This window comes from Manis pentadactyla, chromosome 8, assembly GCF_030020395.1.
Source record: "Manis pentadactyla isolate mManPen7 chromosome 8, mManPen7.hap1, whole genome shotgun sequence".
Taxonomy (NCBI): Eukaryota; Metazoa; Chordata; class Mammalia; order Pholidota; family Manidae; genus Manis; species Manis pentadactyla.
Genome location: NC_080026.1, coordinates 12,585,676 through 12,830,124, shown reverse-complemented (window position 1 = coordinate 12,830,124; position 244,449 = coordinate 12,585,676). Strand labels below are relative to the sequence as shown.

The following is a 244,449-nucleotide window of genomic DNA, read 5'->3' as shown; positions in this document are numbered from 1 at the left end:
ACTATTTGATGAAATGCCAAATATGATAGTTCCCGAATATCTATGATCTTACAGAGGGGCGGACAGAAAAATAAGAATAGGCCCCTGGAAAAAAAATATTACAAAACTACTTTACAGGGCTCATTAAGGTAAAGCTTTGATAAACTGGGGAGTTAGGTGAGCAGAGTGTTCTAGTTAATTAGGAGTTAAGGCACAACACTTAAAAAAATTGATTTAGTGTATACTGAGTGTCATTAACAATGCAAAGGGGCAAAAGTTCGTATGGTCCTTTCCAGAGCTTCTTCTGGTTTTCTTCTACCCATTTTTGTTGACAATTTGTTTCCTTCTAGACCTTTTTAATGCTTATGTTTTTGTTATAAAGATGTGATCATACGGAATATGTGTTTTGAATCCATTTTTTTATTCATTTAACATTGTAAGAATTTTAGCATCAACTCAGCCTAGAGTGGTGTATTGAAACATTCCTTTATTTGCTTAAAATTTAGGTTGTTCCCACTTGTTTTCCGTGAAAAAAGAAAAGTTATAAAGAAAATCTTTACCCAAAAGGTTTTCCCTTACTGTTTTTTGTATTTTCTGTGACAAATTTTCTCCTATGTGGCATGATTGGATCAAAGGAGACAATTTGAAATACCCACTGTTACCAATCTACGTTGCAATTGCTTTCCAAAGGAGTTACCAATTTATACTCTCACTACCATTGTTTATCTGTAAGTTTCTTCTGTCTCCATCATTATTTGGCTTTTGCTGATTTATTTACATGTTTTGCTTATTTAAGAGGCAAAATACTTCTGATTTAAAAAAAAAACAAATTAACTCCCATTATCTATTGAATTTACACACTAACCTTGAAAAGTGAACAGTTAACAGAGGACTAGATATTAGGAAAGATTAAATGACGTGCCCGGGTCGGTACAACTGTTACCAGAGCTAGAACTTGATCCTGTTTTTTCTGAGTCCACGCCTATTGTGTGATCCACTGGCCCACAGCTGCCCCTTAAATAAGCAGGGTAGGTGTAGGCCAGCGAGGCCACCACGGCGGTACGTACAAAGATGCAATTGATGAGCAGGACTGTCCAAATGGCTTTGCTTTTTAAAAAACCAAACACTTCCTCAAACTGAATGATTTTTGTTTAATTTATACATGCTGTTCCACCCTCCCGAGGGCACACTGAAAAGACTAAAAAGAAGAAGCATGTGCTTTAATAGTGCCTGAGTGCCGAGTGTTTTAACTAAGCAGATATACATGAGTAACTCCAGTGGAAGTTGTTCATGCATATCTGAAGCAGAATGTGGCCTTTTGACTTTAGCCTGTTAAACACAAGGAAATTCACAGTTAAAAATCTACTCGTAGCTCTCCAGCCAAGATGGAAATGGCTCTGGCCCCAAAATATGATGGACGAGGCTGCCACGAGGCCTAGTCACCTGTTGGCATTGCAGAGGAGGCGAGGCAGACCCCTGTGATCAAGGTCTCACCTTCACGTTTCAAAGGCCCGATAGATTAAAGTGTGTGCTTCATTCTTTACAGTAAGAAGTCTGGTTCTGCTGGAGCCTGGTGGGGGGAATAAATGACAAATGCCTCCCGGATTGGAGGGTGTTTGGGTGCCCCTGGGAATCATTTCAAAGGCTATCCTGGAAAACTGATCAGGGACCACGGGGCCTTCTTATTCTTCGGGGGAGTGAAGAGAAGGAAACCCCGGTTTGGAGGCCACAGTCGTGTAAAATGGCAGCGTCTGCCCGCTTTGGCCCCCCAGGTGTGGCTTGGGGCCGAGCAGTTTGCGCTTCCATTCAGCTGGAGGGCCTTGGGGCTTAGCAGGTCCCCTGTGAGCTGAGCAGGAGGCTGAATAATGGCATTTAGCCAAACAGAGGCGGGCTCACCTCACTTAGATTACAGGCTCCCATTAGTCTCTAATTAGACCGCCATTTATACTAAGAACAAAACAACAACAAATCACCCGTATTTATTTCACTTATTTATTTCATGATAAGACTGAATGTGAGTAGAGAAAAAGGATGCCTTGTTACTATCACTCAATGACTCCTGTTAGATAATTGCGGAGAAAGGCTGGCTTCTACAAGCATTCAGATAATCTCTAGAGACTTCTATGGGGAGATAGAGCTGCTTTGGTGCATCTCTCAGTGCTGCGAGGGTGATCTGCATTTGCCCTGCCTTTAAGGAGAGAAGCCGGAGGCAGCAGGATGCACTTGCAGAGGTGCAAAGACGTGAAGGTCTCTCCACGGTTCTCTGTTTTGTAACCAGATTTTAATTTTAATCCGCGAGGATCCCTGAAAAAAAAAAAAAATCACAGAAAACAGCTTGGAAGCAGATTGGTTTCAAAATTAAGTAATGATGTCTCCATTCCAGCCATGTGTTTTCTTAGCCTTGTGCCTGGAGGACCAGGCAATAAATAAGCGTATCACCCAGAGCTCTGCCGAGCCGGGCTCTGTCTTGCTGGCGCCATTCGAAAGAAGGCCCGCTGAGCTGAGCTTCAGGGACCATTTCCCCTCGTCCAGTCTAAATGGCTGCTCTCTCTGAAGTGACTGGAGTGCTTTCTGCCACCTCCAAACATAACACACTGTGATAGCACTGGTGTCGAGGCGCCTCCCTCGGGGACGCTCTGGAATGCGGGTGATGCAAGCGTGTCGGGCGCGGAGGGGGCGCCGGGGAGGAGCCCGCCCTCATTTTGCCCTGCGTTGTTTTTGGAAGGCTTCCGTCGGGGTTTTTACTGCTGGGTGGTCCCTTGGGCCTCCCACTACATTCCAAATGTTTCCAAAACTTTCTGAGACGTAGTGGTTCAACAAAAGGAGCATATTTTGTGGCTCAGGCAGGAAGGCTGGGAGGCACTGGCTGTCCCTCCGCGACAGTCCCGTGTCATGCTTTCCCCTTTGGTTTCCTCTGAAGTCAGTTTGAACAGGATAGGATTGTGACACTGAAGTTCTAAGACTCCGGGTACAGGGGATTTTTTTTTTTTTTTTTGCAGCCCCTCAGGCTGCTTTAATGCTCAGTGGTCTCCAAGCTTCTTAGATGGTTCACCAGAATCAGTAAAAGATTTTAAGCTGACACTCCTAATAAGTCAGTACTTGTTACTTCTTTGTAAATAAATATGTGCTATTGAACTAATAGGTTATGTTAAAAACACACAGAGCAAGAAATTTAAAGACAAAACAATATTAAGTACTTAATTTTCTTGATAGTACAAAACAGTTTGCTTTTACTATGCTATCAATGTTGTATGCTCATTTTGTATTTATGTGTGGCTGTACTGAAGATACTTTACCACTATATGATAATGTTCAGAAGTTTGATTCTAAGCGGTTTATTTAGACATCTGGTTTTAGCGACTATCGTGGCAAAAAGCAATGCTGCTACAAAGATAAAGCCATAAGGGCTCCGTTGTCTGTAATCACTGCATCGTGCCTCATACCTCCAGCCACATCCACCATCTATGCAAAGATTCTGCTGAAAGTTGACTGACATTTCCATCTTCCTTAGCATCAATCAATTGCTCTTATAATCTAAAAAGTACTTCCCACTGGCCAAACCCTGAGAAATTCAGAAGGCAAGGAAACCTGATTGAGGCACCATTTTTACAGATGATAGATTAGATAGATGGATAGACAGATGATATAGATATGTTCAAAGCTCTCTGAACTTATGTATTTGAAAGATTCTAAAAAATTTAGAAAAACCCCACTTCCCACTTTTAATAATGTGCATCTATCAGAATTTTTAACAAAGAAAACATTGCACTCAGAAATGAATTAATACAATGGTGGAAACAATTCTAAATGTCCATTTTTCCAGTGTTCTCTCCATAGTATGAATTTCTTTTTTTTCAAAGCAGTCTACCTACTAGTATGATGTCAGCATTACCTTGGCTGGACAGATTCGGTATCTGTTTTTGCAGAACTCACTGCTAGGTTCCTACAGCTTCTTGTCACCATAGGAAATTTCAGAGAACATTTTTATAAAGTAGGGTAGCAAAAGGGTTCCTCTCACCCGAGGAACCATTCTGGTTTGTTTCTGGTAGGAGGATTACATTTTAGAGACAACTCAGGCAAACGGTAAGGGAGACAAGTGGATGGGTCTCATTTCCTGCAAGTAACTTCTGTTTACTCAGAGAGAGCAATGGAAGCGAGTTTAATAAAGGCAGGTAGGGCAGCATAGCAAGGCCTCCGCTAAGCTGGGGCCTGGGAAGGGAGCAGGGACCCACGTGCAGGGAGAGGACTGTGGCTCTAGAAGAGGGCACTTGGTCTGAACCTGTTATTTTGGTAGAAGGAGTGTATTAATTTGCTCAGAAAACCCAAACAAAGTACCATGACTGGGTGGCTTAAATGACAGAAATTTCTTTCCCACAATTCTAGAGACTGGAAGTCCAAGATCAAGGTGTTGGTGGGTTGGCTTCTTCCAAAACGTCTCTCCTTGGCTCATAAATTGCTGCTGTCTCCCTGTGCCTTCACACCATCCGTCCTTGGTGCCTGCATCTGTGTCCAAATTTCCTATTATAAGAACACCAGTTGTATTGGATTAGGGCCTACCTTAATGACCTTATGTTAACTTAATTACCTCCTTAAAGGCCCTATTTCCAAATACAGTCACAGGCTGAGGCACCAGGGGTCAGGACTTCACCTTGTGAATGGGGGCGGGAGGCACAGTTCAGTCCGTGATGGGGACCCTGATGATCCGTGGCCTGCCGGGAGGAAATCTGGGCACCAAACCTTCTTCCATCTTCTCCCCAGCCTACCAAGTGTCTGCAGGTGCCTCACACTGGCCAGTCCCAGAAGAAAGCCAGAGGCGAGGGAGCCTGCTTGATACTGCCTCCCCAGGTGAGTCTCCTAGGTCGCAGAGAGTTATAGAGAGTCATCTGGAGGTGCACACCCAGAATATTCAGCTCGCAGAGCCACTGTGCAGAATTTGGAAAACAGATTTCATTGACCCATAGGGTCGTAAATAATCTAACATAGAAAGAAGGAAAGAGGCAATGATCAGATAAGTCATGCTGTTTGGCATTGTGGATCATGCCAGAGATGCTAGTTTTCAGAGAACTGCTGTTACTAAGCTCAGCTTTGTGGAAAGAGTTTGAATGTCTCGCGCAGCGCTGGTCCTTGTGAGAATTAGAAGATAGCCCCTGCGGGCACATGAGTTGCAGAAAGGTGCCTTCCGCTGGACTGAGTGAGCAGTCCTTCGGGCCCAAGCTGTTGGTGAGGTGCTCATTTGCCCTCCTCAGCCAAACACAGCCTGTGGGACCCTGTGCAGAGACCCTCTTCATGGACTCAGATTCATAGTCAGCTTGGCGTCAGTCCCCCACTTTCAGCCCCTCACTGAGAACAACTGGCAGGATAAATTTTGATGCAGTGTGTCTGCTATACTCTGCAAATGGGCAGCCTCCTGGTTCCACACGGAACAAGTCACTAAGCCATGGTGAAATTTAAATCTGTCACTGGCTTTTTTAAATCAATCAAGCCCCTTGGGTAGACAGTTTCTGTTTGACCTGAACTTAAATAACCATTTGGTCAATCTTCCAACTAACGGGAGTAATATATGTTAATTGAGATAATTGTTCCTTGCTAGCACTTCTGGTGACCCCATTTTAAGAGTTTGGGATTATTGGCGAACGTGAGACTGGAGTACAAGCATAGGATGTTATTTATCCATCACACACACCAACTGCAGCTTACAGCATGAAAGTCGGGCTGTGCGCAACTCTGGGGGCCCGTCCCACAGCTGCCGTGACTCGTGTGGTCCTTCTGGCAAGTTTGGGGCAGATGGCAGTATAGCATTCTAAGAATGGGGTACCTCCTCTGTCCCCAGTGCTATAAAGTCTGGGTGAGTGGCAGATTTGGTACCCACGTGTGAGGACATCCCCTGGGCACTTGAGGGCCTGGGGAACAGAAGGGCCCAGTGATGGCAGAGACATGGTCCCAACTTCTCCAAACAGCTACGAGGGGCACGCAAGGGCACCTGCTCAGCCTCTGCTGCAGATTAACGCCCAGATGCACCGCCACGTGCCCCAGCCTCTCAGGTTCTCTTGGCACATGAGGAGTGACAGGGCAGAGAGAGAACATTCCACCCTCCACTCAGACGGTGGCCACATGGGGCTCCTGCAGCAATTCTTTGGGCTCAAAGGGCTGAGACTGTGAGAGACCAGCGACAGCCCCTGCCAGGCAGAGAGGAGGAGACACCACGTGGATGGGGAGTGGGGCTGGCCCAGAGCAGCCTGGGCATTTCCACAGTTGCCGTGGATGGCACGAAGCCACGCACACAACCCCCGGGGCGTCAGCGCTCCCTGACCATGAACAGGGGCCTTGCTCAGTCAAGCCCGGCACCTTCTTTTCAGGAGAAGGGAGGGGAGCTCTTTTTCAGTGTTCGTAGTGGCAAGTCCTTACGACCCTACACGGGAAGCCATTTATTCTAATTATACCCTTGGCCTAGCACCTCCCCCTTGCCAGGCAGGCTGGGCCCCCTCATCTGTGGTTCCTTGTCCTCATGGTTGATCTTGGCCAATACTCCACCCACTGGGCTCCTACTCTTGTTTGTTTTTAATCTTAGTAGAGAGATTTTTTTTGCTAGAAAGACAGTTTTTCATCTAACCTTAGGACGATTACCACTTTTTAAACATTGGGCATTATCTTATAAAACGGGAGGTAGACATACCCCGTGACCCAGCAGGTCCACTCCCGGGCGTACACCCTGCAGAAATACATGCACACATGCCCCAAGTGGACATGTGCAAGCATTTTTGTCAGCATGTTCATAACAGCCAGAAACTGGAAAGTGTTTCCAGGTATCTCAACAATAAAGTGAATACACTTTGGTAGATTTATACCATGAAATGCCATACAATGATAAAAGTAAACAAATTACAGCTATGCAAAACCACACAATTAAATCTTAAAGACATAACATCAAGTGAAATAAGCCAGACATTACAATATATTTAATGCGTGACTCCATTTATATTAAGTTCAAATATAGGCAAAATGAAACTTTAGGTTTTAGGAATGCATGTCCAGGTGGTAACATCATAAAGAAAAGCAAGGAAGTAAGTCCTATAAATTTTGTGTAGTGTTTACCTGCTGAGCCAAAGAAGCGTTTAAGATTGCAAAGAGGCCCTGTGGGGTGTTCTATTTCTCACCTTGGGTGGAAGTCAACGGGTGCTTATTTTGCAACACTACTTTGACACTTCTATGTTTTCTGCACTTCTATAAACTTGTATTTTTAAATAGTTAAAAAGAAAATAGTTCTTCATTGCTTAATTGTTCTCAGGAAGATCAGGTACTGAGTGGAATCTTAAAAGGTAAATATGAGATATCCATGCGGAAGAGGCCATTCTAGAGTGAGACAAGGAGGGGCAAAGTGGAGAGTATAGGATTCTCCCGAGATTTTAAAGTTCACCATGGGGTGTGGCTGAAGGTGGGGCCCCAGACAGTGGAAGTGAGGTCATGGGGGAGCCAAGGGCCTAAACTTGGCGCATTTGTGGGTTTCAAGCAGAGGAATGAAATTTCAAGAAGAGGAGGACTGTCAACAGTGACAAATGCAACGAAGAAGTCATTCAGATAAGGACTGGGGGTTCTTTGACTTGGGAATAGGAGGTCCCTGTCCCCACCGGGTGGGAACTGCAATGGAGAGTGGGCAGCAGACGCCAGATTAGATTTTGAAAGGATAAGGTGGAATGGGAGAGGAGTGGCTACAAATATGTTTGGCAGCCCTGACCAATTCTGCAGAGGGCCAGTGGAAGGAAAACACAGATGAGCTGGTTTTGATTGGTGAATTCACTATTTCCCCAGGCCCGTAACAGGTGTAGCTCTTTTTGTTCTTAAAAAACTCAGAGGCATTTACTTCAGAATTAAATCATTGGTTAACTCATTAACTCATGGCTGAGAAATGTGGTAGAGACACTGCCCAGTGCCTCATGCTGGGGGCCTTACACAAGGCTAGCAAATGCTATCTTTGTCTAGAGGATCTGGTAGGCTTTGCTCCCTTCGACAGTAAGAGCTATAGATATGTGAACCTTTCTCCCTTTTCACCTTGGCTGCCAGGACATTCAACATTATTGAAGTTCAGCTATAGGGATGCTGGGGGGCCTTTTGGCTTGCAAGGCTACATTCTGTCTTCTCTTTATCTCTCTTCACTGTTCTCTCAAACCCTCATTTTAAAATTTGTTTATTATATATTGTGCTCCTATAAGTCGTTTTAAACCTTTCTAAAATAAACAGTTATAAAACAAAGATACAGACAGAAGGATCAATGGAAGAGTGAAAGTTGAGGGAAACAGAAACTCTTCTCTTTAAAACAGAACTAGATGTTAGGAAGAAGATCACGCATATAACAAGAATGGAAGAAGTTCCTTCAGTATTTCTTAAGAGAAAGTAAGAGGCCAGGAGGCCAGGAACAATATTCAGTCTTGGGCATGTGTCAAAGCACAACGTGTAACAAAGTGGATATAATGGGATTCCTGCCTAGACGTCTGTGAAGAAAGACGTCTGTAAGAGTTTCCAAGATAGAGTGAAGGGGTCAGAAACTACACAGGTGTCTGCAGATCCAGTCTGGGCATGTGCAGAACAGCTGACCCAGAGTAAGAGAAGTCAAAATGACGTTATTTGGAAAGTATCCTACACCCTGCTTGATTAAAACAAAATAAAATGATACATTCTTGCTACAAATTCCAATATTTTCAGAGCAGGAGTAACAAAGGAACGTCAGCTCTTAGGACATCTGCTCCAAGTCTCATTCTGGCAAGAGCAGAGCTACCAAAGACTTCATTTGTCTGCCTGACAGTTTCATCTCTTAGAAGGCAGAGGGAACAGTGAGGAAAACACTGCTTTGGAATTCTCATCAGTAAAAACGGAGCTGGTTGGTAATGTGGAAATGGCAAGAGGCCCTGGAGAGAGTGTTTACGTCGTCTCAGTTCGTTCCCTCACAGACCTCCCAGAGCTCTTCATTTAGACCATACGTTTGTTACTTCTCTTTGCAATATGTCATGTATATACTTGTGCGTCCCCACAAAGATTAGGACCCATGGGGACCAGGACCACATCATGCCATCTTTGAAGCACTACCTTTCAATGCAAAAAGAATAACCAACTATGTGCTGAATCTGGAATGTAATGAACATATCGTGGCTCGCATCATTTCAGGAGGATCTGACAATAGTCTTTGTTAAAACTCTTTTTTCCCTGATTATAAAATGTTTTCATTATAGAAAAGGGGAAGTTTGGAAAAGGATTAGAGAAAATACAATCTTTCCATAATCTTTCCATCCACAGATAAGCGTTTTGAAGTACTGTCTCATCTTTTACACTTAACTGTTTCTTCATGATTAGGAGCACACAACAGATACGTACACCCTAGCCCATAGAGTATATGTACTATGTACTATGTGCAGGTTAGGTACACCTACAGTTCTGTACTTAACACTTTCCATTCATATTATAACCTGAGTATTTTTCATGCCACTGAAATGTCCTTATTTAAAAATGGTTACATATATTTCATTGCATGCCTTTTTTATAATTAATCATTCTGACAAAAAATAAAACATGGGGATTTTAATTGGCTACAGGCTTTAAGAACTATGATGTGTCCAACAATTCTAAAAGGAAACCCTCTCTCCTGTAACAGAGGATGGGGCTGAGCCTGGGAAAGAGGTGACGCCCCAACTAGCCCCGGGGTTCTGGGTTTTATCCAGAGGCCCCTGCGGTGAGTCGGGAGGGTTAGCTGATGGCAGCGAGTGTGGGGCCAGGGCTGATGAGGAACAATTACAGCTACAAGGAATGTTCAAGCCAGAGAAGCCTCCTGGAGCCAGCAGTTTTCATTTGAGAATTAACTGACTTGCTTCAGTTTTCAAAAATATTTTGTAAATAGTCATATATTAGACATGTTTTGGTGTAGTGGTCTGTGAATTTAAGCCCATGTATTGTTTAACCACCACAATCAGGATATAGAAGAGTTTCATCATCCCCCCCAAACTCCTCCTGCGGCCTTTACCTGCTGGCAATCACGGATACGTCCTGTCGCTGTACTTCAGTGTTTCCAAGAATGGGAAGGACCAACGCATTCTGTAGCATCTCAGTTGGCAGAACGAAGGCTGAGAAGGCTTGCAGACATTCCAAAGATGCTATGTTGCTTTTTTTAAAAATTTTATTTTGGTATGATTAATATACAATTACATGAGCAACATTATGGTTACTAGACTCCCCCCATTATGAAGTCCCCACCACATACCCCATTACAGTCACTGTCCATCAGCGTAGTAAGATGCTATAGAGTCACTACTTGTCTTCTCTGTGCTATATACTGCCTTCCCCGTGCGTTGTCCCCCCGCATTATGTGTGCTAATCGTAATGACCCCTTTTCCCCCTTATCCCTCCCTTCCCACCCAACCTCCCCAGTCCCTTTCCCTTTGGTAACTCTTAGTCCATTCTTGGGTTCTGTGAGTCTGCTGATGTTTTGTTCCTTCAGTTTTTGCTTTGTTCTTATTCTCCACAGATGAGTGAAATCATTTGATACTTGTCTTTTTCTGCCTGGCTTATTTCACTGAGCATGATACCCTCTAGCTCCATCCATGCTGTTCCAAGTGGTAGGATTTATTTTCTTCTTATGGCTGAATAATATTCCATTGTGTATATGTACCATGTCTTTTTATCCATTCATCTACTGATGGACACTTAGGTTGCTTCCATTTCTTAACTATTGTAAATAGTGCTGTGATAAACATAGGGGTGCATATGTCTTTTTGAAATTGGGATCCTACATTCTTAGGGTAAATTCCTAAGAGAGTGGAATTCCTGGGTCAAATGGTATTTCTAATTTGAGTTTTTTGAGAAACCTCCATACTGCTTTCCACAATGGTTGAACTAGTTTAACATTCCCACCAGCAGTGTGGGAGGGCTCCCCTTTCTCCACATCCTTGCCAGCATTTGTTGTTGTCTTTTGGATGGCGGCCATCCTAACTACGTTGGCTTCTTAAGCAAGTCTGAGAGCTGCTCCCAAAAGAGAATACCAGGTGACGTGGGGAGTGTTCCCTCCCAGGAGGTATTTAAGCAGATGAGGGGGCTTCAGGGATACTCAAGGGTCGGAGATACCTGCCGAGTCTCATTTCGTCATCCCTATCTTGTGCAAATGAGCAAAGGAATAACCTGGATTAAACCTCAGTCTCTCAGGGTCATATTTAAAAAACAAAAGAATAATAGCATTAAAATATGTATTTAATCCAGCCACCTGTTCTCAGTTCTGAGCTCAGAGGCGTGCCAGCGCTTTCCTGCGCCTCCGGTCAGGAGGTCTGCCCTCCTCCCCTGCCCCCAGCCCCCCGGGCCAACAGGTCGCCTCGGAGGCCCTCCCCGCGGCGGCGCGGCCGCAGCCCCGGCCCGGCGCCCACCCGGAGAGGTGGATCCGCCCGCAGCGACCCCTGCCAGCCGCGCGCCGGCTCCCCGCCGCCGGGGTCCCCGGGGCCGACCGAGGGGTGGTGACCGCACCGCGCTGCTGCGGGGAAGCGGCTGCCCGGCTCTTCTTACAGCCCAAGCCCCGCTTCCTCCTCCCTGGTCACCCGTGTTACATCTTCGTCGGATCTGTGTGTCGGGGAGGCGGGCGTGGGCGGCCGGGCCCAGACCTGCACGGCAAGGCGGCCGACCTTCTGCTTTCTGGCTCCAGTGGGTTGAGGCACCATCACTCAGACCCGAACACTACTGGGCCCGCTCAGGCTGGGAGGCCCTTCTGGTCAGTTGTTAATCAGTGTGCGTGAAATCAAGAGGAGGTGGAGTTCAGGCCCGACGGGTTCGCCTCGGGCCGCTGCCCATGAAGGGCAGGGATGGCGGGGCGCAGACCGGGTCCTCCGCTCACAGCTGATGTAGAGCGGGGAGTACCTGCCCACGACAGGCAGCAAGCGCCAGGGCTTCTCCCCGCTTCCAAGCCAAGGATTCTGCCTTTGCATGCTGGGTCCCAGCCCATCTCACAGGGGAAATCTTGGCTCCTGATGCCTGGCGCCCCCTCAGCCTTTCAGCAAGGTGGGGCTTGTCCGAAATGCCAGGCAGGTCTTTTTCCCACAGGAGTGGCAATTCTTTCTGAACCACCATCGCTCTAGTTGGCACCTCCCTCTTGGAGAGATGGAAAAGGTGTTCTAGAAAATGTGTTTAATTAATTTCCATGTAAAGGCAGCCACTGGATGTCCCAAGACTCCAGGGACATAAAGCCTTCCTAAATATAAAAAAATGACAAAAAAAAAAAATGCGACAAAGCGTAAGGTGCTTAGCAGCCAGAACAGCACTTCCACTCTGCCTGCATTCCTAGCAGCCGGCATTAGTCTCAATGCGGCCACACTTGCCTCCGCCCAACACTGCTCTCTGGAGCACTGGTTATCATCAGTGTGTTTCCTTTCCTAAAAGAGCCACTGAGCACCGGAGTTCCTTGGTCCTGGCAAATGACGTGCTCGGAAGTCCACTCACCTAGTTCACTGCACAGAAAAAGAATCCTGCACTTCTCAAGTATCTACTCCACCCTGGGTGAAGGGAGTTAAGCCCGGGAAAGTTTTCTATCCCTGCCCATGAATGCTGCACTGGCGCCTCCTACTGGGAACAGTCAACTGAGGTCACTAAGGGAGGCCCCACCGCCATCAAGGCACGGATAAGATTATCCTGAAGTCCCTACCTGTGCTCTTGCTTTCCAGAGATGGGACACTGCTTTTATTCTGTCCTCCTTGCTGGGCAGTGCCACAGTTAAAGAAGGATGGAGGAGAATGGTCTGGCTGTGTTTAAGAACATACCAAAGGTGGGCTTTGGCTGGGATGAAATGTGGCGAGCCGATGGATGGTTGATGTCTCTGGTCCCTGTACAAAGATTTAAATAATCAAAAGAGGAGAGTAGAAAGGTTTTCCCAATTTTTTTAAGGAAATATATCTTGAGTACATCATTGAATCTGAAATATTCTTCACCTTTCAAACCATCTACTGTGCTGAAAAAAAGAGATCAGAAATGTATATATAAAGTCTACTTTAAGAAATGACAGGAAAAATAAAATTTCAGATGTTTTTTATTCAAAGTTTCTCAAAAGAAATAAAACAGAAAAAGCTAACAATCTGATCAAATGTACAGTTCAAAAATGTCTTTTGGCGTTTAACAACAAGTCCTAGGAAAGAAAACTACAGTTACCTTGAACCGGACAAATAAGTTACCACTGGCAAGTTTGTGGCACTAGTAAAACAAAAATAAAAAATTAACTCTCTTGATCATATAGATATCTCTATGAAAATCTTTTTTTTCAATCTGTACAAAAGGTCTTTCTTCATAAATTAATTTTTTTTTATAATTTAATGGCTGTCTACTATGTGATGTTTAACTGATTTTTTTTTTTTTTATGTACAGAGGTTATGTTTCCCAAATCTTACCCAGACGAGTATGGCACTTAGTTCAGACATTTCTAGCAGCAGATTTCCCCTCCCCTCTAACTGAGCTATCAAATTGCTGTCTTAACTAATGCAAAAATATCAAGTAGTGAGAGATCCAGGTTTATAAATGTACTAAGTACAAGGAGGGGGCTGCGTTCAGTCTGGACTTTCACAAAGCAGTAATATTCCAGGGAGCATAGAACCAATAATACCACAACTTTAAAAAAGGAAACAGAAACAAAAACAAAAACACATTTCTTGTATGACTATGTAATTTTCACTAGAATCTACACTTCTCAGAGCAGCAAGGACTTTTGAAACTATGAAATGTCACTGACATCTATAATCAAATACAAGCATAAAATTTAAGAACTAAAAAATACTCGAAAGAAATAACTGCTTAGCCCTAGCTCCTGAGCTAGGAGGATTTGGTCTGTGGAAACAGGGAGGGCCAGCAACCTGTCCCGGCACAAAAGAAAATAGACTCTGAGGTAGATAACTGATCACACACAGTGGACCAGACAAGTACACAGTTTTGGAAGACAACTTAATTTACCATTGCTTTTCAAACATATGCAACTGTCTTAATAAAAGAGCTTTAATAACAGTGAATCATCTTATTATGTCCTAAAGTAGAAATAACTGTGTATTTATGAATCAGGAATTTCATAGTTTCAAAATTGGTTTTTCTTTACACTTAACACTTGTAGTGATGACGTAAAGTGTGGCACTGCTTGGATCCAAATCTTCCTTCATGCTTGTTTGTTTGTGTGTGTGTGTCCATACATCAATTGAAATTATAAAACCTAAATGCAAAGGTACAAAAAAGGCACATTCTTCTAACCGCAAACTGGTCCGGCAAAAATAAAGAGCACAGAAGATGTGATGCTGAGACAAGTTGGAGCTACTGGTTACTGGCTCTTCGGTCTTTGGTGAAGTTACCTTTAAAAGTGCCAAGTAATGTTTATTTCTCAAATTTATGGAATAGAGAGAGCTAGTAGCCAATCGTTTTGCTTCTGTTCGTATCTCAGCTTGTGTTTGAAGAGAAATCCTTACTTTTAGCTTTTGCCATTTAGTTGCAATAGCAACATTTTTCGGTTTGCCAGATCTCGGGCAGAATTCTCGTTCTAAAGCACTATCATTAGTATAAAGGAAGGACGAAACATTCGGTGACTCCCCTCCCCCGCCCCCCACCCCCAGCCCCGACGCTACCGAACACTAATTCTAGAACATCTAGTTTTTTTTTTTCCTGAAAAAAGGCAAAAAAAGACTTTACATTGCATCATACAGCAGATATCCTAAATCAGTCAAACTATCAGAGGAAACTGTTGGCATACAGCCTTTACAAACAATTTACCCTATTAAAAGTTCCCCAGTCAGAAAATGTGTTTCACACAAAACGTTTTTCCCTTCTTGCATTTCACTACCTTACACATTATGTGAAAAAATCATTAAAAACACCTACTACATATTTAAAAAAGCCAAAATTTCAGCAACTTTTATTGACTACCTTTGAAAAGCCCTATGCTGCTGTTTTACAAGGCATAAAATAGACCAGCTCATTTGGTCAAAGCATTCTACATCATTAGTTTGAACTAACTTTTACTGAAACAGCTACAGCATCGAAAGAGTTAAGGCAAACTGGAATTCATAGAAAAAGATCAGACACTTCACACTACGTTGAAAGAAAAACGGAAAGCTAAGAAAAGACACCGACGGCCACACTGAATTACAGCAACACTCGCACTGCAAGCACGGGACACCATGGGTGAAGTCAGACTATTTAAACTTCAGAAAGCCCATTTCATACAGCTGAAAAAAACACAAATTGAACGCAAAATGAACAAAACCGCAAAAATCCGGTCATGCACTTGGATAAGTCTTCGTGGTCTTTGTGCATACCCAGAAAATTGAAGTTTTTTCTCTTCTTTTTTCTTTTTTTTTCCTTTTTTTTTTTTTTTTTTTTGCATCATAACATTTGATAAAAATCTTTTGTTTTGTTTTTGGGTTTTTTTCTTTTTTTTTTTTTTACTAAAATAAACCTGTTCAGGGGAACAGCTACTAGATGAATTTAAGGGTTTTATGCACCTTATAGAACTTATAGCAAAAATAGTTTTAGTTGATTTCATTATAAATAACGTTTTCAAGAACCTGTGCAAAACTGTCAATAATTTCCTAAAGCACAATTGATCAGAAAAATCCATGATTGTTCAGCCTTCACACCCTTCTTCATGTAAGGATACCCTTCTGTACATCTGGAAAAGAAAAATAAAAGACAAATGCTTTTTGTGCATTAGGTATAATGTATTGCAGAGCTCTGTAATCTCTTTCTTGTTTTAAAGATACATGTGTTTGAAAAAGGCTTGCTCATCACTGGTGACAGATCAACGAATACAGACTCTGGAATGAAGGGCTGGCTTTCTATGGCTTGAGTCTGCCTTTCAAGTCTGGTACCTGCAACATACTTTGGCAAGAAGAGTCCAGAAGCTCAGGTGTTCTAAATTTCATGGAGGTATTTGACTATAATCTGCACAGAAAAGTGAAAACCTTAGAGATCTGTGATCCAAGTGAGAGCTGGGAATGAAACCTCTCGATCTAAGGACACTGACATTAAATTCAGAGGCAAGATACTGCTACTACTGTAATGCTAGATTAAGCAAAATCTTATGCTGTTATTTCCCTCAGTTTGTGAGCATTAAAGCAATATTAATGTAGAATACATGTATTGTGGGACATATTTGGTACCTGGTGTTTTCTGATATGTTACAGATTTTTGGGGGATGATGGAAAGGGAGAGAGAGCAGATGTAGATTTGACTTCAGTATAAGGCACTGTTCTTTCTGGACAGAAAACTCAATCTGCAAATGCACAAAACCACTGATATGGACATTTCAGTAACACTGGAGTCCTTGGCCATGATGAGAGAGCAGTGTGACCAAATCCGAGTTATTCTAACACCATTTTGAAGAATCACTGACTTTCCTTGACTTGAACTCTATCATTTCGGACACCCTGCCCTCATACCTCACAGTTACTTATTGGGTTGAAAGGTGTACGGAGAATGGTCGTTAGACGTCTCTACAGCCACCTGCTGCTGCCCACTCGCCTCCTGTAACAAAGCGCAACAGATGAGAGGTGAGCAATGAAATCCAAACTCTGCTTCGCAGGTCTGACTGAGTCCAACATCGTAAGAACAGGCACTCTTTAAAGTCCCCCAGTGTCATGTAGAGCTTTTAAGGCTTATTAGCTCCATAAGTAGTTAAAATGTCTGACAGATCCAAAGAACTTCCCTGCCCCCTGCCAACTTCTACCAGAGTCTCTTGATATCAAGCTACAATTTACTTATCAAACAAATCTCTTACTCCTTCGGGCCAGGTGTGACTTGGGATTCAGTGTTTTCAGATTTTAGAATCTGAAATTTGGTATATATATTCTGTGCATCATAGAATATACCCACTGGGGCCAATGGCTGTACCTTCCAATCAAATGTACTAACAGGTATACACTGGGAGATATCCATATGCATATTAAGTGGGGTAAAGATTTTGTCTTGCACCAGTTCAGGCTGAGTTTTACCACAGGTCAGGTTTTTTGCTAAAGTAGTTACAAAGAGAATTTTTATTTTCAGATTTTTTTGGGTGTTTCATAATCACAGGTAAGGGATCGTGGGTTTTGGTAACCATAGTTGTCCATAATTGCACAAATTTAAATCAGTTGGCAGCCAACAAAATGATATTCAAGAACCCTCCACAAAAATCCAGCCACAGTCCTAAGGCTGTTTCTGGAATTGGAGTCTATGGGATTTGTCTAGAGGATCGGATCGATTGGGTTGATGAATTTCCTTGGAATTTTAAGGGTACTTTACAGGAAAACCCTTTTAATTCAAATGTCAGACTTCTTCCATAACAAGAGCTAATAACAACGTGGCTATACTAAGAGCTTCCAGAAGAAACAGGTATACTTTAATCTTCATTCCTGTTACAGTTTTGAAACATTTTTTTCATGTATCTTAATTATAACTGATTTATGTTTGTAATTATTGTTACTGATATAATCTTTGATACTAGGATTGCAAACTCCAGCTTTATCTTAATTTGCCTGTAAGTATCTTTTCACAGGAGATAAGACAGAGCCTTGAGGGGGTATGAAATGTGCCACAACCTTGGACAATGTATCTCTGGGAGTCCTGGGGGTGTGGTCTGGGTATTGCTATACTTATTTGCATGTATAGTAGATAGTAGCTGAAAATGTTCTAGGTATATACTACCTCTAAGCTCAGTTCTTCATGCAAATGTTTGATTTTTTGATTAACTTTGAGCTCTATCTAATTTACCCATTTCTGACACTACCCAAGGCCAGAACAGCCACTGGATGGTGTGTACCAACCTCTACAGGAACGGCCGCTGTCTGCACGTGTGTGTACTGAGGCAGATAGGCTCCTTGCATAGCTGACGTCGCAGGCAAGTACTGAAAAGGAGGACAGGATCAGGATGGGCAATGAGAAGGCATGTAAAATCCTGAGTACTTCGGGAATTTTGAGGTGGGATGTCAAGTATTTTAAAGGTGCAAAGAAACTAAAAGGGCTACCCCGAAGTTTAATCAGTGCCTATAAATATGTCATATGGAAGGCAAAGTGAATGTTCTCTTCTCCACTTTTTGAATTTGTCAAGAGGAAAATCCCATCTTTCTTTGGTTTTGCTAACAAAGAAGCACACTGGTGAAGATTTTTAAAGTTATCATCCTCAATAATTCAGTATCACCAATATGCTACTTTTATAAGATCTCTCCTCGAAGGACCTCATTATTTTCCAGTGACCCACTGAACTAGTATCTAGAATTGTTTCCATAGGTGGAGACCCAATGGGCAAATGACTTTCACTGCAGATGAGGAAATGAACCCTTGCTTTCCTGGTGCTGATCATCATCCTTTTTCAAAGGCAAGAGAGCTTTCTAGTCGATCTACTTGGATGTGTGTGGCCCAGGTTTAGCCTTCACAAGAATTTGCTGCTGATTTTGAATGTAAGCATGGAAACACACTACCCTTGTTTTTTAAGCTCCACAGATAATGGTCTGAATTATAGCCCTGGCCATCTTAGCATCTAAATGCTACGCATATCAACCCTGGAAGTTAATCTGGTATCAGCTGAACCTCAATACCCCACCCAGTCCCTGGGACCTTGGGGAAATATGTCAATACTAAGCTCATGATTCAGTGTCCCCAGATTCCATAAAAGAAGAAATAAGTGAAGAAACATCTCCTGACTCTTGTCACCATGTATTGCCTTCATCTATTGCTTCATGAGACCAGGTCTACCAATGCAAATGAATGACAGTTATTAAAGCTAGATATGGTCATGCATGGGCACTATATTCTGGTAAAGGAGAAATACCCAAAGAATGGACTTTTAGTTCATCAATTAATCATGAAATATCTGAGTATCCACTATGTGGAAGGCAATGTCAGGGGGGAGAAGGGATTAGCCATCATCTTTGACACCAGAGAGCCTGTACTTGACAGGAAGACACAGGCTGCATTAATTTACCCTCTTCTGTTTGCCAGAACACATGATATTAATTTGCCACCTACTGTTCCGGTGCTGCCTAGTGACAGATGACTCATCTGCTGGGCCAGGGGGCTGATCATCGATGCAGGCTGTAGTGACATGGTGTGCTCCATGGAGGGAGTCAGCACGGCACCCTGGGCAGCCGGAGGTGAGAGCAATGCAAGAGAAACCCAGGGCAGCAGTTAGGGTTCTGTAATCACCTTTGCACAGGAAATGCCTTAGTTTTTTGAGGAATGTGAAACACAAAAATAACCTTCTCTCAAGCTTGCAAATGGTATTGTGAAGAATTTCCCAAAAACCTTCTAGATTGTGCTTCCTAAGACTTTTCTAAGGGCATACTTTACAGAAATCCTGTATTAAACATCTCTCCCTCTACCTTCCCTAAACTATACAGCAACCTTGTCCAGCAGGAGCTCTAATAGGAAATGTAAGCTATTTTTGGCTGGCTAGGGTTACAAAATAGTTTCTTAATTAAAAAAAAAAAAGACGGTGTTTTATGCAGCCACAAACAACATACTGTATTGAATATTACAAAACAGCACTTTGTTTAAAAAATGTTCTGTAGAGATAGTCACCTGATTCAAGATCAGGCTATTAGGATCAAGATCACATTCTTCATTCACTTAAGTGTTTCTCAGAACTTTGAATGACACTTTGGTGTTAGGGGAGGCAAGCAGATTCAGAGATGATTAATAATCCAAGTTCAGATTCTTTTATTTCATTTGAAAAATTTCTGGCCATTAAAAATAAAATTAAATATAGTTAAAAAGCAGAGAGGAGAGGCGAAAAGCAGTCACCCATAAGCGACCCTCCCTTTCATACATGGCGCTGGCTACACCCTGACAAGGGTACTACGGCCCAGATTCCAGCCTCGGCAAGTTGTCACAGAGCTGCAACCAGGGTCCATAAGCAACCTCACCTCCTGCATTCCTGCTCTTCACCTAACAATCTGTTGCATATATTCACCTAGCTTACTGGATAACCATCATTATCATCATTTTTAATGATTACATAATGGTACACTGATTGCATAAATTGAAATTTAATTAAGTCTATTTCTGGATTTTTTGCGTTTTCTTTATCACATATAATGTTTATTCTTATGAATTATACTATTCCTCTCACCCAGTTACCCGAGATGCAATTATTCTGATGCTCTCCACAAATGTTACGTTTTCCGTATCACTGTACCTGACTTATCCCTTAAATATCCAGTTATTTATTGATAATCAGATACGCAACTGATAGCAAGATTGGTATGCAGGCGCCCTGCTGGCTGCTGGCAGAGTCTAAATCTGGGTGGGGAAGGACAAGAATTCTCAGATGGGAAACTCCTGCCTCCTCAAAGACGTTAAACTGAGATATGTGCAGCTTTTCTCTCTTAAAGTTGTCCCTCTCTCTCTATTTATATATATATGCACGTGTACATCAGAGATAGTTAGTTACCAATACATTTTGTAAGAAAAAAAATTTTAACTTTTTAATGTGCATCATCAAAGAGTGTGTGGTAACACGGAAATGACTCAGAAGCCCAGAATATGGTGAAGGAGTTTCCTGCTCCTTTTTCTCATTCATCGGTAGGAGCTACTGTACTAGGAGGCCCCTACATGAGAGGTGAGCTGAGTCCCAGCATTCCAAAACAGGATAGTGCAAAGTGCTGGAGATGTCGATTGTCATGGACATCTGCAGGTATGTGGATTTGTGGGTGTAAATATGTGTGCATGTGGTAAGTGCTATGGGATTGTGGATGGATGTGTGCATATGTATGTTTGCATGCAGAAATGTGTGTATGTTATATGCACAACATTGCCAGCAAGCTCTTTTCATGTGTTAGCAACTAAATACGTTTCATCTGCTTCTTCAAAGTCATCTCAGCAACTCCCTGTTTCGACTTCTCCCTGGATTGTTGTTCCACACACAGTGTGTGACAACATTACACTGCAGGGTCCTCTTGAGAAGGTATGCCAAGAGAAATTCCTGTCTCAGCTTAAGGCCAAGAATAGTGTTTTACCTAAGCAGCTGATCTGTTTTTATCTTACAAGTACTGTGAACTGCATGGCTTATCCGGATTCCCACTTTGCCTGAGTTACTAGAAAGCTTATGCCCAAATATGCGGCTTTCTCACAGCAAGTGTAAAGGTCACTGTGTTGGCATTCTTAGCTCTTTTGGTGATTTTTATTCTCCATCTTTATTTTTCAACTTTTAAAACCCATATTTTAATTCAACAAAGTGGATTTTATGTATCTCTGAAAAACATTAAATACACTAATAAGGTCAAGTGTTAACCCACTCAATTGAAAAACTATAATTTACATATAAGCAGTCACATCACTAAAGAAATTACATTGTTATTTACCAAAGTAGGTGTTACTACTTTAGTATTTATAATTTCTAAGGAGAGGCTAAGTAACACTGACAGAAAAATCTTAGCTCAGTTTTAAATTATATTTGCTATATTTAAACTATATTTGCACTTATTTGCATTCAACAGAATGTAAAAAATGACAGCAGTTTCATCCCAAGTACTTTTAAAAACTCAGCAATTTAAAAACTTTAAATTAAATATAAAATTTTAAAAAACTTAGTCAAATGATCTCTCCCTACAGAACTGGCATAAGGAAGAAAATTGTGCATTGACTCAAATATGATGTATTTTGTGTTTTTACAGATTGTAAATTTAACTTAATGTCAACTACCAATTCATTTTAAGACAAGGGTCAGTGGAAATTTATAATGAACTTGTACATTCTCATACTCCATGCTTAAAATTTCCCAAATCCTATACCATTTTTGGCAAATGGTTTTTAACCCAGAGAACGGTGTTTTAACATATTCATAGCTTATTTACAAACCACAAAACCATTAAGAAGAAAAACTTACTGGGTGCTGTAAGATATATGGTTGAGGTTGCATCCAAGAAGGACTTTGCACCTGCAAAAGGGAGGATTTTGGAAAAAAACCAACAACATTGATTTCCTTTGGAATGCCACTTGTTTCTCTAGAATTCGTTTAATCATGTTAAAATCTATAGAAGGAAAATAAGGAAACAATAATACTATCAATGATTGCAAAGATTAAGGCAGAATTCTTGGCAAACTGGTCACTCTGAATAGGATGAAATGATCATTCAAAACGAAGTTCCATTTGCCCACTCAAGAAGTATTTACTGAGTATCAGGCGCGAGAGAAAAAGGTAAGACATGGGCCCCTCCCTCAGGAAACGTACTGGCTAAGCAGGGAGGTGGACAAGTTAACGAATCAAATAGTGAAAAGGTGTTATAATCAAGTAAGAAGTAGGTGCTTTAGGAATATAAATGAATGAGAATTCCAGCACATTTTATTAAAAACTAAGTATGTGCTTATTTAAAAAGAATAACCAAATTCAATCCCTTTTGGTACCCAGGACATTAGGTTTCAAAAATCTTGCCTGATGGCCAACAATTTCTAGTTAGTGTGGAAAATAAAAATATGAAATTCAGGTTTAGGAAATCAAACTTCAATAACAAAATCTTGATGTCTACCATCAAAAGGGCATCCACACTAGACCCTCAAACTCTGGACTGAGAAATAAGACATGAGAGGCAGATTCTGGGGCAGGAAGGAAAGCATACCCAGTCTGCCACTCAAGAGAAAAAAATATCACACCATTTATTGATGCCCCGAGCTTCCCTGAGGCTTACGTAATTTTTAAAAGAAGCTTCATCTATAATTCTCAACAACAAAACCCTCATGTATCTTATTCCTGCTGCTGACTTGAGAGGTTTTACAGAGAGGGTATGGGGAAGAGTCATGGGGGAAGAATGGATTGAGCTTTACCTTGATAGCAGAGCCCCGATACTTGTTTTCTCTGGTTTCCTTTGCCACCTAAGGCAGACCAAAGTTAGGTGCTTCTGCCTTGTTAACATTTCAGTCATCTGGACTGCAGCCTTGCCCCTTCGGGGGAGGAACAGGTGGATTCTTGCAGATGCCAATTTGTCAAATCCAGTTACGTAAGCATATGGTGGTTTAGTGGAAGGGCCACTCCACCACGAGTGCAAAGCCTTCACTGAACAAATCATGGGGAGGTGAGCAGCTCCCCAGAGACCCCAGTTTGGGCCAGATGCTCCCATTTTTGTATGCTTCAATGGCCTTAATAATCTAAAAGCTTATAGCATTATGGGGTTAGGGAGCTGTGATATACAATCTGATTTTCTTTCTTAAGCAGCAAATTAGCAGCTGCTAATTTCTATTCCTCAATTTTCCCTAACTATAAAATGGGAATAATAATCTATTTCTATGAACTCTTTGCCATTGGAGTTTTTTAGCCTGTTTTGTGTCATGGGTCCCTTTGAAAACCCAATGAAAGAAATAGACCCTTTCCCTGCAACTAATTGCAAATACACAAGCACCATTTTAAAAACAATTCAAGGGAATCACAGACCATTTAAAGTACAATCATCTGATTGTACTGGGGTTAAGAATCAGTCCTGAAGGTTATGGCACTGAATGTGAGGCAAATGGAATGAAATTCCACATGTATCTTAGGGAAACACTGAATGCCCAGGAGAAGAAATCAGGCCTTTGAAATGAAATATTTCCAGTTAAATGTATCAAATCTATTACCAACACTGGTCTATTTTTTTTTTTAATTCTGTGGCAAAAAATGCTCATTGCTTTTAGAACAAGGAGGGAAAAAGAGGTGGTGGGGGAGATGTATTAATGGCTATAGTATCTACAGCAGAATACATTCAAATTAATATGCACGATCTTTCATTTGCCTGAGAATAAGCTTACTTGTTCTGATTTTTAGTGATACACATAAATGGCAGAGGTTTCCAAGTTCAGATAGTCAAGAAAGAAGACTACCTTTTAATATCAGACACAGGCTTGTTAATTATGGAAAATGCACTACAGAAGAGGTTACTGCATCTTATATAGGCAAGGAAAATGTGGAAATCTTAAGTCCAAAATAATTAAAGAGGCATTAAGTGAGTATATGATATGCCTAGCTGACTGAAGCACCAGCGTAAATAACATAACAACCCAGAGAGAGAAAAGAAAATGAGTGACAACTGAGATAAAGGAGGAGAGGAGAACCTAAAGGCTGGGGCAGGCTGTGGGAGTTACTTTAAAACTTCAGGGCTAGTGCACAAACCACTTCCTCTTTGTGGTTCAAAGCTAGTTTTGTTTTTAGACAGAACCACTGTTATGATATTGCTTATAGTGACCAATTAATTATCTTTTTTTTAAAGTATAAGGAATATACTCTTATTAGCCAGCTAATCCTGTATACTAATAATGACAGTGATAACCACAGCTCACGTTTATTGAGTGCTAATGATATGCCAGGTACTGTGCTGAGCTCTTTATATAGATAGACTCATTTAGTTCTTATAACCAACCTTTGAGAGAAAAACTATTATTATCCCCATTTTAAAGATGAGGAAACTGAGGCTTACAAAAGTAAAATAACACAGTTATTAGATATGGTAGTCCCCTAACCCCAGAAATCAGGGCTTCAAAATCTGATTCAGTTGTTTTAAAAACAAGAATACACAAAAGTTTAGTTTCATCACACAGGATCTCAATAGTCAACAAGAGAGAACTATATTTCCCCATGTTTGTACTTGGACTCTGTTATAATGTTCCTGCCTGGGCTGGGCAGTGACCCTGTGAGAGGCGCTCTGATACCGGAGGAGAAATGCATATGTACCCCTGGGTTCGTGGAGAATAGGAGCTAGGCCTGCAATGAAACCACATCAGGATTATAACAAGTGCTTAATGGGATCTTGGTTCTAAGTAGGGAATTTATTTTTGGTAAAGCCTCCTCACAAAATCATCTAAACAGGGAGTTGCTCCCTTTTTTGGCCTTTAATCTTACTGCGTTGCTCATTTAACATTACCTAACAGATACATCTTTACTTGCTAGCATGTTTACTTGATCTTCTTGTTGGTTCTTGCTGAAACACAAAGGCAAAGGGGGCACACCTATTCTGTACTTCACCTGATGGTAATTCTTCAGTTTCAACGTCTGGCACACATGGTGCCCAACAGCAGGGCCCGCTGCTGAGGAGATATTTAGGTTTCTCCCAATTCTAAAATGCTCTGACTTCAAGGACTGACAACTAACAATCACTTTCCCGTGTTTTACGTTCTCCTATACTTAAAAGTGAATCACTCTGTCAAACAAAAAGCAGCTTATTCTAAATTGGGTATCCAACCTGCCTAACATTTGGCTTAAATCTCACAATAAATGTTCAAAATTTTAAGACACATAAAAATGTAGCAGTGATTCATGGCCAGCAAGTTGTCATACTCTTGATGAACCCTAAAGGTACAAACCTGGTAGGCAGACACAGGAGATGCAATATAGGGTGTGATAGAAGTTTGAGTGATCATTCGGTTTGTAGCAATACTGTATGGTGAAGGGTAAAATCTAGAACGAACACAAAAGCCTTTATTGAGTAATCCTTTCAACAGATTAATTCACAGAACAAATGTCTGATATTTCCCACCTTCACATTTTCCCTCAAGCTATTACATATTTATCTTAATGACATACCCGTTCTGTATAGCAGCTGTCGCTGGATCATAAGTAAGTGTCATTCCAGCCTATGGGAAAGAAAAGGAAATAGCAACATTCATCTACAAAGGCATGATTTACAAAGTTTGTGTCTTAAAGTCAGCAATACAAAACAGTGATAGGTTAGTAGAATCTGACAAAATAAGGAGTTTGTTAGACAAAGGTAATTATAAACTCAATATGAGAATTAAGCTGTAGTCGGCACTGTCCCCTATGGTAGTCATTAGTCACTTACAGTTATTTAAAATTAAATGAAAAATGGAGTCCCTCCAGCATACTAGCTGTATTTCAAGTGCTCAAACAGCCACATGTGGCTAGTGGTTATCGCTGGACAGTGCAGACTCTAGGACATTTCTATGGACGGCACTTCTCTAGACATTCTCAAATCAGCATGTTACTTAAAAAAAAATTTTGAAGAAACTAAATATGGGGAAATGGACATCCAAGGATTTTATTAAAAAATTGAGTTTTAATTATTCAAAAGAATTAAGGAAAAATCTCAATATAGTATTATTTTAATAATGATATTCAGGATAACTTCTGCATGATTACAATGAAAACTCTAAGAAACTATGACATTAAAAAAAACTTGTGCATTTCAAATAGCAATTTAAAATGCTCTTTTACTTTAAAAGTAATAAACCAGTAAACATAGCTATTCCCACCATCTATTTGTCCATCTGGCGAATCACCACTGTCTTAGCACCACCATATCCACTGGGAAGATATTTAATGTGACATTATATGGATTTATAAATTAATTTGGGCACCTATTTCAGAGGGGTCGTGTCCAAGTCAAGATGCCGCTTACGTAATTATCCATGTAGGCTGTCATAATTATACATCCACACTAAAGTCAAGAGAGGACTTACAAGTCTCACCTCTCCTTCTCTATGCCATGGTCTTCCATTAGGGATGTATTTGTTTGGGTTCTGTCTCTTCTTCTGTCCTCCATCCGCAAACTTACACAATAAAGGTTCTGTAGGAGCTGAATAAACAGAGGGGAATAATATGAAGCCAAAGTTCTAAGTGTGGGCAGATAACAAAAGTAATTTAATTTCTTTTTTAATAGGAACAGCACTAGTGCTGTAAGGAAACTGACAGAACACTTGAATGCAAAAGTTCACTCAGACCCTTACAAGGTTATCCACTGGTGAAAAATACAGTACAGAAAATAGAATCACTGTTATTTTCAAATCAGAATGTAATGAAAACATGTACAGAATTATTCAGAGGAAGCAAAGTTGCCTTTGATTCACTTCTACACTTCTTTAGGTGTAGACACACTTGTTTTCATTCTGGGCCCTATCTGGCTCTGCCCCTAAATCATCCCCTTCGCCCCTCCCGCTTAAAAATGCACCCTGAGCTTCCCATTGTAAGTCCTCAGTGCAACCTTCCCACCCCCAGTAGAAATAAGTCCCCTTGATACTGCTCACAAGGCATTTTCACTCAGAGTATTTCTAACAATTTAGGAGGGGGTGATTTGTTTGGTGTCTGTTTCCCCCTCTGGAGTGTAAGCTCCTTGGGGACAGTGGCATCTGTTTCGTTCAAGTGCCCAAGCGTCTGGCATGCTGCAGGAGCTTATTACATCTTGGAGGAATCAGTGAATGCACACAGAGAAGTCTCACTGCTTATTTTTGGAGTACAGCATTGCAGACAGTTGTTGTGCAGAAGCTAAAACACCTGCTCACCCTATTTAAAGGTTTTTCTGTGCTTTCAATCATTCCTCTGTATGTTGCTTTACTGTAATATATATCCATGTCATAAAATGATCCAAAGAACAGCTCAAGAAACGAACATAGAAAAGCAAAAGATGCACAGACTGTCTTAGAGGGATACACACTCATCAGTTTTAAGAAAAAGAAGAAAACAAATGGAGACAGCACAGTAGGCCACACAAGACTTTTTCCTTTTTTTTTTTTGCTTTTCTATAATGGAAATAGCAGTGTATTCCTGAAAATTGTACATACTTCTGTGTGTTCCTAGTTAAAGTAATAAAGGCAATCACACCTTCCTGTCTGGTTCGCACATTCTGTCCTTTGTCTACTGTAGATCGTGATTACCACTTTCAAGCTCTGTTTCAAAGTTAAATAACCATGAAGATAAAAATAATACTTGTGGAAAATTTACTCCTTTCTCCTTTGCCTCTTATTACCCTAATTCATCTCTTAGTTTATATCACTGTTACCCACCCACTAATGATAGGGTGAAGGCAATAGTGCCTCTCAACACTTTGCTGCCAAAAACACAACACAACGACAATCCCAACGTTAATTCCTTCTCGGCGAGCTGTCTGGGCTGTTGTTTGGCACTCCTTTCTGCTCTCCCTGGTGTGAACCACTCCAGAGGGACGGCTGGAATGTGAGCTCACCTCTGAATGGCGACTAAACCACATTTGAGGAGGTGAAAGCAAAACTGTCAGGTGTCTGGTGAGAATACCGACAGGTGTTGGCTCTATGTTCACAAAGGGGTCCTTTTGTTTACCTCCTGACTGCAGCCTCCTCTCCCCCCAGGCTTTTCTGAACAAGGAACTTCCACTTAAGGAAAAATGGGTGTGATGGAAGGTGGACTGGAGCCAAATCTTAGCCTATGGATGAACTATGCTCTTTGTCTTTTCCAGAAAAGGTGTTGACGTCTGGAAATTTCTACCTTCACCAGCAATCACAGAAGGTAAAATAAAGGGATGCAATGAAGCAAAAGAGCTTTCTAATCAATGATGATGCTTTAATTCTGCAAGTGGACCATGTAGGGACAGGCAGAAATTAAGGATGAAGGAACACAGCAGTCCGGCAGAAGGAAGGGGTAAAGGGCAACCCTCCAGCCAGCAAGGAGAGTGGATGTCTGCCATGGCTGGGGATGCCTCACCTTGACTTCCAAGGACAAACAGAGAACTCAGAGAGAACCAAGGTCTTCCTCTCCTAGATTTAAAATGATCCTTATGGCACTGAATGCTTTCTCCATTGACACCTGAAGTTTTAGGGTTTTGCCTCCCCATAAACTCATGGGGCAAGAGAGATTATAATCAACTCTGTGGTGCCAGCACTTTGCGGGACTTTGCTCTGAGGAGACGCTTGTCAAAAGGCATTATAAAGACTGACCCTCCTACACTGAAATTTAACTTTTTTTAAAAGAGAATTTACTGGGCACAGTGAGTAATGCAAATGGACCAATTTCCTCCATTAGCATCATTTTTTCCAGAGAAAGAAGGCAACCAGGTTGGACTCATTCTGGAAGCTGTATGCAGGCAGGGTGTGAATGAGAACAGTCAGATAGCCACCCTGGTGAGCAGTGAAGGCCAAGTGCCCCTGTGGTAAAGGGCTTCTAATCCATTTTCGTTCATCTAGACTATGCGCTATTGGAGAAAAAGCAATCTCACGCAGCAACATAGCCTGCTCAGAATGTACAATGATAAGGTAAACACCCAAGTTAAGTGATGTCATGTTTGCAGATATATCACTTAAAATGAAACAAATGGAACAGGATATAGTTGAATCTTTCAAAAGCCAATGATACTTATTACACAATTCTGTGTTGTCATTAAGGTATTTTTTCCCCTCTAAAAGCACAAAGTTAAGTGGTTAAAAAGTTTGTACAATGGCTGGTGTCCCATGTGTCAAGAAAATGAATTTTTTATTGTAAACAATTACAAGGTGAAATGATACATTTTTAAAAAATAGTTGTTGGCTCCTTATTCCACGGAAATAGGAGGGCCCCAGGATTCCCTGTGAAGCTGTATTAAATTTTAAAAGCTTCTTTTCTCTATTAATATTCTCTTTGGTTGATTCAGTAGGTGAAATTTTTGAGTGCCTACTATGTGCAAGGTATAGTGTTTAAGAACTACAGATACGGAGGTGGTAGGATAGGGTCTTCACAGGCTTTGCAGTCTAATGGGGACAAGACTGTGCCCAATCTCATGAAAACCCTCTTAGCTGCTTACGACACACAGCACTGTTTTTCTAGAGATGCTTGTTTTTAATAAAAATGCCACCCAGAAGTGAAATACTTCTGATACAAGAACAGCTGTCTTTCTTTTACAGCTGCTGTTCCGTGTACTTGGATGACATTGTGAGAAACAGCTTACCCCTATGAGTGCTTGATATTTATGACAAAGGTTACACCATGCACTCTAAGGAAAGCAACTTGGAAGATTTTTTAACAAGACATCTATGCTACTATTAAGCCGGGCAAGGGTAAGATGACTTCAGTTAGATTTCTGAACTGAAAAACCAGCACACTCAGATCTGGGTCATGGCCTACTTATTTTTAAGTGTGTGGGAGACTGTTACAAAACGAGAGATCCTTATTTGACCGGCATATCCTGTGGCTTACTCCAAACCGGGGACTAGCCTCTAGTTTGCCCCTTGGAGCCTAATATGCAGGTTTCTGGCTGAAGATGGGGAGAGGCTTTGGACTGTCAGCAGATCCTTCAGGTGGCTGTTGGGCTGGTCTTTTCACAAAGGAGATACTGAGTTGGACTGACAGGCAAGAAGGAAGGGCCATGTAATACTAGTAATACAACTATGATCCATAAGTTTGTCTGGGTATATTAACTTCAGAAAGTTAGTATGTAATAGCCAACATTTATCTTATTTATGATTTAAGATGTATTCTTTATTAATGTGATAAAAATTACATAAAATTACCCTTAACTAACTGATTTTGCCAAATAACACAGATTATTCACAGCTGAATATCCCCTTCATTTGTGGTCTTTTGGGTTTGCAAAGAGTGTGCCTCAGATGTCTTGTGAGATTGATCTCTCAGGTCACATTCTCTTCCATATTCTTTTCTTATTCTTCAGAACCAAGAGGAACACGTATCTCCAAAAGCTTGCCTCTGGTAGTGTAATCTATGGCAGGCAACGCCGCAAATGCAAACACTGTTCTGGTATTTTCCAGCACCTCCTGGGAGGCATTTAAGGTAACTGCATTATAGGATTCTCTAATGTGCCCTCGACAGGGTTTCTGTGTGTAGGATGATTTTTTAAAAAAAAAACAAATGCCTGATTTTGTGGCACTAACAATCCCTTCTAAGGGACTGCGAGCCATCTGGGTAATGTCCATGATGACTCACTGCTCACCTCTACCGTGCAGTTTCCCGACCAGTCTTCTGCAGCTCTACCTGTACAGGCATTCGGGCTCGAATGTCTTCCCTTGACACCCTCACTAAAGACCACTTGCACGATAGCTCACGATTTCACCTCCTTGAAGTCCTCTTCGTGTACCTAATGAAAGGCTTCAGAACTTGGGGTTCTCTGTCGTTTGTAACGGAGTGGACCGTTTCCTCACTGTGCTCTAACAGTGGGGGAAATTGCTCCTTCCAAACTCCCATTTTTTGGGCCATGCAGTATTTTATCCTCATCAATGTTCTGCGAAACATGACCGGTCCTCCGCATAAGCTTTTCCATCAACTGTGAAAAACAGCTCACTCAGCAAATATAACTAGCTTTCTTTCTGATAATGTCGCCTACTTTCAAAATTCTTTCAATTACCAACATGAAAGGAACTATCTGGGGCTCTTCCTTTAAAAATTCCACCTGAGGATCCACGAAATATTATCCATTTTTTGTATGCATGACACTGCTTCCAGTTTTAGACCCCCGTTTCCAGCCAAATCCTGCTGTGTTGCGGAACCGAGACGCAGAGCTGCAGCGCCCCTCGGCCAACGCCGGGCCACTCCCTCCTGCACTGTCAGGTTTCTCTCTCTCCTCCTTCCATGACCCTTATACAGAGTGGTTCCATTTCCCACTCAGCTCGATCTACATCACTAAAATAACAATTTAACAACTTTAAAGCCAGGTTAAAAAGAAAACAAAAGTGCAATCCTTCCTTATTACTCCAACATAAGTATTTTAATATTCTGCATGTGCTACTCTCCTAGGTCTATTTTCCATATGTGCACTGATTGGTCCTTTTCTTTCACCATCTACATTGTGGACTTTTCCCTACCTTCTTATAGAATCACTGTTAAAAAAATGGTTACATAATGTTCTATTTGGAAGGGGATTACGCATAGTTTCTTGGTCACTATAACTAAGGCTGCATGAACATGTGTGCATCTGACCTCTTTAATCCCAGCACCAACAGCTATACTGGTGGTCAGATGGGTGGTTAGAAAACTGGCTTGAGATTAGTCACCCTGGTTTGAAATTCGGCTTTGCCATTTACTAGCTATGACTCTGGGCAAGCTGTCTCTGGTTTCACCATCTGTGAAATGGGGACAGCAATAGTACTTATTTCAAAGGATGTTTACAATTAACATATGAGTACTTAGGAGAGCTTGATGAATAACAGCTACTGTTATTACTACGAGGACAACAGGAGGGGCTCAGGCATTTGAATCACGCTTCGTCCTCTTGCCCTGGAACCGGGAAACGTCGTTCGGGACTGGCCCGTTTTCCACGGGACTGACTGAGACTGAACGAGCTGGCTGGGGCCGCTGCCTCGGCTTCACACAGCATGAGGACATGCTCCAGCTGCAGGTCAGGATGAAGCTGCCGGCAAATGCCTTTAGAACACCGTTTCATAGTAACACCTCCATCTTCCACCCAAGATCCTTACGCTTTAATAAAATCTTACTCCATTATTTACTGTTCCTCCCTGGCAGAGCCTGACAGCAAAAAAGTGTAAAACTGCCTGGGGGGCCTGCTGTAGGCAGGGTGTGATGGACGGTGACACCAACTGCCCGCAGGCAGCCCCACCACAATGCTGGCAAGGCACATTTTAGAAACTAGACCTCCCTCCTTATTTGGATCTGCAAAAGAACCCTCACCCCGCTGGCCCCCGGGGCTGTACCAGCACTTCGCTTTCACGCCTACAGCTGCTCAAAAGAGCGTGGCCCGGGGACGGTACCCCTCAACACAGGCATCCAGACTGCTCCGCTGCCCCTACTGGGCGCAGGGCATGTGAGCGCATCACAGTCCCTCAAGTGTGACCACTGTAGAGGTACCAGAGAATCGCACAGGTCTTTGAGTATTTCTTTTGTCCTAGCGCTGCCCAAATCTTGTTTTTATAGAGTAACAATGCTTAAGACAAACATTCAGGGAACAAAACAGGCAATAAAAGCCCTTGAAAGATTTCCAGCATTTTTACTAGAGTTGTAATTTTTCTTCTCGACATTACCTTCTCTGCTTCCTGGCACAGGACACTGCCCTAATAATGTCATCTACACACAGAAGAGTTATGAAATGTGGGCAAGAGCAGTTTTTAAGCCCTGCTGGGCACATACTCAATCTGAAAAGTCAGAGTAACACAAAAAACAGATGTAAAACCAGCTGCGGTCTTTGTGGACAGTCGGCCAGCAGTCACACGTGCACCTCACCGGAGCTCCTCCGTGATGCAGATGAAGCTCGGGCAGTGCGGCAGAAGGATGCCGGCTCGGTCCTGAGACTCTAAAAAGCACTCACGTATCCAGCAACTAGACACATTTTTTTTTTAACTCTCTGCCCTTAACACACAGGGTCTTATTCAGACTCCATTAACATCACGGAGAGGTCCAGAAAGAGAGATGGGCGTCACATTGCCTCCTGCAGCACTGAAAACACACGCGGCCCTTGTCTATCGGGGGGTGTGGGTCCCACAGAGGCAGAAAACAGTAAGCACAGGGCAGGCAGTTCCAACTGACGTGCCACGTGCATTAGTCTTCGTAGGGACCGTACTCTCTTCCAGGAAGGTACTGGAAGAGCATTTTTAGACAAATCTGTGAATTACAACTATGAGTGATGGTGATTTTGCTTTGAGCACGTCTCTTAATTTGGACATCAGTTCTACCTAAAACTTCCCATCTCCAGTTCCCAACATTCACACTGTGTGGGAAACTGCCACTATTTCTCCATAATAGAATTTTTATCAAGTAAATATTAAGGAGTTACTTTAAATCTCTAAGGAATTCACCCAGATTGTTTCACAAAGAAGTCACTGATTCTTTTATCCTGGTTGGGGACCTTCCAAACAAATCTGAATTACTGCAAACCAGCTAACACTAAAAACCACAGTAAATCTAAATAAGGGACAAGGCTTCAACATTTTCACAGGAAAATACGAGACCAACACACTATCACATACATTTAAAAAAGGATTTACTATAAGAAAAGATTAAGTCTCTGTGGAAATACAGTAACATCAGACACAAAAGCAGCAGACTTTTTAAAAAGCAAGTTCAGAAAAACAGGTTGTATTAAAAACTGTGATGTGGAATTTTACAGAACTAAAACATGTATTACATTATGTACCATGCCCCAGGCCAGGGTGGAGGACACCTGGCACAGGGGAAACCAGCCACAACACACCGTGTGAAAAGAGTGCGTGAGCAGGAGGATGGGGGCACGCGAGAAGTGAGGACTCGTGTGTACAGCTTCCCTCCTCCTGCTTAGCCACCCAGAGACCTTTCCTAAGAGTGTCACATTTACGATGAGTTCACTGTTCAATCCGCTCATTTTCATGAAGTCTTCTGGGGACTATGTCTCCCGTGGGTTTCTTTTCTGTACTTGGCTCCAGTGTCACCGGCAAACTGCCAGTCATGCAAGGATCCGAGGACTCGGAAAGAAACCATCCTGGATAATCCTGCTTATGCTGAACAACTTGCACCATTATATAAACTATCCTCTGACTGTATTTATTAAATGTTATGTCTGCCTAGCAATGAGCCTACATTATTTAAACATTAGAAGTGGAGGCTCATTCAATTTACCCTCCCTTGCCTGACGCAACTTTTGTTTTTCATCTGGTTCTATTGAAAATAATCATATGTGCTTCACGGAAAAACCCAGGATATGGCACAGCCATTCAGGTAATTTGAGAGAGTGCGCAGCAGACTGGTAGTCAAAGGTAATTCGCATATTATGTGTACAAAGTAAGGGGGAAAAAATCCAGAGAAGTTGAAAACTGTTTCAAATTCTGTTGTGGCTTCTCAAAACCGACTAGGGACTTGTTTTGGGGAAGAGCTGAGTTCACTGGAATGATGTGCTTCCCAGTGGTGCACTGCACGTTTTAAACTCCTACCTGAAGGCAGTTCAACCTCACTTGTATGCAAAAATGTCTCCAAAAGGGCCCTCCAAGTAGCATGGCTTTTATGACGAGCTCATGGCAAATGCTCTCAGAAACCACTCGGTAGCCTCTGCTATCATAGGGTGATTGATGCATAGGCTCTCTGTCCCTTGCACAAGATCAAAAATCAAACACAGCCCTGCTGCCAAAGAACGTATAATCTAGTTGGGAACCAAGACTAACACACAGGAAAGAAACATTAGAAGACGGCACACAATTCGGCTCTGATTCAAAACAACAGGAACAGCTTGACTGCATAGCTGTCCCCCCAACAGTGATGCTCTCGTGAACGAGCAATACCTCTTTCTGTGCCCCACTGGACACTTGGCACAATTTGGAAGAAACTATTCTCTACTAGCTGCAAAGGTACAGAGAATCCTACAATCGTTGATACGTAGTTTGGAATTACGGTCTTTTTTTTCCTTGAAGGGGTGCGACTAATAGTCTTCAAACCCACCTCAATGAAAACAGTTTAATGACACGATTGTGAAGTTTCTGGAGGAAAAAAGGAACTGTCCAACCTCGGTTCATGACACCCTGAGATTTACTTCATGTGGAGAACTGGTACATCTTATGTCAGATGATGCATCGGATGTTTCTCCTTGTTGCACAGAAGAACGAACTGCGAAAGCAGTCATGGGCTGGTGGAGAGCAGCCCTTCAAAGGGACTAATACTCTGATGTCCTGACTAGGCAAAGGACAACAGGGAAGTGAGGACACCAGGGGTCGGCTGTGCAGGCGTTAGACACAGAAGGCCCCACAGGGCAGGGTTTCTAGAAGCCTCCCATGTACCAAATTTCTCCCTTGTCTTTACTTGGTTGGAGGGTCAAAACATTCCTTTTTTTTCTTTCCTTTCAACTTAAGTGTCTCTGATGGGAAAACAAAACTAACTGCAAAAAAACAAAAAATGAAGTTCTTTACAAGGTTACTCCTTGGAATAGTGTATTTCCAGGTCTTAGATTTTACGCTCCAAACTTGCGCCTATAGTCAGTTCAAGCTCACATGGAGCCATGCAAACAGGGTGCCGTCAGGTTTTAGTAACACAAGATGAGTGGAGCCCGTGGTATGACCTCTGCTTACAAACAGGTTCCCTATGGAGTGAGACTCAACTGGATACAGAAAACTCGAGTGAACCCTTAATCATCATCAGCCATCCAGTTATAGACAGAACTTTGGAGACAGAGCTGAATAAATGCTGAACACTACGTATACATGGATAGCCCCTGGGGGAAATACTGAGACGTTTCCTGGTTTGCGGTCAGCTGCTAGCAAGCTAACTTGTGATTGTCTTGGTGGACAGTGGAGTCAAATGTATACAAAACCAACAACATTTACTAATGCTTAGTATGATTTAAACACTGTGCTGGGCATGCAAAATGTAGGTGAGAAAAGAGTTTCTGCCTTTGGGAGCTTCTAGGCGAGCGGGCTGACACATGTACACATGCTAAGTGCCACGAGAATGGTGGTGGCCTCCAGATGCTCTGCAAACAGGGTAACCCAACCGGATCAGAGGAGGTGCTTGCAAGGTGAGGCGAGCGTTGAAAAGAGTCTTGAGGATGAGGAGGGGACAGCCGGGTTAAAGGGAGTGCAAGGGACCCAGGACACCGGGAACCATGGGAAAGCAAGCAAAGGGAACGAGGCAGCGCGGTGCGTTCGGGGCACCTTCCTAGCTCAGTACCGCAGGACGGTAACCAGTGAGGCAGGGGTCAGAGGGAGAGGGGGCTCATGAAGCAGGCAACAGCCCTGCCACCTCTGGCCTTTGATGTCATTCTAGGATCTTGAATCTCTTCTTCTTTGGAGGGGAAGGGGAGTTTTAAGCAGTGCAGTGACACAGAGACCTGCATTTTATCTAAATCTCTGGCTGCAGTCAGGGAGGATATCTGAAAGAGGAGGACTAGAGATAGGGCGGGCAAGCAGGAGGCTACTGTAATGGCTCAGGTGGGAGACAAGGGGTTACACCAGGCAGTGGTCGGAGGGGTGCACAGGCAGAGGGCAGATTCCAGAAGCAACCGGAAGAAAACACTCTAAGGACTTGAATGACTTTCTGTGCGAGACGTGATGGATGGAGGGGATGAAACTGAGGGTGGCCCAGTCCTGAGCTCCTGGCCGGGTGCCTGGTTCCAGTGAGGTAAGGACAATGGGAAGAGGAGCAGGATTAGACACGGAGGGGGCTGCGCTCCTTTTGGAGAGGAGGAAGAGTAGGTGACTGAGACCAGCCTGAAATTCAGGGGGAAAAGGAGGTGAATGTTTGAGAGTCATCTGAAATAGGTAGCAGTTGAAATTTTGAGAATGCAGGACATCTATTAAAACTGTGAGATTAAAATGGAATTCAGGGGAGTGACAACAAGATAGAAGAAATGAAGCCACAAAAGAGAAGCAATTAACACAACATGGAAAGAAAACAGAGAGAGGGGTGAAACGGGGGATAAAGGAGGACACATTTCAAGGACGAGTCAAGGAGCAGCAGGGCCAAATGCCATGGAGACATAGTATCAACAGACAGGAAAGCTCCCGATTTGGTAACTGGGCGATGAGTGGTAAGGGCTGAATTGTGCCCCCGCCACCAAAACAAAAGTTGGTGTTTTCACCTTCAGTACCTCAGAATGCGACTTTCTTTAGCAATAGGTCTTTAGAGTTAAAATGAGGTCATCAGGGTGGACCTTAATCAAGTAACTGGTGTCTTTACAAAAAGGGAAATTGGGACTCAGAGACAGATTACACGTAGAGGGAAGATGATGTGAAGAGACACAAGAAGAAGACGGTCATCGACAAGCCAAGGGCAGAGAGGCCGGAACAGTTTGCCCTCACAGCCCGCAAAAGGAGCCACGTCTGCCAGCACCTCGGTCTTGGACTTCAGGCCTCCAGAACTGTGAGACAATACATTTCTGTTGGTTAAGCCACCACGTTAGGGTCCTTTGCCAGGAGAGTGATTTTACCGTGAGGGATTCTGGCTGCACACTCAGAGGAAGTCAGGTCGGAGAGAGCTGAGGTGGGAACGGGAGTGAAGAAGTGGAGACTATACTTTTTAAAAGGTTTATGTGAGAAGGAACGAGAGAGGGACACAGTGCTTGATTTAATTCAGCTTCAAGACCAGAGAGACCTGACGGCTCTCAAACACAAATGGCAGATTTTTCTAGAAAATTGTTTATTTAAAATTTATTGGCATAAAGTAGTTCATAGTTTTGTTCATTGTATTCTATGATTTTTAAAATGTCAGTTGAGGTTATATTCACAATTTTGTTCCTGGTATTGTTTATTCGTGCATTTTCTTTCATTTTTCCACCAATTAGTCTTGCCAGAGATCTGTTATTAATTGAAGGTTTTGGTTTTGCTGGAAAAAAGGACTAAAGGCAAAAGACAGAATGAAATTATAAGGGAGGGAAGGGATAGCTGGGGAGCAAGGTCCCAAAGGGATGGGATCAAGGCCACAGCTTTGAATCCTTTGTCCTTGAGACTTCAGGGGAGGAGACAGGCGAGAATGGCTGTGGGTATGGGCCTCCCTGCTGGAAGCAAGATGGAAGTAGACAGTGTTTCCACCCGATGATCTCAATTTTATTCTTGGAGTACGAAATGAAGCCATCTGCTTGAAGGGGAAGGGGTGTTGGGCAGGGGATGGAGCAGGCTGAGGAAAACTGAGAATTGCTGCTAGGAACCTGTGTGAGGACCAGTGATGCTGAGGGTCTGGTCAAGCTGGAGACAACCTTTACCTGCCAGGATGTAACAGGGCAGTGTAGCCTTAATCCAGGTCCAGCACTCGGCAAAGCAGGAGTGCCCAAGGTATGGGGTACAAGAACACTGAGGATGCCACTAAAGAAATGGTTTTGGTGCTCAAAAATGTAGACCAGATTTGGTAAGGATGGACAAGAGGTGAAGAAGGACCAGTAAAGTGTAGAAGTGGGAGGAGACCTTGGTATTTCAGGTTAGGTTTAGTGGGAGCTACAATGAGTGTGACCTTGGAATGAAAAGCTCCCAGGTTCAGTATTCTTGGCCATGAAAACACAAGGCAGGACAGTGGGAGGAAGTGGCTACAGTGGAGGGGACAGAAAGGCCACAGGCTTAAGGTCCAGGCTCTGTAAGGGAGGGGCAGGGGGTGTGAGTAACAGATGCCGAAATCTTCCAGAACAAAGGCAGGAGCTGGGAAGGAAAATACCACAGTCCTCAAGGGATGTGACTGAATGACAAGATTTACTGAGGATGGTGATAAGGTGGGTGGGTTAGAGGATGACTTAGGCCTCAGAGGAGGAAAAGCTTCTGAATGCTTTACAAGTCAGACAGCTCCTCCCCACTGGGCTGGCTGCCACTCATGTCTAAACACCCAACGTTTGGCAGAGGTGAAATTTTAAGTCTTACTTGTAGATCCAAGGAAATAAATTTTAAGAGCTAAAGGAGGGATTTTTTTTGTTCCTGATATAAGAGTTACCATGTGCTAAAATTATATATACATTATGTATGTTATACCTATACATATTATATTATATTATACATACATACATTATATAAGATCACTGATCGAATCTTAGATAAACAACATACCAGAAACTCCTGGTGGCGTCTTAATGAATTTTCCATTAAAATGACTAATGACAGCTTCACACTTTTCTGTTGATTCCATCCTGTTCATATATAAAAAAGACAAAGATTTGTAGAGATCCCTTAGTTATCATTTTGGTTTGTTGTATGCATGTGAATACTATCTTACAGGTTTATGGGAGAAAATGAAACCTAGCAACATTGTGAAGGGTAAGGAAAAGTGTGTTTATCCCATCGTTAATCAATTGTTGTTCGAGTACTTCCACAGGAAAATGAAAACTGAAAACTCGAGTACACTCTGAATCTTAAAAGAAATAAACTATATCCAGAGTGTTTGATATCAAGCATATCAAACATGATTTTTTCTACTTTTTGGAAAGCTGGCAATCAGTACACAATAGCTTTGTTAGCCACAATACTGAAAAACAGAGACACCAGTTTAAAATACTAGTGTGCTCAGTGCTCTTAAAACACAGGTCGTTTCAAAGACGGTCTTTTTTTCTTTTTTACAGTCACAAAATGACAGACTCAAAAGTCATGAGAAAACTAGTGTCAATCAAAGGGTGTATCAAAGGGTGTGCCTTGTATGTTTTTACTTTACCTTCCAGTTGAAAATTAAATTAGTAAAGCCAATTATGCACCTTTTTTGTCATCTTGACTTGAGGGGCGTGATAAGGGATGAAGCCTGACTTTACAGCTTACAGCACGCTGCAAGTGGCTCAGAACATTCGAGAAACATTTCAGGGCAATTAAATTATTTTGGCTTATTTTTCTTTAATGGAGGAAGCATTGAATAGTCTACTCAAAACACGCCATGCTCCTGGACTACCCAGAGAGTTACATCTTGGCTTTAATGGATAGTAATAGTTCTAAAAAGCAATAGGATTTAATTGGGCTCCAACTTTGGATACAGAACCGCCATTACTTGATTTGCCTTCAGACACCCACGGAGGCGACGACTTTCAGACAGTGCTGAGCTTTTCACTGTTTCACCTGGATCCTGACAGCCAATGAAGTGTGTACACCGGAGATGCTAGCCTTGGTGACTTTCTGCCTGGAGAATATTTTAGTTTTATTATAAAAATTTCTGGCTGAACAAAAAGAGCAAGTGCCTAAAAGCCAGAAGAGGAGCCAAGCACTAGAGTTTGCTTCATTACTTGGCAGCCTGATGGCAACGGGAAGGTCCTTTCTTTGCCTCCGTTTTCTGAGATGGCAAATAGTGACCAATGTGTGCTTTACTGATCTCACAGATCTGTGGCAGATGCGACTTCATCAAACAGGATAATGTATATGAGAGTAGAATGTCAGCAATTTTTCTTCCAAAATCAAAGTTAATACTTTCAAACATATAGACACTATTTGCTATTGCACAGTATTAATAGCTCCCTAAATAATGCAAAATCATATTTTTGTAGGATGGACTTTCAGATGAGAGCTATATCAAAAAATCAAAGTTCCTTCTGTTTAAGATTCTTCTTTTAGAAATGAAATTAACTATTACACATGAGTATCCTTTCTGGGAAGTAAGGGATAAAAATAAGAGGGAAGGAAGTGGGGCAGTTTAGATACATCTGCAAGATTTTACTTCTTAGAAAAACAATCTGAAGCAGAAGAGTAAAATTTTACAATTGGTGTAGCAATTGGGTTAGATGGGTGTCCTATCATTTTCTTTCTGAATGTTTGGAATAATCTAATCCATTGACCTCTTGATGATGAATCAAATTTCCATCTAATGAGGAAAACAATACCAATTACCTTAATGAAATTTAGGTGCCTAAGCTTGCTATTTTTGAGAAGTTAAAAGCATTCTGATCTAATTAATCAAAATCTTCAGGACACATATTTTCAGAACTATTGCTTGTGATTATTTCCTTGCCCTTAGTCACCAAAATTTTAGTGTCCTCAGGTTCAAGAAATCTTAATGAATTTCCGAAAGATCTGGAAAAATGCAAATGAATACTTACACATTTAAATTCATGGTGTGACTGGCTTCCATAACCCTGCTCAATTTTCTCTTCTTGTTCAATTTTTATTTTGCAAGAAACTTAGCAAGGCTATTGTTGACGTAACATGGAGCAGTGTGCTTACCTCGCAAATCCAACACCACGACTTGTACCACTGGAATCACGCAGTATCCTAGTAGAAATAACTTGTCCAAAGGGCTTAAGCATGTTTTCAAGTTCTTGCTCATCCATGGACAGTGGCAAATTAGAAATATACAGGTTGGTAGGATCTTGTTCCTGTTGCTAAAACAGAACAAGGAATTTGTCCATTAATTTCCAAGAGGAGGTGAGATATTTATGTTAACACACGTGGCCACTCTCTTTTTCTCAGGTCCTTTCAGAGCGTTACCCAGTGAGATCATGTCAGTTATAGAACACCTGCGTCCCCCAGAACTCTTGAAAACGGCTTGGACAATCTGTGTAGGTCAGACATGATCCCACTGAGCCATTCTTAGCAGATGTGAAGTGAAGCTGCCGCCAGGCACCACTGGGCTGGAGAGGAGGCCCTCATGCAACCACAACTCTCAGCTGTTAGCAGTGCTCCCAACAATAACTAGCCTGTCCTCCACTACTACTATTTTTAGGTGTCCATTTAGGCGCACTACCGCAGAGGCAGTACTACTGCTAATAATTCAATCCAGAGACACACAACAGATTCTGGATCACGTCATCTGAAGTCTAGTGGGGCTGGCCCAAATTCCACCCCCCTCCAATCCAAGGCAGGGCCCTTAGTACTTTTGAATTGGCATTGCCAATGGAAAAAGGAAAGCCCCTAAAATAACAAAAACAAGTAAACACAAAGCCTTTATAAAATGACAAACTCTCGGTGGAGCAAATTTTAGAATCTGGGTAAAGTTGAACTCAAGAGTAGATGGTGAGGGGAATTTTGCTAAATCATTGCTACTCAATGAGTGGTCCACAGGCCACCAGTGATGGAATTACCTAAAGGCTTATTAGAAATGCAGAATCTCGGGCCCCATCCCAGGTCTACAGAATCAGAAGCTGCATTTTAAAAGATTTCCAGGTGATTCATATGCATACGGAAGTTCCAGAATAATTAGATCACTTCCTACTCACCTTTCCTTTGCTGAGAGAGAATCGGACGAAAACAAAGATATGAAAGTGAATTTTCTGAGAACCAGTAACTGCTATGTATATTTACTAAGAACATCAGAGAAAAAGCTTACAGAATCAGAGAAAAAGCTTATATGACAACTGGAATACTTCCTGATCAAGTCAAAATTCTGCAACTGTGAGATTGGGATAAATCTTCATTTTAAATCAGGCTTTCCTTTGATCTTTTATCCAATTGTATCTTGACACACTGAACTACGCAGGCTTATGTTTTCTCTTTAATAAGCACTATTAGTAAAGTCATTTACTGATATTTTAGCATTAGGCAAAGGAACAGCACACTCGTTATGTTTTAGATTTGCAAAATGCACAGTACTTTAAAAATACATGTGAAGCATATGTATGCTTGAATTGTGTATAAAGTCTCTACTTCCAAATGTATACTAGCATTAATTAAACCTGAAGCTTATCCTTTTATATTGTTCACTACAAGTAAAAGTGAACATTGATCTTTCCTGCTATAGCTCTCTGGTAAGATTTAAAATAACCATCTGGTATCCCAGGGAATGGCATATATGCTGGTATTCCCTAGAATTAAAATTACCAAAGACTGAGAAGCTAGAAAGTACTGCCCTTAGGACTTCCTGGTTCTGACAGAAGGCGGCAGCATGTAACTGGGCCAGTGCCTGGGCTCTCAAAGGTGATGTCAGTGTGGGTGGATCTAAGAGAAAAATTAAAAATTTTCAAATGCTTCATTGCAAGCCTAATACTTAACCTCATTAGCCCTTCACAGACTAAACAAAATGGTCATGATCTTTAGCTGAAATTAGATAAATTTAGAGTGGTACCAGTGATTATTTTATGCTGAGCAAAACCTCCTATGACAATTACAGAAAGTATATCTTTAATATATAAGAACTGGAAAGTGATTTAATAAATACATGACAGTAATAGATAAAATGTTTCAAAGTACAGGGAAAAGCCAAATGGTCTTAGGTATGTAAGTTTTCAAATTCTTCTGAGGTGAGGTGAGAGGTAAAGTCTTATCTCCTCATTTCAACTTTACCACCTCCCCCCACTTCACCCAATTAATTACACAGCTCCTCAATTAGCCATCTCATGTCGGCCCTAACCTCCCCAGTCGCTGGAGCTCCTCTATTACTTCCTGGGGAATTCTGGTCTTCATGGCCAGCCCAGATGGGGTCCTTTCCCTCTCGAGGTAGGTACTGCGGGGCCCACACTGCCAGATGGTACTGATAGTGCATCTCATACACCCCAGGTTCTCTCATTACAAAATAACCATGACTTCAGTTCTGTCTTTCAGCTGCTTACCGTGAAGTAGGGATATAGAAACACATGTAATAAATGTTATAACAGTTACATGTACAAATCACAATGGAAGGTCACCTAGTGGAGCTTGTCTTAGGAAGATTACGGAAGACTCTTCAGGAAGAGGGCATGACATTGAGTTGAGACTTGAGAGACAAGCAGAAGCCATGGGGCTGAAAGGAGATTGTAACAGGCTATCTAAGGAGCCTCACTGTATTTTGTCAATCACTGCTACATAAAGTTTTCCACTTAAGCACTGCTGACAACAAGAAGGAATATGTATCCTCAACAGTCTGTACCAAAGGCCAAAGCAGCTTTGCCAGAGCTGGAAAATTTCCTTGAAGTCTGGTGATTTAAAAAAAAAAAAAAAAAGTCATGTAAATTTTATAATCTACACCCTAGCTGAATTTGTTTTAACAGAGAAACGAATATTTCTGACCTAATACTTTTAAGTAATACTGATAAGCCAGGGAGATAAGCCATGTTTGTCCTGTGATTTCAGGCACTCTGGTGGGTAGGGCGAGAGTAAGAAAGAGGAAAAGGACTTGCTGTCCGTGTACTGCAGCTGGAAAGCCACGACCCCAGAAATGGGGAGCTTTTCTGGAAGCACGCAAGCAAGGCAGTGATACTATCAAACCTACCTTATGAGAAAGATTCCTGAATCATGCTTAGTCAGATTGGATTAAAGCTGGGAACTCCCTAATTAAAGAGCATTAAAACACTCCTTAGACAAAGATATGGCACAAAAAAATGTTACATAAGAAACATGAATTATAAATATTGTGGGCTTTCTAAATTATAATTATAAAAACCTAAGTGACTAATATTTAAGAATATTCCTAAGAGAGCTTGTCATATCTGAAATTATTTTTACTTGAGGTTGACAATGTACATACTAAGTACTTTCTAAATCTGCATTTTAGTGGCTTTTATTACCAAAATATTAATAAGAATATTACAATCTTTGAAATCTTGATTCAACTTGAAAATTTAACAATGAAGAAGAGAAAATTAAGTGCCAAAATCAAAATCCAGAAAGAAACTGAGCTTGTAACACATTCTTTGATAACTAGTGAGACAGAGTAGACCAAATACAAGTAAATATTTCCTATGATTTTAACGTATTTATTTTCAGTAGCAACAACTCAGCCAATTAGATTTCTTCATCTGGGATGAGCCTCAGAGCTTATGTTATAAATCTTTCTTTTCAAATGGTCAATTTCATCCTGCAAACACTGACCACAAAGCTGTAATACTTGGAAAAAAAAAAAGAGAGAGAGAAAATTCCCAAGATGGCAGCACTGGACACAAAAGTATTTAATCCTGAAGGTGTCCACACAATCTAATGACCATGCATTCATCGCAAATGGAATATATAGTACTTGCAGCAAGTGGGGAGTGGTTTTTGAATGAGGATAATTGAGTTTCTTTAAAATCAGTGACAACCTAGCTGTTTTATTACATGCAATGCTATGTCTCAGAAAACAATTATTCTGTCAATTATGGGTGACTAAATACAAAAATGGGGCCAATGGGCCTCTTTATATCCCTGGGCATGGAGAGGGTTCAATGGCTTCTCTAACAAGTAGAAAACTAGATGCCACATTGGCCCGAGAGGGATAAATGGCTACTAATGTTCACTTGAGTAGAAAAGCAGCGCTCAGAGGTCCCGCATGGTGTAAAGCATTCAGTCATCATCTGAAAGAAATTAACAAAAACCTCCCTGTGCGTGTGGAATGGTTCCTAAAATGCAAGAAAGAGACTTGGCAGGAAGACCCGACATCTGTTTTCTCTTGCACTGAATAAGTTCACCAACCAGCAGATAGCTGCTTATGGGCACGTGAATGCAAACTGCTTGAAGCACGGTAGACTTCTGTGTGGAAGGGGGATTAAATTCCTGCTTGTTTGACAGCCTATTTACTTAAAAAAAGGTGTGTGTTTACCACGAGGCAAATAACGTACAATAATCTGCCACCTTCCACCCAGCAGGACTTGAGAGGCATCACTGAAAGGCCTACAGAAGTCACTATGAGCAGATTATCACCGACACTGGTTTGAGTTTTACATCTCTTTGGCTTGTTATCTGAGTTCTTCTCTTCTTTTCATAGATTCTGAGCCTTCTATTTAAAAAAGGCACAAATTTGAAACAAATGCCAAGTTTAACAAACCATAATAGCTTTGAGTCTTTCAGAAAACCTTTTGATAAGTTTCATTAGGATACTCTATGGATAGAGTGCACTGATTTTTAAATGTCCAATTCTTAATTTTCCCCTTAATTTTTTCTTATTACATAAGAAAGCAAGCCTTTAATAAGTGGCAACATGAATTTTTAAAACCTTATATAGAATCCTGATGGGTCCCTTATCACTCAACCATGGGAGCCAGACCTAAATTTCTTTAAAAAAATTGTCTCCACAAAAGGTACCTGGCATGGCACGGCCTTCTTTATCCAGATAATACGAGGGAGCTAAGTCAATTCCAGATACTCAAATTCATGGCTCTATGGCACAAAACAATGCATTCTCTTGCATTTAAAATACCTTTGTAACTTTAATGATACAATAAAAAGAAATCAGGTCCAGGAAACTCAGACATTATATAGAGACCTGAAGAAATTCATACAGTACAGAGTGTTGACATAGTGCCAATGTCTCAAACCTGTGTACTATTCGTTCCCCACAGATGATGTAGAATGGGATCATTTTTCCTAGTCAATTGACAGTACCAAGCCTCCTAAGGAGGTCTTTGAACAGTGCTCGTTATCAGCCCACAGGAAAAGGGCAGTTGAGGCGCACTGCTGACGTGACATGTAGTGTCAATTTGTACCCAGTGCAGTTCTGCCTAAATGCACAGTGCAGACTTCTTCAAAACAGCACCCAGTTAATACACTGTGCTGTTTAGTATCACCGGCACTGAGAAGATGCCTAGGTAAGTGATCACGGTGCCTCTCTAAATGAGGTCTCTCTATTGGCAGCAGGTAGTTAGAATAGGCCTCTTTCTGTTCAGCAGATGCCACAAACATGGGTGCCAGGCACTCTCACCTTCCCGAGTGAGACACCGACCACCCGAGGAGAGTCTGCGCAGGAGCTGGCTGAGAACAGGCTGGGGGTGCTTACCTGCCCAGCCACCTCCTGTCTGTCTAGGAGGTCGGAGAGGCTAAGAATGAACATATATGTGGAGAAAATGCTGATGTGTTCCGAGTCCCACCATGTGGGCTGCTTCCCTAACATTGCCAGTCAAGCAAGAGGGGCTTCAACAGACCACTTGGGAAGCTTGATCTGCATCCTAGAGCCTCGTGGATACAATGGGCCAGTAGCTCACTTATGCCTGAGGAACCTAAAAAAAGGCAAATGGCTGGTTGAAGGGGCCTGTAAGTACGGCTGGGAACTAACTCCTCCCCCACAGGCAGATGGCCTAAACCAGATGTGGGCCACTCAGCGGGGAGCTGCCCAGGGCTGGGTTAGATCCTCCCCGGAAGGCCGCTCTGAAGGCCAAGGAGGTCCCAGCAGAGGGGGCTGCTCGGAGAGAGACCCTTAGGTGTTCAGGAGCTTAGAGCCTGAGGACATGAATTCGCTAGCTTCAGAGAACCACAAGGGAAAAATTAATTTGGGGTTGACATGGCGGGGTAAGAGATCTCTGAAAATCTCTAAAACATTCCATAGGAGAAAGTGTCAGCTCTTCACCTGGCCAGAGGAACCCCCCCTCCAGATTACACCGTGGTCAGGTCAGAAACCTTTCCCATCCTTCACCACTGCTCCAGGTTGGAAGGGTTAGAAACCGCAGCTAGGTGGAAGCGTGGGAACAGCACAGGCTTGGGAAACAGGAAAGAAATGAACCATGTTCCAATCCACTACAGGTTTCTACTTGGAGCAGACCTGAGCTGAGGGAGGGCAGAAGCTTTAACATCATATGAGAGTCAAAATTTTGTCAAATGAACAGGACTGCACATTTAAATTTCAGGCATTACACTTAACATCTGGGATGTATGCTTGAAAATCTGACATTCCGCACCAAAACGTTAACCAGGAGCCTATTCATATTCCTTCAAATAAGAAAAAAATTACAATGTATCACACACTAATCACAACCCCAATCTCTTTAAGTGTAATTAAAATACTTTCCTATTTTATCATTTCCTAAAACGTAACGAAATACATTTGTTACATATCTGTGTTATGTATGTATGTATACACACATGTAACAGATGGTAATACTGGGATGTAAACCTTTAAAACATTGCTTCCTGATCACCAAATCAATATGGTTCTAAGTGGACAACTGCTTTGTAAGCTATGGTTTCTCACAGCACCAGCCAACATCCAAGACACATGTTTTTCGCGGACTCTCAGCAGAGTTTTCAAAACCTCTACATGTGATTCTGACATTTCACAAACTGTATTTGGAATATAACTTGAGACTTCCCATACAACAACTTGTTTAAGATGTGTTGAGGTTGGTACAAATACATATAGAAATGGCTGAAAATATACTGAAAAATAATCATGCTCCAAGGAGTATGAATATGAATAATCAAGAGGCACTCTACTGAAAAAAATTAACCAGAAAGACCTGAAATGAAAGAAGCAAATGAAGGAACTTTTAAAAATAATAAGAGTAGCCAAAACAGTCATGGGACCTGCCCTGGATCTTATCCATGAGAGGAAGAACCAGGGCCTTCACAGAATAGAGGAAATGGACAGAGTAGAGGGAAAAACAGAGCTGCTTTCTGACTGTGTTGAAAATCCTGCTTATAAAATGCACGATTACCCACTGTTTGCAGAGGCAGATTAAACACTCTGTAAATCATTATACAACATAGGTACTGCACATTCACAAATATATTTAAAATGTTATAATCGTTGTTTTTCAACAATGCCATTGGGCACTGCTCTATATTATGGACAAATAATCTGAAAGTCACAGTGCTTATTATTTACGGTTCCTGTTTAACTTCTTAATTCTGGAGTTCAAGAAAATCTGAAGTAAGTCCAACTCAAGCCAAAGCTTAAAAAATATCAAAAGTAAAGGACTATGTTAGAAAGGCAATCCCTTTCATTAATTCCTGAAATATTTCTGTTGATTTTTTAGTCCAGGTAACTATCCTGGTAGCTGTGTATATGTCCTTCGGCAGCCTTCAGGTCTCAGCAGGTAACACGTCTCTCTGCCAGAGCTCCGTGGCATCCATAAATCTTCCTTCCTTATGGAAATGTGAATGCTCCTCAGGGAATGATCACGTGCTACTGTTCAGAAGTAGCAGAGGACAGCACAAAATTACTTTCCTCTGTAGTTCAAGAAGCCAGGTAATATAAAAATTATTGACTTTTTGAAAAGAATACACACAATATCAAACTGCCAAGTTTCAGGCGTGAAAATATTTTCCACCGCAATTCAGGATCACAAATGTAAAATAACATATACATAATTATATGAATACCTTAATAATTGCACTATAGTACTAGATATCATAGAATCCAAATTTATATTTGGGCAATAAAGACCGGGGCAAGAATATCCCTTCACCAACAGTCCTCATCTAGAACGCCAGAAGGTCATTAGAAACAAGTCTTGAATAAAGCCATTGTAGAGCTAGTGAAAAGTAGCTTCATATCCCATAAATAACCAGTGTCTAAAAATGCCTGACTTCTGTACAGATTCAAAACAGCATCTGTAGCTGACACTGCATTAAAACTACTACAGCGGACATGGAGGCAGGGGACAAAAGTCTAGAAGGGTCCAGCAGGGCCCAGCAGTGTCCAGAGTAACTGGTTAGATGGGATGGAGGAAAGGATGCCCAGGGTGACAGGAAAAGCAACATGTCAGGCCTCAGAACCAAAGCCAGGCACCAGAGGACTGCTTACGGCTCGCAACTCACCTTTGCCATTTGAGCTTGAACCCCACTAGCCTTCAGGGCAGACACAGCTTTCTGAGCTGCTGCAGGGCTGTCAAAGTCGACAAAACCGTAACCTGAAATGCAAAACACACTTAGTTTTCCACCTATTATGTTTTGATTATGCAAAGAGTGAAAAGAATGACTCCGTCTGGTTTCGGATGCAGGCAACAGAAACAAAAAGCCTGCCGTCCCAACAGGTCTCACGCGGTGACAGCTGCAACACAGCAGCCTTCCCCGGCCGTCTTCCCCCGTCGTCGCTCACGGGTTAGACAAGTTTCCCTTCAAAGTAAAACAGAACCACTGTTTCCATTTTTCAGATCTTTTTCTCAAGTGTCCTGTACTCACTTGGGGGGAAGCATCTGAATTACTAAAGTTAAAAGTAAAAAAAAAATTAAAAAGGAAAAAAGTCAACTTCAGAGAAATAGCATTTTTGATGATTTGGTAAGAAAGATGGAGTCACCTGACAGAGCTCACCAGTGACAGAACTTTGTTTATTCTACAGACAAAAAAAAATTAAACTTATTCTATAATCTGAACTATTTTTCTAATAGATTATGTATAACCATTAGATAATTCAGATGTAAAATAACACAATTTTAGTGCTTGGCTAAAAACATCACTACTTATTTTCTTAGCTCATGATCTCCCTTCAAAATAAAGGGGGGGGAAATGCCTCTACATATCCAAAATAGCAGTTTCAGCAGTTATGCCTTAAAGTCTAAAAACAAAAAACAAAAAAAACAAATAACCTCCTAAATGAGGCCTCTGGTTCAAAGATTATTTATCTACAGCTTTACAAACACTTTTTTCTTTTATTAAAATATCATTGACATACAATCTTACGTTGGTTTCAATTATATGACAGTGGTTTAACAGTTACCTATATTATTAAATCCTCACCCCTTCTAGTGTGGTCACTATCTATCAACTTAGTAACATGTTACAGGGCCATTAACTGTATTCTCTGTGCTGTACCACTATCCCCATGACCAACTTGTAGTGTGACTGCGAATTATTCTGCCTCTTCATCCCCTTCCCCTTCCTCCCCAGCCCACCCCAAGCCCTCTCCTTTGGTAACCACTAGTGTTTTCTGGGTGTCTATGAGTCTACGGCTATTTTGCTCCTTCTGTTTTGCTTTTTACAAACATTTTTAACAAGCTGGTCAGCTTTTTTCCCTAGTTACAATGATCAAAAGTCAGGAAATTATTAGCCAAGAAAGGGGTTGGGTTGAGGGTATGGCTGCTACAAAATAAGCATAAGGATGGTATCTAGCAGTGAAAACTAGTAACAAGTAATAAAAGAGGAAAACTATGCAAAGAACAGGATTTATGCAACATAAAAGCAGAGCCCCATGAATCTCCACTGATTCTGGGAGCATCATTGTACTGAAGTAGGCGATCGCTGATTTTCACTGTGATAACTCTTAAGTTATTGAGAAAAGGTTAAATTATATTTAGCACACTGTTTAAAAGATCAGGGTGCCAGGGAAAAATACCAACAGATATTGTCCTGGAACTCAAACCTATTACAAAATTAACTTCAAATGAGTAAGAATATTTTGAAAAAGAAAAGCATTGTTTAAAGGTTGCACAGAAGAGGCCCCAGTTCTATCCTTCATTTACAGATGCTATAAAACTATATCCATTTAGACTGTATGGTACTAGTGTCAAAATAGACAAACACCCCTATCAACAAGGCCAAAGAGAAAGCTTGGAGAAGGTCCACAAGTCAGTTTGCAGTATAAGTAGCACAAATATTGTCTGGTAACCAAATAAAAGTTGTAATGAAACAGAGTAGACTATCAATTACAGAAATAGATGTTTGAGAGATGAGTGTTAAAGCTGAAACAACAAAGAGCTTCCTTCTATTACTTGGAATTGGATTGAAATAAAGCTTAATTTGATTTAGACAGTGGAGAAAAACAGCCAGGTTAGAAAGAAAAAGAAGAGTCTGACCCAGGTAAAAGCAGAGAATGCTATTTGACTGCCAGATTAGAAATTAGGCTAAAGATACTTCGGGTGACTTTCAGAAATCTGTTGTTAATGCTGTAACATGCAGCCCTCTATGGGGACATACACAGGCACAAACACACTCACTCAGACAAATTTTATAACCCCCAAAATTTTAGCAGGTCATAAATGAACACTCAAACACAGTGAAATGATGTAACTGCTACTGATGAATATTTAAATTTTCTTCCCAATTTTGCTGTTGTGAGTAAGTTACAACACACACAAGACCTCACTTTTGAAGTTCTTGTAGTTGATGTTATTACCTCTCAGGGACTATTACTATTACTTTATCTGTTACAGTCTCACTAGGAAAAATCCATCCCGGTTGCATTTTAGTTGCTTACATCCTCTTCTGGCCTTTTCAATCACAAAGCTGATACCTAAATATCTGCTGGAAAACAAGTTTTTCAGACAAGCATGTAACTTTGATCTCTTTCATTTTCTTTGTTATATTACTTTCAAGTAAATATGTGAATGTGTAGATTTCAGTTAAATGGGTTCTGTGAGGTTTCACTATGTAATTATGTGTACAGATATTTTCGAAAGGTTCACTAAGGAACACAGAAATCTCTCACTGAACCCCTAGGAGGATTCTTTTCAGGGCTCAGGACCAGAAATAACCACCGCACTCCTGCATTCTGGAGTTTCTACCACACTGTAGTGACTGAATCATGGGAATAGCTTCTGTTTTCTATTTTTGCTTTGGCCACTAGGAAACACAGGATCATTTCTGCAGTAACCTGAAGTTTCCCGCTCTTAATCCTATTTTCCCTTGGGTCTGATTTATCCTCACCCATTTTTACTTGTGTGTACGTGTGTGTTCTGGTCTTATATGTGACTCTGAAAGCATTAATAATTAATCAGTGTCACCATCAATACTCTGTAAGCTTTTATTTTGTCCTGACTTGCCTTATATAGCAGCGCTGGAATGAATTTAAGTACCTCTTGTTGGTTAAAAAATGACAAAAACTGAAATGTATTAGAGCAACTGAATCGTGAATTTTTAAGTTCAGTAACTAAAGTATGTGTTATTCAGTTTCCTTGAGCTTAATTTTGTCTCTTGGACAGAGACTCCAAAATATGTTCTGTGACCTCTGAGGTTTCTAATTTCCAAATATAAAATTCCTTCATCTGTTCAATCTCAAAAACTTAGACTATAACACAAGAACTTTTCATATACATATATATTAATACTCTATCACCTCTTATGCATTATCTATATTCATCCACCCACTCACCCTCTCCTGCACCTACCTTCTCATTATCTATAACATGGCTAACATATTCTCTGTCTTTATTATGAGCTACCCTATTACTTCTTCTCATTTGTCCCAAAGTTGCTTTTTTTCATGAGCTCTTTCATTCTCGCTTCTGGGATTTAGAAAACCATTTTTGCTCGCTCACTCCCCTTATGTGCTTACCCCACCCACCCACCAGCTCTCTGCTGACATCTATTCCTGAGAGGCCTGTTTGAGACACAGAGCCCTAGAAGGCTCCCATCATTATCCACACATACTCCTGAGATTCGCTTTACGAGAAGGTCTCCAGGAGACAAGCTTTAGTGAAGATCAGTTCTGAATTATTCCCTCCCTTCCTGCGAAGCCCCGCAAATTTCTCTACTTATCTGTGGAGCCTTTCCAACTATTATGTGTCTGTACTACTATGCTAGATTTAGTTTAGCACTAGTATTTTTTTTATTTATACCTTTTCTAGACCATGTTGAGGATTTTGTAGAATTTTAGCTTCTAGGGCGCAGGTTCTCACTGGAGAAGAGTGTACAATACGTACCAATTTTCACTATGGGGATGTGGTGGAGAATTCAACCATGGAGGCCTCTGGGTCTTCTCCCTCACTGAACTAGAGCAGCTCTGCTTTTTAACACATCTGCTCTGTAAGATTTCTTTTTTGTTTGGGGAATGACGAGGAGGAAAGGTAAGACCAGGCTAAAAACTGCTTGTCTACTGAGATTTCTCTCTTGGTTTGAAACTAATGTTTGGTATCAGCTTCCTGTTTTATGGCTGCAAGAGCCCATTTTTCTTTATAAAACCAGGAGATTTTTTTCTATGTCCCTGTTCTCCCAAATCATTTATAAACATGTTAAATAAAACTAATCTTGGCAACTAAGTTTAAATGTGTCAGTCTACAACTTGACTCTCTCTAGTTTAATTCCTTTAAAATATTTATTGAGTACCACTCTAAATAAAGCACTGCTTATTCACTGTCCCAAAACAAGATTGCCTTAATGTGCCATGTTGATTAAACATGGGCTAAGATATTTACCACAACAGCTCCTTTAAATTTAGGGGCTTTGAAGAAGAGAGAGAAGTACAATGAAGCACTTCAAGTCTAGATTAGAGGCAATGGCCGCCTCCTAAGGAGGGGGGCCCCACCATAGGGCTCATTTACATTCCTTGCCTTCTCCAGATGGTGCTAAACCACAGCCATCACCATTTGAAAAACTGGGGTCTAATTAATGAGGAGATTTGCCTTCTCTGCCTATTCCTGTCAACTTCATTTCAATTCATGGGGTCAGTAGTTAGACTCAAAGTCAGCTGACTCCATTCTTCCCCTTTCCTAGAAATCACATGCCTATTGTTAAGATGCTGGATCATTAAAAGTCGGAACCACAGAGCGTCAGGGCTGCCTACTGTAGACACCTCCTCTTCCAGCTCGCCAAGCTGGATGAGCTCATCCTAATTACACAGAAAACTGAAGGTCAGTGCATCAAATTAAGGCAGCAGCATATTTCAAAGGGGCGTATGACCTCCCCTCCCTTTTACAATTTGGTCAGTGAAAATGGTTCTCTCCTCCCTGCTGCCAATATTGTCAACAGGCATTCAGTGGAGAACAATTGGGAGTACTGAAACATGTAATTAAGTACTGCTTAAAACTACTCTATTCTAATTAATAGAGCCAATTTGCACAATATGTAATCTTTTCAGTCCTTTAGTACAGTCCAGTGGTCTCCAGTAAGCAGCTCTAATCTCCTCAAGCTCAGGGAAGAAAAGCTATTTTCTAACTTTACTCCCCTTTTAAAAGTAGAGGCTAAATGCCAACCCTTATTTTGCATGTTAACTCCACTGGCGTCAAATCTGGGATTCTGGCAAACTGCTAGCTGCTGTTGGGTTTCCAGCCAAAAGTCGACTAGGGACAAATGTAAGCAATATGCTGACATTGTGCAAGACAGAAACTGGGTGACATGTAAGATTTGTTTTTTAATAAAATGGAGGTAGTTTTGAAACCAAAGATTAGGTTAAAATTCCATCATTTTTCTGAAGTTATGATTTAGCAAATTATCATCCAAGGAAACATACCTTTGCATTTGTTCGTTGTCTTATCCAAAATTGCCTTTGTGGAGACTATTTTCCCATACCTAAAAGACAAAAAGAAAAAAGAAAAGGAAGTTATAACCAAGGAACTCTATTAATGTCTAAGTCCAGAGACCACACATACTTTTCAAACATCTGCAAACCTTATATTTAAAGTACAAAATGTCCTATACTAGCAGACAGGAAATGAGAATTCTGAACTCAAAACTAAACCAAAAAAAAAAAAAAAAAAGGGAATGGCCAGGCTTCCCATTTGAATCTCTGGATTACAGTTTGATGGCTAGCTTTGAGGAATCAGGTACTCCCCTGACAATTGTGGACCATCAACAACAAAAGGAATATCAGCTCTGTAACTAATTTCCTCTAGCAACACTATGTTTGTGGTTGAATGCAAAGCAAAATGCAATGGGGTAGAATCATTAAAGCACTACGCTCCACACAGCCTTTATGAAGTAACAGTGGGGAGAAGCCACCCGCATTTTATCTATTCATTTTGGTTCTACAGACAATACCGCATGGCACTATGACCACAGAAGGGTGTGTGTGTGTGTGTGTGTGTGTGTGTGCGTGGCGTATTATTTAACACACCGGATGGTACATTTCAAACAGGTCTTTCTTGCCTACAACTTTGGTAACTTTATATTTATCAACACCTCTTTTCACTGAATACTAGTTATACAGTATACTCCCTAACGTGTGCATGGAAGTGTGTGCAAGAAATGGATAATTAAGAATATAAAACAATGAGCCAGGGATTAAGCATGAATTATTTGACAGTTTGTATAAATGGGTTCGAATTCCTTAATGTACAATAGAAGTTTGGGGAAGAAGGAAAAAAATTTAGAACATTACAACTTAGCACACTGCTGCTGAAAGCGAAGCGGCCGTATAGTTTAAATATATGTCCCAATCCGATTCCCTTTCATGGTGTTCAGTCTACAATGTAAAGCTTTGCTCTTTACGTTTGTCCTCTAAAACTGAGGGGAAAAAACCTTGGGAAAATGATTTTTAAAAATTACTGGGACTTTGGGAAATGCATGTAACTTACTTCATCTATCTGAGACTCGTTTTCTCATTTGTACATGGTAAATTCCAGAATTATACTTTCCTGTACGTTTACTTTAGAAATTTCACATTCTCTATATTACTTTCTCCCAAGTGATTAGGAAGCCTAAAAAGAGTTTTTAAAAGTTTTAGGAAATGGCAGTATCTGTGTAGCATTTTAAGCCACATTGCATATTGTAGATTTCTGTTTTATTTATAATTCATCAAGCTGAAATATATTTATCTAGAAGAAACAAAATGGCTTGAATAGCCTCTCTCCCCCACATAATTCTCGCTCTGTGTAATCATGTAATCAAATAATTACTAACTAGGCATGAAAGTAAAGATAATTTAAGGTTCAAATGACAATTACATCCAAGAGGCATAATGCTGTACACAAACACCTTCAATTCCCTGTAGGGATTCTGAGTATTTATAACAACATTAACACAGGTCACTAAGCTTAACAAAAAATAATTTTAAAGAAATCTGCAAACAAGGAAATGTTAAGTGCTTTGAAGACCACTTTTAAGCAACCATTTATCTCCTCAGGTTATTCACAGGCTTGGTATTTACTAGTGTTCTCTCCTTGGCACAAATTTTAGCAGAGAACCCTTTTAGATTGCATCCCTGCCTCATTCATCCAAAAGTAGGGAAGAAAGTTGCTATGACTACAATTTAGGATGAGGGGACTGAGAGTCACAGAGACTAAGAGGCTTTGCTTGAGGTCACAGAGTTCAGGGTTTTTTTGTAAACCAAACAGAAGAAAGGAAATTCAGAGAAGGTCAGGGGCTGGCCTTCTATCCTTCTGGCCCTGCTGTTCTCATTAGGAAAGATAAAGACATGGAGAAAGGGAGACAGGGAAGCAGGGAAGGAGAAAAGGTTCTTGGTCACACTGATACGCAATTCATGCTACTCTCTCTTCTGGTTTGGGTTTTGGGTTTTCTCTGATCTCTTTGCGAAGTGCACCCGCCTCTGTCTCTGCTCTCAGCCCCGGGATCTCATTCCACCATTCTGGGCGCTCCTACGGCAATTCCTGGCTCACTTGGCGTCTTCCTCTCCTTCCCTGTACGTTCACCACGTTTAACATTCTGTCCACAAACCTTCCTCTTCCCAGGAAATTAATTCACCCCATGCTATGGTTTTATTTAACGAATATTATCAGATGATGCTCATTTTTCCTTCTTGGTTTTTTAATTCCACCAAAGCCTTAGTTTTTGTCTCTTACTCTTTTAACTTAAATATCTTAGAATTTTACTGAGATACTTAAATATCTAGCTAAATGTCATCTCATGCTCACCATTTCCTAAATCCTGTCCCCAAGAACCCCCGACACATTTCCCCCTATCTCCTCCCACGAAGCTTGAGGGCCTTGAGACACCGTCAACTCAGCATCGCCTGAATCTACTCAACAAGTCAACGAGTCTTCTGACTGTTTCCTCTGACATGTTTCTCATATTCACTCTGCCTTCGTGTGCTTAGATCTATGCACAAAGCACATAATCGTTCTCCTTGCCTCCAGCCGCTGATGCTGGTGCTTCCAACCCCGTCTGCTGCATTAATTCACCTTAAACATCACTTTAAACATGTCTTTCTCATCCCTCCATTACCCCACTCTACCCATGCTTGAACTTGAAGAACCTGTTCAAACATTATCTTTTCCATGAAACCACCCCTAATCTTCTCAACCATTTAGTTGGGTGATTTTATAAGAAACTAGAAAGGGATTATATTTACTTGGTTCCTACGTACGTTCTAGGCACAGTGCCAGGCACTTCTATATGTAGGATCTTATTTAATTTTCACAACAGTCTTACGAGGTAGGTGTTAGTATTTCCACTTTTGCAAATGGGAACACAAGCGCTTGTAGAAACATTGACCTTAGGATCTTGCTTAAAATCCCAAAGCTAAGAAATGAGTTTTGTTTAAGCTCTCACTGTAATCTATCTAGGAAATACTTCTGAGAAATGATGTTCCCTGCATACACTCAGAGTATAAAAGAACAAGAACAAGATGGAAGATCTCTTCTATTGAGGCATTGGAATAGGTTGATATTTCAAGCCAAAGCAAGTTTTTGTTTGTTCTAATCAAAAGAAATAAATATGTGGTTCATGACTGAATGAAAGAGGGATGGACGGGGTGTAGGAGAAGAGATATTTCTGAAATTTATCAGTTTTACTTTCTATTGTGGTTTTCCTCATGATTTGTGGGTTAAGACTGCAAGACCACGACTTCTCAGAAAGTCAGAAAACAGTTTTTACTCTGTCTGTGGACTATTGCCTACTGGGTTCCTACAACACAGTGGGCTAGGGAGATGCTGCCTGGGAGGTGCTGGAGGGCTTCCCTCTCCTAAAATCTCTTCTTTTTTGGGACTGCCTAACTCAGTTACACCATGTACAGCACAAGAGACTCACTAAAGTACAGACCCCTCAACTGGAAGATGTACCACTGAGCCTAGCTAAGGTAGCTTCTCAGCGGGTGACGCAGTCCCCAGTTGCAGAATGGAGTACAGAAAGGGCAGCTTTGATGGCAGGAGAGAGGATCCAGAATACGGGGAAGCGCCCTCTACCAAACAGCACCTTAAGAAAAGGAAAGGTGTGGCAGGGTTCACAGAAGTCAACATTTCCTCCTACTCCTTCTATTGGTAGTAAGGTTTAATGATGTGGGGCAAGGGACTGGGGGTGGGGAGGGGGGAGGGGAGAAGCGCTTAAAGATGATCAGTATTTATTTGGATTCTATTACTGATGATCAGTGCCTACAAGAGCAACAGATACCTGGGTTAAGAATTCAACAAGCAAAATATTTCACCTCTTTGTGTTCCCATTTGCAGCTTAACTTGTAAAATAAAATAAAATAAAATAAACCATTAAGTAGTGGGGACATACAATGTATCATGAGAAATAGGCCTCCTGACAGGTGGAATTCACACTCTTAAGAACACCACGGAGATGTATGTCCAAGAAAGCAAGCTGTAGAATTTTATGGGAAAAATGTGAATATGAAGAGTCTTTGGGGTTTAGTCAGCCTCAAAGTCACAAGGCTCAGACCACAGCTCTGGTTACCCGGAATATGATATTCTTTGCTCAGAGTAGAGGATCCACTCCAGAGGAAGCAAAAGGGTAAGGGGGGATCAGGGGCTGTGACTGAAGAATGGTCACAATTTCAAAGAGAGGATAACAAGTGGAAATTCACATCCAAACCGACTGGGCCAAGTGAACTTGGCTGACAAAATCTTTTGCTTAGAATCTACCAGTATTTCCTTAGTTTACACCATAGCTTTAGCCATTTCTTCCCCATTTCCATTTATATGTCTACTTTCATCTAACTATAAAATCTAAGTACATTTTAGTTTGCACTTGGTAAATAAAACTTAACTTTCTTCTCTGCCCCTGTCACTTAGCCCCTCCCAAATCCTACCTTTTCATTAATTTGCCTTAACTACAAAAGATACATATTTGTAATTCGAAGACCCAGAAAAAGGATAAAATACTAATATCACTGTAAGTGCTGGATATGAACATTAAACCTATTAATACAATCTTATAGACTCTGCCCACTGTGCATGTACACACACACATACACACACACACACACACACCCTCACTCACTCTCTCTCTCTCTCTCTCTCCTCTGCGAGGGAACTTGCAGCTTTTCAATGTTCCCAGTTACACGTCAAGGATCTGGAGAGTGGAGTCCACCCCACCCAACACCAACAGAGGGCGATAGTGGTTGATAAGTTATTTAATATTGGTCATTCCACTAGTAAATGCATTTAAGGCACCACGGAGTCACTCATGAGCAGTGTGTGAGTTCTGAAGTATTTTATGAACATTAACCCTGGGAGAGCAGTGAGTGTATGGGATGCAGAAGTGAAAACCCTTGCAACGCAAACAAAAGGTACTGTAAGTGTGAAAAAGGGACGGTCCTGCCCAAGTCTGTAGGATGACGGCCTGTGCTTGTTGACAGTGCCTCTGAAGGACAAAGGAGGCTCACGCACCCTGTGAGACATGCTGCACCTGCGGCAATGCCAGCAATCCACGTGAAGGAGGGCTGGGGGCTGAGATGAGAAAAACAGCAAACCAACTCACAGGTGCCTGACTACTGGGTCAGCATCAACGTGGGAAAGCCTGTGGGGCTGGCGAGTTAATTCAAGGGAATGATACAGTTTCATTTCATGCCAGACACCATTCTAGAAGGTTTAGGTCACTTACTTTAATATGCACAAGCACCGTTTGGAGGAGGTAAAGTATTATTCCCACTTAGTAGATGTGAAAGTGAGAAGCAGAGTGCATATGGGACCTGCTAAAGGTCACACGGCGAAGCAGCGAAGGTGGGAGGCAGGAAGCTTGCTGTGGACATCGGTGCTGACGGCTGCAGAAACTCTGGCTGCCAGCCCCGGCCTGTTCCATGGGTTTAAAGCAATTCCCATCTTGAATCTGCACTGCTGCATGTGAGTGAGGGATGAGGGTAGACTCCACTGCTAGTCTTCAAGACAGATGCTGATAATACTCAGAAAGGAGTTAACCTGGCTTTCTGGGTAGACAACTTTGCTCTGTTTGGAATATGATGCTCAACAGTTGTGAGGAGGAGGCACAACTGGCTTCAAAGCTTAACAGGGCCTTTGCAAATACAGTCAAGTTAAGATGAGGTCAGGAGTAACTCTTGTATCTATTTGGTGGGAATGGATTTGGGCACTGCAAACCAAAAGCCCTCTTATTATTTTGGACTTGTTGGGGGAACAGAAAGAAATATATATAAATATACACCCATACAGATGATACTGTACGTGGCATTTTCTAAAATGCTTCTTTTGCTGATTTTTTTCAATGGCTTCCCAGGAGAAGAGGATTTCCTCAAATTTGCTTTAGCTCTTCTAACAGTGATTGAATAAGGGAAAGAAAAGAAAAGTATAAAAATTATGTTCTTTTTATTAACAGGAAATTCTGTTGGAGAACGAGGCCCAAAACTAAAAAACAGGAGGAGTAATTTATCCATGTTATTCTGAATCCTCATTACCATGAATAATTCAGCTGGTTATCGTTTCTTTACTACTTGGTGGAGGAAGTGGAAGGCATTTGCAAGACATGTGAAATTTTAAAATTAGGTAATCAATGTCAGAGTTTGTAAGACTTTACCTTTTTGGCCTTGAAGATTTTAAGTGTTTCAACAAGACTTTTTAAAGATATAAAGATATTAAAGGTATAGAAAGATATTCCATTTTTCATTCCAGTTCTTTTGGCTTAACTCTTTCATCCCATAACTGCCCCTTCCACTTGGGTTGCAGAGCTGGGTGTGCCTTTGTGAATAAATTACTCTTGGTATAAAGGGATAGAACAGGAACCTAGATAGAACATCTTACACAGCTAGAATGGAGCCAAGGTTTGGAGGAGGAAAATGCTTGGCAAGAAAACCTGCTACAATCCAAACTTGGTGCTGAAGGTGAATGGGACACCAGACAGACAAGTACAGTCCAGAAGGTCAGACCAAGAAATCAACCCACAAATTTTTATAGCATGTCTACAAGCATATCCTTCACTACACAAGGCCTATTAAAAATATATAAGGTGCTTTCCTGCCATTAAGGGGGACAATCTTTTGGGGATGTAAGGGATTTTCAATATTAAAAAATAACTAAGAATATTGAGATCTTGTATCATGAATGCTAAATAAAGGGGGCAGAAACATAGGAAAAGGGTCAAGTTCACCAAGAGAGTCTGAGGAAAGCAGAAATCAGGTGGACTATAGAGGGCAATAATGCAACCTGTGTAATGGAAGGTAAGTCTGAGAAGGTCCTCTAGGGTGGCCCTGAGTTCCAGGAAAAGGAGTCAGGAAAGAAAATGTGGCTGGAGGTTTTGCAACTGCAGAATTATATGATGAAAGCAAGATGTTAGTAAGATGAATGACAATCTTATGGCTAAAATTAGCAGAGAGAGATGCCACGTTTCATTTTATTGTTATTTCTTGTTTTTGTTCTTTGTACTCAAGCAATAAATGCCACTCAAGTTCAAGAAATTAAAATGAAGGGAGGAGGAAAGCTAGGAAAGGTTCTAAAGGACAGAAAAGTTGTAAGAGGAATTCTTTGAACTAGTCTTCAAAACTTAACTTGACATCTGAGAAAAATAACCCATGGTATCTGTGCCACGGAAAGTCGGCGGCTAAATGCATTTTTTTGCCATATTTATGAAAAACATGTAATTCTGTTCTAAATAAAAAGCATACTTTATATAAAGCATTTGATTTGTTTCACAGATTTACTATTATAGTTTAATACCAAGTCTATTATGACCTTCAATCAAGGTAAAGTAGCTTTGCACTATTTTTTGGTCTCTTAAGAGTACAAAGCACATAAAAGGTCATTTATATTATTTTATGACAACATTTTTGTCACAAGTCACTGTACTATGGCACTTAGGGATGCAGTCACAGATGGCCAGCCCCAAGTTAGTGCTCCCAAGTAGTAATGTCAGAAGGAAATACTACTTGCTGGAAATGGAACCAAGAATTTTGCAAGTAAAATGTAGATTATCTATCATGAACATGAATTCCTAAAAGTCTCAAACACTGATTAATGTCTGACTTTTAAAACAAAGGCCATTTGATTATGGGAAGCAGTCTTTTATTTCTGAATCGAATTTATCAACTGATAATGACAGAGCCTTTAAAAAGTTAAATTCCTCTCCCATCAAAACTTATAATGTATTTGCTTTGCATTGCTCATCACACCTTCATGTTTATATGCACTTTGCTGCAGCATAAGGAAGACTATAATGGAAAGATAGAGTTGCAACCAGGGAGACCACAGACGTTCTGGGACTGGTGGACTTGTCTGGCGTCAGTATCCCCATCTGCAAAGCAGGATGACGTCTACCTCACAGGAGTATTCTTAAGGGGACAGTACAGTGCTTGATATATAACAGATACTCGATAATAAATGTTATCCTTTTCTCCAACCTCCCTCCAAATAATGGCACTTGTAGTTCTTACCACTTGAGAGCACTAAGCCAGACCACCGCCCAACTTTAACATTCATGTGGTCCTAGGTTGCAAAATATTGACCCACCATTTTTATGGCTACTTTTCAGCAGTTATTTGCATAATGTAACCACTCAGTACACATTGGTTGAATGAAATGCAAACATGTAATACCCGCCCCCCCCTTAACATGGTTGGTGTGAGGAATTGAGGGAGGCTGGCAGTAGGGAGAAGGGAAATACTACATTTTGTCTTGGAAAATGTACATGGCCTTTTATTTGATCCCAGTTTAGTTTATAAAAACACACAAAGGAACCAAGGTTAATTTAGGAACTTAACATGGAATTAAAAATTAGTACCAAGAAAGAAAACTGTACAAGGTTTGGGGGGAAAAAGACGAAACAGGAAACCTAGGAGAGCTTTTTGTTCCTAGATTGTCTCTTTCAAGTATCTCTAAATTCTTTGCTCCTTTTAAAAGAAATCAAAACTGAAAATCTTTCACACACACACACAGAGTAGCAAAGAACTGTGTCAGTGTCTGCAGAAACTGAAAGCATTCAACTCTAACACTGAAAACCATAAATGACTGCTTCATTCAAAACAAGAACAGCATGACAGAGGTAAAGTAAACATGCTCTCTGAAGCATAAGGGAGTTATCTGAAACTATTAAAATAGAGTGTGCAAATTACCTAGAAATTTCTCTTGATTCTGACACAAGCTAAAAAGGCAGGAATCAAATTGGACATTTCCTAGACCCAACACTCATGTTGGCTTTGTGCCAAAATACAACACCAGCGTATTGATTTCCAAGTGCAGTCAGTCCACCCTTTTGTAAAGTAATAAATCCTGACTGCCCACGACCTTGAAAAGCTAGTCTCAAGAACAGACTGAAGAGGAAAATGATACCTATTTTACTCACTCCAGCTCTAAGAAATCTGGGGATATAATATAAATGTATCACTAGCAAAAAACACACTTGGACTGTACAAGAAAGGGAATGCTAATGCGGTCTGCCAGCACAGTTCATGTTTTTATACTTAGATATTTCATTCAAGGGGCACTTGTCACAAGAGTCACAGCTTTAAAAGTGGAGGTGATGGAAAAGGATAAATAGGGCTCCCACACTGGTTTCCTACTGGTTGACCTCTGAACAAAAGGTGCCCTTAAGGCACTGCAGCTAAAGATAAGTAATCATTCCAAAGACAGAGTGGTAAAGGTCTAAAAATTTATAATTAAAAAAAAAAAAGGAATTACCTTCATGTGAAAGAATGGAACTAAAGAGAACCAAATGGTGTAAAGTTACTTTAAAATCAGTTCCATAAAATTACAATACCCCAAATGAAGGCATCATGCCTCACTCTCAATAGAGCACGAATTCACTGCATTTTCTGGAAGATGTTCTTGATTCTACTTTGCGGGTGGGGTGGGGGTGGGGTGCTGTGAATGGAGGTTGGACCTAAAAATGCTTCTTATTTATATGACCTTGTCAATACAAGAATTTTCCAATCTTTGTTGTTTTGAGAAATCCTGCATTATAAGAGAGGTGCTAATGAAAAAGGGAAATGTCATCCAGATTCCCTAAATGCACAAAAAACTAGATCTAGAAATGAAAGGCAGGTTAGGCAGATGCTGATATGAAGCAAAATTCCAGAGTGGATTAGCAAAGGGGTTAGAGAAACTTGTGACAAGAGCAAGGACCAGTAAAGTCATGCACATGCACAGTAAACTTTTGTTCTTTCTATTTTGGGAGGTGGTGAGGAAGATAGGGGTGCTTGGGAATGCTACATCGTATACTCTGATTTGAGCTAAATAAAATCATTATTTGATGAACTAAAAAAAAAAAAAAAAAACCCTTTATTTGCTCATGGACTGGATGAGAATATTTGGTAAGCAGGAGCTCAGTTTGGATGAGTGGGTAACTGGTTAAACAAGTGTGGGAGCTGAAGTCTGCTGGTCAGTGGTCACTGCATGGAGGAAACCCTCTGGTGATACGAGAGGCCTCAAGACTGTTCTTGGCAGCACTTCTTCAACGCTCAAACAATGGCATCAATCAGGTCATGGACAGCACACTTCACATCTAACTGTCCCAAAGCTGGGGGCGATGGTGAGTGCATGATGTCAGAATTAATACTGTGAAATAATTTCAACAGACAAGACTGAATTGTTGGCAAAAGTCAATACTACAGTATTTAACAGGGAACAATCAGTCTTATGTATAAGTTCCCAGAGGGGAAAATTCAAATGTATAAATGGAGGGAGAGCTTTGGCTTACTCATAAGGAAAAACCTGGTTTTTTGATTGGGAACAAGTTCATATTCTCTGAATACAACAGGCTTAAGGCTGCACTAAGAAAAATATGTGATCCTGATCATACACTGAAATTATGCTTCTGAGCCTCTTTACTGGCCATTCCCCAACACCCTCCATTATGTGTTCAATTGATTCCCCGAAAAGATGTCGAAGTACTAATCTCAGGAACTAAGAATGCAATCTTAGTTCCAAACAGGGTCTTTGCAAATATATTCAAGTTAAGATGAGGTCAGTAAGGTAAGGCCCTCATCCAATGTGACAGGTGTCCTGATAAGTGGGAAGTTTGGACAGAGACACAGGGATGACCCGTGTGATGGTGGAGGCAGAGGTGGGAGGGACACAGCCAAGAGCCAGGAACACCAAAGCCCGCTGGCGAGCCCCCAGCAGCTAGGAGGAAGGAGGAAGGAGGTAGGAGTCTCCCCTACAGGTTTCAGAGAAAGCACGGCTCTGCTGACACCTTAATTTTGGACTTCTGGCCTCCGGGACTATGAAACGATAATTTTGTTCTTTGAAACCACCCAGTTTGTGCAACTTTGTAACAGCAGCCTTAGGAAACTCTTGCCCATCTATCCCCACAAAATCCTTACGCCTTCCCAGCTCCATCTGAATTTCCTGACCTTGAAGATGCTACGTCCCCTGGGAAATTCAGCGTCCTTCTGCAAGGCCCAGTTTAACGGTGCTCTCCAGCAGCAAGTCCTTTCTGACCCCGCCCAGCGCGCTCAGAGCTGCCTGCACCAGGCCTGAGGAGGCACGTCCTGCGGGCAGTGCAGGCCGCAGGGGGTGCACCGCTGCTGGACTGCTTTCCTCTCTGAATATTAGGCCCCAGCATGGCATGTGACGAGAACAAATGGTCGAAATTCAGAAGACAGGAGTAAAGGAATAAATAAGTAAGACAGCCTGCTTTCATCAAATGCTTTCTACACTGAACAGGTATGTTCTGAACATCTGTTCTACCTAGCTTGAGCTCTTTCAGAAGAGAGTGAGCACCGTAGAGAATGGTCTAGAAATCATGCCCTACGAGGAAGGAACGTCTCAAGGCCTTGAAGATGCTTACCCATGAACGAGGCCTATCTAAAAGCTCAACGTGGCGGGCTTTCCCCACCAGCTGCGTGTGAGCTGAGTGAGGCCTGGGCCAGGGTGGCTGGTGCAGAGGATTTCACACCCACTAACCTAGGGAGAGATGATCACTGGGGTAGACAGAAAGGCAACTGCAGTGAAGTTTTCAAAACCTGAAATTTATTCTAAGATTATGTACTTCTCACATTTTTGGTATTAAAATGGACTTTCTTTTTATGAAACAGTGATGAAAGAGGGGGCTTTCAGTTTGTGTCCTTTTTGGGAAAATAAAATTTTAACTCTATACTGGATACCTAAACCCCAGTTCACTTGTTAGATATCCTGTTCCTTAAAATCCAAAAATCTGGGGAAACCTCTACAATGGCAGAGTGGTAACCCTGCTTTGAAAAAGGGACAGGATTGATAATCAATTAGATTAACATCAATAAGGATAATGGTTCTGTGGACAGAATCATTGGGTAAAAGAATAATGGCAAAAACATCTTTTTAAAAAACCACACTTCATGTCATTCATTTTAATTTCAAGTAATAAACTGGGACAAAACAGCCCAATACGATTCTGTAAAATTGTATGTGAACTGACTCTGCTCCCAGTAGAAACACATATCAGAAAAAAAAAGAACAAGACGACAGGGAGAAGGCTCTTGATGGGCTTTCCTCCGAGTTCTCTCCAGGGTTCGGCTGAAGCGGGCATCTTAGCAGCAATGGTGTCTCCTTCCTCTTCGGTACCTATCCTGCTGAATCAGCAGAGCGCAGCCCTCAGCTCCCCCCACTTCCTGCTCGGCTCAGGACTTACTCATTATGCTCAGTCAAGGTAAAATGGGTCCTGAACATAATTGCAGCATTTTATAGATCTTTAGAGAAAGTCCCCATAGAATCTGCAAGGCTAGGGTCCTTAAAAAAGGAATCAAGATCCTAGTGATACTAGAAAATCACTGAAGACATGGCATCAAAGAAGCAACCAGAAAGTTTCATTACATGACAAAGTTTTACATATGCACACACATACACATGTACACACACCGTTCTTTTCAGTTAAGTGTAAAGTCCCTCATAATTTAAAGAATAAGTGCAACATCTCTGGCATTAAAACGGGGTTCAAATATAAGGCAGCCCAGGTGGAGGTGAATTCCTTCTTCCCAGACCCCATCCCAGGCTCTGCTGGGTGGGGACGGGGAAAGGGGTGAGGGTGGGAAGCATAGGTGTGCTTCCTTTGAACTTGAATTGAGAGAAAAGTAGGGATATGACACAACTAATCTTCCTGTGCTTCTGACAGATACGTGTCATCTATATGATGATCCTGATAATGCTGATTCCCACTCCTGTTAGGAATATGGTATCTATTTTAGAATGTAGGTAAAATAAAAAACAAAGCCCCAAATAAAAGTTAAGTACCCTTTCCCAATACTTAACTGTTTAGAGCACAGCTTATCCAAGTATTTGTTTTTCTTTTACCTGGGTCAGTCCCCACAAGGCCAGTTGCATATTCCAAACTTCCTGAGGAAGGTGATAATCGCCCCTTTAACACCAGGCCCCTGCTGGGCACACTACCCATGCCCACCTCCTGCTTGTCCCCTCTCACAAGAAACCAGGGAATATCCTTACACTGCAGCTCACTTCCCAGACCTGACTCTAAGCCTTTCCCAAACTGTGTACCTGAGTTTCAGAGGAAATGGGATAGGAATGAAGGCCAGGTGAAGAAGGGGCTGAGTGGTGGACATGAATTGGTGACTCAACTGGAGAAAAATCAGAGAAAAGCTGTAATGGGAATTCAGAAGAGAATAACAAACCAGCATCTTTACAACTGACAAATACATCAGAGAGAAGAAACCATGCAGTTCTGCAGATGCACCAAATTGTGAACCTTAAAGAAAACAGAGAAAGTGCATCCATTTCAAAGGGTCAGATTAAAAACGTGAGGCGTACAGCACTGTTCTGGTTACCATGTGTAACGAGATGCCATTTTGGCAATGCTGATACTTTTGCGAGCTCAGTTCTGTAAATAGTTTCATCTCTTTCTATGAGGAATCCTCCATTACTACTCACGGAATATTCATCTACAGTACCCGATGGTTTCCATTTCTCTGACCTATTATGTAAGAAGATTTTATAGAAAAGGTGAGTAAGATGTAGTAATATACTTCAGGTCCTCAACAAATGTTTTTGGGTAAACAAATGAGCTAATGAATGGGGAATGTGTATGTCTAATGAGCATACAATGGACATGTGGGCAGTTAAGGCAAGAACGAGGAGAGAAGCTGTAACAAGGGTTTGATTTCTATGATAGTTTTTAAATAACTGTCATGTCACATCAGACATTTTATAAGGTCATGCACACAGACATCTCGTCCAAGCCTCACACAACTCTGCAAAGGAGATTAGGCCTATTCTAAAGAGGAAGGAAACTAAGATTAGGGGAAAAGTGAGTCATCTTTCCACTGCACTGCAGTAGAAAGCAATCAGAAAAGAAAACCAGGTAATTGGTAGGTGCTCAGAGAAAAGAATGAATTTAAGTCATGCTTCTCTCAAAGCTGACTGAGTAGCCACTTCTGGGATGTGTGTTAAGGAAACTTGGATAAAATGGGAAGAGAGTGCTACAAAATGACACTATAGCATTTTAACCCAAATGTATTCTTTTAGTCATCCTTTCAGGCTAAGTTTAAAGCACAAGTTTTAAAATTTATATTAATAAAAGTAGAGACATGAGAGGATTTGGGGGGAAAAACCCAAAATTACAGTCTCTGACAGTCAAACAAAAGAACTATAATGTATACCAAAGGCTTTATCCTGAAATAGGGGTAGGGGATATTTACCTCAGAAAAAAAGGTGCAAACCCCTTCAGCTAATCACATAACAAATGGCAAAGTAGTGAGGATTATAATCTATCCCAACCCACTGTGCACAAAAGGAAAGAGGAAGAAATGTCTAGAATCTAGACAATCTGGTTTATACACATAAACTCAGCAAAGAGAAAGATGTGGTTTCTGGAGAAATGGCATGTGACCTATTCATCTCCTGAACAGGGGATGAGGACATGCAAAGATGTTATTTTGGGGGGAAATATTTTTTAATGTATTTATTTTATTTTCAAATCGAGTGAAAAATGCATGGTAGAAGGATTTTCAATACCATCAAGCTCTTGGAATATGGAGCAGCAGGTGAGAAAGAGGGTGGCCATATGTCTGGGTGCATCTAATTCATCACCTGGCTGAGCGTCTCTTCCTGTTACGGCCGCCTACCAAACTTGAGACACGACAATTACAGGATAGCGGCCTCCCAGCGAACTGTTCACAGTGTTGTGGGTGAAAAATATTAATGTGCCGCAGACAGCAGCCAACAGCGACAATCAATTTCATGACATAAACCAGTTCCCACTCCTGCTAAATGGGAAGAATGAAAGCTGGAGCGCATTTGGGATTTCTTTTCATTTGTCCTCAAGTGCAGAAGGCACAGAATGGATTTTCATTAAACTCCTGGCTAATTGGACTTGCAATCCTGATGTAACTGTGTCCCATGTAGCCATGCCAATTAAAAACTTCCCAGTCGAGAAGGATTCTTTTCCCCAGGATCTTCATTAGGTACTGCTAGAACTACATGCAATGTTAACTGTTCTGGGTCTCCGTTCACTTCTAGGGCACACGTATGAATTGGTTCCCATAAGATTCATCCCGCCAGGTATTCGTGCATTTTAAATTATTTATTTCTTAGGGTCCTTGTGGCTGGCAAAGAGGACCAGACATTCATTAAAAACATAATTTGGGATGGTCACTAGGTTTGATGTATTTCTACATAGACTACAAATTAATTCAATCCTCTATCCAATGTGGGTTTGGATGAACATTCTTCTTTCCTGTTATTTTACATTAAGCAGCTCACATCAGAGCCATTTTTCCTTTTCTAACAGAGATAATGCACATGACCTATCAAATTGGCAAAGATAACAACAAAAAATCCCTGAAGATCCCCAGGTTGCAGAGACAAGGGGAACAGAGGCACACACCTCTGGTAAGAGCAAACTGGCCACACACACAGAACAATCTGGAGCCAAAGCTTAAAACCATTCTCCTAAGGAAATTATTAAATGGTGTACAAAGATTCTAGGAACTACTGTAAGTAGCATAAATACTACGAAAATTGCAGAACAGTCATGGGATGGAAAAACCAGGTAAGCAATGATATGGTGTGTCCTCGTTAACAGCGGGAGACAGCTCAGGCCTCCAGCAAAGGGGAGCAAGATACAGCTGGAGTAGAAAGCAAAATTTTGAGAGATACAGGTTGTGAAGAAATCATATACAGCCCTTCCCTTCTTTTCTCTTGAAATACCCAGACCACTGCTGTCCAACAGAAACAGCATGCAAGCCACAAATGCAACCCACATGTCATTTAAGATTTTACAGTAACCACATTAAAAAGTAAAAGAAATGTGAAATTTTAATATTTTAACATTCTTATTTAATATATTAACTATACTAATATAAAATATTCTAATTTCAACATATAATCAATATAAAAATGAGATATTTAACTTTTTTCCCCCACTTACTAAACATCTAAAATCCAGTGTATACTGTACGCTTCCAGCACATCTCAATTTGAACCAGCCACATTTCAAGTGCTCTATAGCCACATGTGGCTGGTGGCCATTGTGTTGTTTGCCCAGATGTAGATCTGGGAAAAAAGCAGTTTGGTCCCATTTAAATCAGGGTGACAGCAGTTGGCAATTACTACTTCAGACTGCTTAACGGTAGCTGCTTCAGAGTGGCCCAAATTGGAGCAATCATCCAACTTGTGTACTTCTTAAGTTATTTTTCTAACCTTGGCTGTAAACGAGATGCCAATCGTCTGCCTTTTGGGACTAATATTTGAGAATGTCTCAAGAGCAAGGTATACCTGAAAGGCTCTGCAAACTTATTTTCCTCTTAACTTACTTGCTAAGCTTCTATGGTTCCCATCATAGAACAAATTACATTTTATGGCACATACATATGGCAGAACATTCTACAATTCTTCTTTCATCATCCCTAATTCTTGGGACTTTGAATAAGCCTTAATCATATACTTTGAATGGAATGAATAACACATATGTCTTAGGATCACATATCAGAATGGTACATTTATTCGATGAGCCTCATTTCAAGAAAAAAATTTGAAGGCAGTCACCTATTAATTTACTGTCTAAAAATAAGAAACTGACTAAATCTTAAGCCCATCAGCCTGGCAGATCTGAGATCTCTACTTGTCTCAGATACAGTATCTTACACATGCTACGACATAATGTTAGGAGAGCAATCATGGCAGCCAGTAGCCTTTAAAGCACCTTTCTTGCAAATTATTTTAAAAAGTATCTTCTATGGGAGAAGGAAATCTCTTAGGCACAGGCCCTGGTGACTAAGTGTGAGATGAACTGCAGCCTCACGCACCCTCTGGGCCAGACAGTTCTTGTGGAAGTGACCATGTCCCCACTTGTACATGGGATCCTGGGAACAATTTCCCAGCCGGCACACAACAGACACGGGTAGCAAGGGCGGGCGACAGCACTGAACTCAGTATGTAGGTGACAGATTTCAGTTTCAGGTGCATCAGCACCAAGGATGCCACCCTTACTAAGTATTGCAGAATGCTGATGGTCCTCCTTCAGGCCCCGGGAGGCAGAAAGTAACGGGCAGAAATCCCCGTTTTCAGTAAGTAAAACTGGTGTTACACGTACAAGCAGGAAATTAAAGTTTCCAAAGTTAAGGCAGTTCTTAATATGAATAAACACATGATGGTCTTAATAAAAATGCTTTCCATAGATTTTTATATGGTACATATTAAATGATTCTGAGAGTCCACCTAATATTCTAACTGGGAAAGCTGGCACTTGTTGATCACACACTTTTTCTCCTCCTTTGTTAAAACTACTCAATTTAATTTTACATGTGTGCTGTAAAACGCATTACAGTGTATCCGTCTGACCATTTAATAAATAGAGTCTTAATGAAAACATGCAACTTCAAGCCAAACTCACCATTTCATCAACCAAGCCCAATATTCCTTCTATATTGGGAAGTAGCCATCACATCTTCCTTTCTATCTATCTATCTATCTATCTATCTATCTATCTATCTATCTATCTATCATCTATCTATCTATCTATCTATCATCTATCTATCTATCATCTATCTATCTATCTATCTATCTATCTATCTATCTATCTATCTATCTATCTATCATCTATCTATCTATCTATCTATCTATCTATCTATCTATCTATCTATCTATCTATCTATATATCTATCTATGTTCTCTCAGACATCATGATCCTGTTCAGAGGAGGAACCATGCCTTACTCATTTATATGTCCTGTGCTATCTACCACAATGCCCTTCAAGTACAGGTGCTCCATAACTGGTGGCTGAATTGATAAATTTAAAAATAAACAAACTTTGAAAAGAAAAGGTAGCAGCAGAACACACAGACAACAGGGTGAGCAGAGGAATATCCCATAACCACTCTGGTTAGAAGAAGGAAGAGGAAAAAAGGGAAGGAAACCGTTCCATGCCCTGTTTGTGCCAAGCAAGGGCAGAGAAACTTCCCACATGTTATGTCACGTAATCCTGCCACTTCATGCCCAAGCACACTGAGTCCAGAGAGGAAAAGCAACTTTCTCAGGACCCTCCGGCTCTTACACAGGGAGCCAGGACTGAGCCAGGCCTTCTGTGCCCATCAATCCCCTTCCCCTGTGCCCTTGGCTGCAGGGGAGGAGCTGTTAAAGAAGAAACCCAAGGTGCCAGCAGCAGGGGCTCTGGAGGAAAATTTTGTGCCGCAGTATCCAAGCGGTTATCTTCCTTTACCTGTCATGCATCTTGTTCTGTTCTACTGAAACAGGTTTATTTTCATTATGAGTAACACTACATTCTGAGCACACATTCTCAGACCAAGTTATTTTAATAATATTCCACATAAAATTCCAGGAAAGCTAATCATTCGGAGCCTTTGAGGTTTATGGTAACAAATGGTTTTGTTACCAGTTGTTTTCCCTGTGTTTCTGATGTAGTTGGAAGAAAACAGATGGCAAAGCTATGCGGATGCCCTGAAATTATTTGTGGTGATCTCAAAGTTCTGGGAACCGAGTTTGAAAATTAACTTTTCCCACAGTGCCATGAACTGAAACACACAGGTGTATTTATTACACATTATGGACTATCTTACAATAAGTCTTAGTAAAGTGTTCATACTAGCAAAATGAGTATGTCTATGCCCTATAGATGCACACATCTTTACACAAGTGTGTATAAGTGTGTGATACAACTAAAAAATATGTATATATACATATGGATGAAATAGCCTTTAATGACTAAAATGTAATAAGGTATAGTTAGTAAAAATTAAGACTCGTTTTTGGTTTATGGGTTTTTATTATTATTATGCAGAAATATATTTCAAAGGAATCTATTTCATCCTTGGGTTGGGGACGTCTGGACCATCATTAGTGCTCACCAAATGTTCACAACATCTGCAATGCTGCGTAAGCCCACGTCCCTGTTCTTCAGAAGCCTGTACTGATGAGGTTCTCATCTTTCAATCAATCATTCCTTCCCACCCATGTCAACTTCATGCTCTGTTGTGTAGAATTCAATGAATCAGTTTAGGTTAACTAAGCCTACATATTTTAAGTATCAACCAATAAACCGGGGTAAGAGTTGTTTTTTTTTAGCAATGGGATTACTTTTGATTCTCAGTTGCTTCTTTAAACCTTTGCATATATTTTTCCATTTTTCTCATCAGTGTGTATTATTTTTAAGATTAAATACTAAAACATACCATTTCCTTTGTAGTAATTTATTAATAGATTTATACTATTTAAAGAATGTTAGCCAAGATATTAAAATAGTCACATGAAACAGTCATCTGAAAACATCTTTAATTCTGCTGAATCCCACTGACAGCTTTAAAAAGGGACATCTTGGGTCCATGTTCTTATGGCGAATATGAGACTCTGGGACACACTGGAAGTCAGGTTTTCTCAAAACACACTCCCAGGAGGCCCAGGACTGGCTCTGGTTCCCCAAGGAGTAATCTAGTAACAGCAGAAACACAGCAGCTCACCTTGGGGTACACAGGGGAAATGGAGGAAAGAAAGGGGCTCTCTAAGGAAACACTGGCAGAGACATAGGAGGCTTAAGAGTGTGAGGAATCAACAACTTCTGGAAAAGATCTGAAGCAGGTGCAAATTAAACAATAAAGAAATGCAGACAACCAGAATTTTCTGAAACACAAGTTATAAACAATAGGCAAACTCTTACCACCATCCAGAAAAAAAACCCCAACAAACTTGTTAAGTCAGAGTTTAAGAAATTAGTAGTATTTGTCCATTTCTTAATGAAAAGGTGAAACTTCCAATTTAATCTTCCAGAAAACTGGAATACTCACAGATTTGTCAATAAATATACAGAATTTTTTTAAACTTGCTATTCTAAAACATATGTAAGTCTTAGGAGAGTGATCAATACCTCCACACCGATTTACTCAATCATTACAAAGCGTCATGCTCCAAATGATGACCCTCAAATACAATATTAAGAACATCTTCACAGTCTATTCCCATTTTTCCTATTAGTTTTCCCCTTTTGTGAAATGTTAAATTTTTAAAGACTATAAAATGGGTACATGCTCTTATAAATTCGGAAAATCTGATTTTTTCATTTAAAGATACGTGAGTGAGTGGGTGGATGGACAACTAAAGTTTTTTTAAGAAAATTTGGATCATGTTGAATACATACATATCAAACTTTTCATGTAATAATATAGTGTGAGAATTTTTTGCATGTCATTAAGTATTCTTGAAACACAAGATCTGTAATAACATGTTTTAATGAATGCACTATAGATTCATTAATTACTTCTGAATATTTAGGTTGTTTCCAATTTTTAATGTTACAAATGGCACTGTGATAAACATCCTTTTACTGATATCCCTAGTCCCCAAATTACCTTGCCTCTGCCCAGCACCAAGCCCTGAATCTCAGTGCTGGCACCGAATGGGTAACTCAGTACCACTGTCAGGAAGGGAAAATTTCCCCCTGACATCCCAAAGGAACAGGGTATTTCCATGTTTACCGTGAAGTGGGAAAAATTAAGGGTCCAGAAAGGAATCAGAACTAAAAATAAAAACCATAAATCTAATTACACTGCCATAAAATACATATTAAATAGAGAATACCTGAGAATATTTTCCCTGTTCTTGGGGATACTTAAGAAATGTGCATCCCTAAATGAGGAGGGCACAGAACAACTGAATACCGTCTATTTAAAATATATATGAATGAAAACATAGTATCATCTACTTTCTCTTTTAAATTGGACCAGTAAAGTACATTAAAATGTCCAAATAATTTTATCCCACATTTCAATTTCCCTTCCACTCAAAATTTGATAATAAATGCTTGAATGGATAAATCAATGTGAGCAAGATCTAGGCTGACCTTTGACTTCAACAGTTACATGTTTTCAAGTATTTACAACTAACTTAAAATATTTAATATGCTCCACTACTATTACTGAGAAAACTCAATAAAAAACTTACTCTTCAACAGAAAAGTTTAGTAAACCTGGTAAGACCTTTCTTAATCATTTGTTGTATCCAGCAGTGATAAATTTCATTTCACAATCTTAATGTCTGACCTTAAAAACGTGGTAAAATTACCTGTGAAATCAAGTGACAGTAACATGTTATTCAAAGGTCTAATTAAGATGCCCTGAGTTCTAAGCAGATGTTTTATTGCTGTCACTTATAGCAATTTGTCTTAAATATCTGACCTCTTCTCCCTGAAGAAAAATGGCTTCTATTAATGCTTCACATAGTATCATGAAACTTCAGGAGACAAAATTATCTCCTGAGAGCAGTTAGAAGGTACAAACTTCCAGTAACGAGGTAAGTAAATCCTGGCAATGTAATGTACAGCATGGTGACTATAGTTAACAATAGTGTATTGCATATTTAAAAGTTGCTAAAAGAGTAGTAGCTCTTAATAATTCTTACCACAAGAAAAACACTTGTTAACTATGTGTGGTAGTGGATGTTTACTGAACTTATTTGTGGTGGCCATTTCACAATCTATACATACATCAAATTATTATGTTGTACACCTAGAACCATTATATATCAATTATATCTCAATTAAAAAATCACCTGAGAGATACGTTCTTAAATATGTTTAAACACCTTACTAGATATCACCAGTGTCCCTTGTAGGCACTGAAAGAGGCAAAATGTGTAGAGCCAAGTAAGAAAACCCAACCAGAAATTATTTTTTAAAGCCATTACATTCATTTGTTAATTGTGTCAGTTGCCTATTTATTTAAATGCTCACACAGTAAAGTGTCCCCTTAAAGATGGCCAAATCAGTACTGCAGCAGAAACAGGGCGTATTCTGGGGGTTAGGCACGCCTTCCACCCCAAGCATCTGTATCACGTCTTCATATCAGAGTCCTTAAGAGGCATATTTCAAGTTAGCAGTAGAGAAGGGAAAAAAAGTTTTTTTCTGTAAGGAAAAATTTTACATTGTCACCCTCACTACAATCCAAACTTGGGACCTTCTGCTGACACATGAAAAAATGATAATCTCCTCATAACTGAGTAAGGACCTGAGAAAGCACGATGGCTGGGGCTCCGCTCACGGAAACGTGCTGCTGCTCCGGGCAGCTGTGTCATCACAGACCACGCCTGGAAGAGGCTGCTGCCCGGGGTGGAGGGGCCCCTTCAAACAAACGCTGTATCTGAAGAGGGACAAAGCACAGTTCTCCCAAGGTCACCTTAGGCAAGACAGAACCTGATATCCAGTGAATATTCCTAAAAGTAAAATCAAGAGTGCCCGTTACAGGTACCTCCAAAATGGCTGCTTAGCCATTTCAGAAATTCTCTTTCGATATCATACATTTTTTAAAAACCCCAAAATGAAAGTCCACATTAAAATGACAAACTGACTTTCGTTATTAGCATCAAGCATTAGCCACAATTTGTTGTCTTATTATAGCCAAATCATAGCAAGGGCTCTATCTTACTAGGTCTGCGTATGGAAATGAAACAAGTTCAATGCAGCCTCCTGTGTCATTATTAAACCTATAATATTACTCTTTCTAATTAAGGGTTGTGTTACTGGCTACCACGCAGTTATTAATGTGCATTATTGCCATTACATAGGAAGTTGTGACCTCTGCTGAGAGGCACCTGGAATAAAATTTAATTATCAACCAGCAAAAATAGAAGTAAAGATGATATAAAATGGCTTCTTGTGAGGTAACTGTGATTGTAAAATACTGTCTTATAGTTTTTGCTTTGACATTAGAGTAACTACAACTAAACCCTTCCTGGAATCTAAACATAATTCATCCTGAAGGCATGACACAGTGTATCTACTCTAATTTTCATGTGTGCTATCAATTCAGCAAATTTTTTATATAGTATATTTCTCAAAGTTCAAGAACATGAGTTACAAGAAACTGGATTTCTTAACTGAAATTAGACTGATGTTTAAAGCAAGACTGTAGGACTTACCAATATGTTTTGAAACTATATCTTTATTTCCTGTTTTATCCTTTGTTGGCCAAATGCTCTGAAGGACTTGGAATTAATAGTGATTACCATTTGAATGGACATTTTCCTTTCTTTAACCTGAAAGTTACATTTTAAAAAATTTTTTATTTATTTTTATTTATTTTTGAGAGGGCATCTCTCATATTTATTGATCAAATGGTTGTTAACAACAATAAAATTCTGTATAGGGGACTCAATGCACAATCATTAATCAACCCCAAGCCTAATTCTCAACAGTCTCCAATCTTCTGAAGCATAATGAACAAGTTCTTACATGGTGAACAAATTCTTACATAGTGAATAAGTTCTTACATGGTGAACAGTGCAAGGGCAGTCATCACAGAAACTTTCGGTTTTGATCATGCATTATGAACTATAAATAATCAGGTCAAATATGAATATTCGTTTGATTTTTATACTTGATTTATATGTGAATCCCACATTTCTCCCTTATTATTATTATTATTATTATTATTTTAAATAAAATGCTGAAGTGGTAGGTAGATGCAAGATAAAGGTAGAAAACATAGTTTAGTGTTGTAAGAGGGCAAATGTAGATGATCAGGTGTGTGCCTATAGACTATGTGTTAATCCAAGCTAGACCAGGGCAACAGAACATCCACGGATGCATAAGATTTCTCTCTAAACAGGGGGGGTGAGGTTATAAGCCTCACCTCTGTTGATCCCCAATTTCTCACCTGATGGTCCCCCTGCGACTGTGCCTGTCTTAGGTTGTTCCTCCCTTGAGGAATCTTACCCGTCTCTGGCTAACCAGTCATCTTCTGGGGCCATACAGGGAAATGTAAGGTTGGTAAATGAGACAGAAGCAATATTGTTTGAAAAGGTTAGCTTTTTACTTGTTTGCAGATTTATGCCCTGTGGCTTCTATGCTGAGCATTTGTCTTGAGGTATCTTTACCACTTGGAAGAATTATGATACTCGGTAATTTCGTTATGAGGCACGAATTCTACTTAAGGGTTGTAATTAGGAAGGAAGAAAAGCTATAGAAGTAGCAGATGGAAGAAAACATGGGAAGATTGATTATTTCTTTGACATATCTTGTAGAGTGAAAGTTACATTTTTTAAAAAGCCAACATGAATAGCCAATAAAACTAACCTATTTCTATTTTAATATGAGTGAATTAATAAAATGACCTAGTATATTTTCATTACTAATTATCTCACATGGCCCTCACAACAGCCAGCGAAGTAAGTAAAACAGGTAACTTGTAAGGAGCAAAACTGGGTGGGGGGGCAGCGGGTATTACTAAAAAAGCAACAGTTCATCGTCTTAGAAATCTTAACATAAGGTCAAATACTTAGCTTTCTGAGATATTTTCAGTGTAGCCTTACTGAAGGATTGAACATGGGCAGATACATTTTCATATCTCTTTCTCTTAATGTTTTGCATGCCTTGGTGAGCATTAATTTATGACTAACAATATATGAAAACACCGATGTGTTCTCAGAAGATGCACACATAAGCTATTCAAAATGAAGAGGTCAGATTATAATTTTCAAAAGACAAGTGCATGGGATTGGCAAAAAATTTCACAACTATGACAAATTACAGCTACTTTCCAAGTGCCTACTATGTGCTAACACCCAGTCCAGATGCTAGACCAGAGAGGATAGAAAGGAAGAGCTGATATTATAACATGGATGGGCAAGTGTTATGTGCAGTGGGCCCCAGGAGTCTCTGCCTGTTCAGCTAAGCATCACCTTAGTATCAGAGTGCCGGACACATAGCACAGGCTCAAATGTTAGTGTCTTTAACTGAACCTAGTATACAATGGTTCCCCAGACAGGACACGTGGTACATCATTCATCCTTAACTTAGAAAATGATGGCAATAACCATATCAATAGCAACTTCCATCTGTGAGTGTCCATGGGTTAGGTGGCCATGACAGCTAGGATGTATCTCTATCTCTTCTCCCACATAACCTGGGAATGTTAGTATTCTCTGCCCAGCTTACATAAGGAGACTAAGTTTCAGGCAGATTTGTCCAAGATGCCACAGTAATTTCAGTAGAATGACACAGAACGTAGACTCCTCCTTCTCGTTGTATAACCCACAAGGCTAATGAGTGACCTGTAGGATGCTCAGGTCCCACAGACTAGCAGACAAACAGAGACAGTGAGCAGTTCACAAAAGAGGGCTCTACCACACATTTTCATACCAGAAGTTATCAGTTTATAGAGAGCAAGTGAAAACCGGGGAGAAGGGGGAAGAGTTAGTTGTGAACATTTAAAGGCAGGAAGGATAGCCATCAGGAGAGGCTGGAAGGGAGGTGCATGGTGAAGGGTCCTTAAGGGAAACGTGCAACCGCCCACTCCGGAGGGAACCTGGAGTAAGGGAGAGAACTTCACATTCCACATAACACCATTTTCATATCACCGATGAAGAAACTGAAACTTTAATACTTAGAGCATTCCTAATGGTTGGCTTGTAATCAACTCTTGTTAGTAACTGGTAGGTCCAAGGCCTGAAATCAGGTTTTCCGCTTCTAAACTGACTCCAAATCATATACTCTACCACTTACTTCTTTGAGATGACAGCCCAGGTAAATGATATCTCTTTAAATTCCACTAGAAAATTAGGGAAGTCCCCATGGGTGGGCAGAATTGGACTAAATCTGTTTGCCAGTATTGATTCTGACTAGTTAGACTCTGTGCTGTTAAACATTCTGTCTGTCACTCCAGAAGGGGTAGTGACTGGTAGGAATTATCTTCCCTTACAATGCCATGTTTAAAACCTAAAGAAGGATGGCCAGCACTGTATGAATCCAGGTAGGTCAAGCATGGTGTCATAATTAGTATACTAAGCAGACGGTGACTGTTCAGAGTGAGGGACTGTGTTATTAACTCCACCTTGGCCTCTCAGCATCTAGCATGGTAAACACTCAATGGTATTTGCTGAATTGCTTGATAAATAAATCTCCTCCAAATCTGGGAAGCCTTCTCCAGTCCTCAGTATCTCAAGCATAGTCTATCTCCCATGCCTGGCCATTCTAAAAGAAAAAAACATATCATTAGACGTTGAGCTGTTGACCTCTTTTGGTGAGAATCCTAACCATTCTTACCAGAGTATAGGCTACAGTATTATTCACCATCCAAATGCACTCTATAGGTCAGACATGCCAGCCCAGGCATGATGTTAACATATATAAACTCCCGGTATGACACAGACACTGACCAATTGGAATGGGTGGCAGCCAGCGGGCCCCCTAAGTGCTGAATGTGGGCCCTGAGCCAGCCGGATCATTCCTTCAGAATAGTGACCCACTCTTCCCTAAGATGGGAATTTCATTTATCAAAAGTATATGAAATAAGAATCACATCCTATCCCTACATTACAGAAAAATCACAGAAAACATCCAAATGTCCTTTATATTTCTGAATTTAACCTAAGTTGACCTCAGTTGCCATGTCCTAAAACTGGCTTGAGCTTCTATTCTCTGTCCCTTCCTCCTAAAGATATATTAACCAACACAGGAAAGGGGTTAGATAGAAAACAGCTAGAAAACAAGAGATGCTACACATTAACCCTCTCAATGATTGATGCCACGACTGAATCCTTCATTTGTGTTTAAGCCGTTCTTAAAAGACTTCAAAGGCAAGAACAATGCAAACCAAAGACTAGAAGTTAGTGGTCTTGTGTCCAGTAACAAAATCCTTTAAATACTATAGAGTTCTGAACAAAATTTCTTGAAAGCTATCTTCTAAAAAAAAACACACCAAAGGGAACACCTATTTTTCATTTGGGTCCCTTAACCTACTTAAACCACATGTATTATGCAGAAGTTTTTTCAAAAAATAGTAAACTTTGCAAAAGAATAGGTATAAGGGAAAATTCATCGTTTCCTTTTCTAGAGGTACTATGAAAAAGAGATCTTTTCTTTTTACAAGTAAGTGTAGAATCACTGTCAGAGTTGTTTTTCTGCTTTAATTTAAATAATGTAAGAAATGATTACCAGAGAAAGACTGACTTTGAACTAAAGAAATGAAAACACATAAACACTAAGATCACTTTAAGTATTTATTAATGCAGAGGTGGCACCACAGATGTCTTTCCTTCCTTGCTAAGGGTCAGCAATTAACTGCTTAGAACAGTAAAGCAATATTCTACTGCCTTTGTAGCTGTAATAATTGAAATGGTTTGAAGTTGAAAACCCCAGCTTATTGCTCAAGATATTTCAGACCACATAACCACCAAGTGAACACAGACCTGCAAAAACCTAAGTCTCGAACAAGAACTGCTCATGTAGTGGTGATAGGTATCATGCTGTGCTTCTTTATTTAAACATCATTTTTTAATCTTACTGTGACTCTCTACTTACAGTATCCCTGCCTGATCCAGTGACATAAGAAGATAGTCACCACCGTGGATTGCACTGATGCAGACCAAGGAAGATTGTCGAGCTGGAAAATTATCTGGAGTAGAATGCCCATGAACACAGTAGTAGACTAATCAGTTTCCTCACTGGAGGTCATCGGGTACTGGTATAAATAACTAGTTCTGAATACTAGGGGTGAATCCACCTTGAGGGTCCTCTGTCCACCCATTTCATCCATGAAATGCGCAACTTAAAGAGTTACCTTTGTATTGGTCTTTGTATTGATTGAACACCATATAAAAGCGCTTTCACACACATTATCACATGGATCATAACATTCCTAAACTAAGGAATTTTGTTGCATCTCATTGGCAAGATCACTAATCTAGCCCAGTGGCTAGAGGTCCTGTTATGTGTGATCTTCTGTTTGAACAAATTATTTTATACTTTGAAAAAGTGCTTTCACATTCAATATCTCAATCTTAATTTACAATTCAGGCTTAAGAAAGGAGGCTAAAACAAACGCTAACAAATTAGATACTGTCCATTGCATGGAGAATGGTCAGGGGCAGTATTTTTGAGCTTTGACCATTTCTAGAACAGAACAATAGCCTGCACATTCATTATTTCTAATTTTATTACCTTAAACAAGTTTTCCTGATTGGGATCCAATTAAAGAATGCCATCTACTGAATTCAAAACATACTGTGAAAGGAAATCATTATATAAATCTACCTAAAACCAGTATTGGGCATGTTTTTTAAAAAAAGGGTACATGCAACTGATATGCCAAAGGGTCCGCACCAGACATTTCAAATGGTGTCTCATTCATAATTTCCTCTTCATCAGACGAAAAGATCTTTAGTTGATGTTTTTCATTATTTTACTTACAAAAGTAAACATGACAATCATCCATCTACCTATGCATTCAAACATCTAAGAAGCCTGTGTGCAAGTATGTACATGTGTATGTATGTGTATGTATGTACAGCCTGTCGTGTTCTAGAAAGACCTTAAGGTAGCTTACAAAAAGATATACCCTACAAGATTTTTTAAAAAAGAGTAGGTAGGAATCAATGGTGAGGAACAGGACAAAGGGAACACGAGGTAGGAATGACAGGGCTTCTGACTAAGGTCAATTGTTTCAAGTGCCTGACTTCTTATCTGTGGTCGAGCTGAAGAGTCTATGTGATGACCGTTAGCCAGCTCTGGTCAAACATAGCAAATGACCTGGAGACCAAGCACCTGATGGACAAGAAATCCATCACAGGCAGCTCTTCAGCACAGGCAGCGGGAGCTCAGTGGTGACTGGTCCTAAGGATGGCTCTGGAACGCAAGCATTAAGTGTAACCTCAATCACGAAAGGAAAATGTTTTCACTTATCCCACTGCTCTGAAAGGTGCCTATTCCTGTTAAGATACAGAAAGTGAAACTCAGTAATCAGAAAATTTGGTTAATAAGCCTGTTTCTTGGCTAAACTGGAAGACAGCCCAGTTACTGATTACTTGGAAATACAATCCCCTGGTTTATTACTGTGTCTTATGCAGGAATATTAAATACCAAAAAAACTGAAACAAGCAAAGTTCCAGGTCCCTAGATAGACAAAGAGTAATCCTTTATTTTTCTTTTTCTTAGATCCCAGAGCTGGAAGGCACGTGCCAAGGGTTTTCAATAACTTTCATCTCACACGCCAGCTTGGAAGAGGGGCTAAGTCACTGTAATGCGCGGGGAAGGACTCTGAGGCCCAGCCGGGCCCAGCAGGAAAGAGTCACCGAGCACAGCAGCCAGGGAAGAGGAAATGAGGCAATGTGCTGACCCTTGCTTACTTATTCCTTATTTCAGCTCAGGTTTCTGATGTTACCACCGAGGAGCTGGAGGCTTAAAGTAGGTGGTTATTTATCATTTCTTTTCTGATTTATTTATTTGTAGCCTACCTCATTACCAAGAATATCTGATGTTACAGAAATACATATAATAAGACAGTAATAAATAGAAGAGAAAAACAGGATGAGAGAGAAAATGTGTACGTATCACAGGGCCTGTCTCTGCGGCAAATTCCAAAGCCTTCGTTTTCACCTCGGCCTTTCACAGCACTGAGCTGCCTACATTCACAGTATTTTAGTTGCTCATCTTAGTGAGTGTATGTCTGTGTGTGTGTGACACACACCCTAGGAATAGGTTGTGAGTATGGCTATCAAGAAAGCAGTGCCTTTGCAATTAGAGGTTTGGCCTCACATCTTCAATCTTTGTGCCATATAAAGAAGCATTTTATTCAGCATTCAAAAATATTTACTGATATTTGCTTATTACAAATAAGCAAAAATAAGCAAGTTGAACAGTATGTTAGACAGTGGCATTATGACAATCAGCACAAGGAAAAGGGGACTGAGATTAAGAATGCCATAGAGAAGTGGAGGCAGATCACAGTTTTTAAAAAGATGACCAAGGTGGCTCATTGGGAAGGTGACATTTGAGCAAAGTCTAGAAGGAAGTGAGAGGGTCAGGAGAACCCAGGAAGGAGCAATACAGGGAGAGGAGGAGAAACAGAGGCAGAAGTGGGCCTGCTAGGCTCAGAAACACCACAATGGTTGGAGTAAAGCAGCAGAGGACAATAAGGGGAGATAAGGTCAGAAAAATAACAGGTAGGGGGTGCAGACACCGTAGGGAGTCAGTTAAGCCAGTTAAGCCAGAACAACTGAGTTTATCCTCTTTAGGGACGGGCCTACTTGTACTTTAGGGGCAGATGTGGGCAGCAGCAGGATACGGGTTTAGCACACACCCAGAGATGTGTATCTTCATGGTTTATATTGGTCCATAACATGAAAAAACGTGCTCGGATTGTGACACATCCTGGCAACTGTGTCTGTGTGGCCCCAGTGCTCGTAACACCGCACTCAGGAAGGTCTAGAAAGCAGCAGCCATATGAGTGGGTGACGAAGGGCGAATAATTTGCTGCAGTGTGAGGTCATTTATGAAGTGTTGCCTCCTTTTTTCTCTTCAGTGTGGTTAAAATTCTTCCTCCTGGACATTTGTTAGTGGTGGACCCACAGAGAAAATCTTGGTCTAGCAACATCATAAGTCAGAAAACCAGTAAATCTACATAATAAGATAAGACTGTGAATGAGCCCTGTAAAGAAACAAACCATTCCAAAAAATCTCCTGATACATCATTTATAAGCCCAGTAAAGGCTGGTAATATCAGAATAGGCATCCAAAAAAAGAAAAGCCCAGGAGAGAAGGAGAGGAGACTAACAATGTGGTATGATGACCTATTTCCAGAAGGAGAATGTTCCTGCAAGCTCAAGTCTAGGCTTTTATCAGGAACTCATAGCAGACAGAGAATAAAGCAGATACATAGCCTACAGGATGTTTAGAAGCTAGAAGCAAATATTTTAAATTGTGACTTATGCAGTCATTAAAAAACAGGTGAGACAAACTGTATGGCTAAAAGAACATATCCAGGTAAGTTGCTCAATGTTTCCTGTCTTCAAATATTAAAAAGAGGGACAATTAATTCCAGGACAAAGTGAATTCCAATCAAGAATAGCTATTAAAAAAGCACATTTTAAAAAACTTTTCCTTTTACTAAAGATGTCAATCAAGTTGAGAGGTACTGAAAATGGTAATTTTGAGTATTTGCTTACTGTAATGTTTAGTCAGGCAACAATTGTGTGTCCACTTACATCTTTATAGAGCCATGAAGAGATGAGACCAGATTTTCCTTTATGATGTGAATGCCATCAGGAATTTGAAAATAGCAGTGTTCCCAGGGGGAATCGGATAAGAATGACTGTTCAGGAACTGAGAAAGGATGGTGGCCCAGCAACCCTCTGTGGGATTTTAGACGGGTGAGTCAAATAGAGAGCATGAGAAACACTGATCTCTACCCCTTCCCCAAAAAGGTTGAGAGTGTTGGCAAAAATGTAAGCACCACCACAAGACAGAAACAGATATGGAGTCCAAGGTGAAGGGAAAATAAAGCCAGCAGTAGAGTTACTGCACAGGTATGTGAACCAGAGAGTGAGCTCCTGCCTGACTGCCCACAGTGGACGCAAACTGGGCTCAGGGCTTCCTCATGGTCAAAATAAGAAGGAAATAGAGCAATTATGAAATTGACTCTTCATTAGAGTAAAAGCAAGCCTGGGGCTCAGGAGAAGTTCTGTGTCCCAGCTCTAAGGCAGAAGGAACTTCCTCCTACGGGTCTTCTGAGAGCCACACCCTTGGTGCCATGCCCGGTCAGATGCCTGCTGAGCCTGAGGACCCCAGCACCAGGGCCCGTGCAGAATTCTACCAGGGGAAATAACATACTAGGTTCTCTGCCAACTTTGTTGCATCTGGGGATAAAACTTGGTTATTTAGTTAGGCTCTGAAGAGGTGCTTTAAGAGTCCTGCCAATTTTCTGTTCGAATTTTATTTTGTAGTCTTTAAATACAAAAACAAACAAACAGCAAATGCAAGCAAATATATGGCACACCAAACCTTACCAGAATGATCACCACCTTCATATTAAGTGACTTCAACGGCAAACACTGGCAAATGTGTCTCATGCCATCTCTATGGGTACATCTGAGCCTTTAAAAATGAGTCACTGATTAGGAAAGTTTTAACTCTGAACATTGGTATTCCGGAAATTCAAGTTTGCACATGCCCATTCATATAAAATTGTACAAACGACCTGTACACACATCACTCTCAAACAAATGAGAGGACAAGAGCAGGTACAACTAGTTGGAGTACACCCTCACCATGACCTACTAGCCAGTTTGTACAGTAATAATAAGCACTTTCCCATGCTGACGCATGATAAAGTGACCTCATTTGGACTGGTACTGACTGTAAGTTATAGGTGCTCCTGGTCTGACGTTTTCACATCTATCATGAAGCATGCTTATTGGTTATACTGTTAGGGGTTCAATGTTGAAGCAGAAAATGTCTGCTTTTTTCTAGCTTTTGGATCAGATTAATTCAAAACACTAAGAAGATAAAATGTGCTATTAAAAAACTGTTACATTTGCAACTACTTATGGATATGACTATTTTTCCTACTACGGTACAACTAAAAAGGAACACAAACTAGATACGTTAGGTTCTTGAGACTGTCATGCATCTGTCATAGAGTTCCAAATCTCCAATTTTTGTGTATATCAAAACTGTCTCACTGTTACTGATGAATTTTATAAATGTTTTATATTTGTACTTATAAAATATGTACTAAAAATATACTAGTTTGAAACCTTTGTAGTTCTGTTTAAGATTTCATTTGACTAAGGGCTTTTCTACTAAAAATTTCTAAAAGTTATATTTAGATGCTGGGTTAAGTTCTACTATTGATGTGGGATAATGATCCCATCAACTCCTGAAGAGGGGCTGAGGCCTGTCATTTCCAGCACTGAGCAGACCCACCAACTGATGATAAGCCAATCTAATCTAATCTAATACTGTTATAATCTAATATAAATATCATCCTCTTCTGTGTGTGCCATGACAAGACTGGGAAACCCTGTGATGAACAAAAGAACTATAAATCCCTCAGGCAATTCTTCATAAATCTCTTTTCTCCCAACAACTTTTGGTAAGAGCTGGCCGTGGAGAGGACAAAGTTCTTTGGCAAGACACTGAAGTGCACATATTTCATACTCATGATTAAAGCAGTGCTGAGGGTAGAGTTTACATTCACTCATGAAAAACAGCGACAAATCAAGACAGGTGGGTCTTTCAGCAGACAATGGGGTCTATTCCCAGGCCTGTTCCCTCCTAGTTTTGACTCCAAGGTCATTTAACCCTCTCTGAGCCTCAGTTTTCTCAGTTATAAGAAGAAGGGGCTAAATCAGAAGCTCTTAACTAGAACTGAACATCAGAAGCTCCTGGGAGCTTTAAAAAATACATGATGATAGCAGGAACATTAACTCATGCCTGGAAATGTACTGAGCACTCCATATGTATGAACCCATTTGGTCCCAGGAACTCTGTGTTGTAGGTACTATAACTAGCTTCCTTTTACAGGTGAGGAGACTGGGGCGCAGAGAGGTTGAGAAATGGGTCCAGTCATGTGGCAGAGCCCGGATGAAGGCTGCAGGGCCTACACTCTTCAGTACAATTGCGTGTCATGCTGCCTCTCGGAATCTTCTGACTTTAGAATCTACTGAAGGGCCCAGGCATGCGATTTTTAATTCTGGTGAGCACTCCTCATTACAGTCACTTGGCAAGAAGAGGAGTAAAGTTTTGTGATTCTGACTGGAGAGGGCAAAAAGTGCAATAAACTTTTTAATTAAGTGTTCAAATTCCTTTGCCTCAAAAGTCTGAGTCAAAATTAAATGGGTTTGGCTTTTAACAGCTAACTGTGGTATCAAACAAGAAAGATAAAGAATACAGGAATAGTGGGAAAAATTCAAGAAACAAAATGTTATCTATCCAGCTAAGCAGGACTACAGTGTACCATTTAAGTAGATTATCGCAGCAAAAGCTATGCCTTTAAAGGGATAAAAACAGTAATATTTTCATAATTTATGGCTTAGATTTGGGGGTGAAGATGAAATGTTTTGGAAAAACCCTTGGAAAAGCTCTGTGATCCTGTCCAAATGGGCTCGCAACCTAGCTTGTTTCTATGATCACAAATGACTGCCTCTTTGTTTCATCATTAAAGAAACAGACCTTATGCTATTAGAAAGTGCCATGCCTGCCCTGCCCTTTGTAAAGTTGGAAATCTAAAAGAAAAAATGATGGTTTTCCACACAGGTTTCCTTATTAACATCTGATACTTAACAGAGGCAGGAAGATATGAGGGCATAAAAGGGAAAGGGAGCCCAGTGATCCTGGCCCCATAAGCAAATTAGACAAGTTTAAGCCCAATATGGCCAGGTCAGTGAGTACCCAGACGTCCAGGAGGAGAAGGAGTCCGTGCTCCCGGCAGAGCCATGAACTTGGTCAGGTCTGTTTGTGTTATGAGTGCACTTCCTCAGCTGCTAATTCCAGACACCCCATCTACGGAAACTCATCCTCTCGTCCCACTCAGTCTCACGGCTCTCTTACAAAATCTCTTCTCAAAACTTCAGTCTGAAGCCAAATGATCCTATCAAGGGAGTTGCAAAGCATTTTATTAAAGAAAAGCAAACTTTTTAAAAAGCTTAAGCTCCTAAAACTATAAAAATTAAGAAAATTATTATGTGTTGGAAGAAATACACAGCTCTTATCATTGTTGACCGTAAGAACGATGGACTATATGGACTGAAAGTTTCTAATGTACAGTATTCCAGCCGACAAATAAACATGTTTAATTACTAGTCTCTCTTGTATAATGAAGATTCACCAGTCTGGAATTGATGCATTTCTTTCTGTTTAATATCCACACCAAAAGCATACAAACTCATAAAGACAAACAGGCACTTAATTTGCAGTTTCCTGAGAGTGGATGAGAATTTCCAGACAGGAATAAAAATAAGCTCCTCTCCCTGATCCCCTTATCTGTTCATGGTTCCAAACTCCCAGTTTCCTAGACTCAAAATCATCCGTGCATCTTTGAATCACCTTCTTTCTTGGACCCACCATCTTCTTCACACTTCATCAAGGGCAAATCCTGAGGTCGTATGTATCTGCTACCTTCCCGGGGAAGTACAGCCTTCCCCTGGCATTAAAATCCTCCGTGATATGGTCCCAGTGACAACCAGACGCAGCAGGCAGCCAGGCTAGTCCTGGCTTCAAACCTCACCTTGAGCTGCTTACTCTGCCCTGAAGACTCATTCAAACGCAAAGCTTTTCCAGATGCCCACAATCACATGCAATAGATTACTCCCTATTTTGTAATCTTTGTAGCACTTTCTATCTCTCACATGACAAATCACATTCTGGTCTACATGATGTGTGAAGTTTATTTTCTGTATCAGACAAGAACCTCCCTGAAGGCAGGAAGTGTGTCTCATGCAGTATCTAGCAAAATCAAAGGCATGTTGCTTTTAATTCTATTTTTTTGTAATGAAATTCATCACTCATTCCTACTTGTTGTTGAATTAATCCTCAAGTGGCTTGGTCTGACATTTTCATCAGATTTATACTTGTAGTGAAATGGTTATGCTACATTATATTCATTATTTTCTAAAGTAATGTTGTTGGATTTGTTAGAGCTCCATAAAAGAATGTTTCTTTCTGTATATGCACTACCCCCTCAGGCATCAGGCAAATAACAAATTACTTACCTTCTCCGCACTGTGTAATCCTGGGGAGCTGCCTGCCAGACAGCTAACCAGGAGGACTTTTTGTATAATCAGCTATATTAAAACGGTTAATTTGTTAGATGTCAGGAGAGGTGAGTTCCTCCTCCTACCCTCTTTAGTTGGAACTTCTGATTATGTTGGTTATTCAGGTGGACTTAAGGAGAGCTGATTTTTCCAACAAAACCTTGCTAAATCTATCATGACTGAACATCTCTTTCAGGGTCAAGGAGAAATGAATTCTTTTATAGCTTGTGGTAAATGGAGGAGTCCAGGTGCTAAGAAGGGGAGGCTGATGCACACCAACTGGCCTTTGGAGTGTATCTGGGAAGGCAGAAAGTACAGGAATGCCCAGTAGGGGCTCTGGAGTCAGCCTGTCCCAGCTCAAGTCCTGGCTCCAGCACTATCAGCTGTACTATCCCGAGCAATAAGAGAAAGAAACCTCTCCCAACATCTTTGTAGTCGGGGTGATAATACTGTTCATAAAGCCATTCTTAGGATTAAATAATAAAGCACTTGGCATGGTTACTGGTACAGAGTAAGCATTTGACAGCTGCTCCCATTATTCAAGTGTGTGCATATTATACAGGATTTTTTTCACCTATGTTTACTATGTAGTGAATATGGGGAAAGATGAAAGGACAGATTGTAAATTTCTAAGATTAAGGGTAACCCAACAAGGATATTCTAAGTCAAACCAAGCTTACCTGCCAAATAAAGATTTTAGAAGTTTTTCTTCCTGATAATTCCAGCTTCACCTTCATATACGGTAAAATACCCCCAAGCTATGGTTACAGAAATCTAAGTTTCATATAAAGGATTATGGTATGAACATAAAGTAAATTCCATCCACTCTCACAGAAGAGAGGATATTTTTAATAAAAAATTCTTGTGGTTATGGCCATTATCTTCAGTGCTGGCTTTCCGAGTAACTTCTGCTAAGGCTAATATTATTAAAATTGGTTTGCCAACAGCATGTGCAGTATTGGGGGCATGCAGGGGAGAATGGCTCTTAACCTTCCCTGGAATAACAAAACAAAATCCTAAAGAATAACGTCAACTGACAATAGGGATGGTTACCGAAATTTCTAAATATCCATGCCTACCAGCAGATTTTACACTGGGGATAAATTAGAAAATAGACATAACAGATTTGTACCCAAATATCAAATGCATGCACACAAGTAGGTACTTGGCAATAATTACTATTTGAAGTTTCAACTACTCATAACAACACTGAGAGTGTCTGACCTGTAGTCACTTTTAATTTCGCTGCAGCACATTTTTGAATTGTGGGCACTCAGGCAGATGGAAGTGAGCCATGTGGCCAGTGAAGAAGCACAGCCCAACACCCAGGGTCCATATTTCAAGAAGGTTTTGCCCTAATTGTGTAGCAGTAACTCTCAAGAAGGGACTAAAATGTGCTAATTTTTGAAAACTGCCCACCCCTAAAACAAACCAACTGTTAGTTCTAACAATAAAAGTGAAAAAAGAGCAAAGAGAAGCCTAAGAAAGGGACGGTTCTCTACTGGAAAATAGGTATTTGTGGGGAATTCTTTTGATGCTGAGATTATCTTTGTGAAATTCTGGGATTTCCAGAAGTCTTCAGACTAACATCTTGGTATGTCAAAGATCTACTGTATATAAACTATTTCTTCGAGTGCAAGAATTCTTTCATGGCAAGTAGGGAAATGAAGCAATTAACTTGAACAAGAAAATGATCTGGTACGGTTTTTTCAAGAGATGAATCAGGAAAGAGTTTAGTTAAATACACTGTTGCTCCTAAATTGTCAAATTTCCTTTGACTTCATTTTAGAAGATCACAAACATAATGTGTTTTGCGCAGCCACTAATGCATCATGATTTACTTAGACTGTATATAACCTTACTGGAATACTGACCATGACGGGAGAGTTAAGCTACAATTAGTGGGTCAACTTTTTGACTCAGTGGCTTGCATGCCTTTTTAAAAGGATGAGGCAAGAGCCTGAAAACTTCCCATCTTAGATCACGCTTTTCAGCAAAATGCCCAGGTTCCTTGGTCTAAACTCTCACTGAGCTTTTTATTATGTGTCATTGGCATCCTATTATGCTAATAATAACAGAAAAAGCCAACCTCCAGAAACTGCTGCTGTGGGTGTTTTATGTCTTGAGAATCTTCTAGATCAATGAAGAAAGAACTCCTGAGAGAATAAAAATTAGCTGCTACCAAACAAAACATTTGGAACTTGAAAGAAATCCACTATTTATAATACAAGTAAACCTGTATATGGGCAAGAAGCTATACAGTAGTTACAGAAACAAAAATGGCATATATTTCCTGTGATTAACCATGGAAAACTCATCATCTTAACTGAATTACACTTTTTGGGAGGATTAAAAAAAAAATGTATGCCAGTCAATAAAGAAAACTATTCTTTTAAAAAGGCACACGGCAGAAGAACTATTTTCCACTGCTCCATGTTCCTGCTAACTTTTTCTTTCCCTGACTTTTAAAGGAGACAAATAATGTGATAGGTAGTGTTTCTGGTACTCTTGCAAGATGCAACTAAAAAAACCCAAAACACTCAAAAGGCTCTGGAATGCAATACAGGTCAGTATGCCCGAATCTCCACTGTCCGAGATGCCCGAATCTCCACTGTCCGAGATGCAGTCAGTACTAAGGAATACAATCTGTTGGCTTCCCACGGTTGGTGTGCTTGAGTTAAATGCACCACAACTGCTATCACCACCACTAAGCCACTACTTGAGCTTGTCTGGAAGACAATGCTCAAAAAGTGGATTATATTTTAAAGAGAGATCTCTTTGTATCAGCTTCTCATTTAACCCTACATCAAGAGCTTTGGGTTTGTAAGACTCACACACCCGACTTCAGGATGATGAGGAATGTAGAAAATCAAATCTTTGTCTATGTCTTTCCCGTCTGTAGAGCTACCTGAATACTCCGGTGTAGAATCCATGCAGGATGTATTTATGTGTGTGCTTCCTTTCAAAAATAAATGCAACAACTCGCGGTATGTTCAGGCTTCTTGGACTGCATCATCTGAAACACCTGAATGCCCTAAGTGAGTGAGAACCCTATCACTTTTGGGTGGAATAATTTTTCCTATCAACCATTGCTTTGTTTTGAATTTCAGGTCCTCTCATTTCATGTAGTTTCTATAAATCCAAACGACTTCACATTTACCTGGAATTTCAGAATACTGGGGTTGGCAGGCCCATTGTTACTTTCAGAGCAAACATAGAAAGAAGGTAACTTCACAACTGGGTAGCAGTTGGTTAATAGTCATCTTACTAGAAGGCCTTCACTTTCACATTTTACCCTAGAAGTAGCCTGATCATTTTGGAATAAAAGGGATGAACATTTTATTCCAGGGTAAAAGAAAAACAATTATCAGTAGATAGACTGCTTAAGAAATTTTAGAGTTACATAGATAAAAGAAGAGGCATACAGAAAGAACAATCATTTCAAGCAGTCCTAATAGCAGCACAATTATTTTTTTCTGCGCTTTCTTGTTCAGTTAATGAAACTCAAGTTTTCCCTTTATTTGAAGCTAAAATCCCACAGTCCTATTCAATCATGCTGGAGTCCCGAAGTGCCCTTCTCCAAGCCACCCCCTGCAGTCCAGTGCCCTCCCCACCTCCCATTTCCTATCATGGTGGGTAGGGGCCCACCATCTCTCACCTAGGAGAATCTCATTCTCCAAGCCAACTTTCCAAATTCTGTCAGAATTGTCCCTCCGAGAGAGGAAAAATCATTTAATTATGCATCTCTTCCACTCCAAGGGCAAACTCCTCCTCTGTAACTGAGGAATCAACTCCTGACATTCTTAGATTATTCATGGTGCTAACAGTATGCCCCCAACCTGTGCTTCCACAGCCCCACTTTCCTTTACACCCACTCTCCACACTGGTCACCAGGAGCCGTGGCTGGCTGACAACTGCCGAATGACAGCCACACACTAGGAAGTGGTCTTTCTTAAGCATCCAAGCACTCTCACACCCTTTGGACTCTCTTGAGGCCTGGGAGACACAAGTATTTCCACCCCACATGAATCCTCCCTGCCCCTTAAGATAGAGATGTCATCTCCTCCCCTACAGTCACCCCAGTCCCTGCACCAAGGTTAGGGAGCTTCCTCTGGCTCCTCACAGAACGCTGCCCTGACCGTAACATTTACTTTCTCTTTCTTAAATTAGGGTTGACTGTTCATGTCTAACAACTTCTGTGGATCTGCTTTGCCCTTTTAAAAGCTGTATTATATTCAAAAGAATTAAGGAAACCTTGCTGAGAACAAAAAAACGAGATAGGAAATGAAAATATATTGGATATTATAAACAGGGGTACTGACTGTATTTTAAGAATATTTCCTTTAAATCAGTAACAGACTAAAATAATGTAAGCTAGATTTAATTTTGCAGTTATATTAAAATCGTGTCTTACTGCACTTTGAAATGAATTAGGTTTATCTAATGAATGAAAGGGGGGAAAAAAAAGGTTACCAGGATTGGTTCGGGATGAAGGAAAGGCTGTATATGGTGGGAGTAGAGGGAACACCTCAGTTGGTCTGAACATCAATAGACTGTTTCCTCTGTAAAATAAGTCACTGATAACACAAGTATCTAGATCTTTTCATGTGATACTAACAGCAGCCACCTCTATGCTACCCAGCCTTGGCCAACAGGCACTTGTGTATTTGTTCCCAATGCCAACCAGGAAGAATCACAAACCAAGCCTTGCATACAAATACTGCTTTTTAAATCTTCAGAAAAGATGGTCTGGCCACAATGGAAGATTTTATATGCAATAGTCATTATTATGACAAGAAATACATCAGGGGTGGGTCCCAGGAGGCTGGACCTCATCTTCTGCAAATGCCAAAAAGATTTAAAAAAAAGGCAGCCTCGAGGAGGAGGAGGCTGACAGTTATGTTAACATAACCTACTTTCCAGCTTTCAAGATTAGAATCTGGTATTTTTTTTCCTCCTTAGTTTTAAATGTCGGATTAACATATAATTTGAGTTTATCCCAGTAGTGAGGATTTTGAGGAGCAAAGGCAGAGGTATGCGGAAGACTAACATTTGTTCCATGATGGCTGTGTTCTAGGCAGCAGACCAGCTCTTTTCTTTCTGTTACTGGATTTAATCCTCAACACGACTTCATGACATGAGCATCATGTGACCTATCTGCCAGGCTACTGACTGAGAATGAGATACTTGCCTACCCCCGTGGCAGGTGGCTCTGGAGTACCAAAAACTTGCCACGCTGACAGCATTATTTTATAATGCAAGCGGGAAACCTGTGAAGAGGATATACTGTCAGCATTACGTCCTGTCACAGATGTGCTGCAAAATAATGGAACCGGTGCCCGGAGAACACAATCATATGGAAATTGGATGCTAACCGTGTGGTGGGTGACCATGGACAGAAATCAGGAGAGTTTAGTGTGGCCCAAGCACGAAGGAGGCAGGGAAAGCCTGACGTGGCCTGGAGGAACCAAGAGAGGGAAATGGGAGGCCCCTGAGGTGAGGCAGCACTGGGAGAAACTGGTTCTCACTCGTCACAAAGTGGGGAGTGAGGAACCACCCAGTCTGGCAGTGAGAAGGAAGAAGAAAGGCTGACGAATCCACAGGGCTTGGTGACTAAGAGGGTCACAGGAAACAGTCAACCACTGCTCCAAAGCTTCAAGTTGAGGAGCGTACATTTGGCAAAGTGACAGGAGGTAATGTTGAAGTTGAGGTGACAATAAAGTACTCAGATGGAAAATTTGTAGAAAATATGTAGGAAATTAGAAACAGTGGAGAATAACCCTATGAGGTGGTGGGGCCGGGAATACTGAAATCAAAGGAGCCAAAGAAGTGAGGAGAAGTGAGCAATAGCGAGAAAAAGCCAGAGAAAAAATATGAGATAGAAGACGCCAGTGAAGGTTCAGTGGAGAACTTGAAGGCAAAATGCAAAGGGTTTGACATGGCAAGAAAACAGAAGCAACCAGCAGTCTCAACTCTCATGCCCAGAGATGCCCGCCAGAGAAGTCTGGATGAGAGGACCAGAGTGGATGCAAAGGCAAGCCAGGCGTTGAGAAGGAAGGGAACGAAGACTGTCTGAAGGCCAAGGGGCAAACAGGTTACTTCTTTTTGTGACTCAGATCATTCCATTTCCTAAACTGTCCAGGTGCATTTTTTTGAGGAGATACCTTTTTAGAAACAGACAGTGCTGCAGCAGGGCACAAGTCACGAGGTCCAAGCCAGGCTTCCCGTACACGTACCGATGCAACGTTGGCTAGAGCCGGTCGGCTTCCCTCTCTGTGTGCTCTCAGAAAATGTATCTGCTTTCAGTCCACATCTCGCCACCACTGTCACGCCCCTGCTTGGTCCCTGATGCCGGTCTCTGCAGTACTGCACACCGGGTGCCCCCGGTCTGACTCCTGCCCCCTTGACCACGTTGCTTCACACGTGCCAGTGTCCTGAGTCTGTGACTTGGGGGAGGCTGTTTTCCCACTGCCACCTCTTTTGAACTGTGAACTCTTGTGCCATCACAGTGTCTACTTTTTCACTGTCATTTCTTCTAACATTACAGCCTCCGTGTATTCCACTCTAAACACAGCGTTGTAAAAAATTTTTTTTTAATTTTCCTCTCCAGTTTTCACAATCCTCCTGTCATTCTCAAGCTTTAGGACTCCATGTGTTGTTTGCATGGAATTGGGTTACTATAATAAGCATTCCTAGGTACCTATTCCCATCTTTCTGTTAGATAACCGTCTAAAATATCCAAGCTCCCTAGAAACAAAGTATTTGTTTCTACTGGTGCCCTTCCTGCAATTCATTTTCATCGGGTCAATTTGTAATTACAGTGCTAAACTTTTATTTCTACAACATTTTTTTCCCTTTTTCAGAGCTATGAATTTACACTTATCTTTTCTGAGAAGTTTCTGATACTCACTTTTCTAAAAAATCTCTAATTATGTCCACTGGGTTTTTAAAGCTCTAGGATGATAGGATGAGTCACATTTCCCATAGGATGAGTCACTCCCAGGTCACCAACTAGCTATTCTTTATTGGAAACAATTAAGTCCAGAACAGGAATGCCTTTTTTTCTTTCTCTCTACATTCTAAGGCACAAAACTGTCAGCAAGTCAAATATGATACTTGTTAGATGCTGTGCGTTAAACAGAACGAAGCTTTTGGCGGATACTGACAGAATACTCTTTATTCTATGTCTTGCCTCTGTAGAAGGCATATCAAGAGAACTATCATCAGAGTTAAGCATCAAATCTGGGGTTTTGCAAATAACAGGGGAGAAAGACAGTGGCAAATGGTTATTGCTGATGTTGACAAGAGCGAAGAGTGACATTTATATACGTTAAGAAAATCCACATACATCAAAGAGGACAATAAAAAAGGAGTGAATATTCTAAGAAAAATGATAAAACATTCTGCATTTGGAATATGATCAGACTCAACAAAAATTACTGGTTTTTCAAGCATATATTTACTGCACATAAAACGTAGCATTACTCTATTATTTTATGGTTATTTAACTCTGTGTCTCCTTGATGTTAAAACTCACCTTACATGATCAAAACTAGCTGAGGAACAATTTGTCTTTTGAAATCCTCTCCCCTTCTCTTACACCTCAAGAATTTAAGATTTAGCTTTAGTCTTTCATTTCCTACAGTTCTATTTTTAATTCCTTAGACTTTATGGTGCTCTATCTACCTGTAATTATGCTGCAAAAGCATAAGAAGACGCCAGTAAAGGCCAGCAGCAGACAAGATAGCAAAAAGCCTATTTGTGGTCCTGAACAGCTGCAGTAGGGCAGGGCGCTCCTGGCAAAGTGCCCTCTGCCTCTGGCCAGGCCTGCAAACCCCAAGAGCTGGACTTGCTTTCAGACTAGTCCCTAGAATAGGACATTATTTCACTGCCCTGGAAGCAAAGGGCTGCAGTCAAAGTCCAAGAAGGCTGATCAGAAGGGTCACCCGGGAAAGCACAGTGAGGGTGCTCAGGGCAACTGGCCTCGCAGAGCACCCCAGATCCTAAAGACCCACCACCCACTGTCCCACCCTCCTCTCTAAAAACAAAACAAATAAAACCACCACCTTCTTATGGAAGGCCAGATAATTACTCTTAATTCTAGTCTGGAAATACTGCCCAAGTAAATTTTGAAAAAAAATTGTTTTTCTTAAATTAAGAAGTAATGGCTCTATTTTTCCCAGAACATCAGAAATGAGATGCTATTAATTAGACATTCTGAAATGGGAATATCTTTCAGGGAATAGAAAACATTTCTCTAGTAGATGTCTTCTTCCACAGTTATGTAACATTTCTTTTGTAAGGAGCCATTATTGTCTTTGGATAAATAGAAGATGCTGTTATATATGTAGGCTTTTACAGCTCAAAGTGATAAGAAACTGTGTCTTTACACAATGATCCTCACAAGCATACAGTACTTCTGGCTCTTTGGCTTAAATTAATGCTTTCTTACTTAGTAAGTTAATATAATTATAGTAAAGTAGCATATTTACATTCTATCCATCGACAACGTTAGCGTATATTGTATATTTTCTTTGGAACTTTATGCACATGCAAACATTTCTTCACAAGATTCAGAAAGGGTGGCAGTGAAAATAGGAATAAGAATTTTGGGAATAAGAATTCCCAAGGAAATGTAAATTGGCATAGCCACTATGGAAAACAATACGGAGGTGCCTCAAAAATTTAAAATAGAAATACCATACAATAAAGTGACTATACTTTTGGATGCACCTGAAGAAAACAAAATCACTTATTTGAAAAGACATAAGTACCCCTATGTTCACTGCAGCATTTTTAATACAGTAGCCAAGGTATGAAGTAACCTAAATAGCAATAGATGAATGGATAAAGAAGACATGGCAGATAATACACACAATGGAATATTGCTCCGCCACGAAAAAGAACAAAATCTTGATTTTGTGATGACATGGATGAACTAGAGGTTGCGTGCTAAGTGAAATAGGCCGAGAAAGGCAAATCCCAAATGGTTTCACTTGTATGTTTCACAAACAAACATACGTACCAGAAATAGACTTAACCATAGAGAACAAACTGATGGTTGCCACAGGGAAGTAAGGTTGGGGAACAAGCGAAACAGGTGAAGGGAATGAAGAGCTACAAACTTCTAATTAATAAACTAGTCACTGGCCTGAACTGCAGCATAGGGAATACAGTCAATAATATTTCAATATCTCCTATGATGACAGATGGCAACCACACTCATCATGGTGAATATTTTGTAATGTGTCTAATTGCTGAATCACTATTATACACTGGAAATTAATAAAATACTGCATTTATCAACTGTACTTAAATGAAAAAAAAAAAGAATTTCCAAAGAGATGAGGGTAAACAACCCAGACCACAAAGATCCAGGTGTTAGGGAAGACAGGCTACTACTGCCTGCCTGGAGCAAAGAGTTTTATAACATTTAGGATAACGTAGCTGGTCACTACCTTTCTGACAAACAATAACAGCTAAAGTTTTTCTTATTATGGGACAGACCAGTCCCCAGAGGTGCCTCCACAAAAAATGAGCTGTCCTGAAAAAAGCTCTAGCCATACATTAAAAAAAAATTCATTCTACTTGTCATATGCCAATAAAGTCAAATTCTCCTGAGAAAATACTCCAACTGAATTTTCTTACATAGGCATTGTGATGTTAGTGCTAAGTGTCCAAGAACATAAAACTTGGGAAGTCTGCCACTGTATCACTGATGAGGGTTCACAGGTGGGTCTGGTACTGAACCTTGCTAACAGCACACTTTCCATCACTCTGTAATGTGATAAAGGAAAATAGTTATCAGCCAGAAGCAAGGAGAACAACTGCTACTCACGGCTGACACAGCTTCACCAGGTCCTGGTCTGTGGTGTTGGGGGGCAGTCCTCGGATATAGAGGTTCGTTTTGCTGAGCTGATCCCATCCAGAGTTGCTACTGCTGCTACTGTGGTTATTACTGCTGGTGGTGCTGGGGCTGGGAGGGGCCATGGGAGGCGCCGGGGCCAGAGACTGCTGGAAAACAGAGATCAGGACATTAGTGCCCTGGACGGCAGCTCTTCGGGGCCACTCAGAGGTGGTATCACGTCCAAAATAGAAGGAAGTTATTGACACATTAAACCTCTAAATTTTAATTTACCCCTTAACAAAGAAGTTTTTTCTACAGAAGACACACTCTCCTTCCACGTGGAATTAATAATAGGATTTAACTCAGTAGAATAATCTCTACATGTGCTTTAAATATGACTAAACTTACATAAGGTTGATGCATTCACACATGTCAAGGAAAGCCATCTACTGAGTCTCAAACTTAACTTGCATGTAGTTATTATACGACAATATTTTAATGTACAGTAATTTAGAAATCACTAGACTTTTGAAAAGCTTTTCAAACTCTGAGAAACACTGAAAGTTGCTGAAATATTTTATTAAGATACTCTTGGGAATAAAGAAGATTACTCTTCAAGTGTAAGAAAGTTCAAGGTCCATCAAGATACTCAAATAAGGAAGATTTCACCTAGTTCTAAGACTGGCACATGCTTCACTGAGACATCTGGATGAGGTCCACTGGCGGGCTGCCTTTCGCTCTGCTCTGGCTAACCTTGTGAAATTTAACCCCTGTGAGAATGGTGTCCTGGTGGGAAACCTCCCCAGGCCTTGTGGCAACCAATGGAACTTCTGTCAGGCCTGCAACCTTGGGCTCAGCATGGTTCCCCTGTCAGCGGACACCTAGGAAGAATGTCTTAAATTGTACTCATACCAGATAATTCTCTGTTAACCAGTCAAAAGAAACCACAGTTCTCTGTCCCTGTGCCACACACACACACACATGACTTTTGAGGAAGTTCAACGGTTCAGTGTGAAGTGGAAATGAGCACACCCTCAAGTGTCCTTGTGGCAAATACTCAGCAGTTTCACACCAGAAAAGACATTTTTTCACCTTCCATCTTCTAAATAATAAATTTACTCACCCAAGGACTTCACTTATATTGAGCAACAGTTTGAAAATGTAAAATTAGTCACTAGGCGTGCACAAAATGCCCAATCTTAACGGCTTGGTTTTTACTCCCGCAAACAAGAAAATTAGGCATATCTAACACACAATTAAGTTCCACTTAGGAAGTTCAAATGGCAGGCTCCTGGCAATAAACATAACCATGCTTATTTTGTCAGCTATCCCAGTTACCCACTGCAGACACCTGGCTCTACACCTAATTTCTGCCAGGACCATCCTGAGCCACAGTATCCCGACTCACTGGGATCCTCTTTAACCCAGATGTGCCACCATCTCTTCATGTCCTACACAAGGTATATTCTTCTCAATGCTCAGGGTCCTTGCTAAGATTATTGAGTCCAAACATCACTTTATCTCAAGAAATTCTCTTTTAGAAGGAGAGTAGCAAGAAGGGTTAACAACAGTCAATGCATAAATGAGGGCAGAATTTGAACTGGGAATATCAGGACCACTTAAACCAAGGAAAAAACCTGTCTCAGATCATATCCGATCAAATCTGTTTGATTTATGCCCTTAATAGGCCCTTGAGTTCATATTGTTTTCTCTCATCCCTGGTTTCTCTTTAAGGCACAAAGACTCTGCTTTCTAGATGTAAAACGAAGAATAAGGCCTGTCCCTTGCTTTGCCACAAATGGCCCCTTAGATCCCCAGCCATGCCATGCAGAGGCCTGTGTTCTTTCTCAGAAATCACTCAACCCCACTGATAGCTGCTACTTGCAATTGGCCAGGCTCCCCCTATTTCTCACTTCTGGGGAGTTAACACACATTTGCCTCCTTATCACAAGCTTTTGATTGACACAAAAAACTCATAGCTGTAGAAAAGGCTAGGAAAGACCGACTTTTTTCTTAAATCACCTTTGATTAATGTCCAAGAACCTGTCCTTGCCACGAGCCAACCACAGTTACTCACATTAGGACCGGTATGTTCAGTGCAGCCGTCGGGGGATGAAACACAGTCACCTGGGGTGAAACTTGGAGAAGTCCTCAAGATGCTGTGGCCCGGCTCCACCCCCACCCCTCAGCGGGATTAAGCCAACATGAAGCAAATGAACCATCAGACATTTTAAAGAATGCCTTCCAAGTCTGCATTAGCTCTAACCTCTGCCTTTCTCTGAGGTGGAAAGTGGAGTGCTGGGCGTGGACTGGTATGATTAAAAGAAACATTCTGGGGTTGTGATTTATTCGGAGATAATTTGGACATGAAAAGAGTAGGTTTTTATTTGTGTATTTATTTTTGGCAGAAGTAGAACCATGATATACATCTCAGAATTTACACAGCTGATTTAATGGATCTTTGACAGGTTCTCCATATTTACTACGGTAGTATTTTCCCGCTCTGGGAAGGAGGTATGGAGTATACACAGCCGTTCCACCCCTCTTCCACGCTAGTCTGCCCTATGGGGGAAAGAAATCTCCTACCATTCTGATTCCACGTGGGAAAAGGGGGTTTGTAAATGCACCCCTAGGAGGATCACTAGTCTCTGGTGACTCCTGAATTTGAGTTCAAATTCAAATGTTACCCTAATATCAGCTATTTTTCAGAACTAGCTGAACACAAAGATATCTGAAAGAGAGAAGCATTAAATTTTTCTAGTTTGTCAATTTTCTAATTTCTGGTGCAGAAAATTTTAGATCGAAGATTAAGTTTATAGAACTTTTTGAAATTTAAAATTTTAAACCTGATGGACTGGACACATGATCAAAGGAGAAAATTCAAACACAATAAAGCTGCTCAATCCTAAATATTCGAAATGGTTTAATGATAATTGCAGTACTATGAGTAATAATTACTGTTATATATTGCATGTTTAATATGTGCCCAGTGCTTTAAAGGCATTATTTTATGTAATCCAATGAGGCAGGTGACATTATTGTTCTCCCACTTTGCAGATTAGGGAACTGAGTCTCAAGAGAGGTTAAGCAATGTGCAAGGTCACAAAATTAGTAGATGGCAGGGCTGGAATTTGAACCTTAGGTCTACTGGACAACAAGCCAGAGGCCTCCAACAGTACTGTAATGACACCCCCAAACACTGTCTATATCCTAAATATGTGGTATTATTTCATTTCTTTTATGGCCATCCTTCCTGCAACCTAATTATTAAATTCATGTTTCTCTGAAATGTGACAATACCATTGGTGGCTCTTATTTTTTTTTTCTTAAGAAAGAACATTAATGGTGCCTTTAACTTAATAAATACACAGTCTACCTGTATGTTTTTAACAACGTTAGCTTTTGAAAGGTTTTTTATAAATCTTATAAATCTTTTCATTAACCAAAGAATTCAGCAAAACATTTCTGAAAGCTGTAGCGTATTATGGCTGACCATCAGAGTCAACATTTCAGGAAAGCTCAACTTAACCAGTGAAGAATCAAACCTTCACTCTGATGGAAATGCAACCAAAACACAAACACTGAGAAGTCTTTAACTCCAACTTCAGAACTGCGATCAGTTCAAAGCAATACACTTTATAGCAGTGTGCCTCAACAGCATGAATGATAAACTTGAAAAGAACTTGCCAAGGGACAGTACTGAACCAAACTCTATCTTCATCACAGGCTGTCCTTGTATGTTTATGACCCTCAAGACTCCTAAGCTGCCCTGAACTTTGAAAAGCAACCACCCCACCCCCAAATCCCCTATAAGGCATGTAGCTGGTTTGCACACGTTCACCCTAAGGAGCTGGGTGGCTGGATGACGGCGGCTAAGGGCTGACCCACCCCACAGCAACTCAGTCGTCTAGCTTAGCCTTCTCAGCCCTAATTCCATTGCTTCAGATCAGAGAAACATGCTACCTATATCAGGCTCTCTCATCACGGGCAGGGAAAACAAACTTACTCAGCTTTCATGATAACAGTTATCTGGGCTAAATGTACATGCCAGAATTGCTAGAAAACCAAAGCTGGTGGTAAATAACTGCGGCAGCTGTCCTGGTGGACCCACCAGCAGGAAAGACAGTCAGCGGGCAGGGAGCACTTCCGGTGCGGACAGCTCTGATGCCTCCCTCTGCAGGACGGCTCACTCACCCCCTGCACTAGACGGCAGGATATCAGCCACAGGCAGAGGGCGGCTACACACACACACTGCAAACCTATTTCCCTTTCCATCACATCACCCCCCACCCAACGCCACACACTACGTTGTCTCATCTGCATAAATGCAAGACTAAAGGTCTTTTACAAAAAAGGCAAAATTCACTGTGTATGAACTAAAATATATTAGTATCATGTACACTGTGGCAGATTTCCACGCAGCTAAGACAGTTTAAAAATGGAAGACCTGTCATAGATTCTATTATCTCATTTCCTAATACTAATTGGCGAAAGAAGAGTGAGTGCCCTGGACGATCTTATAGGGGAAGCCGTCCTCCTCTGCCCCAGTCAGTCCCCTTACTTAGCAACTTCCTTAAGAATTCTAACTCATTTTGAAAGGAAAGGAAACCTAGGATCTCCCTTTCAATTACCCTCAAGTCTTCTTTAAGGCTGTCATCCTTATAGTTGAAGGTTATAATCCCCAATCCTCCCATCCCCTGCCCCCTCAACCCCTCAGAGGGAGAGGGAGAAACCCCCACTCCAAAGAGCAGGAAGGCTCCAAATATCAACTATTCCCCTCATCCAGAGCAAACTAAGCCCTCCAGTTGCTCCTGAGAGCAGAGAGAAGTTACAAAGCATTATCATTTTCACTAGGAAACAGTTTAATATTGAACCTGGCATGAAATGAGTAAAGACGCTGTATACTACACTAATTCCACACATTGGTTCTTCTCCACAAGTTTTCAAGATCTAAAGGAAACGGATCAATTTAAAGGAATTATGGAACTAGAGTGGGAAGCACCCCCATGAACCGGTTTCACCAGTTAGGGTATCTTCTTTGTTTCTTTTTAGACATCCAAATGGCTCAAAGAGGGCTAGGAATAGTGGCTGTGTAAGATAAAGTTCCTGGCACAGGGAGCTGGGAAAGTACACACAGCTGACAAGTGGGAGGTGAATTAGTGAGAAAAGAGAAACGGGCCAGGAAGCAGATGTTCTTCTAGGTCCGCCAGGATGTGAGAGAACGCTACCTACATACAGGAAGAACAGCGCCCCTTCACACACGTGGGCTACTTATCCACAGGGTATGAGGGAGGGCAAATAACAATACCAATTGATCCCATTTGAGGCTAGGATATCAAAGCTTAAAGTCACATGGCTAATTACTTAATGAAAGTGATTTTCATATTGTCACTCTCCTTTGGGAACAAACTTCGCAGCCTCTGAAACTATGAAACTGAGCAATAGATTATTCAGTATTTTTTTGTTAAAGATTATATATGTCAAAGGAGAAGTCCATGTTGTTATATTAGCTATTCAAGTAAAATCTAAGAATAAAAATTCACAATAGACTTTGCAATTAATATTCTCCAAGATACCCATAAGATTTGATCCTTGCATATAAAGCTGCAATCTCTACACAGAAGTCTCTTTGCCTGAGTCCATGAATAAAGCATCATTTCTTAGGCTTCAGTTAATAATAATAAATTTAGACTTCCACTGAACAGATAAATAACTGTTGGATACAACAAGACTGACTGACTGGAAGGAGGTAATATTGCAAGTAAAAAAACCAAGTTAAACAAAAGGGAAAAATCCTTAGAAATTAAAACAGCTCAAACAAGCACTTTGAGGTGGAGACGGTGGTGGTGAGGGCAGTAAAAAGAAGGAAGAGCCAATACGTGCCGAAAATCCATGGTAGAAAATATACCTTAGATACAATGTGTGATTTCTGAGATCAGATTTTCTTTCAAGGTCCCACTAAGAAACTTGATTCCTTAAACAAGTATCTTTTAAAGATCTGGTTCTGTGCTTCAGCATGCAAATTAGCTTGGTTGTTTCTGCCAAGAACCCCAATGATGCCCCAACTGAGACCTCTGGGTCAAGAAATATACCAGAGGTTTTGTGCATTTTTGTTCCTTCTAGTGCTTGTAACAGTATTTATACGAGTGTGGGGGGGAAAGATGGAGATAGTTAAAAACCAACATGAAACCCCCATAAATATAGTCAACTGATCTTTGACAAAGGAGCAAATGCAATACAATGTAGTAAAGATTGTTTCTTTAACAAAGGGTGCTGGAGCAACTGGACATCCCTGTGCAAAAAAAAATTAATCTAGACACAGACTTACACCCTTCACCAAAACTAATTCAAAGTGGATCATGGACCCAAATGTCAAATGCAAATCTATAAAACTCCTAGAAGATGTCACGGGAGAAAACCTAGATGACCTTAGGTATGGCGATGCCTTTTTAAATATAATACCAAAGACACAATCCAAGGCAGAAACAACCAGTAATAAGCTGGATTTCATTAAAATTAAAAACTTTTGAGCTGCAAAAGACAAATTCAAGGGAATGAGAAGGCAAGCCCCAGATTGGGAGGAAATTATTGCAAAAGATACATCTGATAAAAGGCTGCTATCCAAAATAGACAAGAACTCTTAAAACTCAACAATAAGAAAACAACCTAATTAAAAGATGGGCCATTGACCTTACCAAAGAAGATGTATAAATGGAAAATAAGTGTATGAAAAGATGCTTCACATCATGTGTCAACAGGCAACTAACTACAAATTAAAACAATATGGCAACTACACACCGACTAGAACAGCCAAAATCTGGAATAGTGACACCACCAAATGCTGGAACAGGTGTGGAGCTACAGGAACTCCTGCACATTGCTGGTGGGCATACAAAATGGTAGCCACTTTGTTAGACAGCTTGGCAGTTTCTTACAAGACTAAACATACTTTTCTCACATGATCTAGCAATTGTGCTGTCTAGTATTTACTTAAAGGAACTGAAAACTTATGTCCATCCAAAAACCTGCACCGGAAGTGTACAGCAGCTTTATCTGTAATTGCCAAAACTTGGAAGCAACCAAGATGTCCTTCGGTAGGTGAACAGATAAATAATGCAGACAACAGAACATTATTCAGTGCTACAAAGGCATGTGTTATCAATCCATGAAAAGCCACAGAGGAAACGTAAATGCATACTGTTGAGTGAAAGAAGCCAATTTGAAAAGGCCACATTCTGTATGATTTCAACTATGTATGGCACTCTGGAAAAGGTAAAACCATGGAGGCAATAAAAAGATCGGTGATTGCCAGGGGGGTGGGGGAAGAGAGGGATAAATAGGCAGAGCACAGAGGGTTTTTCAGTTAGTAAAATTACACTATATGATACTATAGTGGTGGATATATGCCACCATACATTTGTCCAAACCCACAGAATGCACAACAGCAAGAGTGAACCCTGAGGTAAACTATGGACACTGGGTGATCTGATGTGTCAATGTAGGTTTATCCTTGGTAAAAAAGAAAGTACCATTCTGGCAAGTGAAGTTGATAATCGACGTGGCTATATGTGTGGGGGAGCAGGGGTATATGGAAAATCTTTGTACTCCCTGTCAATTTTGTTGTAAACCTAACATTCCCCTAATAAAATAAAGCCTTAAAAAAAATAGCATGAAGATCCCAGATAGGCATTAAATAATAAGTTACTTATCAGGAAACTGGAGGGTCAAGAAAGTAAAGGGTGTAAAGCAATGGGTTCAACTTCCTTACCAGAAAACACATTCATGAGGAAGGGAAAGCTTTCTACAGTGGGCTCTGGGCCTTATCTGCCCTTAACTGCATCACATTTCGTGGTGTGGTATGGTAGTTTCTAAAATCGGTCAAAGAGTTCAACAAAGAGAAGATCAGGGATGAAAAGGGTCTAGGACAGAAAGGTTGAGGAACGTTGCCCAGAGGGGGCAGCACATGGCTGAGTGAGCTGAGGAGTCACGGCAGGCCTGCAAGGGGACGAGAATCCTGAGAGGAGAGGGAGTGCGGGAAGAGGGGCGGAAGAGCCCGCAGAAACACAGAAAAAAGGGTCGTTCTTCATGAAAGCCCATGGGAAGGCCGACCTGGGGTGGCTCGGAGGGTCTGCCAGGGCAAGCGGATGTTTGGGGAAGGGGAGGGACAAGAGAACGGTACTAGACGGATAGCAAGGTGACCTAGAAATCGAAAGACAACCTGGATATGATGTCACAGATCACTGTACAGAGTCCCACAAGGAGAAAGGAAAATTTAGAGATAATCAATGAAGGGGTAGCTTGCAAGGAATGTAAACTTCGCCCTCCTGTGAAAAGTCATATAGAAAAGAAAAATTCCTGGATAGAAAACCTGAACATGTGGATTCAAACACTGCCTTGGCCCAGTAACTGGAAGGCCATCTCCGCGCAGCTTAGCTCCTCCCCGGGGGAAATGGACAGGTTAGACTGGGTGATTTCTAAGCTCCCTTCCAGCTTTCAAATTCTAAGGCTGGATAATGCTTCTTGTCGTCTCCAGCTAAGGGGTATCAGAATAGGACCCAGAAGGCCCTTGGGTTTCGCTATCTGTCTGCCAAACAGCCAGAGACGCAGAGCTAGAGGTTAAACGGGCAGACCCAAGAAGGAAGACTTCCACTCTGCATTGTGCAGCTGGAAGGCCAGCAGGACTCACACCGCTGTCCCATTTCCCTCCAACACTCAGGCCAAGCATTGGTTCCCTATTTAGCCACAGATGATTATGAGAGAGTATTATAAATGCGTAAGCTATATGAAAACTACAACTAAAGTTTAAAGCAACAAAAAAAATTACTTTTAGTGATGTAACAAGAATTTCCTAAATCAGGGTGTTAAGGTAAAAACATTACTGCTGAAATCAGCTTAATTAACTTAGATCAAGACTTTATATTGATTAACAGCCTGGCATGTTTTGTTTCAACACGTAATCAGTTAAAAAATCAGTAATCAGATGCATTTTGCATTCTGTTTAGCCTCTTATATATACACGAAAGGACTATGGAGTAGCTTCAAGAACACTTTAAGAGAAACTTCAAAACAATAAACAAGCAAATTACACCCCAAACAACTACTGATTAGAACACAGTAAACAGAAAATCTTGTCCAACTTCAGGTGTGCAATTAATCTTCTGGATTCTGAAGGCAGGTGTGTAAGGAGTGTTTTTGTTCTTCTAAGCCCCAAATGAAGGATTTTCAAGTCCACACCAGTTTTCTTCAACACAGAGCCTCGTGAAAGGGACAAGAACAAATTCTTCTTTTCCTTTTTACTCAAAATAAATTGAAAAAAGAAAACTTCCTATAAAGGAAGCCCAACCCCGCCTTTATCATGACGGTTCAGGACACCTCTGCAATGCTCTGAATTTCCTGCCTCACCCCAGTGGCGTTAGGATTCCAGTGCTGACAACTTCCTTCCAGCTGTTTGTAAGTTTAGGCACAGTACAGTTTGTATCTTCTCTTGTATTTCTTGTAAGCACAGAATTATTGCTGAGATTGCAAACTCCTCAGGGTGGAAACTACCTATTTTAATATCCACTTTCTTCAAGTTAAACCGTACTCATTGAAACTATGTAGGGATCAACCAAACTTTAAAGTTAGAAAAATTATATGAGTCAGCTTACCTAAAAAAAACCCCAAATGAACTTTTCCCCCCCCCCTGCAAAGGGACATGTGAATGAGCTTGCAGTTAACAGGGGTTTCACAATCCAGCCCCCAGAGAAAAAAGCACCATCTGTATTTTCAGGAAGCAGAGCAAGTGTTTGAAATCTCTGCACAATAATAACTTTTAAAAACGAAATCTTATCTGACAGTGTGATTTGTACACAGCTAAAGTAAAACAATAAATGTCTGCATTAATAAAACTAAAAAAATTAACAAGTTTTTTGATTCTCTTGGTAAAATCTAGCAGCTCCTATCTGATACAATATGGATAGTTAAGAGAAAACAGCTCTTTATGATACATCTCTGTGTATCTATGTAAATGTCTGCGTGTGTTTACTGCAAGTAAACAGAAGGCAGTAAGTAGATGGTTGTCTCTCAGACACACTGTCTCTCATACAAGGCACGATGGCTTTTTTTTTTTTACTTTTTTGCTTGAGATCCACCTAAGAAGTTAACTTTTGGTCTGATATCGCCACCCTGTATACACATACAGGCACAGACATATAAAAAGGAAACAAAACTTTTACGAAAGTCATTTTCTTTAACCATATGCAATGTACGCTAGTGTTAAATGTTACATCTATTTCCTTCAAAGAGAAATGCTGGTAGCAACCTATTAAACTGATCTGAGAGCCCACTAATGTTGCCGCATACAGGTTAATTAACAGTGGTCTGCTGTATTTCTGAAATTCTGATGTACCTAGGAACTGTATGCACTGTTAAAATGCAGATTTTGACTCAGCTGTTTGGATCGAGCCCAGATTGTGCATTTCTAGCAAGCTTCCAGGTGATGCCCACACACGAGGCAGGACTAAGGGGTAGTATTCTTGGGATGTGAGGATGAATTTTAGAAAGGTCCCGTTTTTGGCTATAAGAAGGAGCCAGCTGCATTTACTCAAAAAATGAGATAAACACCTTTGTTCATCTGATTTCCAATCTAGTATCTGTTCAGAATTCCAGAATGTTAGAGCTGAGAGAGACATCAGAGCTCATACAATCCAATAATTCTCAAAGGCAAGTATCACTGAATATAGAGAGCATGCCAGAGGAGGAGGGGGCAGTTTTTAATTTTTAACAAAAGGAGCTTGGCTTTAAAAATGATGAGAAACACTGACCTACATCCAACCTCTCACCCCAGAGAAGTCAGACCATATATATCCAAGGTCATACCGCTAATGCGAGGCTGAACTAGGTCTCCATTCCTCCCAGTGCAGGCCCCCTAAACACCCGTCCTTGTTTGCTACAAGGATTATCACAAGGATGATGGTGTGTATGCCAAGCTTTCTTAAGGAGCTTTAAAAAGGAAAACTGATACGCTAATCTTGTGGAAAGATCATAGAAAAAGTATTTTATACAGCCTCTTTTACACCTACTTCATCCACTGTCAACTTCTAGGTGACTTACTTGGATGTCCATGTCTGTGCTAGACACCCCATTTCCTGCTTAAAAAAAATAAAGGAAAGGAAACTCACACCATCTATTAAACTTGCAATTCAAAATTCCTAGAAATTCTTATTAAATAATTATAGTATTAATAATTAGCAATATAGTAATAATCAGAGTATTAATAGTATGTAATACAGAATTAATTTATATCCAAAATTTTTTTATATATATTAAAAAAAATCATCTACAAAAAGCTACAAAAATCAAACAGATTAATTATAGCAGTTGCCTTTCTGCCACAGAAGTACATTCAGGGTCAACTGGAAATTTAATAGGCTTAGATTAGAAACCTTTTAAGAATCACTAGAATTGTCTACCCACTGTCTAGTCAGTCTCTCTCTCTCTCTGTCACAAATTCACACACTTAACTTCAACCTCTCAGTCTCCTTAGAAAGAAAATAGGGAGATTCATGTAACGTTTCCTTTTGTGCATTCCAGTTCAAAATGACTATACTCATACTAATTCTCTAAGACAAGCTGATTTTCCTTCAGAAGTCCAAAAATTTATGGGAACCCTGAGCTCCCAGCTCACCAGTATTCAGGTGACCCTTGAACAACTCGGAGATTAGGTGCACTGACCCTCCTGCCTCCCACCACCACACAGTTGTAAATCTGCATGAAACTTCTGACTTCCCCAAAACTTAACTACTAGTGACCTACTATTGGCCAGAAGCCTTAGCAATAACATAAACCATCATTAACACATATTTTGTATATTATACACTATGTGTTTACAATAAAGCTAAAGAAAATGTTGTTTCAAATTATTGCAAACCTCCAAAAAATTTTTCCAGTACATTTATTGAAACAAATCCACATCTAAGTAGACCTGCACAGTTCAAACCCATGTTGTTCAAGGGTCAACTGTACTCTTGAGCTATTTCTCTTTTGACCTATTTCCGAGCTTTTGCAGAGACAAACTTTCTTACATGGCAGGTATCTCTTTATCCATATGTATGGATATTTGGACTGCACATCTACTGCTACTAATAATCCTGAGCCTCTCCTCTCTTTCCCGGAGCCCATGCCCTGCTGTCTAAGCACTTCCCGAGTGATGCTCTGAACCCTGGAATGCCTAGGTGCCTTGGAAGTAAACCAACTCAAATGCTGGCACGGTTCATTCCTCTCCAGCTCTTCTCAAGAAGATAAACTGAAGGAGAACTTCATTCTGCAGAAAGCAGAATCTGGGAAATGGTTTCAATATTTACGTAAACCAGATGCAACTTTTTTCTTTAAGTCTTCAAATTATTTCACAACATTCTCTGTTCAGAGTAGGGAGTTATAGCTCAAGAAGAAAAAGAGTGCACCTACTTGTCTTCCTGAACATCTTTTTATTTTCTGCTGCTAAAGTTAATCACAGAGCATTAGTTTCATCACCTTTACCAAAATAAGCTAACTGTACGTATTGCTAGTTATTAAAATTTGAGAGGGAGCTCTTTTCCCAAGAAACCTTAGACAATATAAGCAAAGTTCTGGCTCTCCAGAAAGGAGACCCAGAACCTCCTGTGTTTGGGGGTCAGGTGTGAGGAATCACAAACCTAAAGCAACACAGTTGTGCCTATACTCAAGTTCTCCTATTCCCTTTCCTTTCTTTTTATTTCGCTTCACTGTAGTATCAAATAAGAGATCTTTTACTTTTGCTGCACGTAATCAAACTGCCAATCTTTCACTCTCAATCACAATCCCAGATTAACCTAATTCATTAATGACAAGTACCCAACTGGGTTTCATAAATCTCTGCCCTTCTAAATGCGTAAAACAAGAAAAGATCGCCATCCCTTCCCACCCACCACAAAGGAACAAATTTATGAAGAAAATCATGCCTAAATGCTAAGTGGCCTCAGGAGACGCCACACTCAAATGACCAGTACCGGGGAACCAGCTCTCTCCTCTCACCCCACCTAATCCAAAACTGCCAGCGAGCATTTCCAGCACAGGAAAGGGAAAGCCAGGCCAGAGTCCAAACACCACTGTGGACCCCGGCCGGGACAAAGCCCACAGGACGGAGCCAACAGGTTAGGTGTGGCCTGCAGCTAGGCCAGGATCACTGAATTTAGTGAACATAAACAGCAGAACCGAAACTTCAGAGCACCCCTACATTACCAAAGCATTTTCCTAACAAAGAAAAAACACATTAAGGGAACAGTTTTAAAATTTCTATTTCTCAATACAGGTATCACAAATCCTAAAATTCAAGTCTTTGCATGCTTTCTTTACATTTTGGACCAGATTTCATCTCAAAAAACAGTACTCTCTGCCCAATTTAAAAATCAGGGCAGAGAGCAAGGGAATGAGCTATAAAGAATGGTAGATTCTGCTTAAAAGAAGGTCAGAACCCGGCACTATAAACTAATATGGAAAAAATTGTAGGAATGAACAGGCAAGCTCCCTTGTCTACACTGCAGCCTGGCAGCCAGAAAAGTAGGTCCTCATCTCATGGCAAAGAGGACGCCAGCAGGTACTCTGCTCTTCCCTACAACCCAACAGCTGTACCTAAGAATTGTTCAAGTTAAAACATCACCCCACTTTTGGAAGAACCTCCATCCATCATCAAGCAAATTAAGAGAAAATACAAACTTAAGAAAGAGTTTAATCCTGCGCCTGGATATGTTTTAAAATGATAATATGTAAATTGTAAATATCGGGGTCAGAATTTACCCATAAAATCTTGGACAGGAAATCTCACTCTGCTGTCCCCAGAAATTCACGTGGGAACTTTGCCTGCATTATAGACTTAACTTCATCTCCTTTATCCCATACTGCAAAAGCCAATTTTACCTTGCAAAAATAGCTGATGTGCAAATCCTTGCAAGCAGTTATCCTTCCAGGAAGAGATAAAACGAAAATGCCAAGAAAAATGTTTTGGCCTTACTTGAGGGTGTTAGGCTTAGTTAGCTATTTGTTTACTCATTTTAGTTAGAGCTATAATATTTTATCTTTTTCTTACTCTTTAAGTAATCTAGGCAGTCTTTTTAAATAGCCAACTAAACAAAAACCAAAGAGGAAAATACCATTTTAAACTGTGACAACTTAACAAACATATTTTTTTCCTAAAGAACTGAGTATCATGCATAGTACTAATTGCTCACATTGCTGAATATTTACTGTTTTTGGTATCAAGCTAAGTGCTTTGTATGTACTCTTTTCTTTCAACAAAATTAGGTAGGTATGATTATCACTGTTACACAGAAAGAAAACAGAAGTTAAGGGATTTTCCCAACGTCTCTGAAAAGGTGGCAGTTGTCATGATACACAGTCTGTCTCTGTGTATCTCTTCAGGAGCTAAGCAGAAGAGAAAATGGGAGGAAGGTATGCCATTAAGTTTCACTGTACTGGAGAGCTTTAATGTTATATAATTTCTCCAATTAAGGCTTTTAGAAAAACTGACATTTGCCATGACTGGTTTATCTATGCCATGGTTCCTGAAAATCTTTCTAACACTTAAAAATGAAATACAACCAAAAGGTTTGGCTTAAGAAATTTGCTCCAAAACAGTGACGAGGGGTTGTGTCCCTTTAGTGACATGTCCTTCCTTATGGCAATACCAGCAGTACAGAATTACTATGAAGGAGTGTTGCTGGTAAATACTCAGGCAACCTGCTTTCCTTGACATTTTTCTCAATATGCGATATTTAACCTCAACAGAAGTTTAACACTTTCTAATATATTACTACATTTGAATTAAAGAAAAAATCTCCCCCACTAGCCTCTAAGCCCCTTAAGGACATACGATCACATCCTGCCTGATAATCTCACCCAGTAGAGCATGAAGCCTGGACCAAAAGCTTTATGTGTTTGATGAGGGAACAAACATAGCCTGACATATGTTAGAAACCATGCAACTAACTGTTGCAGTGATTGAAATGCTGTATGTTGAACAGCTTTGGGGTATAAGGAGGTGAGACAGATTAGTAAGGGCTAGATAGCGGCGGAGTCCCAGCATCTTAGGGGTTTGACATCTGGGGAGAAAATACATTAACCAGATCATTTTCTTAGCCGAAATGAGATCTCTACATTCACCGGAAATCTAGATTATTTCCTTTCAAGACTGAAGGGTCTCTGGAATGGTTTCCCAGCTCTATGACAGGTGAACTTTTTAAATTCCTAGTTCAGATTTCAAAACATCAGGGACAGTAGACAAATTATGATTGATGGTGAGAATTTTAATTCAGAGAAAAACATGAGTCCCAATAATCTTAATCTTATTGCCTTTGGATACAACAGATATGTGGGAATCTGTCTTTTCAAAACAGATTAATCAGAATTACTCTAAACCTTCAAGAAGATGTAATCACTTTAGGATCTTCCTGCCTGTGGTGATGGCCACATCTGGTCAGGCAGTTGTTTTTCATTCTTGCCAGGATTCGCTTTACTCTTCTCAATTGAAAAATGACACCTTCACTCCGATCCTTTAATTGATTTTTAACCTTAGAGAAGTGTGAAAGAGACAGTCATTTAGAGGACTAACTTCTTAATGGAGCAATCTGAGCGGTCTGAGGAAATTCTCTCAGATGAATCACACCCCTGCCCCCTGCCCAAACATACCAACTCAAGCGTGACTTTAAAAAAAATGAAAGAAGCTTCTCCTTGAAATGCACCTCACTTCTTCTAAAAGTCAAGTAGTTTTAAGTACAGCCACCCTAATACAATGTAATGTGATTGTCAGGAAATGTACAACTTATGGTTTGTACAGTAACTATATTATATATGTGCATTAATCTATATCAAAATTAAAGATAAAATATTAAATGGAAAGAAGGTGGAAAACGGCTGTACTATTTTCCTAAGTCTGCTGTAACCAACTCACACAAACTGAGTGGCTTATGTCAACAGGTATTTATTCTTTGGCAGTTCCTTCCTGAGGTCAGAAGTCTGAAATGAAGGCATCAGAAGGGCCACGATCCCTCTGAAAGCTCTGGGGGAGAGATCTTTGCCTCTTCTCGTTTCTGGTGGCTCTTGCTGCTCCTTGCTTCATGATGGCCTCATTCCAATCTCTGCCTCCATCTTCACCTGATCATCTCTCTGTATATTTCCGTGTCTCATGCTTACACACTGGTCAATGGATTTAGGTCCACCCTAAACCCACTTTAACTTCCTTTCAAAATCCTTAACTAAATACATCTGCAAAGATCTTATTTCCAAATTAAGCCACACTCTGAAGTTCTGGAACTTGGGGGACATTTTCAACCTTCTGCAACAGCCTTTTCTAATGGCCAGTTTTGACTCTCCTAACCTTTCTTTTAAAAATATGAGCTATGTAATCAAAACATGCATAGAGAATTATTTTACATAAGCACCCACTAAGATATAATACCAATTAATTCTTTAGCCATAATTAAATCCAGAAAGAAATGCATGCATTTCTTGTCCAGCCTCATATCCAAAGGAAGATTTTTCTCTACGACATAAAGATTGGGAGTAAAAGCCGGGGTTCTTAAAGGACAGCAGATGTCCCAATTTATTTCTAAAACATTTCTAATTGCTACAACATATGAAAAATCTAATCTCCCCTTCTTTTATAAAAATTTAAGTCTCCAGTGGTAACTATTATCTCTCCAATAATATATGCCTTTGAATCTCCAAACAAATGACAATACAGAACAACTTCTATGGCCAAGACAACTTCAAAGAAGGCAATATAGCAATTAGGGTTGAAACAAAGGATTCTGAAATCAGACTGCCCAAATTCAGTGTCCCATCACTGCCACTTGCTCACTATGACCCTGGGCAAATTGCTGCACATTCCCAAGACTCATCAGTTATCTAAGTGAGGATGCCTGTCCATTCTAGCTCACAGAGCCATTGTGAAGATTGCATAAATTCATCCCTGCGGAGCCCTCAGAAAAATGCCAAGCTTGTAAGAAGTGCTCAGTAGCAGTCAGCTGACATGAGTTCATCTTTCTTAATGTCCCTCCCTAAACTTGGCATCCAGATGGCCATGAGGGCTCCACCCAGTACAGACACCACCCGTCCTAATCTCAAAACTGACTTACATGAGTAAGTAGCTTCTCAATCCCTCTCCTCCTACTCTGAGGCTGCTTAGCACAGCCACAGTAAAAAATTTTTAAATGGAGAAAAATGAAAACAATAATGATCCTGTGGGTTCCCAGTGGAAGATGCTGCAAAAGGCAAGTAAAATGGTGAAGCTGACTCCCCAGAAAAGGCTCCCTGCAAATCTGGCCTGATCAACCTGTCATATTCCCCAGACTCTTTCACCTGCTTAGTTTTACCACTGGAAATTCTAACTAGAGATGCGTTTGGGTTAGGGCTTCTCTTTGAAATCCCAAAACCTGCAAGTTATGATGTGGTAGAACAGCCATCAGCTAAGACATTGAGCTGAGCATCAGAAAGGGAATTTATAGATGTGCATGTGATCCATTAGAAGTGCCTCACTTTTATTCTCAACCTTCAGATGGAGAGGAGGGAGGGGGCAAAGGCCATCCAATTTACATTTCTCACTAGGACCATTAGACATGAGAAAGGGATTTTCTTCCTCTACCCAGTGTGCCATGCGACAAACCCTTTGTTCAGAAGACTTAGAACTGAAGCTGGCAATATTAGTTCTAAAATTCATTAGAAGACTATGGGCTTTGGGGCTAACCCAGGAATCTAACTGCTATATTAATAACATTTCAATAGGAAAATCTGGGAACCAAACTACTAAATGTGTTCTGATTTTAAAAGGCTCAATTTAGAGGTGAATTTATGCAGTGGGATGATCTCATTTCTTACTCTAAGTATTACAATTTTATTATATAGGTAAAACTACACTAATGGTCTAGGCAGCTAAGTCAGTTGGTTGACGAATACTCATTTATGATCAAATGGACCACACAGGTCTTTTCATACACCTAGATTCGATTTCCCTGAGCATTTTTCAGTGAACTGCAAGACTTTATGATCACATATTCCTATTAACCCTTCTCTTGTTACTTTGGGCCTATCTCCCAGTATGCTGTTATCTTTTGGCTGATTCTTATGCTATGCAGACCACCATTCCTCCTAGCTGGACGGCATCTGAAGAACAGAGAACCATGTCTCCTACACAGTGTACAAGTTGTTGCTTTCCACAAATTTTATCACAGGATATTCACTGTCTGGTTTATTAAACCCTAAGACTGCCCCTACCTCTTAATTCTCATGGCTGCTTTTCCCCTCTACTATTCAATCAAACCATATATGGTTATCAATACAGAAGTTAAAAATTTCAAAATATTGTCATTAGCTGCAGTACGTGTGGCTCGGGAGGTGGTAATGATGGGAAAAAGGGAAAAGGCTGAGGCGAGTAAGCAACCATTCTTTCAATCTTACTGGTTCTTTTTGCACTCTCCCCTTAGGAAGGATGAATGAGAACTGGGTAAATCACTAAATTTTAGCAAAAGCTTTTAATTAGTAAATGTTGTTTCCTAAAATTAACATTAACTGGTTAAGTTTTGTGGACTGTAGCTAAGCGGGCAAAGGAAGTGTGCTTGAAAGTGCAAGGAGCCAGGCACCACCGTCTGACGGGACGGTCCCCTGTGGCCCCGATGGTGCAGCTCTCTGGCTGGGGGGCGCTCTCTGCCACGGTGTGAGCCCTGCAGCCTTCCCCACCTCTGCTGCCAAGGGCAGTCTTGCCCACTGCAGCAGAGAAAGCAAGGAGAATGGTCAACAAAAGAAAGAAAATGGAAACTGACTCTCATCACTCCCGACACACGTTCACACCACAGGCAGTAATTACTTCAAAAAAAAAAAAAAATCCATGGCAAATATTCAACAGGCAAATAAGCTTTTCTGTATCCTGGATTTCAAAGATTTTCATCTGGTCCCTGAGGTTTATGGCTGGCCCTCACATCTTAGCTGGCTCAGCACATACACACACTGACCTCTGAAGCCATGTCCAGTTTCCTACAGGAATTCAGAAGGGCTTGAAGGCTCCAACCCAGCTCGTCCAGGAGTATGGCCTACCGAGGTTCCAAGGGACATGCACTCTTAGCTTTTCTGATGTCAGTCTTACAAGGTATATCCAGATTTTTCTCTGCACCCAATTTTGATTCAGGTACTCATAAATTTGTCATTCTCTACATAGCGCCCATTTACATCGCCTGCCTGCATCATCCCTGGACGTGAAAGATCACTGCTTTGTAAGATAGCTCAATTCGTCATCGCTGAAAGATTCAAACAGGCAGAGCTTCTCCGTGGAGTGGTTCACCCAGTGGTCCTCAGACCTCAGCGAGCTTGTAAATCACCCGGAGACCTTAAAATGGCCCCACAGTGTGTGAGCTGGCCTGAGGGGTGGGAATCAATGTATACACTTGTAATGAGCCCTGAAGAGATCTGATGTGGTTGGTCCTGGACCACACTCAAGGAAATGCCTATGTAAAGACAGAACGAAGACAGTGTGTCTTGAAATTCTGAGACCCTTGCACCCCTCCTACTCACAAGGGTCCGCTCTACAGCCTCCACAGCATGTGTGGGCTCCAGGGCACGGGGTCTCCCGCTCTCACATGCCCCAGCACTCTCGCTCGGTGACTGTCAGTTACGAAGCAGCCACCATCTAGTCCCCTGCTCTCCATAGGGTCTTTCAGCTCTTCCAAAGGACACTTGACCCTTTCACTTGCCAGCAGGAAAAGGCGTCTCTGGTTCTAAAACTGCACATCCAGCCACGTGCTCCAGATCCTGGTCTGATGCCTTAACAACCCTCCCTTGGATGGAAGAGGTTTTCATGGCCCCTCACTAACTGACATGTAGAGAATTCACTGTCCAGCTTCAGGTTAACAATTCTACATACCTGACTGGGTACAAACAAGTATCGACTTGTTTGCTGGGATGAGTCCCCTGGGAGAGGACTTCCACAGAGCCCCTCCTACGGTTATAAGATCTTGCTGTTCTTTTCAATTGCACACATGTTCATTTTACAAACTGTCTCAATCCTTACTTTAGTTTATGTGACTGATTTGTGGTAAAAAAAGAAAGAAAGAAAAAGAAAACTTCAGAGAGTGGCTGCTTTTGTAAACCCAACCACCTCATTTTGGGTAGAAAGGTACATTTCGTACATTCCCTGACACACAGCACTGCCAGTCACTGATAAATTCTTGCTGAAATAATGACTGATAAGTATGCTCAAGTTCAGAAACACACTGTGTTTCTGAAAACTTCTACATGAGCAAATTCATGTTTTAAATACAGTAAGGAAACAGAATTTTTTGAAGAAAACCTGAAAATAAAACCAGCAAGTTTTGTGCCACATATATACATATAAGACTATGCTACATAAACTCTATGCTACAAAGAAATACAGGTTCCAGTGCTTAGAAATGTTAGAAAATCTAGTTGCTAACGAGAACACACCCAAACAAAACACAAAAGACCAACTCAGCAGTTTAAGTGACAATTATATATAATGAGGAATCCTTTTGAAAACAGAAATAACTAATTTAGCTGTTTAAAAAAAAAAAACAACTGGTGCCATCTGAGGTGTGTCCTCAATATTCCTTAAGAATACCAAGAAAAAGTGAGGTTTCAGGAAAATAAAAGTGAGGTACCTCTAAGAGAACATAGGAACATCTTTAAATTTCTGTGTAAGATTCAAGAGGCCTTAAAACCACTTTACAGTCTTACAAAATGATAGCTCTACAATAGCTTTCAAAATAAACTTACAAATGGCATGAATTTCCCTGTTATAAGGAACTCACCTAATGACTACAGGAATTCCAAGTCCCCAGAGGTAACCTGATGCCTTAATGGACCATGGTGCAACTCATCCTCTTAAAGGGCATTACTGTTCCACTCTCCTCCACAGAACCCCCAACTGAGATGTGGTTGATGGAAAACCAACACATCAGAATTCTGTTCTAATGTAATAGCAGGAACTGCAGACAAGAGAGAGCACAGATCATCTTCCTGGAAGAGGGAGACACTGAACTTCAACCCAAAGAAGACAGGAATGAGAAGGGGAGGATGAGGGGATAGAGTGCTGTGGCCATTTGTGATAGCCAAACAAAAGCCTGGAGGAAGAGGAAGGGAAAACAGATTCAGGAGGCAAGGGAAGAACTTTTTGGTGGGACTGGCAGCTATGAACTGGGGCAAAGCCCAGCAGAGGAAGGGGCAGGTAGTTACTCAAGGTCCTTGAAGGCTGTGGTTGGAAATGAACAACTGCATAACCATTTACGTGTTTAAGCTACTTTTTTGAAGAGACATCTTTTATCCTGTATGTTAAAAATGACGACAAAACATAACATTCCTTGTATGTTGTACACACCCGGGTCACCAGTTTAACACCTGCTGTGATCTTTATGAAAGCTAATGTGATCAGGGTGAGTAGGCATTTTGGCTTTATTTTGGGCTAACCAAAGTACCCAATTGGTAAATTTTGCCTAAGTTGAATCAATGTCTGGTACCAGGTTATTATGGGTTGAATTGTGTCCCCCCAAAACAGGTATATGTTAGAATGTGAGTTTATTTGGAGCCAGGTCTTTACAGAAGTAATCAATTTAAGATGAGGTCTTTAGGATAGTCCCTAATCTCCTGACTAGTGTCTTGATGAAAAGGGAAAATCTGGACACAGAGACAGACACACATGGGAGAGTGTCATGTGAAGTGTTAGGAGAGAGGGCTGAAGCCGATTCTTCCCTAGCGCTTTCAGAGGGGGCAAGGCCCTGCCTACACCTTCACCTGGGACTTCAACCTTCCAGACCTGTGAGAAAATACATTTCTGTTGTTCTAGGAACCCAGTTTCTGGACCTTTATTACGGCAGCCCTAGCAAACTAATACACAGGTGTGTCAGTAGTTTCTTTGGACCAGGTTGTTTTGACAATAACTAGTAAAACACAAATTTAGTGAAAAATATTTTTTAAAGGAAAAAAAATAATAACATTTCACTCCTAGGATGCTATTTCTGTTCTACCATGGCTCTCTGTATCACTACGGAACTATGGCCATGATTTAGGGATTCAAAATACCAAAAAATGCCCAAGGTAGTACTGATTACATAAATACGTGAAGGATCCCTCCCCAAATAGAACCAAACAAAATATTTAGTCAGGACTGAGCTTTTAATCTAAAACCTTTTGATCAAAGCTATGAATGAGACCTGTATTCATTTGGTTTTGTTCTGTAGCTACCCTATGTCAATGGTGCTACAAAGTATCATTATTATCTGGTGTGAGTTTCATTTCTTTCAATTTCTTCAATGCACCTCTTGGTACAAGAGCCAACAAACAAAGGATTCTATAGATTAAGGGTCCGCAAGCTACTGTTCATGGGCCAAATCCCATCTCCCACTTGCATTTGTAAATAAACTTTTCTGGAACACTGCCATGCCTATTCATTTAAGCATTTTCTGGCTGCTTTCAAGCTACAAAGGCAGTGCTGAGTGACTGTGATGAAGACCTTATGGCCTGCAAAGCCTGAAATATTTACTATCCAGCAGGCCCTTCACAGAAAAACGTTTGTAGACCTCAGCGACAGCCTATGAAATGCACGAGCAATTTCTATGTACATCTTTAATGACTGTTTCTCTTGATTGTCAACAATCCCAACTCCAAAAGTACTATTTTCCAATCCTACTTCACACAACCGAGGAGTGAACAATGAAAAAAAGAAGGGCCTCTTAGAAGTATCTTTTTTGCTTGAATTTCTCTTAATGCTGTCTAGTTTTTCCACTTCCCTTTTATAGAACTAAAACCAAACTTGGCAATGAGTTGATGCCAAGAATGTGGAAGACATGCTTCCCTTTCTTCTCTACTCTGCTTTAGTACCCTAATAAGCAGCTCAGCAAGTCAATTAGAGGGTAGAGTAGCTCAAAGGTGACAACCAACATAATATCAAAATTGATCAGCTAGTGGAGAATCTTGTTTCTACCCAAGAATCAAATCAAAAGTCAAACAGTCTATCTTCAGGTCAATTGGAGATGATAGCTACAAGTTAGACATGTTCTTACAATGTACTTTTTAAAAATCTGCACCTCTTATGGCATTAATTTCTACCTTCAACAGTCATTTCTATACTGCTCCACAGCCCCTATTAGACTATTAGGTTGAGAATGGGATCATTAATTTGTCATGTTGCAGACACCAGAAAAAAGCAGTAAGGGTCTCTGAAAGACACCCACTTTTCTCTAGAGTACGCAAATAGGAACCTTAAAATAGATAAAAATAGAAATACTCCAAGTGAACTATTAGTGCCTGAAATACCTTAATTATAAAACAGGGCAATAAACCGGTCATTAGGATTTTTCACGGACACATAGCATGTCCTGGCCTGGATGGGTTTTCAGCTCAGCAGGGTTGTAAAGTCTTCACTGTGCTTTCTTCTATACAGGAACTTAAACCTAGAAACCACAGAGCAAATTTTGCATGCTGCAATAAGTCAGGCAGGAAGGGGCTACAAATATGTAAATTTGTCTACCCACAGCCAGTTATATAAAAAAGACAAAACTTTAGAGGGCAACAGAGTATTCATTAATAATTAGAATGTGTGGGTTTTCTAGATCACTGGTATTTTAAACTAGACTGATTTCCCAAGTCAGTAATCTTGATTTAGGAAATGCTTTAACAAGCAATACAACTAACCTGAACAGAGGAGAAATTAAAAATAACAGATGATAGTTGGCAGATACTAGTTTATTTTGTCTGAAAATAACATGCAATATACCATCTCTAAGAGCCTCCTGTTTAAACTCAATGAAGACAATTTTGAAAACATTTATGCAACAGTGCGCCACACTTGGAAAATCCAAGATTGCAAGGTGGGATGGTGGAACACTAAGAGTTAGAGACCTGGACACTTCATGATGTGAGATTTTGGATCAGAGATTCAATGTCTCTGGATTTTTATGGTCTTATGGTAAATTAAAGGGATTGGACTAGATAATCTCTAAGAACCCTTGCAACACTAAAATGCAAAAGGTTCCTTTAAATAAATGTTTCATAAACTGTTCCATAAAACATAGTTAGCAAATATGCTGGAACTAAGTGGCTCCATGATCAAATAATTCTAGAAACAATGAAATTGACACAAAGTTGGACAAAGGTCTTTACTGCAGGACTTCCCAGAGACTTTTTAATGCTAATTTATACTGTTACTCTCCAAGACAACACTATATAGTATGTAGTGTTTCCCAAGTTTCTTCAAACACTGAATATTTTGATTCCCAGAACAGGTATAACTTTCAGCATTTAAGAGAATCCGAGTTATCTCAGCGAACACAATTTGGGGAAGACAGCTTTAAATAATAAACTTCATGAATTTAAAACCAGATGCTGAAAGAAGCAAAATGCTCACATAATAGTTTAGGGCATCCATTTCAAAAACTGTAATAACATCTCTATAGTGTAGACATACCATAAAGTGCTTTATCTTAACATTAACTTGTTGATCCTTCACTCTAGGAAGTCAAGGACGGATATAAGAATAATTTTCATTTTACCAATGAGAACTGTATTCCTTCCAGATCTTTCTCATCACAAAGTACTTTCTCCTAATTAACAGAATGGTCACAAACGTTTACTACTATTATCATTTCAGGCTTCTGTTAACCCCACTCTCCAAGATCCTCTGGTATAAACTGATTTGTCGGGCAACATGAGAGGGAGGAAGGGAAGCAGACTGAGCACCCGTTCCAGGTAATATGTGAGGTACTGTCACACAGGACTTCATCTAATCATCTCAAAAACATTAAGTAACTTCTACCTTAGTTTTGCTACTGAAGAAATTGAGACCCAAAAAGTTTAAGATATGTGTTCACAGTAATAGAACCAGTAAGTGATAAAGTTGGGATCCATACCCATGGCCACCATTTTTTTTTAAAGCAATTTGAGATCATTCTTACTGGTGTAGTGGAGAAAAAAAGACCCCAGAGGCTGGATAAAAATCCCTCCTCTATACTCATTTGCTCTGGGATTTGGGGTAAACTTAAACTGTCCTGATCTGTAAAATGAAAAATATCTGGCAGAGATGTTATAAGAGACAAAGGATGGGAAAATACGCTGCCCTCTGCCTGGTCCACAGAGTGTGCTCAACAAATACTAGCCTCTTCCCTTCAGAGCTTACAGGTTTTGAGAGGAGAAATAATTAGAAAAGACAGTTCAGATGCTAAATATTAAGAAAGGCCAGAGAAAGAGAAATAGGTGTATCTAGAAGGGTGGGTGAAGGCTCCCGAAGGAGGGTTCTTAACAAAGTTTATTGCCAATAAACCCAGAAATCCATCCAGTTCTACTCTTCACTGAAGGAGGGGCCCAGGTTTGGGCACTACTACCTCTTAAAGAACAAAAGAAATGTGTTTATCATAATAGAGTAAGTGATGAAGTTGGGCTCTACATCCATGCCCATCTTTTTTTCTTTCAAAGCAATGTGACACATTTTGAAATCACCTGACGGTGTACTCTAAAATTTAAGTTGGACATGTGGTTCAGTTTTAAAAAATTAGAATTTTAGTATTTTATTTTGGTTTGTGGTTCATGGTTGATTGAAGTTCATGGTTTGAAATGTCATTTGATTTACACAAATCTCGTAACAGCAGTTACAGGGAGATATAAATTACACAAGAGCCACATCTTAACAATTATAACCACCTGAGCATTTAGTGCATGCCAGACAGACATGTATGTATTAACCTCATTTAGTCCTTCCAACACTTTAGAAGGTAAGACCCTGGAACTATACCACCTTCAAGATCCTGACCATGATTTCCTCTGATCTCTTCTTCCCTCTTGCCCAGGGACTCCTCTTTTTATTTTATCACAACCTCCATGCCCTGCCTTGTATCTCTCTTGATTTCACTTGTCTCCTTAACTTCCATAGCAGTGTTCTCAGTTTTCACACCACATCACCTTGCCAGTACCAGACCTGTATAAACTCATGACCCAGAATCTCTTCCCCCATTTGTGGCTGGAAAAGGGTCAAACTATCTTGCTGACTCAGACCACTGAACTCCCAGAGGCCTCACCACAGCCTACTCAACCTTTCATTCATCTCTATCTGAATGCTCACCAAATCCCCAAGAAGTTATTTCAAAACTTTTGTCACATTTTTTAAGCCTAGAATTCCATTTTTTTTTTAAGCATATAAGCAGCTGACTCAGCATCTTCACTGAAATGTAAGCCATTACTGGTCCTCCTAACTCTTCCTCAACAACTTGAACACAACCAACCTCCTTCCTGTATCATCAACTCTCAGATCCCCTTCTGGTAAGACCAGCCCTGCCTCAAACTTCCTTAAAAGACCTATTTCCAACTATTCCCTGTTCCTTCTACAAACAGAGAGTAAGATAATCTTGCCTCAAGGCTATCTGAAGGGACTCTTTCCTTTTGACACCCTATTTTTCTAAAGACACACCCCCTTCATTCATTCACTCCTTAAATCCTTTGGAATGTGTTTTCCACCACCCTCGCCTCCCTCCTCCCTCCCTGCCCACCACACACACACACACTACTCTATTGAAACTTCAATTTCAAAGGCTTTCAAAGACCTCCCAATGGATATTTCCAATAGCCTTTTACTCGGCCTTTGTCTTCCTTGACCTCCAGGCAATATTTAAGGGAGCTGACAGCCTAGTCTCTAAACTTTGTTCTTCTTGGGCTCCTGGGACCCTCTCCAGAGTCCTCAGTATTTTGCCATTTCTTTCCCACTACAGAATCTGGGTTCCCTAGGTCTGTCTGGACTCTTCTGGACAGATCCTCCCCCTGGAGTGCTTTCATCTATTCCCAATGATCCATCCATTAAGTTTCAGAAGATTCTAAGGTTCTTGCGCAGAGCTCCAAGTCTGTATTTCTGTTTACTAGAAATTTCTACCTGGGACTCGGGGGGATGGGAAGGGTAGTGATGTGTGATTCCTGTGGCCAAAATAAAATGGTCAAATCAAGTTCACTGCCTTTCCTCAAAAACTATTTTACTGCGGTAGGATGAGTATCTCCAATTCCTTCACCACCACCCGCCCATCTTTTATACTCCTGCTTAAGTGGTAGATCTTTTAATATACTTGTTACACTGTAGATGTTATAGATGACTATATAGTTACAGAGGATATACACTATCAGAAAAAGATTTGCTGTAACATGCTCCTCTCCAAAGAATGTGAGGATCCAGACCAAACATGAAAAATGTGTCACCTACGTGACACAGCCTCTATGCTGACTTTAAGGCAATCCCTGGGATGCAGTACAAAAATGTTCATAAGCATCCTCTAGGTCCAAACTGAGTTCTTAAAGGGGATCACGCTGTGGGTGCTACTAGCCTTTAGGGCTGGACATTTCTTCCTCATGAGACTGACTTGGACAGGGTGCATCCCTGGTGCCTGGACTTTATCAGTAGAATTTAGAAAACATACCCTCCGTTTGTTTTAACACCTCAAAAAGTGCCAAAAATCCATGTAAGAGAATGGCTGGGTTCTTCCTCATCACTGAGCCCAGAGGAAGCAAGGCTTCAGTAAACTTTCATTTTCCCAATCACTTAAAGACTAGAAACCTAGGACCCTCTTTTCTGAAGACACTGCCTTCCCCATTCAGTCCCTACCTGAATCTTGCCATTTCTTTCTGTGCAGCATCTTGACTCCATCCCGTCTAATCCATCTGCACTGCCGAGACTCCATTTTACAGCTTGGCCACCGAAATGCAGGCCCCTCTCTCATCCACTCGGGCAGGCTTGACCCTCTCTCTCTCTCTGCCTTCCACCCTACACCCTGCAGTAGGTAACCTCAATGACTCACGACTGCCTGTTTCCTGTCTTCAAATCTTTGCTCTTTCACCTGAAATGTCACCTTCCCTGATGCAACCCCTGATCCCGTCTCCCGAGTTAAAAATGCTGGCATCATCTTTAAGTCCTCCTTCTCCCTCTCATTCCACACACAGTCCTCAAATCTTCTGGAAGACACAGATCCCTCTGGCAGACTGACAAATGCTATGAACATCTCCCCAGGAAAGAGCTAACACATGCAACATTTCACGTGCAATTTTAGGGGATTTCTGTTCTCAAATATCTTTAAAAATATCTTTAAAATATCTTTAAAAGTCATTCCTCCTGTTCACAATTTAACTGCCTTCTCTTGGGTCCTCACAGTCTTGCTGCTCTTTTAACAGCCAGTGAATTGGTTCCCCAACCAGCCTCTCCCCACCTGAGCAAGGGTACCCCCCCTGCCTGCTACCAGTTTGCTCCCTACAGAATGTCTGTACCATTTAACTTCTGCTACATTCTCAATAATTATTTTACGCAATTTTTCCATGTCTTTGTTAAACTTTCAGTTAAACCAAAGAACATATCCACTCCCTTGGCATTGATCTGATGCATATGACCTATAAAACTGAATAGAGAGAGAGAAAGTAAAGACAGTCATTTCTAGAATATTTGACTAGACAGGGTTGAGTGGATCATAAATGGTCTTCCAAAGGGTGATTTTTTAGGCAGTTCTCTGAAGTGGAAAGACAAGTTGTCTTAAGAAGAGAGCTGAAAGGTAATTCTAGGTGATGGGAATGCTAAGAGGAAAAAAATGGGATCTAAGAACCTGAGATAATACAAAACAGCGAGGCTACGTATTTGCACCCAACCTACACAGCACCAAAACAATGTGACTTTGACAGATTTTGTAAAGTCACGAGCCACCTCATAAAGAGACGAACAAGGCTTTCCTTTTCTCTCAGCCCCCCACCTCTTCCTTCCTCCCTTCAGCGCTCTCTCCCTTCATCTGAAGTCTCGCAGCCTCTACAAGTGCACACCTAAAACTCCCCTGATCCACTGACAGTCCCCCAGGGTTACACATAACAACAGCTTCTGCAGTGCTGACCTTAAGGGCACAGCCTGTTTCTTAGAGAAACCCTCAGTGCTCCACTACAGATTAAAGGCGCCTGTCAAGAAGCCACACCCACTCCACTGCCCTTTCGAAAAGCTAAAACCAAAAAGGAAGTACATGAGGAAGACAGTCATGAGTATTCAGAATAAATTAAACCCAATGGATTCTGCAGGAGTAGTAGAACAGTCTCAGTTTTTCACATTTAACACAGAAATTAACTGTGGGTGAATGTATCTGTCCACAAAACAGCTGTATTTGAATTTAAATTCAGCTATAAGTTGAATGGAAATAGAGACAAGAGTGGTAATTCCTCAGTCTTCAGAATAACTATTTTCCTGAAAAGTAATCTGGAACATGAAATTTCATATACACTTACATTTTCCCTCACTGACTCGCAGAAAAACTGGTGGTCTAAAAATGATTTTTTTTAAAGTGCAGAGGTCTGTTTAAGGTTTGTATGAAATAGGAAAATACTAAGTTCAGAAATATAAAAACTATCTGATATAAAGAGAGGCTTTCCAAAAAGGTGCTATAGGCATTTGTGGTAAAAATAACAGAAATTCATACGTAACATAAAAGAATACAAGAGGACCACACGTCAAAGTTCAGGCACAGAAAACAAGGGGCAGCTTCATGCTCTTGCTGAAATTCTCAATGACATGAGGTCCTTGGGTTTTCACCACAATTTTTAGACATCAAAAATAATACAATTTTCTAGGGGTTTTTTTGTCTTTGCTTTATCTTTTTCCTGACAACCCAAGGCCTGTGTGTTTGCTGTGGAAGCAAGGGGACTGGATGGTTGAAAAAAAAAATGTCAACAGTCATAAAAAAATCAGTCATTCATGATTCTACTTACTAACAAATAAAAACACTTGTATTAATATTTTGGCATATTTCCTTCCAGTCTTTTTTTAATGCATTTTTGAGACTGTACTGTATGTACAATTCAATACAAATAAAAACTAAATTCCCTAGTACATTACATTGTTCTGAAATTCTTTGTGCACTTAAATGAATAAGTGGAGCCAAAATAGATTTCTATGTATTAGGGTAACTGCTCCTTATAACACGATTTAAGTTGCTGCTGCCATAGCCAAAGTGTTAAATAGCAATAGCTATATTGACTCATTATTTTAATACAGAATTTAGTTCGCCCCATTTAATTTTTTCACCTTGTCCTAATTCCAGGAAAAGCTTGCTTCCTTCCTCATGGCATGTCTCTATCCTATTTTAAAATTTTCAAAGTGTTCAGACTATGCTAAACAAAGAATTCTCTACAGATACAAGTTTAAAAACAAACACCCACCAAACACCTACAGATGTCCACGGACAGAAAATAAAATGTTTCTTTTTCTGAGTAATGCAAAGACAGTATCTCTGAAAACCAAATATACAAACACCACACAGGAAAGAATCCAGGAAATCACCAGGCATACACTGACAAATCTGTCCATTTTCAATAAAATTCAAAGGTAGCATTTTTTCATCAATAAGAGCGATCAATGCTCTTTTTTCCCCTTCTCCAATCATACATTTGCCTAAGATAAAGAACAGGACTGAAAGTCTTAACTTTCCCCACACAGAAGGCAAACTGTGCTAACAAGAGAATACAGGAATAACTGTTTTAAAATACGGTGGAATGCACTTTCCTACTTTTTTTTTTTAAGTGCTTGAGAGTCTCATTTTCAAGCTCCAGATCCTCACCATTCTGGAGGCTGCCCCCACTTCCAAACATAGTCCATTCTTAGAGACTGTGTCAAGGTCTCCCAGGATCACCCAGAGCCTCCCAGGACCACCCGCTGTGGCTTGCTCTGTGGGGACATTAATAATAGTAACACCTTAGAAGGATTAAGAACCACCACCCTGTGGAGTGGGCACTACTGTCTTTACTTAACAGAAACTGAGGCTTAGCGAGGCTAAGTGAAAAAGCATGCAAGTGCTAGAGCCAGAGCTTCAGCCAGGGTTCTTCCAATTCAGTTGAGTGATGGTTAAAGTTAAAATGTGAAATGTGCATTATGATCAAGGCTCAAGGAGTATGCTAAGAGGCAAAATTTTAAGTGGAAAAAGTAGGAATAATATGCATACAGTCATGGTTTTTTTAAACTAGCTTTAAAAAATGAATTGGGTTCCCAGGAGATGTGGTTGCTGGAACTAGCAAATAAAAATGCACAGTACCACACCATACTTGGGACCTGTTTATATGAAAAAATTCTACATTGTTTATCTGAAATTCACATTTAGCTTAAGGTGTCCTGTATGTTACCTGACAACATAAAGGTCTTTAAGAAGCAAAAAACACTAATAAACTGGAGAACTACAATTCCCGGAGCTGAAATCCGGGACGTTCTGTGTGCCACGTGTCTTTGAGAGGCCAAGAAAAGGGAAGTGCAGTGGGGCTACAGCTGTTCTCAACTGCGCTTCCTTCTCTTTTTCCTGGTAGCAGACCCAGCCCTTGACTCCAGAAACCAAGCTTTCACCGACTCGGCCATTTAAATTCACTGCCTCAAAATTCCTGACCCTTCTTCACTTTATGGATGTTGTGAAGATTAAATGTAATTAAGTTTGGAAGGGGCTACATACACACACACACACACACACACATTCATATTTATATTTATGTTTATATAAATTTATTATGGCAGAAACCTAGTTTCAGAAACCTGGACAAGATAGCCTCTCCCCCTTCCCTCTGACACCAAGAAAGGGCTAGAAAAATATTACCAATAACACGGGGAACCCAGCTGACAGCAGTCTCTGAAAGGAAGGAAAAGGAAAGAACAAACACAAGAAATGTGTTCAAAACCTGAAATGAACTGTGGAAAATGTAGTGAGATATCAAAAGAGGTACCTAGTGGAAAAAGTGCGTGATCCCTGATGGAGAACTCTGTACTTTTCAAATAGCTATTGAAATGTATTTAAAACCCAATTCCTGGATTCCTAAATACTACTGAGTCACAAACACATCAAGAGAACCTAACATTAAAACAGGACGAGACCTTACTTATGCATACCAGTATAATTTTCTGCTACTTTTCCCTAAATCGCCAATCTCTGTGGCTTGAGTATGTTTACCTTCTTTTGAAAAACAAATTGGGACTAGCTCAGACCGTGTTCTTTTAAATATTGCTATGCACAACTTTAATCTCAAACTTAACAAAACCCAATCTACTACACATAAATTGCTGTGAACAGAAACTGCTTGAAGAGGGATTAATCAACAGCCTTGTATGTCATCCTCTAACAAGGACAAACTGAATCACTGTTGAATTCTTCACGTGCAGTTACACCCAGTTAATCTTCAAGAAAGCAACAAACTATGTAAATCTACTTAAACTGGGGAGATAAGGCCTCCACTCATCAAAAGTTAGGAACATTTAATAAGTGCAGCTATTATTGACCAAGTCGTTTATTTGTAAAGAAATATATACACACACGAGAATTCTTGCATTCACTGCTCTACCCTGAGACCCCACTGCAAACCAGTAGGATACATTATATAGCAAAAATGGACCTGCCACAATTTGTACAAAGTACATGACTTAACTGAGTCAACTACCTCAAGAAAGCAGTTCCAAAATGGAAGGAAGCCTGAGGAGAGGATAGCTAAAAAAAAGAATCCCAAGAAAAATGGAAACATTCGTCGTCTACATTTCAAGGTTTTTCAGCACAAAGCACTTTTTCTTTTGAAACACTACAATATTTTCATAACTACAAAAGTCTTGATAAATGGTTTTTGTTTTGGCTGTGGCGGATTTTCCCATAATCAGACTGGATTTGCTTAAGGAGTATTATATATCTCAAAGTCACAGTCAGCAATAGGCCGAACGCACTTCTCCAGAGACCTGAGCTGACCCCAACAGTCTCTGTTCGATACTGCCTACTGGGTTATCACCCCACTCAGAAGCATCTCACTTTGACCTGCGCTGAGCAGGTGTATTTCCAATGTGCTCATAGGCCTGTGATGCAGGAAAATCCTGTTTATCCTCGATGATGCAGAGATCAGAGCTCCTTGATGCTCTCAATGCACCAGTGGGGCAGGAGGGGGACGAGCACCGCCCACCTCTGCTTACACTGATACTGGTGACTCCTTTACATGTAAAATATGAAGTTTTAAGGAGAAATAGTATACTTGCTCGTAAAGCAATACTTTTGACAACGAGCCTTTTCCCAAAGATCATGAACCTGCCATCCGGATCACCCCTTTACCTCATCCTTCCCCTGCCTCCTCGCAACCTCCACCCTCCCTCTGCAAATCTGAAAGGTGGGAGGAATCCCTCAGCTGGACTTTTGAGACTAGAAGGGAGATGGGCAGTGATGCAGCTGAGCTTCGTATGAGTTTCTCTTGAGATGTGCAATGTAAGCAGGCAGTTGTAGTTGGTGATTTTACGAGTCTGCCTGCCAGGGTCCAAATCCTGGCTCTGCACTTTAGGCTGCATAGACTGGGCAAGTGACTCAATCTACGCCTCAGCTTTCTTGACTGTACAATGGAGATCTTATTACCTGCCTCATAGGACTGTCAAGATGACTAAATGAGTTAATCCCTCCAAAGCACTTAGAACAGCAACCAGCAAGCCGTACGGGGCTCAGTGACGGGTAGGGAGTACTAAGACATGCAAGTGTGATTGCATTATTATACATTCCTAATACAAGTGTGACTCTCGCTTATTTTATTTCCAAAGGTGATTTTTAAGTATTTCTCACACTCCATTTTTAACCTCAGGCAAATTATCTGAAATTAGTTGATTATATATTTCTAGGTTAAAATCAAACTGCATTATACACCTAAAATTCACCTATTATTTCATCAAAACAAATAAACTAATTTGAACTGAAAGGTGCAAGCTTAACATGACCAAATTTTATAACAAGCATTAATTAGACTTCCCATTTAGACTCTCAGCCAGGATGAGATCACAAAGTCACTCATGGTAACCAGGTCCCCGCGCTGGAAGCGTGCTTTCCCAGTGAATGGCTAAATACTAACAAAAGAAACCTTTGACTCAAATACCACTGGTACCCGGGGTCTTGTGTCTGTATAATGCCTACACATTCATTTCTTTCTTTGCCTATAGAAAAAAGAAAGTCTGTTTGTTTTTCTGATTCAGTCAGCCCTTTTAGTCTCTGGATCTAAGGAGAGCCCAGTGAAAAGAAGAGCATCTTATCAGCGTGCTCCAGACCAGCAGGCTGTCCCCCTCCACACACAAAACCTCCAGCTCTTCACAGCAAAAGGCCTCGCCCGTAGAGCTTTCCCCCCCATCTCAGAGCTAACGCCCCGCCGGGTTTGGACAACAAATAAATGAATACACAAGGCCCTCACATAATTAGCCATCTTTGCAGGTAGAGTGAGGTGGGTGGAGGAGGAGGGTTCAGGAGAAGAATATTTATTGTAAATTGGCTTCACTTACGAAGTTGATGTGAGTGTGCTGGATCCAAGGGCATTTATTTTAAACGAGGCCATATGTAGTTTAGAGATGCCTGCTTCTGCATCTTGACAATTTTAGCACGTACTTCAGCCAAGTCACAAATGCATTTTTTTTTAACTAAAGGAAGGGGACTTTCTGAAGCCAGATAAAAGTTGACATGGACAGCAAGGACATACAGACTAGGGTGTGTTTACTCCCTTTTTAAGGGAAAGCTAACAAATAAAGGACCAAAGGCTAGAAAACAATACTTTTCGACACTGTCACTGTTTGACAAAATAAGCCCCACTTTCAGGCGTATTTATGCTAGGACATACCCCCCAAAATGACTTTGAGAACAAAAAGGACTACGTATAATCAATAATCCTGAGAATGCCATTGGAAAAGCACCAGGCATCACTGTCATCTGTCAGGATCTTAACAGAGCCACCGTCTGCATGGAAGGATACAGTTCGCTTGTATCATTATTGGGATAATAACTTAATTGATTTGTCTCAGTGGCTAAGGATGTAGACAAGAGATTTATTGTGGAAGAAAAATATCTGCAATCGTGTTTTTGTTTTCTCAGCAAGCATCTTGCCACTGACCTCTAAATCAGTTTAACCTTTTCTAAACAGACCTGCACATTTTTTACATAATTTAAAGCTAGGTTTTGTTTTCGCTGCTGCTGAAAGGCTCCGTGAGATTTATCACAACATGGCTTCAGTAACCTTTTAAAAACAAAGATGAAAAACAAAACAAAAGGCCGAAACTATAAGCTCCCAGCTCCGCTCCTCCTCCCGGCAGGGGATTTTGATCCAACCACTAAAGTGCCTTAAGAGTTCAGTCTGTTAAAAAATGTATGAAACGGTATTAAAATAGGAAAGGGCAGCGTGTATGACTCAGGCTTATCCAGGCGCCTCTGCAACTAGGATGTCACAGGATTTCCCTGTGCTGCTGAAAACTGAAAACCTTGAGAAAGTGACACAAGTTCCTGTTTCTTTTCTTCTTCTTCTTCTTTTGCAGAAATACACGGGGGGCGGAGGGCGGGGGACCGCACGAGCACACGCCCGGGTCTTCCGGGTTCCCTGCGCTTCGGGCTCCCCGGAGGCTCCGGGCGCGGACGGCGGCGAGCCGAGTTGACTCCTGGCCGCACTCCGCGCACACAAAGGTTCCCGGCAGCCCCAAACTTGTTGCGGAGCCGCGCAAAGCCCCCGCCGGCGCGCCTCGGCTCCCGCCGCGCGGCCCCCTCCCCTCCTCCGCGGCCCGCCCGGCCCGGCCGGCGGCGGCGACGCAGCTCCCCCGCTAAGGTCACCGGCCCGAGCCGTCCCCGCGGGCCGCCGCCTCCGGGGCAAGGTCACCGCCCCGCCCGGCGCCGCCGAGGGGGCGGCCCGGACCCTGTGCGGAGCGCGGCGCCGGCCTCCGCGCGGCGCCCCGGCCGCAGCCTCACCTGCTTGCGATGGGGCGTCCTGCAGCTGCCGCCGCCCCCGGGGGTGCCGCCGCTGCCGGGGAAGATCATCGCGGCGGGCGCGGGCGGCCAAGCCGCGAGGGGGAGGGCGCGGGCGGGGGGCCGGCGGGGCCGGGGCCGCTCGGGGAACTCGCTCTCGCCGCGCGGCGGCGGCCGGCGGGGGCTGCAGCTCGGGGCTCGCTTCCCCGCCTCGACCTCCGGACTCGCCTACAAGTGCGGCGCGGCGGCGGCGGGCGAGGCTCGGGCAGCTCCGGCGGCCGCCGCCCTGCGTGCCATGGACGGGAGTTCGCGCGCGGAGCGGGCGGCGCCGCGGACTCTCCCAGCGGCAGCGGAGGAGCAGCGCCGCCGCGTCCCCACCTCCCGCGGCCTCAACCACCGCCCCGAGAGCGCGCCGGCCGGGGGCGGGGAGGCGGCCGCGCACCGCCTCGCGCCGCGCCCAGGCCCTCCCGCGCCTCCCCGCCCGCCGGCCGGGCGCCGCGCCCGCAGCCCCGCCGGTTGGCCGGCCCCCGCGCGCTCCCTCCTGGGCTCGGGGCCGGGGCCCGGGCCGCGAGGCCCGGGGAGCCGGCGGCGCCCCCGCTCTGGTGCAATGGTTGGGTCTGGCTCCCCGCATGCCGCACATTCCTAGGAGTAGCCACCCCCCTCCTCTTTTCTTTTTTTCCTCTCGGCTCTTTGCCCAAGCACCGGCGGCGGCTTTGCACCCCTGCTCGAAGCCCCTTTTAAGGGCATCTCTTCGGGGATCACTCTGACACCTGGGTAGGAATTGAACGGGTCCCAGGTCTCTTTTCTTTCATCCTTCCAAACTATTCCCCCTACCCTCTACTCTCCCAGAAAAGGTGCTGACAATCACTCCTACTTTGACCAACAACTAGCCTCCATCAAACCTCTGCAAATCGTTGTTCCCCCAGTTCACTAGGTCTCCACTCCCCACCCCCTCACCGCAAATGCGCAAGGTCAAGTTCCATACTTCATTCCTCTGCCAGAGTTTGCGATACCTATACCTTCAAAATGACAATATCAAATACAAAAATCATTACCATCAGTTTGGTTAGCGCTCCTGAAACCTGGAATACTGTAATCTTTCTATACGTCACTTATTAGATGTGACACAAATGTGTTCTATGGAAGACACAGAAACTGCAAAAAAGGGACAATGGGTGGTTGGTTCCCTTTGTTTTCCTGTTGAAATTACCTAAACTGGCCCAAAGGTGCCCCTTTTCTCTCTCACCTTTGCGTTGGTGCATCAAGCCAAGAACACAGGCAGTGGAGAAGGACTCTACATCAAGTCCCACAGGCAGAGCTTGTGGGCTCTGGATAGGCCACTGGGACAGGCTTGCCAATCCTCCAAGTTGGCCCATTCAACTGTATTACAGGGTACTGTCACCGTGGTAAATACGAGAGAGTTCTTCCTTGGCCTCTGGCCTCCAGCAGCTCCCTGGAAAGGGCCAACTGCCCTGATGAGGAGAATCCTAACTCATCTAAGAAGGGAAGGCATTCAAGTTCCCGCTGCCATAAGGAAAGGGTCCCCAGTGGAAATTGAGTCTTCCAGCAAAAAAAACCGTAGCATTTCAAGCATTTTTCCAGCAGCAGGGAACTGAAAAATATCCATCCTAGATATCCCGCTGTTGAATTAGTGAGCTGCTGCCATCCTCCAACACGCTTTCAACATTCTTCACCCAAAGTGGTGAGAACTAGCAAATCTCCCCTAGTCGAAAACAACCATATACACCAAGTTTACATATTCCTAATTCCTTTCATTAAAAATAAATAAATAAAAAGCAATGTTAGCAAAGGAACTTATTCTAGGCCCAGTGCTAAGCACACAATGGGCTAGTAAGAACTTGCTAGATAAAATTGACAGAAACACACCTGCTCTTTAAAGTGATTTAATAAACAGTGCAACTAACATTCAATTGCCAGTTAATATATATGCCAGAACTACTTCCTGCTACTCCATGCAATTACAATAGTTTTGGCTGCTCCTGCCGTCTTCTCTCACTAGGACCCTTCACTGCAAGTCATCAACCCCAGGTATAGAAGATATGGTTCTATGTAGAACTATTCAAGTCACAGGTGCCTTTTTCTGAGAACTTAATGCCCAAGACCCCAGCAGTTACAGACCTGTCATCTATGGAAAAAATTCCATGTCCAACCTCAGTTGTCATGACTGGTCTCTTAGGAAACCACAATCTAAACCACAAAAGAATAGCATAGATTAATTTTTCTATGGCTTTGCTTTCTGCTCATACTTTTAGATGCTGTTTTATTCTAGAATGCTGAGACTTGATATGATACCCAGATTCTGCAATAGTTTTATAGGGATAAGATTTTAAGTGACAAAAAATTTAAAAGGCTCTTTTTAAGAATAAAAGATATCTAAATATCAGCAAAATGCAATGTTCTATACTGGCGAATGACATACAAAAAGAGATTACAAGGCGTATGTTTTTTTAAAGAGAAAAATAATGCTTGCCAGGCAGGATTCAAAAGTCCCAGATTTAGATAGGTACTACATTTTAACCAAGTAAAGCATTATAAAGAAAAGAAAAGACAGCTTTTCTACCCTCAAAGACTAGGAAATGTAATCAAGTCCCTAAAGCCCAAATGATTCCAACTTAAGAGAAATAACAAATAGGAAACCATGTGTTTATATAATCAATTACAAATATTCATAAGTGTTTAGTTGTAAGTGATCACAGGGATAGACCCTGATGAGATTCATCTAGGAGAGTTTATTACCTTTGAGACAAATACGTTTTAAGACAGACAAGGTAAGGAAGCATTCCAGGAAAACTGCAAGTTTTCCTGGTAAGAATACGGGCTTTGGAAGCTGTTGTGTGGACGCTCACCCTCCTGAAAGGCAAACTGAGACCCTGCTGCCTGGGCAGCCCTACAGCACCCTCCTCCAGCAGCTCGCTGGTGGGTAAAATTGTGGGAATCTGACCCAAGGACAGCCAATCTACACAGTCAGGCCAGTGACCTGTGACATGGCTGGGACTGAAACACATGAGCAGAGCCAATCAGATTCTCACCCTTGGGAATTTGATTCAGAAAACTCCAAGAGCTGAACCAGTTAGGAAAGGGGCAGAAACTGTGAGAGTGCCAGGGAGTAGAGTTGAGGCCACAAAAAGCCAAAGCCATATGCAAGCCAAGGTTATGAAGCAGCAGAAACTATGAGTAAACAGGAAGCTGACTGGCAGCAAGCAGAGAGTAAGGCCGATGCCAGGGGCGGGTGAACACTCAGCTGTGAGACGGAGGCAGCTGAGTCCCGGGGCCGCTCTGGCTTCTGATGCTTACACAGCCCCTCCGTGTGCGTACTGCCCCCTCACCCCATCCTCTTCTGGTAGCTTAAGTGAATCTGGACTTTGCTATCCAAGGAACCAAATCGGAACTGCAAACAGATCTGCCTCCACATTTCAGATTCCCACTTACTAGCCACACGGCTTTGAGCAACATAGTTAACCTCTCTCTGAGTTCCAGACGCCTCACAGATTGTCTTAAGTATATATACCATACACCAAAAAATGTGCCAAACTCAATGAACAGCAGCTGTTATTATTGTGTTTCCAGGTTTTACAGTGGCAGTGTGTAGATTTAAGTGGGTGTACTGTGTAAATAAGTGATGCTCAGTAAGTCTGGCTGACCATCAAAGAGCAGGAGCAAGGGTGTACAGTTGGAACAGAGAACAAATAAAAAGAGCAAACTTAGGTAAAGGGGGCCACTTTTTGATAACTGTTGAATGACTGAATGAATATGCTTTCTAAAGCTGTGTACAACCTTTAGTGGTTTAAACAAAAAGGCTGGTAAAAGGTCCGTTTCAATAGCCATGGAGCACTGAACCTTTCTTTCCACATTTGCTTTGTCCCTTTTCCTTTAAAGAAGTGATGTGCTGGACCAGGGTCATTCCTGTATGAATGGGAAGACCGTGAGCATCAGAGATCACACTCTGTAAGGCAGGAGGAGTACATGAATGAGGATAATTGGGATAGAGCCATCAGCGCGTGCAGAAGCCTGCACTCCTGTAGAAGAGATGAATCTTGCGACTTTCAAGTGTTTGCCTAACTAGAATTTGAGAATCTGAATTTAGAAGACATTTGTCCCATAGAAACAACTTGACAATGAGGCTTTCATTTATAAATCTTTCACATCTCATTTCACTTTCCCAACAATCCTATGAGGTCCGAAGGGTTACTAGGTTCCTCTTACAGACTAGAGGGAAATAGTTAAGACCGACTGACCTACCAGAACTAATAAACAGAAAACAAGTATTAAAATCTAGACCTCATTAGGATTAAAAGACCCTGTCCTGTGTCTTTATAATAATATTGTGTATATTCTATATACACATAATATTGTGTCTCCAAAGGTCTCATAAGTTATGTTCCAATTCTCAGGTGAGTACTTCTAGCTCCTACAGCACACAAGATGCTGTGCACAAATAATGCAAGGCATTAAGTGATAACTGCCAGCTAAGTGGCCTAGACAATTATGTGCTATAGGAGTCCACAGAAGGGAGAGATCAATACAGGATACATAACATGGGTGTGGAAAGCTCTGGTGTATAAGTGTTTTGTTTGAGGGTCATTCAGAAAGAAGGCTTGTACAGATGACCAGAAAAACAGCACTTGAGATAGAGGGCTGGTGAGAGAGGATGTAGATTTGGTGTGATCACTGCTGAAATCGTTGCTAACCAATGAACTCCCTAAAGAGAGCAGATGAGGGAAAATCAAAAGACAAGAAGACACCCCGCCTGCCATTCCAATTCACACTTTACTGATCCCCACAGAAGACAGGAGCCTTTGAATGAAATTACTACAAGGAAAGTATGACAGGGAAGCTAAGCTTTGAAAGAAAAAAAAAAAAGAACAGACCTGTTCTATAGCAGGTTCTAGCCCTCTACCACTGACTGCTAAAGAATTTTAAGGACCCTTATTTTCTTTGGGTCACATTACAAACAGAAAAGACTTAAGAGAAAAACTCATCCCACAGTATTTCAAATCATCATCCTTAATGAATAAAATAGAACCACATAGTATTGGTTAATGTAAGCAGTTCACACCAAGAAATTATTTACATTTGAGGTCTCTATATTTTAAAAGCTCACAAAGCTTTTGGCTCCTAGCAAAACAGAAGGATAATAAAAGAGAGAGAAAATATGAAGTCAGCAGATTTTTTAAATTTCTGTTCTTTCCTTGTTCAAAATAGACTTGATAAAGTACCCAATCTCTAAAGTAGCAGCAATATTTTCTATAATTTACTATTTTGCTTTTTAAAAAATCTACGGTTCTTATTCTAGACTTAAAGACTCCCTAGACACATATAAAATTGCATGTGTATAAAATGAAACCACTATAATAAAACAGGACTGTGGTTCTATAGCTATAATCCTAGATGGTATATAAAACAACATAAACATAGCCGTAGTCTAATGAGTCTTACCAGAAGCTATAATCTGATGATTCTTAAATCTATCCTAGTGAACAAAACAGAAGAAACAGGTTTTGCCCTACTGCTGTCTCTCCACATGGACTAATAAATAACAGCTGCCATTTACTGAGAAACTACTATCTTCCAGACACTTCCTCAGCACATTCCCCCATTTCCTTTCTTTCTCTCTCTCTCTCTCACACAAGCACATCATGAGACAAGAATGATTGATTATCCCATTTTACTGAGGAGAAAACTGAGGCCCAGAGGTTTACGTAATTTTCCCAAGGCCATACATAGATCCAATGCATAATGGAGCTGACACCTTAACTCAGGTCTCTCTGCCTCCAAAGTCCCCTGCCTCTGATAATAGCGATGATGGCTATGATTACTATTAGCTGTGGATGCAGTCAGAACTCCATAGGGTAAATAAACTAAAGGATCCAAGCCTAGATGTGCATCTTGGCTTTCCCAACTGGCATTTTTGTGACCTTGACAAGTCACTTAAAAAAGGATTTGGAATTACTGAATTTTGATTCCATTGAACATGAATGCCAGCTTTCCAATATTAAGAGTAGTTAACAGTACAGTATGTATACTGGCCTAACCTAGGTGCCCAAATCTTATTTAACTGATGGTTGCTAAGATGTAACTCCTCTCTTGCAACCAGCTTTGTTTTCTGGGAGAGCTGGTAAGATGGAGTTGGGAGAGAGGCAGAAAGAACTATCTTCTAGAAGCTGAGATGGTAATTAGGTGAAAGGTATTTCCAGAAACCTGAACTGGAACTCACAACACATTTTCTCTCAAAAAGTATTAGGAGACCTTATTAGGAGTAATTAGCTTCAAGATGGGATTATAGATCAACTAAAATCCTAATTAATCATCATTTAGGACATTTCTCTCTATGTTGAAACATTCTCCAAATTTGAAACCAATAATCAACACTTAAATTATTTTTGGATATAATCTGTTCATAAATGAGTTATTGCCCTGATCTTGCAGAACAGTTAATAAAATTCAAAGCTCACTCAAATTTCTGGCATAAGGATTCTCTGTAAGTTACATTTCTTTCCCAAAGTTTTTCTATAAAAATAGGAACATACGTTCTTACTCTTTTCAAAAAACAAGATCTGGGGCAGGGGAAGGCTATATGAATTAAAAATTCAAGATTTTTTATTTGTTTTGGCTTATTCTACATTAAATTTGTATCAAATTCTGTAACAAAATAAAGGAGAGTCCACTACTTGGGGAAACCAGGACAAAAAGAAGCTCGGCTTTTCATGTAGTGTAGATTACCATTTTCCTAAATTACCTGGAGGGATGCCTCAATCCTCTATGTTCTCTGACTCTGGAAATCTAGTATTGGAGCTGTTATTCTCCATTCCTATAGTAAATATATAAGAAAATAAGTGCTGGTTGTCAGAACACTTTGAAAATTCAAAGAATCTTCCATTAAGTATAGCAAAACTTAACAAATTATGAAAGATACTGTTAGACAATCTTTGAAATCAGAGGTTCCCTAAAGAGATGGAAGTGACCATCTGCTGTATGTAAGCAAATTAAATGGTAAAGGAAGAGAGCAGAGGTGAGAAAGAAGGGCTGATGTGTTGAGGAAATAGCAATCATCTCCACCTTTTGCTACATGACCTGGGAAGAGACACAAAGTACTTAGGAAATCAACAGAATTTGTGGAAAACTAGAGCTCCCACCCTAAATCTCTAAATCATGAAAAAAAAATTCAAACCTGGACCATCTCCTTTCCAGGAGTAAAAACTACCTGTTTGAATGACAACTTGGAGAGTACAGAGTGAACAACTTTCTGGGACAAACAAAACCCTTACATAAGCCAAGACTGACAAAAGGTTATCATAAAACATTCTTAAATATCTGGGGAACAGAACATTTGTCTACCCCGAACCTGGATTCCATAGCACAAGTCAGGTTTCAAAGTTTTCAAAACACAGAAGAAAAAGAAGGAAAAAAAAAGTTTCCTTTCTCTTCAGTTGCTAAGATTATGATTAAACTATTTCTAGTAACTAGTTCTACTTCACCTGAAGAGAGGATCATAGGATAAAGCATCCTTTCAGTAAATGGGGATGCTGAAAATTTTTTCATTCTTCACTGAATTATAAACATAAAGGGTCGAACAAGAAAATACAGAATTAGAAATGAATCTATATTCAGCTGAGTACGTATGAGAGCAAACTTCCGAACACTAGAATATTTAATTAAGAGTTCTGGAACTGGCTACATAAAGAGCTTACAAAAATTCAAAAGTGTCTTTAAGAATGACTACTTCTGGCTTATCTAGTACACATAGTACACATAACACATGGGGGAAACTGCTGACAAACCTGTGGTAAACTGATACTCTCCAAGCGAAGAGAAGGCAGATGAGAAAATTCTGATGTTGTCATGACAATATGACTGATCATGACATCAGCAATTCCTAATTCCAAACTATAAAGAACACTCCCAATATGCAGACAAATTAAACAGATCCTCCCAGAACCACCCCTCCGTTCACCTCCCACCTCATATTTGATCTGATGACAAATGTGATGATGTTTCAACCAAAGGATTATTGTTAAAATCCTCTTCAATGCTTCTAAGTTTGAGAAAGTGACAGAAGCAAAGACTAGATACCCTCTGAAGACATTTTTCAGACCTATTAATTGTACATACATATATACAGTATGTATATTATTTACACATACATATATATTTACATACATAGACTTTGTAAGAGACGTTACAATTTACAAAATGCTTTATTATACATCAATTTATTAAAGTTTCAGGGAATGAGGTAGGGTAGGCATTCTCCCACTTTTTTTGGACAGGTGAGATAGCCCCATGTAAAAGGTTAAACACTTCGTCCCAGGCCATGAAGTCCAGAAATGCACAATCTCAAGGTTGGAAAGGCTTGTCCCTGCCTGGCATATAATAATCATTCAATAAATATTTCAATAATGCAATAAATGGTACTGTCAATAAATGCTACTGTCTCTCAGAGACACCAATGAATATATAAATTCATTCCATCTACCCATATTTAGCCATATCTATTAGAAAGTTCTATGTTAAAAGGCCTCCAATCCTGAACCTATCATAGCTATACCCCAGGACTAGAGTCTTCATGTCTTCCACGGATTGTATAGTACTTTTCTCCATATTCCCCACTGCCTTACCCGTAAAAGTGAGGGCAGCAGCATCTTGCATTGGACCTTAACAATCTTATAAGTAAATCTCTAATGATTTACTTAACCCACTGTCCTGCGCATAGTGGATTTTGTCGGACGCATGAAAGGATGACACAAGCTAGCTTTCTCATACACACACACACACACACACACACACACACACACAAATAGCAGAAATAATGATTTTCACCTGCTTTTCAAACCATGACTATCCTAAGTTAGAGTAGAATGTAAAAAAATGGAAATGATCAAATTTAAAGAATACGCCTTACAGGTTATATTAAATATGGCGAATTTGCATTCTAATCGTTAGATCACTTGGTATCATAAGAAGGGTTGTAACAAATGATGTATTTTGCATTTGTATATGACTTACTGAGGAAATGGGATGCCATGACCGAACGGTTTCTTTTGACCTCAACTATTACTATCAGAATAAATCTTCTTGCTTTGCTTTGGGGAAAAGAGAAATATCCTACTCATCTCTCTAACATCAATCTCCTATAAATATTTGGATATAAACTTGTATGTTATGCAGTCTAAGATGCCACTAATTGTAACAGGCTTGACAATTACTGAGATGTTAACATTTGAAAAAAATGGACAACAATAATTATAAGACACCATGAATTGTAAGATGCACCCTGACTTCAGAAATGTTGAAATGTGGAACAGGTGAGTCTTAGAATCTGTGCAGCATGGCACCCAGGTGCATGAATACAATGCATACAAATGCACATATGTTCTGCTTATTCACGGCCTAGGCTCAAGAAATATATTTTCTCAAACATTTGTAACCTTCCTAAGAGCTACTAAGTGGTTACAAGTAAATGACTCATACACTCAGTTTTTCCAAGAAGATCTGACAATGTGTCTTAAAATTAGTGCTCACAGTCTCCACGAGTCAGAATGAGAACTTTACCTCAATCTCACAAAGGCATCCATCACAAAGGCACAAGCTGAACTACGTTTCCCTCCTCAGCCATCTCCTCAAAAATCACGAGTTACACCCGTAGTATTTTAGATCTACTGTGCACTTATATAGTAAGAAAAGGTAAAAGATGAACCACAACCTGTAGATATTTACCAGACTTCTCCACTCCATACTTCTTGCTATTACTGCTTTAAAGTTGCCAATTGCAAATATAACTTGAGAATATTCACCCTGGACTGTTACTTCTTTACCAAGTGTTAGTCACACACATGCACACACACAGACACACACACACTCAATTGGTCAGTCATCAATGCTGTTCTGGTGCAAAGCATCAGTTCAAACCTCAGAGTCTTAAAAACAGATATCCACCTTTTTGCAGGACTTGGAGTGTCAGTTCTTGGTCTTCCTAGGGCTTCAGATGGGAAAAACAATTTTATGGCAATCAGGTAAATCAGATAAAAAGACATACATCTAAAATGGTTATCCCAATGCTTAAAATTGATACGAAATTACAAAGTCAAAAGCGGTAACTTAACAGGTAAGATGACCTAGTTATAGAAAAAGATGTCAATGGTTCACACTTGGAGCAAAGACTGTTGGCAAATGTTAGCATCTGATATTTCATATCTGTTCAGAAATTGACTAGCTCCCTTGTACTTCTCCTTCTTCCTTATGAAGGTTTCCGTTAAGTCATTTCACTGTTGGTGCAAAATGAAACCAATATGAAAAAGCGAAACCAACTGGTCAATTTATTAACTGACTTATATAGGTTGGATAAAACTGAAGATTGTTGATCATCCATGAATTTCATCAATCTGTAATGTTTTACTTGTTATAAAAGAAAATTGTGATTGATTTCACACTGAAAATTATCTTATAGGAATTATCAACACATCAAACCACTAATAAAACCCAAGCCCCTAACTCAAGGCCTTGCACATATTAAGACATTCAAATACTGGTTCAACGTATGTATGAATGAGTAAACAAACAATATCTTCAAAATGTATGCAATTCCTATTCAAATAGAGTATTATTCCATACAAGTAAAACAAGCTGAGGATTTTGAGATATGTCAATTCAATGACAAATTATAATTCCATTTTATTAGCCAAACTTCTTCAGTATAAAGAATATTGGTTCTGTGATTCATGATCTCTTGAGTGATTTGAAAATATATTCTATTTTAGGGATGCTTTTAAGAAAACTTGACATTCACTTAAGCTATTTCCCATGGACATCATTAAGTATATGACGCTACAAGATATTGCAAATCACTGTAGGAACCATTTTTTCCATTTCTGTATTTCTCTGCCCCCTTAATTTAAAGAAATTATAACTAAATTTTTAATGATGACCAATTTTTTTTAAAGTAGGTATACAAACTCTTGTAACTGAAAATCATGTCACTGTTTCATTCTATCACCCATCATTTAAAAAAATTCTATCAGTAAATAATAAAGGACAAATTGTTGACACTGCTGAAGCTATTCTTTCTACTACAGTGTATATTTGAAACATTTCCAGAATATTTTCATATGATATCAGTTTACTAGAGGCCTTGTGAGGTTGATTTTCCAGAAGATTCTAGAAACCAAGACAAATTGATTCTTGGTGCTCCAGCATCTAGAAAGTGACTACCTCTACCTAGCTTGTTATAAGTTTTATTTTAAATAACTACTTTGCCCATTTCATTCTTTTCTCCATTAAGCTTTCCTGAAAAAGAAAAAAAAAACATTTAAAAAGTTGAAGTATGAGTCTACATACAGTCTGGATTGTACTAAGGTAACAGTGCATGTGTTAGAAAATGCTACAAATCCAAGTGATTAAACAGATAAAACTCAGCCAATTTCCACACTAGACAGTAAAAGGCACTATTTCTAAATCTGCAGCATCTTTATGGTTCTTACTCTTTTCTTTTTCTACATCCTTTAGCTACTACTTTCTCAAGCTAGAACTGCTGAAACTTCTTCTGTTTCTCCCTCTGACTGGTCCTTATTTATTCCAAATTGTGGTGTACACTGCTTCCAAAAGAACTTTTTATGACCTCTTTGACCATATCATTCTACTTCCTAAAACTCCCACATCAAATGCACATTTCTGAGCATCACTTGTAAAGCACTCTGCTTTCTAACTGTTTCCCCCCTTTACCTCTCTTCCAACTACTATTTGTGTTTTGGCTGCCCATGAACTCACTCTTTGCTGGCTCTGAATTTTGCCAGGAAACAGCCTCTGTTTTTCCATCAGCCAAACCACACTCATCCCTCTCTCTGTTTACTCTGCTGAAATCAGTTTATGGTCCACCCCCTCTGAGTTTTCCTACTCGCATCTGTTTTCCAAGACCTCTCGCTGTAGTTTCTAAGGACTAATTTATGCCTGAATTAGTTCACCTTAGTGCCTTTACATTATAAACTCCTCTACTGATGAAGCCATGGCCAGGGCTTTGCATGGACTCTCCACTATTCACTACACTGAAAAGCATCCTGTGAGAGCTCACCAAGTGCTTACTGACCTGGCCTCACCATAAATCAGTTGTTCCCAGTTTCTTTTCTAGTAGAGCAGACCTGCAGAATACTATATACTCCCATGATTCACTGTGTCTTCCTTCTACACAATCCTGAGTCGGAAAAGATGAGGACACACACTTATAAGGACCATCCTTATCTGAAAAGCATTTTTATAAAGAATGAACCTAAGAGTGGTTACAGGAATCCAGAAAGAGAAGCATTTAACTTTAGAACTCATGTACTCACATAAATAAATACATTCTGTCCCTCTCCCCCTCTCCCCACTCTCTCTCCCATACACACACACACACAGTAGATATATCTATAAAACATAGATATTATAGATATATAACGCTTTGCTATTAAAAAATTAAAAAGAAGCCTTGCTATAAGGTACTTGAAAATTACAGCTTCTTGACCTAAGAGGGCTTGGGAGTGATTAAGTGTTTCTTGAGTAAGCATATGTATATATTAAAAGATACCAAAATGTATTTTAGAATGCTTAAAACAGCCAAGAATGGCATTCGCCTGATGACACGATTTCCCTTAAAACTCCAGTGCTTGATTCTTGTCTTCCCCACACCGAGCGGCCTCTGCCTCTTCCTTGCTCCTCTTCAATGCAAAACAGCACAGCCCTTGAACTGCGCTCCACCTCGCTCCCCCGCCTGCAGATCACCACCGCCATTTACAGTCTGGACCAGAGACAGGCATTGGCTTCCCACAAAAACTGTTGAGTTCAAAAGACAGTTCTACCACGTGCTCGTTTTTAGCAATCTTTACCTAAATCTGTTTAACTGTAAGAAGGGGAAAATGTAACCACATGTTCCCTATAGAATTTTTGGGAAAAGCAACTAAGACACTTCAGTTTTTGAAATTACAAAGATCAGCTTTCACTTACCTTCAGCACAAATTCACCTACCCTCAGATAATTTAGCACACAGCTAAGAGCTTCTCCTAGGTGATGTCATTTCATCTAAAACCCCAGCCTTACAGTACCCTGAGGTCCACCTCAAGAAAACCTGCATATCCACTTGAAGGACTAACATCATTGCATGTCATCAGGTTCTGAATTCTTCCACTTATTCTACACTCTTATTAATAAATATAATAGTATTAGATCGTACTTTTTGAGGGCATAATGTGTGTTGGAATTGTTTTAAGTATTTCACAGGTGTTATTTCACTCATCTTCATGCCACCATTGTTCTTCCCATGCCAGATGTGGGAACTTAAGCTTCCTGTTCACTCTCTTTATTCTCCCACCTCTGTCAGGTCACATCACCCACACCACCCCCTCCCCACATTAACTTATTCCAACCAACCTAAATCCACAGATCAGGTCCCCTAATTTTGCAATTCCTAGTACCCGGTATCTGCAGCCCTCTCATTCTGTCTTTGACCATCAGATTTTTCTGTTCTTCTCCTGGACTGCTGACAACTACAAATCATTACTATGCTCACTGGCTTCGCCAAAACTCTTAAGCTTAGCATTCACTTCACCGATTCTCAAGTGGCTCCCTGCCCCATCCCACAGAGCATTCATTCCAAACCTTTTGTTTTGTTTATCCTCAAACTCTCACTCTCACTTTTCACTGCCAAATGACAGGGATCATCTGACATTATTTGCATGAATTCCCTCAGTTCTTTCTCAAACATAGATATAAATATATATATGTATGTATATATATATTTTTTTTTTTCTTGGTATTCTCTCTCTTGTAGTAAAGGGTTCCCAGTTATTTTCAAGATGGAGGTTTCCATTTGTATCTTTGATTTCAAATGAATTTCCCTATTACCTCCTTGACCTCACCCTCACTGTTCTTCCCAACCCAGTTTCTTTCTTTCCTTCTTTCCTTCTTTCCTCCCTCCCTCCCTTCCTTCCTCTCTCCCTCCTTCCCTCCTTCCTGTTTTCTTGGCTACTTTTTTTTTAACTATAAAAATAATACATTTAATTTATGTTCCTTTTAGACAGAAGAACAATGGCTTTTTTTTCCCCCTGTAAACCAACTTGCCCAAGTCTTCTTTATCCCACAAAAGGGGACTATTTCTTTGCTTAAGCTTTTTTATTTCCTCTCTCCTTCCCTGCTAGAGGTCTTGGAAGACCATTCCCCAAAGAGGTTTGTTCTGCGTGTCTTCACTTCCCATTCTGGTTACAGTACTGTGCTCTGATCTGGCCTCTGCCCTACCACTCACCACAACATGTCTGTTACTCACCTTCGTGGAATTTCAAGATGTGTTTTGGACTGTCCTTCTTTCTCCTCATCCCCACTTTTTTTACCCTTTCTGGATTCTTTTCCTTACATTAGTTTGATCACCCACAACTAGCGCTTCGGCCTGAACAAAGGACTCCACATCTAGAGATCTGACCTCAGCTTTTCTGCACCTACAGTACAAACTTCCCTGAGCCTCTAATTCCCCTGGTCACTATTTGCTGCTGTCTTTTTCTGATGTCACCACTGAAATTGACATGCTCCCTATCATGGCCACTTGTACTTCGGTTGTATCTAAGCATTTCACTGGGATTAAGTTTGTCAAGAGCTAAGGATTTAGTTCAACACCTAGTCAACAGCTGCAACTCTATAAACAAAAGTCACTTTAAATTTACTGACTCATGAATCCAATAAAAGTACTGTTTTCATAAAATTAAGGAGAAAATTTTCCTCGGACTCATGTAGCACTTTTGTTACTATTTTGTTATCACACAGAAAGTCTTCAGAATCTGAGAAGCACTCTTCTCTAATGAGAGGAGATACTCTCAAATGCATTTGAGGGTGCTCATCATTTCCGAGGGGCAGGACAAAGGAGAGCCTGGTGAGCCGGGAACTATGGATATTCTGTTCTAAGAAAGGAAGCTAAGAAACAGAGTTTTAAACTCTCTGACCCAATTTTTATTTGAAAACTTTTAAGTGAGAAGAAAAATTACACATTTGGGTTTAATTACATCCACTCATAAACTATTACACAAATGGCAAAAACTAGCAAAGATTTTACTTTGCAGAATGAACTTCAGAACCTCTCTTTCATTAAAAAAACAAAAAAAAAGGGCAGGGGAAGCAAAGAAATGAAGAATTGAGAACTCCTTCCTGGGGCTTATTTTTGTGCCCTGAGCAACCAAAAGCTAAAAGATAAGCAGCTATAGGAAGATAGGAGATTTTTAAATAAATATATAAAAGGAATGGTTGCCTTGAGGTAATCAAGAATTGATAAACTATTCACAAATAATTAAGGTTAAGAGCTAAAGACCAAAAGAGAAAAAAAAAGAAAAAGAAAAGTCTTCAGTCCCATATTAGACCTTAATTTGGTTCCTGAGTAGAATATGGTCAACAAAAGGGCTGCTTCACTTCTTAGCACCTGAAATTGAATTATTTTCATTCCCGATAGTATGTGGAGCTGCTGAAATGGGGACGCATGACGTGGGAGAACTTAAAGGCGCTGTCTTTTAATGGGATAGTTGACCCTCTTAATTTCAAGCACACACACTTCTTCAGTGCTTCTGTAAACAAATTATTTCTTACTACTATCACAGTGAATTCTTTTCAACCCGAAGAGAAATTACCTAGTCCCTTAAAGTTTTTATAATATCCTTTCTCTTCCAGCTGCCTTTTAGTTATTTTGCATCTTATTAGCTCCTTTAAAGTTGAATAAAAGAGAAGGTAACTTACTTTTTAAATTCCCTAACAATGTGCTTCACCTATTCAATCGACCAGTATTTACAGGGATAAACCAGTCGCCCCACTGGGTCCCGTGCATATGGAGAGAGAGGCCAAGAGCTGGCCGAGGGGCCATGACTAAGCTGAAGTTGGGAGGAAGCAGAAACGATGAGACAGAGGAATCATCGTCACTTGGAATAGTGACTCACAGGGCAGGGACTTTCAACAACGTTGAGACTCAACTGTGTGGAGGACTGAGATGCCAGCAGATGGCAAGAGGCCAAGTAGCAGGACTCAAAAACCAGCTAAACAGAGCAATTAGGTGACGGAAATGGTGGAAGTTCAAAAGGAGAATTCAGAACTCCCGCCCTTGAATTTGTGCCTTGAACTGAGCACGATCATGAAGTGGGTCTCCATGATGCTCATGGCCACTCTACATCCTGCCAATCCTGAGGCCTGAAAGTGCAGCTTTCCTGGGTTCCCTTCAGGTCTGGGCTCGTTGCCTGAGATTCTGACACCCCTGTACAGTCTGAGAACAACCCCACCCCCAATACTTAACATGAAAAGTAGTGGGGCTCTACTATTGCATCCAAAAGCCTCTTACTAAACAAGTATTAACACAGTTGTACAAGAAATTGCTTCTTGGAAGTTAACACTTAGCAACGGAAGTCATTTCAAGAGGGAAGTAATCTGATGTCAGGCAGCACCACCTGCTTATTTAGGAAAAGTTACTAAACTATTTCCATTTCTTTCAAATCATTTGTGAACAAAATTGCCCTAACTGTACCTCCATGATCTGCAGGTACTACAGTCTTCTTTCTTACCACCCCAATTAAAGCATTGGCTGATGTCCAAACAAATCCAAGTGTCCCATATACAATCTGAACTGTCTCAAGTTCTTTACAAGGAAGGAGAAGACATAGGCTCCCCCCACCCCAAACAAATAAGACTATCCTTCATCAATCTTAAGATACGTCTGTAATGTTTATATATTTTAATGTCTCTAAAATAAACTATTATTTGATATTTAAGAGAAATTATTTGTTGCAAATTCTTCTAAAAAGGGTACACATGATGTACTGTTTAAATAAGTCTTAGGAATTCTATTTCGGTTTTAAGTGTATAAGTTTTAAATCCAAGGAGGCACTTTTGTTACTAGAAGTCAACAGATTTTTGATAAGATGGTCTTACGGTTTGTAATATATTTTAGGAAAAACAGGCATGGGCACTTCCTGTCCAGATTTTGTGTCGCCGCCTCATTCCTGGTGACTTCTAAACAACCTAGGGTCACAGTGGCCTCCCTTTAATTAGTATCTCACTGGAGGGAGGGGAGCGTGTCAAGAGGAGAAGAATGCAGAAGACACAAACAAAAGTCTTCAAGACAACTTAGTGATTTGGTCAGGGAATTAAAAGAGCTCGGCTCCTTCTTTGTTACCAAAGTAAAGCCGGAAATGGTTGTGATTCCTATAAATTGAGAAGGCTGGAATTTTTACGTATGTTTGTCTGTTAATTCTGGCTTAACATATTAAACTTTATCTCTAAATTTGAGAGCTTTGACTGAAAACTATGCCTTCATTGTTTAGACAGCAAGAGTGATCCATAAAGTAAACAACTTATTCAGTAAAAGTTGTCCATCTAAGGGCATGATTCCATTAAGGTTTAGCAATATCCAAATCGTATTTACACAATATTTTCTTTCTTTAAAATAAAAAAGTACAATATTTAAGAGAGTAAAAGTCAGTGAAACCTAACTAGAAGATATTTTAAGAATGGGTATTAAATAGCTAAAAATGTACCTCTCATTCATGTGTGTGTGTGTGTGCGTGTAATCAGCTAATCTTATAAGGCCAGGAAAAAAAATTCTATTTAATTAGGTTCACTAGAATGAATGAATGAATAAATGAATGTATGAATAAAATTGAATCAATAATAAATTTTGCCTGAAACTCAAGAGTAACACAATTCAAAACTCCTGAAAAGCCTGAAATACATATGAGCTTATGTACATGTATCTCTGTCTCCTCCTGTCTATCCATATATAAGTACGTGTAGAAAGATACAGATTCTATATAAATATAATTCCACAAGGAAATTATCCAAAATACCAAAGAGAAAAATTCTTGAAAATTAAGATGGCTTTGTGTATGACTAAGCAATGCTTTTAGATTATTAAATCTTCAGTTAAAAACACTGACACTGATGAAAGGTTTCTATTGGGTACCATCCACAAGAAATTACCTCAGCAGGATGCATGTGTCTAGTTTCATAATCACATAGTACACTCACTCGCCCTATAAGATTACGTTCCAGGCAAGTTTGCATGTTGAGTTGAATTTCATTCTCTTCAGGAAGTGACTTTTACTCAAGATTGAATACAGCTGTTAGCACAGACCACTGTTCCAAAAACATTTCTATGAGAACTGGAAGAAAACACCATTTTAAGAATTGCAAATTCACTTTCATTATTCCAAATCTGTGCAACTAATGAGGAGGGGAATCTTGGTCTCTGTTAGATTCGGTATTCAAAAATATTCAAAAGAAAACTCAGAGGCTGTAAGACTTTCCATGTACTTTTGCAGTCCATATATTTTTAATAACCAGTCCACCAGTTTGTTTATAACAAATGCAGTACCTCATTTTTTGTTTCAAAAATCAGTGTTATACTAACACTTAATATTTTCTTAAATTTCACTCTCTAATACAACTTGGTTTTCTCTCTTTAGAGTCACAGAAATGAAGACTGGCAAATAAAGTGGGGCCTCAACAGAGGAAACGCTGCCAGCTAAAAACACCGGATGTAATCGAGACCACAAGAGACACATACTCGGTTATAAATGTCGAACTAAAAAGAGGTATTGGAAGGAAAAAAAAACAAAGCCTAACTTTTCATTGGATAGTTTAATTATTTTTGTGAAACTTTACTAGTTGATAGTTTACTCGCAAACAAAACAAAATCTCGGGGGAAAATTTTGATAATCCGAGGTTCCACTTTCTGGAGTTTCAAAAGGAAAAAACATCTATGGATTCCTACCTATCGTCCCTGGCTATTCTCCTATCTTTGTGGGAAGAAAAGAGGGATGAGGGCCTCAGTCTGCCAGATAAGACAAGGCCATATAAGCAACTTGGATCAGCTTCAGCAAATAGTTAGGAAAACAGCACTTTGTAAGAATGTCTTCTTTGATAGCATTACAGAAAATGTCCTTTTTAAAGACTGGGAATAAATCTGCCTGTAAATGGACAGATAACAGAGTGAGTTAATGAGCATTATTAACTCTCTGTGGTGGTAGGGTGGGGATAGGAAAACTTCACTAAGTCATAGTAGCTGTTTTTCTATTCCCACCCTTTGACATTTTTGCTTCCTTTTGTACAAAGTAATGCTGATAGCTGTGATGAATATTGTTTCCCCGCTGGCTCTGAAAAGCCAAATGTAAACTTTCCTTCGAGAGGAAAATAAAGACTTTGACTCCTCTATTTTTTATTTTTACTTTGGCTATCAGTACTTTCCAAATTTCACATTTCTATAGCTATCACATTTCACATAGCTATCTCTGTCTAAAGATTTAGTTCTCTAAAAATTTTTACAATCAAATACATCTGTTCAAACATTAATTCTTCAGACAAAAACTAAAAGTTCAATCTACTCTCTAATCAGGGATCAGGATAATTTAGTTGTTAAAATACAATAATTTTTACTTCAGACCTTGACTGATGGGAGCAGTCAGCAGTTTTTATACTTTAAACATTAACAGGAAGTCTCCTTTCATTTTTTTTTTCATACAATCTGATCAATGTTTCTTAGGGAGGTGAATAGTTCTCATAAGAGATGAAAGAATCTTACCATAATTCACACAGAAAGCAAGCATACATCTCGGTAAGAACCAGTCACGCTTGAAACTGTGTTGTTATATGTCAGCCATCTTACTATTTCAAGCACTCTTTGAAAAATAAAATAAAACCTTTGCCACTAGAGGGAGTTCAAAATTCCCTTTGTATCAATAAACATGTAGCATGAATTTAACTTCTGAAACAATAAAAAGTATGATTGCAGCACATTTCTTTTTTACTAAACAATAAGACTAAGTCAGGAATTAGACTTTTAAGGGGAAATATTTCCCCCTTCAACTAGAATAACTACTGTGAAAATATATGATGGTTATTATGCACAGCACATTTACATTAAAAAAACTTAAAATTTTTAATCTTTGGAAGTAATATAGGTCGAGAGCTTGGCTCTAATTGCTTATTCGTCGAGAATTGGATCTTTTAATCTGTCAAGCTTTAGTTATTAGCAACTGTGGTAGAATATTCCAAAGATGGCTGTCACAATTCCTCCCATTCTGCATATTCTTTCCCAGTGTTATTTTGCCCTCCTTGGTCAAGAACTGGAGCCTACTCTCCCTCCCCGACCCCTTTCCCCCAATGTAGGATTGCCCTGTGACTGCACCAGAAGAATATAAAAGTAGTACTGAGTGACTTATAGGTCTAGGCTTTTAGAGACCTTAAAAGAACTGGCATGTAAAGAAACCTGGACTGGTGTGCCATCCAAGGGGAGAACCCACATGCACAGGGAGGTCTGGCCGAATGAGAAGCCGGGTAGAAGGAAACAGACGCACACTCCAGCTGAAAGCCAGGAAACCGCAAGGCATGTGGGCACGGCCGCCCTGGACATTCCACCCGCAGCAAAAGCCCAAGTGCACGCGGCTGCGTGAGTGACCCAAATTCTTATGCAGCAGCAGGCCACCCAGCTGATCCCAGCCAACCCAGGGGATTCTGCAAAGTAGTAATACATCATTGTTCTAAATCTGAGGTGGCTTGTTTCTTAGTAATATATAACTGAAACAGTAGTGCTAGTAATACATTTGTATGGTGTCCTATAGGTTTTAAAAGCCCTTTCCCATCCACAATCTCCTACAGCTTTACCACGCAGTAAGAAACTGGGTAAGAGGCTAAACACCCTGCCAAGAAACTGCTTAAAAGCAAATACAAAATTTACATTTAAAGGAGTGAAGTGTCTCGTAAGAAAATATCATATAGGTCTATTTTTCTATTCTGTATCTAGTATAGTACTAACTATCAAGTAATCAAGCATTGATTAAAAACTATTTCTGGTGTTTCTTTCTTCTTTCTAGTAAGAACTGATGTAACCATTCATTCATTTCTACTAGTCTTAAGGATTCAAAAAAGCAAAAACAACCTTTCTGGACTTGTGCCTCTTTATTTATGTGCACCTTCAGCTTTGTTTTGATATTTATGAAATGTTAATCAATTAAAAGTTCCATGCAAAGAACTGGCATTTTCTAGCAACATTATCAACTGTACTTTAAAATTTGAAAAAAACCTTAAAAGGGTTCCTTGTTCTTTCTGCATTCACAAATTTTACAGCTCTTCTATCTGCTTTGTTCCAGTTCAACAAAATAATGACTGGTCCCCTCACACATTCTTCTCCTTTCCCCTCCTCCAGGCTTACTGACCAATGAGACTGCTTATGATTGATATGGACACACAGTTCCAGCAAGAAAAATGTTGGGATTTTCCCTGACAGCTAAGTGTTCTGTTGGGGGTGGGAGCAGGTCATGTGTGGCAGGGAGAATGGTTTCAGAATTCAAGCTGGCCCAGGTCATCCAGGCAACAGTCCAGGACAGTTTCTTTTCTTAGGAGGCATCTCATTATCTTTTGGTAGAAAGGCTCCAACCACCTGTACAAGTCATGCCGCATCCTCTTTTGCGCCAAAGGTCACAGTGCAAATGAAAAAGATGAATGCAAATGTAAGTTACAGAAGCTGGAAGCTGAGGGTTGTTTCGATTTCACTGAATAAATGTAGATTAAGCATCTTCTACTGTATACCTTTCTGGATCTTAGGCTAAAGGACTATCCTTCACATGGCCCACAAATCTCTGCAAGGTCGGGCACCTTTCTCCTCCTCTATCCTGCACCACTCACTTCCTCACCCACTTAGTTGCAGGTTTTCTGGTCTTTCAGCTCTTCCAGTCTGCGATCCAGCAACACGGTTCACACATGCTTTTCCCTCTGCATGCAATCTTCTTCCTCGGCCTGATTAACACTTACTTACCCCTCAAGTCTCAGCTTATACCACATCTACCAGAAAATATTCCCTCTTATCCCTCGTAAGAGGCTAGGCTCTCCTGTTGCCTCCTCTTACACTGAGCACACTGGACATTTCCTTTTCTAGACTCATCAAGTTACAAATTAAATTATTATTGAATATCCACCCTCTGGTGAAAGCTCCTTGAGAGGAGGGGTCATATATGTTTTATTCTTTGTTTTTTTCACCAGCATCTTGTACAATACAGAGGAGGTACTCAACACTATTTATTGAATATGTATCTATACAGTTAAGGAACTTATAAATATGTATGTATAAATGTATATACTGTGTTATATTATAGGTACTTCTGAAGGTACAAAGAAGAATCTGACAGTTCAACAAGAAAGAGACATGTTTCAAATGACCAAATGGCAAAGCAGAATCTGATCAGTGATATGATAAGAGGTCCAGACACCATACACTGGGAGAACAGGTAAAAGGAGACTGACTCCAAATGGTGCCTATAGGGAGCTTTGTAGGGAAGGTTCTGAAGGGGCCTGTAAGAATGGGCAAGATTTACACAAATACATTTTTCTGACACACTACAAAGAGTCAAGTTCACAAGCATCTGTCATCCCCACAGAAACTTTTCTATACTGCATTCTTCCTTTCCACCTGGGTGTCTCAAATGTCTTCCCAACTCTAGGAAATAAATGGTGGTTTTGTAGGGCACTGGCAATGATTAACTCAGAGAAATGTCATTTTAGTGATACACTGCTTGGCCTATGTGTAAAGACTGGCTTAACCCCTCACAAAAGTGTGGCATCTGTGGAGGAATTCAGATTAGGAAATGCAAATGAATCCTGCCAAGGAAAGCCCTTCGCTAAATCCAGATAGAAGAAATGTGAAAAGCTCGGGAGTGGGAGAGAGCACGGGGGCCAAGCAGGCTGCCTGATGGCGACGGGTCCACACAGGCAGAGCTCTGGGTAAAGCGGGGTTCCTCCACCACTGCAGGGAAATCTCTGTGATGCACTGATGTGTCATGATAGTGACTGGGAAACAGTGACGACAAGCACTTCATTAAATGGTCTGGAATCCCACGTAGATATGCTAAGCAGCCTGCCCAACTCTCTAGAACAGTCGATTTAGACCCGGGACATGACCCTCGTTGCTCAAACCTCAAGCAATTCACGTGATACATGCAGTCCAATGAGATGAGCTATAAGCTGCTCTTCCCTTTTGAGGTTTGTGGCTCCTGGATAACTTGCTGGATTCCACAGGTGAGTACCTATTCTCACCAGTTTTGATTTGAAGTCAGGAAAATGTACTTAAAACAAGTCCATTCACAGAATTCACGTTTTCAGCCACAAAACTCCATTTTCTGTTTCACAGTTAAAATTACTGAAATTTGGTCCACACAGCATACACCGACATTAGGTATAATTTTGTTGCCTGCCTTTGCATGAATTACACAAGTATTAAGGTGAAAAACAGGCTTCCTTTTTTACAAAAGACCCATTTGGTAAACTTATACCACTTAACACAAATTTTTCTGGTTCTGATGCAAAGAAATGTGCTTTGGCTTTGAAGACTGTTCTTTGTTATCACACGTCTCCATAGTGCTATCTTAAAGCCTTTTTAGCAACTATTTGTCGTAACTGAATTTTAATTCCCAGTATGAATCTTTCAACATGAAGCACCATAATTTAAAAGCAGTTTAAATAGCCAAGAGCACGCCTATGCATCATCTGAACTGTGCTTCTTAAGTACAGAATTGTGTAATCCTTGTTTACTTTGGGTTATGTGATAAAGACTCTGGTTCCTAATCATTTTAATCTCACCTTTTTTATGACCCTTTTGTTGAAAGTCAATATTTTAATTGGTATATATCAAGATCCACACCTATCTTGGATCAGAAATGTTGTTTAAACTGAGAAAAGGGCACATGTTACTTCAAATGACTTAAGATATGAGGGTAGGGGCCTAATTGTCATTTAGTAAAGGAGTGTGTAATAAAATGACATTTTAAGAAGTCATGAAACAACATGCAATAAGAAAAGTGGAGTCCCTAATGAGCTCCTAAGAAATGTTTAGCTAACACATGATTGTAGTCCACGTACAAACCAAATATAGCCCACCTCTGCAACAACTGCTTTGGGCAATAGATATAAATTAAATTCAAAGGTATTTTAAAAATCTTACTCTAGTCAGTAGTTTCATTTCATCCAGTTATCAACTATTTTGTCTACACTACTAAAAGCCAGACACATTGGACACAGGTTTGATCTCTTTTTTTCCTACTGTTCACTCCAAACAAACAAAGCTTTTGAAATAAAGAGCCTTTGAAGGAGATAGCAGGAGAAAAAACAGCAACATGAGTTAGAAAATAGTCTAGACAGAGCTATACAGTAAAGTTTTCTGTAATGAAGAAAATGTTCTACCTAGGCACTGCCCAACATGGTGGCCACTAGCCAGCACTTGAAATATGGCTAGTGTTGACAGAGGAATTTTTTATTTTAATTAATTTAAATTTAAATAGTCACACATTAGCTAAGTGCTACCATACTGGACAGCACAGGCCTATCTGTAATTCACTGAATCTCTGAAGAATGAAGAAGCAAATTATTGCATACCATCAGTTAAATATGGCTGTTATTTTATGGCTAGAAGGAGTCTTAAATTATTTTCACTGAATTATCATCTGATAATCTCTTAAAATCCTTATTAAATCAGTCATGAAGAGGATCTCTGGACCACAAATAAGTAAAAGTACTATCAAGGGATGCCAGAAATGATAGAATCAGGGCAGAAAGGGGAAACCCAATCCTGAGTCCTGGGGTAGTTACTGCTTGGCCATGTTACCTGGCTTTCCCAGAGAAATGAACATTTAAAAGGGACTGGTATTTTGACCAGGGCAGTTCAATCTGACCCCAACTTTCTACGTAAAGACATTTAGGTCTTTAATCCAGGCAGAACTGAAAAGAAAAGCTACTGCCAACATTCTCTGGAAATGATTGGGATTGTTTTAAACTACCTCTATGCCTTAACTAGATATGCTACTGGCAATAATCTCTAATGAGACTTGAGTCCCTTGGGGGGAATGCATATACACACACACACACACACACATTGAGTTCTTTCTCACTTTCATTGGTATCCCAGCACTTTTTTTTTCTTCACCCAGTTATCACACCTTATGTTTGGCCCTGAATACTCCTTTCATTTAAATTTCCCACACACTGTCTGAGGTAAGTGGGCAAAGAGTTATTCTCCTTGTTTTATAGATTAAGAAAAAGGTATGAAGCACTGTGTTGTATACCTGAAACTAATATAAGACTGTATATCAATCAATCAGTCAATAAGGTATGAAGGTAAGTGACTGACAAAGTCAACCAGAACATCATCCTATTCCACGGCTCTTTAGAATATATGATACACAATAACCATGCAATATATTTTGTTTAATAATTGGAATGTAATAAGAACAGTAGATTTTTATATTCACCAAGCCATAGACTAGTCTTTGCATTTGGGGGTATTTTTACATAAGAATAACAGCCTTATTTTTTTCATTTAAAAAAGGCACTTATTTTCAAGATCAGCTCTGCTATGAGAAAATGAACATGTACCACCCCTCCAGGAAGCAAGAAGAAAAACAAGAACAGTTACATGGTCAACTAGAGTACAGATAAAGAGAATTCTAGAATTATTTTCAGGTCTAGACTAAAAACTAATCTTCTTTGCCCAAGTTTCCTAAGAATCAATAATGCATTCATTACAATATCCCAAGGACTTACTTATAGTGTGTAAAGAAGTATCCCATCAGATAGTCAAATTATTACTTACTAAACATTGATAAATAGGGAGAGGAGTCATAATTATTGGATCATAATTATTGGATTTATGAAGTCACCTCTGTGAAACAATCCACCACAAAAGATTTCATAATCTTCATTGTGGCAGTCCACCTTACTGGAACAAATAAAAGGTGGGAAAAATAAAATTGCCAAGTTTTCTAAAATTGTTCCTTCCAATTTAAGTTACATATGTAAGTAACTGTGATAGATAATCTCCAAATAGCCACTATCAATTCCTTCCCTTCCTGTACTGACACATCACTCCAGCCATCAAGAGGTGGAATCTATCTTGCTTCATCTTGAATCTGGGCTGGCCTGTAACTTGCTCTGGTCAATACATCACGGTGGAAGTGACACTGTGCCTGGCAGCTCCCATTTTTCCTCTTGGAAGCCAGCCACCACGTAAGAAGTCCAACTATCTTGAGACTACTGTCCTGTGAGAATGGCCAAGCTACAAAGCTAGAGAAAGGATAAGAGCAAAGCAAGAGGCACTATTAAATATGAAGCCTCCACAACCTTCTAGCCCATCCAAGCAGCCTGCTGACAGTCGAGTGAGTGAACAGCTAAATACGAGCCGGTGCCCCAGCCCAGCTGGAGACAAGAGAGCAGCCACTCCTACCCTGTCTAAATTCTTGTGCCACAGAATCATGAGAAATAATAAATTATATTGTTGTATTAAGCTCGAAGTTTGGGGTTGATTTATACCATCTATTCCATACTTTATCGCCAAAACTGCTGCTCCTACTCTTTTTTTTTTAATTGAAGTATCGTGATATACAATCTTCCACTGGTTTCAAGTATACAACACAGTGGTGCAATAGTTACTCATATTATTGAATCTGCCCCCCAACTACTATAGTTACTATCTTTCAACATAGGAAGATGTTATAAAATCGTTGGCTGTATTCTCCATGCTGTACTACCATCCCCATAACCAACCTAAATTATGATAGAGAATTTTTGTGCCCTTTAATCCCCCACTCTCTCCACCCACCCACCCCAATCTCTCTCCCATGGTAACCACCAGTTCCTTCTCAGTGTCTGTTAAGTCTACTGCTATTTTGTTCATTTTGTTTTGTTTTTACATTCCACAAATAAGTGAAATCATATTGTATTTGTCTTTCTCCACCTGGTTTATTTCACTGAGCATAATACCCTCTAGGTCCATCCATGTTGTCACAAATGGCAGGATTTCCTTCTTTTTATGGCTGAATAATATTCCATTGTGTATACATACCACTTCTTCCTTAACCATTCATCTACTGATGGACACTTAGGTTGCTTCCATATCTTGGCTACTATAAATAATGGGGTGATAAACATAGGGGTGCATGTATCTTTTCAAATCAGGGTTTTCTGTTCTTTGGGGAAATTTCTAGAAGTGGAATTACTGGATAAAATGGTATTTCTGTTTTTAGTTTCTTGAGGAATCTCCATACTGTTTTCCATAGTGATTGCACCAATTTACCTTCCCACCAACAGTGTAGGAGAGTTCCCTTTTCTCCACATCCTTGCCAACATTTGTTATTTCTTGTCTTTTGGATGGTGTCCATTCTAAGTGGTGTGAGTTGATATCTCCTGTGGTTTTTGATTTGCATTTCCCTGATGATTAGTGATATGGAGCATCTTTTCATGTGCCTGTTGGCCATCTGTATTTCTTCTTTGGAGAAATGTCAGTTCGGGTCCTCTGCCCATTTTTTAATCAGGTTTTTTTGGTATTGAGACATATGAGTTCTTTACGTATTTTGGGGGGTAACCCCTTATCAGACAAATCACTTACGATACAGTCTCCCATATTGTAGGTTGCTTTTTTGTTCTGCTGATGGTGTCTTTTGCTGTACAGAAGCTATATAGTTTGATGTAGTCCCACTTGTTCATTTTTTACTTTGTTTCCCTTTCCTGGGGAGATGTGTCCAGAAAAAATTTGCCTATGGTTTCTTATAAGAGTTTTATGGTTTCATGTCTTACATTTAGGTCTTTAATCCATTTTGAGTTTACTTCTGTGTATGGGGTTAGACAGTAATCCAATTTCATTCTCTTGCATGTAGCTGTCCAGTTTTCCCAATACCAGTTATTGAAGGGACTGTCTTTTTCCCATAGTATATTCATGGCTCCTTTATCATATATTAATTGACCATATGTGTATGGGTTTATATCTGGGCTCTGTATCCTGTTTCATTGATGCATGGGTCAGTTCTTGTGCCAGTACTATACTGTTTTGATTACTGTACTTTTATAGTAGAGCTTGAAGCCAGAGAGTGTATTATACCTACAGCTTTGTTCTTCTTTACAAGGATGGCTTTGGCTATTTGGGGGTTTTTTTTGGTTCCATTTGAATTTTAGGACTATTTGCTCTCATTCATTGAAAAACGCCATTGGTACTGATAGGGATTAAATTGAATCTGTAAATTTCTTTGGGCAGGATGGTCATTTTGACAATATTAATTCTTCCTATCCATGAGCATGGGATAGATTTCCATTTATTTGTGTCTTCTTCAATTTCTCTCACAGTTTCTAATAGTTTTCAGAATACAGGTCTTTCACCTCTTTGGTTAGGTTTATTCCTAGTTATTTTATTCTTTCTGATGCAATTGTAAATGATACAGTTTTCCTGATTTGTCTTGCTGCTAGTTCATTGTTAGTACATAGGGACTCAACAGATTTGTGTATTAATTTTGTATCCTGCAATTCTGCTGAATCCAATTATTAGTTCTAATAGTCTTTTGGTAGAATCTTTAGGGTTTTCTATATAGTATCATATCTGTAAATAATGACAGTTTTACTTCTTATTTACCAATTTGCGTGCCTTTTATCTCTTTATCTTATCTAATTGCCATGGCTAGGACTTCCAGTACTTTGTTGAAATGAGAGTGGAAATTGTTGTCCTGTTCCTGATCTCAGAGGAAAAGCTTTCAGCTTTTCACCATTAGTATGATGTTAGCTATGGGTCTGTCATATATGGTATTTATTATGTTGAGGTACATTCTCTCTATGCCCATTTTGTTTAGAGGTTTTATCAGGAATGGATGCTGAATTTTTTCAAATGCTTTTTCAGCATCTATTAAAATGATCATATGGTTTTTACCCTTCCTTTTGTTAATGTGGTGTTATCACATTGATGGATTTACAAATATTATACCATGCTTGCATCTGTGCAATGTATTCCACTTGGACATGACAGTATATTTTCAATTCAGTTTGCTAGTATTCTATTGAGGATTTTTGCATGTGTTCTTCAAGGATATTGGTCTATAGTTTTCTTGTTTGGTAATGTCTTCTCTGGTTTTGGTATTAGAGTGATGCTGGCCTCATAGAATGAGTTTGGAAGTAGTCCCTCCTTTTCTACTTTTTGGAATACTTTAAGAAAGATGGATATTAGCCCTTCTTTAAATGTTTCATAGAATTCAGCTGTGAAGCCATTTGGACCCAGACTTTTGTTTGTTGGTAGTTTTATGATTAGCAATTCAATTTCATTACTGGTAGCTGGTCTGTTTTGATGTCCTGTTTCTTCCTGGGTCTCTCATAGAAGGTTGTACTCTTCTAGGAATTTGTCCACTTCTAGACGTCCAATTTATTAGGATATATTTTTTCATAGAATTCTCTAATAATCCTCTGCATTTCTGGGTATCTGTTGTGACTATTTCTTTTTCATTTCTGATTTTTTGTATCATGTTCTCTCCTCTTTTTTTCTTGATAAGTTTAGCTAGAGTTTTGTCTATTCTGTTTATCTTCTCAAAGAACCAGCTCTTAGTTTCAATGATTTTTTCTATTGTCTTATTTCTATTTTATTCATTTCTGCTCTGATATTTATTACGTCCCTTCTTCAACTAATTTTGGGTTTCATTTGTTCTTCTAGTTTCTATAATTGTGAGTTTTGAATCACAATTTGGAATTGTTCTTGTTTCTTGAGGTAGGCCTGTATTGTTATTTACTTCCCTCTTTTGTGGTGTCCCACCAATTTTTAATTGTTGTATTTTTGTTTTCATTTCTCCTATGTATTGCTTGATTTCTACTTTGGTTTATATATCAATCCATTGATTATTTAGAAGCACGTTGTTTGGCCTCCATGTGTTTGTAGACTTTTTTGTTTTCTTTGTGTAATTTATTTCTAGTGTCATACCACTGTGGTCTGAGAAGCTGCTTGATAACAGATTTGATCTTTTTTAATTTACTGATGCTTTTTTTTGTGGCCTAGTATATGATACGTTCTGGAGAACATTACATGTGCCTTTGAGAAAAATGTGTGTCACGTTGCTACTGGGTGGAATGTTCTGTAGATATATCTGTTAAGTCCATCTGATCTAATGTGTGGTTCAGTGCCTCTGTTTTCTTATTTTCTCTCTGGATGATATGTCCATTAATATAAATGGTATATTAAAGTCTGCTAATATGATTGAGTTGCAGTCTTTTTCTCCCTTTAGTTCTGTTAGTATTTGTTTTACATATTTAGGTGCCCCCATGTTGGCTGCATAGACATTTGTAATTGTTATAACTCTTGTTGGACTGATCCCTTTATCCTTATGTCATGTCCTTCTTTGTCTCATTACTTTCTTTGTTTTGAAGTCTATTTGCCAGCTGTTAGTACTGCTACTCCTGCTTTTTTCTCCCTATTATTTGAATGAAGTATCTTTTTCCATCCCTTTGCTTTCAATCTATATATGTCTTTGAGTCTGAAATGAATCTCTTGTAGGCAACATATAGATGGGTCTTGCTCCTTTATCCATTTTGCCACCCTATGTCTTTCAATTGATGCCTTCAGTCCATTTACATTAAGGTAGTTATTGCAAGGTACATACTAATTGCTATTTCATTGTTTTGTTTGTTCTTGCAGTTCCTCTGTGTTCCTTTCTTCTTCTTATATTCTTCTTTTGTTATTTGATGGTATTCTTTGATGGTGTTGGGCTTGGATTTCTTTCAAAAAATTTTTTGTGTATCTATTATAGGCTAGGATTGTGGTTACCATAAGGTTCATGGATAGTTTCTTAATATATAACAGTCTATATTAAGTGGACAGTTACTCTATTTCAAACACAATCTAAAAGCACTTCTTTTTCTTCTTCCTTCTCCATAATTTAGGTATTAAATGTCATAATCTGCATTTTTCATGTATCCCTTGCTTGACTTTGCATATAGTTGGTTTTACCACTTTTGTTCGGTTTTTTAACTCTGTACTTGCTTGGTAAGTAACTTGTCTACTACCTTTACTGTGAGTGTATTTTCACTGGTGAAAAATATTTAAGCTTAAGAACATTTCCATCTATAGAAGTCCCTTTCATATATCCTATTAAGGCTAGTTTAGTGGTGGCAAATGCCTTCAGCTTTTTTTATCTGGAAAACTTTTAATCACTTGTCCAATTCTGACTGATAACCTTGTTGGGTAGAGGATTCTTGGCTAGAGGTCCTTTTGTTCCAATACATTAAATATTTTATGCTGCTCCTTTATGGCCTATAAAATTTCTGCTGAGAAGTCTGCTAATAGCCTGCTGGGGTCTCCCTTATAAGTAATTTTTTTGCCTTTCTCTAGCTGCTTTCAATACCCTCTCTTTATCCTTAATCTTTGTTATTAATCATTATGCCTTGGTGTTGTCTTCCCAGGGTTCCTTTTGTTAGGTGCTCTCTGTGATTCCAGGACCTGGGTGTCTATTTCCTTCCCCAGATTGGGGAAGTTTTCAACAATTATTTCTTCATAGAGACTTTGTACCCTTTTGTCTCTCTCTTCTTCTGGCACCTCTATTGTGCAAACATTGTGTTGTTTGGAGGAGTTGTCACACAGCTCTCTTAGCATCCTCTGATTTCCAGAGATTCCTTTTTCCTTCTGTTCCTGGGCTTCATTGCTTTCCTGTTCTCTAATTTCCATCACACTGACTGTCTCTTCTACTTGCAGCAATCTATTATTCATTCTCTCCACTGTATTTTTCATATTCTTCATCTCTGAGTGGTTCTTTTTCAACTCTTTTATCTCTGTTGAAATCTCCTCTGAGAATCAATACTTTTCTGCAGATCAGTGAGCATATTTATAACTGTTACTTTGAAGTCTTTATCAAGAAGATGGGTAATCTCCATTTCATTTAGCCTTCTTTCTGGGATCTTTTCTTGTACTTTTGCTCAGAACATATTCCTCTGTCTCCTCATTTTGTCAGGGTGTCTGTGTTTCTTCCTTTGTATTAGTTATGGCCACTATGCCTCCTGGCCTAGAATATCATGGCTTTATGAAGAAGGTGTCCTGTGGTGCCCAGAACCTCAAGACCCTTTACTCACCAGTACCTGGTTCTCCTTTGCAGTGGAGCCCAGTTGCTACTGGTGGGCTGTGGGTGGGGCCATCTTTCTGCCTGTCTGCCAGCAGTGGCTGATCTCTGTCCGCAGAGGCCCTTTGTAAGCTGTGCATCTGGTGCTTCAGCTGGGATTGCAGCACTCTGCCTGTCCTGCAGAGATGGCAGCACTGCTGGGCTGCTGGGGTGGGCAGGACTGATATGGAGGGGAGCTCAGGGCAACATGTGACATCAAGGAGGAGGCAGGAGCACTTGGAGATGGCACCTCCCCAGCTGGGCTGAGAAATCTGGGAAAGCCTCCCTCTGCCTGTCAGGCAGCAAAGTCTCCCTCCACCTGCCAAGCAGAAAAGTCTGACCACTGCTGGGTGGAACAGGCCAGGAGTGGGGTAGGTGTGCTGGGAAGCACCTCAGGGCTGAGCTGCAAGGAAGGGGGATGGAACATTTGGGGCTCTCAAGAGAGCCTGACAAGTGGGCTAAGGGAGGGCTGGGGAAGTATCCACCTGCCCTTTCTCCTGTGGAGTGAGCTCCACCCAACTTTCACCCCTCTGGCACCATTTCCACTGCTGGGAAATTTTTCAAACTGCTGCCTGTTTTGGTCTCGGCAGGACCAGCAAAGCACATGTGTCCTCCGCAAGCAGCAGGAGTCTCAGCCTCCCAGAGTGCTCTGACTCTCCCTGGTGTCCAGCCCCATTAATCACCAAAGGCCAATACAATGTAGACTCATGTTCCCAGAGCAGATCTCCAGGGCCAGGTGTGTAGGGTACCACAGCACTTATCCCCTCACTGTCCCATCCTCCCGCTCCTGCTCCTGGGCTGGAATGGGAGAACAGCTGGGGTCCCAAGATCACAGCTTTGCCACTTTACACTTCTCTGTGTTGTCTTCTCTACTTCGCCAGATGCAGAGGGTTCCGCAGACTTCAGGTTGTTTCCAGTTGCTCTCAGGGTTAGTTGCATTTGCTGTACTTGCTTCCTTGGTGTGTGTGTAGAGGAGTTTTCCACCTTGCCTTCCTACTCTGCCATCTTTTTTCCTCCACATTCTACTTTCTATTCTGAGTAAAAATAACTTGGAAGTTTTGCTTGTCCATTTTCACTCACACTTCAATATATACTGAACATAAATATCTCAGGTCTCACTGCTATGGAAAAGTCCCACCCAAACCAACAGCTCATCTTTGAGGTTCCCTGCCACAATGGTCTCACTCTTACTGCCATCACTAAGTTAAAAAGAGAATAAACTAAAAAGGAGCTAAGAGAGTAATGGGTTCCTGGAAGACTGTAGCTTACATGTTTATACTTTTCAGAGGGAATGTGTTAGCAAATGAATCCTCAGTGAAGGCCTTTAAACTGAAATTTGAAGGGTGATAAAGTAAAATAGCCAGATTAACTAAAATCAAGCTGCTAGGCTGTCCGTCTCTGGAGTACAGCCTAGAATCTCACCCCTGCCCCCACTCTATTTATTGCCTTTTTTTTATCATCAATATTTAATTCAATGATGGGATAAGAACTTTAAATCATTACAAAATGTAAGTAGATAAGTGCTAAAATTGCACATTAATCTTCTTTGCTCATGGAGAATGCTTCATTTCCCTACAATGAATGACACTGGGAAAATATTTCTAATAGACAAACATATGAACAGTATGAAAAAAATAACTAGAGAAGTCTAAAATGCTAAAGGGGATACTTTCCAACGTAAAAACTGTTTTTAAAGTTTCTAATCTGCTTAGACTGAAACCTGAAAGAATGCTGTTAAAAGGGAAACAAAGTTATATAAAAGTAGCATAACAAATTTTCAAATAGTCTCCTACAAGGCCATCATTCAGACCCTCAGGGTTACCCTTAGTGAGACCTGATTTAGCCCCACCACTGCCACCCCTTTAGTTTTTTGTCTAGTTGTGGCTTCCATCTGAGCCCTTCCAAAGGTACTCTGGGGAGGGAGAGGTGAAAAGCCCAGACTTCTCATTTCTCCTGTAGTCTCTCCCAAGTTGGCACAATAAGCAAGAATGGTATATAATCCACAGTAAAATGATATATAATCCATAGTGCAAAGTCTACCTAATGCCTCACTCAATTTGAAAAAAAAAATTGCCCATTCTGTCAGAAATGCCAACACTCCAATCCAGTATTCACCACACAGAATCTTTATCTTTCCATCAGAAAGTGCAGGAGTAACAGATGTTCAAACATGCCCAATTCTCTGAATCTTGGTATGTCTAGAACCATATGAAATAAAGGCCATCCATGAATATGATGCTTCCTCTGGGTCGACCTCCCAAGGGTTTGGTGACATTGTCACAGAAAAGCTTCGCATCTTTATAGTATTTAAGAAACAAAATGTTCACACTGTGAGTGCTCCATATCACATGCAATACAGATTGTCATCATTCAGAAAAAATGAAGAGCACTGATTATTAAGGGACCCACATGATACTTCACAGTTTTTCTGAAACCAAGTTCCCTTTATAGCTATTTAGATATTTCCCCATTTAATGGATTAAAGATATGTAAGTAAATGTCTCTGAAAGGATTTTCAGGAACCCAATTCTAAAAAGGCAGGAGAATCACTCTATTCATTTCACTTTTATTTCTGTGATCAGCTGAGAATTCTGAAAGGACCTGGAAAGGAAACAAGAAATGCCTTAGGGTCCTGCTGTTCCTACCACTGTGGGAAGGGAAGATGTTACTTTGAAGTTGATGCCCTCTCTGACTTCCCAGCAAGTCGTTTTTGCTTTTCAGCAGCATTGAAAGCCTTCGGAAGTCAAGAATACTCTTTGAGACCATTATAAGGGACTCTGTAGGGGAATCAAGTTATATAAAGTCCATTGTTTATGCAGATGAAAGGCAATCTTTGGAGAATCAATTCTTTCCAGTAATCGGGAACACAGAGGCATTCTCCTTCCCCATCAGGCGGGCTAACTGCGTATGCCTGCCTGAGGTGGAAGCAACACTCCTGGCTTCAAGAAACTGGGTCCAAGGGTCAATCCGGACACCTGAAACCAATCCAGCATCCCTGATTTCTAGATACTTCCACCTCAGCTCCACCTTCAACAAATACCAACCTCACTGATCTTTCTCAGTCAGTAAACTCCCAAAACAAGAACACCAGGAGTATCCTGAGTAAGATACTCATGTACCGCCTTCTCACCCCAGTGAAGCATAAGAGTCGCCATCTTTACTGTTGGCAAAGTGCACCTACGTCCCTCCCCCTCCTCACAAAATCTATTCATTCTAAAGTGGCTACTTCTGCAGTATCTCTAGATCGGCTGGAAGCTGTGCTTTCCATTTACGTTTCCTTAGTAGGTTATTGACTCCAGGTCCTCCTCTCTGTAAGCTTTCTTTGAGGGATTCTCATAGCACAGACATCTGTGCAGGCAGCCAATTTCTTCTTCCAACAAATCTCACCACTAACATTTTCTCATATTCTGTAGACCCCCAACTTGGATTATTCACTAGTCTGTAATCAGCTTGACAGAGGAAGACAGGTTCCTTTTTTTTGTTGTTTTCATTGATATATAATTAAAATAGAATAAGTATATATATCTAAGTGTTCAGTTCGTAAGTTTTGATGACTGTACACAGTTGTGTAATCACCACTCAAAAGAAGGTATGGGTCATTCTGTCCCTAAGAGAGTCCCCCCTTGTCAACCTCCCTGTCCAACCACTCTCTGACATCTGTCACCATAGATTAGTTTTGCTTATATTTGGATTTCATGTAAATCCAATCACAGAATGAAGCTTTTTTTAGGCTTCTTTCACTTGGTGTGTCTCTGAGATTCATCAATGTTGACTGAATCAGTAGTTTGCTTTTTTTTTTTTTATTGCTGAGTAGTATTCCATATAAAGGAATTTGGCTATCCATTCTCCTGGTAACGAACATTTGGACTGTTTCATAGTTCATGACTTTTATGAATAAGGCTGCTATAAACATTTATCTGCTCTTTTTGTGAGCCCATAATTTTGTTTCTGATTGGTAAATACCTAAATCCCTAAGAATGGAACTGCAGAGTAAAATGGTAGATGTATGTTTAACTTTGTAAGGAACTGTCAAACAGTTCTCCAAACTGATTAGACCATTTTATGCCCCCACCAATGACTGAGAATTCCAGGTGCTGCACACCCTCCCAACATTTGGCACTGGCACTCTTGTGCAGATTAGCCATTCTAATGGATGTGGAAATAGCATCTCATTGTGGGTATATCATGTCCAATGATGTTGAGAAACTTTTTTGAGCTTGTTGGCCATTCATATATCTTCTTCTGTGCAATGCCTGTTTAAGTCTTTAACTGAAGTGTCTTTTTCTTATAGATTTGTAGAAATTTTTTATGTAAATTTGTCTGAAGTCCTTTGTCAGATATCTGTGCTGTAAATATTTTCTTGATTGGTACTTTTCTATTCATTTTTTTAAAGGTCTATCTTGATCAGAAATGCTTAATTTAGATGATATCCAATTTACCAATTTTTTTCAGTTCATGGTTTGTGCTTTTTGTGTGGTGTCCAAGAAATCATTGACTACTCTGAGATCACAAAGTCATCCTCCTTTGACTTCTAGAAGATTTACAGTTCACAGTTTACATTTGGATCTATGATATTGTTCAAGTTAATTCTTAATATGGAGCTAAGTGCTAAAGTTTTTTTCTTTCCCCAGAGAGATTATTTCTTTTTTTGATACTATAGTTTCCTGTAGTTTGGGACATAGTTGCATCTCAGTGCATTTGAAATATAACTTATAAACACCTTAGTGTACATGCAAGTTGTACATGCCCACACCATGCTGATTTTATTTTCTAATGCATTCAATATTCCAGTAGAACTGGCTGCCTTAACACTGAAAGTATTACAAGAATGTATCACTTCAACTGTACATCCTATAATAGCTAGAGACTATGCTACATAAATATTTCACTTTATTTTATTTTTTTAAAGCAGAAGCTCAGCTATAAAAAGACTCTTAGGTTTCTAATTTTAGTAAAAGCTTATAATTTGACTTGTAAGTATAACTATTTAGAATGAAATGTTTATAAATGTATAATATCCATGATTTGTTCATATACTCAAAATGGGATGTGGGGTAAGCCATGGGCCCAACTCATGCAACATGGATTCAGAAAAAAGAAAGACTGCTGGGAAGAAAGCTAAAAGAATTCATAGACATTTTCTTTCTTGCTTTTTCTCCTCTCCCCCCACCATCCCCTTTTTTTAAAGCCCTGCCTGCCAAATAGAAATAACCTTGAGTAACACTGGTAGAAAGCAAGCTCCTCCTCTAGACTTAGAAAGAACCAGGAGAGACTGGAGACTATCTGATAGTACGTGTTATAGATCTTGAAAAGATAATTTATTATTTGGAAATCAGGTAAGTGCACTTTTTCCACCTTTTTAATTCAATTCAAATTCCAGTGTTCAATTTAACACAAGAAATTAATATTGGTCAATCAATTAGGCAACTGTTACTTCCTTGTAGAGCTACAGTAAGTGGTCAACTATTTTTCACTTAACTTTTGCAAGACACTGACTAATGGGGATATCTTTAACCCCAAACTCCCTATAGGTAGAATCAAAAGATTACTGAATTTCTTATTATGGATTAAGTACCTTAATTTCCACAACTGTAAGGTATAATGTGTTCCACTTTTCATTGTACTAATATCAAAGAGTTTATGTATGTGTGCAAGGGTTAAGTGGGAAAATGGGAAAAGTAGAGAATTCCTTTTTCTACCTCTAGGAAAGTTACTCTGCCCTTGTTATTTGGTAGAATGTGCACGATGTCATCCTCCCATCTTTAGGTGACAGAGAAGGTCCTAGGTCTGGGAAGCAGACATTCTGCAGAGTTGGAGGATGGCACAGGATGGGGAGATGTGAGGAGAACAGATAAACACTAATGGAAAAAACTTCTTTATAAGTATTTTATAAAATAAAATATACTCTAGTCTCTTATTTTTAATCATCTATCAAGATTCAGGGGGAAAATTTTTAAAGCATGCTGCGCATTCCCAGTGCCGGTGATCACTGGATATGTAACATGAGGTACTTGAAGGTTGCATACATAAAATCAAAGTCTTATTAGCTAAAGGCATAACTCTCTAGTAACATTTATTTAACACTTAGTAGATGGTATACACTAAATACTTTGCATGTCTTAACTCATTTGTTAAATGATAAAAGGTAAACAAGATAAAGCCATGAAATAATGAATACAATTATTCTCAGTTTACACAAAACTAAGAAACAGAGAAGGTAAGTAACTTGCCCTAGGTCACATTCAATTCAAGGAGTCTGACTTCTGAGTCCACTGCCTGTGTATTATGAACTGAATTAAAGCCCCTCAAAATTCATATGTTGAAGCCGTAACTCCCAGTGTGACTCTATTTGGAGAGAGGCTTTAGGAGGAAATTAAGGTTAAGGGAGGTTATAGGGGTGGGATCCTAATCAGTAGGATTGATGGCTTCTCTCTCCTTGTCCATGCACCAGGCATAGACCATGTGAGCACGGAGTGAGAAGGCAGTCATCTACAAGCCAGGAAAAGAGCTCTTTCTAGAACCTGACCATTGCTGGAAACCTGGCATCTGATTTGCAGGCTCCAAGAACTGTGAGAAAATAATTTTCTGTTCTTTAAGCCACCCCGTCTATGGTATTTTGTTACGGCACCCCGAGCAGACTAAGACGCTATGGAAATCTGGAAATCATTCTTCCCAGAAACTTCCAGATAGGAGATAATCAAAAAGAACTCAAGATCTAATTTTTGCTTTACCTTTAATTTCATCTCACACTAGTAAACTTGCCCCTCTTTTTAGTACAGGGTACTAAAAGCATCTAAGAAACTGGAATCTTATTAGATTTTATCATCATAAATATTCATAGATTTTCAAAATATATGCATCAATACATGCAAGTTAAGACAGGTTGACTATATTGATCTTTGCAAAGGAAACATAAAAGCTTCTGATCATTATAAACATAGAAGTTTTTGGTCAGATTTTCAGCATAATGAGATTTTCAGGCAATGACTGGGAATAAATGGAATAGGAATGAAGATCTTAAATGGCTACTGTTATAGTGTTCCTGATTTATGAAAAATAATCACAGAGCATTGCTAGTAATGTTAAATCTCCAGCGTTCCAATCTAGTGAAAGGAATTATCAGTGTCTAAAAGGTCTTTGTCAACTCTAACATCTATAAACATTTAAGTGGTATTGAACAGATTCCATAATCTGATTGCTTTTAACTGTGGAAATCAATGCAGTTATTAAGAAGCTATTTAAATAATTCATGTTGTAAGAGAAGGCCTTCAGAGTAGCTATAATGTGTTTGCATCTTAATGGTATTTTAAATAAAGTTGTGTCTTGCTACAAGGCACATTTGGTAAGCAAGATCAATCAATTCCCATTCATCAGTTCAGAGGCAGAGATGAGAGAAATTCTGACAGTTTCAGAGGAACAGCTGAGCTATTTGGCTTTGATTAAATACAGGGGAGTTAAAGGAAAGTCTCTTCCCCCAATATCTTAGAAGAAGACAGGATCTGTCTTTTCATTCACCCCTCTGTCTTGCTGTCAGGGTCTGACATCTCTTAGAGATACCATTCAGCGACATTATTGCAAGGTCATTTAGCTATGTTAACCAGACTAAATGCCTATTCATCAGCCCCAACAAAAAATATGTATTAACTGCCAAAAGGCTGGCTCTGGAAAGACATTGTGCAAGCATCATTTTTCTCCTTGGAAGTTTTTAAACCTCATACATTTTTCTGACCTTGAAGCCAGGGTGGAGGTAAGCAAAGTTAGCCTTCACAAAATTTTCACAGAATTTCAGATAAATATCAAAGAATATGAAACTATTAGCAAAGACCTCAAAAGTTACCTGGTTCCTGTGTTATCCAGTACTTGAACCACCCCATGACAATACCTCTGAGCTATGAAGCCAATCTGCTTCAACCCTTCCTATTCATAAAACTTGCCATCTTCTCCTGGACTGACTGCTCTTGAAGCAACTCCAGCAGAAAGTTCTTCCTTATGCTGAACCCAAATCTGTCTTCTTACCCTTCTGCATATTTGTCTTAACCAACCCTCTGCACAGCCACTCAGTCAAGTATACCCCTTTTCCACCTGCTATCCATGCTTGAAGGTGATGATTATAATCTCTCCAAGTAGGCCCTCTTCTTCCAGCTAAACGTTCCCGGCTCCATCACTCTCCTCGTGTTCTATCAAGGTCATGTCCTCGTCAGCACCCATGGAGAGTCTACAATTACAAGCTTTTGGGGACCCTATAGAGAAACCCACTAAACATGAACCATTTCTAAAATTATCTTTGTTATAAGAAATTGTTTCTATTACTAACCCATTTACCAAATCTGGGTTAGCTCCTTTTCTGCATTGCTTGAACCTCACCACCATGTCCTCTTGCTTAGACTGCTTTTCCCTCAGGCGAGGTGTGAGCCAAAGCTTCATCCGCAGGCTTTCCAGGGCTCATCCTTGACTTTACTCTCCAGTCCCAGCCATAAATACTGTCTTCCATTCCCACTACACCTGGCCACTGAAACTTCTTACTGTTTCCTGAAAGCTCCAAGCTTTCTCCCTGCCCTCTGCTGCTGCCCCCCTGGATCCTGCCTCCCCTTCCTCCCAGAACTAACGATTACTAGGAGCAGGTATCCTGAGAGTATTGCGACAGTACATTAATTAGTACAATTAACACTGTAAAAAACAACCTCAAATCTTCAGGACTTAACACAATCTTTGTTTCTCATTTATGTTACAGTCCAATAGTCTTGGGAAGGGGCAGTGTTAGTAAGTAAATGAGTGAACTACACAAAATCCTACAAGGACCCAGGCTCCTGCATTCTGGTAATACCACTATATTCCATGCCTGACCTCCAAAGTCATCTCAGGGAAGAAAGAAGAGTGAAGGATTATAAGTCCAGGCCAAGATGTAATGTACACCAACTCTGCCCACATTCCACTCATCACAGCCCAGTCACAGGACTCCTCCCTACTGCAAAGAAGCTGGGAAATGCAGCTGCCCGAGGGAGGAAACAGGGTTGCTGAATAGCCCTGTGTCTAGGTGACGCTACTTGGTTGTCCGTGGAAGTCTATGGCTATTGAGCTCATCACACTTACTGTACTAGATAAGGGAAATCATATATGTTGACTTGTTTTCCAACTGAACTGTAAGCTCCGTGAGGACACTAATGTGGCTTGCATCTTCATATCACCAGCATATAGCCCAAGGCAGTCCTGCCACCAATGTCAGTTTACACTTGTGAGCAGACGAGTTGATGAGGGAGCCTTGGCCCACTCTTCATTCTATTCTCAACTAGCTTGTTGAAATCTTGAAAACCCAAAGATCAAGATACACTGCAGCATGACCCCTCTGAGCACTGGGAGTCAGGAGTGGCTGCAGGGGCTCTTATACCGAATTGGATAATGAATGCCCTTGATAACCATTGAGACGTATAAGCCATCTCCTTTCCCGCTAGACAAGAGCTCTCCAAGAGTGTGAGCTGGGCTGACTCATCTTTGAATTCTTAGCACTCTGTACTCTAATGAATATATGTAAATATTGCTATAAATAGGGTAATCAGATCATAGGTTCCATTAACTTTAATACTCTACCAAAAGTAACAAAATTTGATAGCAGGACCAGTCATGAAATGCCAACAAAGAGTTTTACTATGGTCTAAAACAACTACCTTTATATCCTTTAATAATGCTGTCTACTTTTATATTCTTTTTGTAATACCAGATCTACAAAAATACATTTTTAGGGTTAAGAAATCTTTCAGAAAGTTGCATTAATTTTTAAACAAAGTGAAATGGTAGGAATCAATTAACCACGGGAATCTGACAACGATGGCCCCAGCTTTGAACAGTGGTGGTTTCTTCTGCAGATGTAGAAAGAACGCCTTCTTCCTTTGGTTAATTCATTACAAACTGAGATACCATCATTTGGAAACTAAAAAAGCAGGAAAGCCTGTCTTCCTTTCCCAGTCTATAAATAAACAGGAAGGCAAAGAGAAAGACTGAAGTAGTTCCCAAGCCAGTATTTTGAAACTTGTGTTGACCTGCCTTAAATATCTTCCTTACTTAACTGTGACCAATTTTTAAGAAAAAAATTAATAACTCAACTAAATGTCTAAAACTAGGGAAAAAAATTCATAATGTGTCCTTCTTTTCTGGGTACTTTGTGTTAGCTGTTAAGAAATAGGACCCTTAAATCTACTTGTTTATGTCAAAACTAATTTAAACTTTTGTTCTCTGGATGTTGGTTGTGCTCAAAGTACCTGAGATTAACCTGAAATGAAGAGTTCATCTTCCCGTGTTTTCCCAGTTCTTGTCTTGATAAATAGAATTAAAAAGCAGTAGGTTCAAAATAAATCCATAAATACACAGCAGTTCCCCAATATCCTCAGGGGATTTGTTCCAAGACCCCAAGTGGATGCCTTAAACAGCAGATAATACTGAACTCTATATATACTATGTTTTTCCTATACATACATATACATACATACATACATACATACATAATGATAAAGTTTAATTTATAACTTAGAGATTAACAACAATAATAGTAAAATAGAAGGATTATAAGAATATACTATAATGAAAGTTATGTGAATGTAGTCTCTCAAAATACCTTATTGTACTGTACACACCCTTCTTGTGATGATGTGAGATGATAAAATGCCTATGCAATGAGATGAAGTGAGGTGAATGACGCAGGCATTGTGACATAGTGTCAGGCTACTGCTGACCAGACAGTAAGTCAAAAGGATGATCATCTGCTTCTGGGACCTCGGTTGAGTGTCAGTAACTGAAACCTTGGTAAGTATTTTGGTCTAGAGGTGTCTAAGCCCCGAGGGATTCTAAAGTCCTCATCTGTCAGGGCCCGAGGGCTTCATGGAGCCCAGCTAACCAGTATCTATCCTCTTCCCCTTTTACCAGGTTAATGCCTCACAGCCTTACTACTGGAGTAGTAATCTTTAGCATCAAGTGATTGGTTAACTGAGTGCCCTACTTTGTGCCACGTAATCACAAAGCTAAGCATTGGAGGGTGCATCCAGGAACAAGAGAGAGAGAGAAGGTGCCTCTCCTGGGGCATAAGTCTTACAGGAAAGATGCACCTTCATCAAGTAAGTGCTAATATGATAAAAGCCTCCCAGGAAAAACTGGTGCTATGAGATCACATTACAGGGATTTCTAAGTTGGGCAGGTGAGCTGTCAGGAAAGGCACAGTAGGTAGTGGTATTTACACTTGCTCAAGTCACTCAACCTAGCAATGTCTTAGGATTTTCATCTGTGGAATGGGATAACAATATTACCTACCATAGAAAAGTCTTGTGAGGATTGAATTAGATTACAAATGAGAGAAATGAGAGTACTAACTACCGGGAGTAGCATCTGGCAAGTGATCATAATGCTCTGCAATTATTATGATGATGATGCTGGTTATTATTACTACTACTTGCCTGAGGGAGTAAAAGGCAGTCAGGTAGAGGGAAGGGAGGAGCAAAAGCAGCAGGAACTATCCCAGAGGAAAAATGAAAATGGGAAATACATGCAAAATATGTATTCAAAAACATATGCAAAAGCCCTGAGACCCAAAAGGTGGAGGCCTTTCTAGATGGGTATAAATAGGACTTGCATAAAAGAAAAAGAAAAAGAAAAACAGAAAAGAAAAAGAAAAAGAAAGAAACTAAGGGATCTCAATAATGGAAGATCCTTCCAGCCTTTCCAAAAGCTCCCCCTCTCACCCTGACCATCCTAAGAGCATTTTTCTTTCCTGACTCCACTTTACCTTCCAGACACCATACTGCAGTCTTTATTTTCTTTTTTTATAATTTTCTGCACTTTCCAAATTACTTCTATTAAGCATGTATTGCTTTCATAATTTTAAAAAAAAGAGAGAGCATTTTGAAAGCAATCTTGTCATTATTTCCACTCCCATAACAAACTAACTTCTGCAAAGTTTGGCTATTATTCATTGCCCTCTTCCGTCCCTTCCCACACACCACACTCAGCAACTCATTACCACCACTCCATTGCAACAGCTCTCTTAGAAAGCTCTTCACGTGGAACTCCAGCATTATGTTTCTAAAACAGATTTGCTCTCTCTCACTTATCTGCTGAAAACATTTTATGGCCTCTACTGCCTACAGAATAACATCCAAACCTCTCAGCAAAATCACCTACATGACCCAGGACCTAAGCCCGATATGTCCTCCCAGTGTCATTTCCTGCCACTCCCCTCCCCTCTACCCCTCCCCATGCCCTCACAGCCACACACAGCTTCTCATAGTATGTAATGTGGTGCCACTCTTCCATAGCTCACTTTAGTTTTTCTGCCAAGAGCAGCCTTCCAACCTTCTCGCAAATTTCTACTCCCTGCAAACTCAATGAGCTTCGATACCACCTCGTTTATGAAACTTTCCCCTTTCCTGTCCACTTCTCCCCAAAACACAAGCGCTTGGGAACTATCCCCACATTGTCCTCCAATGAGTTAGATAAATGTTTACCTATCTCTCTGCTTATATTATGAGTTTTATTAAAGTAGAAGCTACATTGAATTTAGTTTCATGGTGTAATTATCATACCCAGCTTATAACTCAATAAATGGTTGTGCCACTGCAACTCAAATGAAAATGATCTTATAATTGTTTCTCTGAGGAAATCTCATGAGAGGTAGAATGTTTACAGCAAACTAGAGATAAAAAAGAAGCAAAGATGATGCATAAAACCATTTTGATTATCCTGCTCTTGCAATCTTACGTGAGCATTTGTCAATTCAGCATTGTTACTGGGGGCTCGTTATTTGCCAGGCACTGTGTTAGGCACTCGTATACAGTGTGAATTACAACAGAATCTCGCCTTCATGGGGCTTACCACCTTAAAGAAACACAAATATACAATTACAGGTTGTGCTAAGTGCCATGAAGGAAAAGGACAGGAGACCATGAAAGATGACAACCTTGAAGTCCAATTCAAATCAGGAACCAGGGAGGCCCTCCCTAAGAACATGTGACATTGAGAAGCGAAGGCTGAGGAGAAATTAGCCGTGTAAAGAATGGGAGAAAGAGCCTCCCCAAAGAGGGCACATGTCACAGAGGTCCTGAGGCAGGAAGAAGCATGGAGCGTTTGAGAAAGCAAAGGACAGCCAGTTGCGGGGAACCAGGTAGAGTAAAGTAAAGAAGTAAAGAGCAGTGGGGCCAGCTCCTCTAAGGCAAACGGTTCTGAGAAAGGGACTGCACATTCCTCTAATTGTTTCCTTTAAAAGAAGATTTTAGGCAGTGGAGTATGTGTGTGTTGTGGGGAGGGAAGGGATCAGATTTACATTTTTAAAATATCACTCTGAGGTGAGGAATTAAAATTCCTTTTAGGCAGAATTACTAGTGAGATGGAAAAGTTCTCCATTTATTTGTTTTTCCAGTACATTTAGGAAATAGTTATTTGAACATCCATCAATCAAATATATATTCATCAGTCAAATATTTGTCTCTGATCATTCTCAAAAGTTAAACTCCAACCATCTCTGTAGCTCTTGTTTCTCTGAATAATATACTTCAGGTATACAAGGTTACAGTACAGATCTGGGTTCCCAGAATGCCACGTTGTACGGGCGAACAAACGTTTAATCAGAGCTTATCATTCCAAAGTGTTTAAGCCTCTTGTCAAGATAAAGACTAGTATCTGATGCTGACTGAAACACAAATTTTTCATTTTAACTTTGGTTGAAGACTTGGCCTTTCTATTTGAGCTGATGCTTTATGAATGGCATGTAAGAAACAGCGAAGGCTGTTATTTTTGTTTAGAAATGTCACACAGTCCTTCCCTGTTGAGAACAAATTCACTCAAGTTATAATTATGTCACCAAAAGGAGGTAAAGCACAGTATCATTTTTAGAACATTCTTGAGAAAAATTTGTTGAGCTAAAAGAAATGTTATAACCCGAAAGAAGGAGGGGAAGGAAGAAGAGAAATAGAGTTGCAGATTCAACAAACACTAACAGGAACACATTTGGACACTTCAGTGTCCGGACTTCTGGCTGCTGCCCAGGCACTACTTACAGCCTGGGAAGGAAGAGCAGGCATATGCACAGAGGGTATCAAAGAAATACCCAACATCCAGCCAAGACAAGTAAAGAAAGAACAGAGGAAAAATTATAACCAGCACACACGATGTAATATAAGCTCCTTTCCCAAGCTTTTAATGAGCAGTGATTTATCCAATATTAAAAAGGGGTTTGGAAAATTAATGAGAGAAAAAGGAAATCTAGACCAAACATGGAATAGAGACCAAGAACTTCCAGGAAATGTAAAAGGAGTGGGATGTAATGGTTTCAGAAAAATCATCCTGAAAAGGTAAAACAGCAGTTATAACATTCAGAGAACACTAATAATAAAAGCTAACCTTTATTTAGCACAGACATGGGGTAGGTATTGTGTTACCAGCTTTCCAGGGGTTATCTGATTTTAAACCTCTTACCAGTTCTAGACTGGGTAGTAATTTTATTTCCATTTGAAAGATGAGAAAACTTGCTAAATCTAGTATCACAAAGCTAAAATGTAAATGTGAGGTCAGGGCCTCTGAATGGAACTTTTGCAAATGAATTCTGGGTAAATTTTGTTGTTGTTTTTAATGTAGATAATTAAGACTTAAATAAAATACAATACAGATTTTTACCTGACTTCCTTAATGAAATCTTCAAAGTTGTATTTTAGATATTCCTTCTTCCTTAAACGTAACATACTGAGCATAAAGTTATCTTAATGATTCACAATATACTGAGAATAATTTAAACATTAGATATCATGTTCTTTCTTAAGAGCAACCTCAAGAGATGCTAAAATACGTAGAACTATTTGTTCCCACACCAAATGGGAGTGGAATGCGTTTTGGTTTGTTACTATTTTCTATATTCTGTCTAGTCCCTAGCTACCATGTTACCAACTGTAACTTTTAGCTGCTGTCAGGGTACTGAGCGCTGGCAGCAATCAGGTCTCCGTGCCCCTTCACCCCAATTCAACTGCTTTTGCTTCTCCAGTCTCCTCTTGCACCATCCATTACTCTCTGAATTCCAACCAGTTCAAGTCAACACATTTTTATGAAGTGTACTTTGACCTACCCTTGCTCTCCATGGTCTATTTTATCAGCAAAAATAGTACAGATACTGTGCCAAACCGAGAAAACGTACAGTCCTTACCAGCAAACCTCAGCTGGCCAATTCTGAGGGACTTTGTGTAACTTAACAGAGGATGAGAAGACTAACAATCCTGTGAATCAGAAGCAGTATCCTCAGTCCACAGACAAGTAAACTGAGGCTCAGAAAGATTAAGCCGTTCAGGCTTTCACAGCTAATAAGTAGCAGAACTTGAATTTGGACATGGTTTTTCTGATTCCTAACCAACCTTCACTGCCACAAATGGGAAAAATCAGAACAATTTCTTGCAGTACTAATGGCCTCAAGAAATCGCCCCAATTTGCTTTATGGCTTCAGTATATAGTAAGTGTTGAACAATATCACAAAGCCACACTGAAATGATTAAGACAGGATTCAGAGCCTAGACCAGTGACTGCTGACTAGGCAACAGACAATATTTGATCATCTAGGCAGCACTGCCTGAGCATCATCGGTGCCAGCCTGAATGTCACACTCTCACGCATCATGTGGCTTCCTCAGTAGTTTCCTGGTACTCTTTGTGTAATCTACCACTTTCAAGGTAGATTATTGCAAAAGAATAAAAAAAAAAAACTATGCAGACAAATACAGGTTTCTTGAATATTTATTAAATTCCTTTTAGAATAAAAATATTGCTAGCATCAATTTTCGCGTATCACCACACTAAAGTTTTACTGATCCGCTTATTCAGAAGCCCATTTCTCTCTCCTATTTAGACCTAATTCTATATCAGCCTGGTTGTCTGAATTCATTTATTTATTTGAACAATATGTATTACATAAGTACTCTACTACAGATAATCTGTGCTAATATTATACTAGATGGCAGGATAGAGGTGACTCTGTGTATAATATATAACCCTGGGTACTGACTTAGGTAGAGCGATTGCAGTGAGGTTAACATGTACCTTCATTTATTCACAGTGATCATTAGAACTGTCAATATCTTAAAAAGTGGATGAGTAAACTTTCCACAGAAGTTGTTTCATACATGAAATTACATTTAAAAATGTGTACTCCGCAGTTTGCTAATATTTAAAGTTACTGAAGTCTTTACTTGGAGTGGAGACCTCTTTATTCAGGAACTTCCTTAGACCTATATAGTAAGAACTGTCAGTCACATCGTGGGGCCCTGGGTCTCAGAACACACAGACACAAATCTCCAGAAAAACATTTAAAACACAAAGACTACATGCAGAGAGTTTTGGAGAAATGTCTTCTTGGCTGGGGCAAGTCCTTACATTTCACTTTCTTTAAACTCACACAGCCTTCGTGTGCTGCTTTCTGTTTGAACAATCTGAGGTACCCTAGCAAAACTGCATCGACTTAAACAACTCCTGAGAAATTCAGGCAGCACCTTTATGATGCTGCTTCAGAGACAAGACCTAATACTCACCATGTGGTCTGTTTTTTGTGACGCAATTACGTTTTGTTGTTCGGTTGGTCTACATTTATGTTCCAAACAATCCCATCAGTGGAGTGTCTATGGCACTTTAGATAGTTTCCATTCGTGTAGATTCAAGCTTTCTTTGTCTCCTTTCTAACACTAGCATAACATTCCTATTTCCCATAAGTATCTACTCTTTCTTAGCATTACTAAATCATTATCTCACTTAGAAAAAACTCTAGTAGGCTTCCCAAGTGCATGACATTTAATTTCATCTTAGAAAAACAAACAAGACACCATACAAAGAATGCAACCATTCTTCCCACTTACAAGATTTACATTTAAAATGCTTCTGCTTCATCCTCCATGATCTTCTTAATAGCACAAATGCTTAAAAGATTAAATGCATTTGGGGGGAACTTTAAATCCATAATTCTCAATGGCATATTTCATATAATTGAAAATGATACATATGCTTAGCTTTAAAAATTTCAAGCAGAAGTACAAACCAACATAACCATTACATTTCTGACCTATTCCTGAACATTTCTTCTTTCTTCCACTCATTCATCATTACTAACCATTGGGCAAATCATGCAGTATTTCACATGTTATATGGTTATAATCCTACTGCCTCAAGTGATGTGGGCATTTTATGACCAAAGTTCTCAATAAATAATTTATTCCACTTTTCCATTACTCGGAAAGTAAAGTTTCAGAATACTGCCTGACTCTAATACTTGAAGCATTGCAACTGACTTACCGGATAGATGAGATAAGGTCTAATGCACTTATCTTCTTTTTAAGAGATCAGTTCATCAATATTGATTGAACCCAATGTGCACAAAAGCATATATTAGGAGAAAGGAACTTCCTCTAAACACTATTTTACTTCAAGCCTAAGCTTGCTGAGCCATGGGGGAATTTATGGCTTGTCCTGCACCAGCATCATTAATTGGAAAGAATCCTTAATTACAATCTAACACACAATTAAATCCATTAACCTTGCAGGTAAGTTAGAAGAAATCTCTGGGCCCACAGAATAGGTAGAGTCTCCCGAAGCAGGTGATAGCCCAGCCCATCCTCAACTGTTCCATCCTTCACCTGACCCAAGGCAGTCAAGGGGAATATCCGGCTTCTAGTCGTAAATCTGGGGATGTCTGCTTTTCTGTGGGGAAGAGTAAGTTGCTGCTTAATGACTCCGAGAGGCACTAACTGAGAGGAGCAGGAGGAGAAGGAGGTGGTGACCAGATCCGGGTGCCTTCGTGCCTCAGCACGTCCCTATGAAGTAGGGGAACCGACAGCCAGGGGCTCCACAAGACGACTTGTCGACAAGGACACTGCAGCTCAGAGCGGCTGAGCATCAGTTAGTTACTGCAGAACCATGGGGGTCTGGCCGGTCGGTCAGCCGGCCACTTGCCAGGAGGAAGCTCTGGATCCTCTGCTGCCACAGGCCATCGGACAACCCGTTGCTTTTTTATATTTTTCTCCTGGGCTGTTTTGCTCCTCTCTAAGGCTGCCCTTGACTCAGCTTATTCGAATGACACTAACACACTAGCCACACCGAGTGGCTCTGTGAGGTGGGGAGGAAGGAGATGCATTTTCCCTCTGGTTCCCAAGCTCCCTGAGGAATGACCTTCCCCTGCCCCATCTCCTCCTTCTGATGACTCAGAGCAACCTCTTGCTCTCTGTTCTTCATCCAGTCTCTGACAATAAGAGTTAAATGAACAATGAAGCTTAACATTAACCTAGCTTCTTTTTTAAACTAGGAATAATGATCTGATGAAAGAAAGTGCAAATGATGGCATTAAAAACAGCAGAGTGAGGAAGGGTGACTGTGGTCTTGTCTGCAGCTAGAACTTAGTTCACCCCAATTCTAGTAAGCACACGGGAGGGCATGACTTCCAGTCCCCTTCCTTTCACTGAAGTCAGCACAATGGTCTCTGAAGGGCCAGAGCCCACACCATCACCACCTCGGGAAGGACAGCCACCTCTCCGGGAGCTGTGGGGCTGTGGCAAGTGCACAGGGCCACAAGAACTGCGGAAGACACCCCGCCCTGGCTCACATCCATCATGCCACCCATGGCCTTCCTCCGGAGTGATAACCTCCGTGTTCACTGTTCTGTACTCCAATAGGTCCACACAATTATTTGCCTATAGCAAACAACTCTGAAATTCTTCACAGATGCCAATTTCCAGTAGAATATAACAGAGAGGAGGTCAGGGAAAGGAGAGTGAGTATTATTTCCCTTGCACAAGCTGCTTGTTTTCTGTTAGGCATTAGCCGTGTGGCCTTTTGCTTAGCTGTAAAAGAAGCCCTCAGGCTAAAGGCAGCTGCGTGGAATCACCACGGTCATCTTCTTGATTTAATAATTTCAATCAATATTCAGTTGTCTATGACAACAGAAGGCAAGTGGCAGAGCAGATAGCCCAGAACAACAGAGAACACCCATTATTATTACTGTTTCAGCTCTTACTGTTTTACATGCTCTGTCTCCACTGATTTCCTTCGCAAGCTCTCTTCTTAGCCCAGTGGGCCCCAAACTTGGGTGTGCACCAAATTCATCTAGGGGAGGGGAGGGGAGGGGAGTGGCCTGAAAGCCTGTGTTATGAGGAAAACTAACTAGTTTTGTGCCATTTATCAAAAACAACTGGCAAGTGGACACTCAAGAGTTTGGCCTTAATGATTACTGAGTTCACAAATGTACCAAGTGCTATACTGAAATAAGAAGGACATGATCCTTACCCTCTGCTCCTACATAAGCCTTTTGTCTAGGGGTTTCGAGGTAGCAGCCTTGATGTCTTCTCTTCACCTACAACTTATCACACTCGGCAGATTAGGGCAGGAAATGCTGGTGTTTTGATGACCAGGGCAGCGAGTGGTTCCCAGGAGGAAGACTACAACCAGGTGATTCTTAAGATTCCAGTACTGGCTGAGTAGAAACAATATCTTCAACAATACAAATATTTGGCAAGAGGAATAGAGAATTTAAGCAAAAGATAAAGAACAACATATTACCCATGGTCATGTGCTAGCTACATTTAGATGGACATTTCCGTTGCAGAATGAGAATCTGAGATGAGTGGAAGAGACTGCAGGTTAAAAAGGCAGCCTAACGTACTATTTACACATTAAAGGAAAAGTATGGCGAGGAAATGGGCTCTTCCTGCAGAACTGAGGAGAAAACAGCCCACTGTCAGGAGAAGAGAGAAATAACCATGGGCCATAAAATCAAAGTGCTTTATTTTTTTCTTCTAACAAAATAAGGGTTTCATTTCTGCTAATGGTAGTTTCCACATAAAAGAGATGGCATCTTTTCTAGAGAAGAGAGGTTCAAAAAGATGTTCAGAGTGGTCAGGATGGTTAATGCAATAACTGCAAAAGCTGATTCTTATTCACTGAAGCTATTTAATCCAAAACCTTTCATTAGATATCTACTTTCATTTTCTAATATGCCTCTCAAAAGGCATCAGTTCAGCCTGCTACAAGACCAAGTATTTAGGGCTGAAATGATTACTTGATAGTTTTTTTCAATCAGGATGGTCACTGAAGGTTTGTTTAGTCTCCGCTCTTTGCAGAATGAGATGCACTCCACGGTAGCTCAGCAACAACCCTTCACGGAAGGCAACAAAAGGTTTTTTAACCTAATGTCTCCTATTTCATTCCACGGCCATTCTCTTTTTTTATTCACAAGTGTTCTGTTTATTACGGTGTCTTCCCTTTTCCCCTAATGTTATGAAAAAATTTTTTGAATTTTGCAAAATTAAATAAGCCATCTACCATGAAAGTTTAAAAAACCCACTTTGCATATTTTAGTAACTGAATACTAAAGGCTGCATGCCAGCAGAAGGATAAATAAAGGCAGCTCTGGCGGAGAGCACAAACACGCAGACCTACTACTCCACTTCCCGGAGCCCTACTCGGAGATGCTCCAGCACATGCGCACACAGAGACCCGTATAGTCTCTGTATTCATGGGTATTCAGGATACTCATGGGGCATTTCCATCACAGTGAAAAACCTCCAACAACCTAAATGTGCATCAAAAACTGAAGAGATAAATCATGGCATAAGACAAAAAACTACTAAGCAATATAATGAACCAAAGATATATATGCAATCAACATGGACATTTCTCAGAAACATAACTTTGAATGAACAAACTGCAGAAAGATACTCTGTCATACACAGAGCATGATATCATAAATATAAATTTAAAAACAAAATATTCCAGCACAATCTATCGTATGTAAGAAAAGTATAAGGACATGAACAGGAAGAGTAGTCTCAAAACTCATAATGAGGGGTCCTCTGAGGAAGGAGGGAAGACAAGACTTTATTCCTTTTACTGAAAAGAAAAACAGAGATAAAGCATATGTGGCAAATGGTAATTAACTATTAGTCCTTTAAGGTGGATGTGTGTGTGCGTATGTTAGTCTCTGCAGCCAAAGGTGTGAAGTAGATATTTTTACATAGAGTAGCTTCAAATACCTTTTATTAAAAAGTCACGAGTTTTCTTAAATTGATTCAATTGCCCATTTACTCATGTATTCAACAAATATTTGTTGAACGTGTCATTAATCCTGGGATAAGAAGAAAAAAGAAAAGATCCCTGCCCCTGTAAGGCCCACACGATGGACTAATTCCTGTTTAGGAATCCTGTCACATCCCACAATGTAGGTTTCTGTACGCAGTAAGAAAGGATTTCCGTTAGGTTTGAAGTTGACTGAGAGTAACTGCAGTGTGCTTATTTACAGAACAGCATACTACTACAGACCCAAAAATATGACTGTCAATATTTATCTGTAACTATCTTCTTGCCAACAGTTTTTGAAACAGCACTGAAGCAAGTGAGTTTTGAAGATGTCCCAACGTGACGTATTATCAAATAGACAATCATAATGACAAAAGTCGAATAAGTTAATCTTTCTTTGAAGGTTTTCCAAAGAGACAGATTAATTGGTCAATCTGTCACTTCTAATGACAACAGTGTGGGACACAGTAAAACTTGAATCTGGCATAGTCACTGCCACACTCCAACAGCACTTCTGACATCTTATGACTCAATTCTGTAGAAATTCTGTAAAAGTCTTCTTTAGCCTATTTGTCTTTAAGGGAGCTATGGATAATCTTTGCACAACAAATACCCATCATACGTCACCACCTATCCTGAAAAAAATCAGGCCCCAATATTGCGGGCTAACTCCAACATTATTGCTCCTGCCCAACTCAATCCTACATTTTTCATTCAACTTTTTTATTTGATAAAAGATGAGAAAGGCACCACGTGTTCAGTCATCACCTGTCAGCTCCCAGGCCTGCAGTCAAGCTACAATGAATGACTATTATTTACTTTCAAAGAGAGACCAAGTCCAAGGATGAGAAAAAAGTCCTATACTAACCAGATCACAGACATATCAGGAGGAAGGAATTCCAGGGTGGAATCATTAAGGCAGGCGTGGCTCAGGAACCGTGGTGTGAGGACTGAGGGACAGACCTCTCTCCTCTCTAGCGCCTTCTCCTGAGAGTGCTCATCAATTGTCAGAGATGGTGGAGCACGTCAGATTAGAAGGCTGGTGCAGATTCCCCAAATTTAAACTTGGGTCTGATCAAGCAGTAGGGAATAAGAGGCCAGGTAAGTTAATTAGGCTCTGGTAGCTACAAGCATCTGTATACATACACACACACACACACACACACACACACACACACACACACACACACACACTTACACTCTGAAGTTCAATCTTTACCTAGTAAATTATGAATCCTATTTAGTGTCCACAAAGCCTGGGTAATTCTAATACTTATCAGAAAAGTTTCTGTTAGCTTAAAGTGTATTCATGTATTATTATCACATGGCACATACACATTCATAGTGTTTTATTATAATTGTATTGCAATTTATTGCCATCCCTAGTGAGTTAGATTATATCTGCCAGTCATATCTATTAAAAAAGCTTCTAAAATCCTTTTCTTTTATGATATTGAAATTATTCGATAAATTATATCATAGTAAGTTCCAGAGATTCTCTGAATAAAACTAAATGTGAATATAAACTATTGTTTGCTGTGAAGTGATGCTTTGCCAGAACCTGCTCAAAGAGAAAGAACTTGAAACAGACATCCACGTGAAAGTGAGACACCAAAGCAGATGTCAGGCTAATTGTATGATTCTTTAAATTTGACAACTGGATTGGCAAGGCCCCAGTTTTTGTTTTTATTTTTGTTGTTATGAAGTAAAAGTACCAATTTCTCAAATATTAACACAACAACCAAAAACCAACATGCATACAATACACCACACACACACATATACACACACACCCCACACCCCAAAATAAAACAAAAAGCCCAAATTTTAAGCTTCAGGGCCTATACCCATAATGCAGTCAGATGCAGCATCAGCGTTTAGTCAAATTCGGTATGTGTACTGTGTCGTTATTGTGAATAAATCACTTAAGTAAGCCTACCAGAAGTTTAAACAACAAAATGCAAAACCCAGGTGAAGCTCTGACCTTAAGTGAAGCGATGAGGTAGAGTGAAAACAGTCTGGCTTTGAAATCTGACACAGGTTTTAAATCCAGGCTCAGCTCTTTACCTGCTGTCTGCCCTGGGCAGGTGCTTCACCTCTGTGAACTTCAGTTTCCTCTTAATGTAAAATGGGAGAATAGTAATTATCCGCACAGGTTACTGTGATGATTAAATAAAATAATTTCATAAATTACCTGAAAATAGTAGGCAATAAATGTTAATTCTTGTCCTCTTTTCCCAAAGAAGAGAAGCACCTGGGGACAGAAGCAGTAAGGAAGCATTGACAACACTCATGAAGGAGAGAAATGAATAGTCTGTTAACAAGTGGAGACTATAATCTGGGGGGATTCTACTCTGCACACGTAAGAGCAAAAAAGATGGGCAAGGACTAACTGCTATGAGAAATGCAGCTGACCAGTGAGTCGGTGAAGTAGGAGCTTAGCCATAAAGGAAAGGGTATTTAGGGAGAGATAATGAGGAAAATCAGGGTTTTCGATAAAAAACTGCTTGGATTCCTAATCATATCACTTGAGTGCCATCTCAGAGTGAACCTTAGGCACAGCAAGGAACCAGGATGAAGAAACTACAGTGAGACTCTGTTTCCCAACCCCTTCTCCTCCCCACAGGCTCGGCAGAAATAGCATTGCTCAGACATTGACTGTCATCCAAATTGACTCATGCCTCCTTCCTCACGAGGGTATCATAACTACCTTCTCCGTACAAAATCAGCTTTCTGGACAATCAGCAGAACTTCTGTCGGAGCTTTCAAATGCCATGGATCAGCTGGGTAACTGCTACTTGAACAAGTACTCTAATTCATCAAATCTAAGATGCCATCAACAATAAGATGCACCATTATTCTATGTAATGCTCCAAAAAGTAAGTAATATCACATGGAAATCTGGGACACCAGAGGGTCACATTCACATTCTCTGGGGAAGGGCAAACAGGAAACAGACTTCCTACTCTGAAACAGACAGCAAGGAGGTGTGCATGTCTCAAGCTTCTGACTAGGGAAAGAGAAGAAAAACAGATCTCCCTGAGAATGTGAACTCTCAGCTGACACTGTATCTGCACTGCCAGTGTGGCACAAGAAAACCTCAAGCAGAGAATTTAATCTCAAATGGTCTCAGATTGGCAGTGTCCCCAGGTGCCTGTCACAAGTAAACAAAAATCCACAAATCCTCTCTGGAAGAACTGGACTTGTATCCAGGCTGACAGCGCCTCAAACATGCCACCAGCTATACAATGCACTCCAATTTCAGGGATATTAAAGTATATAGGGGGAAACGTGTGCATTTGGAATTAAAGGAATACAGTAGCTGTTTTTTCTTAAAAAAGAATAAGATGATGCTATATGTGGATCTAGGTCACTAGGCAAGAATTTATTACTGTGTTTCCACTACGCACATAACACAGGTTTCCCAGCAATTGAAGGCATGACTCTGCTCACAAGTGGTTTACTAACAATCTCAGGGAACAGAGATTCATGTTTCTATCTGACTTACTTCTGGATTACTTTGCTAACATGGTTATAGTGCTGTCACAAAATGGTAGAGGGATAAATGCACGCATGCACACACACAGACACACATACCCACTTTGTTACGGGCTAGCATTAAAAGGGTATATAAAGTCAGCTTTAATAGAAGTAAACTTATTTTCATACCTCCAATTTCAACAAAAAAACATACGAGCTACTTTCTGACTACTTTGATTAGCTTTCATTCAAAATAACAGTATCACGTGCAGCATGTAGGATATGCAGTTTTGATCATTTGGTTATAGCATAAGTTAAGTATGATTAACTTCCTTCTTGGAAGTTTGAGGGATGCTCATCTTTAAGGTTTGTTTTTTTAAACTATAATGTAAGAAATCATTAAAGCAACTTTTATTCATTAATTCAGCTTTGAAAAGTGAACATCTGACTGACTAACTCATCAAGAGAGATTCGAATTCTTGAGTAAAAGGAGGTAGGTAGCAGGGCTCACTTAGAAACAGCTCACTAAAAAAATTCCTTTGTAGCCTTAATTCTGCCCTTACCCCTGATAGAGCTAGTGTTTACCTGTGTTCATTTTATTACACGTACATAGGCCAAAACCCAGCCCAAGGGGACCCTTACATAAAAAGTCTCTGCTTGATGCCACTTGTTGGGAAATGCTCTGTCACCATCATCTGAAGGAATACAGGTGCCTCCTGCGAAGACAGAGTGGCGTGGTTTCACGCTTTTGTGCTTTCCTTACAATGCCCTCAAATCCCCACCCTAGTCCTCGGTGCTGCATGTTCAGAAAGTCACCTAAAAGAGACAAAACTGTTTACAAGCAACCATAAAGAGACACTCTGGGAATAAACTACATACAAATTAGACACATTGTAGCTACACACTCTCAAATTCCACCCAGTCTGGCTCATGTTTACACAACAGATCATTCTCTCATAGCATTTCAGTCTCTTGCCAGTTCATTCTGACCCTCAACCTTATCTCAAACCGGAGTATGCAGTGGCTGCCTCCTTGGACATGAAGGACACAGAGGTTCTTGTCTAGATCTGGTTTTCATACCCTGGATCCTTGCTGACTCCAGGCTTGCTTGGACTTGCCCATACAAGTTATGTGGCCCCTGATGGCAACTAGGGGTTGCAAGGCCTTTGAGCTTTCAGTTTTTCCTAACCTCATTTTTCTAGTAGGTTCCAGCTTCTTTACAGCTGGACAACCCTCTGACAGAACTCTCTCCAAAGGACTCGCCCACCTTGGTACCCCCACCTCCCCACACACCATTTTTCGTCATGGAGCCACTGATCTGGGCACTTTTATCTGGATCTTCTGTTTTCCCTCAGGGTCTTATTGGTATCTTTAGATCTCTCACTCAAGCCCCAGACGTTTCTAAACAACTCAGAAATTATTCTGGGAGAGCATCAAGAGAATTGTCATAAGACAACATGTATTATCAATAGGAGATAACACATTCTGGAATGTAACACTGCAAGTGAGTAAAAAAGAAGTCTCAAAAATTAAGTTAAGGAATGAAAAGCTGATGTCATGAAGAGATAAAACAATGCAAAGTCAGGGAGAGGGAAGGGCATAAATTTCTGAAAAGAGGCATGAGAAAGGAGATTCTTAATAAAAGGTGCAAGGCCAGCATTGGTGCACCTGAAGTCTACTTCAGATAACGACTTGGACCAAGTGCAGTGCTCCAGAGCCCGAACCATAAAACTGCAGAGAGATATTTTTAAATCCATGAGCTGTTGTGCGGGTGTAGATGTAAAAGAAAACAAATCCAAGCTGGGGTTTTGCTTGGAATAGCTCCATATCACACTCCCCAAATATTATTCTGTACATCCAATTTATTTTTACTTTCTAGCATGTTAATTAACTGCATTATAGACTTTCTCAACTGTCAGTATAAAATGACATTATTTATTCCCCACAGTGCCTAGTACATAAGTATTTTCTTCATTATATGAAGAGAGACAATATTTATAGATTAAATTTACTCTATGAACCACATTGATTTGTTTTCTCTTCACTTTTTTCTATTGTTTACTTTAAAATGAGATACAGTCATACCAAACTGTATATTGTAGTTTAACAACAGTGATTTGCATTCACATAAACTCTTTGGAACAGTGCCTGGCACATAGTAAATATTCGAGAAATGTTAGTGGTAATCATTACCATTATTATTTTTGTTATTGTTAAAAACAGTTTACTTTATTATAATGAATTCCAGTTATATCATAGCCTGTACCTACCAGGAAATTCCTACAACAATGCAGGATGGATTTATGCAGTATTTGAGTCTTAAAAAGTGGGATTCCCAATTCAAATAATTAATGGGAAAAGGTGGACTCACTCTGGCTAGATATCTTTTACACATCACAGGCACATTTGATTCTGTGTTTAAATATTTTTGTGGTCGATACCACCAAGAAAAGAACTGTTTAACACTGATTTTATTTGAAAGAACAGAGGTGGTACTGCAGCTCGGTTTCCACCGACAAGTTCTCAGACAAGGTTTCCACAGAGCCCACTTTCAAATACATACAAATAAAGCCTTATTCTGCTTAGAACCCCTCCTCACGGCCAACCCTTCCAACCCTTTCTTCCTGTATCTGCAGAATTAATCTTCCTGAAATGCTGTTAAGCCTCAGCTTAAAATCTTTAATGGATCCCATGCCCAAAGGCTACAGTAGAAACTTTTCACTTGCCTGATCTTCCCACATGGCTTTGCCAGACTATCTCTGCACTATTTTTCTCATCTACTCCAAACATAACAAGGCCACCAACACCATCCGTTCTGATCATTATCTTTCAAGGCTGAGCACAAACGTTGCCCCATCCTCAGAACTTTTTTGACCTGCCGTGGACAGAAGTGAGGTCTTTTGGTCTCTCCAGTTCTCCATAAACCATTTCCCCCATATCATCCATGTGCTCACATTAGGTTGCTAATGGCTATTAATCATGCATTTTCCCTAGTTGTGCTGTACTCTCTCCAAGAGTGGGGCTATGTCTTCTGATCACTGAATCCTCCATGCGCCTAGTTAGTACTTGTGCAATGAGCATTACTATGAAAAGAAATGTAACAAAAAAACATTGTAAGAATCACAACATAATTCTTTTAGGCTCCAAGAATGCTCTTTCTTGGTCTAATGTCTGGCTTAATTTAACATTTTTATAAAGCATTTGAAAGAAGAACACATGAAAACACCCACATCTACATGTAACTCTCTACCCTTTCATCACACTGATATACTGGGCTGATGAGGATGAGCTCTGGGGAAAATGGTTCAAAAGGTGACAATGATCTTTAATATCTATAAGACTAACACAGCCCACAAAACTGTGAGCTACAATGAGAACAATGTTTGAGAGCCATTTTGGACTGCCTGAATGAACCACAACCCAAAAGAGCAATTAACACTGGGCATGGAGAGTTTCTTAATGGACATAAAATTGAAAACCCAACATTATTATGTACAAAATTCAAAGGCATCTAGGTCACTCTAGGATGTTATTTTCCTCCCAAAACAACAAAATGGAAAGCTAAAATAGCTCAAAGAATAGAGATATTTGCATGCAAGTATAATTTTAAAGTCAGAATTTTTCAGTAGGGAAAAAACATTAATTTGAAAGAGACATTTTTAAAGTTTATAAAATCATAACCAAACTTATTCTTCAAATCATAGCATAGTAAGAATAAAAGAAACATTTGAAATACGTATTTTCTTGAAAAAAAGAAGCAGCAGACCATAGCACTTCATATCACATTGCTCTCAGTGTCCTAAACACATAAATAAGTTCAATGGTCTAGTCACATTCAGAGGTGATTGACTCATTGGTTATTTAAGAGATATTTGGGGCATTTAGTTGACCTTGTCCAATTGATAACTAGAGCTCCATAAAGTCTCTTTCCATTATTTCCAAAAGTATGGTCAAAACCATGTCTAGGAAATCCTTGATCTAACTCAAAATAACCTTGCACATATTCTGATTATAAGTGGAGGCCTACCAGAGATATTTTGAAAAGTGAGGAGAAGAATTTATACTAAGAGAGAAAATAAAGGAGAAAAGTTGTCTGTATTGAGGGCTCTAAACTATAAGTTTCAGGCCAAGATTAGGGGGAAGCAAACATTTCATTTCTTATTATAAAACTATTTCAGATAAGCTTTTGATTTTTAAGGTGCTCTAAAAGTCACTCACTATCATGATGCAAACCTTTCATACATCAGGTTGACAATTTTTTTTTTGCCATATAATAGATCAACTTTCTAGTTCAAGCCTCTCTAGAAACATGCTTAATAAACCCCTAAATTTCAGACAACAGACTAGAAAACACACGCAAAAATAGCTGAAGTCACTGGTCCCAGTAAGCTAAACAGAACTCAAATCTTTTTTGAGTATTGAGTCATGCAACACAGCTATGCTTTATTTTGGTACCGATGTAAACTAGTTTTTGGATATAAAGCCAAACATACCTGGGAAACTGACAGGAAAAAACTGATAGGGAAAATCCAATACATGTGTTACAAATCTATATTTATATCAATGAAGAACAGAACAATAAATCAATCTCTTAAATATTTCCACTTCACAAAAACAAAGAAATTTCTTCAGTTGTCAGCTTTCCCTCTTACTGCTGCCATCAGGGCTAAAGGATCAACCCTTCTGGTCTAGCTTTAACTATTAAATTGGCCCAATCTAACTTTAACAAAGCACATTGTGGACTTAACACTTAGCCTGTGTTTGGTTTCATTTTAATCCATGATAGTCTGGTGCCTCTTTGCATTTGTTATTTGCAATAAATTGAAAAAGGGAACCAGAAAGTGCATTTTGTGTTAATTTCTAGTGTATTTAACTCAATATTTGTTACTTTCAAACAAAATTCACTTCATAATAAATTTAAACACAATCTCCCTTGTTTACATAAGTTTACATAAGAATCCAAAATGCTGAGTACTTAGGAGCAGATGCAAACAAAATAAAAGTACTAAATTCCTTGACAGTCCAAGAAATAATTCTCATTCAGTGATCCCATTATTATTGCTATCTTTAGGTTCCATGGGGGTTTACATGAATAAAATAAAATAAAATCCCACAGGGGCTGAGAGAGAATTACAGACGAATGTTCTCTATTCCTGTTTATGTTAAGAGTTCCAAGAATGACTATCATGTGAGTATAATGGCGGTCTCTTAGCGGTGCTGACATAAAAGGGCCGTTCAACTGTGTTGTTTAATTGTATATATGCCAATGCTAGGCAACTCTCCAAACCTTATTGTAAACATTGTATAAGGTCTGTAAGTTCAGCAAAATAATGGAGTTCAGGCTTTTTATAGTTAACTCCAAGTGACAGTTGACTTCTCTTTAGGATTTTATATATTGTTTGCCATGATTAGTGAAGACTGCTTTCTCACATAAAACAAGCTGACATTTGGAAACAGCCTAACGTTATACTCCAAGGGTGTCATTTTCCCCGCATTAACACTGATTTGGTGCAGTGTTTTTTGTTTCCAAGTCTATAGAAAAAAGTAATCTATTAAAGATTAATGTTGCTGTTTGTAAGGTTGGTAATACCATACAATAGAAATACATAATCAATAGCTATATTGAATAGGTATTAAGTATACTGGTTATTGTGCTATAGCAACAGAAAGACTTTGTTAATTCGATGGAAATTATACTTTAAAAGTATTTCTAGGCAAAAATTCATGGTTTTATACACTCTTGAAGTAGTCACTAGTTTCTGTGTAATGATTAAGGAGGAAGGAAAAGCAGCGAACCACAGGATAAAAGGTAATATATTCCTACCCTTGTGTTTTATAAGAATGAGACTCATTTACTGTTCAAAGGACATTGTTTATACATTCCAGACTTCCATCTTATAATTGCTCCAGGATTTGTAAAAAGGAAATCTCAGCAGGGCAGCAAAATGTATTCAAAGCAATAGCAGCACAATTGATATAAAACACCGGAACGGTCTGCTCTGAAAACTCTTTTCTCAACAATAATTTCCAACCCTTCAACTCTTATTTCTAGATTCAAATAAAGTTTGACTTCTTCTCTTCCATTACTGGAATCTTTCCTTCCCCTACCCAGGTAACATATTTTTTAAAAGGGTTCTATGAAAAATTTTCCATACAAATTATGTGAGAAACTTTTTTGATGCCCTTTTGGCTTTATTAGTGATTACCTGGCTACTATGGCAACAGGTAAGTAGAAGGAACTCTTGTGAAAGAAAGCTGGTTTAATCTTTATGTATTTTCATAAAACATTACGGTTAATTATGTGCTTTTATCACACATAAAAATAAGTTAAAATTTCATTGTTGTGTTAGTATCACCTCAAGAATTCAATTAAGCGTACAAAAGAAAGGAAGCGTATGTCTGGGTATTATTACACAAACTTGAAATATACCTTAATGGAAGGTTGAGTCACAAAGTGTGGCAGATTCCATAAATCACAAACACAAACTTTCTTCAGCCTACTATATCATTGGTCTATAATGGTAGTTGGGTTTCTGGCAAAATGCCTTCAAAAGTGAAATGGAAAAAAGCAAAATAACTCATCTTCCTATTTAAAGTACTTTAAAAGTTATTTCAACAAGTTCTTTTTGTGTGTTGATAAATAAGTTTACACTAGCTTTGCTAATATAATACCACTTTAAAATGCCACTTAATACAAGGATTTTAGCAGATACTTCTTACTGATATGAATAAGAATTTGTAGATGATTTTGTTCTTTTTAGAAGAGAAAAAAAAATCTCCATGAAACTGGAATTAGCAACCTTCCAATATTAAGGATTTAAAACCGTTCTTGAGGGGTGATGGTTGCACAACAATATGCATGTAGTTAATGCCAAAGATTGTACACTTAAAAAGAGGAAATTTTATGTTACTGCATGTTACCAAAATGAACAAAAACATTCTTGAGTTTGTATAGCAAGAGCCATTTTTAAAATTTGTCATAATGAACTTAGAATGTGTTTCTTTTAAAAGCCATGGTGTCATACATAATTCTATGTCCTATTAAAGACAGATCAAACAGCTTATAACGTGGAAAAGGTAGGCTTGAGTAGAATAAAAATAAGAAAACTAATATTCATTAATGTAATGCCCTGAAAAGTATTTTCAGTTGTATTACAGGTAATCTGTCATGATGTGATAATCTGTTTTTCATGAAATAATTATGAACATCACATGATTATTTTTTCAGGTTCTAGACTTAACACAGACTTCTGAAGAGAAGCTAAAAAGAAAAACGTATTATGAAAAGGGGCACGAGAACACTCAGGCCAGACTTAAAGACACTTTATCATAAAGCTGATACATACACACACACACATCCAGTAAACCCAAGAAAATAAAAGAAGCCACTAAAATATCAAAATATTAAAGAGAAGATATATATTCCTTTACTATATCATCATAGTTTCTTCTAGCTGTGTACATATTCGTTTTTTATCTTCATTCTTTGCATACCTTCTTGGTAACCAATCGCCAACACATGGAGTCAACTAATATGGTGATTAAGGATGAAATATCCAGGAAACTACAGCATAGATATAAATGTATTGTTTTTAATTGACGTAGACCTTTTAATGATGAGAACCCTGGGTTATAACTCAGTGTAAATAAATGTAGTCTACATTTGTAAAGCATATACTGTGTAACATAAAAGGGTTCTTATATCTTTTGTTCTGCTTTTATTCGCCAAAGCCTGAGGACCTACTCCATCTTGGTTGTATTCCATTTCTTTTCCCGTTACATTCTAGTCACCAGTATCTTCAGGTTTCCTGTGTATGGCAACTAGTAATCTGAAAATCTGAAAATATTACATTAAACGTCTAACTTCAACATGGATTTCATGCAAAAATTCAATCAGATAGCACCTATCTACTCAACCATTTACTAACACTGTCCAATATGAAAGTCACAAGCCATCTGAGGCTAAAAATTTTTAATATAGTTTATCAGTAATACTAGCTAAATTTCAAGTGCCCAGAAGCCCTCCTTGGGCCAGTGGCCACTGTATCTGACTGTCCAGAAAAACAACGTTTCCATCATCACAGAAAGTTCTACTGGGCAGAGCTGCACAACAGGATTGCTTTAAATAGCAAGCTTCTCAAATTTATTTGAAATGACGTGCTTTGGATTACTTTATAATGTCCATTCAAAGTGTGAATGTCAACATTTGGTTGGTTGTTTTCAGTATGTATTTTGCAAAGCAAGGTACAAATTTACGAGCAGCTAATTTTCTTAAAAATTATCCACCATTGATAGCAACAGGCCTGGCAAAATGCTTTGCACAGAGTAGGCGCTCTACTAATATTGTTTATCTCATTGGAGTAATAATGTAGATTTCCAAAGATGACAATAAGTAGCATTGATAATTGAAAGAAACAAAGCTACCCATTTAGAAAAGTAGTAAGTGGCCATTCATTTATTCAACAAATAGTTACTGTTTCCTGTATCTCCGACTGCCTCTCCACCTTCTGTGCCCTGGGACGCTGGCCTCTATGTCCTGCATCAAAGGGATCCTCCTCCCTCTGGTTTCCCACTGCGTCCAACCAGAGGCATGGATGGGGGTTCCAAAGGTGGAGGAGAGCGAGGGGTGTCTGCCCAACGGGGGCTGGCTGTGGTCCGCAGCTGAAGGTCACTGCTCCCCTGACAGCCCTCTCCCCTGGGCCACCCCTCTAGGGTCAGGTAACTGCTCCCACCCCAGCCCTTCCGACCTTGTGGAGTAAAAGGTGCCCAGATTCTGCTGGCCTCAGAATATGTCATTATTCCTTTCTGGTTTCCCTAAGTCCTGCCAACACACTTGTAAATATTCTTGTTTGTTAAACATCCCTTAAATACCAGGTTTAAGTATGCCGTGTTTACCAGCAGAGCCCTGAAAGATATAATCACGTACCCTCTCAGATATGGTTCTAAGCCCTCAAGAGAACTCCAGCTAATCCTAAGAAATACTGTTCTTAGCCCTTCTTAAAAATGTATTTGCTTTTCAGTAATGCCCCATCCATTATTGTTATTCAAAAAACTTCACTGTAAGAGTAGAAATTTTCATTTTAATAGGCCTCCCATTTCTGTACACATTATATTCACTATACTTAAGATAGTCATTGAATATTTTGGTTTTATACTTCATGGAGAGTTTATATGACAATGATAAACTAGCTTAATAGTGGTGATGGCCTTCTGGCGTGAACAAGGAGTCTAACAGTAAAGCTAGAGATTGAGAAAATTATTCAGGTGACTCAGACTAAAAGCCCATTTCATGTGTGTATTTTAAGCAGAAGGATTTTATCCCTAAAGAATTCTGGCTGTGCTTCATATTTCTCTTTATCATGCAAAAAATATGAATTCAATTTAATAAACACTTTTTACATTTATCTACTATGTGCAAAGCACTGTAATAGGCACAAAAGTGAACAGATGTATTTCTTAAGACTGCTGTATTCTTGTACAGGAGACCACATGTGCAAACATTACTGTTAACAAAATGCTACATGAAACTGTCACTAAATATATATCTAACTTCATACTATACTTTTTCCTGGTACCTTGTGACTTCAGTCTTTTGCCCACTAATATATATATTATATTGCATTATAAAGCAAATGTATTATATAGTCTAAATGAAATGTCAGTGAAAATTAAAATATCGTAAAAAAAAAAGGAAAAATCAAATTAGTAAACTCTCATGTCTCCAGCCTAGAAATGAATGAGTACATAATCAACACAAATTTGATCGATCTGCTTTGATTTGCCTATGTAGTCTTTAAAATGTGGGTAAACTATGATCAAAAGCTTCATAATATGTTGAGGAAGTTAGATGAAAGGTACTAAAACAAAACTTGTACTTTAGGAAGTAAACGTGGATTAGAAAGGGCCTTCCCTGTATATCTAGGGATAATAATTATTCATGTGCTTATTGGAACCCTAACTTCCCTGTTAGACTTCAAGTCACTCTGACTGATTCTACAGAATAACGTGCATAACTTCTAAGGTGTCAAGCATGCCCATCTTTCATCGTTGAATATTAAGTAAGTAAAGGAAATCCAAACACAAGGCTACTGCTGTGTTCTGGGAGAGATTCGGAGCAATTTACGCACGAACATTATTAATGGCAAAGAGTGTTGGATCAACATGTTTGTAAAATGATTCACTCGATCCACCTAAGAGAACTTCCTAGTCCAAGTAGCCAACTGCTCTGTAAAAAAGGCACCCTAAATGCCTAAAAGGCATGTTTCCCTCCAGTCTTTAAACATACCACCACACTGGAAACCTCTTTAACTGTGATGCTTGTCAACTAATAATGGTTCACAAAAAACTTGGTTTTCTTACAGATAAACAGAGGCCCTAACACGATTTTAAATTGCCCATAGCCCTTCCTGTCATTTCCTTCTGTGCAGCCCATGGCTTCCAGAATTCACCAGTGATGGATACACACTCTTACAGGAAGAAAAACAAAAGGTGTGAACCAACCAGAGCAGAGGATTCTTGAAACTGTAAGGAAAAAACAAATACACAAAGCCAGCTAGAGTTGTACCGTACTTTACTCAATCATGCATTCCGAAGAAGTTGAGGGTAAATCAAATATAACGAAATAAACTCAGCTTTTCCAACTGACTTGAGAAATTATTTCACAAACTACTGTTCTTAATATCTAATTAATCTTTAAGAGGCCATAGTTACTGATGGCTCATTTTTTTTTTAATTAAAGTATCATTGGTATACAATCTTATGTTGTTTTCAAATATACAACACAGTGGTTCAACAGTTACTCATATTATTAAATCCTCACCCCCTCTAGTGCGGTCACTACCAATCAACATAGTAAGATGTTACAGAACCATTAAATGTATTCTGCATGCTGTACTACCATCCCCATGACCAACTTATATTGTGATTGTGAATTATTGTACCCCTTAATCTCCTTCCCTCTCCCCCTCCACATCCCCAACTCCTCCCCCTTGGTAATCACTAGTCCCCCTTCTTGGTGTCTCTGAGTCTACTGCTATTTTGTTCTTCTATTTTGCTTTGTTTTTATACTCCACAAATGAGTGATATCATTTGGTATTTGTCTTTCTCTGCCTGGCTTATTTCACTGAGCATAATACCATTTAGATCCATCCATGTTGTTGCAAATGGGAGGAATTCTTTCTTTTTATGGCTGAATAATATTCCATTGTGTATATGTACTACATCAACTTTACCTATTCATCTTTTGATAGACACTTAGGTTGCTTCCATATCTTGGCTATTGCAAATAGCATGGCGATAAACACAAGGGTGCATATGTCTTTTTGAATTAGGGATTTTATTTTCTTCAGGTAAATTCCTAGGTCAAATGTTATTTCTATTTTGAGTTTTTTGAGGAACCTCCATATTGCTTTCCACAACAGTTGCACCAATTTATATTCCCATCAAAAGTGTAGGAGGGTTTCCCCACACCTTTGCCAGCACTTATTGTTCCTTGTCTTTTGGATGTTGGTCATCCTAACTAGTGTGAGGTGGTATCTTACTATGGTTTCAACTTGCATTTCCCTAATGATTAGTGATGTGGAGCATCTTTTAATGTGCTTGTTGGTTTTTTTGTATTTCTTCTTTGTAGAAATATCTGTTCAGGTTCTCCATTCATTTTTTAATTGGGTTATTTGTTTTGTGGGTGTTGAAGCATATGAGTTCTTCATGCATTTTTGTTGATAACCCCTTATCAGATGAGTCATTTATGAATATATTCTCCCACAATGTAGGATGCCTTTTTGTTCTGCTGACGGTGTCCTTTGCTGTAAAGAAGCTTTTTTGTTTGATGTAGTCCCATTTGTTCATTTTTTGTTTACCTCGCCTGAGGAGATGTGTCCAGGAAAAAGTTACCCATGCTTATATTCAAAAAAATTTTGCCTTGTTTTCTTCTAAGAGTTTTATGGTTTCATGACCTACATTCAGGTCTTTGATCCATTTCAAGTTTACTTTTGTGTATGGAGTTAGACAATAATCCAATTTTTCTCTTGCATGTAGTTGTCCAGTTTTCCCAATACCAGTTGTTGAAGAGGCTGTCTTTTCTCCATTGTATATTCATGGCTCCTCTATAGTATATTATTTGACCATGTATGCATGGTTTTATTTCTGGGCTCTTTATTTTGTTCCATTTATCTATGAGTCTGTTCTTGTGCCAGTATCAAATTGTTTTGATTACTGTGGCTTTGTAGTAGAGCTTGAAGTTGGGGAGCATAACCCCACCCACTTTATTCTTCCTTCTAAGGATTGTTTTGGCTATTCGGGGTCTTTTGCGGTTCCATATGAATTTTAGAACTATTTGTTCTAGTTCATTGAAGAATGATGTTGGTATTTTGATTGGGATTGCATTGAATCTGTAGATTGCTTTAGGCAGGATGGCCATTTTGACAATATTAATTCTTCCTATCCATGAGCACAGGATGTATTTCTATTTATTGGTATCTTCTTTTATTTTCTCTCGTGAGTGTCTTACAGTTTTCAGAGTACAGGCCTTTACCTATTTTGTTAGGTTTATTCCTAGGTATTTTATTCTTTTTGATGTAATTGTAAGTGGAGCTGTTTTCTTGATTTCTCTTTCTGCTGGCTTGTTGTTAGTATATAGGGTTGCAACAGATTTCTGCACATTAATTTTTTTATCCTGCAACTTTGCTGAATTCAGTTATTAGTTCTAATAGGGTTTTTTTGGAGTCTTTTGCTTTTCTATGTATGTCATCTGCAAATAGTGACAGTTTAATTTCTTCCTTATCAATTTGGATGCCTTTTACATTTGTGTTTTCTGATTACCCTGGCTAGAACCTGCAGTACTATGTTGAATAAAAGTGGGGAGAGTGGGCATCCTCATCTTATTCTTGATCTTAGAGGAAAAGCTTTCAGCTTTTCACTATTAAGTATGATGCTAGCTGTGGGTTTGTCATATATGACCTTTATTTTGTTGAGGTATATACCCTCTATACCCATTTTGTTGTCTTGATGGCTTCAGTTTAAATTATACTTTCTGTCAAAGACTTAGTGACCTGTAATTACCTTTGAAATATGTAAATGAACTAAGAAGGCATTTTCCCTGGCAAATATTTTTTGTAAATTTTGTAAAAAAGAATCACTCTCTCTTATTTGCCTAATGTTTCCCAATTTCTTCTATATGCAAATAGCCAGGCATGATATTCTCAGCTAGTGTGCTTAGTAAGTATCTACATGATCCCAACAGCATGAGGGAAAAGCCATGTCCAAGTGGCACAGTGGGCTTGGTGATGCCACCTACTTTGTATTTTGTTTTTCCAAGGTTCTCCACATAACTGACTAAACCAGAACTCCTAAAGCCTAATGGTATGATGAAAGCTGCCCACTGTATTCAAACATCTCATGAAAATACAAGACATCCTTGAGACTAGTGTGCAGTGCTTGGCATTAGGAAGATGGTGGTTCCCATCAGAAGAGTGAATGAGAAGGTCTGACTTCAACAACTAAAGGGGGTTTAATCAGAGTCTCTCTGGGTTTTTCTCTGTTTTTTTGTTTGTTTTTGGTGACCAAACAGGTTACAGGAGGTGGTGTGATGGCAGCACAGAGAACATTTAGTGAGAATGACATCATCTGGATTCTATCCTGCCAATGTGGGAAAGCTCCAGGCATGCTGAAAAAGTGAGAGGGTTTTGGCCCCAGACCCAGGGCTATAAAAACAAAGCCCCTTAGGAATGTGGTAAAGGTAGAATCCAGAAGCAGAACATGGACATGAATAGGCCAGAAGTCATATAGGAAGAGCAGGGCCCAGCTAGGGCTACCCAGCTAGTCCGCAAGGTTAAACACACGAGAGCAAAGCAGGATCTGTTCTGCACACTGTTCTGGCCCACCAGCGAAGCAGCCATGCTAGTGGAGGGAAGCACAGTAGTCTGGTTGGCCTGTCCTACACCCGGGTGACCTCAGACACAGTGACCACAACTGATTTCTAGCTAGTAATGCAGATGCCATTCACACCCCAGTCCAACCTCCATGATACATTTCCTGGAATGATTGCTAAAACTGTGTGTGGCCTCCCTTCCTCTTCCTTCCTCTCCAGGCCACTGCACCGTCCAGCCATGTGAGGTCAGGCCTCCGCCCTCCCAACCTCCGACCCTCGGGCCACTCCACCCTCCCACTCTGCCTCTCTGGAGTTCTACTCCCGTTCTTCACTTTGGGTAGCCTTCCTCATCTGTAAAATGAGAGTACTGGACTACATTATCTTAGTTCCTTCCAGTTCTAACATTCTGTGATCCTTGGATGTTATAAATTCCCAGAATCATAAAATTTAGAGTTGAAAAAAGTTCAGAAATCACCTATTCCACCTCCTACTCAGCCTACACTAACCTAGCCAGAAATAATAAGCTTTGAAAGTTCTATGTACTTGTTTTTGGCTGGCTGAAAATGGCAATAATCAAAGCTTAGAAACCTTAAATGTAAAGCATGAAAAAACATATATACATAAGATTTTTAGGACATCTAAGAAAAGTTTGCAGGCACTAAATCCCATAGAGACTCATATTCTATTGCTAGGAAGTTCATATCTAAGCAGCAATTCCAAATCTTTGTTTTCACAGTATGTGGGCAATATAGAAAAATCACAAGAGATGCCTGAAAAATTCTCCAAACAAAACTAATTTTCAATTTATTATGCTTGCAAATATATAAGACAAGGTGATAGGATATCACAACATCAAATAAACAAAGACTCAAAGGGGGAATAAAGAAAATAAAGGAGAAATACTTTTATTTTGCGATGCAGTCAAGAAAAATAAAAAAGAATGGCATTTGTTCTTAAAGGTTAACTTTCAATTAGGAAGCCACTTCTCAACATCAATTTTGACCTCTGGTAATAAATATTCTTTTTCTATATTCAAAAGAATTATTTTATTAATAGAACCTATGTCAACTATCACACTATAGATCTTAAAGAAATCATTGGCTGTATTTAAGAAACAAGCTTTAAAAAATGTAATAATTGCCCATTGTTTTATTATTATTAATTATTTAAAAGTGGTAAGTACATATGTAAATAAAAAGATACACTCACAGTTTGGAAGATATCAATTCTCTCAAAATTGATGTACAGATTGAATATCATTCCAATAAAAATCTTTTCAGGTTTCTTTTTTATAGAAATTGACAAGCTGAATGCTAAAAGTTATAAAGAAATGCAAAGGGTCTAGAATAGTTAAGATCACTTTGAAGCAAACATTTAATATATTGCTTCAGTAATTAAGACTGTAGAATTGACACGGAACCAAACAAAAAGTCTAGAAAAAGAAACACGTAAATGTGGTCACCTGATTTACAACAAAGATGATACTGAAATCCACAGAGGAAGAAGACAATTTCAATAGCATCTTTTCAATAAATGGCGCTGGATCACTCAGATATTCATGGTGGTGGGGGGAACAAAGCTTAACCCTCTCCATGCCAAACACAAAAATTAATCAGAAATGGGCCTGCAGACCTAAACGTGAAAGGCGAACTACAGCTTTAAAAGAATATCTAGAAAGCTATCTTCATGACCTTAAAGTAAGCAAAGATTTCTTAAACAGACACAAAAAGCAATGATCCTAAAAAAGAGACACATTGGACTTCATTAAAATTAAGAACTTCTATGTATAAAAAGATATTAATCAGTTAGTGAAAGGAAAAACTGAAAATTGGGGTAAGATGGTTTCATATATATATCTGATACAAGATTTGTAGATCTATAATTCTACAATATTTAAAACCTACTATATTTAAAACCCTACAAACTAACAAAAAGGACAGCCTAATATAAAGAGTGACCAAAAGGTTATACTGTATGTTACATGAGTTATACTCAATAAAGCTGTTATTTTTAAGTGAGCAAAAAACCTGATAGACACTTCACAAGAGGATACTCAGTTGGCCAATAAATATATGAACAAAGACTCAGCATCATTAATAATCAGAAAAATGCAAATTAAACCAAAGTGACATACCCACCCACCCCCACCAGAATGACTAAAATTAAAGACTTGACAATAACAAGTAGAGCTGCTGTCTACAAATAACATGTAGAGTAACTCGATTTCTCAGGCTTTGCCAGGAGTAGAAAACTGTGGTATCTACCAAAGCTGAACATGCACACATAATAGCCCCAAACTGAAATAGTCCAAATGTCCATTAATAGCAGAACAGTTAAATCATGGTATATTCTGTAATGGAATATTATATAGTATTAAAAAAATAATCAACAATTGCAGCATATAACATGGATGAATCAAACTAAAACCACGATGAGCTCGAAGCCAGGCACAAAAGGATTCATACAATAGGATCTCATTTTTATGAAGTACAAGAATAGGCAAAACCAATCTGCAAGGACTAAGACTAGTGGTTCCCTTTGGAGAATACAAACTGGTAAAAGGCATGTAGGTGCTTTCTGGGTGCTATATAGTGACCTGGGTGGCCATTACATAAGTATATCAACCTGTATATTAAAAATGTGTGCACTATACTCTGTATATTCTACCTCAATAAAAATCTCAAGTAAGTAAAATTATCCCACTGGGCTCCATGACGGCATGAATCATACCTTATTTACATATTTGCACCTTCCCTGGCCTAATACCATGGCTGCTCAGTGTTTGTTGAATTTAATTAAATTACCAAGGTAGGTCCAACTGCGTGATCTCCATAGATGATTCTAGTACAATATGTCTGAGTTGTCAATAGTAGAACCATGGCTGTGTGCTTCCTACAGACTCCTTTTAAATTCCCAATGCATTCATATTTAAAATATCTGGCATTTTTCCTTCCCCCAAAAGAAGGGGAGATGGGAACTTTGCATATTGAAAAAGAGCCCTATTTGCAGGGTTGAACAAGATTCAAATCAAAAAGGCAAAGGCAGAGGAAACAAAGAAAGGTGCTGCTCTGGCGCCCTAGAAAGCAGATGCTCATCAGGGCCCAGACACACAGATCACTATCACAAGGCGCTTGCTTATCAGAACATGCTAGCATCAGACCACACAGTCAAATCAAATTTCGAAGGCTCAAAGGATGTGCACCGAAGAACATCCTGTACTGCTGAAACACGAATTTGAATTTTGTGACAGAAATAAGAGGGACAGAAAAGAACACCAGATATCACCCACTGTCTTATTTATATTTTAAGATATAATCTATTCCTTAAGGAAAAAAAGCACTCAAAATCAACATTTAAGATTTGTTATTAATAGTAAAATGACTCTTAGCAAGCAAGATACTTTTTTTTAGTCTTCTGTAAATTTTAAAAATTCAATACTTTTGTGATATATTTTGGATAAAGAATAGTTTTGCAAAATATTCAAGAAATAGAAAAACTGGTCATGTGTGATTTTAAATTTTAGTATGGGTAAAGAAAAAATGTAAACAGCTTCCCATTTCACTATGTCATACTTAAGCTCCAATCTTATTACAAGTACACACTTGTCATAAAATACTTTCTATTATGCTAATTATTTTCCCTTTTGTTCAAAGTATTACATCATGTCTGCACTTCTGGAACATACTTCTACCTTACCAAATAAAATTTTATTTAAATTTCCATATAAAGTTGGATAAGTAATCACACAGAAAATCCGGTTCAAAGATGCAACTGTAGTTCACAAATTCTTAATGATAATCTGTGGCATTAAGAGAAAGTAGAGATTTATTTAAATCCAATTAAGTCTGACACTCTTGGTCCCTGAATTGGGCAGGTGCAATTGGAGGAGCTTGTATGTGACAACAACCCTGGCAGATCTACCACTAGCACACACACCTGTGGCTGGTCAGCAGTCAGTCCAGAGTGGTGCTACTCTTGGTGTACAGGAAGACTGGGCAAGAGTAGGGGAGAAGGCAGGAGGAGCCTGTGCGGGAGGGAGAGGAAGAGGAGAGGAAACATCCTTTGAGACTGCCCAAACCCATGGACTTTATCTAGCTCTTCACTCCAGAGTTAATCCACACTCCAGAAACAAAATACCAAGGTATCCATGATACAGTTCCAGGCAGGAAGGGTGTTCTGGCCCAAGACAAACCCGCTATGAAACCAGTGAAACCGAAATAAGTCAGGGGAAAGGGTAGGTTGAGAGAAATGCCTTTTTTATTGCTCACAGCTTGCTCAAATTTTACTAGCTGGGCCCGGCCCTGGCTGTTTCCTCTATCCGCCACTCACACTCTGCCACCTCAGCACACCCTCTACTTCCCACCAGCCCCTTTCAGGAGGAACTCCATTGGCCAGTCCTTGGTGACTGACAGATGGCACACCAATTACATCCCAGAAACAGAGGGGCGAAGAGAATGGCTATTCTCTCTCCATCCCTTGCTCCAGGGGCTGCAGTGGTAAACACCTATTGACATGTAAACAGACTTAAGGCCAGGTGGGAGATTCTGGAAATTCTGCAATTTACCCCACCCATGATCCGACTCCTCCTCTTAAACATAGATTGGTTGTTTTTATCCTCCTTTCAGGGTAAGATTCTTAGAACCTGTGTTCCATGAGCTGAGTCTCAGTAAAAAATGGAGATTAATGGGAATGCACCATCATCATCTTAGAGTTTGAGCTTCCTATAAGAGTTATGAACCACTGTTGGACCAGTATGAGGTGAAAGTAAGAGAAAAATAATGGAATGGGACAGTTTGTTCTTTGTTGTTTTGTTCCCTTCTTGTTGCCAGCCTCAAGAGCTGTTGGCTTGATTCAGTGCTAGAGAAGAGAGCAAGGAGAGTTATGGGGCTGTAATAACCCAGCCAGGGAAGCAGTAGGGATGAAAAGCACTACTTGGCTGGAGGAAAGGGAATAAGAGTTTACCTCTGAGGCCAGCATAGGAAAACAGGTGAGTGAGGAGCTGGTCTCCCCGGAGTGAGGATTGAGGAGGGATCCCAGGAGTCTAACCCCACTGGTAAGCTCCAGAGCCCAGAACTCCCAGTTTTGCAAATCCCTGACACCTACATGCCTTCACAAGCCATACCTCCCATCTCTTCTTGAAACTCAGTCCTCTGTTTTAGAACCTCAAAGGCCTGTTGGAAGGATAGCAAGGGGCTCCTGTCTTTCCACTACACCTCAGAGTTAGAAATATCTTCCCACTTCCCTGAAGGACACAAATATGGGTTCCAGAATTCCAGCTCTGAACACATGCACTGCCCTCTCTGTGAAACAATGCTCTGTACAGTGATTTGATTCTATGGTAGCATTAATATGAAACAACTTGATGTGAATTATGAAGTGGATTGCTTTTTGGGGGTGGGGGTTTATTTATTTTATTAAGGTATTATCGATTTACAATCTTATGAAGGTTTCACATGAAAAAACAATGTGGTTACTACATTCACCCCTGTTATCATGTCCCCCCCATACCCCATTGAGGTCACAGCCCAGCAGTGTAGTAAGGTGCCACAGGTTCACTATTTGCCTTCTCTGTGCTACACTGTCTTCCCCCGACCCCCCCCACCACACCATGTGTGCCAATCATAATACCCCACAATCCCCTTCTCCCTCCCTCCCCCACCCTTCCCCTTTGGTAACCGCTAGTTGAAGTGGCTTACTTTTAAAAGCTCTTATGGGATGGCTGGGGACCCTTTCATTAAGGATAACAATTTATATATGAAATATATTAAATGAGTTTCAGATCCTAAATAACTGATAAGTGAACTTTTTGGAATAGAACTTATTGGAAATACAATTCACTTGTAAGTGAAGGTATACCCAATCACTGAACAAATCGCATAGAGCTCTAGAAAAATAGCATCTGCCTGGCTATAGCAATTTTGCTGTAGAAGTTTCTCTGGTAGTCAATTTTTCGGTGTTGTTGCTTTTATTTTAATAAAAAGATGCAAATAATCATGTGGAATGAAACCTAAGAAGATGGTGAGATTAGGAACCCTGTTTTTAAGGCTTCCATTTTCAAAACAATGAAATTAATCAAAGCTGTGCTTCGTAGGAGGCAGAGAGGGTCTTGGGTGTGTTTCAGTTAATGATCTGAAAATAAGAAGCGGCAAATTTTTCTTTTTATAAATACCTCCATTTGTCAACACCTGTTTGATGATGAATCCAAATTGCTGCTGAGACAAAGATAAAGTTGATGGGATTACAAATTACCAATAAAACTTACTTTTCCCTATAACCAAGTACTTTACCTGAGACTTCATAAACTGTAAAAATATTTCATTGTTATTCTACAGGAAAGGAAGGGTTTGGAGATTCTAGAGTACAAATATACTCCAAATTGCAACTCTCAGAATCACCAGGTTTAAAAAGTATTAAACAGGGGAAACAGCACTGTGTCTCATTTGAGGAGCTTAAATTTAATAGAAATGTATGTCTATAATCTCAAGTCATTTTTAGCAACCTTGATGGTCCCCCCACAAAAAAACTCAAAAGCAGAGTACTCCATGATGCATCCATCTAATTCTGGCCACTCTAATTAGGAGAATTTTCAACTTACAAAAAGACAAAACTGGAATCATAAAATGGGCCCACATCCTTGCAGAGTTGGGAAGATGGTGCATTTTTCCTTGAAGGTCCGTAAAAATGATTTATGATACCTATGAAATGATGAAGTTTTGTTGCACAAAACTTGTCCCTAAAAATCCCTCTATCAGGGACCCAACAGCCCAGTAGCACACGTGGTTCCATGAGTAGCCAGAAAGATGGGTTCCCTGGCTCACAATGGGGCCAAAGAGAAGACACTATGACTCCTGAAGAGATTAGTTCCATTTGTGGAGGTGAGTAACAGTATGACCAAATAAAGAGTAAAATAGCTATATCCACAAAAGATCAAGAATAATGAAAATCTATTTTTTCTGTAAGAAATGCCAGCTCACATTACATTATCAACATGTAGATTGCAGACACACAGTGATGTAATTAGCAACATAACAAAATTCCAAACATTTTTCCCCTTTGCGGTGAGCAAGGCTAATAAGTTAGGAGAACTAAACATCATTTCAAGTGGATTAAAATGATAAAAATAACATTTCTGTATAATCATTATGTCATCATTTAAGGATTATATATTTTCTCAGCCTGTCACAACCCTAAAAGGTTGGCTTAATAGCATGTTTAAAAGCATCAAACTGGAAAAAAAATAATGTAAAATAGGGTAATTGAATATGAAACTTTGAGGGGAAGGAGAGTACAAAAAAGGTGTTATTCTTTAAAATTCTAAGTACTTAAAACAGGATTATAAAGAAAAAAAATCAAGAAACTACTATCAATTCAAGAAATGTTCATTCATTAATCTAAAGCCCAATTTCTTTCTAAAACTCCCAGGTTTACTGTAGCTTTTATTAATGCTTTACTTTTTGTCAAAAAACACATGGCAGGGTCTTTCATCCCACATGTATCTCCATATTTTTTCTGTCACTCAGAACCTTGGCTGGTATGCTATCTTTCCACATGTACTACTTTGTAAATATATTTATTCTTTTATTTCTTGTATTTTGTCAATTCTGTCTTTCCTGGGAGCTGGTGAGATGCTGGAGGGCGAGGACCAGATATTACACTCCCTAAGTGCAGAGCATGGTGCTCTAGGGTCACTGAGAAAATACAATCCGTTAGTTAGTAGTCCTTCATGAGCTTCAGCAATTTTCTAACAAGCTACCAGCTTAAAACTCAACCTGATTCCAAATACAGACGTTACAGCCCATGTGGGAAATCATCGACCAGAGGTTGAACTTGTGTTTACAGTACTGGATTTATAAACAGGTTAACTGTTCATATTAGCATCTAATCTCTCTTCTAGAATCTAGGTTTTCATATGCATCATCCAGAAGACTGCCTCATCCTCTAAAATGACAAATGCACCCACTAACGAATTAGCTATACGGCATACGAAGATGGACAATATTCAGTTTTACCCGTTTTCTCCCTTACAAGGTCTAGAGGTTGATTTTTACCCTCTCCTTTTGGTCTCTCTTTCTCTCACCATCTTTGACGCACTTATTTTCTAGTGCTTGTTTGAAAAATTAAAATACTCATATAATTATGTTAAGGAGACTAGATGCATTAAGCAAAAATAAGGAATCAATTATGGAAGATACACAGTTTGTTTTTGCATAGCTGCCACCATCTTCTTTACACTTTTCCCCTCATATTAACAAATGTTTAGTTTCTGTTAATCAAATTTTTGGGTGTGCTCCAATTTGCACGTGCATTCAACATATCATGGTTCTAAGAAGACATTCTGTGTATCATCCACCCAAACTCCCAACGGTAAACGTCTGAATCATCCAAGTGTTGCCTCGCATGAGGCACAGCCAACTTCCATCAGGTTTTACTATTTATTCATCAAAATGACAGGGCAGAAGAAACCAGAACATTTACATTCATTCCACAGACAATCCCCAAGCCCAATGTTCAATTTGGGATATATGGTTTGATTTTATACGAAGTATTATGGTAGAGCACTTAAATCATTGACATATCATTACTACATTTTTCTTTAAAATAAGCTATGTTACATTGAATTAAACATTTCCACTTAAGGGTGACTTGATATGTCCCGATTATTCCTGTAATATCCCAGTGAGTGGGTTAAGAAGCTAGATGGCCGAATGTCAGTTTAGGGTTATGTAACAGTCAGCACCTGAGAGAGAACTCTAATTCTGAACACTCCAGGCTAGTTTATATTTTAGTTATTACTCATTAAATGAACAATGTTTCTGCCAAGTCTGAAATACACTGAAAAAAGGAACTTTCTCAAAAATTAAGCAGGAAATGACTGGATTGTGTTGGTGGAGCCAATGATAGGAGGCAGAGAAAGACTGAGTCACCAATTCATTGCATGTAACATTTGCTCCCTCCATACAATATCTGAGATTTTTTTCTGGCACCATGTTCTTTAATAAAGATTGCACAAAAAAGGCACTTTTGAGTCCATAAATTAAGCACTGACCAACTGATTTGTGATTCATTTTTGGGATCTTACTCAATTCATAAAACACTTGAAAGTTTTCATTAGAGGAACAAAATAAATCAAAACACAAATCAAACTACACTGAGATTTCATTAGAAAATTAGGTAGGATTATTTATCTGTAGATTTTCGTCTAGAATTTTTCTTTCTGACCTAAAAAAAATTTTGCATCCACTTATTTTAAATAACAATAATCACTAACAAGCATTTATTTGGCATCTACTGTTCTGTGAATCAAGAAACTACGGAGGTGTTGATATCCTTTCAAGAGAGTGGAACAGGTAAGATGATGGCTGGGGAAAATAAACTACTGTGCTGAGCATCCACTAAACATAAACTAGACAAGAAATTCCTCATCATTAGAAAGAATGAATGAGATTTAAGTGTCCATATCACTTTTACTAAGCACGTAGCCTTCCACTCTAGGTCTTCTTCGTATGTTTTTCAGCGGTTAGGCAAACATGAGGGCACAAAAGATGGTCTTTCCTGGAAACTCTCTCTTTAGTAAAAAGAAATGGAGAAAAGATCCCTTTGTCTTTAGCTAAAAGACTTATAACTTAAAATTTCAGTATTCGTTAAGTAAACTGGGTAATTTTAAAGTCCCAATAAACCTTTAAGCAAAATACAGTCTGAGCAATGTACCAGTGAAGTTTAAAACATTTTTCCCTTGGACACGTTTTACATTCAATTTGCCCATATTTGAATTTAAATACAAAGCCAAGACTGCCAAACAGTAAGGCATATCTAGTCATGCTGATATTAAATGATTGAATACTTTCCTACTTCTCTCCACTTATCTCTTCCTGTTCTCTTCTAGTAGCTTAAGATTGGGCTCCCAACATATAAAAAAAATATGTATTATAGGAAATTCAAAAAGTTAATAGCTATCGGAGGGGAAGGATGCCAAAATACTGCATTATAACGCATCTTCATTTTAATATGTCCATGACCTTGAGTCTTCCAACACCACTTCCAGATAGCCACAATATCCTACTCACCTAAGGACATATGGTGTATTCATTGTATAAAACACTGCATAACTGTATCAATACATTTAAGCAAACGTAATTCACCTCACAAATGTGGTTACTTGTTAAGACAAAAAGCTTTCCAAGTCCCAACATCATGCGTCTGGAACCTCCAATCCACCTACACATACTCAGTACTTCTATGGCTCAAATCATGACCCCTAAATCCTGCAGAAACAGCTTGACATAATATTCATTTGGCTACAACTAAGTGCAAGTTAAGGAATTCAACAAAATGTTAATGCACACAAAGATTCAATTCAGAAGAACCATTTTGTTCTAGTAGTTTTATTAATAGAATTCCAAATTATGTCACTCACTTTTCAGATTTGAACTAGGTATGTTTAAGTATGTTCTTTGGGATACACTTATAGAAAAATGGCTTTAAAATAACTGTTTTAGAAACAAACATTTCTTTAGTATAGAAAACAATACTGTTGTATATGTGAAGACTTAAAAAAGCAAACATTCAGTATGATATATTTTATAGACATATACTTTGATAACTATGCCTAACGATTACAAATGTGTCAAATCGCTTTTAGTAGGTACAAAATATTAGCTAGCCACAGAAAGAATATATTGTACTTTCCTTTTTTCAAAAGAAATAGAATATGTATTTGAATTTCCATAAATACATGCATACATTCACTGGCAGTAATGTATGTCGTAGTACCTTTGAAATAAACAGACCATTATTCAAAAGTTGCCTTTACAAGTAAAATTAATGCAGCCATTGTTTGAAAATGTGTAAATACAAATCTTAAGGTTAAAATATGTTACATTATCAGGACTATTTGCATAGCTTAAAAGTGGATACAAAATTTAATTTTTCACAATCTGTACTTCGTTTTATAATTCAGAAAATCCTTTAGACCAGTATGTGGTTGTATGTACAAAGCTACACCAAACTACAACTTAGAATGAATGTGTCAGATGATAAAGAGAATCTGCTATGATAAGACCATCCTGACAGAGAAATAGCAAAAAAAAACCCCAACAAGTATGTAAAATCATGTTCTTGAAATCTGTGTTACTCTACAAAGTACTATGAAAATTTCACAATCACTTTCATTTCCACTCATGCATTGTCCTTCCATAACATATTCAAATTTATTTTATGTTTAACATAGTTGTATTACTTTTTCTGATGATTTTCTCTTTCTGTCAAAGCACAAAGCATACACGGTCATACACTGTAGTTCAACTCCTTAGGTTGCTTGGTTTGTTCTGTTCTGTTTTGTTTTTTGCTTAATTCAATGTATAATTAGTATGTTTTTATGGGGAAAAATTACTGAATAAATTTTCCCAAGCAGACTCTGATTGGATGATTAACACACAAGAATGATTTGACATATTCTCACTTTTTAAAGTATGGTAACGACACTCATTTCCAAGTGCCATTTTAATTGCTATCTATTCCTTCTGGTGCCAAGAAATCCCATCCGTTTATTTTTTCTCAATTCAAAACAATCACATCCATCTCTTGATCACAAGCTTTAAGTCAAACATCATTTTGTAAATAACCGTGCCATTCCTCAGTTTTTGATATAGCTTCCAAACAGAAGTTTCAGAACAACTCAACTAGCAAACACATCACTGTACTGTAAACAGGGTGATGTTTTCTAGCCCGTATTTCAGGAAGGTTAAAACATACAGACAGCCAAGGATCATCACTGTAGACAACAGATTCTGAGTGAGTTTATTAACTCAAGTAGATTAGGCAACACCTGTTTTTAAACTAATTACAAATCAAACAAAGTGTCTATTTTTTTTTAATGACTCACACTAGCATGTTACCAACAGATATGTAAGGGAGAAAAAAAGGTGTGTGTTCCAACTGTGTTTACCTAAAATCTGCATCTTGTCACTTCATATTTTTAGGAGACACTCCTTTCTAAGATAATCAAAATACTTTACAATAGGGAATTTTGACTGAATTTTCAAACTTTAATACCGTGTTATATAGGTCAACTGAGTACATGTGTCTTTCTGCAGAAACAAAGAGATTCAGAGTAACAGGATTTCAGATTTCACAGTAGAAACAGCAAAAAATGTTTTGAGGATGTCATTTACCAGAACACAAATCAATATTAAATGCTTTATGCAGGAAGAACACTTTCAGAAAATGGGTCCTAAAGCTTTCTGGGATCCAACCCTAATTACTAGAGCAGGCTTTTGCCGTTTGTCTCTCTCTTCAATTATTTACGGGGCAAAAAGAGCCAAATGGCATTGCATTAGCTATATTAAATGCCATGTACTTGGTTTCTAACTTACTAATGGTTCATAAAAATTACTAAGGTGAATGTGTCTGTAGAAAAATGGCCTCTTTTTCTTCTACACCTGAGTGAATGTATTTATTATGCATATAGTTAAGTGTTGAAAAGGCTGTTCTTTAGGCAGGCACCCTATATGCTGCATAATTTAAACAAGTGCATTAAACATATATGCTATCTAAAAGACAGTGCGTTGATTACACCTCAACATTTCTTTGAACAACTCACATTTATAATACAGCTCACAAAAATAGGAACACCGCCCTCCAGTCTCTGAATACAAATACGTTAGGACCACACAGAAATGAGTAACGGGTCTGCTTGCTGCTACCATCTTGCTGTTTTCTGTCCACCCCAAAGTAAAACGAGAATCGGAGGAGTGACAATGGGGCCCATGAGTGCTAGGAAATTTCTGGTCTCCACCCTGGCAGGGTCGTTTTCGTATGGACAAATGCACAGCTATGTTGTAGGTACGTAACAGGGACCACACACACTGTAGGAAAGCAAAGCTTATCAAGGTTGGATGGGACATTCTTTGTACCAGGCCAGAAATGCCCTCTGCCAGCAGGCAGGACATGATTACAACAACCTCCCAATGAAAGTTCAGACATTGCATCCATATGTGATTCTTTTGAGATCGAGAAGGGCATCTGGAACCCTGACAGGAGATGCTAATTGCTGGAGAAGGCTGGTGCACCCAATGTCAGGTTTCCTCTCAAACTGTGGAAGAAGCTTCCAAAGCAGTAAAACTCTCACTCTTCACAGACCCAGTAATTTCTCTAAATGACTTCAGAAGGCTGTCGCATTCTTATTGTGAAAATAAGACCCACTAACAAACTACCTTAGGGTCCCTAGAAAGCCAGCCATTGTATGACTGCATGTCATCAGCTGTTTTACCTAAGAGTATGCCAAGGCCCCCTCTAAGAGAACACCATTGGAAATCGATCCGTGGTAAACACATGAGGTAGTATTTTCCCAAACACAAAGTCACTTCTTTCTCGGCACTGAAGTCTGCCCATTGTCCCTCCTTTGCAAAAGCTACAGGGAAGATTAAAAGGGACATCAATGAACGCTGAGTGAACTTTGGCCACTTTTCTACCCAAAACACCAGCGTAAAAGTAGGAATCAGTAACTAGGTGAAGTGCCACACCGCACAAAGATCAAGGCGAGGGGCGGGCGCACAGGGCCGGAGGCGGGGAGGGAAGGTCGGGGCCCCCCCACCCCCAAGCCCCAGTCCTCGCGCGCGCGGGAGGCTGAGGGGCGGCCCCGGGGGGTGGGAGGCTCCGCGCCCGGCCGGGGGAGGCCGAGAGTCCCAGCCCGCCAGGCGGGGCCCAGGAGCAGGGGTCGCAGAGGAGCGCCGCCCGCGGGTCCGGCGGCCGAGCAGCCTCCGCGCGGCGAGGGGCGCCGCCCGACCCCGCGCCCCCCGGGCCAGGAAGGGGCCGGCGGCTCTTTCCTGTCTAGTCCCCCCCCCACCTCCGCAGCTCTCGGTAACCCGACGCCTGCCCGCGGCCCGCGCGCCCGCGGCGCTGCCCAGGCCGGCGCTATAGTTAGCAGCCTCCCGCAAGTCCGCGGGGGCGCGGGGCCCGGCGCCCCTCCCCCGGCCGCCCGCGCCCCCGCCCCTCCCCCGGCGCCCCTTCACCTTCGCCTGCAGATACTGCGGGTAGTAGTAGGTGGCGTACTGAGGGTACATCTGCTGTTTCCACACTTTGCCCATGAAGCTGGGAGGGAGCCCGCCGTGCAGGGTCGGGGGCACTTCGGGGTTTCCAAGTCTCGGCCGCTTCTGCCTCTCCCTTTCCGGCGGCGGCGGCGGCGGCCGCTGCTCCACCTCCCAGCCGGGACCAGACGCCCTCCTCCCCCGCCGGTTCCTCCGCCCAGGCCGAGAGACCGACGCCGCAGCGCGCGGCGGGCACCCCGAGCAGGGCGCTCCCAAGGAGTTGCCTCCCCGAGCGGCCGAGCCCGGGGGCTGCCGAGGGCTGGCGCGCCGGCCGAGCGGGGCCGGGAGGGGATCAGCGCGAGCGGAACGTGCTGCTGCTGCGGCGGCGGCGGCTGCGCTCGGTGCCAGGCGGCATCTGGGGTGGGTGCGCCCGACGGGGAGAGGGGAGAGGGGCCGGCGCGCCGAGGCCGTGGGGGAGGGGCGGCGGGGCGGGGCTTGGGCGCCGCGGAGCCCGGGCCCCGCTGGAGGTGAGGGCCGACTTCCAACCACTCCTCGCCTCCCGGGCTCGCGGTGGGACGGGCAGAAAACCCTGAGAGCCGCTTTGTGTCGGGGGTGGAGGGTGGGGGCCGGCCGGGGGGACCCAGCCGAAGAACTGCAGAGTGGACACCTCGTTTTCTTTCTTGAGTTCTTATCTCCCTAAGGGGGAGGGGAGGGAAGGGGAAAGAGGAGGAAAGCTGATGAATCTCTCACTTCTCCCCGCCCAGCGATTTTTCCTTTTTTTTTTTTCCACCCGGGAACGAAGATGATTTAGTGCCCAACCACCAAGCTGGAGTCGGGACACCTGGGTTCTGTTCCGTCCCCTCCCCCAGGCCACAACACTAATTTTCTAGGTGACCTTGGGAGGGATAGTATCCTTCGCTTTGGTTTTCCCAGATGTGAGGGGTGAAACCGTGCCCTCTGCACAAGGAGAGTCAAAAATATTCCTCTCCCTTTTATTTCCTTCGCTCGCTCTCTTTCCGACACACACACACCTCACAACAAATAGACGGATCCTTCTAAGGGGGAGATGCCGCAAAGAGGCAGAACGTTATTATTAGAGGACACAATATAGACATCAGCTTTTCTCTGTCTCTTTCTAATGCTGCCAGACAGTCTGTCAACTCCCACTCAGGAGCAAGGAAACTCCCTGAGTTTGGAATATTTTAAGGCCATTTTGAAAGTCAGGCTGGCATATTGTTGCAGTGAGCTTCAGTGACATATAAAATCAATCTCTCTCTCTCTCTCTCTCTGCCTCTTTCCATTTCCTAATTGTCACAGCTCTAGACAGCCCCAGACAGCCGTGGTTCAGTTCACTACATAACTGGATATAATTTAATGGAGTTAATTGGTCCCTGAAGCAGCCTGTGGAAGACTTTTATATTTTAGCTCCAAAAGAAGTACCAAAATGTACAAGTAGGGTATATAAGAAAGCACGCCCGAATTGGAGTTCTAGCACTTTTAATAAAATGTAATGAAAAATGTATTTGTTATTAAACAGACCTTGGTTACTTTGTTTCGTCCTTTTGGTTTTCCAAGATTCTGTTTTCTTAACAGCAGGAAGGTAAATCAAACTGAAAAGGAAGGCAAGATTTTGTTAAACAGTTACATTTTTATATGATTGCATTTCAAAACAGGTTTAGTAAGATACTTTAAAACAATGAAACTGAATTGAAACCTATATAATCTTTTATATAACTGAGACAAATTTCTAGGTTATGTATTTTTGACAAAACAAAATAAATATAAGTTCATATGGGAACATCTTGGATATGCCAGGAGGCAAATCATGTTCTCAAAAAAAAATTAACAGTTATCCTATGTAAAATGCTGTGCGGAAACTCGTATTTACTGAGCTTCTGCTGTATTGTGTGCACTGAGATTAATGTCAATCTGAAGGTCAGAGTGGCTCGCTGTCTAGCCAGGGTTGCTTTAAAAAGTTCCTTATGTTGTTTCAATGTGGGACCCATTAATGTTTTTGAGCAGAGAACTGACATGAACTAACTTGGGTTTTAGGAATCTAGCAGGACAAGAAATGATGGTTTGGAGAAGTGAAGGACAGAAGGAAAGGAGTAAATTAAAAATAATCTCAGAAGTTCTAGGCTTGAGGTGATGAGGGAAATTACCAAATTTAGACTGTTCTACTTTTTTCTGGATGGTAGCAATTCATCCTGTTTTAAAGAGCCCAGAAGCACGCGCACAATTACGTGGACATTGATTTATCACTGAATTGGTATTGCAGAGAGATGGAGAAAGAACGAGTTTTTCAATAAATGGTTCTGGGTCAATTGGTTATTCATATGGAAAAAAATGAAATTGGAGTCCTGCCTCACAAAAAGGAAATAAAATATTTCAAGTGAATTAAAGAACTCGATGTTAAAAAACAAAACAATAAAGCTTTGAGAAGACAATATAGGGAAATATTTTTATAGCATTGAGGTAGGGAAAGATTCCTTTTATAAGGTGACCAAGAATGCAACATTGATCAGTTTGACTTTGTTAAAATTCAGAACACTGGTTCATCGAAGGATTCTATAAAGAAAGTGAAAAAAGTCACAAAATAGTTATTTGTAATCTGTACAAGTATAAAAGGTTAATATAGAGAACATATAAAGAAGTTATTGGAATCAGTAAGAAAAAGAGAAACAACTTGTTAGAATATGAGCAAGAATGAACATGTGTGCACAAGTGTTCCTATAATGAAAATATGCTCATGCTCATTAGTAATAAAGGGAATCCAAATTAAAATAAGGTACCATTTCATACTCACCAGATTGGAAAAAATTTAGAACTCTGAAAATACTGAGTAGATGAAGATGTGGAAGAGGGAAAATCTCAAAAACGCTGCTTACCAAACGAAATGTGAATTGGTACACCCACCACTTTAGAAAACAGTGTGCCATTACCCAATTTCACTTGCATGTATGCTGTGACACAGTAATTCCACTTGTAGGTATATGCCCCAAAGAAATTCTTCTGTATGTGCAACAGAAATGTTCATAATATGCTGACAATAACTCAAATGCTATCAATTGTTGAATAGATTAAAGAGGCTGTGGTATATGCATACAGCAGAACACTTTGCAGCAGTGAAAATGAATAAACTACAGTTAAAAGCATCAACATGAATAATTTCAAACTGGTATTGAAGAAGCAAGTAAACCTAAAGCACGATTTCTCTGGCATGGAGTTCAAAAACAAAAAATAACACAACAGTATGTTGTGTAAGAATGGTACATGAGCAGTTAAAAAAAAAACTGAAAAGAAAAATAAGGAGATTACAGCACAAAATTCACAATTGTGGTTATCTCTGAGGGAGAAGGATGAGATAGATGTTCAGGGAGGCACCAAAGGGGACTTGTAGATGGTAATGTTCCATTCTTTGCCCGGGTTTTGGATGCATAGGGATATATGTCAATATTTTTCTTTAAGTGGTCCATGGACTCTTTTATATGTTTGCTGTATTTTTTACTAAAACATCTAAAAAAATAAAACTCAGCTTTTAATTTTAATCATGAACATTTTTAAACAAATACAAAAGCAGAGAGAATAGAATAAAGACTCCTCTTTTCCTAACACCCAACTTCAACATTTATCAACATTTTGTCATTCTCGTTTCACACACGCACATGCACACATGCACTTTTATGTTTTGGAGTATTGTAAACAAATCCCAAGCATCATATAATCTCACCTGCAACTATTTTAATATCTAACTCTAACAAATAAGAACTTTTTAAAACACAGTATCGTGACCACATTTAACAAAACTGACAGTGATTTAAGATTAAGATCTTTATTTTTCTCTGATTTTCTAAAATTTGCTTTTGTAGTTCGTTTGTTTAAATCAGGATAACAATGTACACATACTAAATTTGACTGATAAATCACTTAAGCCTCTTTTAACATATAAAATTTCACCCCCACTCACTTTTTAAATTGATGTTTATTTGTTAAAGAAATCAGGTCATTTGTCCTGTGAAATTTCCCACTGGCTGACTGTAATCTCTATCATTTAAAGTGGTTAGTTTAGAGGTTTCATTACATGCAGATTCAAAAAGTTCCATGGTTTTAACAGTCATTCATGAGTGTTACCTCCATCCATTATTTCATTAAGGGTTACAATGTTGTGGGTTTTTCTAATTTTATCATTCCTAATGCTCTTATTAGTTAGAATATTTTCTATGGAGAACTTTCTCTTTTCAACTCTTTGGTTAACTTGAAATACAATTAGCACAGGAAAAGCAGGTTAAATTTGCCTTGATTTATCAATATTCAGAATAATGAGTTGATGCTATTGAAAATTTCAAAGCTAACCAGTTTTAAATAACATTCTGATTTTGTGGATTTCTATATACTTGATTTTTTTTTTAATCCATCAGTCATTATTCTTGTTGGTGCTCAAACTGTCCCATCTTCCACTGTGGGAGAGCTTTCAGATTAGCTCCTGTGTCTTTTGTTTATTTGTGTTCTTTTTTTTTACCAGACCCTAATAGGCTTTGAGAGATTTTTTGCTTTCTAGCATGATAAAATTTTCTCAGGTTCTTTTACAGTTTGTGCCCAAACCTGGATCAGCTATTTCTCTAAGAAATCCATGTCAGCTTGCTCTTAAAGCAATTTTCAAAATAATAACAAGTGTTTTAGAATGTATTCTTCACATTTATCAGATTTGGGGGAAGGAGCTCATGAAAGATTTTTAATGAAATTTGGCCAAGATGACCCCTAGGAAAACATGAGCCATTCAGAGCTTTTCCCCAAGAGAAGTTATATATTTACACCTTCACCAACATTTCAGAAGCATCCTCTCACTGGGATATACTGGGGAGGCAGTTGACTTAGTGTCCACCTGCATGGAAGTTATGATCTGGTTGAGACAGAATAAAACAGTGGTAAGTTGTGATAAACTGTGAGGAAAGAAACAGGTTAATGGGAGGAGAGTAACTTTGTGGGAGTTGGGTTAGGAATTTTAAGTAGTCAGGGAAAACTCTGAGGAGACGTGATGAATGAGAATGGGTCAGCCTTAAGAACCTGTATGAGGTGAAAGTGGGGGGTTGTGTGTCCCTGCAGAAGCAGCAGCAAGTTCAAAACTTTAAGGTACAAATTTTCCTATCCAAGATCTCCAATCTGGTTTCCCTTATAACCAAAGGTAAACTCTGTTTCATTAGAGTTAATCAGAAGTTGATCAAACAAATTAGTACTTTACTAATTATTTGACAATTGATAACTAATATTGTATTAATTTATTAATTAATGCCTTTGTTCTAATACCACTTGCCTAAAATATTGAAATAATTGAAGGATAAGACTAGAGTTTTGCTACAAAACCCCTGTACTAGAGCATCAGAGAATTTAAAATGGAATTGAGGCCCGTTAGGAAGACTTCAAGCAGAGTTGGAGAATGACTGATGATTGATCAGTACTCTTGCTTCCACACTAAGTGACTAGGTAATGTCTATAACACATTTACTAAACGCATAAAACAAAAAGGTCTCATAGTTTTTGTAAGGTGGAAGTGTGACTGACATACATGTTAGAGTTCTTAGAGTGTTAAACAAGTAAGAATATAGATGAGAGGGAACCAGGAGTTTATAATCTACAATGAAGTTTTGCTATAAACAGAGAACAATTTTACAGTCCTAAGGGAACATTGTGTATAAATCTTCTAAACTGATCTTTCTCAGGTCTTTATCCTTAGACCTTATTTTGTGGAGCCCTGAATTAAGAAACTAAAATCTTATTATCTTTATGAGCCAATAATAGACTTAAAATTTTTTTTCATCAAAATGAAACACAAATTTTGAAATTCTCAGAATGTGTCCCCTATTCCCATTCAAAGTTTAAGAAGCACTATGTAGTTTTTCATCACATCTCACAACTCCATTCTTGACCTGACCCTTCCCATTTTTCCATTCATTTCTTTGCATTACATTACCTCTTAGCTTATAGTTTTTTCCTTCCCTCCAAGCCTGCTCCTTCCAAACTTCACCATATTGTTGTACAACTCCACCAGCTTTGGCTTTTTCTGGACTATCTGCCTAGATGAGAAGATCACCTTCTTTCACCTGATCTACTCTTAATCTTTCCCTATGACTAAGCTCCATTAAGACTTCATTTAACTGTCAGGTTGGATCAAATGCCCTTCCCATGACACCCAGTCTGAACCTCTCTGAACACCGATTATCCAATTAATGTGCAAACTCATTAATTTGAGGCACATGGAGACATGTGTTAAGACTAGGCATCCTCCAGAATTTGTAGTCAGAAATGATTTTTTCAGTGTTCAGAGGTCCCTTCCAATTTAGAAATTCAGTAATTTTTTGATTTGCAGCAGTCACTGTGTACAATCACCCACTCAAACCCTCCTTGTCCCAGTGTACATAGACCAGCAAAAAAGGAAGACATATATTTCAAACAATACCTATTAAACCTTAGAAAAGTGTTCTTCCAAGAAGTAAACTAGACAAAAAGTATACATGGATTAAAATTATTTTTGATAAATTTATTAATGAGTGCCAAAAAAGATTTGAGGAACTCACTGGCAGAGAGCATTGAATACTGTTGATGGTGGTGGATCCTATGCCCTAAATTTAGCAAGTAATAGATGGAGCTGCATGCTGCTATCTAAGAATGATGGAACCAAGACTCAGTTGACTACTAAGGATGTACATTCCCCTAATCAACTCCACTTGGGAAGGTGGGTCCATAGAGAAGTTTTCACCTCTTTATCACCCTCACCTAACTCAGAGGACCATCTCCACAAAGGGCTGAAGGAAAAAAATTTAGTGACAAATTAATTCATTTAGTGGGCATTTAGTATGCAAGGGACTATTTGTTGATGTGCTCTAGAGGCAAGCTAAGACAATGATGCTGCCCTCTAGGAACCATTGTTCCATTATTTGCACTCATTAGTGCATGTGAATGTGTCTGTAAACAGGTCGCTGATTGTCATTATAACCTTTGATGACATCAAAGCCCAGAATAATTTAAATTTTTCAAAACTTAAGGGAGTAAGCCAGTTGACTGGGGAGGGGAATAAAATTCTCTCACTCTGCTCTCCGATTTCTTTTCAATAGACCAGCAGTCCTCAAGCTGCTGCTTTTTCTTAGAAATTTGGATTTAGAGGAGGCCAACATTTCCTAGAGATAGATTTTAATTTTTGTGCCTTTGCTTTCCAGGTTTTAAAAATGCTTTTTTCCTTCTTTTGAATGGCATGATTGTTGTTAATCACGTATCTACTGAGGGTTATATGTCTTCCAATGGTAATTTCACCTTTAAAATTGCCTGACCTGTGCTGCAATATGTTTAGATGCCTATGTGAGGCAGGCTGTGATTTCATGATTTCATAGTCAGAAGAGGTCAAGAAAAGGTGCCTTGCTTTGAACAGTTTAAGGGGCTCCTTTAATTAGAGGATGTTTCCAATGTGACAACCAACAGCAGAACTTGTAAAGAGATATCAGAAGAGATAGAATTTTTGTTTTTCCTCATTTCTTTCTTTTTATTAAAAAAAAAACCCCACTAAAAATAACAATTTAGTAGTTTCAAATCTTATGTATTAGAGATTTTTAAAAAAATATTTAAAAATGAGATGGAACAATGTCCTACAAACTGAGATTCAACCAGTGTGTGTGCATATATTATATACATGTACAGTATACCTGTATGTATACACACACACACACACACACAGACACACACACACACACACACACTCTTCAGGGCTGTACTGAAATGAAGATAGATAATGTGTTTCAAGATCACATAGAAATATTTAATAAAAATAAAAACTCAAGACTATAAATCCTATCGATCAATTTTTATCTACCAGGATATGGGTTCAGTGGCTTTATAGATTACCGGTCAAGTGAAAGTGGAAGGCATGCTTAGTTTTGTTTCCTTGATGCTGCTGTGGACGTAGAGAGCTGGAGAAGAAAGAAAGGAAACATAAAGGAAGCCTCACCTTTAGCGTCCTTATGAGCAAGTTTAGGATTGGGTGGTTGGAATATAATTAGGAGGGTTCTGGGCTCCAAAGGTGGTCTCTAGCTGTCTGGTATGGGGCCCTGGGGTGCTAGAAGGCAGGGGAAGCGCCAGCTAGTGTGAGAGAAAATAAAGGAGGCAGCTGCCCGTCATGAGCTTTGGATCTGCTGGAGTGCACGGGAGAGGCAGGCTCCCAAGCAAATTGGTTGATTCTCTCTAGGAATTAGCTAGAGATATCTAGGGGTGCCTTTCCAGGGCCAGCAAGGCTCTCAAGATGTGAAAGCATCATAAAAAATAGCAAGTTCAAAAACATGATGAGCACAGTTGATGAATATTTTGTTTGATCTTTCTAATGCAGGGATTACCTAGGGGTAGAGGGTGGAAAGGGAATAAGGGTACATGGACAGACACTTTGGACTGGAGAAGAGAGCGAGACCACATATCCCCTATAAGAGCAGATTCCAGTGAATTTTACCAGTTAGGGTTCATCCATTAAAACATATTTATTGAATGACAACCATGTGCTGAGACCGAGTGACAGGTACATAGGTATGAAAAAGACAGACGGTCCCCTTCAGCCCCCTGCTCCACTCTTCTGCCCCCTCACCCAGAAAGTTTATAGTCTCTGACAGAGAACACAGACTGATATATTATGATGGGTCCTTCCTAAGCTAAGACGTCTGAAAACTGGTCAATTTCCCAAATCTAAATTCTAGTTGAATTCTCATCAATACTTTTTGTTCTTAAGACTTCAGGTACATGTAGAATAAGTCTTATCTGTACTTTATAACCATCATTGCTATCACAGTTATTTTAAACTATTGTAACATACAAATTACTCTTTAGTTTACAAACCCTCTCATGTAAGCTACCTCATTTGATCCTCACTGAAATCCTCCAGGTAGATGTTGTTGCTAAGGGCACAGACTCTGGGGGCAAACTGCCTAGGCCTACAGCCAGCTGCTCCGCTCCATAGCTGGAAAATAGCAAGAGGTTGTTGAGAGGATTAAATTAGTTAATATATGGACTGCATTTACAGTAGTGGTGGTGCAGAGTAAGCACTCTACAAGTATTAATTATGGTTAGTTATTTTGTGTGTGAAAAAACCCTAGGCTTAGAGATATTAAAAAACTGGCTTAACTAAGGTCATTTTTTTTTTTATGGTAAGTTAAAAATCTAGGACAAACCCCCAGGACTTCTGATACCAAAGGCCTAATTTTTAAATTTTGTTCAGTATTACACTCCTACTTAGGTTGAGTTTCCTTTAGGATTTCTTTCCTTTCTCTTCTTTCTCTCTTTCATCCCTTGCTTTCTCTCATCTTTTTCTTCCCTTTCTCTTCTCCTTTCTCTCCTCCCCTGTTTGTCCTCTGAGCTCTGTCATCACCCTCACCACCTCTTCCCCCGCTGATGTCACCAGCATCACCACCAGGAACTAGCATAGTGATCTAAGTTGCAGAAAACTTAAAAGGAACTTATGTTGCTAAATTTCTTTTTAATAGGATGGTGAAAAGGAAGGAAGGAAGGAAGGAAGGCAGGAAGGCAGGAAGGCAGGAAAGGATGGTTTATGTAGTATTGCATAAAGGGGATGTTTTAGTTGACAACCTTACCATGCTGTATATTTAACTTGCAGTTATCATCTCTACCTATTTATAAAAAACAATGCCTGAGATGAAATGTGTACTTGAAAAGATTAACAATAGTTTAGACCCTACAAAAGAGAAGATTAGTGAATTTGAACACAAAGCAATAGAAGCTATCCAAAACGAAAAGCAAATGCAGAATACTAAACTCTGCTAATGCTATGAAAAGAAACTGATGATTTATAAAAAATTGTTATCTAGAAAAATGTGGACATGCTCATGTACAAATGACAGTAGAATGTTCATCAGGTGTTATAATAGTGGGTAGTTTTTGTTGTTGCTGTTGTTCTTTAATTTTTAATATTTATTTGTTCCATTGTTTAGTATGTGCCTACTGAGTGGCCTGACACTGTATTTATCAATTGGGAACTAAAGATGAATTGAATACAGTTCCTATTGTTGAGTAGTTTTCTATTTGGTAGAGAAAACAAACAGGTAGACATAATTGTTATACACTGTGGTGAGTTGGTAAGGAGGAAGCACTTTATTTGGACAGAGGATGTCTAAAGAAGCTTTTAAAAGAGCAGACATTTTTAGCTATAGTTTGTAGAGGGAAAAAAGAATTCACCAAGTAAATAGGGATACAATTGGAATGGGGTAGGGGTAGAGTTGGAGGAGAATTCCAGGCAAAAGATCAGTATGTGAGAATATTGTATGTGTATGGTTGGAAAACTACACATCTTTCATCATGACTTACAACTCTAACTGCATGCAGAGGTGAGTAGGGATTGAGGCTGGCATGGTTGAAGTGGGGGCCACATCACGACAATCTTATTAGAATAATATTGTGCAATAAGTGAAACTTTCCAATATTTTCTGCACAAGCAACACGAAGAGCCTTGTAAATCACCTAGGCTTTTTTCTGTAGACACAAGGGAGTTACTATGGGGTTTTATGCAATCTCAGTTACAGGGTCACATTTGTGACTGGAAAGATTACATTGTCATCAGTATATAGATAGATTTAATGGGGATGGGTGAGACTAGAATCAGAAACTGCAGCTATTCTGAAGAAGAGACCATGGCTTAAACTAGAGCCAGGATATATAAGAGCAGTGAGAACAGAGCATTCTCTGGATGCAGACAACAAGGGCGTACATGGTCTAAGGAGAATTTAAAAACAATAAAAAAACTAACTAAAAGTCAGTATGCTTTATATTATTACTTATGTACTCTTTTTTTTAAAACACTAAATGTTAGTGATAAAACAGTCCTTCCTTAAAATATCTTTTATTGGTCTAAATTCCAAATAATTGTCATGGTTACTGTTGAGTTTTAATAATTGTGTTAGTTATCTATTGCTTAACGAGTTACCCCAAATTTGGCAACTTAAATAACAAACATTCTATCACACACGGTTTCTGAGGGTCAGGATTTGGGAGTGGCTTAGCTGGATGATCCTGGCTCAGGGTCTCGCGAGATTTAGCTGTCAGCTGGGGCGGTAGGCACCTGAAGCTTTGACTGGGGCTGGGGGATGCACTTCCATGTTCACTAATGTGGTTATTGGCTGGCATCTTCAGCTCCTGTCCATGTGAGCCTCTCGACATGATTGCTCATGACATGACAGCCCACCCCCATATTACATATCTGGCTTTTCTTTCTCCAATCTATGTACTTACTACTAATAAATATCAAGAGAGAACCTCTTCTATATACTTAGTACTATGCTTTTAGTACTAAGTATATAGATATACAGATATTGAGAGAGAGAAGGGGCTCAACCAAGACAGAAGAAGCAGTGTCTTTTATAACCTAATCCCAGAAGTGACGTATTATCAATTCTGCCATATTCTATTAGTTACAGTTTGGCAAGGGACGACCTACACAAGAGTGAATACCAGGAGCGGGGATCATTGGAGGCCGTCTTGGAATCTGACTACCACAATAATGTATACAGAAAATTCAAAGGAACACATTACTTAGTCTTACTCTTCACTTACTCATACAATAAGCATTGTATGCTACATGGAAGTTAATTTAAAAAGTTACCCATTAAGCAATTACTCCCCATTCCCCTCTCCTCCCACCCTATCCCACCAGTATCCAGCTCCTGGCAACCGATAGTCTGCCTTCTGCTTCTGTGGATTTGCCAGTTCTAGATATTTCATGTAAATGGAGTCAAACAGTAGGTGACCTCTTTTGCCCAGCTTCTTTCACTAAGCATGCTTTTAAGGTTCATCCACATGGCACAATGTATCAGAAGTTCATTCTCTTTTTATGGCTGAATAAAATTCCATGTGTGTGTGTGTGTGTGTATACAACAATTTGTTTACACATCCATTGATTGGATATTTGCCATGGATGGATATTTGGGTTATTTCCATCTTTTGATTACTATTAATAGTGCTGATATGAACATGTGTGTAAAATTATTTGTTTGGGATGGGGGGACTGATTTTGAAGTGCCACTGAATATGTGAGTAAATGAGTCCAGCAAGTATTTGTAAGTGTGGATCTGATGTTAAAAGGAGAGGTTAGAGATGGAGATAGACTTGGGGTCAGCAACTATATATGGGTTATGGTCAAAACCAAGAGAGATGATGAGATAACCTAAGGAGAGCATGTACAGAAGAGAGTAGCAGACCAAAGATAGGAATTATGTCAAAATGTTTATAGCATAAAACCTCTAGACATGCTCTGGTTTAACACCTGGAATCTCCTAAGCATCAACCTAGCTCACAGTAGGCAGGCCTTCTCATTTATCACTGACCGATAGACTGTAGGATCACATAATTTCCTTCAATAACTTATTCAAGAATTCAGTCATTTTTATTTTCAAAAAATCCCTTCTTTCTAGATGCTTAAATTGCAATATTTGACCTTAAGAAATCACATCCTACCCTGTGGAATATGGATAATATTTAGCCAGTGCTCTGTGAAATAAATAACTTCTCAGGCATCTTTTCTATTGACTAAATAACCTCAGGCCTTTCATCTTTCCTTTAAATATTTTCTAATATTTACATGCATTTTCTAAGTCTCCCATAATTTGCTACATCATGATTCATTGGATAGTCTACTAAAGTAGTGTCTCATGCTCAGTGAAGAATGTGTTCTCCCAAGCTCTTATTGTCTGCCTTTCTTTAAAGATAGTCTCATGTTCTGTTCTTATAAAAAGGAATAAAATCCACTATTGATTTATAAGTATCTTTAACTTGTGTTTCATTATAATCTCAGACCCATTGATGTTTGTGTCTAGATCATTGTTTCTCCTATTGTATCAGCAGAGAATATTTTAATTTCAGGGCACGTGTTAATGTTGGCTTTGAACTTTTCTATCACATTCTTTGTTTACACAAATCTCTATTTTATAAGAAACACTTTCAATTTTCTTGTATTTTTTTCAATGTTAATCTTGTCATATTTGCTACCATACCAGAAATGAGGATTTTCCCAATTCCATTTTTTCACTGATAAAGAATATTGAACAATACCCCAGTGTGGTAGCTTTCATTTAAATTAACACTAAACTGTTCACCTGCACTGTCCATCAAATTATGCTTCTAGGATTACATGAACCTTCTTATGTTTGCAACCTTCCCACTTTAATGGATATTGAAGCATAAACAAGACTGTAAATCTGCCTGATGGATGAAATCCCAGCTCACATGAACCTCAATTGTTTCCATTTCCTGCATGTACTATGCAGAACGCAGTGAGTCTAAGCCATCCAATCCTTGCCAGGACTTTCTGTGTTTGGTATATATCGCGATTGACATGGCAACGATAATGAAATACAAGTAATTTTGCACTGTCAAGATGCTTTAGATGGATTGCCTTGTATTTGGGAGATGTCTGGCCTAGAGGGAGGAGGAAATCTAATCCAAAATTCAGAGGAACAGTACCTGCACCCTGATGTGTAGAGGGAAGGAAGTTAGATAGCTGGGTAATATGATTCAGGACAGTGGTGTTTACTGCTGTGGCATCATTAGGGTGTTCCAACTCTTCGGAAGATTGGTCTCTTGCTGCTCAGAGGGTGGAGTTAACACTCCTTAATGAATGCTGTGAAGGGAGACCAGATTGCTTCATGGGTTATTGGCGTTGGTGGGGAATAGGCTAAGTGTGCTTAGGTTAGGGCACCCCTAACCCACCAGTATTTGGCCTGAAAAACAGCCATTTTCTAGTTGGCTTCCTGGAGGTCGCACTTAACACCTGACTTCCACGAATCACTTACACTTGATAGCTCTTGCACAATGTCAGCCACTTACTAAATGCTATCTCAGTCCTCTCAATCACACTGCTTTGTAGGTTACTATCTTTGTGCTTGCAGATGAGAAGACAAAGGCTATATGGGTTACATCTTGAGAAGGCTTCAGAGACGAGGAATCATGGTCTGGACTGAGTTCATACTCAACGCATGCTGCCTTATTATTGCACATCAAGCAAAAAGCCAACGGAAGGTATGAACGGTTAACTAATTTTATAATTAATTTTGAAATCAGTAGGCATGTTTATGTAAATTTTCTGTAACTTTGTGTTTTTATCTACCCTTATCTTGTAAAAGCATCTTCTGATCTTAATTCTGATATAATTATAACTTTTATGTAGTTCTAACCGGCAAATGTACAATTTCAAATTCTACCCTTCTCATGTAACATTTTATTTACATTTTTCCATGTTGTACATTTTTTATGGTTAAAATTTTAGTAGCTACACACAGTGCAGTCAGTAAATATCAGTCTTTTAAAAATACTCTTAATGTAGTAGTGAAAATTAAGACAGTGTTATACAAGTACACCTCACTTTAGAGAAAACAGATTTATGGGTAAACAACAAAAAGAGCAAAACAGAAGATGAATATTTTCTTAATGAAAAGATTCAATATAGAATTCCTTTAAATAGTACTCTCTCTCCTTTACTCCCACAGTGCTAAGTCCAAGCGTTTCTAGAAAAAGAGTGTCCCCAGGTTGTTAGGGACAGTATGTGGTCGTCTATTCTAGTCTATCCTCTGGCCTCCCGTTGCGACCACACCCAGTCTAGCCCAGACAGATGAGACTCTGTGCTATTTTAACAAGACCTAGGGACTGGGAGCATTCCTCATTTCCTCAATAACCCCATTTCCGGTCCTGTCCACAATTTGAGTTTAATTTTCATGCATTTGAGAGCCTCCATGCACATCTTACAACTTTAGACCTAATATGAGACATTTTTCATGAATTTAAAATTAAGGAATGAATAAATATGCATCAAATAGAAAACAAAATGAATTTTAGATTGTGAGTTTAGATACACTAGTAGAATGTCACATTATGTTATGATGTCAGGATATACATCAGCAAATATTATTTCCTAAAAAATTACAAATTTCATAAGTGTAAATACATACTTCAAATATCTTGAGACATCTGACAGGGAATATATGATTGTATTTAAGAAAGGTTATGATAGAGTTTTCACTGACCCCTCAAAGATTTCTTTCTTGCTTAGTAAGATTAGATCACATTTAAGTGAGATTACATTTGAGCAAGGTTATAGTTAAGATACACAATAATGAAAACCATTCTCCCTCCTTCCACACACAAAATACGTTTTTATTTTTGTTCAATGGAGTTAGATTGCTTTGAGAAAAAAAATTGCTGTTTACTATTCTGCTGGTGTTTGGCTAATAGCCTTCCACTGGCTTCTATTTAGTCTCTTTAGAATATCAGGAAGCTGAAAATTCTGAGGAGACTTAAAAGGACAAATATTAGTCCAAGACAGAAATGGCAGCTTTAAGTCATACCGGATCAACATCCTTACCTGTATGTGTTACGCTATGTTACCTACATAGCCCAGCCTGCTAGTTAGGAATTGCATGGCAATCTTAGTGCTTTCCTAAAGGTAATGCACTACTGCTGTAGTTTTTGCTAGTTTGTTTTATAATTTTATTCTACAGAAATAGATTATTTTCCTCTGATTTCAGCCTAGTTTCCTCATTTTCTTTTTCTTAGGAACTTTTTGTTTTGAAGAATGTAAACAGAAGGAAATACTCCCCCTTGATCAGTCTTTTGTCTGTTTTCTTTCTGTCTTTTTTGGCACGGAGGCTGCCATGCAGCCACAAATGCTAGATAAGAATTTTCTATAAGGTTCTAACAGGATTAATTTTGTTTTGGGCAAAACAGTATGTTTTCAAGGTTCTTCTGGCAGTCACTATTTAAAGCCATTTCTGCCTTTAAATCATCTTAGTTTGTGTGTAGTTAAATCCAGTATGTCTGGTTGAAATGACTGTTTCTTCCATTCATGCTACAATATCTCTTGGACTTCCTAGGATCATATTTTCATACATAGGAAAATAGTTAAAAACACTTTGACAGGTGGTCTTGATCTTTTCCCATTAATTGTAAAATCCCCGTGACAAAGATATGATGTTATTTTTCATGTTACATTGGTTAAAAAAAGAGAAAAAGAAGACAACAGTCTGAATCTGATGACAAAACAAAAGAAAAACAAAGCAGAAAATTAAGAGGCTAATTTCATCAGCCTCTGGTAAAAACCTACAGTCTCCTCCTGTGCAAGGAAATTTTGTATCTTATCAGTGTTCAGTACTTGTATGTTCAACAAGTGTTACTGAGTGATTAATTCATCTACAGACTCAGAAAAGGTAACCAAAGATCTATTTGCTTATGAATACAAATTACACTGCAGTCTCTTTATATATGCAGATGACTCGGTGGGTGGGAGTCAGGGGATAAACTTGAAACCGTGTCCTCTCACTTGCTTGCTGTGTGACCCTGGGCAAGTGTGCCTGTTTCCTTATTATAAAATGGGGGAGATAATATTTGTTCTTACCAAAAGTAATTGTGAGTATTAAATCTATCATGAATAAGTATAAGTTTATTCATATTATGAAATTACATATATATATATATAGATCAGTAAGAAGTGTCTTGGTAAATAAGCACTATATATGTTAGCTATCATTATTAATTTTAAAATATAGGATCTCACTTCTGCAATTATTATATTGATCTTGGACATTAGCAAAAAAAATGTGGTGTTTAGAAATGATTGCCAGGAGACAAGGATTTCTTCATAGAAATTCCAGAGAGTGCAGGAGCTCCTAGATGATGCGCAAACATAAGGAAAAGCATTTCCCCTTTACTTGACAAGGATTTCTTCATAGAAATTCCAGAGAGTGCAGGAGCTCCTAGATGATGCGCAAACATAAGGAAAAGCATTTCCCCTTTACTTAACGAAGTAACCACTGTTTTGTGATCAATCGAATCATAAGAGTTGAGTGTCATGAAGAGTCACAGAGTGACTTTGACGTTTTTGAGAAGTCCAGAGTTGACCTCACCTGATCCAGTCAGCAGAAGTCAGGGTGGATGGGGTCCATATTCCAAACTTCCTTTAGCTTAAGGGGACCTGAGAACTGCCTTAACTTCATACCTAGCACTTTCTCTCCTCACCCCATGGTGCTGTCTCCGAGTTTCATCTGTGTCCCCCACCAGTTTCCAAGTTTCAAACTTCTTCGGATGGCCTTGGAACAGTCAGTAAAAATTCACTAGATCTTTTCTAAATTCTTCCTATTCTTCATGCTATATCTAAGAATTGCTTAATTTCTAAAAGAACTACAGGCAGTTAGAATGCTTTCACATTTCTACTATTCATTAATGTAGTAGAAGAATACTTACCGAACTTATATGTTCATATGTAAGGATACGTAAACCATGGTCCTTGTCCACATGGGATTTAACACTGTGGTAGTTTAGTGTTGGTCTCTTGCGTAGTTGATCCTCCTTATTATTTAGTCGACTTACTAAAGTTCATTTGTAATCCCACAGTCAATATTTGTGGCACTTTTGTGGTCACTTGTGGACAAGTGCAGAGAGGCAAGAAGTTTGAAGCCCCTGTCAAGCACATTTCCAGTCAAAATGGAACAAAGCGATGCTCTGCCTTCTTGTTTCTGCTCTCACGCTGTCAACAATGTCCTTTTTGCAGTCTGTTTGTTGCCACAATTCTTGCATTTTATAGGGATTTCACTGTCTCAGATGGCTCCAAGTGTAGTACTGCGATGCTGTCTAGTGCTCCTAAATACAAAACTATGATGTGCTTTATGGAGAAAACACATGTATTAGATAAGCTTTGTTCAGGCATCCAGTCATAGTACTGTTGGCTGTAAGTTTAACGTGGATGAAACAATGATGTTGCACATCCAGAAAAATGGCAAGGAATTCACCAATCTGTACATGAGACTGTTCCAGAAAGTGCTGTAGTAACATCTACAGTGCATGATGAAGCTATGAAAAAAAAATGGAAAAGTGGCTGAATTTGTGGATTTATGAGTTGATGAGCTGTTGTGAGGCTGAAAACCAAAGAAATTTACAGTCACATTACTCAAGATCAGGAAAATCTTAAACCTTTCTTGGCTAGTGTTTTATTATAAAGAGATACTGTATATAATTATTTATGGGAAATATGTTTTAAATATGTTGTCTTTAAACAGAAGCACACATAAAAAAAAATTCTATATTGATCTTACTGTGACCGGAAGCTTGCAAGAACCTAACCCTGTACGTCCCCTAAGAGTACTGGCGTGGTGGTCACTGATCCAATGTCTCCAGTGATGTTATGGAACCTTAACTACTATGAATTATACGAATTGACAGTATATTCTTTTATACTCTATGGCAGTAATTCTTAGCCATGGTGATTTCGCACATTCTGGGACATTTAGCAATGTGTGGAGGCATTTTAATGGTTGTGGTTGAGTGGAGGGTAGGGGTTAGGACGAGGTGCTACCGTTATCCAGTGGGTAAAGGTCAAGGATTCTCTCGCATTTCTTACAGTACACAGGACAGTCCCCGACAACAAAGAATTATCTCATCAACAGTATCAACAGTGCTGAGGCTAAGAAACTCTGTATACATTGAGGGTCTGCAGACTTTTTCTATAAGGGCCAAAGAGTTAGTATTTTCATCTTTGTGGGCCATGTGGTCCCCATCACAACTACTCCACTCTGCCATTGTAACATGAAAGCAACCACTGCCAACATCCCAGCTGACAATGGGTGCAGCTATTTTCCAACAAACTTTATGAAAACACTCAGCATGCCAGTTTTGGGCCTGGGTTATAGTTTGTAGACCCCACAATAGCGGTGATTCTCAATCTTGGATGCTTATTAGGGAACCCAGGAGCTTTTAAATAATGGCATTGCCTGGACGTCCCTCTCCCAAATTCTGATTTGGTTGGTCTGGGAGGGGCTTCCAAGGTTGCTATTATTTAGAAACTTCCCAGGGATGAGACTGTATGGTTAACATTGAGAGCCATTGGTCCAAAATAGTTGCTGTTTGTGTATTTGAAAGTTGATGCAGCAGAGCAGACCCTTATCAGGAATCAGCAGACCCTTCTCTTGAAATCTGGCTTTTGTCCCAGGCACTCTCCTGAAATCCCCCAATTTAATGGCCTTTAATTAGTGCTGATTCCTCTGAACTTTTAAGGTTCTGATTTAGAAACTCTCTGTGTTTCAGGTGCCTTGAAACTCCTCACTCTGCTGGTTCTCCTCCTGGGCTGCTGTTCTTCTGCCTCTTTTCCAATCTTTTGCACCTGTAATTTAGGTACTACTTAGAGAGCTATTCTAGAGTTCTTTCCTGATTAATTTTCCCTGGACTGTGTCGTGTCTTTACTCCTCTATAAACAATGTTCAGATGACTATCCATTGGCCTGATCTTTCCCAGAGGGCTTGTTTGAGTAGGCCACCTGGTGACTTTATTCTTGGCTAGATTACAGTTTTGGAAATTAGATACGAAAATTCTTCTTCATAAAATTAAGTTACAATCTCTTCTTCCAAATATCAACTCCCACTGCACAGGACATGACACAGAAAAAATTTAAAACTATAATCCTTACTGTGAAATGATCTTCAGGAGAAACAACTTTCCAGTGTCATTTGGTGACTTTGTAATGTATGTTAATCATCTAAACCTACCTCATGCAGAAGAGAAAGTTACCAGTGTATACGTATTTAAATACTATTCAATAAGAATAAATACTGTAAATACCCATTTTGCATTTATGTCACCAGAACACTCCTAGCATTCAGAGTTATAATAATGAGGCCCTCACTCATTGCCAGATGTATCTGACAAATGTTGGCAGGAGAGAGGTGGCGTATGCAAAGTGGGTAATCGGTGAGAGTTTTAAGAGGGTCTCTTTATACAGACATGGGCAAGAGCATTTGTTTTCCAGGGTAGCCATAGTAAATTGCCACAGACATGGTGGCTTAATACAACAGAAATTTATTCTCTCACCATTCTGGAGGCCAGAAGTTCAAAATCCAGGTGTCAGCAGAGCCATCCTCTCCCTGGAGGCTCTAGGGAAGGATCCTTCCTTGCCTCTTCCAGCTTCTGGTGACTGTGGTCGTTCCTTGGCTTTCTGGACTTATGGCCACATCATTCCAATCTCTGCCTCTGTTTCTACATTGCCTTCTCTACTGTCCATGTCAAATTTCCCTTTGCCCTTCTTTTATAAGGACACTTGTCCTTGGATTCAGGCACCCCCAAATAGTCAAGAATGATCATGTCTTTTCAAGATCCTCAACTTAGTTACAGCTGCAAACATTGTCTTTCCAAGTAAGGGGTTAAGATGCAGATGCACCTTCTTGGGGGCCAACAAACCCACTACAGCAGGATTTGGGGAAACCAACAAGGGCAGCGAAACCCTGCGGGGCTTGCCTTTCCTAGGGCTGCAGGAGAAAGGGGAGGAGGCACTCGGTGGGACTAGCCGTTAGCTGCAGAGAGGGGAAGGAAGCGCCTGGAAGTGATGAGGGCTTTTGAAAGAGAATCTCACTCAATGTGTTGTCTGACATAGAGAAAGCTGAGGAATAAATAACCAGCTTCATTCTCTTCCTACCCTCCTTGGTACATCTTAATGGCCAAATCAAAGTGGATGCCAGAGAAAAAGATACCCAGTGATGCAATCCACAAAAGGAAAGGTGGAGACTAGACCTAGAGAGGCAAGCAGAAAGCATGCCACGTATCAGCCCGTTACCTCTCTGGAGGAGGAACCTAAAAGTTCTCAAGTTAGAGGTTTGAATGAGGTTGCTTTCACAAGGGTGGCAGTAACTTCAGCTTTTTCTGTGTATAGAAAACAAATGAGAGCACATTGCATTCTTTTTCTATAATTTCAGATCATTACACACTGGTCCTGGGAAATACTAATTACCTCTGTGCTTTGGGAAAAGAACTATAAGCAGAGTACAAACCACCACAGTCCTTTCCATATATAGGAATAATCGAATTGTCAAAGCATCATCATCATCATTATAATTTTACTTCCCTTTTTTACAATTCTTTTTCTTTGTCAAAAAGAATTTAGAGGGCTCATGTATTACAAGGATGACAAAATTGAAACAGAAAATCAAGACCACGGAAAGGAGGAGAAAGCAAATATGTCCGTCTTAAAGGCTAATAGTGTTGCTGTGATCGAGCATCAAATTTGGTTCTGCCTTCCTGGCAGCCATCATTATGGTAACACACTTATGCCCACATCTCACCCTAACAGAGGTTTCCTTACCTAGTCATAAGAAACTCCATAACACATGATTCCTCAAAGGCTATTTCCCTTTCCCCACAGGTAACAGTAATTTTCTGTGATTAAAAATTACCAGATAATTCGTAGAGCCAATCTCTTGTTGTGGAAATACACTTTTGAGTAATGGGAGAAAGACTAGAAGATTCATTCATGTCCCATTCCTCTTTATTGTTGCATAGTTATCCATTTTTTTTAATCCAGCATAACTTATTTATCTATTTGTCTGTTCAGTAGACATTTGAATTGTTCCCAGTGTTTAGCAATTAGCAATACAGCTGCCATGAGCACAGGAGTACAAGTCTGTGTGTGAACCTACATCTTCATTTTCCTTGGGTAAATACACACGTGGGGTTAGTATTGCATGGTAAGTGTATGATTAACTTGGTAAGAAACTGTCAAACTATTTTGAAAGTGGCTTTGCATTCCCACAGGCAATGTATATGATGACCCTTGAACAACATGGGTTTGAACTATGTGAGTCCACTTAATGCATGGATTTTTTTCAATAAATATATTGAAAAAAGTTTTTGCAGATCAGTGGCAATTTGAAAAAAATGTTCTTTCTCTAGCTTAGTTTATTGTAAAAATACAGCATGTAATACATATACAAAATATGTGTTAATTAATTGTTTTTGTTATTAGTAAGGCTTTTGGTTAACAGTAGGCTAATAGTAGCTAAGGTTTTGGGTAGTCAAAAGTTACATGTGAATTTTCAACTGTATAGGGGATCAGGGTCCTTAGCCCCCATGTTGTTCAAGGGTCAAGTGTACTATCATTTCACATTTGCATGAACACTTAGTATTGTCAATCTTTTTAATTTTGGTTGTTCATGTCTGTGTAGGTGTTGTCTTTTTAACCTACAGTTTCCTAATGATTAATAATGTTAAGCTTTTTTAAATTATTCATTTACCACTCTTTGGTCAAGTGTCTGTTCAAATCTTTTACTATTAATATTTTTTTTGCCTTATTACTGAGTCCTAAGAGAATCTTTTTGTTTTAAAATAAATTCTGACTTAAACAAATCCTTTAGTGAATGTGTTTTGCGAGCATTTTTTCTCAGCTATGAAAATGAAATAATAGTACTTACACCAGAGACCTGTTGTAAGAATACATTAAACTAGATAATATGCAAAGCTTCTGATACTTACTAGCCATTTAGAAAATGTTAGCTCTCTTCCCATGTCCTTTCCCCTACCAATACATTCAAATCCTTTATAAAAGTTGAGAATGACACAAGGAAGAAAAAGTATTTCGAGAAGGCCATCTTGGAAAGAATTTTTCAGGACACTAGTGGGGTCATAAGGGAAATTGCAAGGATTATGGAGTAAGTGTTAAGGATTTAATCCAGAGCAGAAATGATTTTTTTCAGAAAATTGAGAGATTAAGGAAGAAGAGAAAAGGCAGTAACTTGAGTGGAGGTAGGGTAGCTTAGTAGTTTAACACCAGTCTGTAGGCAAGCTGCTTGGGTTTAAAGCCCAACTGTGCCACTGATGTGCTATGTACATGGGCAAGTTATTTAACCTTGGGGTGGAAGAGCAGGTAAGAGAGGAGGGCAAGGCCCCAAAGGAAGGTTATGGGGCATAAACCTGGGAGAAAAGCTCAGATTTGCACTTACTAAAGGATAACATGAACAAAGGCCACAAGGGCTTCTGAGAGATATGGCAAATCAGATGATCTTTTATTTTTCAGTAAAGTGTGATGTCACACCATCTTTCCAGAAAAAGAAAGGGCAGAGTTGGGAGTTAAGAAAAGTAAAGAAGGTGAGAACAGTAGTTATTGAGATTCAAACAGTAATTTGCCAAGAAAGGCATTAAAAGATTATAGAAACTCAAAAGGATCCTGGTGAGCTTGGAGATCATGGATTAGAAATGGGTTCTATCCCATAGGTTTTTTGTGAGATGTTCTAACAATATTTATCAGTCTGGAAACAGGACAGGGAGAAAATAGAACATAACCTACTGAAGGAACTGAGTGGATTAAGTGACAAATTTTAAATGGCTGCCCAGATGGATGAGACAGAGTAAGATGGAGAGAAAAGCTGAAGATGTGTTGGCTCAGGTATTTTAGACACAGTTATAACAAAATGCAGACGGAGATGAATTGACGGACTATGAGATGTCAAATGGGAGCCCCTCCTGACATGGAGAAATTTAGAGTGGAGATTTTCTGGACGGAGAGTCATGGAGTTTGAGGTGCACGGTCTCATGACAATCAGAGTTAGCATGCAGGTGGGCGAAATAGCAAATTCAATGATTAAAAGACTGCAGGGTCAGCATGAGGAAGGGTGATGTTGGGGGCGCTACAGGAAGATGCTCACCCACACCGAGGATAGTCCCCATGAACCAAGGAGGAGTGCTTTGGAGATCAGGAGATGACTGCAGAGATTGCTCAGCTACGTTAGTTTGCAACTGATCCTGAAAACAGGTGGTAGACCTCTATGCTGTTCAGTATTTTCTTGGCCTTGTAGCGAATGCTAAGTTTTTATATTATCTTTTTAACTGATGTCATCTCACTATTCATAACACACCCATGCATGTCATGCCCCAGAAGACACGAGGCTCTCAGTGCCTACTCTCAGCAACTTCCTCCTCAGCCTCAGATGGAAGAAGCCTGCCAGGATAATGCCAACAAGCTGCCTTTGCCTTGGACAGAAAGGGAGGGCTGGAGAGAGCAGAAAACAGTGCTCTTCCCCCTACTTCCTGTGGGTCCACCCTAAGGGGATGGAAGGGTGGGAGGGATGGAGAGCTCATCCATATTTCAATGCTCGTTGAAATATATCCTTTGGCTTTTGACTCAAGGTGCTAATTTTTAAATATATTTTACACAATTGTACCCTGAAACCCAAGGTTTTTTACCATAACGACACAAGCATGCAAAAGACCATTTAAGATGGGTCACTGAAATCCCCAGGGGAACCTATTCTCCTTTCTTTTCTACTTCTAGGATGTCAAGTAAAATTGTATTTGAAGGAGTGCGCACAGAAAGAACAATAATCCTCACAAGTCAGCTAGAGTTCATGATACATTATTTATTTCACTGAAAAAAATTAAACTTGCCAATGTCCACCTAAAAAGGTTTT

The 244,449-nt window shown here is 39.9% G+C and overlaps 1 protein-coding gene across 8 annotated transcripts; it reads right to left on the bottom strand.

The window, feature by feature from the left end:
* Positions 1-13,003: 13,003 nt before the first annotated feature.
* On the bottom strand, positions 13,004-220,670 carry RBMS1 (RNA binding motif single stranded interacting protein 1). Of its 8 annotated transcripts, none has more exons than XM_036884257.2 (15): positions 220,196-220,670; positions 100,100-100,272; positions 54,698-54,756; positions 49,354-49,445; positions 41,164-41,321; positions 39,079-39,158; positions 26,374-26,489; positions 25,481-25,530; positions 25,261-25,354; positions 22,756-22,803; positions 21,821-21,871; positions 18,964-19,074; positions 17,763-17,843; positions 16,401-16,485; positions 13,004-15,631 (listed from the first exon to the last, which is right to left on the bottom strand). In XM_036884257.2, exons 1-14 carry the CDS (start codon positions 220,268-220,270, stop codon positions 16,408-16,410), a joined length of 1,266 nt encoding a protein of 421 aa, XP_036740152.2. In that variant the 5' UTR covers positions 220,271-220,670; the 3' UTR covers positions 13,004-15,631; positions 16,401-16,407. The 8 variants fall into 8 exon arrangements, with proteins under 8 accessions (XP_036740152.2, XP_036740150.2, XP_036740154.2 ...); XM_036884255.2 differs by having other exon boundaries at positions 100,100-100,275; positions 220,196-220,668; XM_036884259.2 differs by having other exon boundaries at positions 26,383-26,489; positions 100,100-100,275; positions 220,196-220,665.
* Between the last annotated feature and the right edge of the window lie 23,779 nt (positions 220,671-244,449).

What these genes read in the sequence shown, in the direction of transcription:
- RBMS1 (XM_036884255.2), bottom strand. Translation starts at nt 220,270, where the DNA reads ATGGGCAAAGTGTGGAAACAGCAGATGTACCCTCAGTACGCCACCTAC. An exon ending in TTCAAGCTCAAATGGCAAAG is followed by an intron (nt 41,322 to 49,353) that starts GTGAGTTGCGAG and finishes GTTCTGTTTTAG; the next exon opens with CAACAGGAACAAGATCCTAC. An exon ending in CTCCTGTGTCTGCCTACCAG is followed by an intron (nt 22,804 to 25,260) that starts GTTTGTACCTTT and finishes GGTCTGCCTTAG; the next exon opens with GTGGCAAAGGAAACCAGAGA.